This window comes from Schistocerca piceifrons, chromosome 1 (genome assembly GCF_021461385.2).
Source record: "Schistocerca piceifrons isolate TAMUIC-IGC-003096 chromosome 1, iqSchPice1.1, whole genome shotgun sequence".
NCBI lineage: Eukaryota > Metazoa > Arthropoda > Insecta > Orthoptera > Acrididae > Schistocerca > Schistocerca piceifrons.
The window spans coordinates 888,699,090-888,977,077 of NC_060138.1; the positions used below are offsets into that span (position 1 = coordinate 888,699,090).

Here is a 277,988-nt window from a genome sequence, read left to right on the forward strand (position 1 = left end):
TGTACGACGGTCTTCTGTGAGGGAAATGAGGTTAGGGCCAATGGTAGTGGTGTTAGCGAAGTTGAGCGATGAGCTATTAAAGGAAGCACATGGTCACTTGTTATCTTGCCATGGAGGGTGTAGAGCAATGAATAGGAGAGTGGTGGAGAGGTATTGGTGGAGAGGTAGGAAAGTAGATGTGGATCAGTATATCAAGAATTGTATACCACGAGTTCAGGGAGCAGATTTGAGTTGGAAACAGATGCAGCTACAACGATTGCCAGAAGCGACATGTCCATTCTCTATGCTGGGGATCGATGTCTTAGGACCTTTCAGGTGAACACAATTGGGGAACGGATTCGTTCTGACAATAATAGACCGTTTTTCGAGGTATGTGGTGGTGGTGGCTATGCCAAATCAACAGGCAATGGTCGCGCAAGCATTAGTGAACAACTGGATTTTGAATTTTGGTGTACCAGAGACAATAATTACTGACCAAGGGACCAACTTCATGTCGGCTTTAATGAAGGAACTGTGTAAATTGTTGTGCGTGCATGGGTCGCTGAGACAGCCATTCCGTGGGGCAAGCCATTTCGCAGGCAGCGAAGTCGTGTCCTCAGCACTGTGGGACCCAGTAACGCAGATCGAAAGGATTGGTAGCACTGTAGTTGGAAACAATCAATCACTTGGAAAGCTCGGACAAGTCTTGATACGGTGCCTACTACCTCTTCCCACTGCAAATTCTACAGCTATTCTTGTGATTTATAAACTTATAGTGTATGCCATACGATAAATAAATAATAAATAATCAACGTAGAGACCACAGAAAAGCGTTAAAACGGTTAGGGAAAAAGCAGAAATGTTCAAATTTTCTTCTGAACGCCTTTGTTGGCTAAACCTCAGCCTTTTAGAAACCCTGGAAATAAACAAACATCTGACCCACACTCTTGATTGAATGTTAAATGACCAGCCACAGCTCAAAGATTCCCTTCTTCTAAACTTCACTTAAAACACTCACAGTTTTCCAGTGCTTCCCACACAGTCTATTCTTTCTATTTCCTAATTTTCTGTTTTTAATTATTTTTATTGTATTGTGATTGCCTATGTACTCCATGTATTCTATCTACGTGATTACTCTGCTATTCACAATAAAGAGCCCGGAAGAGGGTTCAATAAACCACCTTCAAGCTGTCTCTCTATATTTCCACTCTCGAACGGCACGCGTGAAAAACGAGCACTTAAATTTTTCAGTGCGAGCTCTGATTTATCTTATCGTGATGATCATTTCTCCCTATGTAGGTGGGTGGCAACAGAATGTTTTCGCAATCAGAGGAGAAAACTCGTCATCGAAATTTCATGAGAAGATCCCGTCGCAACGAAAAACGCCTTTGTTGTAATGATTGCTACTCCAATTTACGTATCATGTCTGTTATACTATCTCCCCTATTCCGCGATAATACAAAACGATCTGCCCTGTTTGTACCTTTTAGATGTCATCCGTCGGTTCCATCTGAGGCTGATCCCACATCGCACAGCAATACTACAGAATAGGGCGGACAAGCGTAGTGTAAGCAGTCTCTTTAGTAGACCTGTTGCACCTTCTACGTGTTCTGCCAATGAATCGCAGTCTTGATTTGCTCTACCCACAATATTATCTACGTGATCGTTCCAATTTCGGCTATTTGTAATTGCAATCCATAAGTATTTAGTTGAATTTACAGCCTTCAGATTTGTGTGACTTATCGCGTAACCGAAATTTATCTGATTTCTTTTAGTAACTTCATACTTTTCCTTATTCAGGGTCAATTGCCACGTTTCGCACCATACAGATATCTTATCTAAATCACTTTGGAAGTCGTTTTGATCATCTGATGACTTTGCATGACGGGAAATGACAGCATCATCTGCAAACAATCTAAGACGGCTACTCAGATTGTCTCGTACGTCGTTAATATACATCAGGAACAATAGCTGGCCTATAATACTTCCTTAGGGAAAGCCGGATATTACTTCTGTTTTAATCAATGACTTTCCGTCTATTACTACGAACTGTGACCTTTCTGACAGGAAATCACGAATCCAATCGCACAACTGAGGCGATACTCCGTAGGAACGCAATTTGGTTAGAAAATGCTTGTGAGGAACGGTGTCGAAAACCTTCTGGAAATCTAAAAATATGGAATCAATTTGACATCCTCTGTCGATAGCACTTATTACTTCATGAGTATAAAGAGCTAGTTGAATTTCACAAGAACGATATTTTCTGAAACCGTGCTGACTATGTGTCAATAAATCGTTTTCTTCGAAGTACTTCATAATGTTCGAATACAGTATATGTTCCAAAACCCTACTGTAAATCGACGTTAGTGACATAGGCTTGTAATTCAGCGGATTTCTCCTACTTCCCTTTCTGGGTATTGGTGTGACTTGAGCAGTTTTCCAGTACGGATCTTTTTGTGAGCGAGTGGTTGTATATAATTGCTAAATATGGAGCTATTTTATCAACATACTCTGAGAAGAACTTGATTGGTGTACAATCTGGACCGGAGGCCTTGCCTGTATTAAGTGATTTAAGCTGCTTTGTTACACCGAGGATATCTACTTCTATGTTTCTCATCTTGGCAGTTGTTCTTGATTGGAATTCAGGAATATTAACTTCTTCTTTGGTGAAGGAGTTCTGGAAAACCGTGTTTAATAACTCAGCTTTAGTGGCACTGTCATCAGTGACTTCACCGATGTTATCGCGCAGTGAATGTATTGATTGCGTCTTGCAACTGGTGTGCTTTATGTATAACCAGAATCTCTTTGGGTTTTCTGCCAGATTTCGAGACAGAATTTCGTTGTGGAAATTAATAAAAGCATCTAGCATTGAAGTACACGCCATATTTCGAACTTCTGTAAAACTTTGCAAACTTTGAGATTTTGCGTTCTCTTAAATTTGGCATGCTTTTTTCGTTGCTTCTGCAACAATGATCTGACCCGTTTTGTGTACCATTGAGGATCAATACTACCACTTATTAATTTATGTGGTATATACCTCTCAATTGCTGTCGAAACTGTCTCTCTGAAAACATTCCACAACTTTTCTGCACTTACATAATCATATCGGAAGGAGTGAAGACTGTCTCTTAAAAAGGCGTCAAGAGCAATTTTATCAGCTTTTTTAATTAGATATATTTAGCGTTTCTTTTTGATGGTTGCAGGTGTTAAGGTATTCAGCCTAGCAGCAACCGCCTGGTGGTCGCTAATCCCTGTATTCGTCGCAATACTCACTATTTGTACAGGATTATTTGTTGCTAAAAGGTCAAGTATGCTTTCGCAACCATTTACGCTTTGAGTGGGCTCATGAACTAATTGTTCAAAATAATTTTCTGAGAAAGCATTCAATACAATTTCGGAAGACGTTTTATGCCTGCCGCCGGCTTTAAACATATAATTTTTGCAGCATATCGAGGGTAGATTGAAATCACCACCGACTATAATAGCATGAGCGGGGTACTTATTTGAAATGAGACTCAAGTTTTCTTTGAACTGTTCAGCAACTATACCTTCTGAGTCGGGGGCCGGTAAAACGATCCAGTTAATAGTTTAGTCCGATTGTCAGGTATAACCTCTATCCATACTATTTCAGACGAACTATCTGCTTCAATTTTGCTACAAGGCAAACTACTTCTGACAACAATAAATACTCCATCACCAACTGTATTTAATCTATCCTTTCTGAACACTGTTAGATCGTTTGAAATATTTCGGCTGAACTTATTTCCGGCTTTAGCCTGCTCTCTGTGCCTACAACTGCTTGAGCTTCAGTGCTTTCTATTAGGGCTTGGAGCTCTGGTTCTTTCCCAACACAGCTACGACAATTTACAACTACAATACCAATCGTTTCTAGAGCTATATTACTGTTTTACCTGCCCACTTTTAGGAAGACGTCCCTTCTGTGGTTCCCTGAGACCCTCTAACCTAAAAAACCTCCCAGTCCCTTCCACACAGCCTCCGCTAACCGTGTAGCCGCCTCCTGTGTGGATTGGACTCCTGACCTATTAATCGGAACCCGGAAACCCACCAACCGATGGCGCGAGTCAAGGAATCTGCAGCCTATACGGTCACAGAACCGCCTGAGCCTATGATTCAGATCCCCCCCCCCCCCACCTCTCTGCTCTGTACCAAAGGACCACACTCGGTTCTATCGACGATGGTGCATAGGATGAGCGCCTTAATCTCGGAAGCAAGACTGACAGTCTTTACCATTTCCGCCAGCCTCCCGAAACCAGACAGAATCTGCTCCACTCCAAAGCGACACATGTCATTGCTACCGACATGAGCCACTGCCTGTAGTTGGCTGCACTCTGTACCCTTCATGGCATCCAGAAGCACCCTTTCCACATCCGGAATGACTGCCCCACGGAATGCAAACGGAGTGCACACTGGCTTCCTTCCCCTCCTTGGCAGTCATGTTCCTAAGGGGCCCCATTACGCGGCTAACGTTGGAACTCCCAACTACCAGCAAACCCACCCTCTGTGAATGCCCAGATCTTGCGGGCCGAGAAGCTTCCTCTGGAACTGGGTGGACGACTGCATCTGGCTCAGAGACATCGTCAGCCGCAGATAACGCCCGAAACCTGTTCATCAAACTAACCGGGGAGGCCCTACGATTGGCCCCTCGGAAAGTTTTTCGCTGCCTGCCAGACTTTGGAATGATCTCCCACTCGACCACGGGTGAGGGGTCAACCTGAATGCAGGCAGTTCCCGGGGCGGTCACAGCAGTGGACCGATCGGAGGACATGTGGGACGTGCTCGACGTCCCTTGCATCCGCGCATTCAATCCCCCACAGTGACGCCCCTTGGCAGCAGCCTCAAGCTTTGTGACGGAAGTCAAGGCTGCCCGGAGCTGTGAGCGAAGGGTCGCCAACTCAGTTCGCATCTGTACACAACAATCACAGTTCCTATCGATTACTGCAGTCGCTCCTGTTTGAAGCTTGTAAAAATCTGCAATAAACGAACGGTGTACTCGTCTTATTAGCAGCGGGAAATCGAAGTACTCTCCAACTGACGGTCTAACCAACACTGATCTGTACTAACTAACCAGACAAAAGCCTGTATGATACGAGGGTCGATAGCAATGGCGGTACTGTACACTACACTGTTATTCAAATAAAAAGTTGTGCCTAGTAAGCACTCAAACACGCAAGAAATTACAAAAATAAACTAATAACTACCCAGATAACTGAAAATAAGTCGCTCCTGTTTGAAGCTCGTAAAAATATGTCACAAGCGAACAGTGTACTCGCCTTATTATTAGCAGGAATTAGCGGTGCGCTCTCGCTGACGGCGTAACCGACAATCTATTATTACGATTATCAGCTCTACCTTTCACTCTGTTTCTGTGTCACTTCCCATATCTAACACTTTTTCAAGCTATTATTTAGTAGACTTACCAAGCGCTAATCTTATTTTATTGAGATTGTTAATTTAATTGAAATTTTTAACATAGGCACCGTTCTTCGTTTACAGTGTTAATGGGTTTCCTGGTTTACTCCTTTCTTACTTGTTGCTCGACTTTTTACCTTTTTCAGCTGCTTTACCACTGTGTGTTTGTGTCAGTCTCAATGAGTAACATGTTGTCCAATGTCAATTACAAATATTTTGACCGCCGGCCGGAGTGGCAGAGCGGTTCTAGGCGCTACAGTCTGGAACCGCGCGACCGCTACGGTCGAGGGTTCGAATCCTGCCTCGGGCATGGATGTGTGTGATGTTCTTAGGTTTAAATAGTTCTAAGTTCTAGGGGACTGATGGCCTCAGAAATTAAGTCCCATAGTGCTCAGAGCCATTTTGAACCAATATTTTGACCTCTTTGGCGACGATAGTCAATAAAGTCTGACGACTGCCTTGTAATCCAAAGACCGGTTAACTGAATAAATTAATCCTGTAGAACTACACAATCATTACAGCACTGAAGCGCTGTAACAAGTATGTCTCAAAAGGCCGCCTTCAGAATCCCGTGTTGGAGGGAAGGGGGAGGCCGGGAGGAAGCTTAGTCTTCGGTTCCCATTTGAACTAGGAACATGGGTAAATTTTTTTTGGTTTTTCCCGGATCAGCGGCCATTCGTATAGCCATTCGAACATCTGTCGTACTGTATCTATGTTACAGTATACTGAACAAGCTACGAACGACGAACCGCAGCTGGCGTTCAAGCAAATTGTTCGAATCAATTTAATTCCTTCTGCAAAAGATTTTTATTGGATTGCCATTATTGCTCAGCTGATGGTACCTATTTATATGTGCACTGTTCGGATTTTCCGTGCTAAAACATGAGAAAGACACCTTTACTGGGAGGTTTATGAAGTGCGCCGCTTCATAGTCCTGTACGAATCGAATCAACCTTAACACGAAGGTAGATAAATGGATAATGTCAAAACGAAATGTTTTCATTCGATAGTCTTTATTCGTTGTCGAGATACAATAGTTTAAAGTCAAGCTAAACGTAGCTCGTAAAATCTATTCTTATGTGAACTTAATGAGAGGAAATGGTTTAACGTTAATGGAATAGATAAAAAATGCATTCTTACGATAAAACTGAGAGCTAACAATAATCTAGCTTGATTCGAATTTTACGTCTTTGTGAGGTTTTTTACGTGCTCCACTCCTATGATTCGAGCTTGTGTCAGTCGGTTAAAATTTTGTAAGAAGATAGGCAAATACATGTAATTAATGGCCGTCCTGTTGTTTTGTGAAAAGTTTATCCGTATCACGACATAAGCAATATGGTTCGAAACATAATAACAAAAACTATGTAGGATCAGTCGTTACGCTAGTCCACAAAAATCTCTATCTGTTTCCAAGTTGTGGTGGTGTAACATCAAAACTACTGTAGAATAAAATTTGGAAAATGCTCCTATTGTAGCACAAAAAAGGTGAATGAGTCCATGGGCAGAGGTAGAGATGTAAAATTTTTTTTAATTATTCGGCAGCTTCAAAGACATCTAAATCAAAACATCTTGACATATTCAGGCCTTTCTACGAATTAACTCTACTTTCCTAGTGCAGTAAGCTCTCTTAGTTGTAAGGTGTTGGTACACCTGCATCTTACAATTTTTACGCTTAAATTCCTGATCCTATGGCCCAGACCGAGATGATTCGCCAACCATTGTAAACATATAATATCATGTGGCAGAATGACATGCACATTACAGCTAAAAAAGTTTCTTCGAATGGTTAATATTTCTGGGGGTGGACTTGTTCCTGAGGAGCACACAAAAACAATTGTTTGATTTCTAATTGGGGGGGGGGGGATGATTTTTTTCCCTTGAGGGGACCATTTCTCCCTCAAACCCACCCTCTGTTTCATGAATGGTGAGGGGTGTAAGAACAAACAGACACAAATTTACGTGCTTACAGAGAGTGGGATGAATCTACAATAGGAAGTATCAGAGAATGGGAGCCTATCTATAACAGTAAATACCCCAGAGCGGGGATACAAGTAACCTGAACTATAACGACGCATCGTGTCGTATTGTAAGTTGGCAGGCCCTTTGGCCTCTTCACATACTCATTAAGTGCCATCAAACAAGTCTATCATGCAATTCTAACATACAAATTTGCTTACATGCAAATTAATGTTATTTCACTACTGTATTACACTGTCACGCAAGGTAGGTAACTGGATGCTATGTACCGATATGTATTTGATCGGAAGTAGGATGCAAGCATATCGTAATCTGTTCATTTCACGTAGGAGACGAGTGAGAACTTTTGGGCTGCAATTACGGGAGATGGGGAGGGGGTTACGTCAGGTCAGTGAGAATTTTGGACGGAGTCACGATCCATGAATGGCGGTTTTCTCTTTTGATGTCGAGACTTAGGTGCTGCGCGACAGACGCTCGCTATTTTAGCAATGGCTTGGGGGCAGTTTTCCGACGAGGAAAGAGCGAGCTCGGTGCCAGGTCTGTGCTATTGTTTGAGAGGTTTCGGAAAAATGGTAACCTTCACAGGATAGGCAACAGAACTGCAACATTCGTCGCACCCCAATTACCGTATTTCGTCGGAGCCCGTCACCAGAAAGCTTCCCACTCGAATTCCTGGTGGCGGCTATGATAGGCTTCTTTACTGTTATGTCAGAACATGTTTGTAGTCATTATCGAGAATTGGCAGGAAGAAACGGTATTGGCGGCTGGGTTGACGGAGTACGCTAGAGGGAATTTGTTGTAAGGCGAAAGCTTTATCAGCCACTGGTCGAGTTATGGCACAAGCGGAGCGGTCGCTCTCTGGGCATGGGGCAGAAGAGAACAAGGCAGTTGGTTTCTGACCGCCGCAGGAGTCGCTTGCGTAATTTTCCGTCCCTGCTCCAGAGTAATTTCAATGCAGTTTCACTTGTCCGGCCACCCAGACATTTTGTTTTCCCTTTTTCTTTTTCGCGCTCGTGCTTCGATTGGTCTCCAACGCGAAGACCATCTCCAGGCAGACTAGCCGATCGTGAGCAGCAGCCGCCACAAGCACGCAGTCTTGCGCCGTGTTGTCCGTAATACACACAGCTCCGACATGTAGGGTTTCAGTTAACTTTTTCGGCCACCCAAAATTCGAAGAGAGGTTTCTCAGTAGTGGCATCTTGCCACTTTGTATTCTTATGTGATATTGTGGTACTGCATGCAATTACCCACTTTTTTACCGTTATTACAAATTTCTCCTGTTCTCTTTGCGCCCCTTTCTCGTTTTTACTACATTCTTACCAAAATCTCTATCAAGTGAGGACTATTTACATGCTTGGTTTACGTTAATATGCATGACTGCTTCTTGTACAAATTCATCATCAATTTTCTCCTCCATTTAAAGAGAATAAACGTAATTGTAAAATTCTAGAACGGCATTTATATTTTAAACAGTCACACTTACCAGAATCCTTTCCCATCATTATTTTTGGAGGGTAACTTTGGGCAACTGATTTAATGAATAAATTGTACGAAAGGCTTGCCACTCCACCTAGGATTTATATCAGGGCCATTATCAGATTGCGTTACACGTTGTGTAGATCCAATATAAATCTACATTGGTGTGGTATGCTTAACATCGTGGTTCTGCCACCTAAATTGCAACGTCTACATAGATACTCCGCAAACCACTATACGGTGAGAGGTTGGAGAGCACCCAGTTAAGGATCCCATGATAGCAAACATACTGCTAGTTTCAGACATTCCACGATATGACTAATCCCACATTGAGTGATATGATAACATGTGCCATGTTATACTACACGACATCATGTATCATGATGGAATTCGCAGGTGGGACTTCACAAGGCATGGCCTGCATCTCAGTAACATAGGGAAGGGTAAATTGGCCTGGATGACAGCAAACTCTTTAAGGGGGGCAATGATACTCATGACAGTACCTCTTTTCTAGGCTAAGATCAGTGTCCAGTGATTCAACATTGAATGAGATTAAGCTTAATGAGAAGCTCAGACATTTAGGTGCTAGAGATGTAAAGTATAACGACAGTCTCATAAAAGTACACTGAAAAATGTTAGTATGTCACAAGATTCCCATAAAAGCACAGTGAAAAATAGTGTTAGTATTTTGCATCAGAATATCAGGGGATTCAAAAACAAGCAGATCAGGTTCTTGGTTTTTTAGAAGATTTATCAACTGAGGGTGGAACAGATGTACTACACCTGTCTGATCATCATATAGTGACAGATATAGAATAGGTATATGTAGGTGGACGTAAGCTTTCAGCACATGTAAGTAGAGACACTATGGAGAGAGGAGGAGTTGCCATGTATGTTGAAATTTATCATAGTGTGAAAAATTTATAAACTAAAAAAGTTTGTGTGGAGTAACATATAGAAGCATGTGCCTGTGAGGTTAACTAAATATCTGTACTTTTATAATTGTAGCTGTGTACTGGCCCCCACTGGGAAATTTTCATCTGCTTTTGAAAAACTTGGCTTCTTTGTTGTGCTGTCTGTCAGACAGGGGAAAGCAAATTTATGGGATTTCAGTGTAGATTTCCTGCAAGAGTCTGATAGAAAACTTGACCTTGAAGTATTACTTGCTTCTTTCTGTTTGACGTTATTAAGTTATCTATTCGGGTAGTAAATGAAAACAGCATACTGATGGACAGTGTTTTTGTAGACAAAGATAAATTTAATCAAATAAAAACTTTTCCTGTTAATAATGGTGTGCCTGATCATGATGCACAGCTTGTTACAGTGTACGACAAAGCTCCATAAAGTAATGCAAAAACTCCTCCAAAGTAGTGCGTTCAATTAACGATTTAACAACCGCAAATTTTAGGGAAAGATTGCAACAGTTAGGTTGGGATGAGCTGCACAGGGAATCTGATCTTAATTTAAAATTTAACCTATTTCATGACACCATTGTGAGTATATTTTAAAACTGTTTCCCTAAAAAAACGGTGAAACCTAATTGAACGAAACCATCTAAAAAGCCATAGCTTACTAAAGGGATAAAATCATCTCGTAAACAGAAAAGGGAAGTGTATCTTATAGTAGAAGAAGTAATGTTTCAGAAACTGTTAAGCATTATAAAAAATACTGCGCTGTATTAAGAAAAGTTATTTAAAAGGCCAGAAGTAAGTGCATTATGTTTGAGATTAGCACCTCTGATAATAAAGTTAAAACAATTTGGAAAATTGTTATTAAATCTCTACATAAAAATGGGATAGGTCTGCTGCTCGCAACTACCACCCAATCTCACAATGCTTGAAAAAGTGATGTATCCAAGAGTAACATTACATATTTGTAACAAAAAAGCACTAACAAAAAGTCAGATGGCTTTTCAACAGAAAATGCTATATATGCCTTCACTGATCAAATACTAAATACTCTAAACAACTGAACATTACCAGTGGTATATTTTGTGTTCTCTCAAAGGCTTTTGGCTGTGTGGATCTTGAAATTCTTCTACATAGGCTTAAGTATTGTGGTATGAGTGGGACAGTGCACGCATATTTTAATTCATATTAAACTGGAACAATGCAGAAGGTTGAAATTAACAGTAAGATAGTCTGCAAAAATCAGCAGAGTCTTCTAACTGTGGAGGTATCAAGAATGATGTCCACAGGGCTCAGTCGTGGGCCCCTTATTGTTCTCAATATATGTTAATGGCTTGTCACTCTGTAGTCATGAAGATACACAGCTAGTTCATTTAGCTGATGACACAAATATAGTAACCACATCCAACAAACAAGAATTAACTGAGGTGATTATACATAATGTCTTTCTGAAAATTATTAAACGGTTGTCTGCAAATGGCCTTCCACCAAATTTTGAGAAAACACAATATATATAATTTTATACAGTAATTGGCTTAACAAAATTGATAAATATAGACATTGAGATGAAGTCTCTTGCTAAGGCAGAATGTTCAAAATTTCTGATTGTGTGCACTGATGAGAAACTGAATTGGAAGAAACATTGATGATCTGCTGATACAGTTGGATTCAGCTACTTATTCTATTAGGGTTATTGCAAATTTTGGTGCTAAACATGTAAGTCAAATAGCCTACTATACCTATTTTCATCCACTGCTTTCATATGGCATCATATTTTGCTGTAATTCATCATTAACGGAAAAAGTATTCATTTCACAAAAGCGTGTAATCAGAATAATTGCTAGAAATCCCCCCCCCCCCCCCCCAAGATCACCTTGCAGACATCTATTTAAGGAACTCGGGATATTTACAACTCCTTCGCAATACATATATTCACTTATGAAATTTGTTATTAATAACCCATCCCAAGTCAAAAATAATAGCGAAGTGCATAGCTACAACACTAGAAGAAGGAATGAGCTTCACAGTTCTGGATTAAATCTTTGGCACAGAAAGGGGTGAGTTATGCTGCCACAAAAATCTTTGGTCGTTTGCAAATAGAATTAAAAATCTGACAGAGAGCCAACCAGTATTTAAAAACAAATTAAAAGAATTTCTGAAGGACAACGTCTACTCAACAAACGAATTTTTAAGTATGAAGTAGTAATTGAAAAAAAATGGAATTTATATAGTGCAAAGAAAACTTATGCTCAAATGACACGTTCCACATCATTACGAAATAGCGTATTTATGATCTGTGGACAAGTTTAATGTAACGTTACTGTACGTAACATGATACATCATACATGACATTGGTAGCAATACAAACAAGTAAAAAAAATGCGAATGTCTCAAGATGTTTTGATTTAAATGTCTTTGAAGCTGCCACGTAAGTCGAAAAGCTAGTGTCCTTCTTTTAAATTGCACTCTGCCTCGGATATTTCAGCCATTTTTTGTGGTAAGATAGGAGCATTTTTTGTTCTGGTATTGTTTTTTCATTTATTCTCTTCGTCCTTTTCCTTTTCTCTGCGCGAATGGTATGTGGAAAGAAGGACCGTTGGCAATCCTCCATATGAGTTCTAATTTCTCTGATTTTCCTGTTATGTTCATTTCGGGATTTGTAGACGCGAGGGGGGTGGTATGTTACTTAACTCTTCTTGAAACGTAAGCTCTCGGAAATTTTAACAGAAAGCTGCTCCGCGATGCTGAGCGACTCTCTTGTGATATACGCTACTTGAGTTGGATGAACATCTCTAGAGTGGACTTGCGCCTACTATCGAACTCCTGATGAAATTCGCAGCTCTTCTTCCAGTCTTCTTTGTCTGCTCAATCAATAATACTTGGTAAAAGTTCCACACTGACGAACAATATTCAGGAACCTATCACACTATTATTTTGTAGCTCACTTCCTTTGCGAATAAATTTTATTTCCTTAGAATCCACTAACGAATCTCGAAATGTGTCTGCTTTTGTTATATGTAGTTTTAGGCAGCCGTTGCACCTTATGTCGCTCCGATCAGATGGGCCTGGGTATTTTACAGCTGCTACAGTTTCCAGTAATTTATTGTCAAAGCGTAGGTGAACTTTAACAGATATTGCCACCGCTTTATGAGCAATATGTTGCATTTTGTCGTTATTTAGCATACAACACACTAATGTGAAGATTTTAATCTGCAGCTGTTCGTTTCTGGAGCCAAGCTCCCATCACCTAGATGTCTAGATGTCTGTGTTCAACCTTTCATACACATGCACTTAAAAACCACGATATAATCATGAAACAAAACAAAATAAAATAAAATATTGAGACATTTTGCTCGATTTTTATTTAATGAATATTTCGAACTTTATAAGCCCTTGTGTGTGAATGGGTGAACGCCGACAGCCAGATGACAGGAGGTTGAGTTCTATAGGGCGTAGCTGTGGATTACATTTCTCACATTTGTGTGTTGTATGCTAAGTAATGATAACGATTATTTTTACAATCGCTACCTCCTATCCATAAAATGGGTAATATTAGAAAGTTACATTTGGTTTCGTCGAGGGTCGGCAGCCAGTGCCTGAATCAAACAGTGATGCACTACAGGCCTTCCTGCATTTCTCTGCAGGTTTCTCCCGTATGGTGCAGCAGCGTCAGCCAGCAACAATCTCTCACAGCTTCATAAATTATCCACCAGATTAACGGTAACCCAGAAGAAAAGGTCGTGTCATTGTAACTTTGAACATCTGCACACCATCGGCAGGTGTGTAAATGATAGAGCTACAGTTCTCTGTGACAGGTAGAACGACCATCAGAGTGCATTAGTGTTTTCATATTTAGTTTTGTCACCAGACCTGATAGTATATGTAACGGGAGTGAACAGCGTCAGATGATGAGCGATCATTCTGAGATACACGGAAATGTTCGGTACTCATGTGAGACAGTGTTATCAGCACCTGAAAGCGTATATAAAGGCCTGATTTGTGAGTTTTCATTTGGCTGGATTGTCTAATCATGCAGTATCCAGATTTGTGGGGCATTTGGATGCGACAGTGTCCAGATGGAGAGCATGGAAACGTGACGGCAGGCAGACTCGTCGTCAAGTTTCCTGTCGTCCAGGTGACCAGGAAAAGGTAGGATCTCCGTATTGTGCACTAAACGACATCAGGACATTTCACTTCTGTTCGTGTCGTCCGAGAACAAATAATGGACTCGCTGCAATATTCTGTGTCATTACGAAATAAGTTCACATATTTTGAGTAAGCATTGAATTTATCTTTTTGTGATACATGAAAATTTGTGGCTGCGTTAGCCACTTCGGCTATCCGAGCACACGTCCAGGACAGATCTCAGCTTCCATATGTCACGTAGTCGCAACACTTACACTCGCACAATTCGTGTTTCCCGTATGGACAGGCATACATGTATTGCCCACCGATACCTGGATACATCATTGGTGGTTACAATCTCTGTGTTTATACAGTGTCTGTATCTTCATAATACAATGTCCTTCAGCCATGCTCGCATTACGACATAATATTTGTCTCACTGTGAGGCAATCACGAATTATGCTTGCACAACGGTTGTGACTACGTGACATATGGAAGTCTGGATTGGTCCCGGACGTGTGCTCCAATAACCGAAGTTGCTGTCGTGACCGCTCCAATACCTGAACTGGCTAAGGCGACCACTCGCGACAAGCGGGAAATTTGGATTCGTATCCCGGTCCGGCACAAATTTTCATTTGTCCCAAACAGCTGATATCAATGCATATTCACAATCTGCGAACTTATTTTGTAATGTGTACTACAGCTCTACTTGTCAATGCCAGCGTCTGTTCCTTCAGATAAACATGCATCTCTGAAGGACACTGTATTGTGAAGGCACACGCACTGTATACACACAGACATTGTAACCAAAATGATGTATTCTGCGTCATCCAGCATCATTTGTGAGAGACTAGCCAGACTAGGAAATTTCTGACCCATTCGTAAGCTGCCATTTGCAACACAACTTAAACGACTGCTTTTGGAGTGGTTCCGTAACCGTATAATCTCCCCCCCTCCTTCCTCCTTCCATCTATTGTCCATATTAAACAACGCCCAGCGCAAGCAATTAATAAGCAAAGTCTTTTATGAAGATTTGAGAGGAGCGAAGATTACGATAAACTTCCAAGTTTACTTAGCTTGTCGTGTTGAGATGGCTCCAGTTCTTCTTGTTTAGGAATATAATTCTTGAAGCTGAAAATCTAAAACAGGTCATCGTGATTGGTTTGAATCACATAAAACGGAAAACTGTTGTTGCAGATTTTTTTTACGTAGATATATTTTCCAACTTTTTAGATTATCATACAGTATTTTGATTTTTCACATTAACAAAGCAGAAATTACATTGTTCGCTTTTATTATATACTAATACGTCTGATCACATCAGGGGGAAGTTTAAGACTGCCACACTCTGTGGAAATAACAATATTCCAAATGGTTAACAATTTTCCTTAACAAATTAATTCCTTCTAGTTTCCGTTACATTATTAATTCAGATTATTATTTCATAAATGAATTCAGAAATAAACAAATTAAACAGTACAGGATTTCGTAATTAATAATAGAAATTTTAAGTTTGCAAATAATTCGTCATTTCAATTGTTTCTAAAAAATAATTTTAACTGTAGATTCAGAGCTAGTACTTATCGATTATAGCACCGAAACTAAAATATTTTATAAAGTAACTCCTTTTCATAAATTTTAGCTTGAAATATAAGATACTGTGTACAAAATTATGTGGAAGTTTTCAGGAAAGCAACTGAAATAACACTAACCAGTCCAAAATTCGAAAAATAGTACTGGTATCGACAACTATTGTGTGGATAATTAATGCTAGAGGGGGATGTCCCGTTACAACTGGGAAGCACGGACGACTGATAAATGGCGTCGCATTATATTCAGTGATGAACTGCAAATCTGCACTACACTGGATGACCATCGTCAGCGAGTTCTGCGGTGTCCTGGTGAGATGTCGCATTCTTTCAGTGTATTGGAGAGGTAGAGCGATGTTGAACCTGGTGTCATAGTGTGGGGAGTCACTGAATATGACTTCTGTTCATGGGTGATAGTGACTGACAGAACGATAATGGCACAACAATATGCCATAAACATGCTGTGTCCTTATGTATTAGCTCTTATTCGACAGTATCGTGGTGCCATTTTTCAGCAGGGCACTATTTGTTCACACATTACGGTTGACTTATGAACTGTGTGGGTGGTGTGGAGGGCCTCTTGTGTCCACCATGATCCCCAAACCTGTGCCCAGTGGGACACGTGTGGGATCAGCTCAGATGTAAACTAATCGTAGCTCCAGTATTCAGGACATCAAGGACCCATCACAATAGAAGCCTGTGCCCAATGGGACGCGTGTGGGATCAGCTCAGATGTGAACTAATCGTAGCTCCAGTATTCAAAACATCAAGGACCCACCACAATAGTTGCGGTCCAGCTTGCCTCAGGAGAGGATACAACGACACACTGATTAATGGTCTCATACTGCAAAGTCATTATCAGTTTGACTCACTTTTTTAAGAACTGAAAGAAAACGTCACATACCCTCTCAATGCGTGAAGTTTCATTTTGTTTCCTTGCTCATTCCTGGGTGCTTCACTTTTTATGTCAAGTGGAAATATATTACACCAGCTGAATATTGGTGAGATCCCTTGGTATAATCAAACAAAAACTGGTTGGTTAGTGCATTTCTTCAAATCAGTCAGACTACGGTTGCGGACTTCAGTCACCATTAATATGGATAAATTACAGCACACAGAAAGCACTCCGTCTTCAGGCCACAAATGGCCCATCGAGACCACCCGACCGACGTGTCATCCTCATCGATAAATTAACGTCCAACATAATAATGAAATTCTTCTAGGGCTGTTTTTTCTAGGGTTTTCGTTATTGTCGCTCTGAGACAAAGGAAACATTGGCAGGAAGATTATGATGGGAGTACTTCAGTATGAGTCGTTCCCAGATGATGATCGATCTTCCGGCAGAGTGACGACAGAGGGCAGACGTGTAGACGGTGGTTGTGACTACCTACCTACCTACCTGCCTGGGGGCAGCAGTCTTCCGGCTACGACTCACTGACTATAAGTGCGCTCAATACCAAAGTGCTGCGTGATTTAACGTCAGGCCTAGCAGAGAAGTGTTTCTCCTGGAGGCAGCATCAAAGTTTCTCTGACAACAAGGGTTTCTCCCCCAGCGTTATGCAAAGATTGATGACATCAGACTTGTCATTCATTCAATCGAATTTTTAACCAGTTTCTTATTTGTTCGTTAACACGTGACCTCCTTTTATTGTCACGCCAAAAAACGACCTTTGTCTTTCTTAAAACATTCCTCTGCTATTGTCAGTCACATTTTCTTTGAGAAGTGTAACAATAATTTTCAGCCTTCTTTTGCATTTTCTGTCTTCGAGAAACGCTGTTTATTCTACAAAGGTCTAGTTCCGCTGCAATTCAGTGTGATGGTTTGGTGGGATACCAGCTCGACTGTCACCCACCATACGTCTTGACAACCAGGAGTGAGTGTCATTTCATTTTATAGCACGACCATTTTGGTTGTCAGCTGCGGCACTCTTACAGAACAGTGGTGCCCTGATGATATTCTATGCACCGTTTTGTTGTCCTTCTTGGAAAGTTAATCGGTGGCCATTGATGTGGACAGACAGCTTGTTGGTTGGCATGCCTACATAGAATGCAGCACAGTACTTCCAGCCTAGCTTGTAGACCACGTGACTGGTTTCACAGGTAACCCTGCCTTTGATGGGATAGGTGCTGTTAGTGACCGGGCTGGAGTAGGTGGTGGTGGGAGGAGATACGGGACAGGTCTTGCATCTAGGTCTATTACAGGGCCATGAGCCATAAGTTAAGGGAGTGGGAGCAGGGATTGTGTAAGGATGGACGAGTATATAGTGTAGGTTTGGTGGACATTGGAATACCACTGTGGGAGGGGGGGGGGGGGGGGGAGGATAGTGGGCACAACGAGAGGTAATTGAAATCCTGGCGGAGAATGTAATTCAGTTGCTCCAGGCCCGGGTGGTTCAGAGTTGCGATGGGAATGCTCCTCTGTGGCTTTGGGAGGTGGTGGGAGATTGGAAAGATAAAGCATGGGAGATCTGTTTTTGTACGAGGCTGGAGGATAATTACGGTCAGTGAAGGCTTCAGTGAGACTCTTAGCATATTTCAAATCACTGCAGATGCGACGACCACGGGTGGCTAGGCTGCACAGACGGGACTTCTTGGTATGGAATGGGTGACAGCTGTCGAAGTGGAGATATTGCTGGTGGTTAGTAGGTTTGATATTGACGGAGGTACTGATGTAGCCATCTTCGAGGTGGAGGTCAACATCTTTTTGTTGTGCCTATCTGCGACTCAGCAACTTTCCTTCTCATAATATTGTTATAGACACGCAAGAGAAGCTACTTACACTAGAACACACAATAAAAATCTCCCAAAACTGTGTTACTACGTGGATCTTGATACGAGACCCCACTAGGGTAGTTTTGGAAAAGCTGGCACTTTCGCAACGAACACAAAACAACTAAAATCTTTCCCTGTAGCAACCAAATGATCATCACCGACGATAAATTCACAACACTGAGACAGCGTACAGTAAAACAGTAAAGACAACACAACCAATCTTCTTACTTGCATTGTAGCAATGGCGTCGCGACTGGCAAGAACAACATGCGTTGTCTGATATCGACCAAGTGTCAGAGTGTGTCAGTAAGCCAGAAACATTCATAATCACAGAACAGACACACTTCCTACGCGACTTTAGATAACATTATTTAGCTAATATGCTCAAAGACAAAGTTTATTTTGCCATAATTGCTGAACCATCTCGCGACACGTCCGCCATGCCACAGCACTGGCAGAACCTGCTTGCCTCGGACACTCGTGAATTAAGATCGCCCAACTGAATTAAAACATAAATTCCTCGTGAACCGTTACACTGATCACATTGTGGTTTTCACCATCGTCATTCTCATAAAATTCTGTATTAGTTAGATATGCTTATATTTGCTCAGTTCTTCGCTAACTGTTTTAATTGATCCAGTCATGGACGAGGAGTACGATGAGCATGGACAGTGGTCACCCATATAGTACCATATCTCAAGTATGATAACGCAAAAAGCTGTAAGAAATTAAGATGAAATACTAAAAGTAAAGCCTAAGAATTCGTTTTCACTCTTAATATGTGGACGGTATTACTATAAATTACACCAAAAGCTATTTTGACTTGTCTATAATATAAGCTGAATGTATCACTCTGACATTCGTTTCATTTTCGAATTCTTCAAATTTTTCTTGCAGCCATTTCGCTTTAGCTTCCTTCCACTTCTATTTTCATTTGTAAATTACTTCTATTACTGTATTCTTTTCACTTCAGAAACTGTCTTCAACTCCCTTCATTCGTCGATCAGATGAAGTTGTGCTTCTGATACCCAAAGTTCCTTCACAGATTTGTTATGGCTATGTTTGTCCATCTAGCTTCTGTGATTCCCCTTTTCAAGGATGTCCATTCCTCCTCAACTGGAAAGTATAGCGTCCCCAGTGCTATATTACGAAAAGACTTAAAAAACAGTATTTATAAAGAAGAGACATTAAAAAATTGAATAATATATTTTTATCATGTAGCCGTAAAATAATAATTTCTCTGGGTAGGTTTCGATTGCAAAGAAATAATTTATGACAAAATGATCTAAAGAGACGACAAGATACGCTCTTTTGTTAATTTTTTTAGTCGACTTCGCTTCCTCTCTTGTCTTATTATGTGTATAGACGGACATCTTTCGAGTGCTGACAAATGTAAGCATATTTGTATGAGTTAAGCAGATAATATGTTAACTGAATATTATTGTGCACTTTTAATTTGTAAGAGGTGATCCCGATTTCATGTCCGCATTCCTTGAATTAACCTGCATTCAAGTAATTTACAGCTCAACAATCGCAGCGGCCGATGCAGCCAACGACGCCATTACGTGGCGATATTAACTTATGAAAAATTAGCGGAAGCGGAAAACTCGCCCGCTAGTAACATAATATTAATTTTTCTCCACAGCCACCCGACGTTGCAGAAAATACTTAGCTTTAAGATTCTTATTTTCAGTACCATAGCCGAGACCCAGAGCCAGGACTCAGACTACAATGCATTGGTTAACGGAGGTGAGAGAAAATAATCTCGCGCGTGTGTGGGCCGAAATTGTAATTAATAACTAAAGATCTTTTGCTTTAAAGTGAATTGACTAGCCGCGGAAATTAATATGAAAAGTTTATTACATTGTTCAGCTTGTATGCTCATGTTGTAAGATGCAGCGAGTCTAACATTAATTAACATAAGAAATAATTTGAGATTAATATTGTTAAAAAGGAGACCTTCAGGAAAGCATTTAATCGTAAAATCAAAATTAAATGGAATATAATTTTTATTAAGGCCCACCACGTAAGTCGGCAACAATCAAGTAATAATAATAACAATAATAATATATTAAATTACGACGGCCGACGGACGCGAGAAAAGCTCACTGTAGTAATCATTATCGAATTATCTACAAACTCAGGGAACTACGAATATGTCTCGTAATTCTTCAGTACTTCTGTATCCAGTTTTTAACATGTTATTTCTTCCTCTCCATTACCTGAAACTTCAAACTGCTTTGATCTTTACTGAATTATGGTCTGAATCTATATCTGCCGTTGGGTACGTCATAAATTCAGCCTGCAGATTTTATCCAAATGTAAATCCTTCTTGTGATTCTTGCAGAGAATTTAGTGTTAGTAGCTGAAATTCGTTGTAGAGCTAAAGACGACTTCCTCATTAATGCTACCAAGACCGTATTCTACAGTTACGCTGGCTTCCGTTCGTTCACCTGCTACAACGTCCCAGTTCCCCCCGATTATAAAATTTTGTCTTCCTTTACATACTGAGTTACCAGTTCATTGGCTTCATATAGGCGGCTGTTGTTGTCATTGGTCTGCTGTCGATTCAGATGAGAATAATCTTATCACTGTACTATTTTCAGTAATTCATTATTATCTTTACCATTCACTTCTAAAAGAATTTTTCTTCTGTTATACCATTTTCTGCTGTTTTTGAAATTTCTCTGTATTCGAATGGACAGTAAACATTATCTTCTTCCCATAGTACTTCCCTGTAACTCCTACTATATCTATATTTACCTTTTCAATTTTTTTTTTCTGGCCTCTGGCACAAATGTGTTATGACATTTCACTCTCCAGCTCTTGGAATGTTTCTCTTTAATTAGTTTTTCAATACTTTTTCTCGTGGTCGCTTCTCCTCGCTTCAGGAATTTGAACAGAAGACTAATCAGGAATCTTCTGCGAAAGGAGAGAGCATAATGAGACTTTTTCAGATAAAAGCCACTTTCCTATGGATGGGTTTTTAAGCAATGGTTCCCATTACATCAAGAATTGTTATACATAATAATTGCTGATACTTTCACCTTTAGAGCCAGTTTTCCGCCCTGAGGATAAGAAAATGCACTGAAACACTGCTGCTTCTCCAAATTCTTTGACAAAGTTGAAAACGAATGGCTCTGAGCACTATGGGACTCAACATCTGAGGTCATCAGTCCCCTAGAACTTAGAACTACTTAAACCTAACTAACCTAAGGACATCACACACATCCATGCCCGAGGCAGGATTCGAACCTGCGACCGTAGCAGTCACGCGGTTCCGGACTGAAGTGCCTAGAACCGCACGGCCACCGCGGCCGGCAAAGTTGAAAACGGTCATTACGCTTAAACAGTAACAAGTGGGCATAGAGCAATTTACTACGCTGTTGTTAATGTTCTAAAAACAGTCACCTTTTTATGAAGTTTGGCCCATAAATGAACAATAAAGTGATCTGACTGTTAAGAATATACATCTTACAGTGGAACAACTTTTTCATAGCGCAACTTAATAATAAAGGGGTATTTAACATAACTTAAATCAAGACACATTGCTACCAAAATCTTCAACTGATCTACCACAACGTATCATCTTTGGTATAACACTCGCTAAAGGAAAAACACCTAAGCAATTGAGAATGAATTATTTAAGGCCAAAGTAGAACACGTATCTCGAAGATTAATAGCAACTCGCATTTATCTTATTTGGTTGAAAAGTTTATTTAAAATTGTGAAATACTGTATGTTCTGAAGAGAGCTGATGTGCTCTCACGATTAAATATATTCCACTCGAATGAGGTTCTTTCACGGACAGGGTTTTGTGAGCACATATGTGAATTAGCAGAAAGATCCACAGATTAAAAAATAACAGCATGAGAAAACCAATTCAGACGGAGATTGGAACTAAATCGTTGTAGTGTTCGGAGAATGGATAGAAAAACACATGCACAAAACATACAAACGTCCTTCAATGGACCATGTGTCTTTACAGACCCATACGTTTATAAAAGACAGAAAAATATCCCTATATTCACGCAAATGCCACTAAAATTATTTAATGACGTATGCCACTTGTATGCTCGAATGACAGAAGGGAAATTAGATATTTCTAACCTAGACGCCAATTCGTACAGCGAACCATGAAAACCAGCTGTAAAATACCTCACTTAAGTAAACGTGAAATATTACCTAACATACACGAGGATCATTTCACACGCCCAGCACACTCCGCATACGCTACCGTCACGATGGCGTGATCAAGTTGAAGTTCATATCGATTGTGAGTAGGATTGCAACATCGCTCTTAAAAACACCCATGCTGAGACATCAGTATTCACATGTGTAAAATCATCGCTCTTGAGAACGATACATCGATGTTTTTACGATGTTTCTGTGTATTTTAGAAATACTAGAAAAAAGCATGCCAGAACGATTTTATTTGTAAGTAGCATAATAAAGGAACGTAAGTTGTGTGGTCAGAGACATTTTAAAACAACGGAAACGGAAAGAGTCACCCATTTGTTCACCAATCTACCTACCTACATTTCCTACCGTTAAGGTAAGTTTGGCGCAATTATACTGACCAATGCGATGATTAACTATCTTCACACAAATGAGATTGTTGTTGTCTTCAGTCCTGAGACTGGTTTGATGCAGCTCTCCATGCTACTCTATCCTGTGCAAGCTTCTTCATCTCCCAGTACTTACTGAACCTACATCCTTCTGAATCTGCTTAGTGTATTCATCTCTTGGTCTCCCTCTACGATTTTTACCCCCCACGCTGCCCTCCAATGCTTAATTTGTGATCCCTTGATGCCTCAGAACATGTCCTACCAACCGGTCCCTTCTTCTTGTCAAGTTGTGCCACAAACTCCTCTTCTCCCCAATTCTATTCAATACCTCCTCATTAGTTATGTGATCTACCCATCTAATCTTCAGCATTCTTCTGTAGCACCACATTTCGAAAGCTTCTATTCTCTTCTTGTCCAAACTATTTATCGTCCATGTTTCACTTCCATACATGGCTACACTCCATACAAATACTTTCAGAAACGACTTCCTGACACTTAAATCTATGCTCGATGTTAACAAATTTCTCTTCTTCAGAAACGCTTTCCTTGCCATTGCCAGTCTACATTTTATATCCTCTCTACTTCGACCATCATTAATTATTTTGCTCCCCAAATAACAAAACTCCTTTACTTCTTTAAGCGTCTCATTTCCTAATCTAATTCCTTCAGCATCACCCGACTTAATTCGACTACATTCCATTATCCTCGTTTTGCTTTTGTTGATGTTTATCTTATATCCTCCTTTCAAGACACTGTCCATTCCGTTCAACTGCTCTTCCAAGTCCTTTGCTGTCTCTGACAGAATTACAATGTCATCGGCGAACCTCAACGTTTTTATTTCTTCTCCATGGACTTTAGTACCTACTCCGAATTTTTCTTTTGTTTCCTTTACTGCTTGCTCAATATAGAGATTGAATAACATCGTGGACAGGCTACAACCCTGTCTCACTCCCTTCCCAACCGCTGCTTCCCTTTCATGCCCCTCGACTCTTATAACTGCCATCTGGTTTCTGTACAAATTGTTAATAGCCTTTCGCTCCCTGTATTTTACCCCTGCCACCTTCAGAATTTGAAAGAGAGTATTCCAGTCAACATTGTCAAAAGCTTTCTCTAAGTCTACAAGTGCTAGAAATGTAGGTTTGCCTTTCCTTAATCTATTTTCTAAGATAAGTCGTAGGGTCAGCATTGCCTCACGTGTTCCAACATTTCTCAACATTTCTGCGGAATCCAAACTGATCTTCGCCGAGGTCAGCTTCTACCAGTTTTTCCATTCGTCTGTAAAGAATTCGCGTTAGTATATTGCATCCGTGACTTATTAAACTGATTGTTCGGTAATTTTCACATCTGTCAACACCTGCTTTCTTTGCGATTGGAATTATTATATTCTTCTTGAAGTCTCAGGGTATTTCTCCGGTCTCATACATCTTGCTCACCAGATGGTAGAGTATTGTCAGGACTGGCTCTCCCAAGGCCGTCAGTAGTTCCAACGGAATGTTGTCTACTCCCGGGGCCTTGTTTCGACTCAGGTCTCTCAGTGCTCTGTCAAACTCTTCACGCAGTATCGTATCTCCCATTTCATCTTCATCTACATCCTCTTCCATTTCCATAATATTGTCCTCACGTTCATCGCCCTTCTATAGACTCTCTATATACTCCTTCCACCTTTCTGCTTTCCCCTCTTTGCTTAGAACTGGGTTTCCATCTGAGCCCTTGATATTCATACAAGTGGTTCTCTTTTCTCCAAAGGTCTCTTTAATTTTCCTGTAGGCAGTATCTATCTTACCCCTAGTGAGATAAGCCTCTACATTCTTACATTTGTCCTCTAGCCATCCCTGCTTAGCCATTTTGCACTTCCTGTCGATCTCATTTTTGAGACGTTTGTATTCCCTTTTGCCTGCTTCATTTACTGCGTTTTTATATTTTCTCCTTTCATCAATTAAATTCAATATTTCTTCTGTTACCCAAGGATTTCTACTAGCCCTCGTCTTTTTAACTACTTGATCCTCTGCTGCCTTCACTGCTTCATGCCTCAAAGCTACCCATTCTTCTTGTAATGTATTTCTTTCCCCCATTCCTGTCAATTGCTCTCTTATGCCCTCCCTGAAATTCTGTACAACATCTGGTTCTTTCAGTTTATCCAGGTCCCATCTCCTTAAATTCCCACCTTTTTGCAGTTTCTTCTGTTTTAATCTACAGTTCATAACCAATAGATTGTGGTCAGAGTCCACATCTGCCCCTGGAAAGGTCTTACAATTTAAAACCTGGTTCCTAAATCTCTCTCTTACCATTATATAATCTATCTGAAACCTGTCAGTATCTCCAGGATTCTTCCATGTATACAACTTCTTTTATGATACTTGAACCAAGTGTTAGCTATGATTAAGTTATGCTCTGTGCAAAATTCTACCAGACGGCTTCCTCTTTCATTTCTCTCCCCCAATCCATACTCACCCACTATGTTTCCTTCTCTCCCTTTTCCTACTCTCACCCATGACTATTAAGTTTTCGTCTCCCTTCACTACCTGAATAATTTCTTTCATCTCATCATACATTTCATCAATTTCTTCATCATCTGCAGAGCTAGTTGGCATATAAACTTGTACGACTGTAGTAGGCATGGGCTTCGTGTCTATGTTGGCCATAATAATGCGTTCACTATGCTGTTGGTAGTAGCTTAACCGCACTCCTATTTTTTATTCATTATTAAGCCTACTCTGCATTACCCCTATTTGATTTTGTATTTATAACCCTGTATTCACCTGACCAAAAGTCTTGTTCCTCCTGCCACCGAACTTCACTAATTCCCACTATATCTAACTTTAACCTATCCATTTCCCTTTTTAAATTTTCTAACCTACCTGCCCGATTAAGGGATCTGACATTCCACACTCCGACCTGTAGAACGCCAGTTTTCTTTCTCCTGATAACAACGTCCTCCCGAGTAGTCCCCGGCCGGAGATCCGAATGGGGGATTTCTTACCTCCTGAATATTCTACCCAAGAGGATGCCATCATCATTTAACAATAAAGTAAAGCCGCATGCCCCCGGGAAAAATTACGCCCCTAGTTTCCCCTCGCTTTCAGTCGTTTGCAGAACCAGCACAGCAAGGCATTCCACACTCCGACCTGCAGAACGCCAGTTTCCTTTCTCCTGATAACAACGTCCTCCCGAGTAGTCCCCGGCCGGAGATCCGAATGGGGGATTTCTTACCTCCTGAATATTCTACCCAAGAGGACGCCATCATCATTTAACAATAAAGTAAAGCCGCATGCCCCCGGGAAAAATTACGCCCGTAGTTTCCCCTCGCTTTCAGCCGTTTGCAGAACCAGCACAGCAAGGCCGTTTTTCTTAACGTTACAAGGCCAGATCAGTCAGTCATCCAGACTGTTGCCCCTGCAACTACTGAAAATGCTGCTGCCCTTCTTCAGGAACCACACGTTTGTCTGGCCTCTCAACGGATACCCCTACGTTGTGATTGCACCTACGGAACGGCCATCTGTATCGCTGAGGCACGCAAGCCTCCCCACCAACGGCAAGGTCCATGGTTCATGGGGGGACAAATCAGATTACGAAACTAAATAAAATGGATCATGTAAAGAAAATTCATTCTTTATCATTAACACAATTTAGTTCTTTGAATTTAACAATTTTAATATAGAATTTAGGGAAAGAAGCGTAGATAACCTAGTCCCCAGAAGTCTGTTTCTTTCCTGGGTACTGGTTGCTCCAGCCTCCGAGAACAAGCCGTCGCTTGGTACCGATATGGCGAAGACCGGAAGATACAACTTCGCAATTTTTGCAAATTTTGGGAAAAATTACTGCATACCTTCCCATATTTCGATATGGTCTTTTTTAATTGGTGTAACAGGAGATGACAGGTGCTTCTGAAGTTTATATCCACTAATGTTTCCAGCAGATGTTGGTCACTTGTTTGTCATGTTTTTGTTTGCCAAATGCTCGGGGTATTTCCAGATGGCAGACTTTGAATCTTCTTAATCCAGCTCATCGCATATTTCGTTCTTGATAGTTATATTCCTGTACATATTTAGTTAAGCAACTAAGTACCTCTGATTTAGCAACGGCTTCTTTGAAGTGCATGAACTTGAATACTGGTTCAACAGTTGTTGAAACTGCCAGAATTGTGAAATGTTCTAAGTTATCGAACCTTCTTTCCAGTTGTTTATTTATATCGTTTTTAATTTCATTAATAGGACCAATTTTAACTCTGTGCCGAACACAACTGGCTAACGGAATCACTCTGCGTACTGTATCTTAAGTGCCCCCTTGAAAATTCCACAACCAGCGATCAAAGATGAAACTGACGATGATTTTCGAGTATGACATGGCTAGATTCATAGCTACAAATAGAGTGCTCCAGGGGTCCTCATTTTGCACGATGATGCAAGACCACGTAGTAGCCTACCCGTGAGAGAAACGCTCGACAAATATGGATGGGATTTATGCTTCCCACTCACCACACAGCTCTAATCTGAGCCTTCCAGACTTTGATTTGTTTCTCAAACTGAAGGAATAACGCCGTCGAGAACGTATTGATGCAACTTATGAGGTTTCCAGGGAGGCGATCCGAGATCCGAGTAATCGGACAGGTCAACAGTAAAGGTGCCCTGTTATGAATACAGAAGTTGCCAAAAAGTTGGGAAGCTGTCATTAGCAAGACTGGATAGTATATTGAAGGCATGTAAAGATATTTCGTAAAATAAATTATTTTCTTCAATTTTGTCTTACAGGTTGCTGACCTTTTGAAATGTCTCTCTTAATTATATGCCAATCTAGCGCAAGCCAGCACCATCTCACGTATCTACTAGACGACGAAGGTTCATTGTGTTCATCTCGTTATCACAAGAGAAAGCCTCTATAGTTCACAAGTCAGCAGATTCACCGCAGCAAGCGAAAGTAGCTGTTGATGGAGGCCGGCGGAAGACGAACGAGTGTCTTTGTCCAGTCAGCCACGTTGTCCTAGCTGACTCTGTCCCCGTCAAGAAATATAATTGGCTAGCTAGACTTAACGTTCAGAATACTGGCTACAGACATCCCATACAGTTTCCAACCATAAGTGAGACTACTCCAGCAGACATAAACATTGATTATGGGTTCATCGAGTCGTGCAAGTGCTTAGGAGCTCGCATACGAATACGTGACATGAAGGTCAGTAACACATGGCTTTCAAGGTCAGTGACAGAATGTGGATGAGTCGTACTGAATGTCTCAGAATGTCACTGCTGACGGTTTTAATCAAAATCTAGGATGGAACCGACAACCGAGAATCTTTTGCTTATTAGTGAAAGGCACCACAGGTAGACTATGGCGAGTATGTAAATGTTCATTGTGTGAATGAATTTATTTTTTGCTGTTGTGCCCTGCAGCTCGCAAATATTTAATGAAAGTCATTTTTATATTAGACCATGAGCAGCTGGAATAGTGAGCAATGGAATTTATTTATTGCTGTTTTTGTAACCAATTACTAGGATATCTAGGTGTCTGGTTATGAATGAAGTCACTTTGTTTAGTTAAACATAATTAAAGAGGACTACTATTTTCATAACAGTAACAACTATTGCTCTTACACAAGACGGACCGATGACCTCAGCAGTTTGGTCCCTTAAGAACTCACACGTACATTTTCTTACACAAGACACCAGCTGACTCAAGGTTTTACTATTAGTCCCTCTGCAGGTACTCCCAATCCGTATGACAATTATTAACTACATTGTTCAAACAGAATCCGCTTCGGAGTTGTCTGCAACTGTTATCCTAGTTGCTCCAGCAATGTACAATTTTCTCATGATCCCTAGCTGAAATACTTCTCATTTACCAATCGAAAAACTAAGCCTTAAGATTGCTCTTCTGCATAATGTGTCAGCAAATGGTTCACAATCAGCTTTGCTGCTTTCTTGACTGGGAGTTCTTTTCCTTCATCTTGCTCTTCATCAACTAGTGTTTAATTTGGTCCAAACAGGCTATCACAATCCGGTCATCATGACTGCAAATAAGATGGCAGAGAACCATGTTTGGGCACATCCTTCCAAGCAGTGGACCTTTGAATGTAAATGACTGTAGCTGCGTTCCACCAGAATCATTTCTTGTCTAACAAGTACTACAGTAACTATCGATGAACGGCATCCTAAAAAGCTACCAGTCAGTGCCCTACTACAATAACACCAAGTTGGCGTTGACGTAATCGATCAAATAGCCCGACTTTACACTGTGAAGTACGGATGCTGCAGATGGCCCATACACGTTCTTTTCAATATCTTGAACTTAGCAGCTATAAATGCTAGGGCACTCTACAAGGAGAAAAATTAAGCAGAGATCAGTTTATATGCAAACTGGCAGAAGAGTTGGCTTCAGCATATAAGGCCACAAGAGTACAAAATACTCTTCCTAATACTGTACCACAATATTGCAACATTCGGAAGAGTGTAGAGAAAAGAAAAGAAGGAAGCATTTATGTATAAAGTGTGGCCAGTATATCTGCGGACTATATTTAGGCAATGGGGAACACACCTTTGTGAGGTGTCACGACGCAGCAGGTGATTTTGAATGAGTAAAAGCAGGGTTATAAATGTTTTCTCCAGAATATATTGTGCTTTTCAGATATTTGTGTTGCAACACATGATTTCCTTTCCTATGGAAAGTTATCCATTCCACTTTTTGTAATGTAATGTTTTGATTAATTTTTAGGCATAAAATGTTCTTTATACCATGTAATTCTACAGAAAAAGTAAAACTGCATCCCGGTAAACTGTGTAACTTGTCTGAAATAATATTATGTATGTAAAAATCTATTTACTTTTTTAAAGCCGGCCGGTGTGGCCGTGCGCTTAAAGGCGCTTCAGTCTGGCACCGCGTGACCGCTGCGGTCGCAAGTTTGAATCCTGCCTCGGGCATGGATGTGTGTGATGTCCTTAGGTTAGTTAGGTTTAATTAGTTCTAAGTTCTAGGCAACTGATAACCTCAGAAGTTAAGTCGCATAGTGCTCAGAGCCATTTGAACCATTTTGAACTTTTTTAAAACTAGCGAATGAAACTGTACCAGTCAAAATGACACGTTGGTCCTTCTAGGTACATCGAAATCCCCGGTCCTTCTAGAGTTGATCTAAGACGGAACAAAGGAAGGCGGAAGAAAGACAGCTCTTCTGTGCTGTACTGACATCCTTTGTCGTCTTCTTCGAATACTATTATCGAATTGTCTGCTAAGCGTATCCCCACTATTAAGATAGTAAAATTCTCATCGCACTCTTCCTAGGTAATGAACAAAGTCCTCATACATATGTATCTGTCTTACATAGATTTATAGCAGAGTATAGTAGAATTTTATGTAATACGTTATTATAGACAATGTAAACACTAAATCACACACTGAGGTGGCCCCACGTAATGGTGTAGCGATATACAGATGGCAGTAGAATCACGTATACAAGTTATAAAAAGACACTGCAGTGGCAGAGTTGTCATTTGTACCAGGTTATTCATGTGACGCGGTTTCCGATGTGATTATAGCCGCACAACGGTTATTAACAGACTCTGAACGGGGAATGGAAGTTGGAGCTAGACGCTTGGTACATTCCATCTCGAAAATCGTTATATTCAATATTCCGAGATACACGGTGTCAAGAGCGTGCCGAGAATATCAGATTTCAGGCATTACCTCTTACCAAAGACAACACAGCGGTCGACCGCCTTCACTTAACGACCGAGGGCGGCGTAAAGTTGTCAGTGCTAACAGGTAAGTAACACTGCGTGAAATAACCGCAGAAATCAATGTGGGACGTACGACGAGCGTATCAGCTAGGACAGTGCGGCGAAATTTGGCGTTAATGGGCTACTGCATCAGACGACCGACGCGAGTGCCTTAGCTAACAGCACGACTTCGCCTGCAGTGCCTAACATGAGGTCGAGACCACGTCGGATGGGCCCTAGACGACTGGAAAACCGTGGCCTGGTGTGATGAATCCCGATTTCAATTGGTGAGAATTTAAGGTAGGGTTTGACTGTGGTGCAGACCCAAGTTGTCAACAAGGCACTGTGCAAGCTGGTGGTGGCATGGTGTGGGCTGAGTTTTCATAGAAAGGACTGCGTGCTCTGGTCCAACTGCTGCTTGGAGACCATTTGCAGTCATTCATGGAATTCATGTCCCCCAAATAACGAAGGAATTTTTATGGGTGACAAAGCGCCATGTCATCGGGCAGCAGTTGTTGTGACTGCTTTGAAGAACATTCTAAACAATTCGAAAGAATGATTTGGCCGCCCAGATCGACCGACATGAATCCCATCGAATATTTATTGGACATAATCGTGAGGTCAGTTCCTGCACCAGCAATAATTTCGCTATTATGGACTGCTATAGAGGCAATATGGCTCAGTATTTATGCAGGGGAATATATATATATATATATATATATATATATATATATATATATATATATATATATATATACTTTCCTTTGCCGTGCAGTGACGAATGTCATTTTTCATCTGTCAGTAACAGTAGTCTTAATACGAGAGCATACACTCTGATGGAATTCCTTTCAGCGTAATCCTCGGTATTCCGATTCCATCAACAAACAACCCATCTCTTAAGCAGTATTTATGCAGGGGAATATATATATATATATATATATATATATATATATATATATATATATATATATATATACTGCTTAAGAGATGGGTTGTTTGTTGATGAAATCGGAATACCGAGGATTACGCTGAAAGGAATTCCATCAGAGTGTATGCTCTCGTATTAAGACTACTGTTACTGACAGATGAAAAATGACATTCGTCACTGCACAGCAAAGGAAAGCAGAACTAACAATTAGAATACACGGCTTCATCCATAATCAACTGCAGGTTTCCGATTTCAAGAAATACTTCATTATGCACAGTTTGCCGTGGAATTCACGCCAGATCACATAGTTAATGAGGCTGGTTTCGTAATTTTATTTACACTAAAAATGTGACTGTTATATGGGGTTTATCTCGTTGTCATGGTATTCCGAACGTTTATTCCATGAACATTTTTGTAATAGGTGTATCTACGGAAAAATATGTTTCCCTTGAAGCTTAAAAGTAAAAATCACTGCCAAAAATGAAATACTTGAATTCATATGGTTAATTTTATATTACTGTTAATTATATAAGATCTGTGTTGATGAAAATCTGTTTTAATAAGATTTTAAATGTTCATTTCTTTTGTCAATATTTCGGTTGTATTTCGCGATATCACCAAAAATATTGATGTCACATACTACTACGACAGCAAAAGAGGGAAAAAAACGAAGATTTGAAGACTGACCTAAATATTTAAAACTGTGCCCATAGCTACTATAGCCAAAATCGGTGTCTGTTTTCACAGCGCCAAGATTCAACTGTAACACATAACGGCCTATGGCGAGTTCACCTTGTTAGACAAAGCTCTAATTCGTACAGAGGTACAAAATCTGTGTATTTTTGTGAAACCAGGGCGCTGTGCTCATAGAACTCATGAACTAGGTGGCATTCAATCAACAACATTCACATAGTCATATTTTCAAATCTATTATTTTACTTCCCCATATTATGCGAAAGTACCGTTTGATGAAATTTTACTTCGTTAATTTACTCACCAATAATTAGTATTTACTTCAATATTTGAATCATTATGTGAAAAATGTAATAAACATTATTGAAGCTACTAAAACTACCCGTTTCAGTTAACTTCTACCAGCTCCTTTCACATAAAATGGAAAATCTGTTTTTGTGAAGTAAACAGGGAAATTATATCCTGTGTTTTGTGTTGCCTCCCTATCAGAGAAATGTTATCTCACGGACGTGGCTATGCTGTAAAGTGTCACAACTGTCATATCATGTAGGCGAATAATGATCAGATTCGACCCAGATCTTCCTCAGCGACTACTTACCTGGGAATTGTTGGATGGAGAAGCGTTTCCGCCTCAGTTGCACTTTACACAAACAGAAGCAACAATTAAAAACACGTATATATATTAGAAAAACAATATGAAGATAAATTCAACACTCATAAATAAGACTAAATATTTATTCATTCTCTTTGGACAAAACATGTACAGAACTATGTTTATGCAGTACATGTGAAAGTAATTTGCTTTTACTTTTACTGATTGGAAACTATATGTGCGCCAAAACCTCTCGCTAGCAATGTGAAAGCAAGTGTTTTTAAATTGCGATAACAGTATCTGATCGTCTTTGCCACACTACTTTTCAACACGAACATAACTTTGAAAATTTACTTTTGATGTACGAGATGCCAATTAATCTAAACCGCATCTATTTACGGATGAATGTAAGGAATAATTATCAGTAATACTCAGAATGACTTCCGTAACGAAAGCTGTACCTTGTTGTGTGAAATTTTGTGACTGAAAATTGTTTCTAATATTCTCTCAAATGGTAGTTTCGGCTCCAAAGTTGTTTCTTTCCTTGGCAACGGATAACTCTGCTCTGCTCGGCCTGCATTTCGAAAATGATGAGCCGAAATAAATCACTGCTCTGGAGTGTACCTTTTTGATTCGTTAACCTGGCTGCGTTAGCTAATTGAACTTTTTTGTGCCTTTCTTTCAGATATGATAATCACTGTTCACGCAATGGTGCAAGGCGTCACAGGGAAATTTTTTTTCCAAATAGATTTTTCATTTAAACAGTTTGGATAAGCTTCACTGAAATGTTTCGTAAATAAGAAAGAGACTGCTTTGCAATTAGATTGAACCCTTTCAATAACGCCGAAAAAACTAGAAGTGATATGAACTATTACTCTTTTTGAACATTATCTTCCTCAGCATTGTTATATGCCATACTAAATATTTTTAAGAGATACTTTTTAAATCACGTAAAATTTACTTTTTTAGAATCCTAATAAAATTACCCGTAAGTTAATCTTGGTGGTGGAAACTGATTATAATACTGAAAATATGACGCACTTCTTCCCGGATACCAACACGTAGATATTATTAGACACAATGAAATCTTTACACTACAATAATTACTTGCCTAACGCGTGAAACAAAATAATTACCTTATTCGAAATGAGCCGTCCCTCTATAAATTCTTATCAAATCATTCTCTGTCGTCCGTTGTGCATCACGGAATATTTCAAATAAAAGCGTCTGTGCGACACATCCGCCAGCAAAGCTCCTCACCTTGCTAAGACGCAGAACACACTCCATTCCAGGCAGCCAACTACTTTGCGACTCCGAAGTTCTACTGAATGATACTACATTTTCTGGGTGCCAAAGAATACGTATCACTCATGTGTTCGGAACGCAAACATGCACAAAGTGGTAAGGGTCTCAAATAAACTGTCAGATATAAGAAACAAATTGATATTTCTCATAATATATACATACTACACATCCATTTCTCGTAACATGTATCACAAATATTCAGCACTGAATTTATGACGTACTACATGTTGTGATCAATGCTGAAAGGAACTATAATTTTTGCTCACTGCTTGTAGCTTGAGTAGCACTGTTTTTCTCAGCTTACCTTTAAGGAATACGAATTCTTTCCATCATAAAACTCATATGAGGCTTTTGGACCATTAGCTACATAGGCCATGCGTGCACTGACAAAGTGGCCACTGTCTTCTTATCCTTGTTTTCACTAAGGTAGAAGTGCAAATTAATGACAGTTTCACGTTTTCAGCACTAGTGTAATTACTGGAAAGCAGAATTAACAGATGGCGGCAACTGCAGCAGCTAACTTGTATAGATTATCTCGAACTGTTTATAAATTATTACAGATAATGCTAAAAAGTAAGGTGCGTCGTATTATAAACTTATAAAATTTAGACATTTGCGTAGGACAAAATTTTGAGACACACTATAGGAGTATGCTACATAATAAAACTTCGCGGCATGCTGTTGGGAAAGCCTGATCTACGTTGTTCAGAGCTGTGGAAGCTGGAAAACTGATACTACTACGTTCTGCAGGAGTGAGCGTACAGTGACGTATGTGAATCCCTGTCGACAATATTGTGGCTGAAGTTCGTAATAATGCACTGCCAACCAGATTGGAACAGAAAACATTAGTAAAACTTTCGCGCTAATTTTTATACGTATACAGTAATGTGGTGTAACGGAATATAATTATTCTGCTCTTCAAACTTCAACAATACATACAGTTTAAGTGAATGATTTATTATTTCTGATGCCTTAAAAATACTGTACAGTCATGTGCACATAACGCGAAACATTGTACGGAATTTGATACTCAGTTTAAAGCAGCTCGTGGTCAATTTTTCATCGAAAAAATTGCAGCATATCTGCTGACAACACAGCGCCCGTTGGAGGTCCACAAGTAGACAGAGATACAGGGTTCTCAGAAGAAATGGTCACTATTCACGTTTATGACAGGAACGCTCCTCTGAAGTAAAAAACTTCATATGGATATATATCCCACCCCGGATGATTTCCGAGATACAACACGTTTAGTGTATATTGTTATATATTTTCTGTATTACTCAGTAGATAAATTGTCATATTTACACATGTACTTGTGTACAACAGTTAGGAAACGTTAGAACATGCGTTTTAGAAAGCATCAATTCAAAAGATACGTATTTTTTGCAACTGGTTTGCTGTTATATCGGCTTTTTATCACGCCATTTTAACTTGACTTAAAACCTCTCAGTATAACCAGTTTCTGAAATAACCGATTTCAGTTTTTTTCCATTATTTCCTGTACTAAATGCAGAAATCGGACAAAGATTAAAAATCTTTGATTATCTCACTTTCAGTATACATAGAATCAAATATTAAATTAAAGGGACAGATAAAAAGGAAATTTAATCCATCGAACTTTCGCTGCTGTCTCGAAAAGTGACAAGTGATTGAATACTACAAAAAAATGTCACCAGTGTTCTCATACCGATTCTAACTTTTTGAAACTCTAATCAAAAATCATGTTTTAATCGGGGATCGTATCACTATTTAGGCATTACAGATAGTACTAAAGGGTGAAAACTAAAGTTGAAGAACTCCGTTTTTCGTGATAAATTGGCCGTTTCCAAGGGCTGCAAGGAGATAAAGGCATGTTACGTAGGCACAGGTAGCACATGAGCTACTTTCTATTTTTATTGTGTAGCATGAATGGATTGTTGTTAAGTTTTTAATTTGTTATTGTTGTCATACCTTCCTGCCATTTTGTTATTGCATGGAGTGACAAATCTTTACTCTTTTAAAGTAACTGAAGCATTGTACTTCATTGCTACGCCGCTTCGTAAAACATTTACAGACAAGGGTCTGTGTCGTTCTGCAATACGATGGATGTCCGGCGACGACAGCTATAAATTAGGTAGGGCCAAGTCCTACATACTGCACTGACACGTTTACCTTACGCCACGACGTACGGCGACAGAGACATTTGCGTGTCAGCAGTGCTTTACTAATCCTTATGTCATGTATTTGTTGCCCATTTCTCTTGGTATTTTTATTAAAATAGCTATGATCGCGTTTCTCATTTTCTTTAATAATGCAATACTCCAAATCAACGCATGTTTTACGAACAAAAATTACTCCTTTTTTTTTAAAAAAAAGGTTTGTGTGAAGATTGGAAATTTTAGCTCGACTGTTATGGCCAATTGATATTGCGGTTTCTTTTGACTCGGTTATTAGTGAAAAATAAAAACACACCTGTTATAACAGAGACCAAGGAAATATCGAAAAATACCGGTTATTCTGATCTGAAATACCGCTACGGGTTTAACCGGTCGATTTTTCACATCCCTAAGATGCTGTAAGCAAACACCATGTCTGCATATTCTCCATTAGTGCAGATGAATGTCATTTCCACTAGCACATGTGCATAAGCAGTTTACTGATGCTTCTCTCTGATTAGCTCTCCATCCCTGACACTACTTCACTAGCAACACACCATGTATAACCGTGTGTTCAAAAGGCTAGTTTAGTGGCAGAAAGACATCGCGAGGGAGGAAGTTGAAAGCAACAATATTGGCTTGGCTAGAACAAAACATCAAAGTGGTTGGGTGGATAATAGGGTAAGGCATATACGTGTGCGCCACTAGCCGAAAAAGAAAGTACAGTGAATGTGTTGTGTCTCGGAAACAATCGAAACAGGGCTTATGTGCCGATGAAGATTTTTGTTTCAAATGAGCGTTCTTGTCATATCCCTGAATACTGACCTCTCCTCCTGGGACATGATGTATAACCGTGGCAGTCTTTTCTATACAACAGCGCTGCGATACAGAACCGCAGTGTTGAATAGTATCCGGCGATTCATGGCAGAAAGGCCGTGCACAGCAGCTGGGCGCCTAGACGGGCAGCACGTGGTGGTGGTGTAGGCGGCGGGGGTGGGGGCGGGGCTGCGGCGGCTGGCCTCGCCGCCGCCTGGGAGCGCAGAGGGCGCGCAGCGTCACGAAGTAGAGCAGCTCTAGCACGCTGAGCAGGCTGCAGCCCAGGAAGAGGCCCGCGCTGCCGCCCAGAGAGCCTGCGCCACAAACACAGACATGACACACCAGCGACAGCGGCTGCGAAGGATCTCTATGGGGTTTCAATCATCTTTGCTTCACAAAGAGTGACTACTGTCTCCTTTCTTCACGTTTTACACTGCTAAGAATTAAATTTTCTCCATCAGCAAACACAGCAAATAACAAAATTGCACTAACTGTGCATATACGGGGTGTTACAAAAAGGCACGGCCATACTTTCAGGAAACATTCCTCACACACAAAGAAGAAAATATGTTATGTGGACATGTGTCCGGAAACGCTTACTTTCCATGTTAGAGCTCATTTTATTACTTCTCTTCAAATCACATTAATCATGGAATGGAAACACACAGCAACAGAACGTACCAGCGTGACTTCAAACACTTTGTTACAGGAAATGTTCAAAATGTCCTCCGTTAGAGAGGATACATGCATCCAACCTCCGTCGCATGGAATCCCTGATGCGCTGATGCAGCCCTGGAGACTGGCGTATTGTATCACAGCCGTCCACAATACGAGCACGAAGAGTCTCTACATTTGGTGCCGGGGTTGCGTAGACAAGAGCTTCCAAATGCCCCCATAAATGAAAGTCAAGAGGGTTGAGGTAAGGAGAGCGTGGAGGCCATGGAATTGGTCCGCCTCTACCAATCCATCGGTCACCGAATCTGTTGTTGAGAAGCGTACGAACACTTCGACTGAAATGTGCAGGAGCTCCATCGTGCATGAACCATATGTTGTGTCGTACTTGTAAAGGCACATGTTCTAGCAGCACAAGTAGAGTATCCCGTATGAAATCATGATAACGTGCTCCATTGAGCGTAGGTGGAAGAACTAAAATGAGCTCTAACATGGAAATTAAGCGTTTCCGGACACATGTCCACGTAACATATTTTCTTTATTTGTGTGTGAGGAATGTTTCCTGAAAGTTTGGCCGTACCTTTTTGTAAAACCCTGCATACTGTAAATAGAACGATACTTGATCAAACTTACAGGTGAGTTGAGTTGTGCTGGATGCGAAACTTCATATACAGAAATAAATTAGAATTATATTAATGCCTTCAGCTGCTAACGGGCGTTCATATATTTCAGCGGGGACAGATGAAAATGCGTGCTCCGACCAGGACTCGAACCCGGGATTCCTGCTTACACGGCAGACGCTCTGTCCATCTGAGCCACCAAGGGCCCAGAGCATAACGCGACTTCAGGGACTATCTCAGGCACGCCTCCCGCGAGACCCACATTCTCCCCTTGTATGTCCACACATTGCATTCGTAGTGTCCCTACCCAACACACTCATTACTCGTAGAAGACATTCTTACCAAGTCAGGTAAGAGATCGGGGAATATGTGTGCTCCCGCACTGAACAAGAAGGTCATGGCTGGTATTGGTAGAACTATATACTTACATCTACGTCTACATGGATACTCTGTAAATCACATTTAAGTGCCTGGCAGAGGGTTCATCGAACCATCTTCACAATTCCCTATTATTCCAATCTCGTATAGCGTGCGGAAAGAACGAACACCAATATCTTTCCGTACGAGCTCTGATTTTCCTTATTTTATCGTGGTGATCGTTCCGCCCTATGTAGATCGGCGTCAACAAAATATTTTCGCATTCGGAGGAGAAAGTTGGTGTTTGGAATTTTGTGAGAAGATTCCGTCGCAACGAAAAACGCCTTTCTTTTAATGGTTCCCAGCCCAAATCCTGTATCATTTCTGTGACACTCTCTCCCATATTTCGCGATAATACATAACGTGCTGCTTTTCTTAGAACTTTTTCGATGTACTCCGTCAGTCCTACCTGGTAAAGATCCCACACCGCGCTGCAGTATTCTAAAAGAGGACGGACAAGCGTAGTGTAGGCAGTCTCCTTAGTAGGTCTGTTACATTTTTTAAGTGTCCTGCCAATAAAACGCAGCCTTTGGTTAACCTTCTCCACATTTTCTAAGTGTTCTTTCCAATTTAACTTGTTCCTAATTGTAATACCTAGGTATTTAGTTGAATTTACGGCTTTTACATTAGACTGATTTATCGTGTAGCCGAAGTTTAACGAGTTCCTTTTCGCACTCATGTGGATGACCTCACGTTTTTCGTTATTTAGGGTCAACTGCCACTTTTCGCACCATTCAGATATTTTTTCTATATCGATTTACAATTTGTTTTGATATTCTGATGACTTTATTAGTCGATAAACGACAGCGTCATCTGCAAACAACCTAATACGGCTGCTCAGATTGTCTCCCAAATCGGTTATATAGATAAGGAACAGCAAAGGGCCTATACACTACCTTGGGGAACGCCTATTTTATTCGATGACTTTCCGTCAATTACTACGAACTGTGACCTTATTGGATATGGTGTCTTTTCTTTCGGACATGTCGGAAAGAACAGACACCATATCCATATAAGTATATAATATACAGAACTTTTACCTCTGGAAGTAACAGATGCTCCCATCTCGCTCAACATCAAGTCGAAATGAGTTTGGTGGACTCGTACAGGCACATAATTCTATGCTGCTTTAGTCCGAGTTCATCAACAGTAGTGGCTGCGAGTGTGGTGTCCCCGTCTCTCGGCAACCCACAATCCTCCTATGACAAGGATTTTTTTGTTTCACTGAGTACCACTGGGATCATATAGTGGGATCATATAGGCCCCAAACTGTTTACACTGGCTGTATTGGCAATACTGCAATGAAGTAAGATAAAAACGTACATCACAGTTGTTCAATGAAACCATAATGATACTACGCTGACAGAAAAAATATTCACAACACCAGGAGCTTTGCGTCATAAAACAAAGTTGATAGGGGTGTTACTACATGTGAAAGATGATGTATATTTAAATTTCGCACCAGTCGCATAAGAGTGGCACTAGTAGCGCTACTGTCAGGACGCAAACCAGGTTTGTTTCAAATAAAAGTTCAAACACTCGAGAGTGTTAGTTACCTTTGGACGTGTTGAGTTGATGTCAGTCAAGGAAGCCTTTAAGGCGACAAAGATGTCATTATCAGCATCTCACTGAGTTTGAAACAGGTCGTATAATAGCTCAACGAGAAGCTGGATGTTCCTTCCGTGATATCGAAGAAAGACCTGGCAGGAATGCTAACACTTGGTCTAAGAGTAGTGAAAGAAGTTTGTACACGTGGGAGAGGCCTGGAGACACTGGAAGGTTTCAGATAGAGTATGCAATGGTAAGACAGAGATTTAGGAACCAGGTTTTAAATTGTAAGATACTTCCAGTGACAGATGTGGACTCTAACCACGATTTAATGGTTATGAACTGTAGACTGAAAATGAAGAAACTGCAAAAAGGTAGGAATTTAAGAAAATGGGACCTGGATAGACTGAAAGAACCAGAGGCTGCAGAGAGTTTCAGAGAGAGCATTTGGGAACAATTAACAAGAATGGGGGAAAGGAATACAGTAGAAGAAGAATGGGTAGCTTTCAGAGATGGAACTGTGAAGGCAGCAGTGGATCAAGTAGGTAAAAAGACGAGTGCTAGTAGCAATCCTTGGGAAACAGAAGAGATACTGAACTTAACTGATGAAAGGAGAAAATATAAAAATGCAGTAAATGAAGCAGGTAAAAAGGAATACAAACGTCTCAAAAAAGAGATCGACAGGAAGTGCAAAATGGCTACTCAGGGGTGGCTAGAGAACAAATGTAAGGATGTAGAGGCATATATCACTAGGAAAATTAGAGAGACATTTGGAGAAAAGAGAACCACTTGTATGAACATCAAGAGCCCAGATGGAAAACAAGTTCTATGCAAAAAAGGGAAAACAGAAAGGTGGAAGGAGTATATAGAGGGTCTACACAACGGCAACGTACTTGAGAGCAATGTTATGGGAATGGAAGAGAACGAAAGTGAAGATGAAATGGGAGACGTGATGCTAGGTGATGAGTTTGACAGAGCACTGAATGATCTGACTCGAAACAAGGCCCCGGGAATAGACAACATTCCATTAGGACTACTGATAGTCTCGGGAGAGCCAGCTCTGACAAAACTCTACCATCTGGCGAGCAAGATGTATGACACAGGCGAAATACCCTCAGGCTTCAAGAAGAATGTAATAATTCCAATCTTAAAGTAATCAGGTGTTGACATGTGTGAAAATTACCAAACTATCAGTTTAATAAGTCACGGCTGCAAAATACTAACGCGAAGTCTTTACAGACCAGTGGAAAAACTGGTAGAAGCGGACCTCGGGAAAGATCGGTTTGGATTCCGTAGAAAAGCTGGAACGCTTGAGCCAATACTGACCCTACGACGATTCTTAGAAGATAGATTAAGGAAAGGCAAACCAACGTTTCTAGCATTTGTCGACTTAGAGAAAGCTTTTTACAATGTTGACTGGAATACTCTCTTTCAAATTCTAAAGGTGGCAGGGGTGAAATACAGGGAAGGAAAGGCTGTTTACTATTTGTACAAAAACCAGATGACAGTTATAAGAGTCGAGGGGTATGTAAAGGAAGCAGTGGTTGGGAAGAGAGTGAGACAGAGTTGTAGCCTATCCCCGATGTTATTCAATCTGTATATTGAACAAACAGTAAAGGAAACAAAAGAAAAATTTGGAGTAGGAATTAAAATCCATGGAGAAGAAATAAAAATTTTGAGGTTTGCCGATGACATTGTAATTCTGTCAGAGACGGCAAAGGACCTGGTAGAACAGTTGAACGAAATGGACAGTGTCTTGAAGGGAGAATATAAGATGAACATGAACAACAGCAAAACGAGGATAATGGAATGTAGTCGAATTATATCAGCTGATGCTGAGGGAGTTAGATTAGGAAATGAGACACTTAAAGTAGTACACGAGTTTTGCTTTTCGGGGATCAAAATAACTGATGATGGTCGAAGTAGAGAGGATATAAAATGTAGACTGGCTATGGCAAAGAATGTGTTTCTGAAGAAGAGATATTTGCTAACATCGAGTATAGATTTAAGTGTCAGGATGTCTTTTCTGGAAGTATTTGTATGGAGTGTAGCCATTTATGGAAGTGAAACATGAACGATAAATAGTTTAGACAAGAAGAGAATATAGGCTTTAGAAATGTGGTGCTACAGAAGAATGCCAAGGATTAGATGGATAGATCAGGTAGCTAATGAGGAGGTACTAATAGAATTGGGGAGAAGAGGAATTCGTGGCACAACTTCACTAGGAGAAGGAATCGCTTGGTAGGACATGTTCTGAGGCATCAAGGGATCACCAATTTATTACTGGATGTTAGCATGGAGGGTAAAAATCGTAGAGGGAGACCAAGAGATGAATACACTAAGCAGATTCAGAAGGATGTAGGCTACAGTAGGTACTGGGAGATGAAGAAGCTTGCACAGGATAGAGTGTCATAAAGAGCTGCATCAAACCAGGCGCTGGACTGAAGACCACAACAACAACAATAACGTTCCTTTTCCCAGTCTGTACGTCAGCCAGTTAACCCAGAAATAGAAATGGACTGAAGAAAAGAAATATTTGGCAATTGATAGGTTAATGTTTTGTATATATGAAAAGGGGCCAAACATCATCGGTTTCATATGACTCAGAGGTAAAAGTAGTATAATTTGAAAATAATAGTTTTGAAAACAAGGATGATATGTATTTCCAACGTGCTTATAGGGTTATATTGACCCCAGTGGTATTAGGACGGTTAAATGGGAGAGACATCTGGGGAATGTTTCGGCCGGAGCAAAAGTCGAACATCCACTGTATGAAGGTAGGTCAGGACAGTACAGGCAGCTTGCAGTCTTCCGTTTTGTTGTTGAATGATAACGTCATAGAGACCTTGAAGTTGTGCCATAGCCACAGGTCTTAACACATCAGAAATGTACTACCTGGAGTACAAATTACCGGGTATGTGAACCAATGGCAACGCTGTTGTGTATCGGGTTGGTAGACCAGTGGAAAGTGCCTGAATACAAATTCTAATGCCTCATGTTCGATCCTCAGTCAACCATAGGATAATTATCTGTCGCTTATAACTTCTTTCCCCTCCTGAAATATTTATTGGTGTGAGAAATGCCGAGTTGCTCCGTCGTTCGGACTCCACCTGTAAGACTCACTATAACTGGCTGGGTAACTCGTATCAGAGGTCGGAGGAAGGCAAAGACATACCATCTCCTATAGGTCTATGCATTCTAAAGTAGTGAGGTATTTAAAACAATCTTCGTATCCATCACTGCTTTACTTTAGCAGATAGCAATTCACATCATCACGGCAGGTGATGGAGCAGAATGACAAAGATGAATGAGATTTAGCAGCTTTCGTTATTCTCTAAGCCCCCACAAACAGTACATCCAGTGTGAACCTATACGCAGAACTGAGACTCATTTCTAAGGACGACATGGAGGCGCTTCTGCATCCAGTGTTCTCGCTGGTCGCACCACTGTCGCTTGGCCCTATCCTCCCCCACCCCTCCCCACGCGTCAAGTAAGTCACAACAATGGCTAACGTGCTGGCAGTTGCACTAACCGTGTGAATACTTGTCTTACTGAAGCCATTTCCTGACTCAAGGTACCGGATGTGACTATACAAACCTGCATGGCCAAGTGAACAGTCTATTCACTTGGAAGCATTGAGTATGGTCACCAGAAACTATTGATACCATATTCGTATTGTAGTTGTGAGAACCCATCCAACACTTGCAGCAGTATCATGGAATAATAAGCTATAGACTTAATATCTTAATCTTCGTTGATCCATTATGGATCGTGGGACGACGGTTGGAATGAGCTTCTTGATGTAATGCTGGAACTGGTAGAACATAGAAGTTCATAAAATAAAATAAATTTCTACAATACATACGGCTGTTGGTACATTATTGTTTCAAGAAGTAGACTTAATAGGTCAGTATCCTGGGTATTGTCTAATTCCGTTTTCCTTCTTACATGATGATGAACTAGATTTAATGAGAAACTCTCAAAAACTGATTTCTGAATAATAAACCCACTGCAGATTGTTTCCTTATATACAGAAAGTGCATGTCATTTCTCCTGTCTGCAGGGTAGGGAATAAGTCAGTTTTCATTAGCAGTTTGAGATTATGTTGTTTGTTGTTCTCTGGGAAACAATGAATAGAATGTTAAATATGAAACAGCACATATATTTTTGTGAACATGGTAGAAACATAACCATAATTACAACGAGGTTGGTGACTTGTTTGTGGAAAGTTTTGCAAACACCCAACCTCCATCTCGACAATATCTTCGCAAATTACATGGCAGATCTGAAGATACTAGGTCAGTATCAGAGCTTCCTCGTTCAGACAGGCCGAAGTCTGTTACTACCAGAAAAGAATCTTAATGTTCTCACACAATGTTTCGTGCAATTAACGACTAAACCTCAAAGAAAAGCGTCCAAGGAGTATGGAATAGCAAGGACAATCATATGAGGGATGACGCTGATGTTGTGTAAGTCTCTTAAGGAGACAAAACAACTAACATCAGTCTCGCATTTACCTTCACCCCCCCTCCCCCTTCCGGACATAAACAGTGTACTCAGTCTGTCTGCGTGAAGAGTAAATTCCGTGTACGTATGTGAGAAAGTGTACTAAATGCTAGAGTATCGTGTACCTCAGGTAGAACTTGGGAATCAGCCCGGTTTTCATCTAGTGGTACGCGAGAAACCAACTAAAAACGCATGAAGGCTGACTGGCAAACTAATCCTCATCATTAATCTGCTAGGCGGTTTCGATCCATGGATGGAATATCTCCCACCCCGAAAGCAGGTGCGTAAATAAACGCACCTACCTGTGTGAGTCTGTACAAAACATTCTGATAATGCTGATTTTGAAGCTATGTAGTCATATTTTACTTCCAACCCTACATGAAGATCCAGGTAGGCGTACAGAATTCTCTAGCAGGAAGGTGACCCCAAATTTTACAAAGGCATTCTTTTGAGAGACGAAGCGACTTTTAAAATGAGTGACAAAGTGAATAGACACATTTATGTCTTTTATTTTTCAAATTTATTTGACTTCAGTGCAGTAGTAAAGCCATCATCGCAGTAAGTTATAGAAAGTTTAAATGACTAATTTCGGTGAAGCTCAGTCACCATGTAAAAAGTATGAAATAAATCTGCTGTTAATTATGAGAACCTGAAATATAATTAACATCTAAGAACAATCGTTTGCCATAACAAACAATACTGTGAATTTATCATGTTAAATTAAACCTTGTTATGCAGCAATAGCATAGAAGGAACATCGCTGCTATTGATCGCTGTGAAGCCTTTATACAGAACATTAAAATCTTAGCATCATATATGTTGCATTAGGCTTGGTGTTGTCCAACTACTTGCATAACGAACCTGACACGTGAAAATCTTGTCTTATTAATCCTAGCAATTCTGCTGTCATACTGAAATATATATCGCTCAAGTATGAAGTATCAGAACGCACCTTGATGAAATTGACGAAATAACATCCATGCATGAATACCGTATGTTATTACCTGTGAATATTAAAATACATAGCTCCTAATCATGAACACAGCGCTGAGTAGCACTGTGTCCAAGAAATAACTGTTTGCTTGAATGACACACATACAACCCGGTTACCATGGACTCATGGTAACATCGGCTGTATGTGTCGTCCAAGTAAACAGTTGTTTCTTGGACACAGTGCTGTTGAGTGTTAAGTCCATCGTGTTGAAGAGATACGTGTCAACCTCAACTTCATATGTGTCATCCAAGCAAACAGTTGTTTCTTGAATACAGTGCTACTGAGTGCTATGTTCAAGATTGGGAGCTACACTACTGGCATTAGCGCTTCGTCAGGGATTTCAACAGTAGGCTAAATGAGCCATTTTAATGATACTGTGAATTATGATAAATTACGTAAATATTCTTTAAGATCCTAGAACTGAAAAGTAGTTTACTTTTGGAAAATTTGCAGTTGGTTTAGAAAAATCATTCAGTTTCCTCTATGATCTCCATATGTCAATCATGGATTTTTCAGTCTGGGCTATAACAGAAAAAAAGTCATTCTGTGAAGATTGACGATGATGAGCATTTGAAGGAGTGAATCCAATGAGAATTTGAAAACCTGCACTACTAAAAGATTTACAACTTTCGGTATAACCCCTCGCGTTTTTTCAGAATTTCGAACATCTTACACCATTTTCCATTCTCGAACATTTATTTCTAGGTCGATGAATGCGATTAATGTATCTTTATTTTTCTTCCGTCTTGCTTCCACTGTGAAGGGCAACGTGAGAATTGCCTCTTTTATGCCTTTACCTTTCCTCAATTTTCAATGTCCTTTATAAATTATTGGAACAGTAACCCGTACCGCCCAGAAACTACTTTGGTGCACTGACTGTGCTGTGACGTAACTGTGCAAGCAGTCAGGTTGCGATAGATTTCATCAGTTATAATACAGGTGAATTGTTGGGTGGTGGGTGTATAAGGAAATAAGTATTAGAATGTTCTGATGAGTATTGCGAGGAGTGTTCATAAAATGACAAATGTAATGAGACCCATGTCCAAAGGTTTTTACTGTCATGGTCTCTGAAGCAATGCGTAAGAGAAGTTTGTCTTCGATATGAAGTGAGATATCTTTATCTGTAGTGCAATACTGAGTGAAACAGTTTTTTATGAGTGCAGAAGGAAATGTCCTTCATCAAGTCTGATCGAAAGATGTTTATTAAATGAAATAATGTCTGCAAGAGTAGTGATAATAAGGGAATACCAGCGGTGCTAATCTTATTTTTACTGACTTGTGAGAGTAACAAATAATTATCTGAAAACTACGCAACACGCGTTGACCAAAGAGAATGTGCTTGGTTTGAATTTACTGCTACAGAAGTTGATAATAGTTTTTAACTTAACAGAACACACGACTTCGAATAACGATTCTGTAGCTGTTTAAATAAACCCACAGCGCCACCTACAATCGGATAGCAGCTGCAAACATTCCAAAATGGTGTCTACATGAGTAATCATTTATATTCAGATCCCATCCCATATCAGCGGTATGTAACTGCTGAGGTCAGTGGGATTGACAGAACTAAACTGGAAGAATTAATTGGATAAACAAACTCTACCATGTTATGGCATCAGCATTGCACTAGATAGCAGTGGTCCTACCGGAGACCCAACTCAAAGACTATGATAGAGGACATCTTAGTAATGGGATTTTGGATCGGTTCTGCTCCATACGTCTAATTTCTGCTTGGTGCAGGATGGCAGAACAAGAGAATATTGGTGTGTCGTATGAGCAGCGGAATGAAATTTGTCTCAGTATGGGCTGCATTGTTGCCAAATTTATTCAAAATAGCTGCCTCCCACCTCTTCTCTGTGGGAGGTAGATATGACAATGTCGCCCTGATGTCACCACTACTATTTCTTCTACCTGCCCCACTCCCCCTTCACTCCTCCATTTCCCTCATCCCCTCTCAACTTTACCTCCCATTCATCACTTCTGATTTAGCGGGAAAAAGACTCAGTTTGTGCTTTATTTATTTTTGATGGTATTATCCTGCTTCTGTATTGTCCTACAGCTGCCTCCACACTCCGCCACCCCCTCCATCACATTTTCTGCTGTCTCCCAGCACCACTTAGTCTGATCATGAGTGTGTATGTCCACCTTGAAGTCTGAAGACCGGCTGCTGTAACCCATATTACCATCACCAGAGGATGCTCAAAACTGTTCTATAACAGCCCCACTGCCTCCACCTCCCATCACCCCCCTCCAGCCCCACTTTTGTGAACACATGTATGTATACGTTCACCTTGCTGAATGCCCTAGTCCACAGTACCATTCAAAATTTGTGGGAAACATGTGCATAGCCATTGCCAGAAGAATTGCGTGCTGTAGATCTATAAGTGTATAGCCGCTGAGGAAGTTGTACACAGATACATGGTATGAAGGGATAGGGTAGCAAACTACCACTGAAATGTAGGGAGAGCTGCCTCCTACTGATCTGTAACTGGAATTGCTGCTGAGGAGCTAGTACACAAATACATTGCAAGAAGGGATAATACAGCAAACTATCACTGAAGTGTAGGAAGAGTCACCCCATACCGATCTACAGGAGAAATATCTGTTGAAGAACGAGTACATAGATACGTGTTAAGAAGGGATAGGGCAGCCAACTGTCACTGAAGGGCAGAAAAGCCAATACATGATGGCACAACTGACAGAAAATGCTACACTGCTCTAATTACACAACGAACTTGTCATTAAAAAACCATCACTTATGGACAATAGATCATAATGTACCACACAAACTTGGAATTGAAAAAATCATTGTAATAACAGAACCATCACAAAAGCATACTACAAAAAGTCTTGCCACGACACATTGGAGGCCACTGCACATGTGTGCACTTCAATGTGTGAATACAAACTAAGCAGCTTAGAAGCAGTCTTACCTCTATACTTACTTCCCTTCTTCCTTCCCTATCCCCTCCACCCCCAACCCCCTCCACATTTAGTGATACGTTTTCCAGGTCTGTTCTAATCTTTTGCTGATAGTATAGAAACAGATCCATATGATAGCATTGATATAGTGTTTCCAGTCTAAAGAAATCAGCCACAGATGGACAAAAGACTCAACAGTAGGACGCTTCCTGCAAGCGATGAAAAATATTTCTCGGAAAGACTGGCTCCCCTGGAGCAACAGTCAAATACCTATCTGTCATGGATCAAGAACCGAACAGTCAACTGTGGCACGCTTTCAAACATTCTGTATGTGCCACCGCTGTCTGAAAGTGGTCTTCAGCTAAGTAAAACCAGTCTCATCGTGGAAAAACGCTGAAAAAATACACTCCTGGAAATGTAAAAAAGAACACATTGACACCGGTGTGTCAGACCCACCATACTTGCTCCGGACACTGCGAGAGGGCTGTACAAGCAATGATCACACGCACGGCACAGCGGACACACCAGGAACCGCGGTGTTGGTCGTCGAATGGCGCTAGCTGCGCAGCATTTGTGCACCGCCGCCGTCAGTGTCAGCCAGTTTGCCGTGGCATACGGAGCTCCATCGCAGTCTTTAACACTGGTAGCATGCCGCGACAGCGTGGACGTGAACCGTATGTGCAGTTGACGGACTTTGAGCGAGGGCGTACAGTGGGCATGCGGGAGGCCGGGTGGACGTACCGCCGAATTGCTCAACACGTGGGGCGTGAGGTCTCCACAGTACATCGATGTTGTCGCCGGTGGTCGGCGGAAGGTGCACGTGCCCGTCGACCTGGGACCAGACCGCAGCGACGCACGGATGCACGCCAAGACCGTAGGATCCTACGCAGTGCCGTAGGGGACCGCACCGCCACTTCCCAGCAAATTAGGGACACTGTTGCTCCTGGGGCATCGGCGAGGACCATTCGCAACCGTCTCCATGAAGCTGGGCTACGGTCCCGCACACCGTTAGGCCGTCTTCCGCTCACGCCCCAACATCGTGCAGCCCGCCTCCAGTGGTGTCGCGACAGGCGTGAATGGAGGGACGAATGGAGACGTGTCGTCTTCAGCGATGAGAGTCGCTTCTGCCTTGGTGCCAATGATGGTCGTATGCGTGTTTGGCGCCGTGCAGGTGAGCGCCACAATCAGGACTGCATACGACCGAGGCACACAGGGCCAACACCTGGCATCATGGTGTGGGGAGCGATCTCCTACACTGGCCGTACACCACTGGTGATCGTCGAGGGGACACTGAATAGTGCACGGTACATCCAAACCGTCATCGAACCCATAGTTCTACCATTCCTAGACCGGCAAGGGAACTTGCTGTTCCAACAGGACAATGCACGTCCGCATGTATCCCGTGCCACCCAACGTGCTCTAGAAGGTGTAAGTCAACTACCCTGGCCAGCAAGATCTCCGGATCTGTCCCCCATCGAGCATGTTTGGGACTGGATGAAGCGTCGTCTCACGCGGTCTGCACGTCCAGCACGAACGCTGGTCCAACTGAGGCGCCAGGTGGAAATGGCATGGCAAGCCGTTCCACAGGACTACATCCAGCGTCTCTACGATCGTCTCCATGGGAGAATAGCAGCCTGCATTGCTGCGAAAGGTGGATATTCACTGTACTAGTGCCGACATTGTGCATGCTCTGTTGCTTGTGTCTATGTGCCTGTGGTTCTGTCAGTGTGATCATGTGATGTATCTGACCCCAGGAATGTGTCAATAAAGTTTCCCCTTCCTGGGACAATGAATTCACGGTGTTCTTATTTCAATTTCCAGGAGTGTATGTCCCACGTAAACAAGATACACTGTTCTCATTGTGCGTTGATCCAACTGCTCTCCCTCCCACAGGCAGATAGCAGTGCCCACGCTCACTAGCCTCTGCCGTTGTATGCGGTTACATTCCACCACCACTCACGTTTATTCCACTTCTTCAGGTAGACTGTCTGAAGACTGTCTGGTAGACGTGTCTCGTGCGCGCGCGTGTGTGTGTGTGTGTGTGTGTGTGTGTGTGTGTGTGTGTGTGTGTGTGTGTGTACTCATACTGTGAAGGGATGAGATTCCTGCTGTACAGATGGTGGAGGAATAGACAACTTTACACAGGCCACTTGCTCCTTTGGAGTGGCACACTGCAAGTCTACCTAAGGTGTTGACATTCTTAACAGGTCAGCTGCTATAATGTCAGCTCATTTATTTAAAAAATGTGACTGAACAAACATGAACACTCAATTGCTGTGTGATATGTTACTATTGTGTATTTCCCAGGCGTGATTCTTATGCCTCCTACAATAAATATTATACTAACAGGCCTCACTTCACATTGTGCTTAAAACAAATGCTGTGACAGCAACAATGCAGATAGTGGACATAGTGCTAAAATCAATGAAATATCTAGCAAAATTAACTATCCAGAAAAATAAGTGTAAACTCACTCTCGTGGAATGAACTTATGCTTGCTACAATGAATTTTGAACTGAGAACATTGAATCTTGACTTGAATATACTACAAAATAACCACTTAACACAATCCAACAGTCCTCAGACATGCATGCACGACTATGGTGGTTTGGAGATTTCATCTATAAGATAATGCTGGTAGGACCAAACAACACGATAACTAATACTGAGCGAATATTCCTTGAAGGATAAACGTCTTTTTTCTGGTCAGTGGTACCACTGTATCTTGGAAGGAGAGAGACATAATCCTCTTATAAGCGAGCAACTAATAAAAAAACTAAAAACTAAAAAGCTGAAAAACTAAAAAACACTATAGCAACGACTGTGTTATGGTATGAGTGCTTCCCAGCCTTGCTTTTACCGGAAGACAAAACTCTGTAAGCAATACAAGTATCGAAAAAAAATCCCTTCCATCCGAACAGCGCATGTGGCTTCACCTCGATGAGTGTATAGAAACTAAGCAGCTTAAGGCCAGTCATACCTCTCCCTTTCCCCCCTCCCCTTCCCCTCCCCTTCCCACCCCTTCCCCTCCTCCATAAAAAAAATGGCTCTGAGCACTATGGGACTTAACATCTATGGTCATCAGTCCCCTAGAACTTAGAACTACTTAAACCTAACTAACCTAAGGACAGCACACAACACCCAGTCATCACGAGGCAGAGAAAATCCCTGACCCGCCGGGAATTGAACCCGGGAACCCGGGCGTGGGAAGCGAGAACGCTACCGCACGACCACGAGCTGCGGACCCTCCTCCATCACTCCTCTCATTTCCCCCACCCCTTCCCCCACCCCTTCCCCCTCCACTCATCTCCCTTTCCCTCCTCCCTACTCCCCTCCGCCCCAACAATCATCTCAGAAAGGTCCCAGCTGGTCGACCGTTCATGTTTTGATATCGTGAATATCTATAGAAAGTGTTTGAAGGACGGAGAAACCACCCGAAGGCAACAAGGTTTTGGACGTCCGCGTCTCTTCACAGAACGTGGACATCGGAGGCTTTCCTGGTCTGAAAAGTGGAATGGGCGGCAATCTGTAACAGATCTGACGAAAGAGTATAACGCAGGTGCAGACGCAAGTGTTTCTGAGCACTCTGTTCATCGCACGCTGTTCAACATGGGGCTCTAAAGGAGACGACTAATACGTGTTCCCATGTTGACCTAACAACCTAGTTACGACTGTAGTGGGCATGGGATCATCGAGATTCGACCGTGCGTCAATGGAAACCTCTCCTCTGGGCAGACGAATCACGTCTCCTGTTACACCAGGTCGACGGACGTGTCCAGATATTCAGTCATGCAGGCGAACAGCTGTTTGAAAGATGCAGTTCGCTAAGAACGCATGCTGTTGGCGACAATGTTATGCTATGGAGGTCATTCACCTGGTCTTCGGTGGGTCCTGCGGTAGTAATCGAAGGCACCAGATAGTTGCGGAGCATGTGAATATTACATTGGACCACCCGTATCCCTTCTTGCCTGAAGTCCTTCCCAACGGCGATGGTACCCTCCAGAAAGATAAATGTCAGTATTAAAAGCCAAGAATAGCACTACAATGCTTTGACAAGTATTATGGTGAACTCATGTTAATGTCTTCGCTACTAACTTCGCCAAATTTGAGCCCGTTTTGGAAGCTATCGGGTGCCAGCTCCGCGCCCACAAAACAACCTGTCCGTAATTTAAAGGCATTGCCTAACCTGTGCGTACACATCTGGTACAACATGCCTTCAGAAACCTAGCAAGGATTTATCGAATTCTAGTCACGCAGAATCACTGCTGTATTGCGTTCCTAGGGTAGACCATCACGCTGTTACGCAGGTGGTCATAATGATTTGGCTCATCAGTGTGTTAATGAAGCTGATAACTCGAATATACAAAATGTGTTTATAGCTAGGCGTTCTTTCATAAGATATTGCAACTGTTAATCCATGAGCAACTTCGTATAAGTTGGAGTTGTGATCCAAGGAAATAATCATCCAACTTCATTAAAATCAGTTTTTTATGAAGTAAAACAAATGCTGAGAAATCTCATAACAAAGCAGTCCTACTACTATTCACTAAACCATTTTCAAAATACCATTCACTGTAACAGACTGTTGGAAAAGATAGAGGTTTAAATTATTTACGTTCTTACAAAAAAAAATATGCACTTGCTCTAAAAGTAGAGTCTACGATTGGGAAGACTATATAAGTGACCTACTTTTCCTTTTTACATCATATACACTGTACTGGTCATTTCCTGAGAAGCTGTACTACTATGAAACTAAAACTAGTCATTTGTAGAATATAAAATCTAGATAAATCTATTTATGTTGCTTCATTGAAGCGTGTTTATATTTATTGAGGCTGTTAATGGAGAGGTATTGCTAATGTGGACGTACTCCATAGTAATTACCGGCTTTGCTTATCTTCTACGTGGAGCGATGCTTTTATCGAGCTAGAGGACTAACCACTCATGAAATCAAACAAAACGAACAAACAGTCTCTGTTCCAGGTTAGGCAAGCAATTCCGATATTGCTGACGTCAGAGTGACCGTGGCGGTAAGAATAGACAGGGCTCTTACTATAAATGAAGTGAGTAAACAGATAGTTTGTCGTGTCTGCACTTAGGATAGTAAACCAGGTATTTTACTGGGAGAGGTCTGCATAAAATGCTAGTTTCATACAAGACCCATCTCACAAGAGAAAGAAAATGTTTTGAGGAACTAATCGTTATGAGTTCTTTTAATATACGAAAAAACTTCCAAAATATTACTGTAACTGCAGTCGTGCATCTGGAACGCTCTAGTTTACAAAGCCCGTCAACTTCTCAAGACGATTCCGGATGTATTCACACAGAACACTTATTACAGAAAGTTGAACCTAAATACCCTATATACATTATTCTATTACCATGCTAAAAGCCTGTTATCTTGCATTGTGTTTCAGTATGTAAAATACTAGCCACGACACGCAATGGTCTTTGTAACGGTGGGGTGGTTCGCGTGTGATGAGATAACACTACAGTACTCACCTTTGGCATGACTGTGTACAAGATATCTGAAATTTGTCTAATAAAGAAATCTCTCCATTTCGTGTGTTTATTTACAAACGTAAACAGGCTAGCCGATTTCCCTTTGTATGAGACGGCGTGTGCCAAATAGGTCCTATTAAATTCTATATTCTAATACTCTTCTGTTCGTGGCTTTTTCGCATAATATTGCACTGCTTGTGTCAAGGCTTGTGTGTATCGTGATGCATTGTGTATTTTAGAGCAGTTGCGAGCGCCGCGTAAAATTTAAACCACACTGAATCGCCAACGAAAGTGGTATAGGCATGCGTATTCAAATACAGAAATGTATAAACAGGCAATACGGTGCTGCGGTCGACAACGATTATATATAAGGCAACAAGTGTCTGGCGCAGTTGTTAGATCGGTTGCTGCTGCTACAATGACAAGTTGCCAAGATTTAAGTGAGTTTGAACGTCGTGTTATAGTCTCCGCACGAGCGATGGGACACAGCATCTCCGAGGCAGCGATGAAGTGAGGATTTTCCCGTACGACCATTTCACGAGTGTACAGTGAATATCAGGAACCCGTTAAAACATCAAATCTTCGACATCGCTGCGGCCGGAAAAAGATCATGCAAGAACGGGACCAACTACGGCTGAAGAGAGTCGTTCAACTTAATAGAAATGCAACCCTTCCACAAACCGCTGCAGCTTTCAATTCTGGCCATCAACAAGTGTCAGCGTGCGAACCATTCAACGAAACATCGTCGATATGGGCTTTCGTAGCCAAAGACCCACTCATGCACCCTTGATGACTGCACGATACAGAGCTTGACGCCTACCCAGGGCTCGTCAACACCGACATTGGAGTGTTGATCAGTGGAAACATGTTGCCTCGTAGGACGAGTCTCGTTTCAAATTTTATCGAGCGGATGGACGTGTACGGGTATGGAGACAACCTTATGAATCCATGGGCCCTGCATGTCAGCAGCGGACTGTTCAAGCTGGAGGGGGCTCTGTAATGGTGTGGGACGTGTGCAGTTGGAATGATATGGGACCCCTGTTATGTCTAGTTACGACTCTGGTAGGTGACATGCGCGTGAGCGTCCTGTCTGATCACCTGCATCCATTCATGTCCATTGGGCATTCGGACGGACTTAGGCGATTCCAGCGGAAAAATGCGACACCCGACACGTCCAGAATTGCTACAAAATGGCTCCAGGAACACTCATCTGAGTTTAAACACTTCCACTGGCCACCAAACTCCCCAGACACAAACATTATTGAGCATATCTGGGATGCCTTGCAACGTGCTGTTCAGATCTCCACCCCCTCGTACTCTTACGAATTTATGGACACTCCTACTGGATTCATGGTGTCAGCTTCCTCCAGCACTACTTCAGACGTCAGTCGAGTCCGTGCCACGTTGTGTTGCGGCACTTCTGCGTGCTCGTGGGTGCCCTACTTGATATTAGGTAGGTGTACCAGTTTCTTTGGCTCTTCAGAGTATACCATTAATTGTAAACAAAAATCGTGCATTTTGTAAACTTTTGGCGGCATATCCTTTTTCAGAAACTATCGTTCCACATTTCATTGTGTATATAAGTGAAAATGTATATTTATGAAACTTTTCGGACACAAGTGTTGTGCATTCACCGAAAACTGTGAACAATTTTTGTATATTCTGTACATTTTGGCAGCAATACCATTTTTGAAAATAGTTTTCCCCCATTTTTTCTAGTATAGCCAGTTACGTGTTCGGAGCAATATTTCCAAATTTTTCTGCTCGTCGACCTGTTTCAGTGTCTGAAATATTAAAGTTGGGACGGAAACGTAGCTCTCACGAATTCAACTATAACTTTTGCTCATAACTGTCAAGTCGTGTTGCCTTTGGTTTCCCACTTCAAAGAAGATAATGTCGTCGACATTGTTACATTGTCATGAGAATTTGTTACTGAGCATACCTCATCAAGCGTTCGAGAGACACAGTTATTTTCGAGAAGTCTGTAAACATTATCGCAGTTTTTTTAAACATATTTTCTTGGATCTTAAAAGGAATAGGCAATCCATGTTACGTAACGGATGCTGAATTTAAAATAATATCATAAAATTTAATTTAAAGTTAATTATTTGGTTTTGTGGTAAAAATTGTAGCAGTCTGTATGCAGCACCACTGTGAAAGACAATCGAAGGCGCTTTATGAGTTGTTTGATATTTGTAAGCAACTGGAAATCATTGTGACTGTTGTTAAATGATCGGAAGCTGCTTCGAATAGGTGCATGGGACAAAATGCTAGGATTCACGCAGTTGAAGTAACAACTATATCTCAAATACTATCATCTGCAACAGAAGCATAGATTCTGTCACTGCTCGCCGATTTGACCGCGAGTGGTGTGTCACTAGTAAGTTCAAGCGCCCTATACAAAGGAATATCTTAGGTTATACACCCAACTCTCTAGTCCACAAGTTTGTTGTAATGACTTCCACTGAAATAAACTGAACCAGTTTCCTGTTAAGAAACCTGATGTTTTCATGTCAGGGGGAGGCAAACACAGAAGGGTAGGCATTTGCAGTAAAACGATGTATAATGTTCTGTTAGGGACATGGCACAGGACTAGGTGCAACACACCGCAAATTGTGGCACACATTAGAACGAAAGGTGCCCGTTGTCTCGGATCTGAGGTCATGTTTGGGTCATTCCAGTTATTGGCAGAGAGAGTTGAGAAGATAAGCCTTGCTCACAAAACGAATCCTAGGATCTGCACCATTGTCCCCAGAAATGATTAAGTGCATCTGGTTCTGGGCCAAGTAGAAGCCTTGATCTAGAGATTTCAGAGGTTCTGTAACAAGCTAAGTTATGAGTACCTGCGCTATATGGTTGGTTATTAGTAGGGTCGAAGTAAATGAGATAGGGGTGCCCAACAAATTACAGGTTGCTACCTTGGTGGCTGATTGTATTTTGAGTGTTTTTTAGTCTAGGTGACTCTTCATCCAGTACAGATAGTGACAGCAGTAGGACGCCCCGATTTACTGGGGTACGATTCAATGAAATGGTCCCCGCAAACGAAACGACTGAAATTCCAGTTCTCAACTGCCGAAACATTCACAACATAAGTTCAGAATTTTAAACATGCAGTGGAGCTCATCATAATACTTGGCAGGACTTTTTAGACATTCGCCGTGTAACAGAAGTTTAATATATTTTTTGATTCGGTTTTGAAATGAAGGCATTCATTTTATGTGCGCTGCAATCTTTTTCTGAAATCACAACAATTACTGCGGAAGCCTCAAGTTTTCGCAAATGTGAAAAGTTGTTTCGAAGTGCAAATGGTCATGTACCTAGAATAAATACTCCACTCAGATTTAAAAGAGTTAGAACAGAGAAAAATCTTGTCAACGCTGCCCTAAACAGTATCAGAAGCTATTAGGACTGATGAGTGATGCTCTCCAGAAGTCGAAAAAGCTGCCTAATCCAGACTGTTTGTGCAGCAGACACCAGGCTTTCATCATATTGTTAGTGACTGCATGATTCGAAGACTTCGCGCTGGAAATTTCAATGCTGTGCGCTGGATTAAAGGACTGGATATCCAGTTGTGAAGCACAAACATTACTAAGTTTCTCGTCTGTAAATATGTATGTACTTATATGTAACGCTGACATTTCTGTACTAGCCAAACGCTAAATAAATAATTATTACTCTATGACACACCAATAGCCAGGAAAAGAAAAAAAAATTAAGTATTATCAGAAACCAATTACAGGTTAAAAATATTTTGAAACAAAAACTATTGCTAATTAAGTCAAATTTCCTTTTGTCAAGACAAGAAAAATTGTCAATACATTAAAGAGAATCAGTTCATTTGCAAATATCATGTCTTCCGTAATAGAAGACTATCTTCCTTTTCAAGGTTTAAGACGGACGAAGTGTGGCTTAAAACTAAGCAACTAGTTTTAAAAATGTACAGAACTTTCTCACTATAAAATTCTTTAACCGAAGAATTAACAACATCCCCAAATAGCTTTAATGTATTATTCAGCACTTACATATGTAGAACTCATAATATTTACAAACACTGCTTAAATCCAAACCTCATGTCTCACAATATAAAAGCAAAAAATAAGGAACTGCTCAGAGCCGTTCCTGATACCCGTTCCTCCACGTGATTCTAAACTCGTTCACTACATTAAAACACCGACCGGGAAACACGTGTTCCTAGGCACACTATCCTCTAATTAAAATACTCTCCCCTACGCCCGAATCTGACAGAAGTCAGATTTTTTTTTTTTTGTGAATCTAAGTAGGCAGGACGGTCAGAACCAATTTGGAAAGCGTGTAAGGATTTTGTATGATAGGTTGTGCTGAGAAATAACTGTTAAGGAAAAAATTCGTTACTTTGCGCCGTTTCCGAATTAATTAGCACTGAAGTTAGCCAATAAGCCGTGCAAATTCAAGCAACTCGCCAGATACAATTAGTTGTCCTCAAAGCGTAGATAATAGCCCCCAGACTGCTAAGCCTTTTGTTCGGGTTCGATCATTACTACCAGCCCACGTCCATTTGCTGTAACGTTTTCAGGAAACCAAGCAAAGAACACGTTTGATGACCATCTCTGGGGCGCCGCTTAAATCTGCGCCCGATTCGGCCTGATTGACTAAATACAATGCTAAATAACTCGGAAACGCACAACGAATCGATTTTTTTCCTGAACAATTGTTTCTCATCACAACCTACCCTGAAATACTCTCACAAGCTTTTCACACTGTTTATGACCACCCTGTATACTGAATGGATAGGCTAATGCGAAATAAAGATGGTGTATTCGTCGCAGTAGACAAGAAAATCGCATAAACCATGATCGAAATTGAAGTTCAAGCGAGATTGATTGGGGAAGACTATGTACCAAGGGTGGGCATCAATTTGTAATTATTTCTTTATATATATCACTAAAATCTCATCCAGATGTAAGCGAGATCTTTAGAGATAACCTCAGTTAATTAGCACATATGTTGCCCAATCCGAGTCATAGAATTATCATCGGAGGAGACCAATCATCTAACAGGCAACTGATAATTTACTGTTTTTACATAATGAGCGTCTCAGGACATCCTGTGCAACATTACTAAATACCTTCTCTGAAAATTACCTTGGTCAAGTAGTTCGAGGGTCCAGTCGTGATGAAACTGTGTTGCACCTAATGGCAACAAAGTGACCTGACCTCTCTGAGGATGGCTGTAATGAAACTAGTATCAGTCGTCATGTGGTAGTTTTAACTTCAGTGATTACGAAAGTGCAAAGGGCAACTAAAACAATTAGGAAGGTTTAACTGAGTAATAATTTAGGTAGAGACAGGAAATTCTATAGAGGCTTCCCGCGCGAATTTAGACAGCCAGGTCTACCTGTTGTAACAGCATTAGGGAAACAACAGCAAGCCAGACACTGTCTCTCCAAGTAGCTTTGATTTCTTGAGTTGTAATGCAGTGGATTGCATTGTTATTGCTTCTTTTCTAGTTAAAATTGAATTTCACGTGAATACAGAAGTATTATGCCGTTGCTCAGTGGAACAACGTTGCCCACAAAACCCAGGTCTACCTGTTGTAACAGCATTAGGGAAACAACAGCAAACCAGACACTGTCTCTCCAAGTAGCTTTGATTTATTGAGTTGCTAATGCAGTGGATTGGATTGTTATTGCTTCTTTTCTAGTTAAAACTGAATTTCGCGTGAATACAGAAGTATTGCGCCTTTGCTCAGCGTAGCAACGTTACCCACAAAACCCAGGCTGCTATGTATTCCCGTTTCCCGTAAAATGTCGCTTGCTAGCGCACATCGGTATCTCGGTGCAAATAAGCGGATAAAATAATTTTTCGTAAGGCAAGAGTACGCACAGAATATTTCCTTTTTGAGGTAGATTGCGATTTGAAAAATGAACATGTTAAAGAAGCATTAACAAATTTTTCGCAAGTTAAATCTATCCTTTTTTGTCGTTACTTATGTGTTCTTCGTTAACATTAAGTACGACGCTTCTGTACTTCTCATTAATTGGTGAAAATAAATGAACGTGGTAACAGACTACGTACTTTTGCTGTTGAACCTGATGGTCTTGTAATTGACCCAACTAAAAAAAAAAAAAAAAAATAGGGAACTGAATACCAGGGAGTCACCAACTGATAGCCTGGAGCTAACCTACAGTCAGCCTACAATACTTTGCAATACTTTGGTTGGATTCTTCAGCTTCAAACTAAAAAGAAAGTGACAGTAAAGTATGACATAAGGAAACTAAAAAAAAAAAAAACAGTAAAATATGAAATGAAAGGCAAACTGAACGAAAATCCCAAAGCACTGTCTGATGAAATGATGCCCATCAAAAAATAAATGTTGCAGCCTGAAACAAAGGAAAGGAAGTGATGGACGAGTGACGAAATATTACAACTACTGAATGAAAGAAGAACATGCAAAGCAGATCCTGTGGGTAGAGAACAATGAACAAAGTTATCTACGGGAAAATCAGAGAAGTAAAAGAAAAAGATCTGAAAGCATACAGCTCAGATACTGAAACTTTACAAGCTGAATATCACAAGTCCATTATTTATAAGAAAGTAAAAGAAATGACTGGGTACTTTCATACAAGACCGTCATCTACGTTAGTAGACAATGATGGTAAGCTGATCATCGTCAAAAACGAGAGAACGCAAGACTGGAAGAACAATTTGGAAGCATTTTTTCATGACGACAGACCAGATTCATCTGAAGCCACTCGAGAAATAGGACCAGATATTACGGCGGATGATGCGAGATCAGTAGTAAGAGCAATGAAAGATGGAAAAACAGCAGTACCAGATGTGATGCATTTGGAAATCCTTCAATTGTCTGATGAAGAACAAACAGAAAGTTCGACATCACTGTTCAATAAAATTTATAATTCGGATATCCTTCCTCAAATATGCTATCAATCAATTTTGATTCCCCCCCCCCCCCCCCCAACCCTAAAAAAAAGGACCAGGAGCCAAAAAAATGTAGTGATATCAGTACAATAAGTTTGACGAACCATCCCCTGAAAATGTTTCTAAGAGTTATTCACGAAAGAATCTACAAATTTTGCGAAGAGTAGATGGCACCTACAGCGTTTGATGTCATAAATGCTGTCGGTACTCGAGAGGCTCAGATCTCGATTCAAATATTAATATAGAGGTACAGAAACGTGACTGTGACAACTTCGTCTGTTTCATTGATTACCAAAAGGCTACTGATAAAAGTTTACAAAACGGGCGAGGTACTAAAAATCGTAGGATAGATGACAAAGACCTCTCGATCGAATTTGACCTATAATCGTAAACATCTGCTGCTGTTTGTAAAAAATGAGACACTTGAAACAGTATAAATATTCCGAGCAATGAGACAGACCTGTATTTTGTCATTATTGATCACGATCCTGCCCTGAAAATATCGAAGAAGGATAATTTTGGAATGGAGATGGGCTGAACAATATCCTCTACGCTAATGACCATTTAATTTCTGGTGACAACTTAAAGTAGTTCAATATTTTCTATCGCCAATCAGGGAAAGCAGTAAGCATAATGGCATAGCAATCAAAATTTACGATCATCTGCACGAAGACATATTGAATTGCCATCTAAACATTAATCGTAAACTTATTGAACAAGTAAACGAATACACACGTCTGGGAACTAATAGTAACAACCAACTGGATAACGTGCAAGAAATCGAAGTCCATATTGAGAACAACAGAACTACTTTTTAATGAGTAATATGTCCCAGAACCATCACCTCGCAATCGAAACAAAATTAAGATTTCTACGTTGCTACGTATTTTTCGCCCTTCTCAATGTAACTGAGACTTGGTTTTTTAGCAAGAAGACGGTCAGACGACTTATGGAATCTCGGGTATGGTTGTACAGGAGTATGCATAGAGTGCCATGGACTGGTAAAATCACTAACTCAGGAAAAACGCAGAAAACTGCATCTCGGTCATGTAATGAAGAACGGAGACAGGTATAACCTGGTGCACAACATTCTTTAAGGAAAGATACATCATGATGAAAGAGGACGAGGAAGTAGAACAGCCGGCTGCAGTGGCCGAGCGATTCTAGCCGCTACAGTCTGGAACCGCGCTGCTGCAACGGTCGCAGGTTCGAATCCTGCCTCGGGCATGGGTGTGTGTGATGTCCTTAGTTTAGTTAGGTTTAAGTAGTTCTAAGTTCTAGGGGACTGATGACCTCAGAAGTTAAGTCCCATAGTGCTCAGAGCCATTTTTGAAGTAGAACATCTCGGCACGGAAACATAATAACATTAAGGACATAAGCTTCACACACGAGTGAGGAACTTCTTTCAATAAGGAAACTGATTTAGCTTTGATGATCACCAACATCCAACACGGATAGGCTCTAGAAGAAGAAAGAGACAAATTGTACATCACCGAACTTTACATATAACTGCTGGTTTCAAGGGAAGAGAGAATCTCTTGTACTGTATACGAGACCTGTGTACGTAAAAAAAAAATAAAATAAATAAAAAATAAATAAAAAATAGCCTTGACGACCTTATTTCTAATATTTATGAGAGGAAGAGAGAACTTGATCAAGTAGTTAATACTGAATCTGTTTCACATTTAGTCCTATTGGTAAGAGATATGTATGCTCTGACCCTCAGGAAATAACCAGTGACGGTAAGGTTTTAATGGCGAAGTCATTTCTTACAGAACTTTGCAAAATAAAAACCTTAATAGGAGTGACGTGCAGGCCACTTTGTCACAGTGTTTCGCGTCACGACAGATTCGTTGCTAGTAGTAATGATGTGACGAGTCTGGGCGCCTTTGCACTCAAGTACACAATTCAAGTATGTGATTCCACTATTGTCACAGGCAAGGATAGCGGAGACTTGACCTTGAAGAGTGTCAGCGCGGGTTGCGTAAACGCCAGGGTTAGTGACAACAGCCAACGACCTTGACACGGATGCATGATTTCGTCAGTGACCTTGAATGTATATCATCAAGATGGTAGCTGGCAGAACAATTATAAAAACATGGCAGTAAGTTTAAAAATTAAAGTTGGTGGTGGTCAGTAATTTTAGAAACATTAATAATTGCGGATGACAGTGAGTTTAAAAATTAAAGATGCATCCTATGACAGTACATGATGGCGGTATCTGATTATTTCTCAAAAAAAATTTCTTAATCATAAGCGCACACAAATAAAATTGATGCATTATTTTTTCATACAATTAATGAGTTATATATAACATGTATTGCCTTCACACATTCAAACAAGCACAATAAAACTGGTCACCTCTGTAGCAGAATGACTGGTGTCACTATCTTTGGTACAGAAGGATACAGGTTCGATTACCGGTACCTGTTGATGTTAATCTGAGGTGGGACGTCTGAAATGGGGATTCACTCAGCCTCATTATAAAATCAGTCACCATCATTTTTCAGGTGATAATGGCCCTAAGTTACTGTGTTTACCTTAGCCAGAAGCATAAAAAAGTTTATCAACCTGTGTCAGTGTGTGCTGTTGAACAGTAGAAACTATATGGGCACTTGGACTGAATAAGATGTATGTACACACTGCTTGATAGAAAGTGGTTTAATGGAATGAGAAACACGTCGAACAGAAAAAAAGTGGTAGAACGCAAATGTGTAAACTTGTTTTTACCTTACAGTAGGCTAATGCTGAATCAAACAGCAACGACCCCAGCCAGTCGGTGGTGGCACAGAGGGCGGACAGCAAACAAGTGTCTGACAATGCGTAATCTCAGACGTGCCTGTCTTATCGGCGTTTGTCACAACAAGAATCTTGTGAAATCTTAATGTTGGTATCAGCTTTTAACCACGAATTAAGTCATCTCGCAGACTGCTTGTTTAGATGCGTGCTTATCGGAAAGGTTTCTCCTTTATACTTTCATTCGTGTTAGTTTCTTTGGTGTTGAATCAGAATTTTACAGCAAATTCTGCTAGTTAACACTTATGGGAGCTAAAAATGACAGCTTTGAAAAAATAAGTATTCAGTGCATTGAAACTGCTTCGCTAGAACTGACAGCAATACAAAGGGGTTCTAAGCCCGCTCAAATACTTAAAAACACAGGTTCTCGCACTTTCTGTGTATAAAAGTGAAGTTCCTAGGGCAAAATCGCACTATATGTAGATTATTGAATGTTTACCTGAAGTGTATGATAGTTATGATGAAACTTATTCCACGTAGGTAATTCAATGATTAGATATTTCCCCATCCATAACATCAAGAGCTTATAAAGAGTATCATGCGAAGAAGGTATTCAAGAAGCAACCACTTCAGCTTCCCATCGAAGTTTACGAGGCCTGTTGAAAATCAAGTGAATGCTGTTATTAAAAACCTAATGACATATGTAACTGCCCCACAACAGAGATCACACACATGTAATGGAGACCTGGAGACCGAAGCATTTGCTCCTCAGCTTGGTATAATACGGCACACATGACGTTTAAGCTTTGGCAAGACTGAACTCGCTGAGTGAGCGTTTTGCTTGTTGCAGCAAGTCTTTTCTTGCTGACATTCAGTGCATTTGACACTCAGCTAGGTGTAATATGACATGCACGTCAGACGTTGGCAAGAATGAAGTTGCTGTCTGAGCTATTTACTTATTTGTAACTGTCTCATATATAATCTGAGTACTATGACGTGCATCTCAATTAAGCACTGGCAAGACTGAACTCACTGACAATGGACTTTGTAAGCACCAACTTGTCTGTACTTGTTGTATTTCAGTGATATATTTTCTTCTTGGAATATGCAAGCAACTCTTCAAAAAAGTAACATATGTTGTGTTTTAACAGTGTTTTAATTCTTACCTATTCATTAATTGCTGTAACTTAGATATGCTTTTTAAATTAAACATTGCAGAATCTATTGTGTCTATCATCAAAACATCCGATCATGAAGAAAATTCGATACATTTAGCAGCGCTCCCAAAAATGTAAATCTGACATGCAGTAAGTCTTCCACTTCCTGATTCCTCCTAAAACACATTCAAATCGTTCACGAAGCCTCTTCAAATTTCCTTTTCCAGATATTTGCTATACATATTTCAGACCTTGCCATATCTGTGAACGCAGCTTTGTTGTCTTTCATAAAGCATGCTTTTTCTCATTCAGTGTTGTAAACTCTGTATGCAGCTACAGATAGACCAGTGACTGTCTAAAATAGAGACGATCAATCGCCGAGAAACTCAGCATCTCAGCCCCTAAAGTGATAGAAGAAGAAGGCCTAAGTCTCTCGCTGTTTAACCATTTACCTGTTGCACTGTGAATATGTGCTTACAATCAGTTCAGTTGTTGAATGAGCATTACAGTTTTAATACATGTCTTTCAGTTCTGTTCGCCGAAAGATTAGTTGTAAAAATCAAGTGGTTTAATCTCGATGAAATATCTGTGGGAAACTGGGGTTGTGGCAAAAAAGGCAAACTGAAGCAAACTCTGTACTCGAAGTTGTATTTAAATCCACTTCTCATTTGCTACAGAGATTAGAATAGCTTTTCTGAAAGAAGAATAAAGACAAAGACAAACAAAACAATGTATTTAGAAAGCAGAGGGCAGAGAAGAAGATTATGATGAATATGATGTTGATCAGTATGATGATGATGATGAATACAACGAGGATGAATACAATAATGACGAATACAACGATGATGACTAAAACGATGATGAGTGCAATGATGAATACAACGATGATGAATACAGTGATGATGACTATGACAACGATGAATACGACAATGATGAGTATGACTATGACGATTATGAATATGATGATGGTTATGATGATGTTGATGATGATGATGATTATGATGATGATGACTATGATGACGATTATGATTATGATGATGCTGAATACTATGATGTATACAATGATGATGGTGACGATGATGAACATGATGCTGAATATTACAAAGGGTGTTCAAAAAGTTTTGCGCAGTCGTCTCTAATTTTTTTATTTTCTGCAGGAGGAGAATGAAATTTTTTGTCAACATACCTGGAAGCATTTAGCTATAAGCTGGTATATAAAAGTATTTTCTTTTATTTACAGTTGAGCCGTAGGGGACCGTGAAGTAGATGTCAGGCTGTGACAACGGTCGGTGACGGAGTTCCTCTTCAAGACTGGCGATGACTCTGCCACAGGAATTTGCTCCCTGTTTATGGGGAGGACACAGTGGATCGCAGCAGTATCCAGCGGTGGTTGCAGAGGTTTAAAGAAGGTGATTTCTCTCTACTGGACAATCCACGATGCGGTAGACTATCGATGGCAGTGAGTGATGTTAATAAGGAGAACGTTGATCAAATCATCCAAAATGACAGATATGTGACAACACGATAGCTTGCTGAAATGACTCGTTTGCCATTGGGCAGAGTGGTATCCCTGCTACAGTCACTAGGGTACAGAAAAATCTGTGCACGTCGGGTGCCTAGATTATTGACAAGAGAAATGGAAACGATAAGGAAGAATATGTGCGAGGGTCTCATGAAGACCTTCACTGAAGAGTGGAAACAGTGTTTGACGGTGTCATTACCCAGGATGAAACATGGCTTTTTTTTTCGAATCTGAGAGGAAAACCCAATCCACGGAGTGGCATCATCCGGGTTCCCCTCGGAAGAAGAGACCAAGACTTTCATGAACAGCAGGCAAACAGGTGATGGCTTCCTTCTTCTGGGATCAGTGCGGTGTCATTTTCATTGTATTTTTGGAACCTGGCTCCACAATTAACCTGGACCGTTACTGGTTGTCATTGGACAAGCTGCAACTTGCCATCGAAGACCCACAGACCACAGCTTCAGGATCAGGTCATCAGACTACACCATGACAATGCCAAACCCTATACAGCCCTTACGAAGCTGCAGAAAATCAGGAAAAGGGGTTAGAAAATTGTTCCTCATGCTCCCTACAGTCCAGACTTGGCTCCGTCTGATTTTTACCTCTTTGGTCGTCTGAAGGCTCACCCGTGCGGTAAAGTATTTGATAGTGAGAAAGACCTTGTTTCCTGTGTCAAGTGATGGTGTAAAAGACAATCCCCATAATTTCACCAAAGTGCATTTATATCATGGAAAGAACGTTGCGCCAGATGCGTCACAACTGATGGGGGCTACATTGAGTAGGCTCTATGTATAGCTAAATGTTCGAAGTGTGTTCACAAAAAATTTCATTTTCCACCTGCAAAAAATAAAAAAGTTAGAGACGACTGTGCAAAACTTTTTGAACGCCCTTTGTATGATGGTGATGAATAGGATGATGATGAATATGATGACGATGATTATGATGTACATAGTTGGAAGATGATGATAACGGTATGATAAGGAAGAGTCATGAAATAAAATTATATGAGACATGGGGAAAATTTGCAGCATAATTTTTTTGTTGAGCCAAAAGACAAAATGTGTGATTCACTATACAGTACCAGATTTGGATGATGGTGCTTCACCAGGAGTTTTCAATGGAGATGATTTAATAATTGACAGTCTGAGACAATGGTTACCAAACCACAGCTCATGAGCTCTATGCAGCTCTTTGGTCCCTTCTTGAGAGTGGTTCTTCCGGAAAATACACATGCGGCCGTTTGCGGAGAGTGCGAATGAAACTTCATGGCCCGTGCGAGTCTATTTTGAAGCGGCGTTTGACAGGGGTGGAGGTGACAAATCACGTACATTTCCTGCCACCCACACCACTTTTGCCGCTTGTGACAGCAATGTCGAAAGTGGAGGGGGGAGGTAGTACTTCGAAGTAAAGCGTGTGAAATAATTTTTAGCGTGCTGAAGCTGATGAAAAATAAAGTAGTTGAAGGGATATCCATTTATCTGAAAGGTGTGGGTTTCTTGTGAAGTGTGACAAAAGCTTGTTATCTACCGAAACAAGGAAATCGGGTTTTAATGATCTAACTCATTTGGAAAGCAATTTAATACTAACTCTTAGTCATAAATAGGTGAAAGAGACAATAATAGTAACGAAGAAATATGAGCTTGTGAAATAACAAATAAAAGTACTTCTCGATATCAGTGGTTTTCTTATTTCTGCTTTCACATGCTTCCTTGTTGTGTCGTTATTAGGCGACTTCTCTGAAGCAAAGATACGGTTTGCTATTCTTTCCTTATACGGATCTACATATTCAAGTGAATTCTCATTTTCGTGCGTGGAATCGTCTTATAGTTGCAAACCAGGATATCTTCCAGTTAAATAGTATCAATAAAGAATATCGGTATTACGTTTTATTCAACGAACGTCAAGCTTAACTAAAACTTAAAAGCTGAAATAAAGTTCATTAAGTGAATTTTAGGGACCATTCTCGAATGAAAAATGTCTAAGCACGAGAGAGGTATACTGAGATAGTATGGACATGCGGACAGGATAAAGGGTAGGAGATAGAGGATAAAAGTATACAAGGACTGATATTGGTGGGAAAGTTGAAAGGCGTCGACCTCAGTAAAAGAACCTCACACAGACTGAGGACGTTTTTAGCAAAGCCAGCTTAGGAGTACCCTAATTAAGTAAATAATGATGCAACAACCTATATAGTTTGAGTTTTAAGAATTTGGCTCTCAGAAGAAATTTCAGTCTTTGCACTATTCATATTTGGCTCTTTTGACTAATGTGTTTTCCGACCAATCTCCAGTAAGATATCTGGAAGAACTGGATTATGTAATGTATTGTTTAAAATTAAACCTCTTAAAAAGAGTTACACAATGTAAGATATTCAAAATTATGGAAAAATTCTTAAGGCAGCCAATGCTAATAAATAAAGATATGACCCACACACACAAGTAAATTCCGACAGAGGCTATAAATATACGTATATCATTAAGCCTGAATAAGATGAAATTTACAGATCACTAGCGGTTCCTGGTCATGCGTTATTGTGGCTCAGTCTGGTTACATGGAATAGAAACAAAACAGAAAGCACACAGTTCTGACATGTATGGGACTTAGATATACGTATTAATCCGTTTCTCTACCCCTGTCTCTGTGCAGCTCCACCTCTCCATTTCATTGTCCACCTTCTCTTCCTTCCCCTTCTCTCTGTCCACCACCTCCTTCCACCATTGGCTGTCCATATTCACCTTCCCCTCTCTCTCCATATCCTCCTGTCCCCTGTCTCCGTCCATCGCCCCCTTTCCACGTTCTATCCCCATTTCCTCCCATTCCTCTATCCACTTCCTCTTGCCCCTCTCTCTAACGTTGAGCCTTGCTCACTGTTATTGCATATTCTGATTCTGTAGTAGTGTTCTAATCATGAGCGAATAATCCATAAATGCGACTTTCCTTTTTGCTAACAACGTTTAACTTTTATGTACTTTGTATATGCATATATTTATATATTAAAAATATATAGCCTCTGTATATTTCAAAGTTCATCAGAGTATCGTGTAAAAAATTCAAGGAAATCGGTCACGAACTTTTCGAGATTTTGATAATAACGTTTCGTCTTTACACATTGCGTATTTATTTGAGTATAATACGTATAATAAACACTAAAATAGGAATATAAAAACGCACGTACTCGAATTCAATGCGTCACTTTCGAAGCAATCGGTGAAGAACTTTCACAGCTTGAATAATGTGAGCAAACGAACATTACCTTTTTATACATATTCCCCATATATTTATTACACATAGTTTATATATTATATGTGGCACTCTAGTAGCTATATAAACACATGCAGTATTCGAATGCAATTTCAAAGCAAACGGTGAAGAATTTTCGGACATTTACGAATTTGTTTAAACGAACATTTACGTTTATATTTCTATAGGAGATTATTCACAGATGATGTAAATACGGTCCTGGAAGAGAACAATTTCAGATCCTAATTCAGTTGTGCCTAATGTTGGATGAAGAAACTTCACCAGGTTTGGTCAGAGGATAAGATGCGATTGAAGGAGCGTATGCGGCATGCAATTCAACTTCCCGTCAGACACGTTTTTAAGTCATTGACTGAAGAAAAACAATTATTCCGACAGAAGACTGAGATAGACCAAAATGAAGACGTTAAAATCAAAGAAAACTATGTATTTATGAAAGCAGAAGGTGGAGATGATACAGGAAAAGAAGAGGGTGATTACAATGAGGAAGATGATGATGAGGGGAAATTATAATGATGATGGCGATGTAGAAGAGCAAAATGATTGTGAAGGGGAAGAAGTTTACGATTGGCAGAGGGTCTCCAAGAAACTGTCAGCAGATATCGTGTGGAAAAACCTGAATGAATTCGCATAGGTGAAACGCAGCCTGCTGCTTGATTGCCTTGCGGATGGAAGGAAGGGGCACAAAGGGCTTTAAAACCATTTGTGACATATTAATTTTAAATCCACTTTCTTACAATCACCAGGTTCCTTGACAAATATATAGAAATTATCTTAACTAAGAAAAATGTCAACTGAAATCAAACGGAATAAGTATCAGTTGCGAGACTACCGGCTAATCGAGATGCGAGACTGGTCAAGGTATTGAGACACCATCTCATTCTAACCAACAGAAGTAAAATTACGTTAGAGTGCGTGTGATAACAATTGATCAAATTTACATCTTGGATGCAGCCCACTATCCTCAAGAATCTCTTTTCTCTAAACGTAATTAATTTTAAATGGAATGCAATCAACTCTCGTTGATTTCTAATGGCGCATGTGTCCAATCCGGCGAGCAAAGTGGGCACCTCAAGGTAAATACCAACAAAATCAAATCGATATGAAGCAAAATTTCACAGGAAGGTGTCCGAGATTCAACGAATGTACATGCACTTAGACAAGAACTGACCGTTCAACTTGCCCCACATGTTGACAGCTCAGGACTTCTTGGACAGCAGGAGTTTTACTACCGGTTCCCACTGTCTCCTCCTCACCGAAGCCGGCCGCGGTGGTCTAGCGGTTCTGGCGCTGCAGTACGGAACCGCGAGACTGCTACGGTCGCAGGTTCGAATCCTGCCTCGGGCATGGGTGTGTGTGATGTCCTTAGGTTAGTTAGGTTTAAGTAGTTCTAAGTTCTAGGGGACTTATGACCTAAGATGTTGAGTCCCCTAGTGCTCAGAGCCATCCTCACCGAACTCGTCGTAAATTCGTGTCACAGTTCAACTGCGTTGACTTCTTGAGCATCATTCAGCTGGAATTATCTTCACGTCGTTTTAGAACGAGATTCATTTTGGCTGCTCTGTGCAACGAAGTAACCTACTAAAATTCACAGTTCTATTCTGGGGAATTCTTAAACGAAAGAAATTTAAAATTATTCTAATAAAAATGGAAACCACAAACAGCAATTAGATAACATTCCTCACAGAAACTGAGAATCTGTAATCTACTTGTAGAAGTAATTGCTTTTTAAATTACCTATGAGTGAGTTCCAATTATAAAGCACGTCTCGACGGTACCGCAGTGTCAGCAGCTCCTGCAGGTAAACGTGGAGGATGGTCTGATTGACAATCTGTACGTCTCCGCTGCAAAAATAAATTATAAAACAAACTTAAAAGATTAAATACGTATATGAAATATAAGGGGTGCTCAGAAAGAAACGAGCCGGAGTCTGGAATGCGCAAACCAGTGACAGTGACAGGAGGGTAATATCGAGGCTTGTGTAACGAGGTGTGGTTCCGACCAGAGTGTGACAGTTCGCAGCTCGTCGCTAGAGGGCACGTGTGCACGTCACGTGACTATACAGATCTAGCAGCAGTCTGCATCAATCATCCAATGCTGCCAGTCGCATTGCAAACAGTTATATGGAGCCGTCAAAAGAAGAGCAAAGAGATGTTGTTCGTTCTCTGACAGCAGAAGAATTAGGAGGAACGGACAGTTATCGGCGAATGTCACAAGCGTACGGCGAACACTGCATGTCCCTTGTAACGGCCAAGGCGTGGCACAAGCGCTTCGTTAGCCGATGATGCACGGTCTGGAGCACCACACTCCATTACCGATGACATCGTCCAGCTGGTGGATGCACTCATTACCCAGGACCGCCGGGTGACAGTGAAAGCCATAGCCGTCGTGTTCGGACTGAGCGTCGGAAGTAAGGCACACGGGATTAGCAGAGCGGTCTAAGGCGCTGCAGTCATAGACTGTGCGGCTGGTCCCCGCGGAGGTTCGAGTCCTCCCTCGGGCATGGATGTGTGTGTTTGTCCTTAGGATCATTTAGGTTAAGTAGTGTATAAGCTTGGGAACTGATGACCTTAGCAGTTAAGTCCCATAAGATTTCACGCACATTTGAACATCATGAAGTAACGACTGCCCATGCGCGAAGTGTGTGCCCAACGGGTGCCCCACAGTCTTCAACCACACCAGGAAGCTTGTCGAATGGCCCACTGTCTTGCGCATCTGCAGAGCTATGCTCGGGAAGGGAATGCGTTCGCGGCACGAGTGGTGGCTGGAGATCAGTCATCACTTCAAATTAGAATTAAAACGGCAAAGTCTCCAGTGGAAACATCCAGGGTCACCACCACCAAAAGAATCCAAGGCCATCGACATGAGTGCAGGAAAGGTCATGCTGATGTTCTTCTTTGACCACGATGGCCCCCTTCTGATTCACTTCCTGCATCATGGGACAACAGTGAAAGCTTGGCGTTACTGATAAACCTTGACTACCCTTCGTCAAGCAATCAAACAAAAACGATTAGGCAATCTCACCTATGGGGTAATTCTGCTCCACAGCAATGCAAAGCCTCAAACGGACAACACAGTCACGGCACTTCTGCAGAAATTCAAATGAGAGGTTCTCGGCCACCCTACATACAGTCCGGACCTCTCTCCCTGTGGTTATGCTATTTTTGGTGCCCTTAAAAAGGCTCTGAGGGGCAAACGATTCACCTCGGACGACGACGTCCAGCTGTACGTGCGGAACTGGTTAACATCGCAGCCGTGGGAATTTTATGAGACAGACATTCACCACCTTGTGTCACAGTGGGACAGGTGTCTCAACAGCCAGGGTCAATACTTCAACATACTGTAATTATGCCTCTGGCTCGTTTCTTTTTGAACGACCATTACATATTGTGAAAGGCACAAATGTCAGTTACGGAATTATAACTCATCACAAAAGCACAGCTGGAAACGTATGCGTTACTTTTATGGAGTAATGTGTTACTTTTATTGCAATAATTACAATAGAATAACAGAACGATGTGCTTAAACACTCACAAATTTTATGTTTCTCTTTAAAAAAAAAAAAAACAGTTTTATATCGAATGTCGAAATGTATGTCAAAGTATCTAGTTCCTACGGAAATGCTTTACTTCTAAACTGGAAACAGAAATTTTATGTGTGTCTAAGGGACTGATACCCTTCTTCATAAGTTTCATTTTCGACGCTGCGTGGGTAGTTAGCGTCATCTTGATTGTTTCTGCAGGTGTTTTCTTGGGGCGTGGAGATTTACTCCTTCCCAGCGCCTTCTACCACTCCGTTACACAAAGATCAGATCATTCTTAATGCCAATGGATGTAGTTTGTATTACCTTTGAAGGCAACATGCCAACGGCCTACGCGCAATGGTAAGAAGTGTTGGGATTGTTTAGAACGTGGATGGGTGATGGTCCAGTCTGCCGAGCGCTGTTGGCAAGTAGGGTGCACTCAGTCCTTGTGAGGCAAATTGAGGAACAATTTGACTGAGAAGTGACGGCTCCGATCACGAAAACTGACAACGGCTGGGAGAGTGGTGTGCTGACCACGTGCGCCTTCACAGCCACATCCAGTGGTGCCGATGTCTGAGGATGACACGGCGGTCGGTCAGTACCAGTGATCCTTCCGAGGCTGTTCGGACGGAGTTTAGTGTTAGTTACATGAAGCCAACAGAGTTCATTACTGCGTAAAATACCTTTCCCACACATTGAGTTTGGTTTATTCTGGTGCATCCAGTAATGTATCATCGGTAGATGAACAACTGCCATAAGAGGGACACACTTCTTCAACAAAATTGGAATGTCCGTCAAGGGAAAAAAATGTAATACACACACCGAGGGGACAAAAGTCATGGATACCTCCTAATAGAATGTCAGACTTCCTTTTTCTCTGTGTAGTGCAGCAACTCAACGTGAAATGGACTCAACAAGTCATTGGAAGTCCCTCCAGAAATATTGAGCCAAGCTGCCTCTGTAGTCGTTCGTAACGGCAAAAGTATTGCCAGTGCAAGATTTTGTGCGAGAACTGACCTCCCGATTATGTTCCATAAACGTACGATGGGATTCATGTCGGGCTATCTGGATAGTCAAATCATTCATTCAGATTGTTCAAAATGTTCTTCAAACCAGTTACGAACAACAGTAGCCCGGTGACAGGTCGCATTTTCATCCATAAAAATTCCATCGTTGTTTGGGAACGTGAAGTCCAGGAATGGCTGCAAATGGTCTCCAAGTAGCCGAACATAACCATTTTCAGGAAATGAAAGATCGGTTCAGATCGACCAGAGGACCCAGTCCATTCCATGTAAACACAGCCCACACCATTATGGAGGCACCACAAGCTTTCACAGTGCCTTGTTGGAAACTGGGGTTTATGGCTTCGTAGGATCGGTCCCACATACGATCGCTCCTATCAGCTCTTCCCAACTGACATCGGGCTCAAGGCCAAGGTTTACAAGTCGTGAAGAAACCAATCGATATGATCAATAGACAAGGAGAAGCGATAGCAAAGACCTCGCGTCGGTCATCTGCTGCTATAGGCAATTAATGCTAGATATTGCCGCACTGTTCGTCGTACAGTCACCATTGGTTTCAGCGATGGTTTCACGCTGTGTTGCATGCCTGGTAGCAGTGAAAACTCTGTGCAAAAAACCGCTGCTCTCGGTCATTAAGAGAAGGCCGTCGGCCACTCAGTTGTCCGTGGTGAGAGGTAATGCCGGAAATGTGGTATTCTCGGCACACTCTTGACACTGTGGTTCTCGGAATATTGCATTCCCGAAAGATTTCCGAAATGGCCCTTCATTCGACCATGACCACGTCAGAAACCTTTTCACATGAATCACCTGAGTACAAATGACAGCTCCGCCAACGCACTGTCCTTTTCTACCTTGTGTTCGAGATACTCCCGCCATCTGTATAAGTGCATCTCGCTATCCCATGACTTGTGTCACCTCAGTGTATATCAGATTTGTTTATTAAATTTTGCAAGCAAAACTAATCGAAAGCGGAGTAGCGTAGCGATGTTGGGGAATGTTACCCGAATCTGTCCAAACGTTTCAGAGTCTTGCTGTTCTTGTCCACGTTGGTTATGCCGACTTAAATCACCACAGTAAACAGTCACATCAGCGGAAGCTCAGACTGTGCTTGTTTTACAGTTACATAAGTGAGTTCAATGAATATCTGCAGTTTAAAATCATCAACCTTCATAATTGTTCATGAATATCAACACACGTATCTCGCAATGTTTTGGTTGTACCCCTTTTCATTGATTACACAAAGCTCCGATGCTGGACAGGACGTAGGAGGGCACATTTACTGAGGATATTTCGACACTCCGATCTGCTAATCGAACGGGTGTGAATTCTCAGGGGGCTCTAAGTTTCATGACACATTCTCTGCATAGAGAGGAATACACTCACCATACGATCACCAGTATTTGCCAACGATACTCCAAATAACTTACCGAAGGAATTACGTTATCTGAGCAAACATATCCGGACACCAGTTAGTGGACATTAATTTGGAGAGTGTCCACCTTTCATCTTTAAAACGGCTTTAATTCTGCTGAGGACACTTTCAGTGAGGTGTTAAATGTCTGTGGAAGATTGACAGCCCATTCCTCCTCAAGAGCCGAAACCAGAGAAGGTAGCGGTGTTGGACGCTGCGGTTTTCAGTCTGGGTTCTTAGTTCAAGGTCATGCCAAAGGTGTTCCTCTTCGTTTAGGAGGGGATTCTGGACAGGCCAGTGTATTTAGGGAATGTTGTTGGCACAAACCATAGCGTTAACAGAAGCTACTCTATGAAAGGTGCGTTGCCATGCTGATGCAATCAATTATCGTCACCGAACTGTTCCTCCACTCTACACAATACGCAATGCTATAAATTGTGTCCATGTCCTCCCCCGTTTAGCGGTTTCTCAAAGGCAATAAGGGGACCACACCCTAATCACGAAAAACAACCCCATACCGTAACACCGCCTCCCCTGTACTTCACTCTCGGCACTACACGTAACGGCAGGTGCCGTCCTCCAGCCATTCGCCGAAACAAACCCGTCTATCGGGTTACCACAGGGTATCACTCTAAATCACTCGTTTTCAGTCATCCAGTGATCATTGGTGTCGCTCCTTAAACGGCTTCAAGCCTTGCCTAGCACTGACTGTAGGGATGTGAGGCTTATGCGGAGCTGCCCGACTATTGCATCCACTTCTATTCAACTCCCTCGCACAGTCATTGTGCTAGCTGGACTGGAACTCGCGATTCCTTCCGCTGATTTCACGCAGCTTTTTATAACCACCATCCACTACGCTCGACTGTCTCCCTCTGTCAGTACATGAGATCTACCTGATCTTGGTTCAGCTGTCCCTTTGCGTTTGCACTTCCCAGTAACATCACCCAGATTCCACTTGGGCATCTTTAGAAGGGCTGAAACGTTCCTGATGGTTCCAATTTCGAAGTCACTCCGCTCTCCTGATCGACCAGTTCTGCTGCTGGTTCTTTACTGTTATACTGAGGCGTCTGTCTTCCGTGACATCTAGTGGTAAAATTCGCACTACATAAGTGTGTCCGGACATTTTTCATCACCTGGGGTGTATCTGATCTGCCGTCCCACTGGGTTGGTTAAGTCTATCTAATCCACAACATCACCTACATGTACGTCTACAATATACTGTGCAAGCCACTAAAGAGTGTACGGCAGAGGGTACACCGTAACATTATTTACGGTTTTCTTTCCTATTCCCTTCGTGTATTGAGTAATATAAAAATGACTGATGTGTGCCTCTGTACGCGCTTTAATCTCTCTCGTCTTACGAACATCCGTACGCCAGTTACAGCTGGCAACATAATGATCGCACGGACATCTTCGAATACAGGATCTCTGAATTTACCCAACATGTTAATGATTCCCACGTAAGTTCCTCGACCATTTGTGTCATACTTTCGTATGGGATGTATCGACCTGTTACCATCCTCGCTTTTAATTCGTTCAGTATTTGAAGTCATACCTACCTGATAAGGACTTCGAACACTGGAGGAATATTCCAAGACACGCACCACTAGCATCATATTCACTATGCGATGAAAAGTAAAAAGTACCTGGACATCTGGCTGAAAATGACTTACAAGTTCGTGGCGCCCTCCATCGGTAATGCTGGAATTCAGTAAGGTGTTAGTCCACCCTTACCCATGATGACAGCTTCCACTTTTGCAGGCATACGTTTAATCAGGTGCTGGAAGGTTTTTTGGGGAATGGCAACCCATTCTTCACGGAGAGCTGCACTGAGGAGAGGTGTCGATGTCGGTCGGTGAGTCCTGGCACGACGTCGGCGTGCCAAAACATCCCATTCTATAGGATTCAGGTCAGGATTATGTGCAGACCAGTGCATTACAGGGATGTTACTATCGTGTAACCACACCGCCACAGGCCGTGCATTATGAAAAGGTGCTCGATCGTGTTGAAAGATGCAATCGCCATCTCCGAATTGCTGTTCAACATTGGGAAGCAAGAAGGTGCTTAAAACACCATTCTAGGCCTGTGCTGTGATAGTGCCACGCAAAACAACAAAGGATGCAAGCCCCTCCATGAAAAGCATGACCACACCATAACACCACCGCCTCCGAATTTTACTGGTGGTTCTACACACACTGGCAGACGACGTTCACCGGGAATTCGCCATACCCACACCCGGCCTTCGGATCGCCACATCGTGTACCGTGATTCGTCACTCCACACAACGTCTTTCCACTGTTCAGTCGTCCAGTGTTTACGCTCCTGACACCAAGCAAAGCATCTTTTGGCATTTACCAGCGTGACGTGTGGCTTATGAGCAGCCTCTCGATCATGAAATCGATGTTTTCTCCCACCTGACTGTAATAGTACTTGCAGTGGATCACGATGCAGTTTGGAATTCCTGTGTGATGGTCTGGATAGATGTCTGCCTATTACACATTAGGACACTCTTCAGCTGTCGGCGGTCTCTGTCAGTCAACAGACGAGGTCGGCCTGTACGCTTTTGTGCTTTATGTGCCCCTTCACGTTTCCGCTTCACTATCACATCGGAGACAGTGGACTAGGGATGTTTAGGAGTGCGAAAATCTTGCGTATAGACGTATGACACAAGTGACACCCAACCACCTGACCACGTTGGAAGTCCGTGAGTTCCGCTGAGCGCCCCTTTCTGCTCTCTCACGGTGTTTAATGACTACTGAGGTCGCTGATATGGAGTACCTGGAAGTAGGTGGCGGCACAATGCACCTAATATGAAAAACGTATGTTTTTGGGGGTGTCCGGATACTTTTGATTACATAGTGTATGTGTCTTACTCTAGAGATGCACTGTATTTTCCTAGAACCCTCCCAAAAAATCTAGTCTTCCATTCGCCTTGCCTAATACTGATTTTCTGTGATTGTCCTGTTCCATATCGTTCCTTAGAATTAACCAAAAATACACGATAGGACGTATTTAAGATATTCACCACTGATCTTGTAATCAGATGCCTCCGTAAGGATTCGAGAGGTAAAGGTCCTGGCTTCGAGTCCCAGGCAGGTACACAGTTTCAATTTCCCAGGAAATTTCATATCAGCTCATACGCCGTTGCAGAGTGAAAATTTATTCTGGAAACATCTCCTAGTCCGTGACTAAGCCGCGTCTCCACAGTACCCACTCTTTCAGGAATGCTAATTCCTCAAGTTTCGGAGGAGAACTTCTCTGAAGTCTGGAAGATAGGAAATGAGGTACTGGTGGAAGTAATGATGTGAAGATAAGTCGTGAGATGTTTTCGGCTAGCTCAATTGGACGCACGATAGCAGGTGCCGGACCGATTCGGAACGAAGCATGACGCGCCCACTTCATTGACTCGGTCTTGCGGGGTTGTCAGGGTTCTGAATGGGTGGGTTATTTTAATTTTTTTTTAAATGTAAATGTGCAAAAAAGACCTTTTAAGGTTGAAGCCCAGTGAGCCCTCGTGGTTCGACCCATGCCCTCCTTGTCTCCTTCCAGGCTGTAGCTGACTGTGACACTAAAAACAAAAACAAAAAAGTATATGCTGTACTAGTTCCAAATCACTGAGAAATTAAAATTGGTCTGTCTCTTGAAGAAATCTATAAGATATTTTAAAAAAAGTAAAATCAAAAAGTTGGTCGAGTACTTGCCCTTGAGAGACAAAAGTGCTTGTCGCGAGTCCTGGTCCGACAGTTTCATATCAGCGCATACTCCGTTGCAGAGTGAAAATACATTCTACTTACTATGTACTTCTTTCCCTTTGTTATAGGCATATCTTACGCTGATCTGCATTTCGAGACAGCTGTCACTAATTGGAAGTTATGTCTTAGTCTTCCTGATCGATCAACAACTATGCACGACAGCATCGTCAGCAATATTTTACTTCTACTGAACCTATCTGATAGATCGTATATGTACACTGAAAACATTTGGTGTCCTGCTACTCTTCCATGGGAGATAATTTTACTTTCGTTTGCCGTTCGGTTGAACCTAGTATGTTGCTTTACTCAAGCATTTCTGGAGCCAACCACGTACTAGAGAAGATATTATTGTGATCTGATTAGTATTCGACGATGTGACAGAGTACTGAACGACTTATGGAAATCGAGGAAGACAGAATATACCTCTTCTCGTGCATGTGTTGATTCCAACATTCGTATGTGATTAAAGCAAGATGTGCTTCATATGAATGATTTTTTTCTGATCCGTACTGATTCTTTTTAAAGAAGTCTTCCTCCAGGATCTGCGTGATGCTTGAGGTTACAGTATGTCGATAGTTTGATTGTTATTACAACGAAAAGCTCGAATGATGGAAACTATAGTCACGGCAGATCTCGAATGATATAGAAGTAAACCCATTTCACTGGAACTATAAATTTTAAGTATGTAACACATTGTACTAAACTAAATTCCGTAGTAAAATAGTCTTATAGAAAGGTCTGTTGAGCCACCGCTAGTTTATCCTCTTCCTAAAACGTCATTGTACCACAGGATTTTGTAGTCAGCACACACTTGTGGCCACGTCGGAAGATGGAGCAGCTGCTGCTCCTAAAAGTAGCTCGTCAGCAGTCTTCGTGAAATCGAATAATTCCATATCAGAACTGCAACTAATGGGAAGCACTGTACAGTGCAGAGGGCAGGCAATCGAACACAGGGTGTGTGAGGTAGTGGCACACGCTGACCATTCTGTCACCATATTGACGTTGTATTATGATAATCAATTTTATAAATTGTATCTGGATTTCAAACTCTTATCAAGAATGATAATGGCGCAGAAATTTTGCTAAAGCAGAGGCAAAGAACACGTCTGCGTTGTGTGGAAGTATACAAGATGAACTCGAAGTCACCAAAAAAATTTCATAAGTTATTGAAGGATATTTTCTCAGTATTTTCTCGTATAAGGGACCCGACGTCTCCAAAACTGGTCGAAGAGTAATAATGTGATTATTATTTACTCGGTTTGTCACCAAAATTGCCTTTGTTTCTATGTAAATACTTTCAGATGTGTTGAAAATCTTGTAATGCAACAATTCTAACACGGAAGGGTCCGGTTTCTCGTGGGGGCCAGTAATGGCAAACGGCTCAACATAACATCACTGTGTCGCTCTTCCATTGCACTCAGTAAACCCATACATGAGGTGTATATCGGTCAACTCTGCTTCAGTTAACCTATCCATAGTTCTGCTCAGTATCACTGTTAATGTAGAACTACGACAGCAGGAAAACAAAGACGAAACAGAGGCCGCGAATTACTGAACACAAGATTGAGGCTGAAGATTAGACATTGCTGGTACCAGCAGTAAGTACCTTAGTGAACGGAACATGGTTGTTTTTAGCACTGTTGTGCAGATATTTCGACCGCAATAGATATACAAATATAACTGGAGGTAAGAAATCAAACTAAGTGCAGTCACTCTGCAACGAGTTACCAGGAGTCGCTTGTACCAAAATGCTCACGAAATGTTACTAAACAGCCAACGAAACATTGTCGGTGGGGACCGGGTTCACCCTCACGACTTCATACTCGTTTAGTATGGCAAAAGAAACTCAGAGGAAACATGCGAAAGGATAATAGGATAGAGATTTGAATGCTACTCGCCTAACTGTAACCATTTAACGTCATCTTTCTTCACTTGTTACTATTATCTGAGAACGAAGTACATTTTTTCTTTAAATCAGTCGCTGTGAGTTACATCACTTCAGTGGTTTGTAAAATCTATACGGATGCATAAATACAGAGCTACAAATTGATTTATGTGATATAGGGGAAGGTCGGGTGGCATCGCACAGCGGATTGTATCGGACAAGAGCGGTTCCTAAGCTCTAGAGAGTGACAACACCTGTTGCCCCACTGGAGTGTGAAATGCGGAGGAATAAGAGCACTCGCTCGATTTTGAATGAAGACAACAGTGTGTTTCGGAGTGGCAACAAGCTGCCTGTTCCTAGTTAGTTTTGCAAAAGCTTCACATTAAAATGTTTTGTTTTGTTTGCAAGCAAAGACCGTTACGTTTTTATTATAATCTTTAGATACATCTGGTATTATCGTGTGTACTGTAGGATGAGACGATGTCTAGGCCCCAAGTAATAACAATGAGACTGGTAAAGTAAATCTGCGATACGTTCGGGTAGAATCAAACAAAGAAATTTCGGGTTGTGTCGAGCAAAACAGAGAGCCAAAAACTTATTTTTTACTTTTCCTTTTTCTTTAACACGCAAAGATGGAGAAGTCTTGACATAAATGGGATGAAAACACCAATAGGAAGCCGTTCAAAAGTCATAAGTCTTCTTGAAATGACAATCAGAGAAGTGAATGAGAAGTATTCGGTTTCAAGAAGTTCGTTAGCTGACAGACTTAAAGCTTTATGGCAAAACAAAGATGTAGTCATGAAATCTGTTTTAAGAAACAATAAGTTTTTTTCCAAAGACTATTCAGTGATGAACAGTAAATAGTGCTATAAGATCATGTTAAACATTTAGACAGCCGGCAAATGCCTTTTAGTGAAGGTGAATTCTTAAATCTAATGTATAATATGCAGATAAGCCATCGGCTCAGTAAGACAAAAATGAAAACGGGTATGTTAATTTATCATGATTTTAAACAAAAATATGAGTCCTTAAGCCTAAGGACATCTGAATCCACAGGGCTGCATAAAGCATCACGTTTTACGAACAAGTTGACAGATTCTTAAAGTGCGTGAGCTGATGAACGAGTTTTATAACCATTTACGATCCAGTTTTGTATTTTTTTAAACGTATTTCCATGCCCGATACAACACTCCAAAAATTTAACTGACCAAAGCTAGCGAACGTAAATTTTCTTGACATGGAGTTTTATATTCCTGTCCAGTAAGGTATGGTATTTTTAGCGTGAAAAATGTTCCAATACAACTGTCAGAAAGCACAATAATTTCGATAAAGGTTGCGTGTCCTTTACTAGTAGACCTTCTGCTAAATCTGAAAAAGGAAGTTTAGGGACTAGCATTCCTAGATTTTTTTCATGCTTATATGATCTGAAGGTTAGTGTCAGCACATCAGTATCTCATAGCAGTTCGGTGCAATACATAAAGGAACTAACGTGAGGATTTGAACACTTAAAAATTTCCTACCACTCCAATTGTGTGATTTATTTATTTACTTATTTATATATTTTTTTAAGAAGTGCGTCGTACTGTATTAGTAAACTGATACCCGCGCACTGATCTCCAACTTATATATGTATCAAACAAATCGAAGAATGCTGGTCCGTAAGCTTCCCTGGTGGATTAAACACACAACTGGCCATTAAAATTGCAACACCACGAAAATGACGTGCTACAGACGCGAAATTTAACCTACAGGAAGAATATGCTGTGATATGCAATTGATTAGCTTTTCAGAGCATTCACACAAGGTTGGCGCCGTTGGCGACACCTACAACATGCTGACATGAGGAAAGTTTCCAACCGATTTCTCATACACAAACAGCAGTTGATCGGCGTTGCCTGGTGAAACGTTGTTGTGATGCCTCGTGTAAGGAGGAGAAATGCGTACCATCACGTTTCCGACTTTGATAAAGGTCGAATTGTAGGCTATCGCGATTGCGGTTTATCGTATCGCGACATTGCTGCTCCCGTTGGTCGAGATCCAATGGCTGTGAGCAGAATATGGAATCGGTGGGTTCAGGAGGGTAATACGGAACGCCGTGCTGGGTCCCAACGGCCTCGTATCACGAGCAGTCGAAATGACAGGCATCTTATCCGCATGGCTGTAACGGATCGTGCAGCCACGTCTCGATCCCTGAGTCAACAGATGGGGACATTTGCAAGACAACAACCATCTGCACGAACAGTTCGACGACGTTTGTAGCAGCATGGACTATCAGCTCGGAGACCATGACTGCAGTTACCCTTGACGCTGCATCACAGACAGGAGCGCCTGCGATGGTGTACTCAACGACGAACCTGGGTGCATGAATGGCAAAAGTCATTTTTTTGGATGAATCCAGGTTCTGTTTACAGCATCATGATGGTCGCATCCGTGTTTGACGACATCGAGGTGAACGCACGTTGGAAGCATGTATTCGTCATCGCCATACTGGCGTATCACCCGACGTGATGGTACGGGGTGCCATTGGTTACACGTCTCGGTCACCTCTTGTTCGCATTGACGGCACTTTGAACAGTGGACGTTACATTTCAGATGTGTTACGAACTGTGGCTCTACCCTTCATTCGAACCCTGCGAAACTCTACATTTCAGCAGGATAATGCACGACCACATGTTGCAGGTCCTGTTGTAAGTAGGCTGTTTAGGTTTTTTTATTGGTAACGCCACCTCCGTAAAAAAAATCACTGGCTGTGCTGTGTGCAGTCTGTGTCTAGTTTGCATTGTTGTCTGCCATTGTAGTGTTGGGCAGCGGCAGTTGGATGTGAACAGCGCGTAGCGTTGCGCAGTTGGAGGTGAGCCGCCAGCAGTGGTGGATGTAGGGAGAGAGATGGCGGAGTTTTGAAATTTGTCATGAACTGCTATATATATATATATATATATATATATATATATATATATATATATATATATATATATATGATGATATTAAGGTAAATACATTGTTTGTTCTCTATTAATATCTTTCATTTGCTAACTATCCTTATCAGTAGTTAGTGCCTTCCATAGTTTGAATCTTTTATTTAGCTGGCAGTAGTGGCGCTTGATGTATTGCAGTAGTTCGAGTAACCAAGATTTTTGTGAGGTAAGCGATTTGTGAAACGCATAGGTTAATGTTAGTCAGGGCCATTTTTTTGTAGGGATTTTTGAAAGTCAGATTGCGTTGCGCTAAAAATATTGTGTGTCAGTTTAAGCACAGTCATGTATAAATTGTTCAAAGGGGACGTTTCATATGTCGACCCTTAGCCGAGGATACCTCACGGGAATCTTCTGATTTTTTCTTGTAGTTTGTGTAATTAGTGTAGAGTTTGTTTATTGCTGGCGCGTAATTGTAGAGAGAATCTCCTTTGTAGTTGCAGTCTTTCATTGTTGTACAGTAAAACAGGTGTGGCATGCATGTAGATTTGCACCAAGTATTTCGCAGCTGCGCTTGCAATTGAGTAGACATTATATCCATTGCTATGTTATTTTATTTTGCTCTTCAAATTGTGCTTTTCTGTGTTATCGTGTGAAATATTGTGACAATTATGGCGTGTGAAAAACGTAATACTAGGCTCCAAAGTAAACTGAGAAATCACAGTGAAGACGAAAGCAGTGTGTTAGCGCCACCGAGTAATGAATTAACTGATGTTCAAAGTAGTAATTTGGTAATTGTGCATAGGGAAATGGAGCGGGCTGCAAACAATTCTGTAGACAGTGAAACAGGTAGTGAACAGAGAAGCATTATCGATCGATCGGTCGGCAACAGCTCGCCTCAGGAATCCGAAATGACAGAACACAATTTCGCAAATACTGTAGATTCAGGTTTTGGGTCATCACCGTTTTCTCAAATAAGTCAAGACACATTTTCTGCTTGTCAAAATGTGAATGTTGTCGGTGCAAATGCACTGCCGAAAAGCGTAGAGAAACAGATTCCAGACACTAATACATTATTATTGCAATTAATGCAACAAATGGAACAAAATCAGAGACAAATGCGACAAAATCTTAAAAAGTTAGACACAGTGGAACAAAATCTTAAAAAGTTAGACACAATGGAACAAAATCTTCAAATGTTAGACACAATGGAACAACACCAGAGACAAACACAGCAACAGTTAGACACAATGGAACAAAATCTTCAAAAAGTTAGACACCACACTTGAACAAACACGTGAAGATTTAACTACTGAGTTACATAACATTGAATCGAAATGTCAAAAAGTCTGTAATGACGTAAAAACACAAATTTGTGAGCATTTTCAACCTATTTTTTCGCAGCATGAAAATGCATTATAGAATCACGAAGCAGGCATAAAAGAACTGCAAACCATTGTTCATGAAAATCATGAGACCTTGTGGGCTAAAATTGACTCAGTTGCATCTACCGATTCGGTTACGCAACTTGCAAAATCTCAGGAAAACTTAAAGGACACAGTAGATTCGATTTCAACACAAATGGACACTCTGAAACTTGGTTCAGAAAAACACACTGAGGAAATGTGTTCACTATCGGAGAAAGTAGCCGAACTTTCGGATCAGGTCACTAACTTATCTACAAAGGTAGATGATGATCTGAATGACACAAGACCTGTAGCCTTCACTGACACAGAAGAGTATGAACAAATTAGAAAATTCAAACAGAATCAGAATCAAATCAATACACAGTACAAAAGAGAAATCCGGGAAGTACAAGATCAGCTGACACAGGTAATACAAGAATTACGTATTTCAGAGGACACTCGCGCCCCAATACGGGAAGAGGGACATAGAAATACGGAACAGCCACAAAATAATAACACAGGGCATTTCGGAAGTTATGAAAGAAATTGGCAATGTGCACCGAATTTTGAGATGGAACGGCCGACACGACCTAACAATGACCGATATGCGACTCGCCGACATGATGATTTTGACTATAAGCTGTTCATTACTACACATAAATTCAAAACATTTAAGAATTCTGGCAACGACATTCATCCACAAGCATGGCTCCATCAATTCTCTCATTGTTTTCCTCCCAACTGGTCGTTAGAACACAGATCAGAATTTATGTGTGGCTACTTGGAGAATGAACCAGCTGTAAGAATGCGATTGGTCATTCACAATTGCCACAGTGAAGGAGATTTTTGTCATGCCTTCCTCTCAGCATATTGGTCTCAAGCTACACAAGACCGAGTAAAACATAGCATCATAATGATGAAACATTTCGAACAATCTGAATTTTCCAGTCTTGTGAAATATTTTGAAGACATGTTGCATAAGAATCAGTACCTGACAAACCCATACAGCCCCTCAGAACTCATCCGCATTTGCTTAATCAAATTACCTGAACATTTACGACATATTATTTCGGCAGGGCGTTGCAAAGACGACATTGAAGCTTTTCAGGGACTCTTACAAGAATTAGAAATTGATACAGACAGTCGCGGGATGCGAAAACAGGAAAACAATCACTACAGGTCACATCCGTCACAATTCCGTGACGACAGAAACAGTAACTGGACATGACAAGTCTATTCTTACAAAGCACATCGTGACCAAAACAGACGCCACCCGTATGACAACCACTGGCAGAGTAATAACAGTTACAGAGAAAGATCGTATTTCTGTAGTAATGAATATGACAGAGATTACCATAGAAACAGACAATATGGGAACCAAAATAATTATTATCAAGGGAGACAGAGTAACTTTAGATGCAGTGGTCCAGCGCGCAGTTACGATTCAGGGAGAAATTCTCCACCACATGACCGACAAACAAGAAACTATGTAAACTACCGACAAAACGACAGACGTGAATTTCATCAGAACTGGCGGGATTCTAACAGAGCTGGGCCCTCTCGCCAAGGCGAATTTGTAGAAGTTCGGTCTCCTAATCCCAATAACAACGCGTGCCAACAAAGAGACAGACAATGACTCGCGCCGCAGGCACCCACGTGCGCCGGCTGGCTCAGAGAAAAATAACATAGAAGCTAACCTTGAGAAAAATTCCAGTATTCTTTACCGACGTAATTGCGTTCAAGCTGAAACTCTGAGTACTTTGAAGAGTAAAAGATTGTACCACATTTCAAATGTAAAACCGTTTATTGAAAGATAATCTGCTTTTTAACTTTGTCTTTGCCATATAACTTTTCACTTTACATTACTAGTATGCTTTGTCAGACTTCGAATCTGTTAATATGCAACAATGTTTGAAGTTAAATATCCAGTCAAGAACCAAGAGGACTTATTTAAACAGAAATTACGAATGCATTGTTATTGTGAACAGACGACACAGTGTTATTGTGTGTGTACATTCTTGCTTGTTAGTTGCACGTTTACGTAACGACTATAAGGCTCACATACTTAGAACATTTACCAGTATTGCTAATGAGATTTTAATGCAACATTTTGGTTTACTTGAAATTTGGTGTATCATGAGGTAAGTACATTGACTTCTGCAGAACTTAGCTTTCGGAGGACGATAACTACGACACTTCCACAGAGATTATCTTACAGCAAGACGCACATTTAGCGCTACATGACACGTATTTGAGTGATTAATCTCGCACTTAAAACACGCATTTTTTAAGATATTTGAAATACAATGATACAAGGGTTTTCCGTGATATATTTCATTCCATTGCTGTAATCTGTAACACCTGAGGGTATAATTACATTAATCCTCTGGGGGGTACACGCCTACTTTGTGTACCATGTGTTTGGCAGGCACAAGGAGCCCTAGCTAATATGGTATTTGCTTATACAACTTTACACATCGGTACCATATTTTTCTAACACTCAAATTACACAGTTATCTGATCATTTAACTGAGAGAGAAAACATTTTTTTTACTACATCAGTGACACATGTTTACGCAATTACACAGTTGGATAACTTCACACTTATGAAATTATATTTTGTCTGTACTTTGTGAACTGTTCATATTTTTTCGGACCCATTGTAATATTATGAGAGCTTTGAATGATATATTTGGTATGGGATAATGATTTTTAAAGTACGTTTGAAGTAGATGACACTTTTGACATGAGCAGAGAATTTTTTTTAGGTTTTGAAATTACTGAAGGAAGCTACGACAATTTTGAGATTTGGCTGAGGTTTCATGATGATATGATGACGATGTGTATTACGCTGTTGCGGTTTGTTTATGATCAATAAGCTGATGCTATATGAGGAATTTGATTATGTTACGTATTTATTATGACGAAATATTGAAGAAGTGTTACGAATATGTATATGTGTAATAAGGTAAGGAATAATGAGTAGTGGTTAGGGACTCTGGTTTGTGAAAAAGGTTGTTGGAAACCAAGAATCGTACTTTAAGAGTTATGAAATGTATGTAAATGCGTGAATGTATTACAATGCCGACGAAAATTTTTTGGACACTGTTATATCAATAGGATTTTGTTTCTACAGATTTGTAACGCAAATTCTTGACCTGTGAAATATTTTTATATGAGACTGTCACTGTGGCAGAAACTGCCGTCGTAAATATTTCAGCAAGAAAGGTAAGTGACCATGGCGTAATGCGTTTTGGGCGTCCAGCTGAGAGGTAGATGTCTGACAAAAGAAAGCCATTAGGTGCACAAAAAAAAGAGGCCATTATCCTCGCTATTGACATTCCTTTGTAGAAAGCATCGCAAATACGACACGCTCGAACTTGAAAACATATGATTACACTGTGGAGCTCTTAATTTATGATATTTACTGAAATGAAATGATGAGAAACATTTTATGTCTATTGTCTTGTTAGTTGAAAGATTGTTTACTGCATTATGAAATGCCATATGGCTAGTGAATGACGTTTGATGCCTTGCTTTGCCTATTTTTTTTAATATCTAGTTTCTAGCTGCACTGCAGCATTGGTTAAAATAAAATAATATATGTACTAATATAGTTATGTTATGCCTACAGATCCAGTCAATAAGAAATTAATGATCTACGTCCAAGAAAACGAGGGCACATAAACAGACATTTTCCTTCACAGGAATTGCATAAATAATTTCTTTACGATTTGGTAACTTATCTTTTGAAAGAGGATATGAACCAAAAAAGTAGGGTTTAGGGACAACAGGTTTAGGTAGGATTTTCTTGGAAATAAATGATGAGGTAAGATAATGGAAAATAAAAATGAGGTAAGAAATGTGTGAACATATAAATACAGAAAGAATGCTTGGATAGAATTTTTTTGGTGGAAACAAATATTGAAATAAGAGGAAAGATATATGGAATGAAGTTCTGGGTTGGACTGCAGTACCAAATGTTACACTGAAAACAAACCCTGTCCTTTCCTTTTGTGTTATCCCACTATGTGTTTGTGTACCCTTGTGTATTTCTTTTCTTCCTGTCTCTGTGTACTGTTTCATAGAAATTTTTTTTCTGTTCTAGTACTAAGCTACATTCACTATAATGAGGAATACTGTTATCCTCAAATTTAATTTGCATTTATAATATGTTATTTTCTTTGTAAAGATGTTTAGACATTATTTATTCTGTTCTGTTTTAATGCTCATATGTGAAGTTGATGTTTCAATAATTATTCTGATCTTTTATGTATTTACTTACGTCATAATTCCTGTAAAACTGACGTATATGTTATTTCGATTCTGTTGTAAAGCCTGTACTACAAATGTTGTCTGTATTGTTATGTTTTTAATTATGTATTTTGTACCGTTGTTATTGTATTTTTATGTTATACAATTGTAATTGACACCAGGTCATCAAATTAAGTAACATTTCACTGCACACATTTCTGTTGGTCATAGTATATGGGCAATATGTGCGAAGTAGGGACTGTTAGTGTTTGCATGTGTGTTAATAATTCAGCAAGGGACTGGATAACAGCATTGCTGGTTCTAAGGACAATTCCAGAAACTTTGTGAGTGCACAAATGGTGGTTATGGACATGCTATATTATCCGCAAGACTCTTCAATGGTGATTGTGCACCTGCACAGTCACAACAGATGGCTGCTGGCCATCTCTACAAAGACTACATCTACATCTACATTGATACTCCGCAAGCCACCCAACGGTGTGTGGCGGAGGGCACTTTACGTGCCACTGTCATTACCTCCCTTTCCTGTTCCAGTCGCGTATGGTTCGCGGGAAGAACGACTGTCTGAAAGCCTCCGTGCGCGCTCTAATCTCTCTAATTTTACATTCGTGATCTCCTCGGGAAGTATAAGTAGGGGGAAGCAATATATTCGATACCTCATCCAGAAACGCACCCTCTCGAAACCTGGCGAGCAAGCTACACCGCGATGCAGAGCGCCTCTCTTGCAGAGTCTGCCACTTGAGTTTATTAAACATCTCCGTAACGCTATCACGGTTACCAAATAACCCAGTGACGAAACGCGCCGCTCTTCTTTGGATCTTCTCTATCTCCTCCGTCAACCCGCCCTGGTACGGATCCCACACTGATGAGCAATACTCAAGTATAGGTCGAACGAGTGTTTTGTAAGCCACCTCCTTTGTTGATGGACTACATTTTCTAAGCACTCTCCCAATGAATCTCAACCTGGTACCCGCCTTACCAACAATTAGTTTTATATGATCATTCCACTTCAAATCGTTCCGTACGCATACTCCCAGATATTTTACAGAAGTAACTGCTACCAGTGTTTGTTCCGCTATCATATAATCATACAATAAAGGATCCTTCTTTCTATGTATTCGCAATACATTACATTTGTCTATGTTAAGGGTCAGTTGCCACTCCCTGCACCAAGTGCCTATCCGCTGCAGATCTTCCTGTATTTCGCTACAATTTTCTAATGCAGCAACTTCTCTGTATACTACAGCATCATCCGCGAAAAGCCGCATGGAACTTCCGACACTATCTACTAAGTCATTTATATATATTGTGAAAAGCAATGGTCCCATAACACTCCCCTGTGGCACGCCAGAGGTTACTTTAACGTCTGTAGACGTCTTTCCATTGATAACAACATGCTGTGTTCTGTTTGCCAAAAACTCCTCAATCCAGCCACACAGCTGGTCTGATATTCCGTAGGCTCTTACTTTGCTTATCAGGCGACAGTGCGGAACTGTATCGAACGCCTTCCGGAAGTCAAGAAAAATAGCATCTACCTGGGAGCCTGTATCTAATATTTTCTGGGTCTCATGAACAAATAAGGCGAGTTGGGTCTCACACGATCGCTGTTTCCGGAATCCATGTTGATTCCTACATAGTAGATTCTGGGTTTCCAGAAATGACATGATACGCGAGCAAAAAACATGTTCTAAAATTCTACAAGAGATCGACGTAAGAGATATAGGTCTATAGTTTTGCGCATCTGCTCGACGACCCTTCTTGAAGACTGGGACTATCTGTGCTCTTTTCCAATCATTTGGAACCCTCCGTTCCTCTAGAGACTTGCGGTACACGGCTGTTAGAAGGGGGGCAAGTTCTTTCGCGTACTCTGTGTAGAATCGAATTGGTATCCCGTCAGGTCCAGTGGACTTTCCTCTATTGAGTGATTCCAGTTGCTTTTCTATTCCTTGGACACTTATTTCGATGTCAGCCATTTTTTCGTTTGTGCGAGGATTTAGAGAAGGAACTGCAGTGCGGTCTTCCTCTGTGAAACAGCTTTGGAAAAAGGTGTTTAGTATTTCAGCTTTACGCGTGTCATCCTCTGTTTCGATGCCATCATCATCCCGTAGTGTCTGGATATGCTGTTTCGAGCCACTTACTGATTTAACGTAAGACCAGAACTTCCTAGGATTTTCTGTCAAGTCGGTACATAGAATTTTACTTTCGAATTCAATGAACGCTTCACGCATAGCCCTCCTTACGCTAACTTTGACATCGTTTAGCTTCTGTTTGTCTGAGAGGTTTTGGCTGCGTTTAAACTTGGAGTGGAGCTCTCTTTGCTTTCGCAGTAGTTTCCTAACTTTGTTGTTGTACCACGGTGGGTTTTTCCCGTCCCTCACCGTTTTACTCGGCACGTACCTGTCTAAAACGCATTTTACGATTGCCTTGAACTTTTTCCATAAACACTCAACATTGTCAGTGTCGGAACAGAAATTTTCGTTTTGATCTGTTAGGTAGTCTGAAATCTGCCTTCTATTACTCTTGCTAAACAGATAAACCTTCCTCCCTTTTTTTATATTCCTATTAACTTCCATATTCAGGGATGCTGCAACGGCCTTATGATCACTGATTCCCTGTTCTGTACATACAGATTCGAAAAGTTCGGGTCTGTTTGTTACCAGTAGGTCCAATATGTTATCTCCACGAGTCGGTTCTCTGTTTAATTGCTCGAGGTAATTTTCGGATAGTACACTCAGTATAATGTCACTCGATGCTCTGTCCCTACCACCCGTCCTAAACATCTGAGTGTCCCAGTCTATATCTGGTAAATTGAAATCTCCACCTAGGACTATAACATGCTGAGAAAATTTATGTGAAATGTATTCCAAATTTTCTCTCAGTTGTTCTGCCACTACTGCTGCTGAGTCGGGAGGTCGGTAAAAGGAGCCAATTATTAACCTAGTTCGGTTGTTTAGTGTAACCTCCACCCATAATAATTCACAGGAACTATCCACTTCTACTTCACTACAGGATAAACTACTACTAACAGCGATGAACACTCCACCACCGGTTGCATGCAATCTATCCTTTCTAAACACCGTCTGTACCTTTGTAAAAATTTCGGCAGAATTTATCTCTGGCTTAAGCCAGCTTTCTGTACCTATAACGATTTCAGCTTCGGTGCTTTCTATCAGCGCTTGAAGTTCCGGTACTTTACCAACGCAGCTTCGACAGTTGACAATTACAATACCGATTGCTGCTTGGTCCCCGCATGTCCTGACTTTGCCCCGCACCCGTTGAGGCTGTTGCCCTTTCTGTACTTGCCCAAGGCCATCTAACCTAAAAAACCGCCCAGCCCACGCCACACAACCCCTGCTACCCGTGTAGCCGCTTGTTGCGTGTAGTGGACTCCTGACCTATCCAGCGGAACCCGAAACCCCACCACCCTATGGCGCAAGTCGAGGAATCTGCAGCCCACACGGTCGCAGAACCGTCTCAGCCTCTGATTCAGACCCTCCACTCGGCTCTGTACCAAAGGTCCGCAGTCAGTCCTGTCGACGATGCTGCAGATGGTGAGCTCTGCTTTCATCCCGCTAGCGAGACTGGCAGTCTTCACCAAATCAGATAGCCGCCGGAAGCCAGAGAGGATTTCCTCCGATCCATAGCGACACACATCATTGGTGCCGACATGAGCGACCACCTGCAGATGGGTGCACCCTGTACCCTTCATGGCATCCGGAAGGACCCTTTCCACATCTGGAATGACTCCCCCCGGTATGCACACGGAGTGCACATTGGTTTTCTTCCCCTCTCTTGCTGCCATTTCCCTAAGGGGCCCCATTACGCGCCTGACGTTGGAGCTCCCAACTACCAGTAAGCCCACCCTCTGCGACTACAGTGGGTCTGCATCTTTGATGACCCACCAATACCATACTCTCTACCAGGACTACAGTGGGTCTACTCTGTGATGACCTACCTACCAATATTCTTCAAAACGTCGAATGACTCTGCTGTGGGTTTGCTCTGTTGTGGCCCATTACCTGTCTGCATGTCGAGAGTCAGCACTGTCTTTCCGTTGGAATGACAACACTACTTCTTCAAGACTGCATGGAAATCCACTACTTCCGTGTGCATTTTCTTTTACTGCTCAGACTTTGAGAAAAACACTGCTATTTTACTGTGATGAACGATTAGGACTGTCTTTATGGACTGTGAGAAAGTTTAGCTTTTGACCAACATTGTATCAATAAGTGTGTGCATTTGATATCTTTGTTATTGTAATTATGAAAAATTTTATCAAATCATTATTGGCCACTGCCCAAAACAATTTGTAAATTTTTTTGTGGGGAGCATGGGGGCTATGTAAGTAGGCTGTTTAGGTTTTTTTATTGGTAACGCCACCTCTGTAAAAAAAACACTGGCTGTGCTGTGTGCAGTCTGTGTCTAGTTTGCATTGTTGTCTGCCATTGTAGTGTTGGGCAGCGGCAGCTGGATGTGAACAGCGCGTAGCGTTGCGCAGTTGGAGGTGAGCCGCCAGCAGTGGTGGATGTGGGGAGAGAGATGGCGGAGTTTTGAAATTTGTCATGAACTGCTATATATATATATATATATGATGATATTAAGGTAAATACATTGTTTGTTCTCTATTAATATCTTTCATTTGCTAACTATCCCTATCAGTAGTTAGTGCCTACCATAGTTTGAATCTTTTATTTAGCTGGCAGTAGTGGCGCTTGATGTATTGCAGTAGTTCGAGTAACCAAGATTTTTGTGAGGTAAGCGATTTGTGAAACGCATAGGTTAATGTTAGTCAGGGCCATTTCTTTTGTAGGGATTTTTGAAAGTCAGATTGCGTTGCGCTAAAAATATTGCGTGTCAGTTTAAGCACAGTCATGTATAAATTGTTCAAAGGGGACGTTTCACAGTATGAGCCTTTCTGGATACAGAAAATGTTCGACTGCTGCCCTGGCAAGCACATTCTCCTGATCTCTCACCAATTGAAAACGTCTGGTCAATGGTGGCCGAGCAACTGGCTCGTCACAAGACGCCAGTCACTACTGTTGATGAACTGTGGTATCGTGTTGAAGCCGCATGGGCAGCTGTACCTGTACAGGCCATCCAAGCTCTGTTTGACTCAATGCCCAGGTGTATCAAGGCCGTTATTACGGCCAGAGGTGGTTGTTCTGGGTACTGATTTCTCAGGATCTATGCACCCACATTGCGTGAAAATGTAATCACATGTCAGTTCTAGTATAATATATTTGTCCAATGTATACCCATTTATCATCTACATTTCTTCTTGATGTAGCAATTTCAATGGCCAGTAGTGTATATATTATGAAGTTACTTGTGGTTGCAAAACATGACGCTTCGCAGGTATAGGAGTGAGGACGTGTAACGTACAAGAAGCTGTTGTAGTCGTAGTTGGAGTTGAAGAGGTCTCCGGAGGTGACGGTGGTGTGGAAGCTGACTGTGTCACACAGCGGCCGGCAGAGGCAGTCGTCGTGGCCGTCCACCTGCGCCGTCCGCACAGTCAGCCAGTTGAAGTCCCCTGGAAACCACCGAGCGGCGCTCATACAGCAACGCTTCCAGTAAATTAACACAACAGGTTTCAATATTATACGTACAAACGAAAGGGGCAATTAATACTAATAAACACGGTTTCGGAAATCAATTATTTCCCCTATACGACAAATACACAAGTGAAATGAGGCCAGCATTTTTGCCTTTGTAGTTTTTCAGTGCGAAGATGCAGCTCTCCATGTTAGAACATCCCATGCGAACCTCTTCATTTCTACATAACTACCGCAGTCTACACTCATTTGAACCTGCTTACTGGAGTCAACTCTTGACTTCCCTCCATCTAATCTTCAACATTCTTCTGTAGCACCATATTTCGAAAGCTTCTGTTCTCATCAATTACATATATTATGAAATATAATGCTCCTATAACACTCTCTTGGGGTAAACCCGAAGTTACTTTTATGTCTGAACACTTCTCTCCGCTGAGAAAGACGTATGTGTTCTATTAAATAGAAACTCTTTATTCCATTCACACAGTAAGTCTGATAATCTTTACGCTCGTATTTTTTTATTAAGTAGCAGTTCAGAACAATATCTAACGCCTTCCGAAGGTCAAGGAGCACGGTATCTACCTGTGCGCCTGTATCCACTGCTTTATGGTCTCGTGGACGAACAGAGAGAGCTGAATTTCACGCGATCCTTGTTTTCGGAACCAACATCTCCGGCCTCAAGAAATATCATAATACGTGAGCATAAAAGAAGTTCCAAAATACTACAATTGACCGATGTCAGAGATGTAGTCCTGTAGTTTTGTATATCTGTTCGACGACCCTTTTTGAAGAAGGGAACGACCTGTCCCAACCTGTGCTTTTTTCCAGTCATTAGGAACACTTCGCTCCACCGAAGACCTTCGGTACACTGCTGCTAGAAGAGGGGCAAGCTCTTTCACATATTTTCCACTGAGGTCATGGAATAGCGATATGCACTTGTACGGGTGGGGGTAGCGTCGCGTACACAAGGCATAAAAGTTTGGAAACACAACTGCGAGCTTTTGAAAAGCTACAAGTTCTATTAGATACATCACTATAGTTGTGCATACATCGGGGTAACTCAACATCAGCTCTGCTAAGTCTTAGGTTGATGTTGGAGAATTTGCTCTCGATTCTTCGTATTCACATATGTTGGGAGATCCACCAAGAAATTTTTCGAATGATCGTTTCTGAAAGCATGTTTCCTAGCATGTATCATTCTGCTTCAATGTCCATACTCGCAGATGTCAAGATGTTAGGTACTGCACTGATTCCTTCTAGTGCGTTACCCTCAATAACAGAACTGTTGGATCGAATTACGTTTTTAAGAGCTATTGCGACGCTTCGTTTTTACTTGTGATAACTATGTCATAGAATAAGAGGATCAACGGTCTCGTATATGCTAGCCCAACTCGTTGAGTTTAGTGCCGTTAGCGTTACGCTGAAAGTACTCGCAGAACGAGTTTTTGAATCCTACCACTGTGAGGCATTAAAAATTGTGGATTTTAACACTGCTGAAATAAAAAGCTGTTTTTTAATTAGCTTCTACAGCGTCTTCAAAAACTAAGTTAAAATTGTCATTTGATTCTTTTTTCAACACAACTGCATAATTTACGACGGTGCCCAGCCTTGGCAGAAACATTGCCTCACATCTAGACCTATTCATTCTACAGACTCAGTTAATTGATATTCGAGTCCTATTACTGTATAGATTAATATTTTCCACGGTTGACCTATCATAGCTACGCCTGTGCCTTGTAATCCGCATTTTAGCACGATGAGAACTCTGTCGCCAAGTGCAATGGTATACTTGAAAAGATAACCTTGTTGTCCTCGACATTCTCAATTCGCCATTTTCTAAATTCTCTTTTCACTTACTGACAATAAAGTCGTGATATAATGAACTGCTCTACCATAGTATGACAGTTAATATCAAAGACAAAAAGGAAAGTTGTGGACTAACGTATCTTCTGAGATTTGGTAATCTGAGGTAGAGAATAAGTCCGGATTGGGAAAGGACGAGGAAGGATGAGGAACGAAGTCGGCCGCGTCCTTTCCAAAAGAACCATCCTGTCATTTCCCTTCAGTGATTTAGGGAAATAATGGAAAACTTAAATCTAGGTGACCTATGGGATTATGAGCTGCTGTCCTCCTCACCTTCCCCCTCCCCAATGTGAGTGCAAAGTCCTACCACTGCTCCCTGTTGCTAAGTAACTCGTAAAGTTGACAAGTTTTTCCATTTTTTCCTCCTTTTTACAACTGTAAATATGTATGATACTCCATGACATTCCGTATCGGCCTCTTGCAATTATCAAATTATCAAATTGTACTGGAGCAAAGATAAAACATGCGCTACAACGCAATATTAGAACACAACTGTTTACTGTAGCTTAACCTCACTTGTGCACATAATTGCTGGAGGTCCATGACAGGCAATTCGTTGATCACCCACATCTCATATACGTAAAATGGAAACTTGTATTTTTATTTATTTATTTATTGTTCCGTGGGACCATGGTCATGGAACGAGTCAATACATGAAATTATAACACGATATTAGAAACAGATAAAATTAAAAATAAAAAAAAAAACATATTCAGGTGACAAGTCGTAAGTTTAAATAAAGAAAATCAAGAATATAACACTGGAATTTGCTTAATTTTTTAGTTCTTCCAGGAGCTCCTCGACAGAATAGAAGGAGTGAGCCATGAGGAAACTCTTCGGTTTAGACTTAAAAGAGTTTGGGCTACTGCTAAGATTTTTGAGTTCTTGTGGCAGCTTATTGAAAATGGATGCAGCAGAATACTGCACTCCTTTCTGCACAAGAGTCAAGGAAGTGCATTCCACATGCAGATTGGATTTCTGCCTAGTATTAACTGAGTGAAAGCTGCTAACTCTTGGGAATAGGCTAATACTGCTAACAACAAACGACATTAAAGAAAATATATACTGTGAGGGCCATGTCAGAATTCCCAGACTATTGAATAGGGGTCGACAAGAGGTTCTCGAACTTACACCACATATAGTTCGAACAGCCCGTTTTTGAGCCAAAAATACCCTTTTTGAATCAATAGAATTACCCCAAAAAAATAATACCACATGACATAAGCGTATGAAAATATGCAAAGTAGACTACTTTTCGTGTTGAAGTGTCACTTATTTCAGATAACGTTCTTATGGTAAATAAAGCAGCATTTAGTTTCTGAACAAGATCCTGGACATGGGCTTTCCACAACAGCTTACTATCTATCCGAACGCCTAGGAACTTGAACTGTTCCATCTCGCTTATAATATGCCCATTCCGTCTGATCAAAATATCGGTTCTTGTTGAATTGTGAGTTACAAACTGTAAAAACTGAGTCTTACTGTGATTTAGCATCAAATTATTTTCCACCAGCCGCAAACTTATTTCATGAACTACATTAATTGATACTGTTTCAATATTACACACAAGATCCTTCACTACCAAGCTGGTGTCATCAGCAAACAGAAATATTTTTGAATCACCTGTAATACTAGAAGGCATATAATTTATATAAATAAGAAACAGTAGTGGCCCCAGCACCGACCCTTGGGGAACGCCACACTTGACAGTGCCCTATTGGGACTGAACATCACTACCACTCTCAATATTGCGGAGAATTACCTTCTGCTTTCTGTTCATAAAGTAAGAGGCGAACGAATTGTAAGCTACTCCCTTTACTCCATAATGGTCCAACTTCTGCAGTAATACACTCCTGGAAATTGAAATAAGAACACCATGAATTCATTGTCCCAGGAAGGGGAAACTTTATTGACACGTTCCTGGGGTCAGATACATCACATGATCACACTGACAGAACCACAGGCACATAGACACAGGCAACAGAGCATGCACAATGTCGGCACTAGTACAGTGTATATCCACCTTTCGCAGCAATGCAGGCTGCTATTCTCCCATGGAGACGATCGTAGAGATGCTGGATGTAGTCCTGTGGAACGGCTTGCCATGCCATTTCCACCTGGCGCCTCAGTTGGACCAGCGTTCGTGCTGGACGTGCAGACCGCGTGAGACGACGCTTCATCCAGTCCCAAACATGCTCAATGGGGGACAGATCCGGAGATCTTGCTGGCCAGGGTAGTTGACTTACACCTTCTAGAGCACGTTGGGTGGCACGGGATACATGCGGACGTGCATTGTCCTGTTGGAACAGCAAGTTCCCTTGCCGGTCTAGGAATGGTAGAACGATGGGTTCGATGACGGTTTGGATGTACCGAGCACTATTCAGTGTCCCCTCGACGATCACCAGTGGTGTACGGCCAGTGTAGGAGATCGCTCCCCACACCATGATGCCGGGTGTTGGCCCTGTGTGCCTTGGTCGTATGCAGTCCTGATTGTGGCGCTCACCTGCACGGCGCCAAACACGCATACGACCATCATTGGCACCAAGGCAGAAGCGACTCTCATCGCTGAAGACGACACGTCTCCATTCGTCCCTCCATTCACGCCTGTCGCGACACCACTGGAGGCGGGCTGCACGATGTTGGGGCGTGAGCGGAAGACGGCCTAACGGTGTGCGGGACCGTAGCCCAGCTTCATGGAGACGGTTGCGAATGGTCCTCGCCGATACCCCAGGAGCAACAGTGTCCCTAATTTGCTGGGAAGTGGCGGTGCGGTCCCCTACGGCACTGCGTAGGATCCTACGGTCTTGACGTGCATCCGTGCGTCGCTGCGGTCCGGTCCCAGGTCGACGGGCACGTGCACCTTCCGCCGACCACTGGCGACAACATCGATGTACTGTGGAGACCTCACGCCCCACGTGTTGAGCAATTCGGCGGTACGTCCACCCGGCCTCCCGCATGCCCACTATACGCCCTCGCTCAAAGTCCGTCAACTGCACATACGGTTCACGTCCACGCTGTCGCGGCATGCTACCAGTGTTAAAGACTGCGATGGAGCTCCGTATGCCACGGCAAACTGGCTGACACTGACGGCGGCGGTGCACAAATGCTGCGCAGCTAGCGCCATTCGACGGCCAACACCGCGGTTCCTGGTGTGTCCGCTGTGCCGTGCGTGTGATCATTGCTTGTACAGCCCTCTCGCAGTGTCCGGAGCAAGTATGGTGGGTCTGACACACCGGTGTCAATGTGTTCTTTTTTCCATTTCCAGGAGTGTATTTTGTGGTCAACACAGTCAAAAGCCTTTGTTAAATCAAAGAAAACACCTAGCGTTCGCAACCTTTTATTTAATCCGTCCAAAACCTCACAGAGAAAAGAGAATATAGCATTTTCAGTTGTTAAACCATTTCTAAAACCAAACTGAACATTTGACAGCAAATTATGTGAATTTAAATGCTCCAGTAACCTTGTGTATACAACCTTCTCGATAACTTTAGCAAACACCGATGGCATAGAAATAGGTCTATAATTGTCAATATTATCCCTGTCTCCCTTTTTATAAAGTGGCTTCACTACCAAGTACTTTAATCGGTCTGGAAACCAACCACTCCTAAAGGAAAAGTTACAGATATGGCTAAGTACTGGGCTAACATACATAGAACAATACTTCAGTATTCTGCTAGATACCCCGTCATATCCATGAGAGTTCTTGGTCTTTAGTGATTTAATTATTAACTCAATCTCCCTCTTGTCAGTATCACGGAGGAGCATTTCAGGTAACAGTTTCGGAACACTTTTTTCTAAGAGCGCTATATGATTCCCTGCTACATTCAGAAAGTGATTATTAAATACTGTACATATATGCGACTTATCAGTAACACGGACATTCCCACTACGCACTGATTCTATATCCTCGACCTGTCTCTGCAGACCAGCCACTTCCTTTACGACTGACCATATAGTTTTAATTTTATCCTGAGACTTAGGTATTCTAACTGCATACCACATACTTTTTGCCTCCCTAATAACATTTTAAGCACCTTACAATACTGTTTGTAATGGGCTACTGCATTTAGATTCTGACTGTTTCTAACGTTTTGATATAATTGCCACTTTGTTCTACAAGATATTCTTATCCCTCTAGTCAGCCACCCACGCTGCCTGTTTGTGCTAGTACCCTGTTTTGATCGTTCTAGCGGAAAGCAACTTTCAAAGAGCACGAGAAAAGTCTTGAGAAAAGCATTATATTTATCGTCTACTGTATCAGCGCTATAAACATCTTGCCACTCTTGTTCCTTGATAAGGTTTACAAAGGTCTCTACAGCAACTGGATCAGCTTTCCTAAACAGCTGATGACTATATTTAACACGTGTTGCAGCACAAAAATCTTTTAGAGTTAAAATTTGTGCATCATGATCTGAGAGACCATTCACCTTTTTGCTAACAGAATGCCCTTCTAGTAATGAGGAATGAACAAAAATGTTGTCTATGGTTGTTCTACTGTTCCCTTGCACTCTCGTTGGAAAGAATACGGTTTGAATAAGATTATATGAATTAAGGAGGTCTACCAGCATCCTCTTCCTTGCACAATCACTTATACAATTAATATTGAAGTCACCACATATAACAAACTTTTTGTATTTCCTATAAAGTGAACCAAGAACCTCCTCTAGCTTTAGCAAAACATTCAAACACGTTTTCAGTGCAGTACTTTGAAACATCAATTGACTCAAATGGGATGCCGTTTTTCACATACATGGCTACCCCCCCACACCGCAAAGAGCTCCTCGAAAAGCTGCCAGCCAACCTGGATCCTGGTAAAGGAAGCCTCTGAATTATCTCCTTATTTAAGAAGTGTTCAGATATACCAATAAATTCAGAGTCAACATCTATATGCAATTCACTAACTTTATCTCTAATACATTGTATATTTTGATGAAATATACTAATTCCCTCATTACTCGGATACCTAAGCTTTGTCAAAAGTGGTTCCTTTGTTAGAGAGACTTCCCTTAAGCAGGAATACCTATCAGCTGACTTCAATCTAAAAAAGGTGCAGCTCTAACACCCACTACTGCAGGAATTTTCCCATGAGTGATCCCACCAACCCCACCTATGCTGTCACCTATAAGCTTTGCTAACCTCCCCTTCCCATACCTGTTGAGGTGCAGGCCATGTCTAGTGAAACCTGTCCTGCTGATAGACTCCACCGACACCACTGAAATGTGATCCATGCTTTCTGTCATCAGCGCACCCCCAAGTCTCATGTTATTACGCCTGACGGCTGTATTAAGATGAGGCCGATCGTGACGCTGAAACAGTTCCACGAAATGCACATTCGTGTTGCCAGTCTGAGTGGCAATACTATTACCAGCCCCACCCACTATCACTAACTGATTCTCTTTAGTAAAATCCCTACATAACCCCCCTATGTTAACAGTCACCTGAGCCAATCCTGCATTAGGCTTCACAATGCTGGTGACCTGGTACTCACTCCTCAGCACTTCCTGCAATTGCTGGCCTACACCTCTGCCATGAGAACTACCTAACAGCAGAACCTTCTTCTTCCTCTTCAACTTTGCAACTGTTCTAGCCACCGTAACTACTGAGGTCTGCTGCATACTTCCTACATCTACAGCTACTAGAGATTCCTCTCCACTAGACTCTGACAGTTGGTCATATCTATTGTAAACACCAATAGTAAAACTATCTGAAAATCTTCTTCTCCTAGCAGATCTCTTGCCAACAGCCAGCTCCCATTCCCCAACCCCCTTCTCCCTCCTCATCCTATCTAGCTCCTCCTGTGCGTTTTTCAACTGCACCTGAAGGGCACAGATCTTACGCTCCTGCTCCTCTATTAACTTACTCTTGCTACATAACCTGCAGTTCCAGGAGAGGATCTCACCAGAATGCCCACTGGCTTCCCCACTGCATTCCCCCCAGTGAAAATACTTCGAACAAGTCTCACACAGCAATCCACTACTCACGAACCTACGGCAAAGCCCACACTTCTCACTCATGGTAAAATTTTACTTTTTCTAAGTTCCGCTACTACAATAAGTAGATGTTAAAAACCTGACTACAATAATCACAAACTTACTCTACAAGGGAAGTAACTATTATTATTAACGGTATTAATAAACAACAAATGTGAATATAACAAAAGACTAATACAGAAAGGTAATCAAACGTCCAATGACACAGGAAGGAAGCTGAAAACAGTTCCCAAAAGGTTCTTCTGATATTATTTCACCAGAAAACACAAAAAACACCGGTTGAAGACTACTTAAGTTCCTAAATAAACCACTATACACAAACAATTAATTAGTACTTAGCTTTCGATGCGCCGCTACAGCTGCAACTGGTCAGCGCGGAATGTAAACACAGGTAAGAGGTTACGTTGCTCGATACGAAACACTCACAAATATCAGGTCACAACACAAGAAAGGCAGAGGTGAATGAAGAAACCACCAAAAGTCATTTATATAGTAAATATTCTCACAAAAACCGTTAAAATATGTATCTGAAACCTAAAAATATATAAAAGACTTAGAGAGCGATCTCACACGCAGTCACTCGCTTATGACGTCACACCAAAGACTCTTGTAGACCAGAGCAGAAGAATTATCCACTGTTCTTTGAATAAGGTTTGCGTATCTCAACCACATACATCAGAAATCCCCCTGCTGAATTGAAGCATGCGGATTTCCTTGAGCAATGGGCAGTGCTGTGCGCGTAAAATCCTTATGATATAGTGTTTACTGGTAAGATTGCCATGATATGAAGGAACTGAGACCGCATGTTTCATTTAGTAGTATCACCATTGGCGTTTATTCGAAACGTCGCTCCACACTGCAGACTGCCACATCACAGTCAACGCTATAGCGTCTGACACAGGGCCGGCCACGCCATGCCAAGTCGCATGCGAGCCGGTTGTGTGGGCCGTGGCTCAGCCTGTCTCTGGTTTGCTCGGCTCTTGAAAGAATTACAGGGATAGTTTTCTAAACGTTTTGAGAACACTGCCATTCTTACATCTGTTTTCGAGTTGGTTTTGAGACCGTTTGTAATTTCAGTTGAAAGTGTCCCTATATATGTGCACATGTAACTGATTGATCTGCAGTGAATATTCTCCGCTTTAAAGACAAATCCTTTTAGGTTAAAACTGTCCAGGACGTCTACATTGTTTCTCTCAGGTAGAGTTTCCACCTCTCCACAATGTGGTTGCAAATGTGCTACAATATTTTGATCAGCATACATGTGTGAAAGACTTTTTTTACATTATGAAAGTAAATAAGTCCCGATTACATGACAAACTGAGTATAAAAATCTGAAAACCTGTCTGCGTCTGTCAGTATGCCGACATTTTGTACTAGATGAAAATTATAGTATGTTTCCAACATGCCAAAAATAACGAAATAATACTGAAACTTGGTTTCACTTGTGATCTCTGTTGTTGAGAAATATGAAACAAAATCGCTTGCAGTGCGCCTGTATTGCTTTCTAAATACACCGCGTTCGCTGTTCACCTCTCTTCCCCTCCTCCCACGTAACGCGTCGTAACGGCAGAGGGAGTGTGCAGCCGATTTCTTGGCCATCCCTAGTCCACGTGCGCCCATCATTAAAGTACAATACTTTTGCCGGCCTCGGCGCCAGAGCTGTTCTAGGCGCTTCAGTGCGGAACCGCGCGACTGCTACGGTCGCAGGTTCGAATCCTGCCTCCGGCATTGATGTGTGTGGTATCCTTAGGATAGTTAGGTTTCAGTAGTTCTAAGTTCTAGGGGACTGTGACCTCAGATGTTAAGTCCCATAGTGCTCAGAGCCATTTGTCCCGTTTCAACAATACATTTAGCCAATGACGACACCAACAACATCAGACGTACACACATCAAGGGATTTGTGATTTTCGAATAGTGGAGGGCGAAAGAGCCGCGCGGGATTAGCCGAGCGGTCTAGGGCGCCGCAGTCGTGGACTGTGCGGCTGGTCCCGGCGGATGTTCGAGGCCTCCTTCGGGCATGGGTGTGTGTGCTTGTCCTTAGGATAATTTAGGTTAAGTAGTGTGTAAGCTTAGGGACTGATGACCTTAGCAGTTAAGTCCCATAAGATTTCACACACTTTTTTTTTTTAGGACGAGAGAATGACATATGTGGTACCAGCGCTGCCCACAGAAGAAGGCATCGAACTATTGCTGGATAATGCTGTTATATGCAGAGGCGGCACAACATTGGAAAAAGGTAGCTAATTCCGAGGAAATTTGCAAATGATCGACGGTTGGTGCAGGAAATGGCAGTTAATAAACGCGGAAAGACCCTTTACAACTTCATTGCGCGACTGACAACCAATCGCTGCAGTCCCATCTGTCAAATACCTGGGAGTTTGCGCAGGAAGCGACTTACAGTGGAAAGACCGCATAAAAGAAATCGTTGGAAAGCCAGTTGTCAGACTGAGGTTCATTACAACAATCCTCTGAAAGAACAATCCATTCGTGAAGGAGCTTACAACTACGACGTTCGGTTGACATTTTCATATAATTCCTTTGTCTGGAATCCTTACCACGCAGGACTGAGAGAGGAAATAAAGAAGATCCGAAAAAGAAGAGCGCGTTACATTGTGATTTCGTTTAGTAAGTGTAAAAACTTTAGCTGTAAGTTCTTTATTTGTAGGCACGACCTGATTTGCAGCATTTAGCTGCATCATCAGGTGCAATAAAATCAAGTTCATATGGAGATATGAGACTGATTTTATTGCGCCTGACGATGATATATACAGGCTGTGGCTGCCCTAAATACAGAGTGCAAAAGCTTCTCGGAGACGCTTAACCAACTCGACTGGCAGACGATAAGAGAGAAGTGTGGTACTTCATACTACAATTTGCTATTAAAATTCCAAAAAGGTACATTCCTAGAACCGCCGACCAGCATATTGTTTCCGCTTATAACGAAATAATACTGAAACTTTGTTTCGCTTGTGATATCTGTTGTTGAGAAATATGAAACCAATTAGCACGCTTTGCTTTCTAAATACACCGCGTTCGCTGTTTACCCCTCTTCCCCTCCAGCCACTTAGCGTGTCGAAACGGCGGAGGAAGTGTGAAGCCACCCCTGCTCCACATGCGCCCATCGTTAAAGGAGGTTAAAGGAGGTTTACCCCTCTTCCCCTCCAGGCACTTAGCGTGTCGAAACGGCGAAGGAAGTGTGTAGCCACCCCTGGTCCACATGCGCCCATCATTAAAGGAGGTTAAAGGAGGTTTTCTTGCGAGAAAACTGTGACAGTAAAATGAGAGTGATTCGAACTGGTACGGAGACATACCAATAGTCGCGACTCGAACGAGAAAGAGAGAAGTGAAAGTGGTACACCAAATACCCTTCACCACGCACCGTAGGATGGCTTAGCGTTAACAGGTGTAGATTTAGATGCAGGCGGGACTGAACCCCCCGCAGCAGACACAATATACAGGGTTATTTTAGATGATGGACTAATTTTCAAAATTTCGTATTAATTCAAGTACAAATACAAAATGAAGAAGCTTCATACCAACGAAAAGAGGAAGTTTCAAAGTTTTTTCATAATGTTTGATATCAATGTAATAAATTTAATAATTAGTAACAATTTGTAATTAATTAGTTTTTAATAATTATTTAATCATCAGAAATGTGTTAAATTTTGTAGATGTTCAGTGTGACCACCGTTGGCTGTTTGGCAAACACCGATACGTCCCACAGACGCGAAAGCATGTCTGCTGTTACTGAGTGCACGGCAGCAGCGATCCGGTTCCGCTCATTGTTCAGAGTAGAAGCAGGATGTAAACAGCTTCCTTCACATAACTCCATAAGAAATAGTCGCAGGATGTGATATCAGGAGATCTCGGTGGCCAGAAGTGCAGAGCCAGGTTCTCAAGTCCCCTGTGACTGATCTAGCGCTGAGGAAGGCAGTCATTCAAAAACCTTCGCACATCACGGTGCCAATGGGGCGGAACTCCATCCTGTTGGGAAATGAAGTCCTGACAATCTTCCATAACTTGAGGGAACAACAATTGTTCTAACATGTCCAGGTATGTGATTCCCGTTACAGTTCTTTCCGCAAAGAAAAATGGTCCATAAATCTTTGTACGGGATACGGGACAGAACACGTTGATCTTCGGTTAGTCTCTTTCGTGTTGCAACGGTGAATGTGGATTTTCCAAATCCCATACGCCAACATTCTGTCTGTTGACTGTTCCACTAAGGTGGAATGTCGCTTCATCGCTAAAAATTACACGCCGTAGAAATGCGTCATCCTCCATCTTTCCTACCACATAACCGCTAAATGCGAAACGCTTCTCTTTATCATTGGGGTCGAGAGCCTGCACAAGTTTTAATCGGTAGGGTTTGTACAGCAAACGCCGTCTCAGAACTTCCCTTACAGTTAGTTGCGGTATTCCAAGTTCTCAACTGACTCTATAGGTAGATTTACTGGGACTGCGCACAAAACTTTCTTGAATCCATCGGACATCATCCTCCGACACATGCGGTCGGCCTGTGCTTCTTCCTTTGCACATACTCCCAGGCTGATTAAATTTCTTTAACCAACGGCTAATGCTTTTGCGAGTTGGTGGCTGAATACCGAATTTGGTATAAAATGCCCGCTGCACCGCAATTTTTGACTCACATTTCGCGAACTCAAGTACGCAGAAAACCTTCTGCTCCCAAGTCGCCATCTCACTCACAACTGACAATGAAACGGTATGACGGTCCTATTGCCGAGCGAACTCTACCGACCGCTTCTCAAACCATCACCGCCCGCCCGCCATCACCAGCAAAAAATTTTGAAAATGCCTCTTTTCATTGGTATAACGCTATTTCATTTTTAATTTGTAGTTGAATGCATATGAATTTTTGAAAATGGGTCCATCATTTAGAATAACCCTGTATAAAGCTGCACGGCCCGTTACGACAGTAGCGCGAGGCACTGGTCTTCATCTACTGCGGCCATACACAGTACTGTGTAGTCCTGTACCCTTTCGTCACTGCACGCCCGACTTCTCTAACATGTGGTTCCACACAGCCAGTATTGTAGAGCGAGAGCGGCGTGAGTGTGACTCAGACGGAATCCATTTCGTGTTTCGATTTGCATTCAAGCTAGGTGGCACAATGGTTAGCGCGCTGGAGGGTAGTAGTTCAATTTCCCCTACCGCCGATCCTGCCTTAGGTATTTAGATGGTTCCTTGAATAGGACATAGCTGATGTCCTTGCTATATCCGAGATTGTGTTCCCTCTCTAGTCTCGTTGACGACACGTTAAAACCTATTATCTTCCTTCCTTCTCTCTTTGTTTCTGTGTTTGTACAAAATAAAATAATGTCCGACATGATACTCAGCGCATATCTTAAGGAATTAGCACATTACGACGTCATACGGAATTATCGAGTGTCTGAACTTTTCCTAGATGAAGTGCGAGCTAGTTTTTGGTCGTTCTACAACAACATGACAAGTGCTGATTGTTCTGCTTATCATTGAGCCCTGCTATTTTTTGCCTCCGCCTGCAGCAGTGTACCGCAGTATCACTACGAAGTTATATGAGAATGGTGTAATTTAATCCTTCGATTACCCGCTACAAGCGTCATTACATGATAATTGATAACACTGAATTTACTATACGACACAAATACCCTTTATGACTCTAGTGTACAGAAACACGATCGTGATAAACTTACTGTTGTAAATTGACAGGCATTTCAGATCCTCTAGGCCGCATTCTCTTGCATTTTCTGAAACAAACATTGGATAATTATGTAGAGGTGGCAACATGGATCATATAAAATTTCCTTCAATTTTTTTCTAAAAGCAAGTGTGCCACGGTATTTAATTACGAAGGTGTGCTGAAAAGTAATGCGTCCGAATTGTTTACGTTAATTGTAAATTTTTGATTTTTAAATAAGACAAAATTTATTAACATTCTACATTTCTATGCTTCATGTCTACATATTTATTTCTCAACATCCCTAACACTGGCGACGGTCACATTTCTCCCAATGAGAGACTTGTTTGTTGACACAGTCACTGAAGAAAGTTCGAATTAGTTGATGACGTCACAACCTCACTTTTGCTTGCACCGCTTAATGTGACATGCTCGAGGCTCTTCTTTAACTCTGTCACACACTCTGTCACACACATCCAGATTTGCATCACCGTTTCCTTGATCACCACCACGAGCAACCCAACGCCACACATTGCTGCAATCGATGCAAACATCACCATACACAAACTGCCTATTGGCTTCTGTCTCGGATTCTTCGGCCGGCGTTCATCTAATGATTTTACTGACGTTTCGCCAGCACGAGTGGCTGGCATTGTCAAAGCTTCACCCTCCATTGTCGGTGGTGAGCTGGCGCGCCAACGTCCGAGGGCTTCTCCGCGGTCATTTCCGGAGTGGGTTCTCCTCTTGCTATCTGCGACGGTCGTTCGCTGCAGTACGGGAAGCCGGGATCCGTTTACCTTAAGGCTTTCCTCTTTCTTGTTGAAGCAGTTCGCATGTTTTTGTATCTCCACAGCTTATCTGAACAATCGCGTTTGATAGTGCTTCTCTACAGCCAGAACTTCCGTGTCGGTGAATTTTATTACGTGGTCGGTCTCATTCAGTGCGTGCTCTACCACGGCCGATTTCTCCACATGCCCCAACCTGCAATGTCACTTATGTTCTTTGATCCTGGTGTTGATTGATCGTCCAGTCATTCCGACATAAACTTTTCCGCATGTGCATAGTACACTCCTGGAAATGGAAAAAAGAACACATTGACACCGGTGTGTCAGACCCACCATACTTGCTCCGGACACTGCGAGAGGGCTGTACAAGCAATGATCACACGCACGGCACAGCGGACACACCAGGAACCGCGGTGTTGGCCGTCGAATGGCGCTAGCTGCGCAGCATTTGTGCACCGCCGCCGTCAGTGTCAGCCAGTTTGCCGTGGCATACGGAGCTCCATCGCAGTCTTTAACACTGGTAGCATGCCGCGACAGCGTGGACGTGAACCGTATGTGCAGTTGACGGACTTTGAGCGAGGGCGTATAGTGGGCATGCGGGAGGCCGGGTGGACGTACCGCCGAATTGCTCAACACGTGGGGCGTGAGGTCTCCACAGTACATCGATGTTGTCGCCAGTGGTCGGCGGAAGGTGCACGTGCCCGTCGACCTGGGACCGGACCGCAGCGACGCACGGATGCACGCCAAGACCGTAGGATCCTACGCAGTGCCGTAGGGGACCGCACCGCCACTTCCCAGCAAATTAGGGACACTGTTGCTCCTGGGGTATCGGCGAGGACCATTCGCAACCGTCTCCATGAAGCTGGGCTACGGTCCCGCACACCGTTAGGCCGTCTTCCGCTCACGCCCCAACATCGTGCAGCCCGCCTCCAGTGGTGTCGCGACAGGCGTGAATGGAGGGACGAATGGAGACGTGTCGTCTTCAGCGATGAGAGTCGCTTCTGCCTTGGTGCCAATGATGGTCGTATGCGAGTTTGGCGCCGTGCAGGTGAGCGCCACAATCAGGACTGCATACGACCGAGGCACACAGGGCCAACACCCGGCATCATGGTGTGGGGAGCGATCTCCTACACTGGCCGTACACCACTGGTGATCGTCGAGGGGACACTGAATAGTGCACGGTACATCCAAACCGTCATCGAACCCATCGTTCTACCATTCCTAGACCGGCAAGGGAACCTGCTGTTCCAACAGGACAATGCACGTCCGCATGTATCCCGTGCCACCCAACGTGCTCTAGAAGGTGTAAGTCAACTACCCTGGCCAGCAAGATCTCCGGATCTGTCCCCCATTGAGCATGTTTGGGACTGGATGAAGCGTCGTCTCACGCGGTCTGCACGTCCAGCACGAACGCTGGTCCAACTGAGGCGCCAGGTGGAAATGGCATGGCAAGCCGTTCCACAGGACTACATCCAGCATCTCTACGATCGTCTCCATGGGAGAATAGCAGCCTGCATTGCTGCGAAAGGTGGATATACACTGTACTAGTGCCGACATTGTGCATGCTCTGTTGCCTGTGTCTATGTGCCTGTGGTTCTGTCAGTGTGATCATGTGATGTATCTGACCCCAGGAATGTGTCAATAAAGTTTCCCCTTCCTGGGACAATGAACTCACGGTGTTCTTATTTCAATTTCCAGGAGTGTATATGGTATATTCCCGACATTGCAAGTGGGTCCCTTTTCTCCTTTCCCGATCTAAGACACTCTTTGATCTTACTTGTCGGTTCGCAAATCATCTTACGCCATGTTTGCGCAATATACGGCCGATTCTGTCCGTCATTCTGGGAATGTATGGCAGAAAGGCTCGACATTTCTTTTTTTGATTCTTTACTTCGCCGAGTGTTCGGCTCTGTTACACTTCTAATATAATTTGTAGACTACCATTGTTCCTCAGAACACTTTCCAGCTGTTCCATTTCGCGAAACGTCGGTAAAATCATTAGATGAACGTCGATCGAAGAACCCGAGACAGAAGCCAATAGGCAGTTTGTCAAGAAGTGTCCACGAAAGCCTTTACAATTTTGTATCGCCATATACAGCTTTCATTTCTCTATGGATTTCAGTTGTAGACACGTCTTCTGCGGTTTGAACCTCGATTACAGTACGCTGTTTCTCACGCACGGACAGGATTAAGTTACACCCCGCCATGTTACACGCTACAATTCGGAGTCCTCTAGCGGAAGAGAGTTTCAACTCGCATCAGCGAGGCGGGAAAATCGACCAGTAATATGCGTGACATGTAACAACTCAAACGATATTGAGAACAAAATAAAAAATTCAGAGGCATTACATTTTCAGTAAGCACTCGTATTTTTCTGTCGCTGCACCGCATTATTTCAGTTTATTACGTGAATACAGTGTTTACTGTTGTTGTCGCTGTTCATTTGAAACTGCTAGCTGCGGTCAGACACTGCTCTGCCTCTACAATGCCCCAAACCTCCATCCCTGCACACGCACACATTCCACCATTACCAAATTCATGAATTTTAGATATGTCTCCCACCAACCGAACCCTTCTTCTAATCAAGTCTTAACATCAGTATCTTTTCTTTCCAATTAGAACCTCGCCATTTGTTACCCGATTTATGCATCTAATATAATTCTTTAGCGCCATATTTTAAAAGCTTCTATTCTCTGCTCTTCTGGTCCAAGCTTCGAATTCCCTCGCAAATAAACAAAAAACAAAGCTGAAGTACAGAGGATTGCAGCTAGTGCTGTATTTGTTTAATATAACCGTAATTATCTTCTTATTCAGGAAAAAAGTGCGAGTAGGACTCGCTCTCTGAGGGTTCCATACAAATTTCATCTGCGGGTTTTGATGTGCCAGTTTGCAAGCATCAATATATGTGACATATATGGCTGTACCTTTTGACTGTATTGGCTCAGAAACCTAAATTTCTTACACAACCAAAGAATCATGCACCTTAGTACTTCAAACAAATTTCTACTTGGTATCTCCACCTCATCTAGAGAAAAAGAGATCTCAATAAACGGCCGTGTCTTTTGACTGCTCTGACTTAGAAGTTTAAATACGTGTTTTTCTATGTTGCAAGGTTTGTTTTCAGCATTGATGGTAATCGAATATTTTGTCATGGTAACGGATGGGTGGCTATTGCTGTGGTGAGAGCTATATCTAATGCTGCTGGAGGAGAATTTAGACCTTAGTATTTGATCTAAACTGAGGAGTTTTTCAAAATGCATTTTATAACTGTTTGTAGTACCTTGACATAAATCTCACACATGGCTAATAGGAAATTCGACAAAACTGAATGTTTGCGGTTGTAGAAATTGCCTGAATATAGCTAATTTTCACAAAACTAGACATTTCCATTTATCAAGGTTCTAAAAAACACATCTAATCCTTGTTTTATACTGCATGGTTGAAACTTTGAACTTAAAATTTAGAAGTTGAATTTAACAGCGTTTACACTCGCTTGGTTTTACTTTCAGGCAATCAGACAACAATCAACAAGATAAATCAACTGTTTGCCAAAAGCGATTCTTAGACAACAATCCACATGGAAGATTCAAAATATTCTGAAACAGTCCAGTAGGTGAAAAGTGGAAAGCAAGGCTGGTGTCATAAATACCAAAAAGGGTAAGAAATGCATGGTTGCACCCTCAAATGAAGATCTGAATATTGGCTGTAACCATTTTGAAACAACAAAGGAAACAACGTGCAAAGCAGAATGTCTGTGTTTCAGTGACCTTATAAATTTTAGATATACACTGACTTTGAATGAAAAGAAGTTGAACAATTTCTTACTACGATACATAAGAGTGAAATTGCTAAAAGACTCAGTGAGAAGAAAGATGATGAAAGTAATCAAAAATCTGTGTCAGTCTCATACTATAAAAGACAAGAGGAAGGCCGGGACTTCTGTATATGTCTAAACATATAGAAACGTGACAGGTAATTCTGATGTTATTTATAGCCTAAGCAAAATTTTTGTAGAATGACAGTAATTGTCTACACGGGTTATATTTATTTCATATGTATTTTGCCAGGAGTAACCCGAGACACTCAGGCATATTGCCAAAATATATAAGCTGCAGGGTGTTTTGCCTAATGAGAATCGAGGTGGACGAGCTGGCAAACTGCAGGAAAGGAACGAAGAGCAGAGACATTTCATTATGATACGTCATTATATTAAATGCAGATTTTATCATTACTACAGAAATAAAGTTAAGCAGTCATGTGTTCCACTAGAGTTAGATCTTAAAGAAATTCTTTGCAGACACAACGGTTCTCGAGTTAAAAAAGGGCTGTTGGACTGTTCTCTTACAATGTATGAAAGGGTATTCTAAACATGTCTCAAACTAGGTTTTGGAAATCGTGATAACTACAGCTGCTCAGCTTGTGCACATTTTGTTGTAAAGCCAGCTCAAGATCTAGAATTAAAAATAATATAAGAGCAGATTATAGGTCGAAAAAAATAAGTGAAAAAAGTTTTTTCAATATTTTAAATGAAAATAAAAACAACACTGTGACAGTTTGTTTTGACTGTCAGAAGACTCATCCTTTATCCAAAGTGTCTAGAGCAGAAGTGTTTTACCCCAGGCACGTCTAATTGTATAACTGTACGATCTTAAAATATTCACAAAAGACAGGACAAATGGAATTACTTCTTTCAGAGACTATTTAAATTCTTTAGAGCAAGATCTAATTAATAAAGGGGCAGAAAGTCTTAGTATGAGATTATTTTCTGATTCCTGTGGTTCCCAAAACAAAAATTCCTCAATGATGGCAATGCTTATGAGTTGCATTGAAAACTCAACGGTATTTAAAAAGATTCAGCTTTATGTCCCAATACATGGTCCTATTTGCCTCCTGACGGGGGTTTTGGCCTCATAAAAAAAGAAGTAATAAAACACGAAACAATCTCTTTGCCCTCATAACATTATAACATCTTGCGAAAGTTTGTGGGATTAACATTTAGGGGTAGAGACTGGAATAGTTACGATATGAAATCAATCTCCAAGTGTTTAATTAAAGCCTTTAAGATATCTGAGGCAAAAGTACTGCGTTACGTATGAAGACCTATAACCAGGGCACAATGATTTTTTTTTCAAGCAAAGGGACAGATATATAGAAGACAGACAGCCAAAAGAGTGACGCTAGAAGGGTTCCCTTTTCACGGACTGAAGTACTGTACCCTAAAATGAAAGAAACCTGTAACTGTGTTAGAATACATGTTGCGCAGTCATGAATATGTTCCTTTCCCAGAGATTAGTACGAGGGGCGTCAATAAATAGTGCAACACGGTTTTTTTCTGAAAGCAGAATGAATTTATTCGGGATTCCAGTACATCGTATTATTCGCCATTCTTTTCGTTACAAAACCCTAATCTCCGTTTAGTGGGACTGCATTACTACACCTTACTGGCAGGGCCTGTATGCCGGCAGGGCACCACTCTACTGGAACAAGTCGGAGCCAAAGTGCTGCTGCATCAATAAACGGCCCAACATACGCTTACAGCTTTCTGTGGGCCAAAGTGATGTAAGACGAAATGTGCGAAATCCGAGCGGTAGGCTGGATGAGGATGAAGAGTCCAATGAAGTTTTATGAGCTCCTCTCGGGTGCACAAATTTGGGTGAGACCTTGCGTTGGTATGGAGGAGAAGTTAGTTTGCATTTTCGTTGCGACGAACACGCTGAAATCGTTTCTTCAATTTTCTGAGGGTAGCACAGTACACTTCGAAGTTGATCGTTGTGCCACGAGAGAGGACAGAATAACGCCTCCAGGTCCGAGATGACCCTTGCTATGACTTTACTGTCTGAGTAGCGGCATTGAACGTTCTCTTCGGAGGACAGGTGGTGTGGCGCCACTTCGAGGATTGTCGTTTTCTTTTCGGTTTGAAGTGATGAAACCATGTTTCATAGCATGTGCCGGTGTTCCACAGAAAACTGTCATCATCTGCCTCGTAACTCGCTGGTAATTCCCCACAGGTGGTCCTTCGTTGCTCTTTATGGCCTTCTGATAGGCAGCGAGGAACCCAGCGGGCACAGAGCTTTGAGATTTCCAACTGCTGGACGCCTGTGTCAGCACTACCAACAGTTGAGCAGCGAGGTGTTCGATCATGATTCGTAGATCACCTCGAATGAAAGTCTCTGTACGCTCCAACTTTGCAAGACACACAGCCTACCGGCAAGCGGGAATTGGGCCAGGTTTGCGTGACCTCGTTGCGATGATGACAGAGGCCTCGCACTGCGACTCAGTGTGCTTTTGTTCACTGCCAGACATTCTGCAAGCGCCCATGAGTCTCTGCAACGCTCTGGTTTTCATCAAAGGAAACTAAATGACAGGTCTGTGGTTGGGCTGCGCCTCCGCTACGATCGCCATTTTGAAGGATATGTGTACCGACGTCAGCCACCAGAACTTCATGAAACTGCAGGGGATGAAGCGGGAATATTACGCGATATGAAAATGGTTCAAATGGCTCTGAGCATTATGGGACTTAAAATCTGAGGTCCTCAGTCCCCTCAAGCGATGTCCCACAAAACAATTTCAACATATTTTCAGCCAAAATTGGCCGAAAAAAGTGTGTTGCATTACTTACTGAACGCCCCTCGTAGCAAAATAAGCAGTGTCGCTGTTCTGATGAGCAGTTTCACACATGCAGTACGGTCAGCAGCCACTTGCACCGCCGCCGCGAGAAGTTGCAGCGGGTAGTCCCTGAAGACGGGCAGTGTGGCCAGGCGCTAGCTACTCACCCGTGTACAAGTAGTGGTAGGGCGCGCAGCCGCAGGCGTCGTGGATGAGGCGGGAGCGGCAGCGTAGCAGGCAGTTGCCGGCCGAGTAGCGCGGGCCGTGCCGGCGAGCCGCGGGGTCCTCGCCGAAGAGGCAGGGCCGCCGCGACGGCTGCAGGCCGCGCATCGCCGGCGCGCTCTCCGTCACCGTCACGTCCACCTGCCGGCACGCGCACGCCGCGCTTCCACGCTGCAGACACAGAGCTGAGGTATGTACAGCTAGCCTTCCGGGGCTGCTGCCAGCGTAATTAAAATACTTCTGCTTGTACGGCGCCGCCGTAATTTTAACCACAAGGAATTTCACTAAGATTCGACCCATTTCACAAGGCTATTGAGCCGTTCTTCAGGCAAGATGATCTTTGCGAAAATTTCGAGAGGTCGAGTAGAGAAACCAGGGGTCGCGGTTGCGGAGGCGGCATGTAGACGGCGGTCGCGAGAGAGAGTGGGGCCACACGGGGAGTGAAAGCCGGCTAGCGTCGCATTGGTCGGCTACAATAGTCCTTCACTGAGATGGTCCGTGGAGTTGTGAACTAGTAGCCTCGTCTCTATTGATACCGCTGTGTACACTGCATGATGGGACCAATTCCGGCAATTGGAAAGGGCCACTCTTGCTGCTCATCGATAAACCTGAATGTTTCGACTGTTTATAATGTAGGGAGTTGCATCAAAAGCTGGTTGTGAATGTTTCTTATGAATCGAGCTTAATGCTTTTAACTGTGTTTGCTGGTTAAATGTCTCGCAAGTTTAGTAGGCTGGAGCATACATTTGCATGTAACTTGTTGGAATAGATTGGTCAGCTTGTAACCTCCCCCTTACTAATCGGCCTATTCTGTTTGCGATATAAAATGTGACCGTGGATCGCGTGTTACCTGATGAAATTTTTCTAATAGGATAAGGCTATCTTTCCCGAAGAAGTAATACCGATAAGTAGGGGGACCGAGTACAGCCGATATTTCTGATAGAAAGGTCAACTAAAAATAAAAAAGTAATTAAACCGAACAGGGCTACAATTTGGAAAAATGAAAGTTATTTTGTGCATTCACTCATGAACAACACTGGTCAGAAAAGGGGTACCACTGATCATGAATCCAAAAGTTACACTAATGAACGAAAAGGAAATAATTACGGTCGCCAGCGCACCAGGGCGGTTTTACATCCAAAATCTTGTACAAGATGATGGGAAAGAAAAACATTTATTATTAAACACCGACGTGGCAACTGAAGGTTGTCACGTTTTTTTGACACTTTTTTTAAGTGAGTATGTAATGATAAAGAAAACTGAGAAGACACTTTTACATTAAGTTTGTCATTAAATTATGAAAAGGGCAATCGAGTAATGATTTGAAAATATGCACTTAACTGTATGTTAATATTGAACTTCGTTACGTGAACAATGACTTTCAGAGAGCTCAACATAACGTCATCAAAGAAATTTAGAGAAAGGCAAGCACTTTTTACTTTGCAGTTACTTAATTTTCAAATTGGATTTCATATTATTGTTTGAACAACTGAGCCTTTTTTTTACTGACTTGAACAGAATTAAATACTAGAATACGTACCAAACCAAACGGCCATATGCTCCAAGCTATATGTAAAATAAATAAACTTCCGCACTCTTAAGTTGTGCATTTTCTTTAGATTTGGATTTTTTCTAGTGATAGGTTCTCAAACTTCAGTTAGCATATAAGGAAAAAAGGGAACAAGGACCCTGCAATGAGGACACAATCGTCCTGAATTTAACTGATTATTATTTAAATAAAGTTCATTAATCAAATCACCTTCAGTTGTGTTGCTGGGTTAGCCGTTAATACTTTCTACCAGTGAACAGTCTGACTTCAGTGCTGTGCGTGCGACGAAACTCGGAGCCGAAGACGAATCTGTGTTGCTGGAACTGCTGCTGTTGTTGAAGACGGTAGCATCTTGTGGGGCCACGGCTAATTACAGGAACGGGCAATCGTAATTAATCCAGCCTCTTCCGCCCGTCCACTGTCCTTCCTCCTGCTACTAGTCATCTGGCAGGCGCGCGTACATGATGCCGCCGAAATGGTACTCTCTACTGCGAGAGCGTTAACCCCACACTTCCGCACAGTACAAGCGCTGGAACCCGTCTCTGTTCTCTCCGCGCGCTCTGCGCAACAACTCCCTACCCAACGATTTTACAACGCACAAGCACTGCTATTATCGTTGCTAGTCGACGCAAATAACAATTCCTTTGCTTTTCCCCAGAGCTTATAAGTTTCACAGTAAAACACAGATAAATACAATACAACGTCAACAGACTTCTACCTAAATGTACACATAAAAAAAAATGGTTCAAATGGCTCTGAGCACTATGGGACTTAGCACCTGAGGTCATCAGTCCCCTAGAACGTAGAACTATTTAAACCTAACTAACCTAAGGCCATCACACACATCCATGCCCGAGGCAGGATTCGAACCTGCGACCGTAGCAGTAACGCGGTTCCAGACTGAAGCGCCTAGAACCGCTTGGTCACCGCGGCTGGCAAATTTACACATACAGTGAAGCAATGTCCTTACTTATTAAAAGGAAAACATTTAAATTAAAAATATTTACATACAATTAAAAAAAATTATACATCGGTAGCAGGTGCCATGCATCCAGCATTTTTGGTGTTACAAGCTGAATTTCATGATCTAAACTGTTACCATTCAAAACTGTGAACACTCCCTTGCTGTGTCATGCTTGCTGTAATTATATAGGTTTAACGTTATTGGTGCAGACTGGCAGTATAGTGCGCGCAAAATGCCGTGGCTGTTCGCTGCGCAGTTGGCTGGGGAAGTGTGGGGAGAGCAACAGTGGTGGGGGGTCACTCAGAGTGCTGTAGGTGAAATGCCGAGCGCTGGAGGGGAAAGTGCCGTTCTAAACTGAAGCCTACACTCATGTATTTTGTAAATCTTAAGTGGGGCCTCTCCACACCCACACTTGCATGGCCCCTATTTCAAAAGATCTACTGTCACCTCTGCTTTCGTTAGTATATAGAAAGAATTGCACTGCAAATGCAGTGATTTATTTTCACCTGGCTTGTTAACCATTTGTAACATTCAGTGAACTGTCATGAATGGTAAATACACATGCAGCGGAGTTTACACTGTCTCACCTCAGTAACATGATAGGTAGACAAAGCTGTGAGAAAATTTACATTCTTACACTGAAAAGACCTGTAGTTATTGGAATAACACTGTAGATTCGAAGTTTTACGTGATGATGATATGGTTAAATTCTCTCCTCTTTGCATGCTATCATTTTCCAAAATCTCATTTCGATATCTGAAACCGTTTATGGAATATGAGCAATGTTATGGATACTTCACCCTGGCTTTATCGCTGGCGCGGCGCGATCGCAAATGAATGTGCTACATCAGATTAATTTTCTCGAGATTGGTGACAGATAGATACGTCTACCCAAGTCTAAAGAAAAATTCAGTATGTTTGCTAAATCTCATAGGCAATAAAATATTACGTAATATGCACCAAACGCAGAATCATAGATACCTCTATTTTTCATTGCACACTTTTCCAAATTACTCGCAGTGTCTTACTTTGACGTAAGTATCAAAATAACTATGATCATTAACGAAATGATGGGCACAACGAACCTGAACCTGAAATATGTAGCTATAAGCAAAGCAAAAACGAAACTTTTGTACCGAATACTTTCTGTAAAATCGTTTGAGAAAGACTGCATGGTGCGTGCCTGGATTTGTCATCGCTGACCGCTGAAAGGTGCGAAACACTTATTGGCCTCCCCTTCCGAACAAATGAACGAACTCGCCCAGCGCTTTGGACGAAAACTGGTCACTGCACATCGGCTACCGTATCCTGCGGGAGCCATAATTTGGTACAGTGTGTGCATTAACCTTGTGTCAGTGCTCACAGGCCAAGCCACTTTAAGCAGTACGAGTTTTCGATGTATCCACATATTCTTCCTTAGTAATGATATAAGCTTAGTCTGTTTTAGTGCACTACTGCTTAGTTCCTATAATTGGTCGCCTCCCTCTCCCTCCCCTCCCCCAACCCACCCATGTTGTTGGGGAGCAATTCACATTGTTTATGGCGGTCCAAATGGTCTGGGTCGATCAGTTTATGGAGGAAGAATACTGTGCAGTATTTGTAATATTAGGAGAACGTGTCGGTGCCTTGGGTTATTATGGACTAAGTTATGTATATAGCAGTTATTTTAATGTTATATGTTTAAAGTTTTGTTAAGTTGCCTCGCTTAATTGGCTTGCCATTTGGCAGTTGCACTGTGTGATGTGCGTGGTTAGCAGTTTTGTTTACATTCCATGCGAGTGACGAAATTCGTTTACTCTCTATAAATTATTAGTAATTAATTTCCGAATATGAGTTTTGCGAGTTTAGCCGGTTGTGTGTCTTGAGAAATAATTGTTTCTGATATGAACTAAGTAATGGGGTTATTTATGTTAGTATTCCTGATGTTATATATTTAATCAGTCATTTTCGTAATGTCACTATTTGTTTGCCTCAAGTTTTGGCACAAATTCAGGGAACTGCTAGTGGTTAAAAACATTAATTGACTTAATAATTGCTAAATATGTAAAGCAAACATTTTATTTAAAATACCATTTTCATGGATTTGTTAAAGCTCATTTTTATCTTTTTAAGAGATCTTTATTTTTGAGATTGCTCAAGTTAGGCGAGATAAAAAGATCTTTAGATTTCATTATCGTAAACAAGCTATATGAAACTAAGCATGCCAATTGTTAAATAAATTTCTGTTAAAATATTTTTTACTGTGAATGGTGTTGGTGCTATTACCCTTTGGTGTCCCTTTCATACCACAACCCTTGTGCTGGCCTTTATCTTCCCCCATGCAAAATCCTTTTCAGTGGTAGCAGAGAGCGTGATTGTTCTCTGAGAGTGGGGGGGGGGGGGGGGGGGGGGGGGGGTCAGCGAGGTGTTAACAACCTTCACAGTTGTCTTGTAGTGCTAGTGTTAAATGTTTTGGTCTGTATCTTAATTACTTGCGATTCTGTGTAATCATTATGTTGCGGGAAGATGTAGACGCTGTAACTGGTCTCACGCAAGCAGGTGGGTGCGTCGAATTGAATTATTAAAAAAAAGAGAGCTGTTAATTTGAGCTACAAATACGAGCGCAGCTGACTGAGGGTACGGTGTCGGAGCTTACCGCACTGTTACGGAACATCTCGGACAGACCGCTGCAGTTAACTTCGGAACAAATTGGCGGGGTAAGTTCTGCCCTGTCTTATTGTTCTGGGCTCTTTCGTGTGAGTGATACTATGACAATTTTGCAAGATATCCATCCGTCGTTAACTCGGGTGTATAGGATAGACGCACAGATTAATCGTTTGCTAAATAAGTTCCGCGATTTGAAACAGTTACAGATTACTAAAGAGGATGGCGTTCTTATATGAAAACTCTTGAATCAGGCCAGGCAGTTAGATCTTAACACCGTGCAGTTGCAGGAGGAAGCCACTGAGCTTGAAAAACGTGAGCCCGCTTCCCTGTTAAGTTCTGCCAGTCCTTCCTTTAGACACGATGGAGGCGAACTTGTATCCGAATTTTTTGCTAAATTTCCTAATCCCATTATGTGCTTGCTACAAATTCTTAAGGCGCTAGATGTTGATTTAACGCTAAAAGTGGAAGTACTGTGGCTGCTAGTTCGGTTAGGAAACAGGCCGAAGCATTGGGAACAGCCCACCTTGTGATTTTGAGGTTACTATATCTTCTGGCCAGGGGGGCGGTTAGCATCTGATATTGCGGAAGTCATGCATAGACAAGGAATCCTGAAAAGCCGTCTGCCGTGCTTTCAGCACGACCTCGAAGAGGCACTGTGCATGGTGCTACGAGTTTTCCCTATAGATATCACAATTCGTGAAACAGCAGCTGCGCACTGGCTGAAGAGGGGAAGACGCGACAAAATAAGAGAAATAACTCAACAGGACATGACCGACAAACGGAAGTTAAACAAGTGGAGAACTGATACACGGCAGACAGATTGGGACACAACTGATAAGGGAAGACGAATCTACTCTTTCTTCGCCAGTATACGAGAACTGATGAATTTGAAGTACATAAATCTTACAGGTGGCACGATGTACTTTCTCTCGGCCCATGGCCCGTATCTTGTGATCTTCACGGGTTTGGCCTAAAATAGACTCGTGCCTTTGGTGAGAATGGCACATCTGAACACATATTGCTCATCTGCGATGCCCTAGGACACACAAGATGGAGTTTAGGAAACCAGGACACAGGACAGTTAATACGCAGACAGGATGACTGGAAGTCCATAAACAACATCGCAAACGAAGTATAGCGAGCACTATATGCGGCATACAAACAGGAGAGACCATACGCTAGAATAAGACAGGCTTCACATTGGACAGATCAGTAGTACATAGTGAAAGACACAGACACAAGCACAGCCACGGAATCGGATGCTATCTCACACACAGGAAGCGAAGACGAGATAAACGTACAAACATAGCAAATGTAAGAGAAGGTTGTACAGCACCAAATCAAATCAATCTGAAAATGTAACTCTCTATATAGCTGTTCGTTATCCATTTCATAGCGTGTAACACTATCTGAGAATGTGACATTTCTTTTTCTTTCATTGCATCATGCATGACTGGCTAGAAGCTTTACCGAGCCGTCACGCCTGATGCAGCCGACTATGACATTTTAAATCAACTCCCAATCTCCACTGTTACCTTAAGTTCGGAAACACATAGTAACCTAACTAATCAATACATTAAATTAAGTATTACCACTGCCAAGACAACAAATAGAGCAGATGTTATCATACACGCAGAAGGTATACAGGGAAGAACTGTCACATTGTATCTAAGCTTGCCATCTCTTGTTTCTTCCATTAAAATCACTTTTAAATTTATTTTCATCCAAAGTTAGCTACAAGTCTAAACAAAATATATAGTTGTTTTACAAATTTTATTCTTCTGAAAAATTTTCAACAAAAAAAGTACTAGTTATACAACTGAATTTGTATGATATAACATATAAAATCACATAATGTTCGACCTGCTATATAATAACAGGCAACAAGTCTTTACTTGAGAAATAAACAAAATAAATAAAAAATAAAATTCCGTGTGTGGTTTAAGGTGGGTGAATGAGGTCATATTGGTAGCAAATCTCACCAAAATTCTGCGGAACGCCATGGCGGATGTTTTACATGATGGGAAGGTCATCACATCCTCTCTTACCCACATTACAATCCTTATTTTGACACCTGTGCGATGGAGATCAGAATCGCTACGCCCAGCGTTCAGACCACGCGTTTTTCTTATGGAGTGCCCAGTAAAACATTTCAGTCACACCGCCGCACAGAATCGACATGGCCATGGGATGTGGCAGAAAGGGCTTCATGAAACCACAGCTTATTTTGGGGCGTTCTCACACATTTCGTGGTCGAAAACGAGAGTTCGCAGTGCGATGAACAGCGTAACGACATTCTCGTCAGCCGTTGGCACTGGTGACGCCGGCGGACGATTCAACGCTTCTCTAAGCACATCATCGGCCGGCAACCCTATTGATCGTGATCGCACCGCTTTGGAGTGCAGTTTGGCAGCAGTTTTTGCTCTGGTACATAGGATGGAAGCACTATGGACAGTTCAAAACCCGTAGACGAAATTTGCACGCGATCTGAAATAGCAAAGTGTGCTTATGGTTTTTGCAGCGCTCCTCTTTCGCGCTCTCCTGTGCCGTGATCACAGAGAGGTGCGACATTCACACATTCACTTCGGCAACATCCTCAGTGCCACAGACCTGCGCTGGTGAGCCCTTCAAACATGTACCAGAACGGAGATAATCTGTGACGAAGTCCAAGGCGCTGGCAGTTAGGAAACCTCTTCAACACGGTTCGATTCCAGATGGCGTACTAGCATGAACAAGAGCAGGTGCATAGTTTGCCTGTAGCCACCTATAATTCTTGTCACGGGTTTCCTGTGTGCAGGTACATTTTTAAGATGCTCTACGACGTTCGGCGGGTGGTGCCGAACTGGGCGGCCTTAGATGGGTGCTTATTTCGTTTTCTTCATGCATGTGTCTATGTAGCACCACTCTGTGATCACGTCACAGGAGGACTCGCAACCGTAGGGCTGAAAAAGTCGGAGCACTCTTTCCTGTTTCAGATCACGTGCAAGTCTCATCGAATGATTTTGAACTGTCCCTAAGTGGTTCAAACCTGTGCAGTAGAGCAAATATACCTGTTACACGGCACTCGAAAAGAGTGCGATCACGGTGAGTGGGGTTGCTGAATCACGACGTGTTTAGAGAAGGATTGAAGCGTCCGAAGTGTCAGCAGTGTCAAAAGGTGTCAACAGTGTCAAAAGGTGTCAAGAACGTCATCCTGCTGCTCATCGCAGTACGAACTGTCGTTTTAGAAAGAAAATCGCGTGACCGTGGGTTGTAGTTCTGTATTTACCTACTGGTATGTGGGAAACCACCTAAAAACTAGATCCTATCCAGCCAACTCACCTGCCCTCGTCGTCTATCCGCGAGACACCGTACAAAGTACGTAGAATTTAGGCCATGGGCTTTTTTTTTGCAGCAGAAGTAGTATCCACATGGTCAGTGAAATGAAGTAAGAGCACCACGGACTGCCCAAATGGCGACAATTGTTGCAGCTTCTCTTGACACGACAACAGACAGACGTTTGGTAGTGGTTGAGTAAACGATAGCACTAGACACGGAAGTGGCACCAAGCCGTCTTTTTGGACGAGTCATGATTCTGAGTACAATATCACGATGAAAGTGTCAGTATGCGTAAGCTCCGTGCAGAACAAACGTCACCAGATTACATTCGACATTGTCGTATGGAGCTAATAATTGTCAGAATGGGTGGCGTTCTCACTGAGTACTCTACACGATCACCTCTGGTTCACATATTTTGTAATTAGTAAAGCAGAAGTTATATCACAAAAAATCTTACGGTTAGCGGCTGTGCACTTTCAGGTGTCGTTGACATACGCGTATTTCAACTAGAAATCACAAGAAAACTTATTTCCCGTGGATTACGTGATCTACTATGGTAGATAGGGCGTTTGATTGTTGCTCTGGTCAGCACGTTCTCTAGATCTCTCAGCAACTGAAATGTATTGGCAACGAGTTGCCTAGAGGATGGCACGCCATCACAAGCCAGCCACTACCATTGATGAACTCTGGCATACAATTGAAGCAGCACGGAATAATGTACCTTTCAGTCATCTAAGCTCAGTTGGATTCTATGCTCAACTGTGCTAGAGGTACGGTCGTTGCCAGAGATGGTAATTTGCCCACGCTGTTTACTCCCAACTATCTAAAAATTTAATCATGTGTTCTTACGGCCTACTCTATCAGCATAATAACTAAAATCTTATTTTGCTTACGTATCTGAATGAAAAGACATTAATGACGATTGCTGGCCGTCCGGAATTAATTCGAAATAAATTCGCTGAATACGAATATCTTGACACCTGAAGTGTTAGGTATAGATATACAGCTAGTAGCTATTAGTGACATAAGGTGTGAGGATGTAGACAGTGTGATGTATGAAAGTTTGGGTCGAGCTGGGAGGTGTGAACGGGCAGCCGAAGTTCTTAAGGCGACAGGTCGCTATAAGTGAGACATCTGGGTTTGAGTCCTGGTCCAGCATAACTTTTCGTATCACTAATAGGTAGTATGTCTATACCTAATACAGCTCATGCCAAAATATTTGCATTCAGCGAATTTATTTCAAATTAATTTCGGACGGCCGTCTATCATGACATACAGTGATCAGCCAGAACACTATGACCACTGACCTACTATCGATATAAACCAATCCACGAGACAGCAGCGTCACCTGGCGAGGAAGACTGCTACTCAGACGCATGGCGCATCTAGTATCCGTGAGTGCTGTCCGTGTATGGAATGGGGAAGGCGCTCGCTCTGAATTTGACCGAGAGCAGATTGTGAAGGCCCGGAGGCTAGGAACGAGCATTTCGGAAACTGCACGGCTTGTCGAGTGTTCAAGGAGTGCTGTAGTGTATGTCTTCGAAACGAGGTGAAACTGAGGTGAAACCACGTCCAGACGTCGTGGGGTTGGTTGGCCACCCCTCTTTACAGATATCAGTGGTCGTAGGCTGGGAAGACGGGTAAACCAGGACCGGCGGCGAACTGCGGCGGAACGAACATCAGACCGTAATTCTGGGCAAAGCAGAAGTGTTTCTAAACACACAGTGCATCGAACACTCCTAACGATGGGTCTCGGCAGCCGACAAGCCATGCATGTGCCAATGTTAACACCACGACATCAGCACTTGCAACTGAAGTGGGGACAGGACTATCGGCACTGAACGTTGGCGCAGTGGCTGTGAGTTTCACGATCTCATGAATCCCGATACCTTCATCATCTTCCAGGGGAACAGCTCCGTGACACCTGTTCCGGGAAAGGAGACAAGTTGGCGGCCTCTCCATTATGCTCTGGGAACCTTCACGTGGGCACCCATGGACTTCACGACGATCGTGTTTTCCTATGGCAATGACAAGGGATCACAAATTTAGCATTGGAGGGCAGCGTGGAGGATAAAAATCGTAGAGGGAGACCAAGAGATGAATACACTAAGCAGATTCAGAAGGATGTAGGTTGCAGTAGGTACTGGGAGATGAAAGAGCTTGCACAGGATAGATTAGCATGGAGAGCTGCACCAAACCAGTCTCAGGACTGAAGACCGCAATAACAACAACATGACATTTTTAAACAAGATAATGCGCTACGTCACATGACTAGGAGTGTGACAGAGTGGTTCGAGGAACACAGTGGTGAGTTTCAGTTTACTGTCCCCCCCCAGTTCACCAGATCTGAACCCAATCGAACACATCTGGGATGTGACTGGCGTGGCGTCAGAGCTCATCGCCCCTCTGCCCGGAATTTACGGGAATTAAGTGACTTGTGTGCAAATGGGGTGGCAACTCCCTCCAGCGACCTACCAGAGCCTCACTGCTTCCATGCCACGACGCGTCACCGCTGTTATCCGTGCCAAAAGTTGACATACTGGCTTTTAGGTAGGTGGTCACAATTTTCTTCGCTTATCAGTGTATGTCTGTACATCGAGACATGCAAATAAATATCACATACTGAGGCGGATACAAGACGATAATGTTATGGGTCTCGATTTTTCATCGTCTCACTGTATCTGGTGCTGCAATACAGCTGCGAGCATTAAGTAATGGACGTAGGTTGTTATGGTAAAAGGATGTAGACAGTATGACATATTAAAGTTTGGGTCAGTCCAGGAGGCATGCACGAATAGCCGAAATGGTTAATACGAGCACTCGCGATGAGGGGGTAATCCGGGTTCAAGTCCGGATCTGGTACAGATTTTCATGTCACTGATTGATAGTACACCTATACCTAACACAAGTGATGCCAAAATATTCGCATTCAACAACTTTATTTCGGGTGAAAATCTTGTCTGCTTTTCTTCCTTGTATTGCAATTTTAGTGGAAAATAGTGTAAGTAAAGATATGGGCTGTGAGATGAAGAGATTGGGTTAATGTGGGAAATCGTGGCACATCGCATTAAACGAGTCAGGAGGAAAGGTTCACCCATAGCTATATTTAGGCGTTTAGGAAACGTACTTGAATGAAGGTCTCCGTCCTGGGTCGCACGATGATGCTCCTGGTGGCGACGAACGGGTAGTCGACGGGCGAGTGGACGAGCACCTGCAGGCCGTGGAAGGAGTAGGCGGCCACGTAGTAGTCGTTCAACAGGGGGTCCACCAGCACCGTCAGGCCCTGCGTGTAGCCCTCGCCCTCCACCTTGCGCAGCGGGCCACTGGCGCAACACACGGCGGCAGCTTAGCCCCCTCTGTCGATGGAGCAGCGTCAGTCAGAACATACTCAAAGGAAAAAATAAATGGCCTCGTTTGGTGAAGCTTCTGCTTGTGTTGACTATACGATCAGGCTCCGCGATGCCATCTCCAAATCGTCATCATAGAAACATCTGTTCTTCTCGTTTCCTTCCATCACATCCAAATCTTTCGGCATGAATCTACATCTACATCTACGTGATTACTCTGCTATTTACAACAAAGTGCCTGGCAGAGGGTTCAATGAACCAAGCTGTATCTCTACCGTTCCACTCTCGAACGGCACGCGGGAAATACGAGCATTTAAATTTTTTTGCGTGAGCCCTGATTTCTCTTATTTTATCGTGATGATCATTTCTCCCTATGTAGGTGGGTGCCAACAAAATGTTTTCGCAATCGAAGGAGAAAACTCGTGATTGAAATTTCATGAGAAGATCCCGTCGCAACGAAAAACGCCTTTGTTTTAATGATTGCCACTCCAGTTCACGTATCATGTCTGTGACACTGTCTCCCCTATTTCGCGATAATACAAAACGAGCTGCCCTTCTTTGTACTTTTTCGGTATCATCCGTCAGTCCCACCTGATGCGGATCCCACACCGCACAGCAATACTCCAGAATAGGGCGGACAAGCGTGGTGTAAGCAGTCTCTTTAGTAGACCTGTTGCACCTTCTAAGCGTTCTGCCAATGAATCGCAGTCTTTGGTTTGCTCTACCCACAATATTATCTATGTGATCGTTCTAATTTAGGTTATCTGTAATTGTAATCCCTAAGCATTTAGTTGAATGTACAACCTTCAGATTTGTGTGACTTATTTAGTAATCGAAATTTAGCTGATTTCTTTTAGTACTCATGTGAATAACTTCACACTTTTCCTTTTCAGGGTCAATTGCCACTTTTCGCACCATACAGATATCTTATCTAAATCATTTTTCAAGTCGTTTTGATCATCTGCTGACTTTACAAGACGGTAAATGACAGTATCATCTGCAAATAATCTAAGACGGCTACTCAGATTGTCTCCTATGTCGTTAATATAGATCAGGAACAATAGAGAACCTATAGCACTTCCTTGGGGAACGCCGGCTATTACTTCTGTTTTGCTGGATGACTTTACGTCTATTACTACAGACTGTGACCTTTCTGACAGGAAATCACGAATCCAGTCGCACAAGTGAGGCGATACTCCGCAGGACGTGAATGACGTGCTAATCGTATCCCTCAGCTTATCTAATATTGTTTCGATACTTTGACAAGCAGGAAAACCGTGCGCTGCCGAAAAAAATTAATCACCCTTAGAGAAATCATTACAAACATCATTTAACACCGTGAATTGGAGAAACGCATTGTTTCGGTTAGGTAGTGATTCGAAAAGGTTGTGCAGGTACGTCACATACAGGTTAAGCCACTCGCTCAGCATTTGATCGCGCAGTTCCGCCAAACTGCGGGGATGTTGATGTCGGGGTTTTACCCGCTCTTCGAACATGTTCCATAGATTATAAATGGGGCTAAAGTCGGGTGATTTTGCAGACCAATCAAAATGTAATAGGGTAGGGGGGGGGGTATTTAGGAAACCATTCACATATTCCTCCGGCCCGATGAACTTTGCTGTTATCTTCTTTATGTGCCTGTGCCAGCAGCGGCCTCATGAGGGATAACCGACTCCAAATGTTCATTACACGCACTTCCCGCCGCAATATTTTCTCGCTGACTGCTGGGAATGAACCTTCATTCACTTCCCGCAGCTATTCCTGTCTGTTTTGGGAGCGATTTTGATTCACAAGACGTGAAACGCGTCTCTAGTCCCTCTCAGTCAAGATCTTTTTCCAACCACAAGTCTGACGTCGTGTTTCGCGTCTAAGTGAGTTAAACCACGGCTTGTAGGCACGCTGAACAGCCTGCCACGGCACAGCAACTACTCCATCAACTTCACACCCTATGTGCCCATGAGCACGGCCAAGCACGATTGTACCTTTTTACCACTCTGTCACGTCGTTAGTCTTATTCAGGTTTATGTAAAATGTCCTTTCGAAAATAGTATCTCACTGATCACTTCTGCCTTATGTTCACGTAGAGGAAGCACCCTATCGATTGAGCACGTAACTAGAACACTGATACATCTGTGGAGGCTTAAAGGTTCATACGTGCGTGTGCACTAGGGTGACTAATTTTTTATCCAGTGAGCTTATTAAATTAATAAATAATTAAGCCAATAATAAAATTTTATTCATGACTTGTACAGGTCATTGCGCATCAACTTTGGTTAGATTGTCTCAGATACGAATATCTTGTAGAGCCTACTATAGTTACATTATTTCTATCTTTATTTATCCTAACAAAACTACAAATGATTCAAATGGCTTTAAGCACTGTGGGACTTAATATATCAGGTCAACAGTCCCCTAGGCTTAGAACTACTTAAACCTAACTAACCTAAGGACATCACACACATCCATGCCTGAGGCAGGATGCGAACCTGCGACCGTAGCAGCAGCGCGTTTCCGGACTGAAGCTTTTAGAACAGCTCGTCCACACCGGCCGGCAACAAAACTACATCTAATGATTCATTTTACATTATGTTCATTACGACACACTTGTTATAAGAAATTTTACCGTTCTTTGCAATAACTATATAAGTAGCGGCAATACCGTTTCAGCTACATTATTACCTATAGCAGGAAACACACTGATTATATTAGTTTATGAACAGTAAAACTAGAAGATTGTATATTTGGACTGTGGGTGCTAGGAGCAAGGAACGTGAGAGAAAAAAGAGGGGGAGTTAAAGAGGAATAATTAAGTAATTAAGAGAATGGAAAAGAATGTCGAGTCACTGAATGAGAAACGAAAAAAGGAAAAAGTGTAAGTACGAGATTATGGAAGCATTTGCTTTAACGTTTGACAGAGGAAATCTGACCATACATGTTGATGTCTTAGAGGAAAATTAAGATGTTGACAAAAGGAAGTACTTCTGTTCTTTTCCCCTTAAATACAATAGAGATTTGAATTAGGCAGACCTAGAGAGGAGCAGTGGAAATGGATTTTGGTAATGTTTTCGTTTCATGGGTGGCCACGATAAAACCCTTCAGTCGTGCATAGAGACAATAATGGGGGGGATCGGATGTGTTACTTCTTTACTTCAACATGTGGCCGCAAGTGGTCAACGTTGCCAGTAATGCAAACCAGACCGGACTCTTTCACACCACGTCCACACATGACCAACTGGGGATAGGTCTGGCACTCGTATTCGATCAGTGTTACACGAACGAATGCAGCCAAGAAAAGAATTCTGCTATATGAATGCGTAGTGTCTGTTCGCAGCTCTGATACATAATATGTAAGCTGAAGGTGGATGAGGGGAGGGGGGGAGGAAGGGGGAGCGAGAAAGGAAAGGAAAGGGTAGGGAAAGAATTCATGATGTCAGCTATGTCGGGACTTAATGCAGAGCCGGCCAAGGTGGCTGAGCGGTTCTAGGCGCTACAGTCTGGAACCGCGCGACCGCTAGGTCGCAGGTTCGAATCCTGCCTCAGGCATGGATGAGTGTGATGTCCTTAGGTTAGTTAGGTTTAAGTAGTTCTAAGTTCTAGGGACTGATGTCCTCAGATGTTAAGTCCCGTAGTGCTCAGAGCCATTTGAACTTAATGCAGAGTCAGCGCAAATTTGTGCCAGACCGGTATCCGAACAGGGGATCTCATACTTACTAGGCATGTAATTGAGTCCCCTCGATGACGAACCCACCACTTTCACTGGGAATGGCCAGTCACGTTCAAGCTTCTGCGGGAATCTCAAAGGAGCGAGCAATGGAGATATTGACGGGGACTGCAAATAGGTAGCGCTAGGTGGGAGCGTGGGTCGGCCGATAAGCGTGCCGACATAGTCCGAGTAACACTATATTCGGGTGACGAAGTGCTTAACGCAACTGCCTAATAAGCGGGAGATCCTGGGTTCGAATGCCGGTCCAGCACACATTTCCACACGTCGCTTCTGTCTCCACATAAAGTCTCGATGCAGCTGACGTCATGAATTCCTTTTCTTTCCCTTCTCCACCTCCCCCCCCCCCAGCCCCTCCCCCTTCAACCTATACAAGGAGAATGCTACGTTGTGGCTGCGGCGCTAGGCTCTGATGGTATCGGAGAGCTAGGAGGACCTCCGTTAGAGCCACGCCACATATGAAGGCGGCTGGACCCCAGCGAGGGGTACTGTAGTGACGGTCAGAGCCTGCACACGCAGGCAGCAGTTGCGATTGGAGGCCCGGTGGTGGTGGTGGCAACTGCGTCAAAGGGATAGCATTGTCTTCGTGGCAGTGTCTCGCACACAATGAGATCGTAGCATTGTCCAGCTGTCCGACGATTTCTAGCTGGCACAAGGAAAGGCGGGTGGGGGGAGGGGAGGCGGCGGAAGGGGGAGGAGTATAAATACTGTTATCAGGAGAGTGATCATGCAAATGACTGTCACATTACTCTGTCTCGTGGAACTTCTTTGCTAGTACAGAATTTCTCAAGGGTGGTCGGTATCAGGTGACGCCGTCATTGCCTCGCCGAAGTAGGTCACCGCGGAAGCGACAAGTGGCTGAGGGTACATGTGGCAGCACAGGTCGTTGACTGTGGTGGGTAGCGCTCGGAACTCAGCATATTCCTACCGACACTTCTTGGTTGATAAAATGAGAGTACTACTCGCATATCATGAGAAGGCTATATTGTTGGAGTAATTTGCTTGCGATCAGGTTGTAGCACATCCGTCTCTCGGTGTGGCCATTTATAGCTTTTAAAGTAAGTAAGCAGTTTAGCTGAAGAGAAATGGACGTCTCTGTAAAGGGTAATCACAGAAGTTGGGGAGAAAAACGTCGGTATAAATAACGTAACGGCGAAGAAATCAGGAGTAACACAAGAATAGTTGAGATGGTTGGCGAAAGAAGGAAGTACAGATATGTTCAATGAAATTCAGGAGTACAGAAATACAAGGCGCTTAGGAATAAAATAAATAGGGCGTGCAGGGAAGCTAAGGCGAAAAGGCTGCATGAAAAATGTGAAGAAATCGAAAATGAAATAATTGTCGAATAGACTGACTCAGCATACAGAAAAGTCAAAACAACCTTTGATGAAATTAAAAGCAAGGGCGGTAACGCTAAGAGTTGAATGGGAATTCCACTGTTAAATGCAGAGGACAGAGTGGATAGGTGGAAAGGGTACAGTGAGGGCATCTATGAGGGGGAGGACTTACCTGATGAAGTGATCCACTGTTAGTGTTAGAATTTAGATCAGATTTGGAAGACTTAAAATCAAATAAGGAAGAATGGATGGCTAACAATACATCAGAATTTCTAAAATAATAGGGTAAATGGGAAATAAACGATTATTCACCTCGATGCGTAGAATGCATGAGACTGGCCAATACCATAAGCCTTTCGCAAAAACATCATACTCACAATTCCCAAGATTGTAGGAGCTGACAAATACGACAAATGTCACACAATCAGCTTAACAGCTCGTGCATTCAAGTTGCTGACAAGGATAATATACAGAACAATGGAAAAGAAAACTGAAGATCTCTTGGCTGACTATCAGTTTGGCTTTAGGAAAGGTAAAGGCACGTGAAAGGTAATTCTGATGTTGCGGTTGATAATGGAAGCAAGACACGTTCATAGGATTTGTGGACCTGGAAAAAGCGTTCGACGATGTCAAGTAGTGCAAGAGCTTCGAAATTCAGAGAAAAATAGGGGTGGGGAAAGACGGATAGTATGCACAACGTACAAAAGCCAAGAGGGAATAATAAGAGTGGAAGACGAAAACGAAGTGCTCGGATTAAAAAGAATGTAAGACAGGGATGTAGTCTTTCGACCCTCCTGTTCAATCTCTTCATCGAGGAAGTAATGACGGAAATAAAAAAAAGTTCAAGAGCGGGACTAAAATTCAGGGTGAAAGGGTATCAATGTTAAGTTCGCTGCTGGTATTGCTATACTCAGTGAAAGTGAAAAAGAATTACAGGATCTGTTGCAAGGAATGAACAGTCTGATGAGTACAGAGTATGGACTGAGAGTAAATCGAAGAAAGAAAAAAAAGTGAGAGAAAAAGCAGAAATCAGAATAGCGAGAAACGTAACATCATAGCTGTTGATCACGAAGTAGATGAAGTTAAGCAATTCTGCTATCTAAGTAGCAAAATAACTCATGATGGACAGAGCAATGACATAAAAAGCAGACTAGCAATGGCAAAAGGGCATTCCTGGCCAAGACAAGTCTGTTAGTATCAAACAAAGATCTTACTTTAAGGAAGAAATTTCTGAGACTACACGTTTGGAGCACAGCATTGTGTGGCAGTGAGACATGGATTCTGGGAAAGCGGAACAGAAGATAATCGAAGAATTTGAGATGTGATACTACACAAGAATGTTGGAAATTATGTAGACTCTTAAGGTAAGGAATGATGAGGTTCTCCGCGGAATCGGCGAGGAAAGCAATATATGGAAAACGCTGCCTAGAAGAAGGAACAGGACGACACGACACCTGTTAATAAATCAGGGTATAATTTCCGTGGTATTAGAGGGAGCTGTAGAGGATAAAACCTGTAGAGGAAGATACAGATTGGAATACATCCAGCAAATAATTGAGGACATAGGTTGCGAGTGTTACTCTGAGATGAACAGGTTGGCTCAGGAGAGGAATTCGTGACGGGCCGCAACAAACCAGCCACAAAACTAACGATTCAAAATAAAAATTAACAAAAATGTAATGAGTCAATGTTTCGCAGAAGTGACATGAAACTGACAGTGATCCACTAAAGGACCACGTACAGCCTCTCTTTCCATATTTCTGAATTATAATTGTAACCACTATGCAAGAAACAGAACACGAATCAACATTATTTTCGTTACAGCGTACAACCTTGTTACATAGCTAAGGTCGACAATGAGTTTAATCATTATATAATACATTACACGTACCGTCTACCTGCAGTTGCGTTCAGAACTATAACACATTTATATTCGATTCATGTTTTCCGTCTTGCCGAATAGAAAAACACGTTTACTGCTTCCTCAAATTAAGTTATCTAATCTGCTGAGAGTCTTCTGATATAATAGGAATACACTCCTTTCCCCTGTTTTAATTTTGTTGACGTCCTCGAACACACCGAAACAGTTCTACACAAATTGCCAATTTAAAATCTTGGCCCTTCTTTAATACACTCTGTTTGGATGGTTCAACTTTATGACATGGGAGGTAATTTAATGCTTCGTTTTAGACGAAGTTGTCGAAAGCGGAGGGACAGGCAGAAGACAGGAGCACAGCGTATAAGCGACCATATAGATGCCGCCATCCGTGTCTGCAACGTATCTGTACGTCAGTCAGAATTTGTTTCCCGTGTATCCTCTTGTACTGCGATTCCTAGATTCACTTCGTTGTGCACAGAAGTGGCATTTGCCGAGCGGCGGGTGTGAGGCGGTTGTTGGGGACAAGGAGGTTGGCGTGGATTTAAAATGCTGAAAGTGGCACAGCAATGTCCGTTGAGATGGGAATCTATGGATTTTATAAGGGCAGAGTCTTCACTGGGGGGAGGGGGGTATGATTTGGTAACCTTTCACAGTTAACAGAACAGATCAAGGTGAAGGCGACGGATGAACAAGACACGGCAAGAAACCCAGGCGACGAGGCAAAGACTGGTGATGGTGATTAAATGTGAACGAATGACCAGCGACGACAGCGAATTACAAATATTTCTGTAGAAATAAATATTAAACGTGATAAATATATCTGAAGATGTCTCAGGTTAATTACTGGACGTTTTGACGAGGGATCTGAGATGGTCGGTGTCGACAGCACAGAGTTTACTGCCTGAGCGCGTGGTCTGCCGGGGTAGCACGCACACACTTAAAGAGAGCAGACACTGACCGTCTCGCGGCAGTCGGTGACATTGACGGACCTCTGCTGGTGGATTCCTCAGTTTGCTCAGTGATGGCCAAGAGGTACCGCGAACAACTCCATGTGTGATGTAATATGTTATCTGCTCAACTGGTGGACTTTTGATTTGACGTTTTGCAGTTTAGTCATCATAGTGAGAAGCGTGTCCCTCTACCATTTGTATCAGAACTCGTGGCGCTGTGCGGAAGTAAGCATTCTACGCCGCCGAGTTAAGTCTGCTTTGTCATCGTGCTGCTCTGTACCAGTGTCAGCCTGAAGACAGATGCGGCGCAGGAGAGGCTAGTCTTCTGTTTAAATTTCATCATGGCGTCATGATGAGCGAAGAACCAGTTTACTGGTATCATGTGAGCTATGCATTGTGGTTCTGTTATTCGTGGTGAGAATCTGCCATTTCAGGGGCGCCTCGTGTGATGATTTTTTAAAAATATTATAAGCAAACTGTTAAGTTTAGAGCGATCAATTTTGTTTAAAGGTTTTCATAACATTTTTTAAATGTTTGTTTTCCTTTTGAATAGCAAGTTGGTGAAGAGATTCTCACTATTTAGATCAGTTTAAAAAATTTTGTGGTCACTCGTAATTTGGTTTCTATTGTACCGTCGGCCCTGTAAATGTTTAAAAATATTGCTGCTATGTATCTTGTATCATTTTAGTCAAATTTTTTTAAATTAGCTTAAGGTTTCTTGTAAGGGTTTTATCTTTTACGTATTAGGAAGAGAATTTTGTTTTAGTTTGGTGTGAGTTTTATTTAAGGACTTTGAAAGAAAGTTATTGCAATGTGATGTTAGAAGTTGTCTCCTCTGTTTCAGAAAATCAGCTGTTCTGAAATTGTATTTTATGTTTCGTGCCTGAGGGTGGCTACTGTTGGTATTATTTTCGTATGGAGCTGTTTGGCCCTTTTTCCGATAGTCAAAACTGATCGCAGTTTAATTTTGTTATATGTTTGAACATTCCTTGATCATTATTTGCAATCTAACACTTGTAATAAAGTGAGGATTTGTTAAACTTATGGCCCGTAGTCCTAGTGCTCTTCATGTTGAATGTAAATAGTCCTCCTCCTGTTTTTATAATGATGTGATAAACTGTGACTCATTGTTGCTTTACTTTGCTGCACAGCATAAATCAGCTTTAAGGTTTAAAATTTTTTATAGTCCTTTGGTTATTAAAGAGAGGGATGCATTACTGGGCTGCTCCGTTACTAGATGTATTAATTTTCTGCTGAACAAGTCGGTATCGATTATTGTTGCACCAACACCTTTCCTATCAGCTTTCTCAACCTGTCACAATGCAGGCCAGCAAGCTGCTTACAAAATGATGCTGCCCAGAAAGGAATAAAGTCAACTCAGCATGATACAGGGCCAAGGCGCCGCTATGGTGAATGGATTACCACATGCCAGGCCGTGGACGCCGCACTGCCTGGGCCTCCTCACGTGGCATGAGGCGCGTCCCTCTCAATAAAAAAAAAAATGGACAAGACTGGCAGAAATACTCGTCGCTCAGACCTAGCAGTATCTATCATCGACTGCGAACTATGTAGAGAGCTATTACACACTAGCCATAGACCCGATGTGGGTCATTCAACCCCGTCTGCAACTAGCCGCTGCGCCACTCGTCCATCGGCCGCACGTAGGCCTGACGCTGCCCGCTCCTGAGCGGCCACCATCCGACTAGGCACTAGGGCCTCCTTCAGGTTGCCACCGGTTCACTTTTTAACGTCTCCAAAGGATCCTCGAATGCAGTCAACACTTGGGTGCATCCCGCAACTGACCTATCGCGAGCTGCAGGGTGACTCACATTCCAGACTGTAGCGCCTAGAACCGCTCGACCACCTCGGCCGGCAAACATTAGTTCCCCAGACCTACTGTCCAGCGCACGATACCAAGCCATCATCCTGGAACAGTAGTAACTGGTGCCTGAAGAGCCAGTGACGTCAAACAATGTCTTGGGTCAGCATACGCCACCATCAGCGCAGCTTGGTGTGTCCAAACAAACATGTTTACTCTGGCTGTTTGCCCTTCGAGTGTTATGCACAAGTGGAGTACATTGTTGAAGTTTGGTTTGTGAAAGTAGACGCAGGCGGTGATATGAAGGTTAATTCAGACCTTTAGAGAAACATATTGTCATGTGGCAGTTTATACCAAAACCGTTGCACAACCTATTTTATAGCGTGATCTGCACAGCCCAATATTCAATGAAGTCAATTATTTAACGCTGCATGAAAACTGTAGACAATGTTTACTACTGCCAGTGTCTGCAGTACTAAGCTAATTACTTCTTTTCCCTTCGGTGATGGAGACCTGTTATTTTCTGAAAACTTGAGGTCCTTCTTTAGCCGTCTAGTGACAGGGAAGTTAATTTAGAAAGACTGGAGTATCATTAACTTGTTTGGCCCTGAAAGCTGCCCACAGCAGGTGTAGAACACCGTGAGACTGGCCGTTGAGTCGAGGCATTCCCATGCATGAATGTTCGTTTAAATCCGAATGAGAGGGTCTGTGACTGGTTCACAGTAATTGTTTTGGTACAAGGGACATTTTCCATCGTGTGTTTACCTTCGAGGCTTTTTGTTGGCCGGGCTTGGATATACGTTATGTAGTAGCAGACATTCTCCATCTTCTTTCCCCCGCCATGCTTGTTAACCATGACAAAATCCGAGAGAGTAGAAATTTGTTAAATTTGTTTATAAAATTATTATTGGCCGCTACTCGCAAGATCTTCTGAATCTGGCCAGCGGGATTCCTAAGCTGACAGAACCAGCCGTGTTTTAAAGAGTGAAGTCAGAACACACTTGCCGTAGAGTTCGAAGAGAACACTTGTACAAAGGGCTCCAGCGAGAAAAGTACTGAGGTCGTGTTTCCAGCCATTATTACAGCCATCTTTACACTCGCTGTCTACGATTCGCAAGCTTTCAAGAAGAAAATTCCAATCCCAAAGAAAGCAGGTTTTGACAGATATGAAAATTACCGAACTATCAGTTTAATAAGTCACGGCTGCAAAATACTAACTCGAATTCTTTACAGACGAATGGAAAAACTATTAGAAGCCGACCTCGGGGAAGATCAGTTTGGATATTGGAACACGTGAGGCAACACTGACCCTACGACTTATCTTAGAAGCTAGATTAAGGAAAGGCAAACATACGTTTCTAGCATTTGTAGACTTAGAGAAAACTTTTGACAATGTTGACTGGAATACCCTCTTTCAGATTCTGAAGGTCGCAGGGGTAAAGTACAGGGAGCGAGAAGCTATTTACAATATGTATAGAAATGGCAGTTATAAGAGTTGAGGGGCATGAAAGGGAAGCAGTGGTTGGGAAGGGAGTGAGACAGGGTTGTAGCCCCTCCCCGATGTTATTCAATCTGTATATTGAGCAAGCAGTGAAGAAAACAAAAGAAAAATTCGGAGTAGGTATTAAAATCCATGGAGAAGAAATAAAAACTTTGAGGTTCGCCGATGACATTGTAATTCTGTCAGAGACAGCAAAGGGCTTGGAATAGCAGATGAACGGAATGGACAGTGTCTTGCAAGGAGGATATAAGATGAACATCAACAAAAGCAAAACGAGGATAATGGAATGTAGTCGAATTAAGTCCGGAGATGCTGAGGGAATTAGATTAGGAAATGAGACACTTAAAGTAGTAAAGGAGTTTTGCTATTTGGGGAGCAAAATAACTGATGATGGCCGAAGTCGAGAGGATATAAAATGTAGACTGGCAAAGGCAAGGAAAGTGTTTCTGAGGAAGAGAAATTTGTTAACATCGAGTATAGATTTAAATGTCTGGGAGTCGTTTCTGAAAGTATTTGTATGGAGTGTAGCCATGTATGGAAGTGAAACATGGACGATGAATAGTTTAGACAAGAAGAGAATAGAAGCTTTCGAAACGTGGTGTTACAGAAGAATGCTGAAGATTAGATGGGTAGATCACATAACTAATGCGGAGGTAATGAATAGGATTGGGGAGAAGAGAAGTTTGTGGCACAACGTGACTCGAAGAAGAGACCGGTTGATAGGACATGCTCTTAGGCATCAAGGGATCACCAATTTAGTATTGGAGGGCAGCGCTGAGGGTAAAAATCGTAGAGCGAGACCAAGAGATGAATACACCAAGCATATTCAGAAGGATGTAGGTTGCAGTAGATACTGGGAGATGAAGAAGCTTGCACAGGATAGAGTAGCATGGAGAGTTGCATCAAACCAGTCTCAGGACTGAAGACCACAGCAACAACAACATGCTTTATTCAGTGGGCAAATAATTTTAGGTGATGTCTTATGGCAATAAACCAAATTCTTATGCTGACCACTAGTTTCCTTTTGCAATTACATGAGTTCCTTCAGTAATATAACTGCGTGAGTAGTAGTACTCGTAGTTTCACGTTTCGTTGGGCCATCCCTAGTAATTTTCATTCAATAATATGTATTCCAGTTCACGTCATTATTTCTCTTAAATCGGCATGATAGTATAGTGAGGTTCCCTTTTAAGTAGGTCACTACGGAACGAAACTTTATCATCTTAGGGGCTTACTAAACAGCTTAACCGACACCCCAGAAAATGCTGCTTTGCACCCAGTTATGTGTGGGCAATGTAGTCTGCTGAGTACGGGGAGCGTAGATCCGAGTCACTTTGTTTTAAGTGTAGAAGGTGTGGTCATTATGCCAAGGAATGCCACTAGTGAGCATCGTTAGTGCTTAGTCGTAAAGAGTAAATAATGTTGAGGGTTTTACAGTATTACATACAATGAACAGTCTCTCTACGTTTGTCGTGTTATATGTTGTCATAATGTGGTAAATACAGACTTTACATGAGTAAGTCAGAGGAACTGATGGTTACTACTCGGTAAGTGGTGCAGACTTTGCTAGAACATGTTGTTCAAATGAGACTTGCATAGCCAGTTAGGTGCTTTGAAGGAGAACAGATCCTCGTCCAGGTGTAGCACCTTCCCTGGATGCCGGCACAGCTTGTCTAACCGATCCATTTTCTGGCGAGACAGGGGAGGGCGTGTTGACACTTGCGGACAATTTGTTGGCAGCTGCAAAACTAGGTTGTTGGGCAGCTGAACAGTTGTTGCATATCGCCAAGTTACGAATAATACGTCACGTTAAAACGTATGTAATATACTATACCAAGAGGACCTGAGAAATGCTCTGGCATTTAAAGTGCTGAGGAAGGGCTTAATACAACGGTATAGAAGGCAGAGTAGTTATAGGTATTATTTGGAGCTGTGACATGGTGTATCATTGAAACAAATGGAGTCCATCAAAAGCTTCATGGATGAAGTAAGAAAACTCAATGTTAATACCCATGAGTTAACGGAAAGTGACGACACAAATAGGGACCTTCCACGAGAAGCAGAGCAGAGGCAATTAGATACCTTTTTATGGAGATTATCACCCGATGTATGAAGGAAAGTACGTGCAGAATTTTCTGTCTTAGCTGTGGCTATAGGCAAAGCGGGGGGTTCAGAAGAAATAGATTCAGTAACCAAAGTTCGTGATAGAAGTATTTTTCCCATTGATGTCAAATATTATCGTCCCGAACGTTCGGGATACATGCGGCAAGACTGCTATCACCTCTGTGCAAGATATGTGGAAAGGCTGGACTTCGAGGCCAAGTAAAGAGCGTAAATTGAAGGGCCGTACGGAAATAATCAATGGTCAAACGGTTTCCCGTGAATTTCAGTCTGGCACCGTAATAAACGAAGGACGAAGTTAAACAGAGACGTCAGGCATACTCAGTGTGAGTCTCAGATGTGGTCGACCAAAAAACGTACTCACTCGGTGTTGTAGTTGAAAGAGCAGCAGAAGCCCGCGTCTGACTTCTGACGAGTGAAGAGCTGCGAGCAGTTGACGATTTGCTTCCGCCAGAGGCAGCGGACCATCAGCGACTCGCAGGACGGTGCCAGCTGCAAAGAACCGCTCTGATATTGGAAGAAATTTTGAATCTATCATAAAAACTAAAAGGAACTGTACATAATCCACTATTTTTAACTTCAAGCTGCTTCAGGCAACTGGAATGCTGACGTGCTAAGGATCCAGTCGCGTTCTCTGATATTATGGGATTAAAAAAATAGGAGGAAAAATAAAGTGCATGCCAGTAATGGATAGAACAGAAACAGAGATATTTTTTCTGTTACTGATTACTAACGAAAAAGGTTATAGACGTTGAGTATTTGTGTATGTACAGGGCTGTTCAAAAAGAAGGAACAGATTTCAAACATTTATTGCTTCCAAACTACAAAGGATATTAACATAATTCCAACGTTCCTGGAAAAGGAGAAGTTCAATTTTTTATGCATTCAATGTGAGCACCATGTGTTACACGACAAATATCAGAACGGCGGCTCATTTCCTGCCCCACACGAAGCAGCTGGTATCTCGTTATCAAATTCATATCTTCAACAATGCGATATTATAGACTTTCAAAATTGTTAGGCATAGGGACAATAAAAATTCTCTTAGTACGTCCGACGTTACCTGAATGACACCATTCCAGAACGTTGGACTGGAAGAGGAGAACCAGAAGATGAACTTCATCGTCCATCGGCTCCCAGGTCTCCAGACCTCACACATTGTAACTCGTATCTGTGGGTTTATGTAAAAGACCGCGTTTTTATCCCCCTGTGCCCAACACTCCTTGATGTCTGCGACATCACATTGTTGAAGCTGTGAATTCGATAACGAGATACCACCTGTTTAGTGTGAGGCAGGAAACCAGCCACTGTTTTGATATTTGTCGTGTAACACATGGTGCTCACACTGTAAGCATAGAAATTTGAACTTTTCTCTTTCCAGGAAAGTTGGAATTAGACTATGTTTACATCTTTTGTAGTATGGAAGCAATAAATGTCTAAAATCTGTTCCGTCTCTTTGAGCAGCCCTGTATTCTTCTAACGGCAAAATGTTAAATAATCTTTTTTCTGCCTAGGTTAGTCTGATTTTAATAATAGAACATTCATAATCACCAGCCGAATACTTGCGCTTGATTCCGATAGAAGGAGCAGTAGCGTCCCTTCCTACACACACGAAATCCTTATATATAAATAAGAATCCCACACAAGTCAGGACCAAAAGAATTTGGGGAAAAAGCCTTGAGTTAAGGTTGGTGAAATTATATAGAGTCTTTCTCATTTTAGTAATCCACAAGAAACTTCGGCGACGTAGGAATCCATTATGCTGTGCCAAAAACTGAATACTTTTATGAGTAATTAAAAGCGCAAACTTAGGCGGTATGATGCAACTCGTTGATTTGGGCGGGCACCGCAAAGGACCGCTAACAGTGTTCCTCAGTACACATGCAGGTTCCGCCTGAGAGTCTACGGTAATGAAAAAGGAACAACGATTAACAAATGTAAGTTATACTCTTTGGTACGCTTGGGTGCCTGATTTTGGTGAACAGCAGTTAGAACCAGATACTGCAGTTCGAAACGAGTCTAATACCAGATACCGAAAGTTTAGTAAGTTTTTGGTAAGGCAGTACAGCACAGAACTGCAAATCTGCGGTACTGCAATTCGCTTATGCCATCTGAACGTATTGTAATGTTGGTGGGTGCGTATGAAACAGATTTCGACCTGTTTCTATCTGTCCGTTTCAATTCTGCCATGACTCTAGAAATGTGAGAGAAGCATCGGTGGTGTTTCGAAACGATCAGAAATTCAAGGTAGACTCATTCTGAGTGGGTCTTTGCTGGTGACGTCAATGTCAAATTACAGATAGTACTAAGGGTGGAGAGCTAATCTTCTGTGCTTTTGATATAAACTTCCGATGAGTGCTAGGTACAGATGCTGAATGGAAGCAATTTACTGTAAAAACTGGTTGAAAACGAGCTTTTCGCCAGGCTGTGAAGGCCCAAGGAGAGCCTACCACCCGCCGTGTCACACTCAGCCTTGTGGCCTCATGCAGATGCGGTATGGAGGGGCCTGTGGTCAGCCCCAGTAATTTCTTTGTCCGAGGGCTGTCATGACGTCCCACCCCAACCCCTCCAAAACCAATAGGGTAGGTGAGGGAGGGGAAGGGGGAGGTGTGGGGAGGGAGACCTACGTACAGGCTGGGAAAAACGCATGATGATACCTGGAGGTGTGTGGGTGATCGTCGTAATTAATTTGCATATCAATATGATTCCCCCATGAATCATGGACCTTGCCGTTGGTAGGGAGGCTTGCGTGCCTCAGCGATACACATAGCCGTGCCATACGTGCAGTCACAGTGGAAGGGTATCTGTTGAGAGATCAGACTAATGTGTGGTTCCTGAAGAGGGGCTGCAGCCTTTTCAGTAGTTGCAGGGACAACAGTCTGAATGATTGACTGATCTGGCCTTGTAACAGTAACCAAAACGGCCTTGCTCTGCTGATACTGCGAACAGCTGAAAGAAAGGGGAAACTAGAGCCGTAATTTTTCCCGAGGGCATGCAGCTTTACTTTATGGTTAAATGTCGATGGTATTCTCTTGGATAAAATATTTCGGAGGTAAAATAGTCCCCCATTCGGATCTCTGGGAGGGGACTACTCAGGAGAACGTCGTTATCAGGAGTAAGAAAACTGGCGTTCTACGAATCGGAGTGTGGAATGTCAGGGCAGGTAGGTTAGAAAATTTGAAAACGGAAATGGATAGGTTAAAGTTAGATAGAGGGGAATTAGTGAAGTTCGGTGACAGGAGGAACATGACTTCTGGTCAGGTGAATACAGGGTTATAAACACAAAATAATGAATAAAAAAGTAGGAGCACCGGCAAGCTATTACGAACAGCATAGTGAACGCATTATTGTAGTCAAGATAAATACGAAGCCTATGCCTACCACAGTATTACAAGCTTATATGCCAACTACCTCCGCAGATGATGAAGAGACTGAAGAAATCTACGACGAATTAAAGAAATTATTCAGATAGTCAAGGGAGATGAAAATTTTTTAATGGTGGTAAGGAATGAAAGAGGAAGCTGCTTGGTAGAATTTTGCACAGAGCATAACTTAACACTTGGTTTAAGAACCATGAAAGAAGGTTGTATACGTGGAAGAGGGCTGGAGACACTGGAAGATTTCAAATTTTGTAAAATTTGTGGTAAGGTCCTATGGGATCAAACTGCGGAGGTCATCGGCCCCTACGCTTACACACAGCTTAACCTAACTTAAAGTTACTTGCGCTAAAGACAACAAACACACAAACATATCCATGCCCGAGGGAGGACTCGAACCTCCGACGGGGAGGAGCCGAGCGAACCGTGACAGGACGCCCAAGACCGCGAGGCTACCCCGCCCGGCTGGAAGATTTCATATAGATTATATAATGGTTAGACAGAGATTTAGGAACCAGGTTTTGAACTGTAAGCCATATCTAGGGGTAGATGTGCACTCACACCCCAATTTAATGATTATGAACTGTAGATTAAAAATGAAGAAACCGCAAAAAGGTGGCATTATAAGGAGATAGGACGTAGATAAACTGAAAGAACCAGAGATTGTAGAGAATTTCAGAGAGAGCATCAGGGAACGATTGACAGGAACAGGGGAAAGAAATACAGTAGAAGAAGAATGGGTAGCTTTGAGAGATGAAATAGTGAAGGTGGCGGCGGATCAGGTAGGCAAAAAGACGGGGGCTAGTAGAAATCCTTGAGTAACAGAAGAGATATTCAATTTGACTGATGAAAGAAGAAATAATGAAAATGCAGTAAATGAAGCAGGCAAAAAGGAATACAAACGTCTCAAAAATGAGATCGACAGGAAGTGCAAAATGGCTACGTAGGGACGGCTAGAAGACAACGGTAAGGATGTAAAGGCATATATCACTAGTGGTTAGATAGATACTGCCTATAGGAAAATTAAAGAGACCTTTCGAGACAAGAGAACCACCTGTATGAATATCAAGAGTTCAGATAGAAACGCAGTTCTAAGCAAAGAAGAGAAAGCAGAAAGGTGGAAGGAGTATACAGAGGGTCTATACAAGGGCGATGCACTTGAGGGCAATGTTATGGAACGTAAGTGAAGACGGAATGGGAGATGTGATACTGCGTGAAGAATTTGGCAGAGCACTGAAAGATCTGAGTCGAAACAAGGTTCAAATGCTTCCAGAATGAGATTTTCACTCTGCAGCGGAGTGTGCGCTGATATGAAACTTCCTGGCAGATTAAAACTGTGTGCCCGACCGAGACTCGAACTCGGGACCTTTGCCTTTCGCGGGCAAGTGCTCTACCATCTGAGCTACCGAAGCACGACTCACGCCCGGTACTCACAGCTTTACTTCTGCCAGTATCCCGTCTCCTACCTTCCAAACTTTACAGAAGCTCTCCTGCGAACCTTGCAGAACTAGCACTCCTGAAAGAAAGGATATAGCGGAGACATGGCTTAGCCACAGCCTGGGGGATGTTTCCAGAATGAGATTTTCACTCTGCAGCGGAGTGTGCGCTGATATGAAACTTCCTGGCAGATTAAAACTGTGTGCCCGACCGAGACTCGAACTCGGGACCTTTGCTTTCGCGGGCAAGTGCTCTACCATCTGAGCTACCGAAGCACGACTCACGCCCGGTACTCACAGCTTTACTTCTGCCAGTATCTCGTCTCCTACCTTCCAAACTTTACAGAAGCTCTCCTGCGAACCTTGCAGAACTAGCACTCCTGAAAGAAAGGATATAGCGGAGACATGGCTTAGCCACAGCCTGGGGGATGTTTCCACTTGCCCGCGAAAGGCAAAGGTCCCGAGTTCGAGTCTCGGTCGGGCACACAGTTTTAATCTGCCAGGAAGTTTCATATCAGCGCACACTCCGCTGCAGAGTGAAAATCTCATTCTGGAAACATCCCCCAGGCTGTGGCTAAGCCATGTCTCCGCTATATCCTTTCTTTCAGGAGTGCTAGTTCTGCAAGGTTCGCAGGAGAGCTTCTGTAAAGTTTGGAAGGTAGGAGACGAGATACTGGCAGAAGTAAAGCTGTGAGTACCGGGCGTGAGTCGTGCTTCGGTAGCTCAGATGGTAGAGCACTTGCCCGCGAAAGGCAAAGGTCCCGAGTTCGAGTCTCGGTCGGGCACACAGTTTTAATCTGCCAGGAAGTTTCAAGGTTCAAATGGTTCAAATGACTCTGAGCACTATGGGACTCAACTGCTGAGGTCTTAATCCCCTAGAACTTACAACTAGTTAAACCAAACTAACCTAAGGACATCACAAACATCCATGCCCGAGGCAGGATTCGAACCTGCGACCGTAGCGGTCTTGCGGTTCCAGACTGCAGCGCCTTTAACCGCACGGCCACTTCGGCCGGCTCGAAACAAGGCCCCGGGAGTAGACAACGTTCCATTAGAACTACTGATAGCCTTGGGAGAGCCACCCATGACAAAATTCTACCATCTGATGAGCAAGATGTGTGAGTCAGGCGTAATACCATCAGACTTCAAGAAGAGTATAATAATTCCAATCCCAAAGAAAGCAGGCGTTGACAGGTGTGAAAATTACCAAACTATCAGTTTAATACTGCAAAATACTAACACGAATTCTGTACAGACGAATGGAAAAACTGGTAGAAGCCGACCTCGGGGAAGATCAGTTTGGATTCCGTAGAAATGGTGAAACACGCAAGACAAATACTGATCCTACGACTTATCTCAGAAGATAGATTAAGGAAAGGCAAACTTGCTTTTCTATCATTTGTAGACTCATAGAAAGCTTTAGACAATGGTAACTGGAATACTCTCTTTCAAATTCTGAAGTTGGGAGGGGTCAAATACAGGGAGAGAAAGGCTATTTCCGATCTGTACAGAAACTAAATGGCAGTCATAAGAGTCAAGGAGCATGCAAGTGTTGCAGTGGTTGGGAAGGGAGTGAGACAGCGTTGTAGCCCATCCCCGATGCTATTCAACCCGTATACAGAGCAAGCCGTATAGGAAACAAAAGAAAACATTGGAACAGGAATCAAAATTTATGGTAAAGAAACAAAATATTTGAGGTTTCCCGACGACATTGTAATTCTGTCAGAGACAGCAAAGGATCTGGAAGTACAGTTGAACGGAATGGACAGTGTTTTGAAAGGCGGATATAAGATGAACATCAACAAAAGCAAGACGAGGATGATGGAATATAGTCTAATCAAATCAGGAGATGCTAAGGGAATTAGATGAGACACTTAAAGCAGTATATGAGTTCTGCTATTTAGGGATCAAAATAACTGATGATGGTCGAAGTAGAGAAGATATAAAATGTAGAATGGCAATGGAAAGGAAAGCGTTTCTGAAGAAGTGAAATTTGTTAACATCGAGTATAGATTTAAGTGTCAGGAAGTCGTTTCTGAAAGTATTTGTGTGGAGTGTAGCCATGTATGGAAGTGAAACATGGACGATAAATAGTTTGGACAGCAAGAGAATAGAATCTTTCGAAATGTGGTGCTACAGAAGAATGCTGAAAATTAGATGGGTAGATCACATAACTAATGAGGAGGTATTGAGTAGGATTGGGGAGAAGAGGAGTTTGTGGCACAACTTGACTAGAAGAAGGGATCGGTTGCTAAGACACGTTCTGAGGCATCAAGGGAGCACCAGTATAATATTGGAGGGCACCGTGGAGAGTAAAAATCGTAGAGGGAGAGCAAGGGATGAAAACACTAAGCAGATTCAGAAGGATGTAGGTTGTAGTAGTTACTCGGAGATGAAAAAGCTTGCACAAGGTAGAGTAGCAAGGAGAGCTGCATCAAACCAGTCTCTGAAAACAACAACAATCATTTTGATATCAATTTGTTATCAAAACTGCAAAGCACCGCCAGTATCGTGCTGCTAATAGTACCTGCCAAATGTTGTGTGTAAAATCGATAGATTCAACCAATGTTCTTTGATGGTATGGGGAGGCATCAGTGTTGACAGTCGTATGGATTTTGTAGTTGTCCATGGCCGCTTTACCGCCAGGAAGTACACAGAGCAGATCCTGTTGGACAATGTGGTGTCTGTTGCATATAGTGGTGGCCCCGAAATGTTCCTCATGCACGATAATGCCATGTGCCATGTGGCTGGAGTCACCTTGGACCCGAAGCCGAATCACTGAAGGAATGTAATGGCCAACGGTAAGTCCCGATGTAAATCCTATTGAGCATGTGTGGGACAGACCTGACAGATGTGTCCTGCCAAAGACTCTCCAAGAACTCTCAAGGGTTCTCAGCGAAGAATGGGAACGGACACCGCCTAGCGACCTTCGTAGACTTACATAGAACATGCCGTGATAAAATCTCACGGTGGGAATACACATTACTTCAGCTCACAACGTCTCGTGAAAACATGGCAGACGCCCAAAGTTATGTTCCCCTTATTCTTTTGAGTAGTGTATAATCTTGAAGATTATATAGGTTGATTGGATAACTAATGAAGAGGTACTAGCCGGATCGGGAAGAAAGGAAATTTATGGCACCATTTAATTTGAAGAAGGAATTAATTGAGATATCAGGGTATAGTAAACTGGCAAGGGAGAGAAGTGAGGGGAACCAAGGCTCGAAGACAGTAAATACGTTCAAATTAATGTACGGAGCAGTACCTATGCAGCTACGAAATCGCTTGCACAAGACGACTAACCTGATGAGCTGCATTAAACCAATCTTCGGACTAAAAATGCCATCAATACTGACAATACATTGCCTAAAATAAGGATTATAATTTCATGTAACAGAAAGTGGAAACGGTATTTTATTACCATCCGAGTAGCAAGCTAGAGACATCGAGGTACTTAAATAAACTTCAAATGTTCTGGGAGGAGTGCATTTGTAAGTCTTTTTTTCATTCAGTACGTTTGTCCATAGTGATGTTTTCTCTGAGAATTTAGTAAGAGAGCCCATCAATAGCAAATTAACTAGCAAGCAAACAGCTAATCAAGACCTCTGGCTGCATGTGCCACAAGCCTTCGAGCACCACCCAACAAAGCGGCCATCGACCACTTGTCGGTCGGTTTGACGGCTGCTGGTTATTGCAGAAACGCAATACCATCCTGTGATTGAATATTTCGATTCGTAATACAATTTGTAGGCTTTCATTTCCAAGATTACTATAGATGAAAAAAATACGGCATAGAGTACATGAAGATCACAAATGAAATTTGCCGTAATTGCACAGAGTCATCCACTCAGCTTATAATAACTGCTGCCTTTACGACAGCACACTGTAGGTCCCATACATTTGCGCTAAATACGGAGAAGTTTACCCTGTTTCTCTTCTTAATTAAATATTGATCCTGTTTTATGTCCATCACAACACTCGCAGTGAAATGAGCGGTTCAGAGAATGTCAGTTGCGGCAGGATGAAAGAAGTGTAGGCCAACTGGGCAGGCCCCGAGTTGATTGATATTTGTGCTACACTGACAGCCGATAAACGCCGTTTATGCTGTGTTGTCTGAGGAAATTTATTTTTCTAACGGACAAAAATTTAACCTCTCAATGTATCATGCATATCGTGTGGAGCTCTGTTTTCTTTTTCTCCTTTTCTTGCAACCTTCAGAAACCATCTCATATAAGAAATCTTTACGGAAGTGCATAAGATTTTACATGCTTCTTCATAGACGTGAACTGAGTTATGTATTTTCATGTATTTGACAATACTCAGTGGGTAATGGATTATTTTATGTGACATCATCTTTATCGAAATATCATCTGCTAAATTCATTGGCTCTTTCAGAGTTGTGTAAAGGCACGATTAGGAAATTAAATTTTTAGTCATAATTGCCGGTCTGCGGGATTTTACTTTGGTGCATGAATAAGCAGTAACAGAGTCCAGATTCAAGCGAATCACTGTCAACCTGGAAGTCTGACGGATTAGCTGTTCAGAATCAGATATATCACACTACTTACAAGAATAATCAGGGTCAAGAAAGAAACTGCAGACAGGAAAATAGGTGGTAAAAATTACAGGTAGCAGCAGGCTTGAAGCAAAGTGATGGGAACACGAAAAATTAAATGAAAATGGTAGTGGGGTAAGCGGAAAATACTGAAGTGATAATCACAAACCACAACTGTAACGTCGCTTCAACATAAATCCATTATAACATAAAGAGCTAATTAATACGATGCACGCATACTATGAGCGACGAAGAAGGAATTAAGCTGTGTGGTAGAAAAGACGAAATCCATTTACATCTGCTTAATTACTCTGCAGTTCGGAATTTAATGCCTAGCAGAAAGTTCATCGAATCACCTTGAAGCTACTTCTCTACCGTTTCACTCTCGAACTGCGGCGGGAAAAACGAATTCTTAAATCTTTCCCCGAGACTTCTGATTCTGTCATTTTATTAAGATCATTCCTTTCTATGTAGGCGGGCCCCATAAAATGTTTTCGCTTTCTGATGAGAAAGTTGGAGATTTAAATTTCATGAGTACCATACTGCAATGAATAATGCCTTTGTTTCATGATTACCACCCCAATTCGAGTGTCATACCCGTGACACTCTCTCCCTTATTTCACGATAATACAAAACGAGCTGCCCCTCTTTGAACTTTTTCGATGACTTCCGTTGATACTATGTGATGCGTATCCTACACCGTAAAGCAATGCTCCAGATGAGAACGGAAAATCATAGTGTAAGGAGCCTCTTTAGCACTCCTGTTGCGTATTCTACGTACTCTGCCAAGAAATCGTAGGCTTTGTTTTGCTTTCCCCACAATATTAACTATGTGATCTTCGAACTTAAATTATTCGTGATTGTATTTCCTAGGTATTTAGTTGAATTTGCAGCCTTCAAATCTGTGTGCTTTATCCCGTTAGTTAAACGCATTCGAGAAATTCCATATTTGGGAGAATTCATCAATTCTGTGAAAGGGCGTACTATCAACAGAAAATGAATGAAGTGAACCTGAAAGTAAACGAGATGTTTCAGAGAAGTGAGTCAATTAGTGCACGTGGAACAGGCGTTACTGCACTTCAGACGAAGATGTTAGGCTTCCTTGTCCCGTCGACAATGACACTACAACCTCGGGCTAAGAAAGGATGATGAAGTAAATCAACTGTGTGTATTTAAAGGAACCATCCTCTTCCACATTGGAAAACGACCTTCAGATTGTTTATCCATTTATTTTAATATTGTAATAGACAACATTACGAGGGCCGATGGAAAAATAATAATAACAATATTGTTGAAACTTCCTGGCAGATTAAAACTGTGTGCCGGACCGAGACTCGAACTCGGGACCTTTGCCTTTCGCGGGCAAGTGCTCTACCAAAAAAATGGTTCAAATGGCTCTGAGCACTATGGGACTCAACTGCTGAGGTCATAAGTCCCCTAGAACTTAGAACTACTTAAACCTAACTAACCTAAGGACAACACACACATCCATGCCCGGGGCAGGATTCGAACCTGCGACCGTAGCGGTCGCGCGGTTCCAGACTGTAGCGCCAGAACCGCTCGGACACCAGCGGCCGGCAGTGCTCTACCAACTGAGCTACCCAAGCACGACTCACGCCCCGTCCTCACAGCTTTACTTCTGCCAGTATCTCGTTTCCTACCTTCCAAACTTTACAGAAGCTCTCCTGCGAACCTTGCAGAACTAGCACTCCTGAAAGAAAGGCAAAGGTCCCGAGTTCGAGTCTCGGTCCGGCACACAGTTTTAATCTGCCAGGAAGTTTCATATCGGCACACATTCCGCTGCAGGGTGAAAATCTCATTCTGGAAACATTCCACAGGCTGTGGCTAAGGCATGTCTCCGCCATATCTTTCTTTCAGGAATGCTAGTTCTGCAAGGTTCGCAGGAGAGCTTCTGTAAAATTTGGAAGGTAGGAGACGAGATACTGACAGAAGTAAAGCTGTGAGGAGGGGGCGTGAGTTGTGCTTGGGTAGAGCACTTGCCCGCGAAAGGCAAAGGTCCCGAGTTCGAGTCTCGGTCCGGCACACAGTTTTAATCTGCCAGGAAGTTTCATATCAGCGCAAACTCCGCTGCAGAGTGAAAATCTCATTCTGGGAACAATATTGTTCTTCGTAAGTCACGAAGCTAGAGTATGCGACAAGTAACTCAATTGTCGTATGTCAGATGTTATGAAGAGGAGCAACGCGAGGTAACGAGCAAAGTAGAAGAACATAGCTCAGTCGCCAGTGTGTGAGAAGTAACAAGATGAGGTACATTAATTTATCAGTGGCATAGCTGACAAGTCAGTCCTCCTGACGAGCCACGTTACTGGATGCTGGTAAGTGAGACTTACCGTCAGATGTCAAAGGGATTTACGAGCGATTAGAATTCTTTTGCATACTTTGAAAGATAGAACACATATTCGTGGTAGAGTGTACGATACTAAAAACAAATAAATTTATTTTCAAAAGTTAGTGTTCACTGCGAGTGTTAAGAATCTGAGAAACAACCACAAGGACAAAGAAAGATACAAAGGAAGACAATTTTTATACTTAAAGAGTTACATGGCAGCCGTCCTCAACTACTTGGAAGCACCCCTCTTCTCAGCGCGCTCACAACTTACATGAACCTGCGAAATCAAGATTCAGAGATGTGATGAAGATTTAAGAGTTATCACAATATAACAAACTTTAATCACTGTTCCACAGGTTTAATTTCTATTGATGTGGCTATCCATCACCAGAGAAATCCAAAGAACCACAACCTTCCAAAATGGTCCTCAACATTGCATTCAGTAACATACATGTTTCTCTCTTAGTGCATTTACGATAGCTCCAATACGACAGTCGTAGAGGTATTATGTGTAAAGTTTAAAATGGCCGTAAATCATGTCCTTGAAAGGTGTGGGATTAAGGATGGAAAGGAGTCTCCGTGCTATCTATAATAATCAAATTCGGAAAGTACTGAGGAAACTGAGATCGTTGCACTCTTGGTTAAAAAAGAATTTCAAATTTCAAATGTTGACAGGCAAAATTCAGTAGAAATTCGTTTGTCCGTAAGAAGACCAATGTAGACAACAACTTCCAGCGTCATACATTAGCGAAACACTTTGCCGGCAGCCGAGAAATTTCTGGCCATACAAGAAAACCACTATGTGCGTCGAAGGCTTGTGCCTAGTCACTCGTCGACAGGTCTAAGGTGGCAAAAGAACACAGCAAAACGAAAGCTGGAGTTTTAAATTTCACACCTAAAGTGATTCATGCAGGAGGATCGTACAAACATACCGTCGTTTGAGAGTCCCGCAAACTCCCAAATGGAAGAGATGGAAATAGGCACCGTGGAGTAGAGAAGCAACTGAAAGAGTTGAAAACGAGTAAGTTGCTATATCCGGATGGAATCCCAATGCGGTTTGACATAAGAATACTCGGCGGCATTCGCCTTTCACTTAGCTTCCTTTTTACGTTCACATCTACAACTACGTGAATACTATGCAATTCACATTTAAGGGCGTGGTTGAGGGTGCGTCGAATTCGTTCTCGAACAGCGTACTTAAAATATGTGAGAACTCTGGCTTCTCTTATTTTCTTTTATTTAGATAATCAGTTCTCCATATGTAGCTGTACGCCAACAAAATATTTTCGCAATCGGAGGAGAAAGTTGGTGAGTGAAATTTCACGAGAAGATCCTGCAGAAAAAAAAACGCTGTTGTTAATTGCCACCCAACACACATATCATGTTCGTGGCGCTCTCTCCGCTATTTCGCGATAATACAAAACGAACTGACCTTCTTTGAACTTTTTTCTAACTAGTACTTTCATATTTTGAGTCAATTGCCACTTTCGCATCATACTGATATCTTCTCTAAATCATTTTACAATTGGATTGCATTATTTGATGGCTTCACAAGAGGGTAAATGACAGCGTCATCTGCAAACATTCTGAGAGGACTGCTCAGATTATGTCCTATGTCGCTTCTGTAGATCAGAAACAGCAGAGGGGCTGTAACACTTCCTTGTGGAACGGCTGCTATTACTTCAGTTTTACTCGATAACTTTTCATTAGTTACTACAAACTGTGACCTATCTTACAGCAAATCATCAATCCAGTTGCACAACTGTGGCGGTGCACGTAATTTGATTAGAAGTTAATTGTGAGGAATGGTGTGAAAAGCCTTCTGGAAATCTAAAAGTATGCAATCAATCTGACTTACCCTCTCGATAGAACTCATTACTTCGTGAGAATAAAGAGTTGTTTTTTACAGGAACGATATTTTCTGAATACGTGCTATTTGATATGTGTTCCAAAACCATACTGCAACTCGACGTTAGTGATACGGGTCTGTATTTCAGCGGATTACTCCTGTTTCTTTAGTGTCTGTTCGACCTGTGCGACTTTCAGTCTTTAGGTACGGATCTTTCGGCGAGCGAACGGTTGTATATGGTTGCTAAGTATGTAGCTAGTGTATCAGCGTACTCTGAAAGGAACATGACTGGTACACAGTCTTGACCGGAGGTCTTGCCTTTTTTAGGTGTTTTACGCTGCTGCGCTACAACGAGGATGTTTGCTTGTAAGTTTCTTATGTTGGCAGTTGCTCTTGATTCGAAGTCAGGAATATTGGCCGGGGTCCCTCCCCCAGCGAAAAGCCCCAAGTGACCGGGAAAAAGGGCAGGTGCCTCCTGCATGTAAGAAAGGTAAAAGAACTGCCCGCATAGTTACAGACCAATATCCTTAACATCGGTTTCCTGCAGGATTCTGGAACATATTCTCTATTAGAATATAGTAAATTTCCTTGAGACAGAAAGATTTATGTCCAGAAATTATTACGGATTTACAAAATATCGTTCTTGTGAAATTCATCTTGCCTTTTCCCAAATCTTATCCTACAAACCATGGATGGAAAGCAACATAGAGATTTCATATTGCTACATTTCCTCCAAAAGTTTCACTGGGTGCGTCACTGCACATTGTTGAAGAACTAAGCATACAGTTCAGGTGCTCAGATATGTGAATGGGTTCGAAGACTTTAAACAATAGAACCCAACATGTCCTCGACGGCGAGTGTTGGACAGAGAGGAGTGTGTCGTCACGAGTGCTCCAGGGAAACGTGATAGGACCGCTCTTATTCTCTACATACATCAATGATCTGACGGACAGGGTGAGCGAAAATTTACGGCTGTTTACTGATGACGCTGTGGTGTATGGGAAACCGTAGTCGTTGAGTGACTGTAGGAGTGTACGAGACAGACAAAATTCTATTAGGTGTAGTCAATTACACTTCGTTCTAATTGTAGAAAAATGTAAGTTACTGCAGATGAGAAGGGAAAACAATCCTGCAACCTACGAATACAGCATTAGTAGGGTACTGGTTTACCTTGTCACATTGATTAAGTATCTATGCGTAACGGTGCAAATAGATATGAAATGGAATGAGCACGTCAGGTTGGTAGTATTGAAGGCGGCTCCTAGAAATCGTTTTATTGGGAGAATTTTAGGAAAATGACGTCATCCTTAAAGAATCGTATTGGGGATGCATACTGCTGCTCTCGTTCGATGCTATACTACATGTTTTGAAGGTTGGAGGAGTTGTGAACGCCCTAAGTAATGCGTACGAAACTTCACACTCAAAGGCAACAGTGTACAAGATACGAAATATACTATGTATGCAGAATATTTTCCAGAACTGCCATTGGATTTTATTTTCGGACATAAAGAAATGGTATAGATTATTCAAGGTAGTCATTGCACACTTGCAACGTCATAAATGCTTGATTCGGCTGCCTAATAAGGAAATATGGCAACAAAGCAAAAAATAAGGATCATCATTTATTAAGAACATGTTACAAAACAATACTCAGTTTTGGTACATTTTGATGTGTGGCACTTGATGTCCTAAACCTAATAAAATTATATGTATGTAACTTTGCCGTCTCTTGGCAATCTATGATATTGTCCTTGTAAATTAATGTAATTAAGTAGATACTCTGTTACTGGTCTCAGTTCTCTGTAGATAGCAACTCCTAGGCTGGAAAGTAATTTTCAGAGCACGATACTGACAAGGGAACCTCCCCATCGCACCCCCCTCAGATTTAGCTATAAGTTGGCACAGTGGATAGGCCTTGAAAAACTGAACACAGATCAATCGAGAAAACAGGAAGAAGTTGTGTGGAACTACGAAAAAAATAAGCAAAATATACAAACTGAGTAGTCCATGTGCAAGACAGGCAACATCAAGGTTAGTGCGAGCGCAGGAGCGCCGTGGTTCCGTGGTTAGCGTGAGTAACTGCGGAACGAGAGGTCCTTGGTTCAAGTCTTCCCTCGAGTGAAAAGTATACTTTCTTTGTTTTCGCAGAGTTATGATCTGTCTGTTCGTTCATTGACGTCTCTGTTCACTGTAATAAGTTTAGTGTCTGTGTTTTGCAACCGCATCGCAAAACCGTGCGATTAGTAGACGAAAGGACGTGCCTCTCCAATGGGAACCGAAAACATTTGATCACAAGGTCATAGGTCAACCTATTCCTCCACAGGAAAACACGTCTGAGACATTCTATACAACACTGGTGACGGGATGTGCGTCACATGACAGGAATATGCTGTCGACCCACCTAACTTGTACACTTGCAGAATGGGTAAAAAGATTTTTCTACCTTACCCGATTTAGGTTTTCTTCACTCCCAAAAAAGTGATGAAAGCATAAGAGTTTGTCACATAAACTGCAACAAATGAATGCAACAGTTTCACAGTCGGCGCAGTTACCTCGCATTTGACGGGCGGACGGACACATTATAATTGTTTGAAAACAAAAAATTAAACTTTTCACTCGAGGGAAGACTTGAACCAAGGACCTCGTGTTCCGCAGCTGCTCACGCTAACCACGGGACCACGGCGCCCCTACGCCCACACCCTCCTTGAGTTGTCTATCTTGCGCATGGACTACTCAGTTTTTATATTTTGCTTATTTTTTTTCATAGTTCCACACAACTTCTTTCTGTTTTCTCGACTGATCTGCGTTCAGTTTTTCAAGGCCTATCCACTGTGCCAACTTGTAACTAAATCTGAGGGGTGGGGGGTGGGGGGGGGGTGCGATGCGGAGGTTCCCTTGTGAGTGGGGTGCAGGCATTGTACTGAACTGTCTAATTGCTGCTGCAGAACAGTCTGGGAGTCTGTGCCGTGTTGTGTTTTGGTGCCTGAAGGTGGAAGGATTCCCTCGTCCACCAGAAAAAGGCGGAAGCAAAGTAGTTCCTCGTTGACGGCATTCTCTACCGACTCTTCACACTATCAAAAAAATGGTTCAAATGGCTCTGAGCACTATGGGACTCAACTGCTGAGGTCATTAGTCCCCTAGAACTTAGAACTAGTTAAACCTAACTAACCTAAGGACATCACAAACATCCATGCCCGAGGCAGGATTCGAACCTGCGACCGTAGCGGTCTTGCGGTTCCAGACTGCAGCGCCTTTAACCGCACGGCCACTTCGGCCGGCTCTTCACACTATCGCCGGACGTACACAACGTGCTGGTAGAAGTGGCGCAGAACTGTACTGAACTGAGAAAAGCCGCGCAGTTGGTTGTGCATGTGTGGTGGCGACCTCTAGCTGTATTTTTTGCGTACCTTTTAATTCATACACAACAAAAATACATCGAATAATACTGAAATAACAGCTGCTGCGAAAGGGAGACATCTAAAAAAACATAAGTGATACTTCTTTTAATCCGACAATTTTGTTTCTTGTATAATTACAATCAGCTGAATAATTCACAGCGCCGTGAGTGATGGCAAATACTTAAAAAAAAAAAACAAGCCGATTACGTGTAATATAAATATTATGCTTTCACTCTGCCGGCCGCTGTGGCCGGGCGGTTCTAGGCTCTTCAGTCCGGAACCGCACTGCTGCTGCGGTCGCAGGTTCGAATCCTGCCTCGGGCATGGATGTGTGTGGTGTCCTTAGGTTATTTAGGTTTATGTAGTTCTATGTCTAGGGGACTGATGACCTCACATCCCATAGTTCTTAGAGCCATTTGAACCATTTGCGCTTTCAGTCTTCAAGAAGCAATAAGTACTTGAAACAAGCATGGTGAGATATTAATCTCCTGCTGCTGGACATGACACTAAACCATCGTTGCCCCAGGCTGCAATGGCATATGAATGAAATAATTATTGTGAACTGATGACAAACTGCATGTAGTAGAACTTCCCCTGCCTTCGTGTGTAAAGACTCTGCCAGGTATGTAGTGTGCATTGCTTCGCTAATCTGAGCTACTACAAACACAAAACTCATCAAGGGTAGCTGCTACGTTTGGCAAGTTACAGGTAGGGCCTGTATTTCACAGCACACGTCACTGCCTCACTGTGTAACTGTACATCACATTTCTCGTGGTATCGACGCATTATTAGTGAAGCGAGCGCCGCGTTTGCTGAGGAGAGCTGCACTTAAGAGTTTGCGTGAGGAAGGCGGTTTATTTCCCCTTCCGGTTGAGCAAAACACAGCAGCCGCGTCGGTGGAATGCTGCGGCGAAAGTAAAGTATCTGCCATTGCCGACGAGACATATTTCCTAAATGCTGAATTGGAACCTAATTCGTCACATTCAGACTACTGCACCATGAAGTAAAAGCAAATTAAGTGTGACTGGGACACGACCACTCTCATTGGTAGCATTGCTCATTTTTCTTTTAGTCATCAGTCTTCCGACTGGTTTGATGTGGCCCGCCACGAATTCCTCTCCTGTGCCAACCTCTTCATCTCAGAGTAGCACTTGCAACCTACTTCCCCAATTATTTGCTGGCTGTATTCCAATCTGTCTTTCTCTACAGGTTTTGCCCTCTACGGCTCCCTCTAGTAGCATCGAAGTCATTCCCTCATGTCTTAACAGATCTCCTATTATCTAGTCCCTTTACCTTGTCAGTGTTTGCTCCCATTTTTCTTTCCTCTCCGATTCTGAGCAGAACCTACTCGTTCTTTACCTTATCAGTTCACTTGATTTTCAACATTCGCTGTAGCACCACATCTCAAATGCTTCGATTCTCTTCTGTTCCGGTTTTCCCACAGTCAATGTTTTACAACTATACGATGCTGTGCTCCAAACGTACGTTCTCAGAAATTTCTTCTTCAAAAGGCCTGTGTTTGATACTGGTAGAATTGCTATTGGCCAGTAATGACCTTTTTGCCAGTGCTGGTCTGCTTTTGATGTTATCCTTCCTCGGTCTATCACTGGTTATTTTGCTGACTTCATCTACTTCGTGACCACCAGTTCCTAATGTTAAGTTTCTTGCTGTTTTAATATCTGCTACTTCTCATTAAGTTCGTCTTTCTTCGATTTACTCCACACCATGTACTCATTAAACCGTTCCTTCCTTCAGCAGATCATGTAATTCTTCTTTATTATCACTCAAGATAGCAATGTAATCAGCAAATCGTATCATCGATATCTTTTCACTTGAATTTTAATTCCATTCCTGAACCTTTCTTTTATATCCACCATTGTTTCTTCTATGTACTGATTGAACAACTGGGGCGAAAGACTACATCCTTGTCTTACAACCTTTTTAATCCGAGCACTTCGTTCTTGGTCATCCATTCCTATTATTCGCTCTTGGTTCTTGTACATACTGTAGATTAGCCGTCTCTCCCTACATCTTACCCCTATTTTCCTCACAATTTCGAACATCTCGCATCATTTTACATTGTCGAACGCTTTTTCCAGGTCGACAAATTGTAAAAACGTGTCTTATTTTTCTTTAGTCTTGCTTCCGTTACCAATTGTAATGTCGTAATTGCCTCTGTGGTGCCTTTACATTTACTAAAGCCAAACAGATCGTCATCTAACAGATCCTCGATTTTATTTTCCATTCTTCTGTATATTATTCTTGTCAGCAACTTGGATGCACGAGCTGTTAAGTTGATTGTGCGATAATTCTCGCACTTGTCAGCTGTCTCAGTCTTCGTAATTGTGTGGATGATATTTTTCCAAAAGTCAGATGGTATGCCACCAGGCGCATACATTCTACACACTAACGTGAATAGTCGTTTTGTTGTCACTTGCCCCACTGCTTTTAGAGATATTATCCATCCCTTCTGACTTATTTGATCTTAAGTCCTCCAAAGCTCTTTTAAATTCTCATTCTAATACTGGATCCCCTATCTCTTCTAAATCAACTCCTGTTTCTTCTTCTATCACATCAGACAAATCTTCCCCCTCATAGAGGCTTTCAAAGTGCTCTTTCCACTGATCCGCTTTCTTCTCTACATTTAACAATGGAATTCCGGTTGCACTATTAATGTTACCACCCTTGTTTTTAATTTCACCGAAGGTTGTTTTGACTTTCCTAAATGCTGAGTCGGTCCTTCCGACTAATATTTCCTTTTCGATTTTTCACATTTTTCATGCAGCTAAATTTTAGTCTTAGCTTCCCTGCACTTCCTGTTTATTTCATTCCTCAACGACTTGTATTTCTGTATTCCTGAATTTCTCTGAACATTTTTGTACTTCCATCTTTCCTCGATTAGCTGAAGTATTTCTTGTGTTACCCATGCTTTCTTTGCAGTCACCTTCTGTGTAACTACGTTTTGCTTTGCGGCTCTGTGTTTGATCTTTTTGGAGATATCCATTCCTCTTCAACTGTACTCATTATTGGACTATTCTTTATTGCTGTATCTATAGCCTTAGAGAATTTCAAGCGCACGTCGTCAGTCCTTAGAACTTCTGCGTCCCACTTCTTTGCGTACTGATTCTTCCTGACTTATCTCTTAAACTTCAGGGTACTCTTCATCACTGCTACATTGTGATGTGAGTCCATATCTGTCTCTCGGTACGCCTTACAATCCAGCATCTGATTTCGGAATCTCCGTCTGACCATGATGTAATCTAACTGAAATCTTCCTGTATCACCTGGCCTTCTCCAAGTATACCTCCTCCTCTTATTATTCTTGAACAGAGTATTCGCTATTCTTCAGTCCGGAACCGCGCTGCTGCTACGGTCGCAGGTTCGAATCCTGCCTCGGGCATGGATGTGTGTGATGTCCTTAGGTTAGTTAGGTTTACGTAGTTCTAAGTCTAGGGGACTGATGACCTCAGATGTTAGTTCCATAGTGTTTAGAGCCATTTGAACCATTTATTCACGATTACCGGCTGAAATTTACTACAGAACTCCTTCTCCTCTCTCATTCCATGTCACAAGCCCATAATTCCCCGTAACCATTTCTTCTATTCCTTCCCATAGAACTGCGTTCCAGTCCCCAATGCCTATTAGATTTTCATCCCAGTTCACGCACTGTATCACCCTTTCAACAGCGTCATATACTTTCTCTATCTATTCATCTTCAGCTTGCGACGTCGGAATGTATACCTGAAATGTTGTTGTCGTGTTGGTTTGCTGTCATTCTGGTAAGAACAGCCCTATCACTGGATGTTCATAATAACACATTCTCTGCCGTACCTTCCTATTCGTAACGAGTCATACTCCCGCTATACCATTTTCTGCTGTTGTTCATATTACCCTACGCTCATCTGACCATAAATCCTTGTCTTCTTTCCATTTCACCATCCCTACTATATCTAGATTGAGCCTTTGCATTTCCCCTTTTCAGATTTTCTAGCTTCCCTACCACGATTAAGCTTCTAACATCACGGCCCCCGAATGAGAGACTATTCCGGAACCTTTTCCCAATCATCATGACACTTTTTCAATTCAGGCCACATGTCCTGTGGATACACGCTATGTGTATTTAATGCAGAGGTTGCCACTGTCTTCTTCATCTTCATGCCGTTGATCATTGCGGATTCTTCCGTCTTTAGGGGCAGTATCCCGACCCCACCCCAACCCAACCCAACCCCACCTCCGCCCTCTTTGGCAAGGCCGTTGGCAAAATGAAGGTCACTTTCTATGCCAGAAGTCTTCGGCCATCAGGCAGTATCCCAACCCCAACCCAACCCAAGCTCTGAGCACTATGGGACTTAACATCTGAGCTCATCAGTCGCCTAGAACTTAGAACTAATTAAACCTAACTAACCTAAGGACATCACACACATCAATGCCCGAGGCAGGATTCGAACCTGCGACCGTAGCGGTCGCTCGGTTCCAGACTGTAGCGCCTAGAACCGCACGGCCACTCCGGCCGGCTGAATTATATTCTGGACAGTTTGAGCGATTGCTTTGGCCACACAGACCGCACAACAAAAAGTCCAATGGAACATTTAATGGACAAAATCGAGAGGCCAGTTCGTGCGTAAAATCCTGCACCTTCGCAGTTATGGACGACTATAGAGTCAGCAAGGCTCAGAATTTCTGCAGGGGCTTCCAACGACTTTTTGAGTCCATTGCTGCACTACGCCGAAGGAGGTCCGACGCGATTTCAGAAGGTATCCCATGACTTTCGCCATCTCAGTGTATGTGCCACATGGAGCACAATGTGGAAAAGAACCCCGTACTTAGTTAAGGGGTTAAGAGCCCAGTAAGTCATGCCTTGCTTTATGCCTCGAATGCCTGGCGGTATGTCGACTGAAAATTTTTCGTTACAGTCACCGCATAACACGACAGTCTGTGTTCTTCAGAAATCACTGCCAATGAAATGTAGACAAAACGAAATGCATTCACAGGGAATAATCGAAGAGAATTTAGTATTCTGTGTCCCGATGTTCAGAAATCATGAGAGCACCAGCTTGGAATTCACAAAGATGCGTAAAAAATACCGAGCAATGAGGCGCTGTGGTTAGCACACTGGACTCGCATTCGGAAGGCGACAGTTCAAACCTGCGTCCGGCCATCCTGATTTAGGTTTACCGTGATTTCCCCAAATCGGTTCAGGCAAATGCTGGGTTGGTTCCTTTCAAAAGGGCACGGTCGATTTTCTTCATCATCCTTCCCTAATCCTATGGAACCGATGACCTCGTTGTTTGGTCCCCTCCCCCAAACCAACCATCCAACCATCCTTAGGAAAGAAAATTATGTCAGTTTTGGAATGATCAAACCAGAATTCACCTTAAATAATTTACGAAAACCATCTCATTTGATGGATATTTCCACGAGGCATATTAAGCGGCACTGCGATTTTATGACGTAAACAGACTCGAAATGGTCTTCGTGTTACTCGTGATTCTGTTCATCCACCGTCTACATGCATATCTACGTCTACATGACTACTCTGGAATGCCTGGCAGAGAGTTCTTCGAACCACCTTCAGACTAGTTTTCATCCGTTCCACTAATAGCGTGTGGGAAAAATGAACCCTTTAATCTACCTGTACGAGCTGTTATTTTATTGTGGCGATCTTTTCTCCTTTTGCAGGATGGTGGCAAAAAAACATTTTCACATTCAGAGCAGAGTGATGGTGTTCGAAATTTCGTGAAAATATCTCGCCGCAACGAAAATGCCTATGACAGCCAACCCCACTCGCTTATCGTATCCGTGATTAACGTTCCCCTATTTCGCAATAATACAAAACGAGCTGCCCTCCTTCGAACTTATTCAATGTTCTCCGTCAATCCTACCTCGTAAGCACCCCATGCAGCACAGAAATAACTCCAGCAGTGGACGAACAAGCCTAGTGTAGGCACGCTCTTTAGTAAACCTGTTGCATCTTCTAAGTGCTCTGCCAATAAAACGTAGTCTTTGTTTCGCCTTCCCCACAACATTATCTATGTGATCGTTCCAAGTTAAGTTGTTCATACAACTTAAGTTGTTTGTTACTAAAACACTTTTCTTCAATAATGTAGTTCTACTGTGTAAGAAGCCTCAAGTCCTTCTAACATCTGAAGAAGACACAGGATAAATGCACAAAATTGCAGACGGCTGTTGCTGCCGTTCGTCTTGCAATTATGAGGCGCAAACTGTGATTATGCAGATTTCATCCCATCTTATTCACAATATCGGAGAGTATGTAGGCAACCACGGTCAGACTGATGGTATTTTTTCAGTAATTAATACTTGTGATAAAGTTCCACATTTTCATTCAGTAAACGCAATACATAGTAATAGGAATAATCGATCGAAATTCAGTTGGAGCAAATATGGCCTCTCCCATGAATGCTCTCACGTAAAAAACGAAACACAATGGTATCTTTGTTTTGCTCATTGTTCACAATGGAATTTGCTGAACAGAAGATGAAGTTTGCTACGAAAACAAGTATTCTGTGGATCGCGGGGTAAGATCTACCGAGCGGAATCGAGAAAACTATTCCTACCGTCCTCTTATGGACCACGTAGCGTCTGATACCACACAATTAGAGACATGGGACTCCCACAAAAGCGGAGAGGATGTACCAGAGGGCGCATCTCGTTTTGAGTCGGCAAGACGACGCTTAATGTTTTTGCGTTGCCTTGTCACTTAGACACGACGTGTGGAAGAGTAAATACACCCCAATGAAGCGATAGTCGAAGTGCGGAGATTTGGATTTAGAAATGGATGATAACTAGAAATATTTTAATTCTGGTTAGCGATAAGCTCAAGAGACTAATCCTTCAGAATTTACAAATGTTAATGAATTTTGCATCAGACTTATTACTATATCGGCGCATACTGAAGTTTAACAAAATTCCCCTGTTCAGTCAAGAAGACAATAACAAGCAAGGGACATGGAGGACTCCCATAGTGGAAACTGCGACCTCTAGGCATATTTGTTCTTGTGAAGACGAGTGTCTGGATGTTAACAGCGTTAAGGTAACTAGCGGACCTCGTCGCAGGCAGTTTGTTGGCACCAATGAAGTATCACGCTATTGATGCCACGTGCAAACAGCGCAGTGTAGTCCTCATTTACCCTTAAAATCTGTCTTTTGGACAGTGAACAATATAAAGCCTGAAACTGATGTGCCTAGAAGCGCAGTTTCGTCAGTTGCTACCCGACATGCTACATCTAACTGTAGTTGGAAGGTAGCTGCGTGGAGTAACAGTGCGGGAAAACGTCGACATAGCAGTTACGTGCTGTGTCGGAGCTGCTGGTATAACTGCATGTTATGCCTTACTACATTCAGAGCATCAGTCTCTAATTTTTGGGGGAGGAAAGAATGATTTTAGTACACTGTGCACTTTCCTAAAATACAATTCAGCGATTTCTGTGTACAAATGTACACTATCTGATCAAACGTATACGAACACACGAACACCGTTATGTAACGAGGAATTGACGACTAGATGTCACGAGTGGCGGACCTCCAATATAAAAGGAAATGGTGAGTATTGTCTAGGCAGTAGAGAAGCAATAACAGTTGAATGGATTCGTCGGTGTAGCTCATTCATCCGAACGTGGATCAGTCTTCGGATGTGACTGGAGTAACAAATCGTTCAGGGACCTTTCAAATACCTTCTAAAGATAACCAAATCGACTTTTGATCGCGTAATTATGAAGTGGAAACGGACAGGAACCGTTTAACATCGCAGATGATGACTGGAAAAATTTGCATGAAATCAGTGGGAAGAATCACTTGTGAGTTTTAGTGTCAGGTTACCTTCCGTTAGGAACGTGGGTGCACTCAGCGACTGTGATATGATTTATAAATTGTAGAGCGCAGCAGTCAGTCGTCCTTTTTTTGCAGGTTTGTTTGGCAAATCCAGATTTCGGCAAGTGCCTAGCCATTATCAATGCACTATTTTCTAGTCTCAATGCATGTCAGTTCCCTGTTGTTCGGGCGTCAGTCACTGTTTCAGTGTGTTACCGATCGTCCTGCTAGCACCATGACTGTGCGTAGGGAGTTAATAGAATAGGGTAAAGTTTTCGAGTAGGTCATTATAAGCCATTCATTTTTGTAGTCAACGCCAAGCGACGCTTGAGGTGATGTAAAGAACGACGCAGCTGAACAGTGGGTGACTGGAAACGCATTTCATCTGAAGCGACGAATCAGTATGAATATAGATATATTCACAAGACGAATATAGTATGGCAATACGATGGACGGGTTGAGTTTGGCGAATGTCTGGAGAACGTTATCTGCCCTCTTGTGTAGCGCCAACAGTGAATGTTACGGTATGTAGATATTTTCTGTGATCAGGGTGTTGACCCTTTATTGCGATTAAGGAATCCATACTTCCGGAAGGATAATAAGACGTGCTATAACATTGTTTACTGCATACAGCTGAGGAAGGTGGTTGTTTGTATGAGGATTACAATACACTCTGTCGTAAAGCAGTATCAGTGAGTCAATGGTTTGTCAGTAATATTGCTGGCATACTTAGAGTCCCGACTTGAATCTACCTTTGGGATGAGTTACAACGTCGCCTTCGCCACAGACCCCAGCATACAACATCGTTACCTTCTGTGGTTTCGGCTCTTGAGGAAGCATGGTCTGCCGTTCTTCGACAGGCATTCAGACACCCCAGTGAAAGTGTCCTCAATGGAAGTCAAGACTTCATAAAGGCGTAGGGTGGACACACCCCATATTTATGTCCACCAATAGGTGTCCGATTACTTGTTATCAAATAGTGTGGATACTGATTTATCTTCAATTGTAATCATCTGTTGTAACACGTTTAATGTCAAGCGATGGAAGTTTTGATTTGTTTTGTGGCGATTCAGTTGGCTTTGATCATCTGTGTATTACAATGTTTTTTTTTAAATTTTGATTACACCCTAAGAATAAGAAAACGACGCAACACGAAGGAATTATCCGAATGGGACGGAAATCGGTAGATGTGATGTACGTGTACAGAGAAGCAAATGATTTCTGTTTCAGAAGAATTGGATGATTTATTCAAAAAAAAGCGCTTCACGGGTTAACTATGTGAACAACGCTTTGGTCCACTTCTGGCGCTTATGAAAGCTGCTATTGATTGATAGAGCTGCTGAATATCCTCCTGAGGAATATCACGCCAGGTTCTGTCCAACTGGCCTCTTATAACGGCAAAATCCCGAGACGATTGAAGGATCCTGCTCGTAATATTTCGAATATTCTCGTTGGGGACAGATCCGGCGACCTTGCTGGACAAGATAGGACTTCACAGTCACGAAGACAAGCAGTGCAAAACTCTCGCAGTGTGTGGGTGGGCATTATCTTGCTGAGATGTAAGCCCAGGGTGGCTCGCGAGGAGTGTCAACAAAGCGAGGCGTAGAATATCGTCGACGAACCACCGTCCGGTAACGGTGCCGCGGATGACTGCTAAGAAAAGAAATGGCACCCCGTACCATCACTCCGGCTGTCGGTCGATACGGCGGAAAACAGTCAAGTTGGTATTCCGCCTCAGCCTCTACACACGTCTTCGCAGGTCATTGGAGCTCAGTTTGAAGCGGAACTCTATACTGATGACAGTTTATTCCAGTCAGTTGGGTTCCAAGCCGAAGATGTGTCTGAAGACGTCGCGGAGAGCGGTTAGATTGTCGCCCATCGTACGTCGACGACGTTCTACTTCTCTTGCTCTTCACGGAAGGCTATCTTGGACTTAGGTTTCGGCAATGTAATGCCCGATCGCATACGGCAAGAGTTTCTACTGCTCGTCTTCGTGCTTGTCAAGCCCTACCTTGGCCAGCAAGGTCGCCGGATCTGTACCCAACTGACAACGTTTGGAGCGTTATGGGCAGGACCCTCCAACAAATGCGGGATTTTGACGATCTAACGCGCCAATTCGACAGGGTTTGACACGAGATACTCCAGGAGAACATACAACAACTCTGCCAATCAGTGCCAAGCAGAATAACTGCTTGCATCAGGGTCTGAGGCGGACCAACACGTTATTGACTCGCTCAGAGACTGGTGATAGAGCTACGCAACGTTTGCTGCACGCACCTGCAACATGACGTCTCGCAGCGAGAGGTTTCGCGCGGCGAGGAAGGCGGTCATGTCGGCGAGGCGGTGCGGCAGGGCGCCTCGGAAGCGCTCCGGCTGCGTCAGGCCGGCCAGCTGGCGGACGAACGCCTCGAAGTCGCCGGCGCTGAGCACCGCCTGCAGGCCCCTGCCACACAGGCCGCACACCACCACCCTCTGAGCTGCTGCCCGTCTCACTGCAGCTGCATATCAGCTAATTAAGCTGCTGGCACTAATACTGCAATATGGCGGCAGGCCAAAAAGTCCAAACTGGCATGAAGCAGCGGCAGACGCCGAGCCGAGAGGAGGCGCAGCAGCAGCAGCACCAGCAGCACTTGTCTGATAAACAATAAATTAATTTAGTCTTTTTTTTCACGTACTTTTGCAAAGAAATTAACTATATGTGTGTATTTGACTGTGTAAACTGTGGTTAGAAAGTTTGAAACGTCCCCTTTGAACAATTATACATGACTGTCCTTAAACTGACACAGAATATTTTTTAGCGCAATGCAATCTGACTTTCAATAATCCCTACAAAAGAATGGTCCTGACTAACATTAACCTATACCTTTCACAAATCACTTACCTCACAAAAATCTTCGTTACTCGAACTACTGCAATACAGCGAGCGCCACTACTGCCAGCTAAATAAAAGATTCAAACTACGGAAGGCACTAACTACTGATAGGCATAGTTTGCGAATGAAAGATTTTTATAGAGAACAAACAATGTATTTACATTAATAGTCATAATATATATAGCAGTTCATGACATCCAGTCTTACAAATTTCAAAACTCCGCCATCTCTCTCCCCACATCCACCACTGCTGGCGGCTCACCTCCAACTGCGCAGCGCTACGCGCTGTTCACATCCAGCTGCCCAACACTACAATGGCAGACAATAATGCAAACTAGCCACAGACTGCACACAGCACAGCCAGTCATTTTTCATACAGAGCGCTACGTGGCGTTACCAATATAAAAACCTAAACAACCTACTTACAAGTTAATCGTAGTTTTTGTTTTTGCGTAAGCCTTGTGAATATTCTTATGTAGGGCGGCTTCCTTGTGTAACTTTTCCCGTCGCCAAAAACTCCGTCAAGGTCAAGCCATTAAGTTTTAATGTTGTGCTAGTAGACAGCTTACAGGGTAGGGCATTCTAGTTTGAATATTTATCTCGTGCAGTAATTCTAATAACAGGTACCTGTAAATACATCAACTTCGGTAGAGAAATTAATTTATGTTTAATAGCGTGCGGTCTTAGAGAACAGTGAAAAATCTGCACAGCAGCTTTTAGTGTTACTTTATTCTCCTTTGGTATATATTGCGTACATTTCAAACTCAGTAGCGCCTGTTGAGACCTTATATCTATTTTATACACAGTGCGATATGGCTAGGGACTGTGCTTGTTGTGAGCGGACACAAGGAGGGTTGGCTGCTGTCCGTGAACAGCTGGAAGCTGCGTTGGCTGTAGTCGACAAGATTCTAGCTAACGCTCAAAGTTGCAGTGACGTCGGCGCTATAGTGACGAGACCTGCGACATCTTTGGTCCCACTGGAACCGGTGATCACCAGGACGTCGCTACGGCTTCAGATACACAACATCTGAACGGTCCATCCTCACACCAGCGTGGGTGGCAGACAGTGGTGGGTTGCCGTGTCACTGGGCGGAAGGCGAAAGAGGGAGCTGGCCCTGTGGCTGGCTCCCTAAGTCTTAGCCACAGGTACGAGGTGCTATCCAGTGTTGATGATAACTCTGAGCCAGTACGAGGTGCCTCTCCTGTTGGGACAGTGGTCGATTTTCCTGCCTAGTCCGGACAAGTACACAAGATGGGTATGCTTGTCATTGGGAGCTCCAATGCTAAGCGGGCGATGGAGCCCCTCAGGGAGATAGCAAGAAATTCGGGAAAGAATTATACAGTGTGCATTCGGTATGTTTGCCGGGAGGTCTCATCCATGACGTGGAGGCCCTGCAGGCGGCTATCGAGCGCACTGGATGCAACCGGCTGCATGCATGGCACATGTCGGCACGAACGACGCCTGCCGCTTGGGTTGTGAGGCCATCCTCAGCTCATTTCGGCTGCTGGCTGATTTCGTGAAGGCAACTAGCAACCCACGCGGGGTGCAGGCTGTCTATTTGTAGCATCGTATCCAGGGTTGATCGCTGTTCTCTGGTTTGGCGCAGAGTGGAAGGTCTAAACAAAGGGCTCAGACGTCTCTGCGACGGAATCGTATGCAAATTTATCGATCTACGCTATCTGGTATTGTAGGATTCCCCTCAATAGGTCAGGCGCGCTCTACACGCTGGAAACGCCAACTAGGATAGCGGAGTACGTGTGGTGTGTACATGGGGCTTTTATTGGTTAGAGAACCCCTCCCTTGGAATCAAAGACGATTCGTCTACAGGGATTTGTGTTGTGACTTGGAAAGACAGCCAAGCCACTAGGAGGTAGCCGAAAGGCACGCGTTTAAGCGCACGCAGGCTGGCGTGAGGTCTGGAACAGTTAGAGGAATAGAGACTAGCAAAAAAGGTACGTACCTTCTGGAATACTTAACTTTAATCCATAATTGGTGAACATCGGTCTGACGGTACATGCATCACAAGATAAATAGCAAATGATAAAGGCGCCTTGCTAGGTCGTAGCAAATGACGTAGCTGAAGGCTATGCTAACTATCGTCTCGACAAATGAGAGCGTAAGTTGTCAGTGAACCATCGCTAGCAAAGTCGGCTGTACCACTGGGGCGAGTGCTAGGAAGTCTCTCTAGACCTGCCGTGTGGCGGCGCTCGGTCTGCAATCACTGATAGTGGCGACACGCGGGTCCGACGTATACTACCGGACCGCGGCCGATTTAAAGACTACCACCTAGCAAGTGTGGTGTCTGGCGGTGACACCACAATTTGTCTGGCATTGTTCTGGACGTCTTGTCCGAAAATTACCTTGAGCACATAGTTAGAGAACCAACTTTTGAGGGTAACGTCTTATACCTCCTGGCAACAAACAGACCTGAACATACCAAATCACCTACTGTAGAGGAAGGTATATTGGATTGTACAAGTGCATTCTTGTATTTAAAATGTTTATTAAAAGCAGTTTTTCACTAGTTTACTGTTTTATTTAATACGAAGTGCTGTATGTTGTCTCGAGTCCTTGTTTCCTGAGAATAGTATGACCTGCTCCCCCGTCCGCCCCCCCCCCCCCCCCCCTAGTTCAGATTCACCCCTGGGTTTGATCATCATGCAAGTGTTACGGAAATGCTTCAGGAACTAAGGTGGGAGTCTCTGGAAGAAAGGAGGCGTTCTTTTCGTGAATCGCTACTGAGGAAATTTAGAGAACCAACATTTGAGGCTGACTGCAGTACAATTTTACTGCCGCCAACTTAACATTTCGCGGAAAGACCACAAAGGTAAGAGAGATTAGGGCTCGTACAGCGGCATATAGGCAGTCATTTTTCCCTCGTTCTGTTTGGGAGTGAAACATGGAGAGAAGATGCTAGTTGTGGTACGAGGTACCCTCCGCCACGCATCGTATGGTGGATTGCGGAGTTTGTATGTAGATGTAGAAGGTATCAGTGATCATAAGGCTGTGACAGCATCTATGACGACGGGTCCTATGAGGAAGGCAGGAAGATATACAGTACTTGCTCAGCAAGGGTGGCGGGATACAAATTTCAGAATATCTCAGCAATCAGCATCAAATATTCGTTGATAGGGACGAAGATGTGGAGAACAAATGGAAAAAAATTCAAAGGCATCGTTCAATATGCCCTAGACAAGAGTGTTCCGAGTAAGGTTTTATGGGACGGGGAAGATCCACCATGATTTAATAGCCACGTTAGAAAAACGCTACGTAAACAAAGAGCACTTCATCTCAGATTCATGAGAAGTAAAAACCTGTCTGACAAACAAAAGCTGAACGAAGCGAAAATGAGTATAAGGAGTGCATTGAGAAAAGCGTTCAATGATTTTGAAAGTAAGACGTTGTCAACAGACCTGAGAAAAACCCTAAGACATTTTGGTCGTATGTAAAATCAGTGAGTCAAAATCATCTATTCATTCTCGCAGCGACCACACCGGCTCCGAAACGGAAGAGAACAGAGAGAAGTCCGAAATACTGAAGCCGGTCTTCCGAAGTTGCTTCACCGCGAAGATCGTAACACTGTCCCTAACCGTCGTACGAACGTCGAATTGGCAGATATTGAGGTAAACTATCGCGGAACTGAAAAGCAGCTACAATCGCTTAGTAATGGGAAGACGTCAGGATCAGATGAGATACCTATAAGATTCTATAAAGATTGTGCGAAAGAACTTGCTCCCCTTCTAGCAGTAATTTATCGTAGATCGCATGAGCAACGAAAGGTACCTAACGACTGGAAAAAAAGCGCAGGTCATTCCCGTTTTTAAGAAAGCCCGTAAGACAGATCCACAGAATTATAGATCTATATCACTGACGTCAATCTATTGTAGATTTATGGAGCATGTTTTATGCTGAAGAATTATGACGTTTTTGGAAAATGAACATCTCCTCTATAAAAATCAACATGGATTCCGCAAAAAGAGATCCTGCGAAACTCAGCTCACTCTGTTCTTCCATGAGATCCACAGCGCACTGCACAACGGCGCTCAGGCTGATGTCGTGTTCCTTGATTTCAGTAAGGCATTTGACACCGTCCCACATTGCCGTTTAATGAAAAAAATACGAGCTTACGGAGTATCGGAGCAGACTTGCGATTGGATTCAAGACTTTCTTGCAGACGGAACTCAACACGTCGCTCTTAACGGAACAAAATCGACAGATGTAAAGGTAATATCCGGAGTACCACAGGGAAGTGTGATAAGACCGTTGCTCTTTACAATATATACATGCTTTTTAAGGCTATTCGCAGATGATGCAGTTGTCTATACCAAAGTAGCAACGCCAGAAGATAGCAATAATTTGCAGAACGCCTTACAGACAATTGATGAATGGGGCAGGGTCTGGTAGTTGACCCTGTACGTAAATCAATGTAGCATATTGCGCATACATAGGGAAAACCGAACGAGGTGGCGCAGTGGTTAGACACTGGACTCGCATTCGGGAGGACGACGGTTCAATCCCGCGTCCGGCCATCCTGATTTAGGTTTTCCGTGATTTCCCTAAATCACTCCAGGCAAATGCCGGGATGGTTCCTCTGAAAGGGCACGGCCGACTTCCTTCCCCATCCTTCCCTAATCCGATGAGACCGATGACCACGCTGTCTGGTCTCCTTCCCCAAACCAACCAACCAACCAACCAACATAGGGAAAGAAATCCACTACTGTACAGATACACTGTTGATGACAAACAGCTGCAGGCAGTGTGTGCCTTAAAATATTTAGGCGTTACTATCCAGAGCGACCTTAAGTGGAACGACCACATAAAACAGATAGTGGGAAAAGCAGACGCCAGACTCAGATGCATCGAACGAATCTTAAGGAAATGTAACCCATCCACGAAAGTAGTGGCTTATAAGGCGCTTGATCGCCCGATTCTTGAGTATTGTTCATCTGTCTGGGATCCCTATCAGGTAGGGCTGATAGAGGAAATAGAGAAGATCCAACGAAGAGCGGCGCGTTTCACCACGGGATCGTTTAGCTGGCGAGAGAGCGTTAAGGAGATGCTAGACAAACTCTGCTGGCGGACGTTACAGGAGAGGTATTGTGCATCGCGGAGAGATTTAGTATTGAAATTTCGGGACAGCACTTTTCAGGAGTCGGACAACGTATTATTCCTCTCAACATATATCTCGCGTATTGACCATGAGGAGAAAATTCGAGAAATTAGAGCAAATACAGATGCTTACCGACCATCATTCTTCACACGCACTATTCGCGAGTGGAACAGGGTTGGAGGGATCAGATAGTGGTACCGAAAGTACACTCCGCCACACATCATTAGGTGGCTTGCGGAGTATAATGTAGATGTAGATGAAGTGTATTACCACAAGAGGATGGACAAAAATATCGAAACACCACAAACTAAACACATTACCATGCCCAATACGTAATAGGAAAACCGTTGTCATTGAAAACAGCTTCCAGTCGTCTCGCAGTGGTACATACATGTCCTGTATGGTTTTCAAGTGAATCTTATACCATTCTTCCTGCGAAACAGTGGCACGTTCATGTAACGATCATAAAAGTGGATGAGGATCAACAATCTTCTATAGTAAATAGATCGTAAAGGCTCAATAATACTCGGATACGGTGACAATGATGGTCAGGAGACGTGAGAAAATTCATCGTGGTGTTAAAAAAACCAGTCCTAAACGAAGCGAGGTATGTGAACAGAGGCTCTTTCGTCTTCGAATACAGCATCACCAGTGGGGAACAAACATTGTACCCTGCGTTTGATTTGATCAGCCAAAATGGTCAGTTAATCAATTATTTCTTAGACAACTATGATGTATAAAAGGCAATAGATTTGTGAAATCCTGGTCTGGTGTAAGAGAGGGTCTGATGGCCCTAAATAGATCTGGTTGAACAAATAAATAAAAGAATGAGATTTTCACTCTTCAGCGGAGTGTGCGCTGATATGAAAATTCCTGACAGATTAAACCTGTGTGTCGGGAAGTTACAAATAAATATAAATAAATATTTTGGTACACGTAATCTAGGTGTATTAATTCAAAGTATATAGCCAATGATAAAAATAATAGGAAACAGGAATCGAATATTTAGAGTGTGAGCAGTAACAAAAAGGCACCCCTAGATAGCATAATAATATTTTCGTCTAGAATATCTACACAACAGCTTCACGTGTGTCGGTGAAGTTGCCAGCACTCACCACTTGTGGTAGAAGCGGGTGGCAGCGGAGCGCTGCACCTTGTTGACACTGCAAATGGTGACTGCGGGGAAGTCGGTGCCCAGCAGGTAGTGCTCGGTGGAGGCGACAGACACCACGGTGGGCGACTCCGCCACCTGCTGCCACACCTCGCGCATGAACAGCACCATTCCTACCAGGCCTGCCAGTACTCCCACTGCCCACAGCAGCCTGTCGGGGATATCACAAATAACGTTTCTATAATCACTCAGTTTCCAGATCTTGCAGTGGAATCCGGCCAGCAGAACGTAAGTAGCCCCAGGAAATAGCAACGAAAAAAGCTAAATGTTATACCTACCCTTACTGGCACAGTACAATTTAGTGGAAGTTAAACTGCTCCGAGCCGATTGTTTTCCCTTCTTTGCTAGTACATTGACTATTGTTATGGAACGATCAATGTCACTCATTTAAAGGCTTTATGTGAACAAGGCCTATTTTTAGGAACTACATAAGGACCTTACATGGTAGGGTGACTTGCGTGCCTCAACAATATAGATAGTCGTACCGTAGATGCAACCACAACAGAGGGGTATCTTGAGAGATCAGACCAACGTGTGGCTCCTGAAGAGGGGCGGTAGTCTTTCCATCACTTACCGGGGCAGTAGTCTCGATGGCTGATTGATCTGCCCTAGCAACATCAACCACCATGGCCTTGCTGTGCCAGAACTGTGAACAGTTGAAAACAAGGGGAAACTACAGCCATTATTTTCCCAGAGGGCTTGCAACTCCACTTTATGGTTAAATGATTATAGCACCCTCTTGGGTAAAATATTCCAGAGGTAAAATAGTCCCTCATTCGGATCTGCAAATGGGGACTACACAGTAGGATGTAATCAGGAAAAACAAAACCAGCAACCTACGAGCCGGAACGTGGAACGTTAAATCCCTTAATCAGGCAGGTAGGTTAGAAAATTAAAAAGTGGAAATGGATGGTTGAAGTTAGATATAGTGGGAATTAGTGGCATGAGGAACAAGATTTTGGCCGGCCGCGGTGGCCGAGCGGTTCTAGGAGCTTCAGTCCGGAACCGCGCGACTGCTACAGTCGCAGGTTTGAATCCTGCCTCGGGCATGGATGTGTGTGATGTCCTTAGGTTAGTTAAGTTTAAGTAGTTCTAAGTTCTAGGGTACTGATGACCTCAGATGTTAAGTCCCATAGTGCTCAGAGCCATTTGAACCATTTGAACAAGATTTTGGGCCAGGTGAGCACAGGTTTATAAATACAAAATCAAATAGGGGTAATGCAGAAGTAGGCCTAATAATGAATAAGAAAATAGTAATGCGGATAAGCTACTATGAACACCACAATGAATGCATTGTCGTAGACAAGATAGACACGAACGAAACACCTACCACAGAAGTAAAAGTTTATATGCCAATAGCACCCCAGGTAATGAAGAGATTGAAAAAATGTATGATGAGGTAAACAAATTATTCATTTTGTTTAGAGGCAGGAAAATTTAATAGTGATGTGGGACTGGAATTCGATAGTGCAAAAAGAAGACAACGAAAAATACTTGATGAATATTGCCTAGGAGGAAAGAATGAAAGAGGAAACCGTCTGTTAGAATTTTGCACAGAGCGCGTTCTGATCGCGGCTAATACTTGCTTTAAGAATCATGAAAGAAGGTTGTATAAGTGGAAGAGACATAGACACTGGAAGGTTTCAGATTTATTATTTAATGGTAAGACCGGGATTCCGGTACCTTGTTTAAAACGGTAAGACCTTTCAAGGGACAGATGTCGACACTGACCACAGTTTATTGGTTATGAATTGTAGATTAAAACTGAAAAAACTGCAGGAATGTAAGAAATCAAGGAGATGGGACCTGGATAAGTTGAAAGAGCCAGAGGCTTAAGAGTTTCAGAAGGAGCATTAGGCAACAATTGACTGAAACAGGGGGAAGGAATGCAGCGGCAGACGAATGGTTTTCTTTGAGAGATGAAATAGTCAAGGCAGAAGAGCACTGTGTGGGTAAAAAGACAAGGCCTAGTAGAAACCTTTAGATATAACAGGAGATATATAATTTAACTTATGAACGGAGAAAATATAAAACTAAAGCAAAAGAAGCAGGCGAAAGCAAATAGAAACATTTAACAAGGAGATTGATTGGATGTAGAAATTAGTTAAGGACAAATGTAAGGATGTAGAAGCATATATAACAAGAGGGAAGATAGATGCCGCCTATGGGAAAATGAAAGAAGCCTTTAGAAAACAGAGAAGCAGCTGTGAAAGAGATAAGGGGGCTACACAAGGGAAATGACTGTGAAGGCAATCATATAGAAAGCGAAGAGGACGCAGATGAAGCTTAGACGGAGAACACGATACTCCGATAAGGGTTTGATAGAGTGCTTGAAGACTTAAGCTGAAAGAAGATCCCTGGAGTAAACGACATTCTGTCCGAACTACTGGTATCCTTGTTATAGCCAGCCGTGACAGAACTATTCCATTTGGTCTTCAAGATGTATTAGACGGTCTAAATACTCTCTGACTTCAAGAAGAATGTAGTAATGCCAATTCCAAAGAAAACAGATGGTGAAAGGTGTGATTATTGCTGAACTGTCTGTTAATAAGTCATGATTGCAAAATACGAATTCTTTACAAAAGAATAGAAAAATTAGTACAAACCGACCTAGGGGAAGATCAGAGAAATCTAGGAACATTCGAGGCTATACTGACCCTACAATTTATCTTAGAGGGTAGGTTAAAGAGAGGCAAACCAACGTTTATGGCATTTGTGGACTTAGAGAAAACTTTTGACTGTGTGGATTGCAATACTCTCATTGAAATTCTGAACGTAGCAGAAGTATATTACAGGGAGCGAAAAGCTATTTACAACTTGCACAGAAACCAGACGTAGTTACGAGAGTCGAGGCCCATGAAACGGAAGCACTGGTTGCGAAGGGAGTGGGACAGGGTTGTAGCGTTGTAGCCCGTCTCCAGCGTTATTCAGTCTGTACATCGAGCAAGCAGTATAGGAAACCAAACAACAGAGCTGGAATTAAAGTTCAGGGAGAAGAGATAAAAACCTTGAGTTTGTAATTCTGTCAGAGACAGAAAAGGACCTGGAAGAGCAGTTTAACTGTACGTATACAGTCCAAATCCTGGTATTTTCTTTGTCTTCGATTAAAATCAAGTGTGTCACTTAAATTCACTTTGAAAATTCGGGTACAGAATCTTGACGTAAATTTTAAACGTGCTTTACGTGTTGATTTTATCTAAACACATTAGAGTGTCGTGACATATTGTGTAGAATTTAATCGTCAATTGTAAAAATAATTTGTGCTTTCCAGGAACGTGATATATTGCGTGGTAATGTATTGTCAACTGTAAACTTAATCTGTGCTTTTCAGAAACTTGTGGCACAGTACCCTCGTTAATAACTAATAGCTTCCAAATTTCATTATATATTTACGTGGGAAGAGTATATTTTTGAAACGTTTCAGACGCTTACAAAGATTTTCGCAAATCACGAATGTTTTGTAATAATTTATTCCTAACAAATCAATATTTACGATTTACAGGTACTGTAAAGAGGTAGCATATCGCGTCACATTAGCTCTCTCTTTTAATAGGAGTGTATATTATCTGCATTTAACGCTGGTGCCAAATGTTCTTAAAGACCTGAAGCAGATAAACGTTCCAGAAAGACAGTCAAACTTTTGACAAGTTTTCTGTCGTCGTAATAGATATCTCTTTTTTGACTGTAAATCACTTTAGTATCAAACGCTACTGGTAACACTTGTAGCGTATCAAACCCATAAATTAAAAGAGAATCAGTGGGTTTAGTATAAAGTTATTTGTTTACTATTTTGTAAAACATTGCACCATGGAAAATGGAGCTTCACTGTGATTCCTGTTATCGTGGAAAGAATGAGCTGGTTAGTATTCGTAAGCAGCTGGAATTCGCCATGGCTATTGTCAAGTGATAAGCTGCTGCGAATGAGTCATGGGAGGGATACCGTGAGTGTGTACCAGAAATCCTCTCCTGTGGATGCTGTCTCTCTTGCAGGAAACCCAACGTCCACCATTACCCGTCAACTTGACTGTGAGAGTCGTGTCAGTGGTAGGTCTAGGTGTCCTGTACAGGGTAGACAGAGAACTGAGAATTCAGGATGCGGCAGCCATCCAACTAACCACCAAGTTCGAGGTGCTGTCTACCACTGAAACGAAACTGAGCCAGTGAGACTCGCTTCACCTGTTCGAGAATCTGCTGCTTCCTGTGTCCAGGGGCAGGGAAATGACAGCAAGATGTGTAAAGTAACACCAGGTGCACTCTATGACTGAGGGCCTCATTCAATGTGTTGAAGAGGCTATTCCGGCAGCCATTGAGGGAGCAGGATGCAGCCAACTGCAGAGTGTGGCCCACGTCGGAACAATTGATGACTGTTGTCTGACCTCCGATGTCATACTTGGATCATTCTAGCGACCAGCGGAGAAGGTTGAGAATAACAGCCTTGCTAACTGAGTTCCAACGAAGCTCACAATGTGCATTGCCACCAGAATATATGGTGGTTATCTCGTTCTGGGTCGATTGAGAGACTTGAGCCAGAATCTGCAAAGATTCTGTGTCAAGCCAGGTTGTGACTTCCTAGACTTGTGCCATAGGGTTGTGAGTTATAGGGTCCCTCTAAATGGGTAAGAAATGCGCTAGGCATCAGAGGCGAATAAACCGGTAGCGGACTATGTGTGTGGTGCAGACACTTTTTTTTTCCAGATTAGTCGACTCACCGTCAAATCCATATAACGATAGCTGTAACAAATCCAGCAGTACCAGTGCAAGATCCAAAGAAATGCCCCTGCACGTGAGAATATTAAAATCCTAGTGGTTAACTGCTGAAGCATGAGTTTGAAGCACATCTAAAAATCAATGAAGCTCACATAATACTAAGCACAGAGAGCTGGTTAAAGCCTGAAGTTGACAGTAGCGAGGTATTTGCGAAACACTTAAATGTATACCGAAATACAGGGAAATAGGAAATGGAGGTGGCCTGCTTAGTAGACAAGAAGCTCATATACACTGGAATACGAATTGAACCTTCATGTGAGATTATTTGGCCAAGACTCAACTCCAAGCGTGGGTAAAAACTTACAATAGCGTCCGTTTAGCAACCACCAGATGTAACTTTAGAGAATACATCAGTTTGATTATACATTAGTCCCCTAATCATAATGTAATCCGTTTAGCAACCACCAGATGTAACTTTAGAGAATACATCAGTTTGATTATACATTAGTCCCCTAATCATAATGTAATCGTTGGAGGAGACTTTAATCATCCAAATCCAGCGAGGTGGCGCAGCGGTCTACACACTGGGCTACCATTCGGGAGGACGACGGTTCAAACCCGCGTCCGCCATCCTGATTAAGGTTTTCCATGATTTCCCTAAATCGCTTCAGGAAAATGCCGGAATGGTTCCTTTGAAAGGGTACGGCCGATTTCCTTCCCCATCCTTGCCTAATCTAAGCTTGTGCTCCGCCTCTAATAACTTCGCTCTTGACGGAGCCATAAACACTATCGCCTCCAAACCAACAATCAATTAGAATGAAATTTTCACTCTACAGCGGAGTGTGCGCTGATATGAAACTTCCTGGCAGATTAAAACTGTGTGCCGGACCGAATACCAATGTTCAAAGGCAACTGAAACACGTAGAAAATTTATATGGTCAGCAAACTAGACACAGAAGCAGTAGTATCATTTCTCAATAAGGAACTTTAAATTTTTAGCACAGGAGCAACTACGGCTCAAGTTTAGAAGATCGATAGATATGTACCAAGTAGAATAGTTCATGACGGGAGAGAACTTTCATGGTGTACACACACTGTTAAGGAACTTATAAAGAGACAGCGAATATTGTAAAACAAATATAAAACATAGCATATGGCTGCAGAGATGCTGAATGAAACTAATTTGAATGTTAAGAGAGCAATGCGTCAAGCCTCTAGTGACTACCAAGACGCAGTATTGTTGAAACATATTTCACTACACCCAACGAAATTCTGGTCGTACGTAAGGCTCTTGTTGGCGCCAAAGTTAGTGTAAGTCACTCACGGGTGAGAAGGGAAATGAAATTGAGAGTAGCAAATCTAAAGCAGAAATGCTTAACTATGTCTTCTATTGTTCCTTTACAAAGGAAGATCCAGGAGTAATGCCCCAATTTAATATTAGTGCTACCGAAAAGATTAATGAACTAGGTATTAGTACCAATGGCATTGACCAACAGCTAAAATCGTTAAAAAAAAACAAATCCTTTGGAATTCCATACCCAATTTGCGGCAGAGTTAGGATCTCCGTTAACTGCAATCTGTCTGAGATCCATCAGAGTAAAATCCACACCCAGTAGTTGTTAGAAACTACAGGTCACCCCTCTCTACAAGAAGGGTAGCAGAAACGATCCACAAAACTACTGTCCATATCTTTGACATCCATTTCTTGTAGAATTCTAGGACGTATTCTAAGCTAAAATATAATGAAGTATCTCGAACCGAATAACCTCCTCCATGCAAACCAGCATCGATTTCAGGAACATAGATCATGTGAAAACCAACTCGCACTTTCCTCATACGACGTCCTGAAAGCCATGACTCAGTGCAATCAGGTAGATGCAATATTTCTTTATTTCCAGAAATCATTTCACTCAGTAGCACGTCTACGCTGATTATCAAAAGTAGATCGTATGGATTACCAGGCGAAATTTGTGACTCGACTGAGGATTTATTGCAAGGGAGGACGCAAAATGTTGTCTATGGTGGAGTGTCATCGAGTAGTGTAGAGGTAACATCAGGTGTACTTCAGGAAAGTGTGTTGGTTCCCTTGCTGTTTAAGTTGTATATTAATGGCCTTGTGGACTATAGTAGTACTAATCTCACACTTTTCGCAGATGATGCAATAACGTACAGTCTGAATGAAGTTGCACAAATATTCAGTCATATTTTGACAAGATTTCAAAATGGTGCAAAGATTGGCAACTTGCATTCTATGAATGTGAGTCAGAACTGGAATCGATATACTCATAGAAATACCTTAGGGTAACACTTAATAGGGACATGAAACGGAACGATTGCATAGCCTCAGTCGTGGGTAAAGGACTAGCAGGCTTTGGTTTATTTGTGGAATACTAGGAAAATGCAGTCAGACTACAAAGGAGATAGTTTACAGATTACTCGTGCAACCCATGCTAGTATTTTGCTCAAGTGTGTGGGATCTGTACCAGGTAGGACTGACAGGGGACACTGAACGGTGGCAGGTTTGTCTGATCCGAGGGAGAATGTCACAGAGAAATGTTGAAGGAACTGAACTGACAAACTCTTGAAGATAGACGGAAACTATCTCGAGAAAGCCTACTAACGAAGTTTCAAGACCAGACTTAAAATGATGACTCTTACAATACGTTACAACCCCCTCCCTGCATATTGTTATTCAACCTGTATATTGAGCAAGCAGTAAAGGAAACAAAAGAAAAATTCAGAGCAGGTATTAAAATCCATGGAGAAGAAATAAAAACTTTGAGGTTCGCCGATGACATTGTAATTCTGTCAGAGACAGCAAAGGACTTGGAAGAGCAGTTGTATGGAATGGACATTGTCTTGAAAGGAGGATATAAGATGAACATCAACAAAAGCAAAACGAGGATAATGGAATGTAGTCGAATTAAGTCGGGTGATGCTGAGGGAATTAGATTAGGAAATGAGACACTTAAAGTAGTAAAGGAGTTTTGCAATTTGGGAAGCAAAATAACTGATGATGGTCGAAGTAGAGAGGATATAAAATGTAGACTGGCAATGGCAAGGAAAGTGTTTCTGAAGAACAGAAATTTGTTAACATCGAGTATAGATTTAAGTGTCAGGAATTCGTTTCTGAAAGTATTTGTGTGGAGTGTAGCCATGTATGGATGTATGTGGACGATAAATAGTTTGGACAAGAAGAGAATAGAAGCTCTCGAAATGTGGTGCTACAGACGAATGCTGAATGTTCGATGGGTACATCACATAACTAACGAGCAGGTATTGAATAGAATTGGGGAGAAGAGGAGTTTGTGGCACAACTTGACAAGAAGAAGGGACCGGTTGGTAGGTCATGTTCTGAGACATCAAGGGATCACAAATTTAGCATTGGAGGGTAGCGTGGAGGGTAAAAATCGTAGAGGGAGACCAAGAGACGAATACACTAAGCAGATTCAGAAGGATGTAGGTTGCAGTAAGTACTGGGAGATGAAGAAGCTTGCACAGGATAGAGTAGCATGGAGAGCTGCGTCAGACCAGTCTCAGGACTGAAGACCACAACAAAAACGCTTCCATAGTGAACGTCACGACAAGATTACATTAATTACAGCACGAGCGTAGTCATTTGAACTATAGTTCTTCCAGTGTTCCATATGTGAATGGATCGGGAGAAAACTCCAGTAACTGATAAAACGGGACGTACCTTCTGCGATGCACTTCAAAATGCTTAGCAGAGTATAGCAGTACATGTAGGTGAAGAGAATAGAAGCTTTATAAATGCGATGCTACAAAAAATGCTGGAGATGAATTGAGAACTGATGTAACTAATGGGGATGTACTGAATGGAAATGGGGATACAAGAAATTTGTGGCACAATTTCACGGAAAGTACGGATCGGTTGATAGGAGACATTCTGAAACGTCAAGGGAGCATCAATTTAGTACGGGAAGGAAGTGTGAGAGGTAAAAATTTTACTTCCGTTCAAGGCTGCACTTCGCACAAATAGTCCAGAAAATATTTCTCAAGAGTTTATCTTGTATTAGACGTTAATAAATTTGGCTTTTTCAGTAAGATTTTTCTTTCCATTACCATTTTCTGTCCTCTCCACTCTGGCCATTATCACTTACTTTTCTCGCTAAATAGCAAGACCCATCTACTACATCAACTGCTTTTATTGCCTCTTTTTTGAACTACTTCCTTCAGCATAGCCTGATTTAATTTTGTTACAGTCCTTTGATACTGGTCGTATAGCCTTATTTACGAACACTATCCGTTCCGTTCAATTGAACTTCATTGTCTTTAGCCATCTCTGAATTACGAACCTTTAAGTTTACATTTTTCATCCCTGATCTTGAATTCCGTTTTCAAAATTGCTCTTTAGTTTTCTTTGCTTCTTGTTCAGTGTAGAGATGGAATAACATGGAGTACAGCTAAACCCCTGTCTCACATCTTTGCCAGCTACTATTTCCCTCTCGTGTTCTTTGACTCTTAATTGCAGTCTGATTTCTTTAAAAGCTGTATTTTATACTCGTCACCTTCTGAATTTCAAAGACTGTATTTCACTCAACTTTGTCAAAGCCTTTCTCTAAATATGCTAATCCTATAAAAGAAGGTTTGCCTTTTTTATAACCTATCATGTAAGAAAAATCGCAAGGTCAGTGTTGTCTCCCATGTTACTACATTAATGTGGAACCCGAACTTGCGTCCCCACAGGTTTGCTGTCACCAGCCATTAAATTCTTCTGTTAATATTTCTTTTTAATATTTTGCAGCTCTTGTTTCTTGAAATAAGGGTTCGGTAATATTCTCACCTGTCAGAACCTTCGTTCTTGGAACAGGGATTATTACATTCTTTCGAAATGTTCTGGGATATTCAACTGGGTCGTCGCCTCCAAATGGTATGACATTTAAGACAGATGATCTTCAGACTCTCTTCGAAGGCAATGTCACAATGTGTTGGCCTATTTTAACAACTTTGTCGATCATAATTCATTCTACGTCCTTTAGTGAAGCGGTGTTCTGTGACAGATGAGATGGTTTTCTGGAATAATGGTTACTTATGAGCACCGACAGAACCAGCTAGCCGTAAAACCGGAGAAACCTAGGCCACATCTTGCAGAAGAAGAAGAGAAACGTTTTGCGACAGTGTTTATCGTTTATGTCTGTAACACATCAGCAAAAATTGGAAGAATGCTCTGGAAATTTAACATCAAGTGTTTATTTTGCCTGGCTCCCAAGACGAAAGCCTTGTTGGAGTCTATTACTGACGCCCTAGGACTCCAGAAATCTGGAGTCTAATTAACACAAGCCGAGATAGGACGGGAAAATGTACGTTGGTCGAACTATTCAGACTATACAGGAAAGAAGCACGGAACACAATAATCACAAAGAGGAAGAACAACCAACAGAACCACTTGTGCCAGCCGGTGTGGCCGAGCGGTTCTAGGCACTTCAGTCTGGAACCGCGCGACCGCTACGGTCGCAAGTTCGAATCATGCCTCGGGCATTGGTGTGTGTGATGTCCTTAGGTTAGTTAGGTTTAAGTAGTTCTAAGTTCTAGGGGACTGATGACCTCAGATGTTAAGGCCCATAGTGCTCAGAGCAATTTGAATTTTTGAACCACTTGTCACAGAAAACTACATGAGACGAAACATGAATTATGACAGCGCTAAGCGGTTAATACAGATCAATGCATTCTGGGATTGAGGTTTGAAATAATCTATGGAGAGCCTGATGCATGATAAATTGATGAATAAACAATAAAATTAGGTACCAACTAGGTAAGGCTTGAGATCCACCTTTGAGCACGCTCAAAAAGTCGATAACTAGCATACAGACGCACCTCCTCAGCATCAGCAAAATACCAACCTCCGAGATGGTGGCAGAGAGATTGAGGGATGCGATTCGTGTCCTGGCCAAGTACTCCTACTTCCACCTCTCCAGCAGAGTCGAGCCCGGGTGCCAACACAGGGAGGGTGATGCAAGAGCGCCCTTACCCGAAGGCAAGCTCCTTCCCCCCTTCCCCCTACCCTTCCTTGCAACTCTGAGGGAAAGCGAAAAGTGTAATATAGTCATGTGTTTTTCTTTCACGAAAATGATTTAAAAGCCGGCATTACGCACATTTTTAACAGGATCGGAACTAGAACCTTTTTATGGCTACTTATAAGTAGCCATTCGTTTTCCAAAATAATAGAAATAAACCATACCCTAGATCTAACTTCCCTACCACCCTACGAACTATCCAATGAGCGCTCTAGGACAGACGGTATATAAAACGGCGCCCAGCGGAGTGATGGCTGGGGCGCCATTTCACTTCATAGCAGGGCGCCTATGGTCGTCATCCGCGGCACCCTTACAGCAAAACGGTACGTTGACGATATTTTGCGTCCCGCTTTGTTGCCCTTCATGGCAAGCCGTCCTAGGCTTGCCTTTCATCAGAATGACGCCCATCCGCACACGGCGAAACTTTCTGCTGCTTGTCTTGGTGCTTGTAAACCCTACCTTGGTCAGCAAGGTCGCCGAATCTCAACCCAATCGATAACGTTGGGAGCATTATGGGCAGTTGACGCTCTAAAGCGTAAATTAGAATTTGGCACAATATCCCTCAGGAAAACATCCAAGAACTCTGTCAATCAGTCCCAAACCGAATAATTGCTTGCATAAGGGACAGAAGTGGACCAACGTGTTACTAACTTGCTAAATTTGTGAAGCTCTTTCTCTTGAATAAATCTTACAATTTTCTGAAATTGTAATTATTTTTTCGTTCTGTACATGTGCATCACATCTACCGATTTCCTTTCCATTCGGACAATTCTTTCGTGGTGCGGCGGTTATTTTTTATTTTTGGTATATCTTTCCCCTAATCACGCAAACTTCTATAGCATTGAGCGTCTTCATGTTTTTGCGGCTCAGTGACTGATCAATCAAATTTTGGACTTGGTGCAGCATAAGTTCCGCTTCTTCTTCTAGTATTTAGGCCATATTCAGAGTGAGCCGAAAAACTGACGTTCCAGCTGTCACTCTGTCCTTTTAAGAAGCGAGTGCTGGAGCGTCAGTCTCGTCTTACTCTGAAAATGGCTGATCCATACAGGGCCGAAATATTAAAAGAAAAAGCGGAATTTATGCTACAGCCGGCCAGAAATTTAATGAAGCGTTTATAATTTTTCATCTAACCTCTATCCATTCCTGTTTCACTATTTATATACATCCCATTTTTAATAATTCACTTTCAGCATTTTTATACTTTCTTACTTAATTGATGAAACTCAGAACATCGTGTATTATCCACCAATTTCTCCTGGATCTGTTTTCTTGTCTATTTGTTCCACTTATGTCTTCACCTTTTCACCTTCCAAAGCAGGGCCTGCCACGGCGTGCCCAACTTCACTTGTGCTGCACGTGTGGGTCGCGTGCAGGCCAAGGACCGCCCTATAAGTCAACTTTGCTCGGTTCTTCTCTGAAGTACCCTCAGCAGCGCGATATTTCATTTAACACTGCGGTGCGGCATTTTTCGGTAGGCACGACTCTGAGTTCGGCAGAATCGTGGTGTCAGCGCTGTTTCCCTTCGCTGTTTGTTCCTGGTGTGAAGGGCGTTCACAGATTGAGTGGCTGTTTGCACAGAAGGAGGCAGTCTAGCGATCTATCGACACAAACCTTTGAAATGAAAGGGAATGACAGACGAGAAGAATGAGAGTTCTCAATTCGTATAAGCATCGGGTACTGCATTTGTGATGTGAAACGACATTGCACTATCACGTGGAAAGAATTTAAAGGTTAATTGATGATCAAAGAGCAAAAAATTACTACGATCGGAAGACGGGATTCTTTGTTCTGTACATCAAGAAGCACTTTACAATAAATTTGCAGGCACCGAGCATGTGAAGAAATTGGTGGTATAAATAGTAAAATTTCTGATGTCGCGTACATTATTCCGTTATCAGTTGTAACAGTTTTCAGATATCATTGCAGAGTACTTTGGTTAAATCAAGGTAAAACTCGCTGTTGCTGTATTTGTGAAGGAAAAAGAAATTCAGAATCGAAAATTAGAACGTCCGGAATGTATTGCTAACTTCACATTTTAAGTGGACTTGACTGCACACTTTCCATAGTAAGACATTACAAGGTACCTTCTTTCTTATTTGATGTGAATGCATTTAAAAAGAAAACCACGTATGAGAAGGGACAGATTCTGACAAAGACTGTCCAATTCCCTAAGCTTTCTGGGGTTAAAGGAAACAGGAGGTTTGAAGAATTCATTGTGGCCTTGAAAGAATACCAGAGATGTTTTGTAAAGGTTTTGCGCTCACCGTCAATCTTACATCTGTTTTAGAGACTGTTTGCATTTTCAATTGAAAGCGCCCCTGGGTAAATACAGTCGTAACTGACTGAGCTGCAGTTTTAATGACAAATCTTTTTACGTTAAAACAGTTCAGAACATCTACATTGCTTTCATCAGGTAGAGTTCCCACGTATTCCTAATGAGGTTTCAAAAATACCATAACATTTTGATCGACATATTTGTGTGAAAGATCTTTTTCCAGTTATGAAACTAAGTAAGTCACGACCACGTGGCAACTTGAGTGCAAAACTCTAAAATTGCCTGTGGCTGTCCGTATGCCGACAGTTTGTACTACATAAAAATTATATCATTTCTTCAGTGCGCCAGAAATAATTAAATAATTGTTTGTGATCTATGTTGTTGAGAAATGTGAAATATGAAACCAAGTCATATGGAGTACGACTGCACTGACATTTAATTGCGGTGCATTCACCGTTTTCCCCTATCCCCCTCCCCCCTTTCCATCCCTCACTCTCAGACAGCGTGGCACGACGGTGGGGGAAATGTGCAACGAGACAGAGCTTTGGTACTCATGGCAGGGCATGGGCTGCGAGATGAAATCTCGGCCGCCCCTATCTTAAGGCCACCCATTCATCGTCTTTTGCATTCATCTGCCTTGTTTCAGTCAATAGTTACCTTATGCTTCTCTTTAAAATTTCAGTAACCTCTCGTTCTTTCAAGTTATCCAGATGCCATGTCTTAATTTCTCAGCTGTATGCCATTTCTTCACTTTATTCCTATCTTACTGTTATGTAGTTTACCTGAAACCTTCTCGTGGCCCCAGGTGTTTTCACCCATACAACCTTTCATGATTTCAAATCATGTGTTTGCAATAGTTAAAGATGCGCTTTTATTTCCCTCCCCACTCCATGTTCTATTGTTTTCCCTTTTATTTCTTTTATTGTTGTAGAATTCCAGTCGGCCACCAAGGTAAGATCTTCGTCTCCGCTTTCGAATTAAATAATTTTCTCTTATCTCGTCACACGTCTTTCCATATCTTCTTCATCGGAGGTGGTAGGCATTTACCCTTGACTACAGCAGTATTTATTGATTCTGTCTTTATTTTGGCTACAATAATGCGTTCACTACGTGCCGTACACCCATAATATCTGACATAACGATGATAGTCCTAATTGGGTGAACAATCCTGTCAGAACTGTGAACCTTGCTATTGTAAAAGATGAGTTTTTAGCTGAACGTAATGTTGTGTTACTCTTAAGTGTGAAGCTCACCGAGAATCGAGTAGTAAATTACAGATACCGGTGAACATTATAAACGCAGACGGAGAGGACCAGATCTATGATGAAACTTCCTGGCAGATTAAAACTGTGTGCCGGAGCGAGACTGGAACTTGGGACCTTTGCATTTCGCTGGCAAATGCTCTTGTGGTAGAGCACTTGGCCGCGAAAGGCAAAGGTCCCAAGTTCCAGTCCCGGTCCGGCACACAGTTTCAATTTTGCCAGGAAGTTTCATATCAGCGCACACCCCGCTGCAGAGTGAAAATCTCATTTCGGAACTATCCCCCAGGCTGTGGCTAAGCCTTGTCAATATCCTTTGTTGAAGAGTGATAGTTCTGCAAGGTTCGCAGAAGAGCTTCTGTGAAGTTTGGAAGGTAGGAGAAGAGGTACTGGCAGAATTGGATCTGTGAGGACGGATCGTGAGTCACGCTTGGCTAGCTCAGATGGTAGAGCACATGCCCGCGAAAGGCAGAGGTTCCGAGTTCGAGTGTCGGTCCGGCACACAGTATTTAATCTGCCAGGAAGTTTCATATCAGCGCACACTCCGATGCAGAGTGTAAATCTCATTCTAGAGCTATGATATTACGTGGCTAGCAATTATTTAAAATACAAGCTTCGATCTACAGACAGTTACGTGTCACGAATTCGTGTAGGGGATGACACGTTACCACTAATGTCAGGGCCTTATATTTGTGACGTGTGTGGCCAAGAACATTGCTAAACAACAGCTCCTCATGGTGTTTCTCAACGTCTGTTCCACTTATTTGATGTCGCGTGTCGTGGTTGTTGACGATCGAAACGAACACAGCGTATCAACACGTTGTTTCCATCACGAAAACATTCGAACCAGTCCCAAAGGTTCTTTCGGATCACGTTGTGTGTGCTACATAAATCTTCAGATTCGTTACGTTGGAGTAACAGTGGCAGATATCTGTGACACTACTGGCGCTTCTCGACAAGTCTTTCCGTATTGCTACGTTTGGACGCATTGTTAATAAACACTGGTCTTACATTCGTCAGTTTGTAGACAATTCTTATTTAGATGCCATAAATTTCAATGTGTTTAAGGAGCCTGCCTATAGGTTTGACATAGGTCCCCCGTCCGGGGACGGAATGGAAACTCATACTGAAGGTGAAACTGATCAACCCACAACAACTGTATCGAATTACTAAAGGAGTACATCTACATCTACATCCATACTCCGCAAGCCCCTGACGGTGAGTGGCGGAGGGTACCCTGAGTACCTCTATCGGTTCTCCCTTCTATTCCATTCTCGTACTGTTCGTGGAAAGAAGGATTGTCGGTATGCTTCTGTGTGGGCTCTAACCTCTCTGATTTTATCCTCATGGTCTCTTCGCGAGATATACATAGGAGGGAGCAATATACTGCTTGACTCTTCGGTGAAGGTATGTTCTCGAAACTTTAACAAAAGCCCGTACCGAGCTACTGACCGTCTCTCCTGCAGAGTCTTCCACTGGAGTTTATCTATCATCTCCGTAACGCTTTCGCGATTACTAAATGATCCTGTAACGAAGCGCGCTGCTCTCCGTTGGATCTTCTCTATCTCTTCTATCAACCCTATCGGTACGGATCCCACACTGCTGAGCAGTATTCAAGCAGTGGGCGAACAAGCGTACTGTAACCTACTTCATTTGTTTTCGGATTGCATTTCCTTAGGATTCTTCCAATGAATCTCAGTCTGGCATCTGCTTTACCGACGATCAACTTTATGTGATCATTCCATTTTAAATCACTCCTAATGCGTACTCCCAAATAATTTATGGAATTAACTGCTTCCAGTTGCTGACCTGCTATTTTGTAGCTAAATGATAAGGGATCTATCTTTCTATGTATTCGCAGCACATTACACTTGTCTACATCGAGATTCAATTGCCATTCCCTGCACCATGCGTCAATTCGCTGCAGATCCTCCTGCATTTCAGTACAATTTTCCATTGTTACAACCTCTCGATACACCACAGCATCATCTGCAAAAAGCCTCAGTGAACTTCCGATGTCATCCATCAGGTCATTTATGTATATTGTGAATAGCAACGGTCCTATGACACTCCCCTGCGGCACACCTGAAATCACTCTTACTTCGGAAGACTTCCCTCGATTGAGAATGACATGCTGCGTTCTGTTATCTAGGAACTCCTCAATCCAATCATACAATTGGTCTGATAGTCCATATGCTCTTACTTTGTTCATTAAACGACTGTGGGGAAATGTATCGAACGCCTTGCGGAAATCAAGAAACACGGCGTCTACCTGTAGTGTATCATTTCGATCATCTTACTGGTTTAACCAGCTCTCATATGTCAGGACCATGTCGATGAGCAAGTTAATACAATTAACTAAATTTCAGCGAGGATGTATTGTGGGCTTGAGGGAAGCTGGATAGTCAATGGGAATAATTGCTCAATTACTTGCGAGAAGTCAACTGAATCTCCATGTTGACACCGATGGACCAGTGGAGGTGCATAAACTTACTGTTTCCGAACGGCAGCAGCATACAGATCACGGCCTTACTGCAGCATCATATGAGAAACGTTTAATGCATCCAGCTGACCGCTGAAGTCCCTTACAAACGGTAATACATTTATCATCGTTTGTATATACGACTGCAAGAATGCACTCCAACTGACTCAAGAATGTGGTCCAAGATTATATCTTCTTGATGTATGACCCCTGCATTGTGACCATACACCGCAATGAAGCCTATATTATAGTAAGCGAATGGAAACTTCATTCAAGTAAACAATTCATTCGCTGTTTTTATTTTTCATTATCCAGTACCGCACTTCCGAAATGGGTACTGAATGTGTGTTTCACAGGACACGAAGCCAATTAGGGCTGTCTTGTGAGAAGGTTTTCTGACAGTCTATAGCAGACTGAATTGTCTTTTAGTCCACTAATACGATGATTTAGTAGCCTGAATAATTGTACACCACTAGATTTGGTTTAAGCATGGCTTTCGTGATACAATGTGACGAAATAGTGCGAAAAAGATTTATGTTCTACTAAAACAAGCATAAAAGCCTACTTTCTACCATCAGAGTTACCAGCAAATAAAATAATTATATGAAGTTATTCGAGCCATCTTGAAGACTGATGAAAATAAATTTTCACGTGCAATTAATTGGAAAACATTTTACGGATTCTAGAAATTTAATTTTCAATTTACGGTATCATGTGGCATGTCTCATTGCTACTAAAACAGTTCTTGCTTTCCAAGACAATATGAACTGTATTTATGTCCATTTCATAAACGTGGTGCTACTTCCATTTCTTTACTCATTTGTCATACATAGCAAGTGAGAGCGCTTTTATTTTTATACAGATAAATTCGGGTCCCGACTGTTCTGTCTTACTAAGATTGTAGTTTTTCTAAGATTTACCTTTTAAAGTTCAAATAAAAACAAACGTCGAAAAAGAGCATCATTATGACCATCATATTTCCCGAATGTTTTCACGTCATTCAAAATCAATGTTCAGTGTCGTTAACCATACCGGCCACCTCAGTTTTTGGATATACTCAGGTGACCAGAATTTTGACTCTCATTATCTGCAAGATAGTCGGGACCTTAGATCACTATCAGTCAATGAATATACATATTTCCTCTTCTTGTCCTCGTGCAGAAACTGCATTTCTGAATTTTGCTTCGTGGACACTGTCGATGGCACATGAAAACACTGTTTCATTTCCTTTGTCTCGAACTGTAACTATCAATTCGCTAGAAGGCGTATGAAAGCTATAAGCAGAGAGATTTCCCTCTTAGTGTCAGAGTATTAAGTAATATTTAAATGAAGCACTAAATAGGGGAAATGCCTTCGAGCGTACGCACTTTAGATCCAGTCGTCGGGGTTAAGCAACAAAGTACAATCTGTCACAGAAAGGAGATGACAGAAATTCTGTTACAGCCAGAGCGTCTGTAAAGAACACCTTCTCACCTCTCAGACCAATGGCGGCCTTCTTCGACGATGTAGCGGACACCGTGCATGCTGCAGTGGCGCAGGTAGTCTGTCAGTGCCGTGGGGCACGGGCTGCGGTCACGGCTCTGTAACAGCACAGCAAGTGCCTCTCTTCAAAGCAGTGCGGGTTGAACAGTTTGCATCGACAGGCGGGAACTTAAGTATGAGCAAGTGTGTGGAAATCTAATTGAATGATTATGAGGAAGAGGATCTGCCACACACCATGTCACGATGTACGCAGATCTATTGGCAACTAGTAACAGAATGGTTCCCGTTCAGTACAATTGATACTCATATAGTTTGAACCTAAAGAAATAAAACAAAAAGAGTAGCTATTTGAGCACTAGGAAAAATTTAAGAATAAGAATTTGCATAAACAAAATCGAATACTCAGCATTCGATAACCTAGAAAAGATTTTTGGTAGAGTGATAGGAAGACTAGAGAAATGATCAAAAAATAGTATGAAACAAAAACTGATTCTCAATTTACACAAAAACCACAATCTAAATATTAATAGTGTTAAGAAAGACGCTAAAATAAGATGCCGCTGATGAGGTGGCACCTCTCATACTTGTTTTTTGTAATTTGTTTATAGAAAGAACATTAGAAATAAAATGGGAAAATAGAAATAAATCTTAAATGCATCGAACTGGATCTGATTAACCCCTAATATTATAGATTGACAAAATGTTTCATGTAATGGACAACTGATGTGTTCCTCATAAGCTACGGATAAACTTAAGCAATATCAAAAGGAAGGTGCATAAATCCATAGATCTTGTAGCAAAGTGAGAGTAAACGACAAATAGTTGCTATCTCAATATAACTCTAAAATCAGTGAATATATTCTGCTACTAAAGCAGTACCGTAATTGATGACAAAGGAATAGCAATGACCACACACTGTGACAGAAATAAGTTGACGAGTAAATGACTTTAGAAGATTTTATCAAGACATTTACTAAGTTCTGTTGGAGCGCATGAAATCTGGAGAAACAGGAAAGGAAAACCTTTGAAGGGTTAGGTATAGAGAAAAGTTACGGAAATAAGTAGAAGAATTAACGAAATGACCCACTCGATCGTTTAAGACTATACAACAAAGCAATCACAGTTGATTACATGCTTAATAAGTCATGGGGACTAGCAGAATTTTTTTTAATTATGGGACTTAACTGCTAAGGTCATTAGTCCCTAAGCTTACACACTACTTAACCTAAATTATCTTAAGGACAAACACACACACCCATGCCCGAGGGAGGACTCGAACCTCCGCCGGGACCAGCCGCACAGTCAGAAAAATTTTCAAAGGCAAAATCGGAAGTAAAAGATTTAGACTGTATCCAAGACCACACATGTTGATAGTTATAGTAGATTGCATCAGTTCCAATCGAATGGTACAGACGGTGATGGATGGAGATCACCTGCATCCACAACGAGTTGAGTTTACTGGGTGTTAAACGCTACTGGTCAGGAGCGACATTTGATGAGCAAACCATTCATTACATGCGTTCTGTTTGACCAAGCATGAAATGAACGTTTCATTCTGAACATAAGTTTACACAGCTAACTGGTTGCAAATAATTGTTTGGTAAATTTACCTAGGTTTCGACACCTACTACGGGTGTCTTCATCAGAATGAACCTTTGAAAAACCCTATAAAATGATACATAGTAAATTAAGCACGACAAAAAACGCGTTAACCAAGATGACAATTGTCATGCCGTATAACGGTTACTTAAATAAAATTACATTGCGAGGAACCAATAGTCAGAATTTGGAGCAGCCACCCTCAAGTCAAAAATAAAATAAAACACTTTCCAGGCTTTGCCTCGTGTGCCTAGCAAGGAACAACGACAGACTGGTTGGCCGAGTGGCTTACATCGCTGCCACGAGAACAATACAAGCTGCGCCGCCTATAGGCCGTGAATGGCAAGTGCCCATTTGAAACATTGTAACAGAAGTAACTGAAAACGACAGTTGTTTTTAAAAATAAAATACAAAGGAAGAGATCTTAACACATTTTTGAAAATACATAGTAGCCAAGAAGAACTCGGAGCCATCTATTAGGCTTTACAGAAATTAATATTACGTAAAGGACAGAATAAATAGAAAAATTATACAAACAGCTGTACAAGCCAAAAAATATCTGCATGAAGGTAACTTTAGTGGCACACTGGCACACGTCTATGAGATTGGAAGAAAATATTTCGGAACCAGACACATGAAAATATAGTTAAAAATAGAGAATTCAAGATTCCGCGAGCAGTGGATTAAGACCATCGAAAAAACTTTTGTTATGCAGTTGCATCTGTTCATTGAAGATGAGGCCACTGCTCTTTAAAATATGCTTGAAAATGTCCAGCTCTTCGAGCACGTCGAGATTATGCTCTTTCTTTTCTTTAAGTAAAATTGAAATTTCTTCAACCCATTTCGGTTTGCGTCTGGAAATTAGCATATGATCAGCAGAAGTGGAATTGTGTGTGTTAGTGCCTCTTTTTCCCAATAAATGTTCATTGTACCTGACGCTAAAAATCTTTCCAGTTTGTCCTACGTACTAAACGGGACACGTGTCACAAGTGATTTTATACACTCATGAATTGTTTATAGGAGCGAATGGAGATTTGAGATTGTGAATGAGATTTTTTTGCAAGTTATTCTTAGTGGAAAAGGTAACTTTGACTCCACATTTTTTTAATCAAAAGACGAAGAATTTTACACGAAACAGAGCCTAAAAATGGAATCGAGAAAACATGTTTGTACTCGTTACTGTCAGAAATAACACTGCTGCCTAAATTGCTCACTTTTATGTCAGTTTTAACTTTGAAGATCTCGTCAAGTAACATGGAATCACAGCCGTTATTAACTGCAATAGTTTTCATAATATTTATCTCTTCATTAAGCTTGACGGGTGACAAAGATACAGAAACTGCTAGATGAACGACTGAATGGAAAAATACTTTCTTACAGGAATGAGGATGCACTGAATTAGCGGGCACAATTTGATCTATATTAGTGGATTTTCGAAAAATACCGAAAGACAGTCTGTCGTCATCAATAGCAATACTGAAGTCCTAGTCGTTATTTTCTAATTTATAAGTGAAGTTGATGCTTTCATGAAGCCTGTTAAAAATTTCAAACAAATGTTGAATTCCTTCCCGCGAACCACCGAATGTGATAGAAATGTTATTTACGCACCGATCATAAGACCAAATATCCAGATCAGCAGCTGAAAAATTATTGAAGAATTTTTCTTCCAGCGAATTAATGAAAGTATCGGCCAAGATGCCTGCCGGTGGGTTACCCATTGTCAGACCGTCAGGCTGATGGTATAGTTTGCCACTGAAAACAAAATAGTTGTATTTTATTACTATTGTTAGCAAACGAATTAGGTCATTGGTTTGCTCACCAGAAATATCTTTTCTTGAAAAAAATAGGTAGGTTGTTTTCAATGATGTCGAAGGTTTTTGAACAGGTTCGTAATATCTAATGAAAACAATTTAGTATCTTGGTCACGCTGCAGATCTTCGAGTTTAGTGATTAGATTTTGATTATTGACAACAGAATAACTATTTCGAAAAACAAAGTATTTCTTAATTTTTTCATGTTCATACTATTCACAATCGAACGTATCGGATGGTGACTTTTTTGTACTTTAAGCTGGGAACGCAATTTTGTGGTCTGTGGATTCATTTCAGTAAGCTGTTTTCTATGAAATGGTTTAACCAATAGCGTAGCGCTGTTAACGGCAAGCCTAATTTCTTTTTGTATCAGGAGGTCGAATCCTCATTTAGCTCCGAAACATTATTCTCGTCTTTTAGACTTAGTCTTTAGTTCTGAGTAGCAAGGATTACAGTATTCCCTTTGTCAGACTTCATTATAAGGGCATTGTTTTCTTCTAGCTTGACATTAATAATTTTAATCAATTTCTTATCGCAATCATATTGACAGGAGTTTTTAACTGCATGTTTCTCAAAAATACGATGTACATCGTGAGCTACCCTCGTTTGTCGAGAAGCATCTACTTTGACGCTGTTAAAGCCTATTTTAAGATCTACAGTCATACTTTCTACAACATTTTTATCTTACAGGTTAGGCATTACATTGTATTAAGTCCTTTTTCCAACAAGGCCGTTTCATCTGGTGTAAAATCAATTTCAGACTTATTCAGAATTCTGAGCATAAATTTTTCAACAAGATTCTGAGTAAGACTGAAATAGATTTTACACCAGAAGAAACTTGTCGTTAACAGAGTTCCAACAACTGATAGTGAGGCGTGGCGCCTTGTATCCCTCCGGTTTAGAGCCTGTGTATCGGGAGAATGACTCATGCGTGCACAGTGATAGATGGTCTGAAGCAGGTTCAATCGAGAACGCAGTTCTAATTTTCATCTGCTAGAGGACAGTAGCAGACAGGACTGAACAAAAAAACTATAATGTAGTTAAGAATTTTGACCACCAGAGTCCAGCAGCGCACAGAGACATTCAAGAAACAGGTCAAGAGAATGTATTCGTGAATTGCTATATTTATTTCTTGAAGACGTTTTTGTTTATTTTTGTTTGTACTGTTTTGTAGCTGTTTTTAGTAGTGTGAATGATGCGTGAATGTGGTCTAAAATAGATCATTGTTCTACTGATGAACGCTGTTCAAACTAGTGTGAGACAGTTTTAAGATGGTGTCAATGCAGACGACAAGGAATTTTGTATCTTATGTTAAGTAAGTTTATGGTAAAAGGAAAGCTAATTCGAGTACAAATGAAGATAGTTAATAACGTAAAGAATAAACAAAATATCAGAATGTTAAATAATTATTTCGGCGAAAAGTACAGTTCGAAAGTGTGTTATTTGTTGATTGGTTAGTCATGAAAAGCGCGGGCTAACGCGGGAGAATAATGGTTTTCTATTAGCCTTAAAGAAAACTGACCAATCAGAGCGGAGTATCTTCTCTTGGTGTATCTTTTCTCTTGGAGATATAGAATGCTTACAGTAGTCTAAAGTAGTCGGAGCCCAGACTTTCAATGGTACGGTTTTGTGTAGTATAAGCTCCGAAGGAAGTTAAAATTTGCCGATTTTAGTTGCTCGTGGTCTCGCGGTAGCGTTCTCGCTTACCGAGCACCGGGTCCCGGGTTCGATTCCCGGCGGGGTCATGGATTTTTCCTGTCTCGAGATGACTGGGTGTTGTTGTGTCGTCTTCATCATCATCATTCACCCCCATTACGGTCGGAGGAAGGCAATGGCAAACCACCTCCACTAGGACCTTGCCTAATAAGGCGGCGCGGGTCTCCCGCGTCGTTCCCCTACGCTCTGTAAAGAAGTATGGGACATCATCATCATCACATTTTCTAAAAGTGTTTTAAAGTGAAGGCATATCTATTCCAGTGTGTTTTTTATAGAAATTACTGATTTTTAAGTACTTTTGTGTATGAGAAAGACAGTAATTCTACGTGGCACATTGAGCAGATCGGTGACTAAAAACTTAAGCGCATTAGACATCGATAAACTTACTAGTATGGCGAGCATTTTCATTTAAGAACACTCCATGCTTAGTAGCTGTTCAGATTCAGGGAGAAACGTTACCATAAATTGCTAACGAGAAAGATAGGTTCTGTGCACGATTGTGTTAAGACTAGCAGTGAACGTGTACATCATCAAAGTTCAGAATATATCAAAGTTTTGCCTGTATTTTCAACTCCCATTAAAAATTAAGTCCTTTTCCCGAAGAGTCTGGAACCGCGCAACCACTACGGTTGCAGGTTCGAATCCTGCCTCGGGCATGGATGTGTGTGATGTCCTTAGGTTACTTAGGTTTAAGTAGTTCTAAGTTCTAGGGGACTGACGACCTTGGATATTAAAGTCCCATAGTGCTCAGAGTTCCCCCCCCCCCCCCCCTTCCCCAAAACCGAGTCCTGTGTGTCCCACATCATTATGAACTCTGTCTTATATCGTATGTGTGAACTGTTTACATCTATAGATAAACATGAAAGGCTTGAAAGAAGTGATGTTGTGTTATGATACATAATTATCAGCATTAAGTTATAATATACAAGAATGTTCTACTCAACTTGAGTGGATTTTCAGTTATTCTCGTTTTCATTCCTTTTCTTGTTTCATAATTTCCAAATTTAACATTCATCCTTTTACTAACAAGAATACACTATTCTGAAAGGTTACCTCACTTAAGAGCAAGAGAATAAATGAAATTACAGTAGAACTCCAATTACGTGAATGACTCGAGACGAGACTCTATCCGTATAATCAAATATCCGAATAATTGCAGAAATGATGTAAACAAGTCATTTCTAAGAAAAAAAGAAAAAAGCCAAATTTGTATACATCTACTACTGTAATATTAATTTAATAACTAAGAAATATTGTTGTTTAGGTTGTGTACCGTACTGTACCTACATATAGTCTCAGTTCGTCACCTTTCGCTTCTCTTTCTTCCTCTTCCTTTTCACGCTTCTTCTTTTCATCTTCTTCTGTACCTCATCCTTGGTTGAAAGCCCTTTCAATTTAGTCCAAGTACTTTCAAAGTGGTTGTCTTCACCAACTTCTATGCTCCTGGCGCCATGTAAGAGCAGTCTTTTAAATCTAATTTTTGGTGATGATTCGCAATGCCTTCTTAATTTCCATCTCCTCTTCATTTTCAAAGCTTTCTCAACGGTTGTCTTCTTTATTGTCGCTTCATAGTTTCGACAACCGACTGGTCCATTGATAGCAGCAAACTATTTACGTTTGGCGGCAGGAAAAGAATACTGATTTTTTTTATTTTTTATTTTACTTCAGGTTTGAATATTGCAAAACAAAGTAGCTATCACGCAGGCCTTTGGTTGGTTCTCGAAAAAGTGGGAAGTTTTTAACATTTTTGAAAGCTTATAAGTTTTAGCTTAGAGGTATTTTGTGGTTTGCTATAGAGTTAGCACATTTCAGCATGTTAATACGGTCTTTACAGTTTCTCTTTCAAAAGCTAAAGTCTTTTCAGGCAAAGAGTTTCAAATTAGGCTTGTCTTATCTCTGTTGTATAGAAACTCAGAATCATAAGATTCTGCTTAAATTTCGAATTTTTCAATAAATATTCCACTGCTCTTGGGTCTGCTGATAGGTTTTCACCACTAAATTCTGTTGTCAGTGAGCCATTGCATACGTCTTCATTCTCGAGGACAGACTCGAAGTTTAAAACTAAAGACTTTTTTTATTCTGAAATTTTTGATGTTCCCCACGCACAAAACAAGAGACACGGAAGACGGAACGTAGGCGGCACAAACAAAACAATGTATGTATTGTGCGTACAACAGTGCGCGTATTGTACTGATTAACCACTGGAAGATTTTGTCTGCTAATAGATTCGTTGTGAACTGATTTTAGAACTATAACGAAACATACGGTGTACTGTATACTGTAATAACTATCGAACAAAACCATTACTTTCAGTTATGCAGTAAAATATTAATTTTCGTCAAAGCGATTAAGATAACTGGTAGTTCAAACAGTTAGAGCTCGGATTACTGGTGTCCTACTGTACCTAGATATACCTGAAGGTGGGCCTGCAATGTATGGAATGTATAGTGCAGTGTAATAAAAAAAATATTAGTGACTCAAGGCGTTGTTTAATACACTTCATTTTATTATGTGTTTCCTACTAAAAATAATTACGTTTTTAATCAGACAAAGACACTGCACTGCAAAAGTTAAGAAACAATGAGGAAATACATCGATAACCAAAATATAGAGAAATTAACAGAAACAACAAGAATACTGATATTTTTTGGACATTTATGACTATAAATGACAATAGGCTGTCGAAAAAGATTTTGGGAGATCTCTCAGAAAGAAATTAACGACAACATGGATCCAATAATTTAACAGAGATATAGAAATACAGAACACAAAACCAGAAGAAGCAAACAGAATGAGACATTTTCAGAAGGCAAGCGATAAATTTTCGAGGTTCCCAAGGCAGAAACAGTAAGCAAAAAGATGGGAAGTGTTCTGAAGAAGAAGAAAGAGACATGCTGTATAGATTAAAGCATTTTCCAGAAAAAGAGAAGGGCAAATGAGAAGGAACTGTAACTGTCACATGGTCACTAGGTAGCTAAAACAATGATAATAACAGTAATAACATTAACTTCATAACGTTCTTTTCAGTTATATCATTAGATGGATTTCTACACTTTCTAGAATTTCGTCAAAATGACACGTACATAGTGTCCATTTGAAAAAAAAATTAATCAATTCTAGTAAAAAACATGGTTGTGGTATCCTATATTACATACACTGTACTACTACACAGGGTGAAAAGTATTTAAACCGACAAACTCTGGGAGGTTGTAGAGGACATCAAAACAAATATTTTTCCCTAATGTCATTTTCTCCTATGAGGAGTATTTCACCCGGTAGAGGAAGATTTCTCTGGCGGCAAATTAATTAAACCAACAAACACTTTTCCATTTTTTATGACCAAGAGACAACAATTAGGTAGAAGATACGGCCCAGTTAAACAGTCTACAACAACACCGACCCACACATTAACGAAGAACCGCACTCGATAAGAGCTAGAAACTGTGGCATGTGGATTATCCTCACTCCAAACATGCGAATTGTGCATGTTGAAGACTCCGCCGGCCGTAGTGGCCGAGCGGTTCTAGATGCTTCAGTCTGGAACCGCGCGACCGCTACGATCGCAGGTTCGAATCCTGCCTCGGGCATGGGTGTGTGATGTCCTTAGGTTAGTTAGGTTTAAGTACTTCTAAGTTCTAGGGGACTGATGACCTCAGATGTTAAGTCCCATAGTGTTCAGAGCCATCCCATCTTGTAGACTCCATCACATCCGAACGTTGCTTCATCGGTAAACAACACAGAGGATTGAAATGTAGGATGCATTTCATACTGTTCCAGGTACCACTGCGAAAACTGTGCTCTGGGTGGATAATCAACTGGTTCCAGGTTGTAGACACGCTGTAAGTGAAATGGACGTAACAATTGCTCTCGAAGGACTGTTCTTACATTCGTCTGATTCGTCCCCATGTGACGTGCAATTGCACGAGTGCTGATTGAAGGATCCCGCTCCACATGCTGCAAAACGGCTTCCTCAAATTGCAGCGTTCTTACCGTGCGACGGCATCCCTGTCCAGGTAATCTGCTAAATGACCTGGTCTCACGCAGACGTTGGTACACAGCATCAAAGGTCGTATGATGTGGGATACGGCGATTAGGATATTGTTGTTGATAAACCCGCTGTGCAGCTCGTCCGTTGTGGTGAGCTATGTAGTACTCACCAACCATATCAGTGTACTCACTCCAGGTGCATCGCTCCATTAGTAAACAGAGACAATGCACTACTACACTGGTGGACAGCAGTTGCCTACAATTGAAAAGCGTAATACGCCCTCTAACTACTGAAGATCGTAATACGGCCTCTATCAACTGAAGAGCGTAATACGGCCTCCAACGGTTTAACCTTACGTCTGGCGCGGCTGTTCAAATTGATACACCTCGAAGTTTACTGTAAATTATTTGTCAACGAGTGGCAGCACTGACGCCTACTCGGTAGTAGCTAGCCTTTTCCGAACGCTTGTCATTGTTGTGTGCTTCAGTGTCGATACGACTGCTCTGTTGTCGATTATGTGCTGATTGAGCAGTTTCATACACTGCGCCCGTTCGTGTTGCATTTCAACAATTCATTTCTTTGGTTATCAACATAACTTAGTAAGTAGTACAATGTTAATATACAATGTGTAATGCAGTTATTTTCTTTTTGGAACGTTTAATCGTCAGTTAAGAATGTTTGAGTATCAGGTATCAAATTGATATACTGCGCCTGACTGCGTTATTTTATAGGAATTTTATCATTTTAGGTGTGAGACACCTGATCATGGCAGGCTACAGTAAGACGTACAACCTCCTTGACCCAAATCATGTTGCAGAAATACAAAAAATGTTGTTCTAAGAGGATAATTATGAAGTTCAAGAGGATTTTAAAGATGAAGTAGACAGAGTGAGATGACGCAGTTGAAGTTCGGCAGGAAGATTCAGAAACAGAGGAAAACGACAGTGAAAACGACGAGGAAGTACTTTAAGAAACCCAGCATTATTATACTGGAAGGGACAAAGAGACAAAATGGAATAAAGTTCTACCATCGCAGAGAGTACGTTTCAGGGCCCACAATATTATTCGAAAGTTACCTGGTCCTGTAGGTGTGGCGAAAGCATTGAGAACGCCTTTGGAATGTTGGAATTGCCTCATAGGTGACGACATTTTGTCCATTATAGTTCTGTATACCAATCAGTATATTGAGAGCATCAAAGCTTCTTTTCAGCGAGAGAGAGACGTAAAACCTATAGATATTATTGAATTAAAAACTTTCATTGGTCTTCTGTTTTTGGCTGGTGTTAACAAAAGTAACAGACAAAGCTTAGAAGATCTGTGTGGAAGTGATGGGGATGGAATTGAAAAATTTCATCTCGTTATGAACATAAAACGTTTCAAGTTCATCATGCAGTGCCTTAGATTTGACAATCGTGTGACTCGCGATGAAAGGAGAAAATTAGAGAAGATAACAGCGAATCGGGAAATATTTTCTCTGTTTGTACAGAATTGCCAGAAATCCTACACCCTCGGAGAAAACGTTACAGTAGATGAGAAACTTGAAGGATTCCGTGGAAGATGCAGTTTTCGCCAATACATACCTACCAAACCAAACAAATATGGAATTAAGATATATGCTCTTGTGGATTCCCAAGTATTTTATCTCTACAATCTGGAAATATACGCTGGGCTGCAGCCAGAAGGATTGTACCACGTTAGCAATAAACCTTCAGATGTTGATCTGCGACTATGTGAACCAATTTATCAGTCAGGTCGAAATGTGACAGCGGACAATTGGTTTACTAGTATTGGTTCGATAGAAGAGCTAAGATGAAAAAATCTTTCTTTTGTTGGGACGATGAAGAAAAACAAGCGTGAGATTCCTCTGGAATTTGCTACCAATAAAGGCAGGGCTGTCCATAGTTCACTTTTTGGCTTCAAGAAAGGCTGGACTCTAGTTTCCTACGTTCTAAAAAGGGGAAGTGTGTTATCTTGGCATCAAGTTTGCATGAAGATAATTCGGTAGATGCTGACACTGGAGATAAACAGAAGCCATCTATTGTAACATTTTACAATACCGTCAAAGGTGGAGTCGACACTACAGATAATTTGACCGGTTCATACAATGTAGCAAGAAATGTGTGCCGTTGGCCCATGGTCACATTTTTTGCAATGATCAATATGAGTGGAATCAATTCACAAGTAATTTACTATGGCAACAACGAGAATTTTATCCGAAGAAAAGGATTCCTGAAGCAACTCTCACATGCGTTAGTTCTACCTCTCTTGGTTCGTAGATGCTTGGACACCTCAGGAATTCACAGAGATCTTCAACTGCAGCTACAACAATATAGGCCAACGTGTAAGGAAGAAGCAGAAGACACAAGCAGAAACGAAGAACAAGGGACTGGGATCAAGAGGAAAAGGTGTAATACCTGCACAGAAAAAAAAGACTGACAAAATATTGTTGCAAAATGTGTCAGAAGCCTATCTGTTTGATACACATTGAACCTTTTTGCTATGAATGCGGAAAAATTCCGCATTTTTTACCACAGTCAAAAAGTGACGATGATACAAATGAATGAGTTGTAACATCATTGTTGTTCTGCTCCAGTGTCATAATAGCCTTTCTGTAAAGATAATTGTCGTTTGTAATGTGTTTTATTAGTGAAATATAATAAAGAAGCAAATGAAAAAGCGACGTTTTTATCATTTGTTACTAAAGCCCAACATTGACGATAAGAAATCAGAATGATGAATATTTCTACCGCAGTTGTGCTCGTATGTCATCTTTGCCTTTCTTTAAATATATTTGGCACTTATAATATGTTTTGTGAACAGAATTTAATAAATGATCACGTGAATAAACGGTATGATCAATTTGATACACCGCGCAAACACCGCGCCCGACAGAAGGTTAAATAATCCTCGTAAGAAAAAATGACATTAGGGAAAAATATTTGTTTTGATGTCTTCTACAACCTCCCAGAGTTTGTCGATTTAAATACTTTTCACCCTGTAAAAGCCTAAAAATCATATTTCCCATTCTAATTGTACCCCACACACACAAAAATAGTCCACACAAATGAGTCGAAACAGAGCACTGACAACAAACACCTGACACCTGAACTCTCATTCAACGTCGCTTCGACGTGATCGGGAATGGGTAGCGACCAGTGGCAGCGGGCCATGAGCAGGTTTGCATGTAGAGACAAAAAGAGAGGTGGGTGTGAGGCGGGCTGGCGCTGCCGGCTTACGGTGATCTGGTGAGCTGCAGAGCCAGGGACAATGGCTGCCCCCAGCCCAGGCGGGCCGCTAAAGCGCCTTACCGCGCCGCTGCCCTCGGGCGACGCAGTGCCGGCGCTGCTGGCGGCTGCTGCTGGCACAGGCCGATAGGTTGCAGTGTGCGCATTCCACCTACAGCCCTTCCATTCCTCCCAGGGCTTTATCCGCTGTCCCTGCCAGCACGGCCTTTCTACGCTTTATATCGTCCGTGCATATTCTTCGATATATTACACATGATGTTGTTCACAGGTACTGGTACAGGAGTAATGAAACGTCGCTAGATCGTAGCGTCACGTGACCTTTCTCGTTGTCAGACCACTTTACTACAAAGAAATGCATCATCGTCGTTTGGGTGCATCCATTTATGCCCTGTACATCTAAATTTCTGCAGAATTCGTTTGTCAGTGTTTCTCATTTTACACTACCTAAAAAATAGTGCAGCATCCAGAAGACAGTCGGATTTCAATGCATCTTCGCACACGTGCACACAATCACACAATTCTAGTTGCAGTTGTCTCTGGCAGGTAGAACGGTCACCAGAATGCATTACTGTTGTTATCATATATCGTAGGTTTTAAAAGGGTCGTGAACATCTGCAGACATTGAATAATCACTGTGAAGGGCACTGAGATGCTGCATTCCCGTGGGAGACAGCGTTGTCGGCACCTGGTACAGTTCCAAAGAGACTTCAATGTGGGTCTCATTTAGGGGGGCGGTCGAACAGTGCATAAGAAAATTTGTGGTTCGATGTTGGGCTACATGGGAATGAGAGAGCAGTCTACTCATCAAGGTTCCAGACGACTACGTCAGTTCTCCACAAGGGAGGATCGCCGTACTGTGCACCAAGGACATTGTAACTTCTTTACATCTGCGTCTACCATCTTAGAACAAGTAACGGATCCGCCGCAACATGCCGGCCGCTGTAGCCGAGTGGTTCTAGGCGCTTCAGTCCGGAACCGCGCCGCTGTTACGTTCGCAGTTTCGAATCTTGCCTCGGGCATGGATGTGTGTGATGTCCTTAGGTTAGTTAGGTTTAAGTAGTTCTAAGTTCTAGGGGACCCTGCAACATTCTATATCATCCCGAACCATTAGTCAGAGTCTAATAATAGCCTGACAACCAAACTACTGTCCCATGCATAGGTTTTCGTTAAACTTGCAATACAAACGGCTGTGTCTCGAGTGATGCCACGACCGGGCAGCATGGGCTCTTGATGGATATCGTTTCACTGCGTTTAGAGAAGAATCGTGGTTCTGCACGCTCCGGGCGCCCATCTTCGGTGAGTACGATGGCAACCTGGATTGAGGTCCCATCCTTCCGATGTGTCACTCTTATTATAATGCCGTGGGACCCATTGGACCTGACTTCAGGTCAAGGCTAGTAGTGAGGTCGGGGATACTTCTATTTCGTTTTGAGTTGTCAGTCTTCTGGTTTGATGCGGCCCGCCACGAATTTCTCTCCTGTGCCAACCTCTTCATCTCAGAGTAGCACTTGCAATCTACATCCTCAATTATCTGCTGGATGTATTCCAATCTCTGTTTTCCTCTACGGTTTTTGCCCTCTACAGCTCCCTCTAGTACCATTGAAGTAAGTCCCTGATGTCTTAACAGATGGCCTATCATCCTGTCCCTTCTCCGTGTCAGTGTTTTCCACATATTCCTTTCTTCTCCGAGTCAGCACAGAATCTTCTCATTCCTTACCTTTTACTATGATGGCGTAACTATATCCCATGGACATCATGTGTCCTCATTTGTTAACTCTCATACGACAATGTTGTGGTGCCATTTTTCAACAGGACAATGCACGACCACACATGGCGCGTCAATGAAGTGCCTGAATCATGTTGAGGTAGTCCTGTAGCCAGATCTGTCCCCGTGTGTGGAACCATCTCTGACCTCAACCCTGTCCCATTTGTAGTTTTTGATAAAGTATTTCACCAGATACCATAAACATTTTAAATTTTTCAGTTAAACTTAACCCACAAATTGAAGTCTCAGTAGTAGCCTATGAACGACTATTCACAGTGAATTTAATATCAATATTTTCAGGTTCAGGATCCTACTCACACATGATGCCTCTTTAAAAAGTATGTTATGGATGAAAGTCAACAATAATTAAGGAAATTTGTATTTTTAAATTATTTTTTTTGTTGGTCACACAGTATACCCACCCTCCTCTTTTCCTCCCACCCCCAAAGCTTCATAGTGCATGTTAATGAAAAGTGTGTTGGCATCACTGAGAGTGCACTAAGCGATATTTTCAAATTCTGGATCCTACTTACATATCACTGCCTCTTTAAAAAGTCTGCTGTTAATATTAGTCAACAACAATTAACTTTTTTATAGGTGCAATGTTCACCTCCATCTGCAATATAAGTTACGACAGACACGTTGATATTGCGAGGGATAATACTATATGTCTAAAAGCCTTGTAGTATTGATTCACTGATGAATAAAACTACTGCTGTTATGTCATGTCTCTCTCTCTCTCTCTCTGTGTGTGTGTGTGTGTGTGTGTGTGTGTGTGTGTGTGTGTGTGTGTGTGTGTGTGTGTGTGTCTGTGTGTGTGAGTGTGAGTTCGGGAGCAAGTATTGTATATTAATTCCATGAATTTTTAAACTTGTAGTCATTTTAATCAGACTCTATCATATTAAAGTTTGGGGTCTGAGGCTCTCGACACTGTGCATCCAAAAAATCCTGTCGTCATTACCGTAATTCAGCTCATCAAACTACTGTTATTATCCGCTGTACTGTGGATGGCAAAAAGTATGCTGCAGTACTAAGTTAACGGTATTTACTTCTTAGGTGAATTATTCTCTCAATGCACTAGAAGATCGTACGGAATCCTATCTCGATCTGAAAAATACATTTGTGAACTGTTGCGAAATTTTGTAAATGTCTGCATAAATACATTTATTTTTAAATAAAACAACAATAGAATTAATAAGAAATAAAAAATTATGTCTCATATTTAAGAAAGTGTTGCCAGACCTCTTCCTCTGCATTGACGTTGGATGACGCCGCCCACGCTTCCTTTGCCACCCTCCGACGTCGTCGAGAGTTCTCCATCGACGTCATCCACCTGTAAAGCACATGCTGTTGACTTTTCCGAACATTCTGCCAGTATCGCTTAAAGGTAGTGCACTTCCTTGTTTTGCCGACATGTGAAAGGACAATAAGGGGACAAGAAATTACAGCAATACAGTGCTAGTAATAAGGAGGAGAAACAGAGAAACACAACTTGCCAATGTTCATAACACAGCAGCACCACAGGCGGAAAAATCTGTATTGAATGCCATATCCCTCTAAATTTTTCGTTTCTGTAGAAAGTTTCGTATTTTGTATCCATCGGGACGATAACAACGTCACTGAATACGGGTACCGGACTGTCTGGACCGGCTGTTGTGGCCGAGCGCTCCTAGGCGCTTCACTCCGGGACCGCGCTGCTGCTACGGCCGCAGGTTCGAATCCTGCCTCGGGCATGGATGTGTGGGATGTCCTTAGGTTAGTTAGGTTTAAGTAGTTCTAAGTTCTAGGGGACTGATGAACTCAGATGTTAAGTCCCATAGTGCTCAGAGCCATTTGAACCATTTTTTGACTGTCTGCATTAAAAAGCATAAATACGCTCCCTGACAAACAAATGAAGCACCCAAAAGACATAGCTACACGTCAATGTCGGTTCGTATACACACACACCATTGGTGTGGACGTAAATGACTACATTTTCAATTCTCTGCGACACGTAGAAGGGCTACCTGAGTGCATTAGTGTTATTCATGTTTAGTGTTGTTACCAGGCCTAGTAGAGTATATAAAGGTCGTTACCAGCGTCAGCGGTTGAGTGATCTCTGTGGACGACACTGAGATGGCATGTACTGACGTGAGAAAGCATAATCAGCACATGACAGATTCTGAAACCTGCCTCATTGTGGGTCTCCATTTGGTCGACTGGTCGAATCGAGCTGTATCTAAATTTGTGGGGCATTCGGACGTGACAATGGCCCGATGTTGGGCTGCAGGGGGACGTGAGGGCATGCAAGCGTACTGGTCGTCAAGGTTCCGGCTGATCGCGTCTGACCACCACAAGGGAGGATTACTGTACTGTGCACCGAGCACATCTTAACCCTTTTACATCTGCCCTTGCCATCTGAGAACAGTTAATGGACTGCCTGGAACAACCTGTGCCATGCTACACTACTGGTTGGAGACTGGCAGCACAGGAACTACCGTGCTATGCATAAGCACCATAAGCACAACAACAGAGACGTTTGGAGCTGTGCCGTGATCGGGAAACATCGACTGCTGATGAATGGCTGTGCACTAGCTCGGATGACAATCGTCAGCGAGTAGGGCAACGACAACTGTGTGGGGAGCCATCAGGTATGAATCCAGGTCACCTCTGGTTGAGAGGACACTGACACCATAACGACACGTCACGGACATCCGTCGTTCTCATGTGTTACCTGTCATGCAACATATCGTGAAGTCATTTTTTTGGCAAGACAGTACTCACCCACACATGGCATGCATCTGTATGAACCGCCTGCGCCTTATGTAAGGGAAAGTGGCACCACAGCCCCCATCCTCAGGCTCCACCACTGCCCAAAGTGTATTTGATTTCCTTGACGAATTTGCTGTGTGATTCTTGTTTCTAGCACTCATGGGTTAGCTTTCATTAGGAGTCTATACTCCACACCGAGTTGTCTCCAGGCAACGTTGATACGAACAGCGGAAACAATTTTAACTGAAGATCAGATGTATTTAGATTTGGTCGAACGATAATCGATGATATATTCACTTCCAGGAAGAGAATTAAATAATGAGACGTACATAGTTTTTTCCAACTAGGTGGAGGCACTTGACAGGTTAGATAGTACAAAACTCTGGTCAATATTACAAAAAATATTACACCTGATAAGGGCCATAAAAAGCTTATACAATGAAACTAAATTTGTTGCAAAAACCGAGAACAAAATGAGACTGGCACTGTTACTAACAAAGGAGTTAAACAATTTTGCAATTTTTCCCCTATTTTATTCAGTTTATATGTAAATGGCAAGTCTAAGAAGTGGAATTGGGAACATAAAACAAAACAGGAAAAAAACACAAATAGGCTCCTAGCACAGAAGCCCGGCATTGCCCAGGTATTTATCTATAGCTGCGCATACACAACAGTACAGCGTAGCGTCTGGCATTTATGCTTGATGTTTATGACGTCATATCTCTTTAACGATGTGTCGCACAATGATGTAATTTTCAAGGTATATTCAGCGTCCTCTGTAGGTACCGCCCAAGAAATTTGTGGCGAATATGGTTAGTATCAAAGGAAGTAATAAATTTAACCGTCATGCATGATGCGGAAGTTTCTCACGCATCTCATTGTTTGCGACATCATAGCTCCTGAACTATGTATCGTACAAAGATATAATTTTGCATTTACATTCGGTGGTATATGTAGATACTTTCTGTAAACTGCGTCTTGAATACACTTACTAGTGAAGAAGTAATAAATTATAATATCTTGCCTTACGCGATGTTTTTACGGCATGAACAGCTGGAAAAGTAGTAAGCGATAAACCTTTCTCCTTTCATCATTTTGCATGACTTATGAAAGAGAAAAAATTTCTTCGATGTTTGAACTTATGTGCAAAGTTTGTTGCAGGACGCTAAGTGCTCTCATTCACAAATACTGGATGAATGAAGTTTGGGACTTCAAGCGACACGAGTTGCGGATCTTTTTCACCGCGACCCCTTTGTTAGATGGGTGGTTCTCACCCTCATAGTGATTGTCGCCTAGGTTACACGATCACACTAGGATGCAGGCAACTGCGCTAGCGGCCACTGCACATGGTGAAACTAGACACTTTCGGCGTGTTCCAACTTTGGCGACAACCAGTTTCATGAGTTTTGAGGTTACGTGTGTTCGTAGAGTGTAGACAAACTGAAATATGAAGTGGAGAACGGAGAATAATGTTCGCTGTTTGGATATCTACGCTTTGCATAGGTGTTTGTGGGATTCCAGTGATGCTGATTACAAAAATAAGTAACATATTGCTGCTTTTGAGATCTTCATGTGCGATCATAACATACATGGTTTGACAGTATCTGAGCTGCAGGGCATAATTTATTGAGTTAGGAGCACATATACAACAGAATAAAGAAAAATTAAGCAAGCGTAATTCTAGCTGTGGCAATGTTCTCGTCTACAAGACTTAATCCCATCGTTCGAGTTGGCCAACTCCTTGTTAAGAATATTGTTGACAGGAGGGAAGGCTATACAAATTCAGGAAGTAGCATTCTTTATTCAATATTCATCTATTTAAAACGTCGCAGCAGTGCTCCCCATTCACGTATGTTAGAATTTTGAAATATTGCCACTGTACAGACCTATCTTCAAGAGAGTAGTTTGCAAACCATACTCCTCTTAACGCTGCCTGCTTCGAATAATTATTGCTGTTAATGTCAACAATTATTACTGTTAATGTTGATAATTAATGGTGTTAATGGAAAAGCGTCATCACCAACTAAAACCGCATCTTATAGCATGCCGAGTGTTCTCGATTGTAATGCACACAATATGATATGTAACTTCAGTTCTGGTGACAGTGCTTCATGCATTACAATACCTTTATTCCTTATCAGAAAATTAACTCTATTTAGAAGAATTGTGAACAGTTCTAGTGCCATTCTAAGATAATTAAAAAAACTTCTTGGATCTTCCGTTATAAATTATTTTACCAAGGATGCTGAGCAACCGTGCTGTCGTCTTTTCTTCGGCCAGAAACGAATCGAACCACGTTTCTTATTTTTTTCTTATGCAGCGATTCCACGCAACAAGCTTTAACTCCATCACAACTCGTGTGAAGTGCAGCTGCCAAAACGTTCATTTCAGACACGACTCAGGGACCCACAACACTACGAAACTAAAGTGTATACTGGTGTCACTGTGTCTACAGTAAAATATGAAACCACTTGCGTGCAAGTCATTACATGCAACAAGTGGCGCAACCCAATGTCGTCGTGCAAACTAGGCTTAAGGTATATGTGTACCAAGTTTGAATCGGTCTAGTAGTTTATGAGGAGATGTGGAACACATCCACATAAGCACGCATGCACACACACACACACACACACACACACACACACACAAACACACACACACACTCACACACGCACACACACACACACACATGTAATATAATAGCGACTCCAGAAAAATAATTACAATGAAAAATTAAAGAACATTTGTAATAATTATAACTTCGGAAATATCTATAGAAAAGGGAAACAGCAGATCCTATCAAAAATAGTAAACAAAACAAATAAGAGAGCAAATTAAAAATTTTAATTATTTGGGTTGCGACATTTCCTTTCATCGTGCATGACCTCAGGATGTCTGTGAATGAATATAAACCATTAAACAAATAGATGGAAAACCCAACTGAAACTCTGTAAAACACTGGCTATTTCAGTGCACCTTTACGGAGCTCCCGACTGGACAGCAATCAAGGAATACATAAATCGAGTAGTGACATCATAAATGAAATTTCTCAGATCGGACAAAGGATGCAAACTAGAAGTTAGTCTAAGAAATGAAGATATTAAAAATGAGCGTAAAGTATTTGCAATAAGTGAAAGAATGGCTACACATAAGCAGAAACAGAATGAAAGTGTAAACAGTGTGCAGGAAGGAAGATATCTCAAAAACAGGAAACAATGGATCTGAGGAGATGAAGACAAATCAGATTCCTTGAACCTAATCTACGAATGTAGATGATGATAATGGTACCCTCTCAACCTGTGAAGTTTCTTCTTGTTCCCTCCTCCCACTCCAGATGCTTCGTTATTTATTAGACTGTGTATTAAAATGAAACTGATAACAGGTGTTGATATGGTCATGAAAATAGTTTATGGAGCTAGTCTTTGGGGATCACTTTGTAAGAACTTTGTGGGTACAGATATTAAAAGGAATATTCAGCTAAGTAGGATGCCAAGTGTGCATGCCAAGTTTGACAAGAACCACATTAGAGGTTATCTGAGCAGTCAACTTACAATATTCATACCTGGGTATGAAGATGCGGAGCATAGACAGTAAAAATTCAAAGGTGTAGTAAACACCCTTTATACAGGTTGAGTCACTAACTATTGCCACCTATGTATGATAGGAGCTGAAAAATTTGTGAGACAAAAGAAGTAACAGGGGCCATAATATGAGGGTAGTTTGTTGCTAGTCAGAGAAATGAAGTTCAACTTTGTTTTTTAAATGAAATGCTATAGTTTGGTACTTATTTTCTGATCGCAGCTGTCAAGACAAAATCCAGTGAAGTGTAACAGTAATTTCTCTGAAGGTCAGTGAAGGTCAGAAAGGTGTCATGATTGTCCATTTGTAGAAGGTGTGAGAAGTGATGACCATTGGTATCAACTCAGGGTTGCAATCTTCTCGATTTACCAAAAAATGGATAAAAAGTTTTTTCTTTATTCAACAAAATCAGGTTTATGTCTAGCAAATGTTCCTGCATAAAGAGTTAGTAATTACCAAAATATTAGATTACAATTAGCTGAAATTTTTGAAAAAGAGAAAATTAGTTTTCCAGTTCTGTTAATACATATTCTAAAATTTCAAAAGAAATCAAATATTTCTTATAATGTTTATGCACATGAAAGGAATGAAGAAGAAGAAACAATTCTTCTACATCCTCTTTACCATACACAAAATAAACAAGAAAAACTTCATCTGATTAAATATGAAAGTAATTCATATTAATGTGGGATAAAAATGTATCTAGATGAATTAGTTCACAAGCAACTCAAAAGACATTAAATTTATCTTTCTGACCTATATATAAAATATTTTATTCACAAGAAAAATTATATAATTATGAGAACTATTGCAAAGAACATAAAGAAGTAAAAATAGATACATCTGTAAAAGGGGAAAATTGAAAATAAAAATTATTATAATTCATTAAGGATACTTTTTGTAATTTATGCAGATTTTGAATGTTTATTAAAAGATATTAACACATGTCAACGAATTCCTGAAAAACCTCATACCAATCCCAATAAAAACAACATTTACCAATTTCATTCAGTTATTATCTTAAATATTCGAATCATGGTTGTAGAGATCCTATTCCATATGCAGATAAAGATGCAGCAAAGAAATGTAAGAAGAAGAATCTAGACAAACAGCTTAAACATATCGAGGAAATATTCTAATGACAAATAAAGAAAAAATAAATTTTATAATTTCAAAAACTTGTTATATCCAAGAAAAGAAAGGTATTAAAAGTGGAAAAGGTAAGACATCATTGCTATTTAAAAGGGAAGATATCGAGCAGTTAGATATGAAGATTGTAATCTGAACTATCAAAATCCTAAATATATTCCAATTTACATTCAAAATTTAACAAATTACGATCTTTATTTGTTTTGCAGAGAATTGGCAATAGATAATAAAAATATTGATCCTATTCCAAATAATGAACAAAAATGTATATCTTTAGTAAATATGTTGAAGATGGATTATCATTAAGATTTCTGGATATATTTAAATTTATTGCTACAAGTATTGATAAATTATCTTCCACTCTTAGACAAGAACAACGTAGAGAAGCAGCAGAAAATTTTGAAGGTCAGCATAAACTCTATAATACTTGGTATATTACTGTACCAGGATTATCTTGGAATTCTATGCTAAAAATGTCAGAAATTGGATTACATTTTTAAACAATTATGATACGGTTTTATTTCTTGAGGAAGGTATTCAGGATGCAATTTCTCTAAGTATTAAAAGATACACTAAACCAGAAAATAATTATATGAAAGATTTTAAGCTAACAAAACAATCAAATAATTTTCCATACTTAGATGCTTAGATTTCAGTTGATCAGAAACAAAATATTTTAAAGCTGAAAAAATACTTAAAATGTCAGATGATATTAAATATGGTTGTATTTTAAAAGTTAATTTTGAATATTCAATGAAATTGCATGATTTGCATGAAGATTTACCATTTCGACCAGCAGGTGGAAATTAATTATTAACAACTTAAAATAATAAAGAAATCTATATTTTACACAGTTAACTTAAACAATGTTTAAATCTTGGCTTAATATTAAAGAAAATTCATAGAATCTTTTCATCTGAGCAATCAGATTGTTTAAAGAAATTTTAATACAGAAATAAGAATACAGCAACTAAAGATATTGAAAAATATTTCTAGAAGTTAATGATTAATTGAGCATTTGGAAATCAATGGAAAATATTAGTAATTGACAAAATACAAAATAATTATGGAGCCAAGAAAATATATGACTTATATTTCAATTATGAATCTACTAATGCATTTTCAGAAAATTTTATAGCAGTGCACATGAAAAAAATTAAAATAATGATTGACAAAACAATTCATATTGGAATATGCACTCTAGATATTTCGAAAATAAGAATACAAGATTTTAATTATACTCTTATGAAACCAAATTATAGTAAAATGTCTGTATATGCTATATGGATATTGATTCTTTCGTGATATAAGAAGTCAAAAATTTTATAAATATATGATATCTATGACTGATTACTTTGACACAAGTGACACAACTGGAACTCCACAAGTAAGTAATTAAGTTTTACGATATATGAAAGATAAAAAGTTGTGAAAAAAATACGTTAGAACACTATAGTTTAAGATCGAAAATGTATGCTTATAAAGTTTGTGATGAAGGAGAGAAAAAATCTTAAGTAGTGAGAAATCTGCTGTCACAAATAAAATTAGTTCTGCTGAATATAAAAACTGTTTAGATAACAAAATAAAAACATATAGAAAAATTAATTTGATTAGATCATTTAAACATGAATAATATTCAGTGGAAAGTAAGAAAATTGTTCTAAGTGCTGCTGATAATATACATGTTATATTACAAGATGGATTTAATACATTACCATATGGTCATTATAGATTAACACAAATAAAATAAGATTTCTTATGGCTACTAAACAGTTGCATAGAAGATTTAAACAAAACAAAATTAATCAGTTTTTGATATTATAATAAGATATGATAATTTTTTATGAATTTCCAAATAAATTTTACAAACGAATTTTCTTCAAAAACATTCAACTTTTTGATTATTTCTTTCTTTTTTCTTTTTGAGAAATGTTTTATTATGCCATTTATGAACAATTTGTTTTATTCATTCTTATTTATTTTCCCTGTATTCTTTTTTTCTTTTTATGTGGTCAATGAAGCTCAATTTTGACTGCATATTGTCTTTACATTTTAATTTCTTTATGAATCTCTTTTCCTTGATTGCAAAATGAACAAAACTTTTTATTTTTGCTTTCCATTTGCAAGGAAAAATAATTGGAATTAAGAAATAAAAATATATCACATTTTACTATATATATGATGTCGCTTATTGATCTAAAAAGTCATACAGCTATATACAATGATAAAAAGTTATGATAATTATTGATAACACAGATAATCCATAGTTCAAAGCAAAAGATGTTACCATATACTGGAATGTTTTAATTGGGGAAATACCTTGAAATAGAATGTTAAAGACAAATCTAAAAAATTATTAAGTAATTATGCATAGCTTGCAGCTATCCTTACAGTCAGATACAAATTTTATAAATAAACAAGGATAATACTATTTAATTATGTAGCCAGAAATGAGATTAGTAGAAAATCTCCAAGAATTGTTTTATGAAGTAGTTTTACCATCCGTTCAGAGACATGGTGAATACCAAACAAATATTAATGTAAAATGAATCTGTAAATGACATATAAAATAATTAAAGAAACTGAACAAAATTAAGCATAATTATATACAAAAATTAGATCAAAAATTTCATAAAGCGATATAAATTTTATGTGAAAGAAATGAAAGAATAAATAGCTTGTTAGCACACATTGTTGCACAACCAAGCGATCAATATCTAAGACCAATCTTTGTTATTTTAAGATTACATGATTTTAATTATAAGTATATTGTCATTTGAGAGACATCTAAATTGCAAATAATTTTTTAGAATTAATTATATACCCAATTCAGTAAATTTATGTCAATGAATGGAAGATTCTTTAAGGATTGAACTCATCAGAATTATTTCAACAATTCTGATAATTATATATGAGTACAATTGATTACTGATATAATGAATTCACCAGTTTTAAGCCCCAACTACTCATCTACCTTACAAAAATTCATCTTCTTTGAAAAATACAAGGTTAAGTGTTCACTACATTACCAAGGTTCAACATTTCCAATAATAATGAAAGTCAGTGATTTAAAAAATCAATGATTTCTTAAAATATAAAACTAAAATTCCATATACCTTTTTCGTAACTGAATTTAAAATAATATTCATGAAGAAATATACAACTCACATTCAAAATTAATAAAAACCATATGTTTTGCATCAACTCATATTTATAATCTTCAATTGATCCTGTCATTAAGTTATTTTTCTAACTTTGATTTGAATACCAAAATATAAGTATATCTTCATTATGAAACACCAAGCATAATGAATATTATATTCTAAGTCAAACATTTTTAAATTATCAGTATCACTATCCATTCATGCATAACTTTCTATTACATTTTAAAAATTACACAAGTTTTATTTATGCAATTATTTTATGAATTACCACATTTTAGCCATTGAACAAATTCTTTATTTCCATCCTTATTTAAAACTTTTGGAAAGTCCTTTTCAGTAGCACTGAATTCATGGCTGCTGCATTGGGGTTGTTTAATGGGGCTGAGGCAGTTCCAGTTAAGTTTTATAGTCTGACAATAATTTATGGATTTGTGGTTTTAGCTTGACTACGTGCACTATGGACAAGCTTGTTGACACCAGTGCTTACCAATTTAAATTTATATTACAGCACTGAGGGCGCGGTTAATAAAACAAAAAAATACGACCAATGCTGTCTCTCCTTCTAAGTATATCCATTATCTGGTCGTGGTGCACTGGACACCCCATGGAGTCGCCAATCAATAAATGGTAGTTAGTTAGTCTGAATGAAGGTTGGGTTATCCTGACTGAAACCTAGGTGAATTCTAGGCAAATGGTGCAACTAAGGCTGTTAATTATTAAAATTAAAATTAATATTTACACAGTTGCTGACAGGGCTGCAAAATGTTGAATATCTTTTTTATTCTTCGTATTGTTTACTACTTTTATTCTTATCTATAGCCACATTTGTAATTGCTGCAGATCTGCCAGGTAGTGACCCAAGAGCAGAAGAATATGATAATGCAGCCAAAAGTAACAGAAGAAATCCACCTCTGTTTTGAGATAGTTGTCTATCTTCTTTCTTTTTCATAAGATGCTCAATGATTTTTCTCACAACATGAACAGCCAATGTAACAAGTGAATTTTTACCGTCTTTTTCTCTACGTTTCTGTTATGTGCATCAATTATAAAGTTTTATGCTATTTAATTGTTAATATTGAGTTTAGGTTTCATCGATTTTTGTTTAGTTTTGTCAATATTGGGCACAATAAAATCAGTATTGCATTGTTTTTCATTACTATTAGTTATGTATATTAAAAATTAATAATTAATTTTTATGATACCCCATTTTCAATACCCGGTCCTAATTATTGTTTACCATACGTTACTAAATTCCTCCACTAACTGGAATTGAAGCTATTTTTTCTCCTAATGAAGCATCAGAAGCATGCATTCTTTCTTTTGCAAATAATTGAAGTTTACTATCAGCTTCACATGTCTTATAAATCTTTATTATCTCTATAGAATACATCATGTTCATTACATGCCTCATCTAATGGATTAATTCCTTTATCTCCTCTAATTAATGTTTCTTCTAATTTTGTTCCCAGGCCACAGAATCGATAGCCTGGAAGTTACATTTCAAATGGTAATATATTAATAAAGTATCAATAATCCTTTTTCATATTTTTCACTTTTCCAAAATATTTATGGTAAATTAGTCAAAAATTTAACTTTCTTTTTGGATTATTAAAAATAGAATCACTAAATTTATCAGTTAACATTTGAGTGATTCCTACTTTTTCATTATGATAATTTTTATTTTCAGCTAATTCTACAATGCTAGTCTATCAATTATCTGATGAACATTGTCGATCTCAACACATTGATTTTACTAAATACTTTTTTACCATGACCTTCAGAAACATTTCCTAAGGAATGATCAAGATTTCTTTCTGGAAATCTAGGTAAATATTTTTCAACAGATGTTTTAATCAAATTATTTTATCAATTTCATTTATGTAACTTAATTTTATTTGGATTATTTTCGTTATATACAGCATTTGAGTTGAGTAAAATTCTAGCATAATTTTGTAAATCAAGAGAATCAAATTCTGTGACTAGTTATTTGTTCTTTAGTTAAAAGATTCATAGCTCTTTCTGTTCCTTCATATTATTTTCACCAACTTTTAGTTTATCACCATTGAATACTACTGGCAATTTACCAATATATTTATAAGGACCAACAGGTCATAATCTAACAGCTGGGTCATCACTATACTTGATAAATTCTAGTGTTCTGTCACTTTGATTTATTATTTAACATCTTTGTCTTTTAATTTTGTCCTTTCTTTTCAATAATTCTCTAACAAACTATTTATTATTATTCACTTAATGAATTATCTCTTCCTTCACTATCATGTTGATTAATTCATAAGATGGCATTAAATTTTTCTAAATAATGTCAATTATTGGGAACCATTTGTTTCTCAACTTCTCTATTTTCTTCAATGGCCTTTACAGTTTTTCCTCCTAATCCTTCAGATCCTTGGTTATCCTTTTCAATTTTATCGGTAACTGGTTCATCTTTTTAATTTCTTCATTTTCTGTTCTTGGTTGCTTTTCCCATTTGTTAAATTCTTCTTTTAATTGTTCCTTTGCTCTTCTATTTCATTTGGCTTTTTTAACAACTTTTGGATCGTATTTCGCAAATATTTATTAAGGATAAAAACATAATAATCGTCTTTTATTTTATGATCATGGTGCACGTTTCACATTTGTGTTCAGTGGACACATTCAACTTTTATGTTTAAGATTTAAATTCAACATTCATGTTCATTGTTTAAATAATTTTTATACTTTTCTATGTATTTACCATTATTACTGTTTCTTGTCATATCTATCATAACTCAAGCAAATTTAATTTTATTCCAACATTTACTACATATGTCTTTAAAATTATCAAACTTTAAATTGCCACCAACAAATTCGTGGTAAATATGATTCAAATTTGTACCATCTTGTCAAAAAATATTTTAAGAATTAGAATTATGTCTAACTAAGTGTTTTGGTATTTTTGAATATGTTTGACTTAAATAAAAACATTCTGTCTATTTATCTCTTCCCTTAGTAAAATATTCTCTAACTATAAATTGATTTCCAGGTACAAAGCCATCAAAAACTACAGCTGAATTATCTTCACATTTATCTAACAGAATAATTTTATCTTAGTTTTCAATAAAAGCAGCAATTTTACAGTAATTAAGTCTTCAATTTTTTCATATCTTTTTATAAGATCTTGATATTTTGACTGATTTAAACTTTTAGGATAGACATACAAATGATTAATTTTCCTCCAAGGTAACCATCCCAGTGCTAGAAAGTAATTATCAGTCACTAATGTTGTTTCTCCACAACCACTTGCTCCTATAATTAAACATCAAATAGAATTTGGCAAAAGTTCAATATGTTTATTTTCTAATTTCTTTTCAGGAATTCTTATTTTTGCTTCCCCATTTGTCATTTACTCACTTAATGTTTACTGATATAAATGAGGCGATTGTTTCAATTTTGTGATAATTCATCTGCTCTGAAAAACAGATTATCTGTACCAATATGAGAAATTTATAAAAGTGTTTCACTAGTTGGTTTTTATTCAACTTTTTTTAACTCCAAATACTACATCAAAAAATAATGAAATGTATTGGGATGGAGAAACGATAGAAATTCCTGTTGATCAATATAGTTTGAAAAATTTAGAAAAATTTATTCAATCGAAAAAGCCAAAAATTTATATTAAAGCAGATGAAAATTTATTTAGAACTGTTATCAAAAATGATGGAAAATTATGTGTGGACATAATATAAGATAATATTGTGAATGTGGTAGGATTTAATAAGCAAATTATTAATGCAAATAAAAGACTGTTGTTGAAGTTGTTCATGAATTATTCGATTTGAATTAATAAATATAAACTTTAATCTAGCTGACGGAATGTTTGTTATTGTAATAACCATTTTCATGGAGAAACTAATATTATTGCTTCATTTAAATCTAATGCTGGATTTGGTACTCTAATAATTTATGAAACAAATCATCATATAAATTTTCCAGTTTTTTATACTATTCCGAATTTAGAAATAACTATAACTGATGAAAATGATAATTTGATTGACTTTAATGGTGGTTATGTAACACTCATTTTAGAAATGAATTAATAATTTTTCCCTTAATAAATCATGAACCAAATCAAGAGGTGTCAATTTTACTCCTTTCCCATTAATGAGAAAGCAACAAATACTTTAGATCTTCCTTACAAGGAAGCAGAGATCGATGTTAATATTGATGATGTTTGGATTCATCCTAATTACTCACAACTTTATATGACATTTGATACTATTCACATAGATGGAAGAGATTTTTCAGCTTAAGCTGTTAAATCGAATATTAAACTGATTGATAATTATGTTTTGAAGTTGTTTCGTGTTATTACAATTAAAAAAGGAAACTATATTTTATCTAGAATAGAACATCAGTTTATGTCTTCCTTAGCTCTTATTCAATTAGCTTCATCTGTATCAAATGAATTAAATATGGAGGGACATATTCTTAACAATGGCAAAATTAAAATCAAACAACATGAAGTTCTTTATCTATTAGAATTGCTTGGTGAATTTTTTAAAGATTGTAAAGAAATTACATGAGGGGTGATTTTACAGTAATTTTTACTTGGAGTTCAAGAAAAGGACAAGAATATTCTATTCTTTGTTGGACTACTGATAATATAATAGTACACTTTCAAAATAAGATAAAATTGTTGTTAACAGTATGGAAATTTGTGTTCCAATTGTTAAACATGAAGCAGAATATTCACTTGAACTAGAACAGGAAAGACTAAAACACCCCAAAAAAATTCCAATTTTTTCTTTGAACTACAAACAAATGAATTTGCTGGATTACAAGGAAAAAGAAATTTTGAACTAATTATTATAATTCTACCGAATTTGATATGTCCTACTTTATTTTCATTGTTTTTTAAACCCTAACAAAAAAATAATCTTTTCATTATTTAATGAAAAATACCTAATGATACAGTCTTATATATTATCATCCATTGTAAAGGAATTTAACTTATGATTACAACATATAATGCTTATTGAAAATATTTAATTACATAAATGAATAAAAAATTAGAAAAATCAAAGAAGTTCTAACCTCCTGTTTTGATTTCCTTTTGAAATATTTTCAGAAAACTAGAGAAGATAGAAACTGAAAACTATTAATTTTTTTCTGTGTAAACAAAAATGAACATGAAAGGTACCACTGCAGATCTGTTAACTGAACTTAACAATTATGGTTGTGCAGAAGTGTTCACTAAATTGACAGAGCTTAAAAACACAAATCTCATCTCATTTCAAAAGCTGAAATTTTACCAACTAAATTTGGAGAAAAAGCTTTATTACTTTCGGATGATACATCTAAAATTATTCTTCCAGACTGTTATACTAGAATCTTTATAAATGATGATGATAACAAATAAAATTATTGGATTAAATTTTATTTATCAGGATAAAAAAACGAACAAAACGTGAGTGTTCCATGTTAACGAGTTTGAATAAATTTTAGAGGTCTTTAATTTAATTTTTAAATTTTTCAAATGATAATTTCGTTTTGGGAGTATAAATACATTTTTGGTGGGGGGGGGGGGGGATACTGCAAATGTAGAATCTTCGTTCATAACCCATTATTTTTAATGCAATATGCTCTTTGGTCCACCAGAATCGGCATACATATACTATAAATGTGTTTCTAAAATGAAAGCAAAGATAAGAGGGCTGGTAGAGTGTGGCAAAGGAAGGAAGTTTCGCATCACAACCCATGAGCACATCCCTTAGCGTTATTTAACAGTATCGCGCACTACAGCGAAGACAGACATACAACCCACCATCTAGGTCGACATGATGACAAGTTTGCAGGGCAATATTTCCTATTTCTTTGTGACATCGAGGTAAAAGACAGGTGGGGATGAAGTCTCATGGCCTTTATTTACAAGTAGTTACAATAACTGCTCGGGATTACTCCCTCCTGCTTGAATCCATTCTGTGCAACGACGCCTGACGGACTGTCACGCCCTTTCAAACAGCCCTGGCAAAGAGGGGTTGCATCACAGGCTGCCATATTTCGTGCAATCAGCTATCTCGATAGGTGCTTCGTAAACCACAGATTTCAGGTGTCCTCAGACGAAAAAATCAAGTTACGTCAAATTTTTGGAACGTTCAGGCCATGCCATCGACCCACCGCCCCCTATCCATTTCCAACAGTAGTCTGTCGGATGTTGAGTAGGATATGTTCCAATAACTCTGGCAGTATTTCCCTTAAGAAGATTAGGAATCTATTTGCCTTCTGTCGTCGGGAGAGCATATATGTATCAGTCACATTATCGCCTACCAAAGCGAACCAAACTTTAACAGCAAAGTGCTCTTGGTAACCATGAACAAAGACGATGTTCTTATTTTCTCATGCCCACTCAAGTTGATTGTGGCTGTTGAACACACCTTCCCCAGTAAAGGATACCTCATCCCCAAAAAGTACAAAGCTCGAAAGTTCAGTCTGAATGTCACACTTCTGCAAGAACCACTGGCAGAAGTCAATGCGATGCGTAAAATCTTCTGAGTTAAGGGCGTGAACGTTCTGAGGACGGTAAGCGTGCAAATCATCTTCGTTCCCCACAATCCAGACTGTGGAATGGCTTACACCCATTACTCAAGCAACAATCCGCAAGCTTGTTGAGGGCATGTTTTTCAGCTGTGCTAGCGCTCAAAATCTGATATGCGCACTGTCCGTTGATGACCGCGTCCGTACAATCCTGACACCTGTATCACATACAAAATGATAGCATCCGGCTTTGATGTGAGCCTTAAATCCACATGCGTCATTACATACGTTGTTAGTGAATGTGGATGGCGGTGAACGTGCGTGATTCTGGCACTTGGCGATTGGGAAACTACTGAACGTACGACCGTAGAGCAGCGAGACCATTTCCATTCGTCATCCTGTAAGCACGGTGCATGTCTGCCCTTTCCTCCCAAGAAAAGATCTTTATTTTCCATCCAGTCTCCACTATAGCAGACACAAGAATGTCCCCTTTTGTTAACACACTGATGGAGGGCGAAGCAGATTCTGCTGTGTGACATGGTATAGAACAGGTATTTGCATTGCATTGCCAAAGCCTCAACAAATGCCGGAAGAAGCTCCCTGGTGCTATCCCACCTGGAATACTTGCCACCATTTCGACGTGGATGGCGGGCTAAATGCCTACCTTCCCGGCGGTGCGTGAAGCCGTTAAATTACGCCTACCGCCAAACACTAGGGGATATGAACATAGATTGCTATGTCAAAGTTACTTTTTATGACCCACTCTACCAGCCCTCTAATTTTTTATATTCATTTTAGAAACATCCTGTTTGTCTTCTACATGAATCGGTATAGAAACTTGGGGTAATATTTTTTTTTTACTTTCGCACTGAAACTAAGAGTTTACACCAGTTAGAAGTTGCCGATTCGTACAGTTTACGGTGATGGTCTCCCTCCTGAAGCTAGTTCGCTCGTTCATTACCCATTGTGCGTCGAATATAGATCGAGATAACATAAAACACCTTTCGTGTTCTCCGTTGCAATAAGTGCAGTTCAGCTAGATCAGCATGGCGGGATTTTCATCAAGAATACAGCACTTGATCTCCTACAGATCAAAGCATTCTATTATGCCATCAGCAATTCCCAGCATTGTGTAAGGGTTTATTCACAGGTCGCACAGTTCGAGCAGTAGATCATATACGACGAAGTTTTGCACTTAGTCCTCTGCGGTCATTCCAGCCTAGTTTGTCGTTCATTATGTCCATGTGTGATATGTATTGCGGCGACGGCTGCAAGATAAGAATTTCCTTTCAACATTGGTATTTTATAATGTGGTCACGTTCTGTTTCAGGGGAAAAGTGAAGGACGTCAGCAACGTATACTTTGAGTAACCTAGACGAAGAAAGTAATCACATTGGCTCGTTAAAATGTACGGTAACGTTCTTCAAATATGTTAATAGTCCTGACAGGTGTAATTCTTATTAAAAGTTGACATTAAAATATCTGCTTGGGCTTGTGTATGTATGTGTTTCTTTATTTTGCTTGTTTAGAAACTAGTTTTCGTTTTTAAGATGCATAACATTTTGGCCTTTCTACCTGTTTATTTCATCTTTATTTGACGCAGTGAATTGTGTATTGTTTTAGTTACTTGTAATTCACTTGTCCGAACTCGAGGCCTAGTGGTTAACGTTGCTGCTTCTAGATCGCGAAGGCCCCTGGTTCAATTCTTAACAGCGTCAGCAATTTTGGAGACTGGATGTTTGAGTTTTCTTCTCAGCTTCGTCGATGCACAAGTCGCCAAAGTGACGACAAATAAAAATACGTCAGGCAGCTGTAACGTCTCTTAGCAAAAGACATATTATGTAATAAAGAGAAACCATTATGTGTCATGTTTTGTTCTTGTATAGAATTATGTACTGTTTTTTTTTATTTAGATAATATCTGTGTCGGCGAGTACTGAAACCGCCACAGACGATACTTATTAAATATCAAACAAAGATGAGAATATGTGACTAGTATAAATAGAACAGAACGAACATTAATTTCTCTGTCGTCTTCTTGTAGTTACGTGAGTAGAAAGAGCCTGTGACGTTATATTGTACGATTGCGTAGCATTCTTTTGTCAAGATTGTGAGAGGGACGCCGTTAGACATAGCTTTGGAAAGGTGTGTAATAACTTGATTTGTTTAAATGTTTTGAATAGAGTTACTTAGTGAAACCTTGCATTATGATTTGTAATAAGCTTGCCTGGTATTTTATCCCATCCCTTTAAGACATTTTCAGTTGTTTAAATATTATTAGTGGTGCAGAGCTGCGCTACGAACGAACGAGCCGCTGCCGCGGCGCATTCAAACTGCATTAAATGAAATCAATCATACCGCAAAGAAGCGGGCAGGTATTAGTGAACTAAAATTATTTCTTTCAGCTTTCGGAATTGCAGAGCAGAGCAGCAGATTTTATTATGTGTTTTACAGGTTGACGCGGGCTGCTGATAATATATTATTAAGAGTGCAAAAAGGTAATTTACCTTCATAACATAAAGGAAATCTTGCTGTGCGTAGTTCTGGTCTGGCAAACCTTATAGTAAAAACATCTTTTTCTCTGATAATAGTCTCATGTTCTCGTGTTAGTCGTGGTACTTATTGGTATTTTACTGTTAACAAAAATCCACTGCAAAATTTTGATGCTGAACAAACAATGCGTACTGTAACTTCAGTACTGATAACGAAATAATTTTCAGTAACCTTCTCAATAACTGAAAAGTCAGGAAGATATGTTGGACGTTATGGCGAGTTACGAAAAAATGTTCCTTTAATAGAAAGCCAGATCCAGAACAATAAGAACATAATCTATTCTGTTTTGTTGAAAATTAATGATCCAAAGAAAGTCACAGCACAGCATCACTAAAAGGTATTTCGGGGCTCTTTTCGTAGCAACATATTTTATCTCATGTATTAGTTGTTACGCGAGTAATAATAAAACAAAGCAAATAATAGAGAGCCACGCGAAACAGCCGAACAATCACACACCGAGTCCCCTAACCAATAACGTAATTGGAGCACTCCATTTTTCTCATTTTTCCGCTTTAACTAACATTTAGCATCCGAGGTACCAGGCTTATGCACGTACTACGACAACGATTCATCCCCAGACAGGTTTAGGTATCCGTATCTTCTTGCAAAGATTGTACAGTCATGATAGTCTGTTTATTCACATGTGACCGCACTTGGAGATTTGATTACAGTTGCTTCTTTAGAAGCCTGCGTGACCTCTTACCTGACTTCCTCAGTTATCATTGTGAACGATGCGGTTCTTGAACACCTTGTGTAACAACACAGTCCTCCTTGCTGGAGCAAAATGTTGTTTCATTCCTTGTAATGCTGGTCGCTCTCAGTATCAACTATTAATACAAGGATGGGAATGCCCACACAATCAACGTAAAAGGTTAGCTTTCACAGCTACCCTCACCATTTCATTCCCTTCCATTAGTCAATTGAATCACTCTTTCATATTGATCCAAAGGGATGGCAACTGTTCACAACTTTATTGGTAACGCAGTTTCTAATAAAGATAACAGAAAACAATTTAACGACTTCTCTAATTTCATTGTACACACAGCAACACCAAACATTTGTACATTGTAGGAAATGGCCTCAGAAAGGCAAAAGAGGTATTGTATTTCGAAACACGGAGTGACAGCTGAAGTCATTGTTTTCTTAAAATGGTTTTACAATGGTTTCTGCATTGTTGATGGGCAGTCGACAGTCTGAAGCTGTTTGACTTGTAGCGAAGCTGTGCAGTTTAATCTAATTTTTCAATAGTGATACACTAAACGCAATTGCTGCAGTCTCATGCTGTAAACTAATGTAGGCCTCGGATTATGCATGAAGGATTCTCTGAAGTAGGTACTTTCATTTCAGTATCAGTCAACGAACATGATGAGTAGATTGCAGGTGAGATTAATGTATAAAGTTGTCAGTGTTAAATTGAACAAATCCGACAAAATCAAATTTGGAATAAAGTATCAAAAATTTAAAAAAACTTGAATTAATTAACCCTAAAAATTACAGTATTTTCCCATACGTACAATAAGTGATTAAACAAACTATAAATATTATTCTGTATTACATAACCTAACTCGTAACTATTAGAAAGGATAAATTTTATCCGTTTTCTTGGTTCACTTCACCTGTGAAATCTTTACGAAAGTGTGTGGCGTAAAGCTTAGAATCTATAACTACTTTCTATCAGAATATTATGAAAACCTCTCCATTTCTATATAGACATAACACTACACATCTATAGTCAAACAGGCAGTGCATATAAAGTCTGTAACATTACTGAACCTGTCACACATGTAGTTAGAAGTCTTCTAACATTATAATCATAACTAGTTACATCACATACTTCATCACTATTCTCACATCTCTAGACCATATGTGCAATGGCACTGGAAGATTTTTGAAGTAGTGTGATGTATGTGAAGTATGCATGGTACAAGTCTCTTCATAACATTTTTCTTCTGTGCTTGTACTGGTCGTCTGAACTGTTAATGTATATCTTCATGCATGTATGTTAGAAATGACCTAAGCAGCTTATTGAAAGTGTAATTGAATTTAACGTTTAACTGTGTGTGTCGGATCAGTATTTGCATCCCAACTCTTGTCTTTTGTGGAAAATGGTTAACAACTCTTTGATGTACTTCATTGTAGTTTAAGAGGAGGAGGAGGAGATTACTGTTTAACGTCCCGTCGACAACGAGGTCATTAGAGACGGAGCACAAACTCGGATTAGGGAAGGATGGGGAAGGAAATCGGCCGTGCCCTTTCTAAGGAACCATCCACGCATTTGCCTGAAGCGAGTTAGGGAAATCACGGAAAACCTAAATCAGGATGGCCGGACGCGGGATTGAACCGTCGTCCTCCCGAATGCGAGTCCAGTGTGCTAACCACTGTGTAGTTTAAGATCTTTTGTAAAAAATTCCAAATATAAAGTAAGTATTGAAGCTCACAAATGGAGAAAAATGTTTTTTCAGATACATATTAATAAATAATAATTTGTTTCAACACATTTATTAGCATGACACCCTAATTCAAACGATATCTGTAAAACAGTAAAAACAGAACATAATGAATTGAAGTCGTACCGATCGATGTAATTTACATCATATGTAAGACATGTGGAATGTCAGAAAAGCAAATAAATCAAGTGTACATGCTGACAATACCTATTGTTTCTGAAAGAAATTGTGGGTCCAGGTTTTTTTTACAGCAACTTTTCATTCACTTTCCTTTTGAACCTTCAACATAGGATTTATACTCCTCAGTGTTCTCCAGAACATTTTTACAGATGCCAACAGTTTCACAATTACAATCTCGACACATGACTGTAGTACTCTATTACTTTTCCAGTTGAAATACATCTGGAGCAGTCAAATTGGCTGTGTTGATACAATTTCCGTTGTTTTTTCTGTGAAAGACAACCTGATCATTTATTCGAGACCATATACTTTTATATACTTTGCATGTTAAGGCGATGGATTACTTCATCAATTACTTCAGATTTGAGACACATATTTGTATCATTCATTCCTGCTGAACTCAGAATTTTGTTTGCTGCTGCAAAATCATTAACCGCGCTATATCAGCCGGACGTTGCATTAGTTGGAAGCAAATTCTCACTACTAACGTTACTGTGTTTCCATAGATTTTCTCCAGATTACCTAAATTCTTTCTGTTCATCTTCTCAGCCCTTTCTCCTACATAATTCAAAATTATTTCCATTTATTCTGTTTATATGATAGAAATTGTTGCTTATAACAACTTGAAATCTCTTTAAGATAGATGTGTTGCTTTAAATAGGAGAGGTGCAAAATCAAAATTTTATCTTCTTGAACGTAATTTGCTCCCTTATGGTAAAGCTGTAATCTTACGCTATCAGATTAGCTTACGTGCACTGTTCATTCCATAGACCTATATCCAAGAAATTTATATGTAAATAATAAATATTTACAAAAGAGTTGTACAAATGTTCGTTCCATGTACCTGAAATGGTGTTCAGTATATGAAACATACACAAATTACATATTCTTGTAAAAATTAATATCACAAAAAAATTATCCACACTTAAGTACATATAACTTCTAGTCTATTGTAGTCAAACATTATCAAAATAAAACTAATAATGCTTACCTACACGGATTGTAATGAAGGTACTTCTACATTATGTGAGTTCGTGTAAGGCTCCAAAAGAAGCTGTCAACACATCAGGTGGATTAAGCTACCAGTAATTCCTCTAGGCTCGTGAAAATTCTTTTCTTTTTCTGTATCTAATCTTTTTACACATCCCAGCAAATTACTGAATATGTGGTTTCCGTAGTAACTGACACTTTTTTGCCCCAAATATTTAAAGCCATTTTGTACACTGATAAAACATTGTGATGATTGCCCATTGAATACAGCTGGTTGTCGTTATGATCACGTGATGAGATATTGAAAGCATAAAAGTAGAGTATGTGGTGAAACTGTCGCTGTATCTTTTGAGAGGTACAGAAGTGAGAGAGTATGCCGGCACTTACCCCATGTCACTGCTGCTAGCGACACGTCACCATAACGTAAGTGTGCGTAGCATACAACAAAGGATTTTGCTATAATCTAAGAGTGAAATGAAAAACGGAAACAGTTTTTCCAAACTTTGTCAGTATATACTTTCGTATATTAATATCAAAATTGTTAAATCTCAGAATGACAGACGAATACGTTTTGCCAAATACGTTATTTCAAGGTCGGCCGGTGTGGCCGTGCGGTTCTAAGCGCTTCAGTCTGGAACCGCGTGACCGCTACGGTCGTAGGTTCGAATCCTGCCTCGGGCATGGATGTGTGTGATGTCCTTAGGTTAGTTAGGTTTAAGTAGTTCTAAGTTCTAGGGGACTGATGACCACAGATGTTAAGTCCCGTAGTGCTCAGAGCCATTTGAACCATTTGTTATTTCAAGAAAAAAATAAGTGACACTAAATAATGCAGCTAGAAAACTAAAAACTGTTCAGAATATGCAAATTTATGTCACAATCAAAAGCTACAAGGCTCAACTTGATCGGTGCAATAATTTGCTCACAATAAGCGTTTTTACGAAAAATTGAAGGCCCTAAATAGTAGAATGATAAAGATGAAAATTCGTGTGTAGCTTCAGTTTGATATAAAAACATTAACTATATGACTCAATTATGCTACTTCTAATAGCTTTCAAATTATTTACTAAAAACTAAATTTGGAATAGAAACGTCTCTATTCATATTACAGGTGTCATTTGCAGTTGTTATAGAAAGTTTTAATTACAGTAATCGATTATATTAAGGAAATAATACATCTGCACCAAGTTTCAAGACTGTAGGGTAAATAACAATCAATACAAGGACTCTTAAAGAGGTAATTCAGAGGTCATGTTTTACTGTCGGTTCTGTTCTAAAAATTCTAGGCGGCAAATTTTGAATGCAGTCATCCAGAAACTTCGTCAGTAGCTAAAGCCAACTCAACTTTAATTCTATAAAATTATGAAGATTGCAAATCATTACAAAACAGAGTTATTAAATAATGCGTTTCCGAGAAAACAGCGATTTAGATGCTTCTTACTAAGCCTAGAGCGGTTGACAGCACGTATTCCGTTCGGTAGTCCGATGCGCCCATGTGATAAATATGGCCTGAGGAGCAATAGAGGAGAAACTTGGTGCCGAGCTATCAATCTGTCTGCGTCAGTCAAACGCCGGCATACGCTCTGCCTCGGATGACATCAGAGCTAGGCACCTACCAAACGCATGTTTTCGGTGAAAGTGGGAAGTGAACTTGTGAGGGCGGTACACCGCCCTGGAACGCTTCGATTTCACGGAAGTAACTGTTTGTATGCCTCCCGTAATGTTGACAAAACAGCGTTGCAAATGGTGTGATTATTTTCCGTTTTTGCGCGACCTATTACCTTTGATGATTAGATGTCAGGGCTAAAGACCATTGTACTTGGAACTTACAGTAGGGGTCGCCTCTGAACAGCTAACAGCACTGCTTCCGATAGGGCACTGTTATAATTATTATTATCAGGTTTACTATTATGTTTGTGCATGTGATATTTTGCTGACTATATTAATCAGTTACAGCTCAAAACTTTAATTTTTGTAGTTATAGTTCCTGATCCCGCTGAGTAAATAGCAAATAGGTATATTTTCTTTCAGTGAGCACAAGAATAATGTGGGCAGACTGGAAAGTATGGTCAGTATGTTCTCCATCATTTTCTGGCTGACTGCAGAAATATTTTTCAGGCTCTTGTAAACGATGGAGACGAAGATTATTTAACCCACCGCCCCGCTAGCAGAGATGAAAAGGGAAACATTCTGTCGACATTATGAGCCCCTAACACCGAAACACACTAACATGAATGATTTTGAGAAAAGGCGTATTGTTATGGCTCGGTGATTAGGAACGAGAATCTCGGAAAACGCGAAGCTGGTCCGTCGGTCGCACGCTACTGTTTCGAGCATCTTTGGCAAATGGCGGAAGCACGATGAATTGACGAGTAGGCGACAAGGTGTTGGACATTCACTCCGCGTCACAGGAAAGCTGTACCGCTGGATAAGTGTCTATCCGTCGCAGATCTGCCTACGGAGTACAATACTGGTGCAGACACAAGTGTTTCGAGCAGCAGATAACCTTTACATGTTACAGTGCTGACATTATTGTGGATCACCTGTATCCCTTCATGCTTGAGGTTTTCGCAATAGCGAAGCCATCTGGCAACTGGATAACTGTCCATGTCACATGGCCAGAATAGTGATACAGTGGTTTCAGAAGCAGGATTGCGAACTCACGTGCATGTCTGGGTCACCAAATTATACTGATCTTAACCTTATAGAACACATATGCGACGTTGTCGCGCTTCACCTACCTGTCCACAGACTACCGGCCCGTAATTTACAGAACTTGCGGGACCCTGAAAGCTGCCGGCTGTGAGCCTCGAGATGGCTTGTCTAATTAAAGTCCGATCCTAGCTAGACTTTCCCGCAGTCAGAAACTTTCTCATTTGCGATATTACTGTGTCTGTGTTATTCTGTATCACGATGCAAAGTTCCCACACACTTGCATGCATATCAGAAGGAATAGATATTGCGATTACAGTCTTCATGAAATAAATTAAATGCATTCGCAGTTGCGAATATGGACTACCATCAGCTGTGTAATGGAATGACGACAACGAACATTTGTGCCTCACCGGGATTTCGAACCAGGTATTCCCACCTATTGTGAGCGGTCGCCTTACCATTTGGCTATCCGTGCACGAATCACGGCCAGACTCAACCTTCCATACGTCGTCAACCATTTAAAAAAAAAAAAAAAAATCACAACCCACCTCCTTATTTGATTAGTGGGTCTTACTTGCTACTGTTAGTTACAATTAGCAGCTAATTACAATATATTGAGTTGTGAGCTACAGCTATAATCTAATTTCAATGGGCAGCTATATTCAGCTGATTTTTAACTAAACCTACGTACTACTTCTTGCAGCGTCACAGATGTGTCAGCAATGTACAAACCTACTTTATTGCCTTGCCCATCGAGCTAATCCCGATGGGCGTGCCCCTGACACTGGGCAGGCCAAGATGTTAATCGCTGCAGGTTCCTAAATATAGATTTCTAGTCTAATTCCTACTAACTAATTCTAACCTACGTCATCTCCAGTGTATTGTCAAATCCAGGTTATTTTTATTCCCCACTCCCTCTAATCCCGTACGTGGCGGATTCCAGACTAAAGGGTCGGCCTATCCACGCACAGGCGGTATGGGAGTATGGGAGTATTTGTCGTAATCTGTGCTATTTAGTTTTGTTCCCCCATCTATTCCCTCAACACTTTCTGTGATACCTCGTTGGAAAGTCTATTCAGTGTTTGGAAGGTATCTTCTTGTCTTATCAGGTGGTAAGTGTCATGGTCGGGTAGCTGGTCACGTAGTGTAGAAGCAACATCATTGAAGAGGGGGCACTCGTAAATCACATGATCGGGAGTGCCCTCCGGTTCACCACATTCACACGCGGGTGTGGCCCTTTTCCCGAACCGACATAAGTATGCCGGGTAAGGTCCATGTCCAGTGAGAAAATGTATTAGTCCTCTGGTGGGTTCAAAGTACTTCTTTTTAGCCGTTCCCTAATGCTTGGTATCAGCTCATGTGTCCTGCGCCCTGTTTCATCCGCGTCCCACAGTTCTTGCCATAGTTGTACTCCCCTTTGCCTAATCTCACCTTTGTCCCCTGCCCCAATGCCTAAGATCTCCGCTATTCTTGTTACATTTCCCTTCTTAATCCAGAACCATGCAGCCTGCTCCCTGATTTTGATGTCCAAGGGGCAAAGCCCCATTATAACTAGTAGTGCTCCCCCTGGTGTTGTTCTGTAAGCCCCTACCGATCTAAGAATCATATTCCTCTGAACCCTTCTCACTGTCATGGCGGGCACCACCCTCGTGAGCCTGTGTGCCCAGACTCCCGAGCCGTAACCCACTATCGATGTTAATATACTGTTATGATAGAGTTTTATGAGATGAGGTGGAAGATGAAATCTTTTGTGTTCTATGGATATGAGGTTGTTCAGTGTTTGGAGGGCTTTCTGGGTTACGGTTTCGATGTGTTTCCCAAAATTCCACTTCTCATCAATGATGATGCCCAAGTATCGTGCGTCACGTCTCCGAAGAACCGGCGAGCGCTCGATTCGTACAGTCGGGTTACGGATTAATTGTCCCTTCAATAGTAAGTAGGTGGACTTACTTGGTGACACCGTCATTTTGGTGTTTTGGCACCATAGTTGTAACTTGTTTAGGACACTCTCTTTTTAGGTTCAATGTCTTCGCGGCTACGGCCGCCGACCAACAGGAGGAGGTCATCTGCATAGGCTATCACCTCTAGCACTCCTTCACTTTGTTGTAGGGTGTCTAGTAAAGGCTCCATGTGGATGTCCCAAAACAGGGGCCCTAGCACGGAACCCTGAGGACAACCCTTTGTTATAGATTTTCCAATTCTCTTGCTAGAAGATGATAGCCAGACCTCCCGTTCCTCGCAATATCTCCTCAGACAACCATATAGCGGCCCTGGGCACTCCTTCTCCCGCAAGCAGGAGAAGAGCGAAGGCCACCACAGGTTGTCGAAGGCGCCACTGATGTCAACCATGATGCCCACCACGTACTTATGTGGGGTAGAGCCACAGACCTCAGCAGCCAGGGCGATTGCATCAGATGTCGATCGCCCAGGCCTGAAGCCGAACTGCCTGTCGCTCACCCCACGCAGCACTCTATGTGCAGCCAGTCTGTCAGCTAGTAGCTTTTCTAATATTTTCCCTAGTATGTTAATCAAGCAGATTGGTCTGTAGGATTTTACATTTGTTGGATCTTTATCTAACCCTTTCCGAATAATGACTACATTCGCGGACTTCCACACCCTTGGAATTTTTTGTTGTGTCAGACATTCGTTGTATAAGTGAGTGAGTGGTGCAGTTAGTTGGGGAGCTAGGAATTGCACCACCTCAGCTACAATGCCGTCTGGCCCGGGAGCTTTTCCCCTTTTAAGTGATTTTATGTGGGCAGCCACCTCTTCCTCCGAGAAAGGGTAGACTGCCGTATTGTTGATGTATTTACTGAGGTTGTCTTGTCTTAGTTGTTGTTGCTGATCAGATTCCCCATCCGCGCTATAATCAGGCAGCAGGGACCGGAGGAGGACCTCAGCAGTTTCCTGCCAGGATTCCGTCATCCTGTCCCCGTGCCTGACTGTTGATAATTCCAGTGGAGAGCGGATCTTCTCTCGTACTAATTTATACGGTGTACCCCAGGGGTCCAATGCCAATTGGCTCTGGACGAAATTTTCCCAACTTTTTATTCTAACAGCCTGGAGTTCTTTCTGAAATCGATGTTTAGCCTCCCGATATTGCATCAGCCATCTTTGCCGTTCCGACCAGACGCCACTGCGCTGGTAATATCTTCTCAACCTTCTAACAGACCGGCGCACATCCTCAAGTTCGGGCGACCATGGTGATGGAGAGGCTGCTATGGCCTTCCTCCTGGTCGGTACGGCAGCTTTCACCGCGCTAGTTATTGCATTGGTCAGTTCTTCTGCTCGGTCGTTTACGCCTATGTCAAAGTCTGCGCCACCCTCTGGCAAGGCAGGAATGACGCACTCCCTCGATAGTCGTTCCCAATCGGCCCTTCTATAATTAAACTGCATTTCCCACCCCATGGCCCAGCGGGACCCTCTTCCACCTACAATGAATGTGATTAGGTTGTGGTCACTTGTAGTGGCGTTTTCTTCCACTTTCCACTCTTGTATTGTGTTAATTGCATTGGGGGTGGCTAGAGTTATATCAATGTTCGTGCCTGGTCCTCCTCCCCCTGCATAGGTTGGAGGATTACCAGGCTTGTTGGCTACCACCAGTTGTAATGCCATGATAAAATCCTCTACCTTCTCTCCGTTGATGTCCCTTGTGCCGCTGTGCCACAGGGGGGATTTTGCATTGGTATCAGCAGTGATTATCACCCTTCGTCCTTGCAATGCCGTAGTTACTGTACCTAGATGGTCAAGGTGTGTTTCAATGTTATCTCCGTACTGAAAGTACATATTAATTAGTATTATTGTTTCACTGGGAGATAGCTGCTCCATGACATTGCAGTGACTATTAGTGAACTGTGATAGTGTAGTTACTTTCAGGGCTTTGTTCATGATTATTATTGCCGCTTTCGGATTATCTCCTTGGCTGATGACCTGCCACGTCGTGGCTGCAAATGCAATTTTTCCAGCTAGGGAGTAGACAGAGCACATCCAGCCTCCTCTCCTCCACTTTCTTTCGCAGCTCCTACATCACAAGTCGACTGTTATGTGTGTTGAGTTGGCCAATGGTAATTTTTGTCATCTACGGAAAGTATGTATGTATGTGGTCTTCTGGCCATGTCTTGTTCCAGTCATACGTAATACGTCCATTAGCCAGAACTGACTGTTCGTATATGTCGTTTAGGTCAAATTTTTCTCCTCTTCTCTCGAACACTTTCTTTAGTAAGTCTCGCAGGGCTCCGAAGTCGGTGGGGAGATTCACTGACTTAAGCTGTATTCTGTCTACAGCCTCCATTACCGAGAAGGTGACTTTTCTTCCATATTCGTGTCCTACGCGGACCACATGTCGTAAGGCAGTGGTCAAGGTAGCCGGCTGCCAGTTGCATCGTAAATTCTAAATTTGGATATATTCGTACCGGATCTATTGGCGGTAGTCTTACCACTGGGGTGTCTAGAGAGCTTGTTATTGTGCTCTCTTGCACAGACTTTTGTTCTTTCTGGTTACTTTCATTTGCTGGGACCTCAGGCACAGGATACCTTTGCTGTTGCTGGTGTTTTGTCGGCTTCACTTCCCTGCTGAGAGAGGAGGGAGTAGCCATAGGGATAGTTTCCGTCTGGATACATTTATCGATTTTCGGTGGATCTGTTTGGATACTTTTGTCAACTGTCTCAGGTATCGGATCCCTTGAAAGAGATTTTATGAATTCGTTAAGCCTATTTGCACTACTGGCATCCCTCCTCCTTTTGCTAGGGGATTTTCGCTTTGGCATCCTGTTCTGTTTGACGTACTCAGCCATAGTCCGTTCTGGATATTAGTCTCTGCTCCAGCATGCGGTACGTAGGGCAATTTCGTCCTGAGGCTCCGCAGCTTTTCTTCCCACGTCTTTTGCAGGGAATGCATACACTTGCGGCTTTACATTCTATTCGTGTGTGACCATCTTCGCCGCACCTGGAGCAAGCCGACCCCCTGGTGCAGTGCCTTGGAATATGGTCCAGGTCTCCACAATCATGGCAACGAGGTACCACAAGGTAATCCCTAATATTAATGGCATGAAAGCCAACATACAGTCTGCCCATTGTTATAATCTGCTTCCACATTGGTGCTGTGACCTCGGCGACGTGATGTACAACATCACGGTCCCGAGGTCCCGTTTTAAATCTCAGTTTAAAAGAATCCTTGAACTCATTTTCATTCATTTGGTCAAAGTTTTGGTCTTTTATGCTCAGGTACAGTTCCTCGTTTGTCATTGTTGCTGATACATCGTATAGGATGACCAACGGGTTCCATTTTCTCGGCGGTTCACACTTGACCACCGAGTTCAGCTTGGGATTCTTTAACAATTTTTCTTTGTCTTCTTCTGTGGCCACCTCCACAATCACTGAGTTTCTACTAGGTTTAACCTTATTAATTCTAATTTTATTTTTTGCCGAATCAATACTTTTGGTCAGCAATTCTTGTATTTTTTAACGCTCGTGTCTTGGCCTGGTAGGGTTCTGAGGAAGACCGCCGTGTCTGACCGCTTGGTCACCTTGGCGATCGTTTCTTTCGTGGTTTGTGGCTTTGGCGGTGCATTTGTCCACATCCTGTATTCGGACATACGTCACGTACATTCCCATTCAGGGGACATATTTTTCTTGATAGTTGCCTGCCCCTTATCGGCGGACAAATTGGAGAGTCTGTGTTATTCCGAACTGCGATGAATGTTCATTCAGACATGCGTGAACTTTGCATCGTAATTCGGAATATATTGTGTTTATCGGGCAATCGACTTTCAGTTAAAATATCTCCCCTGTATGGGAATATACATAATGTATGCACAAGTACAAAATGTAGACGTAAGGTTGACGACATCTGGAAGTTTGGGTCTGGCCGTGATTCGTGCACGTATAGGCACCGCTGCGGTTAGCGGGATATCCGAGTTCGAGATCCGGTTTGTCACAAACTTTTTTTGTCGTCATTCCATTATACAGCTGATGGAAGTGCATATTAGCAACTGCGAATACATTTCATGTTTCCTCATTTAATAAGATACGTAGTTTAAAGTACGCGCAACGGATGGATGAAATAGACCTCTGTAAATGAAAAAACGGGTATCGGTTTTCCCAGTTCACTGAATCATAAGAGGCATGTGTCATCTAACTACAAAAGTTATAAAATAAGGGTGCACATATAAACCTCTTATTGATTTAGACCAACAATCACGCCCAGGAGAAACTTCACGTAAGGTACATGCACATACGTAAGCCATCTATATGGATGAAAGCATTAGGTTACACCCATCACAAATTAGTCTCTTAGACGTGGGTCACAAGGCAAGCGAAACAACAAATATTGTCTGCAGGAATAGTGTTCGATTCTACTTTTACCAGCTGCTGTAAGGATTGTGTGGGACATGCTGTGAGAGGTGGCACTAATCAGACATGTAAGGGAGATAAAATTACCCACTTCTCACTGCAGTGAGCAATGTCACAAGGTGATTCACTAACCTAAGATACACTCGCGAACCACTTGACCAAAAAATTAAGGAAATCTTTAAAACAGCTCTAATTAAGTCAAATGACCTAAAAAATTAATCGATAACTGATCGAAGTACATCTTTCCCACTTCCGGTTCGAACCAAATACCCCAAGAAAAGTGGCGCCTACCGACCACCTGAGCCGCTTCGTCGAGGAAGACAGTCTGTTCAGCGCCAGAGACAGGTAGCCCAGTAAATTTGAGTTCAAAGCAGACGTTTCGTAACAAAATTGCTGAAGTTTCTTTTCAGGGTCCTATATGCTTTTTTGGTGCTGAATTCAAGTCTCATGTTTGCTGCATCGTTGGAGGTCGGTTTTACAACGAAACTTGCGAAACAGTTCTAAATTACCGCGCTTTTTTCTGTTTTTCGCTTGTGTCTCTAGACCCACAAATTTTAAGAAGATGGCCCCTCTATACATTATTAATGACGAGTGGTATTGGCACTAGAGCACGCTGAAAAGCAGTGACATTTTGACACTTGTGAGAAAACGTCAAAGGCGCCCTATCTCACACCCTATAGCTTGAAAAACACACATATTAATAACAAAAACCACTACATCACGTGAAATTATTTCCTACAAGAGACGTCTAACATTCAGTTTTCACGTAATGGGGGAAGGATCAAACCGAAAATTATGAAAAGTGCCTTCTGCGCCACTCCTATCTGTCTACCTCTTATCGGCGGTATACTTTTGGTGTACTACTCTTAAAATAGACTGTTTTGAACGAATTGACTGGAAAACATGTTTGATGAAAATTTAAACACATAACATTTGCAGCATATTACGTATATAGTACTGAATAGTTAGGTGAATAAGAAATCTGAATGGAGTAATGTACATGTGTCATGAGATGCGTGAATGTCGAAAGGATTCTTGGAGTACTTTCTCCATCCGGAAAAGAAAGAAGGGATTTAGTGATAGAACATGGATATAAAAGACATAGTAGTTGCATAGTGAACTATCATTGTATGTAGAAATGCCTATACCGATGACATGTGAGCAATACTTTTACCTGTCTCCGTTTCACTGTTTGTGGCCCAGACAATGTTTCTTGGCCACTGGAAGGTAAAGGTGAAGGAAGGGTTTTGGGCAATGGAAGAGCCAGGCTAAACATTGAATTGTTGATGTCCTTCAACTGAAAAAAATTCTGGTTGAATGATTAATGCTGTGATAGAGAAAAATTGCTTTGTAAAGATGCATATTGATACAAAATATTACATTAATTAACACCTTCTGTCGTGCCGTTGAGAAGAGCCGACACTGGTACCGAGTGATTCAGAGGGGTAGTAGAGGCAGCTTTCTACTCCGAATCCGAAAATATTTTTTTGACACCGACCTACATATGGAGAAACGACCACCAAGGTAAAACATGGGAAATCAGAGCTCGTAGGGAAAAGAATAATAAAAGAGAACTGTGAAGGTGGTTCGATGAACCCTGTCCCAGACACTTAAATGTGATTTGAGGAGTATCCATGTAGATGTAGATGTAGAACTTGATACATCTTTTTCCTTTGAATTGTCCACAAGACAAAAATATTCTTAAAAAGATTCAGAAAGAAGAAAAGAAGAAATATCTTAGTGTCTATACTAAAATTTACAAAAAGTTAAAACGACGAGGTGAACATATTCTCTCTGTCTTGTGACAGCATATCATACCAAATATGTAAGGACTGTTAACATATGCACAACAATTGACATTTACATTTCAAATTACATGGCCGAAGAAAATATTTCAGACACATCGCTATTCACACGGTGTCAATGAGTCCACCCCTTCCCTTGAGGCAGTTTGCAGTAGAAAAGAATGCGATGAGCGACAGCACGACGTTACTGACAATCTTTGACACTGCTGATACCCCACGGACGCCTCAACATTACTCTAAAACAAATAATGGGCCAGCTATCCCATTGACAGTGATCTTACTCCTTAGGAGCGTAGTGCGATCGCAATTTTTGCTCTGGTTCTCAGGATGGAACCACTAGGTACCGTTCAGGGCAATTCGACGCGTTTCGCCTGTCTCTCCTACACCCCAGCCGACGGCAATACAAATGAACGACGACCGTCAGCAGGCAAAAATTATCTGTCCCGACAGGAGGGTTGCCGATCATGGAGCTGTACCTACCTCCGCCTTTCTGCCATCTGGCCACATGTCGGATGATAGACGCCCTCCATCCGACACGGATATTAAGAAGAAATGATCGACGAGGAAACGGAAGAGACAACGCTGTAGCCCTTCTGATGACTGCGTCCATCGAAAGTCTGCAAAGGATGACCCTGATATTGATGGTGTGTTGTCTGACGCCCTGATTGGTTGAGTAGCTATCTGATGAGGAGTCATACGGGTAATAAGGTACAACATCTTTCCCACCAAGAACCAGACACCTGTCGGCGATCTGCACACCAGGCGGTGCTCGTGTGTGTACACAATAGCAAATGGTTCAAGTAGCTCAGAGCACTATGGGACTTAACATCTGAGGTCATCAGTCCCCTAGAACTTAGAACTACTTAAACCTAACTAACCTAAGGACATCACACACATCCATGCCCGCGGCAGGATTCGAACCTGCGACCGTAGTGGTCGCGCGTTTCCAGACTGAAGCGCCTAGAACCGCTCGGCCACATCGGACGGTGTACACAATATCACAGGTGACACACAACAGGGTGTCTGCGAGATGAATCTTGTGAAGGCGTGAGCGGCTTCTCATTTAGAGTAAGGTACCAAGCGGACTGGACAGCAGTGTCAAGATAAGGAGCGCACACCGATCGCCAAACGGGACGCCAGTCGACCTGGGGAAGCGTCCCCTCAACCACATTCGGTGACCTGTGCTGCTGAAGGAAACCATAGGCCGCCCTCGTATATGTCAATCGCACCAGTAGTATCACAGTACGCACGGGCAAGGAAAAAGTGCTTCTTACCATCCGTGTCGGGTGGTGGGCGGCAATCGTCCGACATGTGGCCAGATGGCAGATAGGCGGAGGTAGGTACAGCTCCATTATCAGGAACCATGGGGTCGGGACAGACAGCTTTTTGCCTGCTGACAGTTGTCGTTTATTTGTATTGCCTCCGACTGGGGTTTAGGAGAGACAAGCGAAACGTCAATCGCGTCGTGGAGAAGAGCTGATACCGGTACCAAGTGATTCAGAAGGGGTGCAGCAGGCAGCACCGTCGCAGACGCGTAAGACAGAAATAACACAGCGCGCTCTGCAGTAGGAGCGACGTCCCTGATAGGCGGCTGAACCATTCTATGTCGGAGACATTCAGAATGGTCATGGCCTTCCTGGCCACAACCTGGACAGGTGCGCGGCTGACCATCGTACATGACGATAGATGTGCAGCCGGCAATAACCATGTAGGAAGGCACGTGTTTCCGTAGTTCAGTTTTTATCTGACGGACACCATTGAGGACACAGCACGTTTCGAATGTCTTCCACGTTTCAGCCATGTGACTGACGATGGATGATACTGTAAAGTTTAAAAGAGCCCACCACAGCGTCCGACGGTACTTCAAACTGGAGTTCGAAACCCGCAACGTTCGCGTGATCAACCACTACTGTTCCTATATGTCCGTCAAAATATCGAAACTTGAGATCGTTAGCGTTCCGCAGATCACAGCTCGTCATTCAAAAATGGTTTAAATGGCTCTGAGTACGATGGGACTTAACTTCTGTGGTCATCAGTCCCCTAGAACTTAGAACTACTTAAACCTAACCAACCTAAGGACATCACACACGTCCATGCCCGAGGCAGGATTCGAACCTGCGACCGTAGCAGTCACGCGGTTCCGGACTGAGCGCCTAGAACCGCACGGCCACCGCGGCCGGCACAGCTCGTCATTCTCCAGCTTTATGTACACAGCAGTACTGACAAGGGAACCTCCCCATCGCACCCTCCTCAGATTTAGTTATACGTTGGAACAGTGGATAGATCTTGAAAAACTGAACACAGATCAATCGAGATAACAGGAAGAAGTTGTGTGGAACTATGAAAAAAATAAGAAAAATATACAAACTGAGTAGTCCATGTGCATGATAGGCAACATCAAGGCTCTACTGAACTCAGGAGCGCCGTGGTCCCGTGGTTAGCGTGAACAACTGCGGAATGAGAGGTCCTTGGTTCAAATTTTCCCTCGAGTGAAAATTTTACTTTTTTTATTTTCGCAAAGCTATAATCTGTCCGTTCGTTCATTGACGTCTCTGTTCACTGTAATAAGTTTAGTGTCTGTGTTTTCCGAGCGCACCGCAAAACCGTGCGATTAGTAGACGAAACGACGTGCTTCTCCAATGGTAACCGAATACATTTGATCGCAAGGTCATAGGTCAACCGATTCCTCCACAGGAAAACACGTCTGATGTATTCTATTCGACACTGGTGACGGCATGTGCGTCACATGACATGAATATGTTGTTGACCCACCTAACTTGTACACTTGGGTAAAAAGATTCTTCTACCTTGCCCGATTTAGGTTTTCTTGTGGATGTGATAACCACTCCCAAAAAAAAGTGATCGCATCGGACGGACAGATAATAATTGTCTGAAAATAAAAAATTAAATTTTTCACTTGAGGGAAGACTTGAACGAAGGAACTCTCGTACGGCAGTTGCTCTCGCTAACCACGGGACCACGGCGCTTCTGAGTTCACATTACCCTTGATGGTGCCTGTCCTGTGCATGGACTACTCAGTTTGTATATTTTGCTTTTTTTTCATAGTTCCACACAACTTCTTCCTGTTTTCTCGATTGATATGTGTTAAGTTTTTCAAGGCCTCTCCACTGTGCCAATTTATAACTAAATCTGAGGGGGGGTGCGATGGGGATGTTCCCTTGTGAGGATCGAAAATGTATTCCGAGAACGTTTTGTGGCGGGAGACGCATTTCATCCCGTATAAAACGTTCAACTTCATACGCCTTCGATTCTCCGTGACCTAATGGAAAAGTTAATTAAATAGTGGCTTGGCGGTAAGAAAACGCCATGATGATCAATGAAGTCGCTCTGAGACAAGCCGCTAGGCGAAAGTAAACAACAGCGCGCTCGCTCGCAAACACCACAACGGGCGAGACGCAAACAAGGCTTGTTCGCTTCACAGGCCGGCTGAGCCCTCCGCCACCATGAAATCAAACGTCTAACACCTACGAACAGTTGGACAAGCCACATAAGAGACGCATAAAACGTTTCTTGTGATTTTCTCAGAATTGCTAAAGTAGTGCACCTTACTAGTACTTGCACATTGTTTTAATGGCCTACTAAAGATCTACAAACTTTGAGGTAAATCTGTGATCCCAACTTCGTGGCCTCCTCTTGTGAATTTACGGAAGACATAAATGAAATATAATTTGAAATATAAATGTCAATTTTTGTGCATATATTAACAATCCATATATATTTGGTATGATACGCTGTCACAAGAGAGAGAAAATAATTTCACTTCGTCGTTTCAACTTTTGTAAATTTCAGTATAGACACTAAGGTATTTTTTTCTTGTGGACAATTCAAAGGAGAAAGGAGGTATCAAGCTCTACATCTACAAGGATACTCTGCAAATCACATTTGAGTGCCTGGCAATGGGTTCATCGAACGACCTTCACAATTCTCTGTTATTATTCTAATCTCATACAGCGCGCGGAAAGAACGAACACTTACATCTGATTTCCGTTATTTTGTCTTGGTGATCGTTTCTCCCTATGTAGGTCGGTGTCAACAAAATATTTTCGCATTCGGTGGAGAAAGTTGATGATTGGAATTTTGTGAGAAGATTCCGCCGCAACGAAAAACGCTTTTCTTTTAATGATGTCCAGCCCAAATCATGTATCGTTTCAGGGACACTCTCTCCAATATTTCGCGATAATACAAAACGTGCTGCCCTTCTTTGTAGTCTTTCGATGTACTCCGTCAGTCCTATCTGGTAAGGATCCCACACCGCGCAGCAGTATTCTAACAAATGACTGACAAGCGTAGTGCAGACAGTCTCCTTAGTAGATCTGTTACATTTTCTAAGTGTCCTGCCAATAAAACGCAGTCTTTGGTTAGCCTTCTCCACAACATTTTCTATGTGTTCCTTCCAATTCAATTTGTTCGTAATTGTAATTCCTAGGCATTTAGTTGAATTTACGGCCTTTAGATTTGACTGATATATCGTGTAACCGTAGCTTAACGAATTCCTTTTAGCATGCATGTGGATGACCTCACACATTTCGTTATCTAGGATCAACTGTCACTTTTCGCACCATTCAGTTATCTTTTCTAAATCGTTTTGCAATTTGTTTTGATCTTCTGGTGACTTTATTAGTTGATAAACGACAGCGTCATCTGCAAACAACCGAAGACGGCTGCTCAGATTGTCTCCCAAATCGTTTATACAGATAAGAAACAGCAAAGGGACTATAACACTACCTTGTGTAACGCCAGAAATTACTTCTGTTTTACATGATGAGTTTCCGTCAATTACTACGAACTGTGACCTCTCTGACAGGAAATCACAAATCTAGTCACATAACTGAGACGATATTCCATAAGCACGCAGTTTCACAACAAGCCGCTTGTGTGATACAGTGTCAAAAGCCTTCCGGAAATCCAGAAATACGGAATCGATCTGAAATTCTTTGTCAATAGCACTCAACACTTCATGCGAGTAAAGAGCTAGCAGTATTTCACAGGAACGATGTTTTCTAAATTCATTTTTCTTCGCGGTAATTCATACTGTTCGAACACAATATATGTTCCGGAATCCTGCTGCATATCGACGTTAACGATATGGCCTGTAATTTAGTGGATTACTCCACTACCTTTCTTGAAAATTAGTGTGACCTGTGCAACTTTCCAGTCTTTGGGTACGGATCTTTCGTCGAGCGAACGGTTGTATATGATTGTTAAGTATGGAGCTAATGCATCATCATACTCTGAAAGGAATCTAATTGGTATACAGTCTGGACCAGAATATTTGCTTTTATTAAGTGATTTAAGTTGCTTCACTACTCAGAGGATATTTACTTATACGTCACTCATGTTCTTGATTCGAATTCTGGAATATTTACTTCGTCTTCTTTTGTGAAGGCATTTCGGAAGGCTGTTTTAGTAACTCTGCTTTAGCAGCACTGTCTTCGATAGTATCTCCATTGCTATTGCGCAGAGAAGTCATTGATTGTTTCTTGCCGCTAGCATACTTCATATATGACCAGAATCTCTTCGGATTTTCTGCCAGGTTTCGAGACAAAGTTTCGTTGTGGAAACTGTTATAAGCATCTCGCATTATAGTCCACGTTAAATTTAGAGCTTCTGTAAAAGATCGCCAATCTTGGGAATTTTGCGTCTGTTTAAATTTTGCATGCTTGTTCCGTTGTTTCTGCAACAGTGTTCTGACCCGTTTTGTGTTCGAAGGAGGATCAGTTCCGTCGTTTGTTAATTTATTTGGTATAAATCTCTGAATTTCTGCCGATACTATTACTTTTAATTCAAGCCACATCTGGTCTACACCTATATTATTAATTTGGAAGGAGTGGAGATTGTCTCTCGGGAAGGCGTCAAGTTAATTTTTACCTGCTTTTTTGAATAGGTATATTTTTCGTTTATTTTTGGATGATTTGGGGGTTACAATATTCAATCTCGCTACGACAACCCTGTGTTCACTAATCCCTGTATCCGTTACGATGCTTGTTACTAACTCAGGTTTATTTGTTGCTAAGATTTTTTTTAATGTGTGTGAAATCTTATGGGACTTAACTGCTAAGGTCATCAGTCCCTAAGCCTACACACTACTTAATCTAAATTATCCTAAGGACAAACACACACACCCATGCCCGACAGAGGACTCGAACTTCCGCCGGGACGAGCCGCACAGTTCATGATTGCAGCGTCCTTAGACCGCTCGGCTAATCCCGCGCGGCTGTTGCTAAGAGGTCGAATGTGTTTTCACAACTGTTTACTATTCGCGTGGTCTCATGAAAAATCTGCTCGAAATAATTTTCAGAGAACGCGTTTAGCACAATTTCAGGCGATATTTTATGCTTACCTCCGGAATTAAACATGTATTCCGCCAACATATCGCCCAGTCCACGCCACACAGTCCCTGCTACCCGTGTAGCCGCCTCCTGCGTATAGTGGGCACCTGACCTATTCAGCGGAACCCGAAACCCAACCACCCTTTGGCGCAAGTCGAGGAATCTGCAGCCTACACTGTCGTAGAACCGTCTGATCCTCTGTTCAGACCATCCGCAATCGGTATTGTTGACTATGCTGCAAATAGTCAGCTTTGCTTTCATCTTGCAAGCAAGACTGGCAGCCTTCACAACTTCTGTTAGCCGCTCGAAACCAGAGAGAATCTCTTCTGATCCAAAGTGACACACATCATTGGTACCGACATGAGCAACCATCTGCAGTTGGCTGCACCCTGTACTCTTCATGGCATCCGGGAGAATCCGCTCCACATCTGGAATGACTCCACTCGGTATGCACACGGGGTGCACATTGGTTTTCTTTCCCTTCTTGGCAGCCATGTCCCTAAGGGGCCCCATTACGTGCCTAACGTTGGAGCTCCCATCTATATATAATCCCACCCTCTGTGATTGTCCGGATCTTGCAGGCTGAGAGGTTTCCTCTGACACAGGACAGGCGACAGCATCTGGCTCAGCGGCACTGTCAGCCACAGACACCACCTGGAACCTGTTTGTCAGACACACCGGAGAGGCCTTACGTGCCGCCGCCTGGGAAGTCTTTCGCTGCCCGCTAAGCCCCGGAGCGACCTCCCACTCGACCACAGGTGAGGAGTCAACCTCAGTGAGAGTAGTAACTGGGCTGGTCACCGGTGAGGACCGATTGGAGGATTCGGACGTGCTGGACGACCGTTGGATCCCCACGGCTGGCCCACAAGAGTGGTGCCCATCCACTGGAGCCCCAAGCTGAATAACCGAGGCCATCACAGCGTGGAGCTGAGAGCGAAGTGTCACCAACTCGGCTCGCATCAGCACACAACAATCGCAGTCCCTGTCCATACTAAAGACCGTGGAAAACTGAAGTCTGCAGATAAACGGTCTATCGGCACATGCTGCGCAACTCTATTGTAGACCCTGACAAAAACGCAGGAACTGTGTCTAATAAATTAGATTAATACGCAGAGATTCAAAAACTTAACTACCGAAGCATTCAGGTGAAATTAAAGAATTCGCCCCTGATTAGGAACTTTTGATATGTTAAAAAATCGGTTTACTTTCCGACGCAAATGAAAACGCGAGAACTGTGGTTATTAGATATTAAATAAATACGCAGAAACTCAAGAAAATAAACTATTAAAGCACACAGATGAAATTATAAAATTCGCTCCGGGTTAGGAACTCGTAAGAGTCTCAGTATGGAGTGCTTCCCTGTTGCTGCTTGTGTCTCGGCTGGCTACTGCTACCTGACTGTACATTAAAAATGTGTACATGCATAGTGAATGCCAACTCATAAGTGATGGACACTTCGAGGGTAGTATGACACTTCTGAGGTGTGACGTGAACTTTTGTGGTTCACAAAATTGAATTGTTTGTATTCTCTAATCAGTAAGTGAAACAGTTGAGGACAGAATCTTCGTTCATTCAAACAACGAATAATGCACAGAAACTAAAGGGCATAGCACGTTAGTTTTAAGATACACGAAAGACAGAGCAAATTTTAAACAAAAAATTACCTATGAAGAGCGCTATATATTTTAATTAGATTAAGATGAATAATTAATTTTTGTTTGCAGTAATTAAGTGATTCTTTAGATTCTTTACACGTAAATAATCTGATGCCATGGTACTGGTTGGAATGAGGGTCATGAATTGTTTACTGCGCATCTGATCGTAATTGACGCCAGGCATTTTTCTGAATCAATCTGGATTCATGTCCTCTCTCCCGTGTGTGGTGGATTTCTTTTAACCACTTTTCTTTCCGATTCGTTCCGAGGATGTTAGAATTCATCACATGTGGGTCTAGAACAATGGTGTCAAGAACACACAAACACGTAATTTTATTGTTTAAGGAAAATATTTGTTTGTAATTATTCTCTCATTGAGGTTACAAGGAGATGTCCCCAGTGGTGCAACCGACTTTTTGCAACCACCTATATGTTGGTGTAGGGTAAGACCTAGGTTTCAGACCCTGAAGCCATTCACCCTGGTAGAATCTCGTTTACAAATAAAAGCCGGAAAACAATTTAGCCTGTTCGTCTAGTACATTAAATTAAGAGCAGATTTATAATTGATGCAGTAGCCTAATGGATAGTGTAATGGCCCGGAAAACAGTTATAGACAGGTTCGAATCCTGTCAGGTTTCATTCTTTTTTCATTTGGAATCTTTGTCCATACGGTTTTCATTCTTTTTTAATTGTATATTGCAAAATTTAACCATTTAAAAATACCGATCAAGCGACTATACAAACGAAATAATTATTAGCACTCGTATTGATTCTGCAACAGTAACAAAAATTTATTTTTCGCTGCGAGACGTAGTTTTTAGGGTGATAATCATCATACAAACATTTGAAACACAAATTGTTCTCGCACAATGGACAAACTATAAAAGCTATCTCTCTACCTTCACATAGTTTCTTCATCAAACTCGACGGGAAGCATACTTAATTCTCCTTACGAAATACTGTCTTTTCATTACCTAGCTTCAGTCTGTACCATCCATACCTTTTGTTTCGAAAGGCTAGTGCACACAGAATCCTATGAACAATTAATGTGTTTCGATTTCGTCTTCACGTTTAGCAATTTCGCGTTCATATTGGAGTAATTCAGCTGTGCTCTGGTTTTTTAATAATATTTTTCATTTGACGTTAAAAACACACGTCACATGGCTGACACAGGGGAGTACACTTTGGAGGAACAATTTTCATAGTACATGTAGCTTTTCCAGCACTGTTCACAAATATTTCGACGTCTAATGTGTTACCCATGTGATCACTACATGAATCAACAAGTAACAAAAAATCATTTTGTTTAACGTATTGGATTCATTGCAGATTGCAAACATTGTGTGTACAGCTCTATTGTTATTTTTCCTGATTTTCGGCAGGTGACGACCATATTTCCGTAGTCCGCCTCCAAACTTCCAATTTCTTTAGCAACCCTAGGTCCGAATTTATTTTCGACCTCCTCCATACATAAGAATACGCTTGGTAGCAATTGACCAATGGACGTCAAAGCATGTTGTGCAATATACCAATGTGTAGCTTTCGCCAAATTTTTCTTTTGCACCAAAACTGTTTTTGATTTCCGAAACTACAGTGATTGGTGGTATATTGATTGCAACCCACGTGATCGGCATTGATAGCAAGGTTTTGATTGCAATCGCCCATTATCAGCACTATTTGTTTACTGTATCGTTCTGCTTCTGCTTCAGGTTCTTCAACTGCTGCGACGCCTTTTGCACTAAGGAATTCAGTCACTTTTTTCTGACGTACAGCATGTTTTATTTTAAAATTATTTGTCCACTTCCCACTTGCAAAGAATGAAAAGTTTTCCGATAGACATGGAACGGAGATAACATTGTCCATGTTGCAGTGTACGCATTGTCACTTGTTCGTGGCACATCCGAGCGTCCTTAAATTTTTCAAGTGTTTCGGTATCAATCAGACACAGCTTTACGAATTTAGTTCTCCTTGTTTGACATCATTTTTCCATTTTCTCAAGTATCCTTTTCTGCATAAGCGAGAGAAACCACTTTGCTGGATACTTTTCAATGAGTGATCGGAATGAGCTTCAACGAAGGCAACTGATTTTGCTTCGTTTTCTAGTGGAGTTTATGTCGATGGAGGTGCCTGACAGTTGGATTGGTTAAAACATTCATCAACGCCTTCATCGTCGAGAATACACTGCAAACAACAAATTTTACATGTTAATAGCGGACGAGGGAACCCGAAAATTAACAGATAGTAATAAGGAAAGGCTTTCCTCTTCATACAAACCGTCTTCATCAGTCTCGCTGTTTAAAATAAGGTCCTCTTCGTGAACAATAACACTCTCCATCACAAGTCGAATCGTTCGCCTGTCGCTATTCCGTTTGCATTTATAAAATCCGGGGGGGGGGGGGGGGGGTGTCGGAAAGGAGAGATCCTCCTCCTAAACAGACAATGCATAGCGTAAGTAATTCGTAAATGTTCTCCTCATTTCTTCATCATATTCCTCCGTTCTTTCGTCATGACATTTGCTGATTGATGAATTTGCGTTGTCTGACATTTTAAATGCCGCACACTCACAAAACAAATACAAGAGAAAAATACAAAAATAAACAAAAAATAACTGATTTGTGATTGGTAACTGCAAATCCATAAATGATTTTGAGCCAAATTTAGAAAAGATAGAATGGTTAAAATGATCTGGCAAAGGATTAGAAAAATTAAAAACATTACGTTTGAAGCAAATAAATGAAGAAAAATAAAAATTAAAAGAATGTATATGAACGTGACAGGATAAAAATTTGTCACCTACGCTACGGCTGCACTCAAAATTTTAACATTAATTACTGCTCTAGTCCAGCAGGCTAAATTGTTTTTCGGCTTTTACTTATAAGCGATGGCCCATCAGAGTGAATGGCTTCAGTGTGTGATACCTGGGTTCTTAACCTACAGCACCATATAGGTCGTTCCAAAAAGTCTGTTGCACCATTGGGGACCTCTCCTTGTTAGTATAAAAACATATAGCAGAATATCTCAGAAAACAAAGGTTTTATTTATAATCCAAAATTTGTAACAATTGCAAATGTTACTTGACCTTTTGTATCACGAAAAAAAATAATTTTCCATCTGGGGGCTAAAAGAAAGTCTAAGATGTTTCTACGTGTGAGTAAATGAGAAGAGACAGATATGTGAATTTGATACATCGAAGTGGAGGTCATGCTTATTATGACCGAAAATACATGGTACACACGGAAGTGTTGATGATGATGATGATGGTGTGTGTGTGTGAATTCCTAAGGGACCAAACCGCTGAGGTCACCGTCCCTAGACTTAACACACTACTCAAACTAACTTATGCTAAGAACAACACACACACCTATGCCCGAGGGAGGACTCGAACCTCCAGCGGAAGTGATGATGTGAGTCGATGTGGACAGCCAAACATTTGAAGACACAAAGTGAATGATGTAATAGCTTATGGTCAGCATACAGGGCAGCTTAGTGACAAACGGATGAAAATACAAATCCCCAATGACTGCATATCGTACTACTGTGTACATAATCTAGTTAAATTTTCAAATAAAATGAATATATTAATCAGATTTTATTCCGGGGAAGCATAGCAAAGATCAAAGTTTTTATGTAGCATTGATTCTGCCTTCAACTGTTTCATGCTCTTCTGCGGCGAGCCTTTCGAAGACGTAGAAAGAGGCTCTGCCAGTACAACTTGGCGTATAAACGTCGGCTGTTTCCTCCAACTTCAACACCGAAGTTCGGGCCGCCGCGTCAAATGTCATCAGGGTCAACGACCTCCTGCTGTCTGTCGACGTCACACATCTGAATCGCCTTCTCGCAGTCACATAATAGATCTACAGCCGCCGACCAATCGCTGTCAGTATAACTTTGGTATGTATAAAATCATAGAAAAAAATTAATTTTTAATTGGAATAGTTTTTGTTGTAAACAAGAGACAACTTTACCTTCAGTTTTGTTAAATGTGGTTAAATGACCCAAGTGTGGAATGCGAAACGAATTTCATTAAACTGTAAAACGTGTAAATAACACACAGTATAAACCTATTCATAGAATTTCACTATGTAACTTTCCTTCTATCACTCAATTGTCATAAAGAGAAATGAGAGTCTCTCTGGCTCTTTTTCGCTGCAATATTTACATAAGCCATAGACGACAAATCATTTTTAAATTCTCATCCAGGGCTAAATTGATACAAAGCCTGTACTAACACGAACATAGATGGCATAATAGCGCCTGTCAAAATCAACTTCGAACAACTATTTTCATTGTAAATTTCTGACTAACTCTGTCTAACCTATGATTTATGAAATTCTTCTAAAGCTGGCATGGTATACCGGATTCAAAATTATTACGCCAATGATGCGACTAAATGCTTAGGTTTAAGCTATAACTTCAAGCATTCAAGGAGGCGATAAAACATTAAATTGTTTAATGATTATAAAGAATCCACCTCGATTTGCAATTACTCACGATTACTGACGAGCTGCAATGTTAAAAGTTCTCACATTAAATTGTTTACTCCTTAACCACACTGTATGAGAAAATATACAGAAAACAAGAGATATCTTTTTATCAAAGATATCAAACTTCTTGGGGATTTTGTGAAACTGCTCCTCTATGTTGTTTTTAACAAGTAAATGAGTGACTCCACCTGTCTGGCAAACGTTCCTATACCCTTTTTGTGAGAGCTCGAGGAGCTCCTGTCTGCTGGCAATAATATTTTTAACCTATTCGATACACTTAGTTGCGTATAACTACTGCAAAATCACTTACTTCGCTCATACTCATATTCATGAATATAATTTTAATAGTATTTCTGCGCATTTCAGCGGGCCTCGGTGTAAAGTTGGAAGCGAGCTGTTCGATGATGAAACGACCGAACACTTCTCGTGTTTTATCGTTAGTTCTTATAAAATCGAAGAAGAGCCCCCGTGAGATTAGTATTTTCTTAATATCACGTAGTTTTCAGCGTAAGATTTGTTCTCAACTGATCGGTGACACTTCACCGAACAATGACATCACCCAACATACTCACTGGCCTGATGCGCCACCGCATTTTTCTTAGTGACCTCATCTCAGTATCCAAGAAAGGCTCACCGTAGGGCTAAAAGAATATAATTTTAGTATCTAAAATAACAAGTTGTGTTGTTTCTCTGTTGCATGTAACGAAGTGCCAAGGGAAATGTGCTATACAAAAATGGTTCAAATGGCTCTGAGCACTATGGGACTCAACTGCTGAGGTCATTAGTCCCCTAGAACTTAGTACTAGTTAAACCTAACTAACCTAAGGACATCACAAACATCCATGCCCGAGGCAGGATTCGAACCTGCGACCGTAGCGGTCTTGCGGTTCCAGACTGCAGCGCCTTTAACCGCACGGCCACTTCGGCCGGCTGCTATACAAAGATACTTGTTCTACATATGTATTAATTTTATTCTAATGCTACTAGTCCTTATTATTAATATAAGCAAGTAAGACATATATCAGGACATATTGTGTAAAAAATTTTCTACCGAAGAAAGTGTGTGTGTGTGTGTTTGTGTGAGTGTGTGTTTGTGTGTGTGCGTGTGTGTGTGTGTGTGTGTGTGTGTGTGTGTGTGTGTGTGCATGTGTGTGCCATATATATTGCATAGTTTTTTCCCTGTTCCTGCTTCCCAGGCTATTTTATTAGTGTTACATTTTATTCGTTTACAAAGGAAAAAAGTCACTATGAACATACTCGTACTGTACAAAAAGAGTCACCAAAGGAAAAAGTGTATTATATACACTATGTCATAGAAAGTATCCTCACACCTGGCTGAAAATGTTCGTGGTGCCCTTCATCGGTAATGCTGGAATTCAATATTGTGTTGGCCCACCCTTAACTCCGATTACAGCTTCCACTCTCGCAGGCATACGTTCAATCAGGTGCTGGAAGGTTTCTTGGGGAATGCCAGCCCATTCTTCACGGAGTGCTGCACTGTGGAGAGGAATCGATGTCAGTCGGTGAGGCCTGGCACGAAGTTGGCGTTCCAAAACATCCCAAAGGTGTTCTACGGGATTCAGGTCAGGACTCTGTGCAGGCCAGTCCGCTACAATGATGTTACTGTCGAGTAACCACACCGCCACAGGCCGTGCATTATGAACAGGTGCTAGATCGTATTGAAAGATGTAATTGCCATCCTCGAATTGCTCTTCAACAGTGGGAAGCAAGAAAGAAGTCAAAACATCAATGTAGGCCTGTGCTGTGATAGTGGGACGCAAAACAACAAGAGGTGCAAGCCCCCTCCATGAAAAACACGACGACACCATAACACCACCGCCTCCGAATTTTACTATTGACACTTCACACGCTGGCATATCACGTTCATCGGGCATTCGCCATACCGTCACCCTGCTATCGGATCGCCACATTCTGTATCGTGATTCATCACACAATGTTTTTCCACTGTAGAATCGTCCAATGTTTCCGCTCCTTACACCAAGTGAGGCATCGTTTGGAATTTACCGGCGTAATGTTTGGCTTATGAGCAGCCACTCGACCATGAAATCCAAGTTTTCTCACCTCCCACCTAACTGTCATAGTACTTACAGTGGATCCTGATGCAATCTGGAATTTCTGTGTGACGGTCTGGATAGATGTCAGCCTATTACACATTACGACACACGTCAACATTCGGCGGCCTCTGTCAGTCAACAGACGAGGCTAGCCTGTACGCTTTTGTGCTGTTTCATTTTCAGTTTCCACTTCACTATCACATCGGAAACAGTGGACCTATGTATGTTTAGGAGCGTGGAAAACTCCCGTACAGACGTATGACACAAGTGACACCCAATCATTTGACCACATTGGAAGTCCGTGATTACCGCGGATGTCTCATGACTACTGAGGTCGCTGATATGGAGTACCTGGCAGTATGTGGCAGCACAATGCACCTAAAATGAAAAACGTATGTTTTTGAGGCTGCCTGGATAATTTTGATCACATAGTGTATTTCAAACAACGAGAAAGTATTCTTGTCATATCTATTCCGCTTTATCTGATTTACAAAAGAACCTGTACTTTTATTCTTGAAACTTAATCACTCAATTTGGAGGTATCTAAATTTATTTATTTTTCTTATTTTGAGCTAATGTATTAGAGTACATAAATGAGTATAGATATGTACATAATTCTTAAGCAACATCAGTACTGATGATGGATCGCATTTACTACGAGGGGTGTTCAATAAGTAATGCAAAACATTTTTTTTTCTAACAGCAGATTTGTTTTATTCTGGATTCCAATACACCATATTATTCCCCACTCTTTTGGCTAAAAAATCCTAATTTGCAACGTAATCTCCTTACAGAGCCTTACTGTTAGGGCCTCTATACCCAGTGCCCGCATGGTGCTACTCTGCTGGTCGATGTCGGAGTCAACATCATGCTGCATCAATCGCCTCCCCAGCATACAAGTACTGCTTCCCACGGAGTGCGTCCTTCAACGGGCCAAACATATGTAAATCTGATTGTGTGGCATCCGGACTGTAGGATGGACGAGGAAGAATAATCCAATGAAACTTCCTGGTAGATGAAAACTGAGCGCCGGACCGAGACTCGAACTCTGGACCTTTGTCTTTCGCGGGCAAGTATTCTACCATCTGAGCTACCCAAGAGAGACTCACGCCCCGACCTCACAGCTTTACTTCCGACAGCACCCCGTCTCCTACCTTTCAAACGTCACAGAAGCTCTCCTGCGAAATTTGCAGAACTAGCACCGCTGGAAGAAAGGATATTGCGGAGATATGGCTTTGCCACAGCCTGGAGGATGTTTCCAGAATCGTGAGTCGGGCTTGGGTAGCTCAGATGGTAGAGCATTTGCTCGCGAAAGGCAAAGGTACCGAGTTAGAGTCTCGATCTAGCACACAGTTTTAATCTGCCTGGAAGTTTCATATCAGCGCACACTCCGCTACAGATTCAAAATCTCATTCTATTCCAACGAAGTTCTGTGCGCTCCTGTCGGGTGGGCGGACTTGTTTGAGCTTTTTGTCGTTATGGAGAATTTCGTTTGCATTTTGGTGGCGATGAACACGCTGACGTCGTTTCTTCAATCTCCTGAGGGTAGTACATTATGCATCACAGTTGCTCGTTGCACCATGAGGGAAGACATCAAACACAATAACCGCTTCAGAGTCCCAGAAGACCGTCACCATGACTTTACATGCTGAGGGTACTGCTTTGAACTTTTCTTTGGAGGAGAGGTGGTGTGTCTCGCGGGAGATCGGATGGGTGAGCGTGATCTTGCTGCGATAATGATAGACGCCTCACCCAACGACTCACCGTGATTTTGTACACTGACACGTCTCTGTATACATTCTACGAGCACCTATGAACAAATGCGCTGCTCTGGTTTTCCGGCAAAAAAAAAAAAAAAAAAATAAGATAAGGCGCAATGATAGTTTCACCAGCTGCGACATAGTAGCTCTTATGAACAGTGATCCAATACTGTCAAATGTTTTTTTTTTTATTCCTGCCTTTTGACGATGACCGGTTTCAGTGAGTAATGATCATCCTCAGATCTTTTCTACACCATGTCCTAAAGTGATGGCATCGTCAGAACATACAAACATACTCAGCACAACATCGTCACATAGATCTAAAATAAGGTGTAGAATAGGCCACATCGTCCACAGAGTCATTTTTGCAAAAATGAGGATGATCATTACTGAATGAAACCGGTCATCGTCAAAAGAGTTGATATTGTGATCAAAGACTGGAATAAAAAAAAAAAACATTTGCAATGATAGTTCTCTGCTGGGAACGCACGTCCGTTACAGATATCAGTTTGAAGGCTACATACAGCGCCGCTGCATGTAAGGACTTCATTAAGCTATAGGGGCTGAAACGGAAATAATGTACGATGTCCCACAACAAATTCCTCATTTTCTTCAACCGACATTGAGCGAGAAAAGAGTGAGTCGCATTACTTATTAACGCCCTTCGTACGTTGATATTTTGCTGGTTTGCTGCTGTGATGCAAACTAAGTGGTGGGTGAGGTGATAAATCGAGTAAAGTGTTTCTTTTTCTCTGTCGCCGGTTGGGGGGAGGAGGTTTGGGCTGATTTCTTGTAACTCTTCATGATGTTGAACGTCGACATACAGAGCACAAGTGCTATCTGATGATGATGCTTACCATTTACCATCCCTAGGCTGGCCGGCGTGGCAGAGGGAGGGGGAGGGACGGTAGTAGGGGTCAATTTCATTGGGGTAACTTCCTGCATTTACCGAATTAACTTAGAAGAGTGATGGGGTGAAAACCTTTGAGGGCACATGTGACAGTTGCTGCATTCATGCACCCAACCAACAGAACCATGCCCCACACCCTCTTCAGTTTCTTCCCATTATTTTTAAGCTACACAATTGATCTAGAGATGAGGAGGAGGGGGAGGAGGGAGAGTGAAGGGGGGAAGAGAAGGGGAGAGGTTACATTGAATTTACCATATCCAGTTGTCCTAAAGAGGTAGGCAAGATATCAGGTTACATCGTCAACTTGTCTTTGAATGCCCATTGGTGTACTACTGAAGTTCATTTTATTACCGCTTTTCAAAACATCATCAATTTCGTTCAACTCCTCTTGCAGGTCCTTTGTTGTCTCTGTGACGATAATAAACATCAACAATTTTATTTTTCCCTTGGTCAACGAATATTAATTCCGTTTCGAAATTCGTCCTTGATTTCCCTTAGTGCTTGGTCAACGTGTAGATTCAATAATATTGGAGATAGGCTGCACTCCTGTCTCACTACCTCTTTAACTATTTCTCCTCTTTAATGTTCTTCGACTAGGGTAACTATAGTGTGATTTCTGTACAATTTGTAGATAATGTTTCTCTTCCTGTATTTTATCCTTGACACTTTCAACATTTTATAGATGGTTGTCCGAGAAGAACTGTAACGAGCTTTCTCTTAATGTACGCATGATATAAAAGTAAGTTTGCCTTTCTTCAGCCTAGCTTCCAAGATAAGTCTTGGGGTCGGAATTGCCTCGAGTGTCCATACATTTCTGTGGAATATCTTACCCGAGGCCGGAATCTGTGGCACGTTTATGTGAATGGGATCGGCCAGTGTCTTTGTAATAGCTGTGCTGTCTGCGTATCTGGGACCGCCGGGTCAGCCGGCTGGAGGCGTGGCAGGGCGGCAATCGATCGCCGGGTCTGCGCACGCAGCGTCGGCGGCAGCGGCGGCTGCCGGACCAGGCCAGGGCGGAGCAGCGCCCTGTGGTAAGGTAGCGCGGCGCGCCGCTCCCAGCTGCCAGAGGCTCGCAGCCTAGAGCGACAAATCTCTCGTATTCTGTCCGGTGATTATTTCTGAGCCACAGTCATCAGAAACTCCTTTTTACTGATCTACCCGAAATTTCAGCAATGGCCTAGAAACTTAGAAAACTGTAACAGTTTAATAAAATGGTAAAGGATTTATGTAGAAGCATTCGAATTCGTATCTTATCCATTTTAAGGTCTAGTGAAAACAAGTAATAAGTACCTCGCCCCCGTATATACGCTGATGCATACAGAAAGAAAGTAGGTGGAGTACAAAGAGAAGTACAAATGGTTATCTACCAAAAATTAAGGTGTCTGACGTATCAGACACATTCCTCGTCAGAGTAGAGGGTGAATTATCATCCCTGAATCCTGAAAAAGTGCACTAATTTGCAGGGTAAATATTATGATTATTTCACATTTGAAAGTAAAACTTTCTGAAAACATCGCAATTTCTTCCGCGCCTGTTCTAACCAGGTGTATATGGTATGAGACTATTTTGTCCGAGCGTGACGACTTCCAGAAAACTAAGAAGTTACATTTCATGTATTCTGATGAAATATTTAAACAGCTTCGATGAACAGAGTGTCATCAAAATTGTAAGTTTTAGAATGTGTGTAAGAGAATACTGTGCAATTCAACCTTAACTGAAGAACATTACAAAAAGTTGCTCACGTTAGCACTTTGAGGTATGACCAAGACTTTTGCTAATCGAAGGTGAGAAGTTATCTCTCTCTCTCTCTCTCTCTCTCTCTCTATATATATATATATATATATATATATATATATATATATAAGTCAAACGGATATCAACTGCTTTTTTCTAAATAGGAGCCGCGCGGGATTAGCAGAACGGTCTGAGGCACTACAGTCAACCACTGTGCGGCTGGTCCCGGCGGAGGTTCGAGTCCTCCTTCGGGCATGGGTCTGTGTGTTTCTCCTTAGGATAATTTACGTTAAGTAGTGTGTAAGCTTAGGGAATGATGACCTTAATAGTTAAGTCCCATAAGATTTCATACACATTTGACATTTAAATATAAACCCTCATTTTTTATTACATACTCGTGTAGTACGTAAAGAAATCATGTTTTAGTTGGACCACTTTTTTCGCTTTGTGGCAGATGGCGCTGTATAGTCACAAACGTATAAGTACGTGGCATCACGTAACAATCCGCCGGTATGGATGGTATTTGCTTCATGATACAGCTCAAGGCGTCAGAAATATCGTCTGCCAATCAGTATTGCTCTTCTGGTACATTACCGGTGTTAAAATGGACCTTTTATCAATTGCGGGAAAGGTCGATATCATGTTGATGTATGACTATTGTGATCGAAATGCCAGACGAGCATTTGCTATGTATGCTGCTCGGTAGCCTGGACGACATTATCCAAGTGTCCGGACTGTTCGCCGGATAGTTATGTTATTTAAGGAAACAGTGTAAGACGTCGTGGTCTCCTGACCTTCATTGCTTACATATTCCGCCATCACAATCATATTCCACAAATCAAGACACTTCATTCGAACCCAAAATCGATAAGATAAAGTCAATGTTGTATGAATTCATGTAAACGATATGGAAATAACAAGTAAGAGCACCGTGGTTGAAATACTCGAGGCTGGCGTACACACATACATTCCAGACACGATGGTCACATGAGCTTTTAGTTCGAGAGAGGCAGATGCACGCCGTTAGGCCGGTCCATTCAGAGGACGAGTCAAACTAGGCCGCCCGTGGAGTGGATAGCGTTTGCCTGAGTGAAAGGAAGAACGAGCCCGTGTTCGGCTTAAAATCAAATTCCGCAACATTGTGTGCGAGCGCCCAGCCTATGCATTCTTTACAAACAGAGGACGCAGTTTCAGAGATTTTCACAGGGAGACAGAACAATACAGCAAAGAGAAACCAGATGTAGAATTTAGGCCACCGAATACTGCAAAACGTAAAGATTGACGTGAAAAATGCGGAAGAGGTTGGACAAACTAACGTCCACCCTATCTTATACTAACCACAAAATCAAAAAATAAATTAAGAATCAACAAAATAACACATTAATTAAAAGAAAAAGAGACACAATGCACACTAGCAATCTCTTGTAGTATCAAGTACACTACAACATGCACACAAACATTAAATGGTACACAGCAATTAAAAGAATGAAGAAGTGGTAGGACATAATTAAAATAAAGAAAAGAAATAATATATATACAATAATTTTTGACACTATCAGAAAATTTTTGCATTATATAAAATCAGAGTTTTTTTGTAAATAACAAATATATGTAAAACAAAAATTGTAAATATTTTTATGCATCAGAGGGACTTCGCCACCAACACCAATCACCAGTTCCCTTAACAGATGCTTCGAGATAGCGACGGAGAGGGCACAAACATGGTGAGAAAGCACTTAGGGCAATAAAAACAACATAAAGACCAACGCCACACTGGGAATGCAGGTTGCAACCAGGTTGGACTTCAGGAGGACAACGCACAGCACGGAAATTTCATATGTCACGACTCGGCTACACAATGGAAGAGCATGGGGAGAATCATAATACGATGAGACGACAATGAAGGTACCAAAAATTACTAAGATCTACAAACTCATCAAGTAACAGTTGGAAAGGTAGTCAGATCCTACAAATCCTACATCACTCCTACACTAAAATTCACATATTCCTAGCCCAAGAAGAACAGAAGAATGCAAGAAAGAAGAGATGAACAGAAGATGCAAGATGAAGAAGGGCAGAAGACAGTAAGATACCTCTCACTCCTATCCTACAAAGCAAATTGCTACAAACGTCTTTCCATGAGCTTTGAGGTATGGCAACTACTACAACCACCTCTCCAAAAAAATAAACCTTGAATCGTCAAACAAATACAAGCGAACAGCAAACCGAATATTAAGCAGTACCAACCAACATTATCTAGAAATAAATTCAGCCAAATGAACAGTATTCTCCCTAACACATCATCAAATTGCCATACCGAACCAGGTGTGAAGTATCAAGATGTCACAGCCCAATATTGGGTGACGAACGTCGGTAGTCAGCTACGATCATTGGACTGCCATACCGGCCCAGGTGTGCCAGCAAAGGAGTGCCAAGACATCACTGTTTATGCAGTAAACCACAGTCATCATCATCGGTTAAAAGTACCACTCCATGATGACAATGTCAACAAGTAAGACCCGTCATCACATGCTAGAGTGCTTCTCTCATGATTTGTGACACCCATACAAATGAGTTGTATTTCAGTGGGGATCGTCGAGCACAGAAACTGACGCAGCATAAAACGAAACGACTGATAAAAGACGAATGTAGAGTTAATAAAATGATATATTTGTAAAAATAATTTTTTTCTTTTTTTGTAAAAGTAATTATTTTTATTATGTATGCAAAGTCCATAATTTATAGATACCTTAAAACCTTTCGTAAAGAAACTTAGTTAGTATAGTTATATAATCTCACAAACTCATGGAAAGTCTATCTATTTCTTTTGTATGTAAAATTAGAAAAGGATTTATGCAGGATTTTTCTTCTTTAAGTAACAATCAAAAACACCTTTTTGCAGTAATAATATTAATATTGAGGATAGAATTAAGAGGAAACGCTTCTTCATTCTTATAAAAAAAGTGACACAAAGAAAAAGATAATGCCTAAATAAATAAAACAAAGTAACACAACAGAGCTTTTGCAAACATTTACACAAAGTATAACTGAAGAAAAGAGATAACCACACCAAGACATAATACACTGTACACTTACAAGTTTAGAAAAATTAATATTGTAAAAACAATTTTTGGAAATGAAAAAGAAAAACAGAGACACATACTGGCAACGACAAAGAATAACAACCTTTGTAAAGTCTATATTTGTCTAACGAAAAACATAATTGTAGAATTAAAAAATAGAAAGAATAGCTATAAAGAAATCATTAGAAAAATTGTTAAGAATGGCTGAGAAAAGTTTATTGGAAAATCTAAAAGAACAATTTTTGCCTGACTTTGTCAATGTTTTCCTCAGCATTGATAAACCTCAGACAAAAATTTTGTTAGAAGGAAGGAATTATGTAAGATGTCCTGGTCTCCTGACATTCATTGCTTACATATTCCGCCCTCACAATCATATTCCGCACATCAAAACGCTTCATTCGAACCCAAAATCGATAAAATAAAGTCACTGTTGTATGAATTCATGTAAACGATATGCAAATAACAAGTAAGCGCACCGTGGTTGAAATACTCAAGGCTGGCATACACACATACATTCCAGACACGACGATAACTGGAGCTTTTAGTCTGAGAGAGGCAGACCACACGCCGGGAGGCTGGTCCCTTCAGAGGACGAGTCAAACTCGGCCGCCCATGGAGAGGACAGCGTTTGCCCGAGTGAAAGGAAGAACGACCCCGTGTTCGGCTTGTAAGGGATCCGTGATCCCATGAACATAGATGCTAGTATCCGACGTCCGGGTCGATTGAGACAGGAGTTGATTGTCAAGCACTGCAGAAGGCAGTGACACGAGTGTCGAGTGAGACGAGTGTTGAGTGCGGAGTAGTAATGGAGTGTGTCGAGCGAGCGGTACTGCGGGAGAGACAGGCAAGAATGGTGGTCGAGTGAGTTGTAAACGCCAAAATTCACCGGAATATGACGAGTGAGCACGTCCCCCTGATCGTCATGGGGTTGACCCTCACTAATACCGATTCGTGAGTGATATGGAACAGAAAGTGACAAGTGCTGAATTACCTGTTTCGCGTCAACCACGTCGGCCAGCAACAACAATGGATTGCAGTGAGGAGTGTTGTGAATGTTAATCATCAGCATTGTGTGTGACGATGTACTGAAAATCAGCAATCAATTAAAAGAGATAACCGTAATTAGACGTGTAAGACGAAGGTAGCAACTGCATCAGCATTTGTGTTTTAGTAGGAAACATATATCAGTTTGTACATCGCAACCTTTGTGGTCCTTAATAATAGACAAACTTTCAATCATTCCACTATCGAGTTGCAAAACAGCCGCACTCGGTTAAAATACCCCCGAAACCATAGCAGAAAAACTGATAGCCTTTCATGCATAAAGCACATGGTCATATAATCATAATAATTAACTGTTTGGTGGCTTCGATAAATTACACAAAACCCAATGAAGGAATTAAACGAGGGTGTTTCATCTTGGCTCCCATGAAAAGGACAGTCGCAATATTCCGATCCGAACAATGATTTATTAAGCACCATTTTTGGTTCAGTGGAAAGACATTGGCAATTAGCGGACGATTTTAGAGCCAATATAATTTGGTATTGTCGTTACCGTGATTAAAATTATAGTATTCCAACCAGAAACAGTGTAATATCACATTTATGGTAAAATTAGAAAACGCGGGAACGAAGCACATTATTTAGACAATACAGTGCAAAAGTGACTGAGGAACAGTAAACAATTTCTTTTTACAAGTTCAAGTGACAAACGCAGTGGTAATAAACAATGTATTGAAGTATGGACAGGAAAACCTGTGTTAATTGCTGTAAAATTCATACTTTAAGAAAAGTCGCGTTTGTGCATAATCGCGAGTGAACCAGCCAAAATTCCGTTTCGGAAGTATCAGGAACTTGTTTTCAACTGACTTTGTATCTGAAATTATCTTTTGAACGGTGTAAATCACTCGATATGACGTAGACCCATAAACTGTTACTGCATTGGCGAGTGTTGAGTTGACTGGCGTAATTGTTGGATGACGTCACCCAGTCTCCGTGAGTGGCTAGCCAAAGCATCTCTAGCAGTGAAGAAGGTCCACACGTGGCGACAGCAAGGATTTGGATAGCGGAGATGTACCACACTGACCGGTGACTACAGCGGAGCCAAGTGGCTGAAGTAGAAACAACGACACCGCGAAGTTCGACATCTAGTGGCGAACCCTCGAAGTATACGACGTCTGCGTCACCTACCCGTCGATCAACGAAATACGTGACATTAGCTCCATCCTGTCGCCAACCACCGAACCACGAGACTGCGTCAGCGCGATTCGCCGCGAGCTTCGCTTTGCACACGGCACCACACGCCAGCTACAGCAACGCATCGCCTGACAGCCGCCGCGGCGGAGGAGCCAACGTCAACACGACTAGCAGCGCGACTTCAAAGCGCGGAAGGAACTTCAAATTAAATTTGTCGATTGCAGAAATTATAAAAACAATATTTTTTTAACATTTTTTTTGGTGAATTTACTCTGATGCATGGTATAGCTAATATGCGCGTGTTTTCACGCTGTACAGCACAGAATAGTGTCTCATTGGCATTATTTATTGTAAACTACATGTTTATAGGTCTTTTAAGTTGTGTGTATGTTGCTTTAAGATTTGTGTATAAATGCGGTCATTGATGTTTGATCTGGGTAGGCTTCTGTAATTTATGCTGTTGAATGGAGAGGTCTATTTTGCCAGTCTGGGTTATTAATTAACTAATGAGTGTTTGGATTACTAGGAGGTTATTTTTTTTTCTTGTCTGTGCATAGTGAATAGTTGAGAATGGATCCTGAATTGAAAGAAAAGGATGTGTAGGAAGTAATTAGAAAAATGGATATAGTTCAGGAGGACAAGGATGAGTCAGGAATTGGTAGTAGTGGAATGTCAATGGACATCCCAATGGCTCATTCAACCGGTTGTGTTTTAGTAGGAAATATATATATCAGTTTGTACATCGCAACCTTTTTGGTCCTTAATAATAGACAAACTTTCAATCATTCCATTATTCAGTTGCAAAACAGCCGCACTCAGTTGAAATACCCCTGAAACCATAGCAGAAAAACCGATAGCCTTTCATCCATTAAGCACACGGTCATATAATCATAATAATTAACTGCTTGGCAGCTTCGATAAATTACACAAAACCCAATGAAGGAATTAAACGGGGGTGTTTCAGGCTTAAAAGCAAATTACACTACATTGTGTGGGAACGCCCAGCCTATACATTCTTTACAAACTGAGCATGCAGTTTCAGAGATTTTCACAGGGAGACAGAAAACGCCAAATGCCGATGTTACAGATTTTCGGACTGGTCACATTAAACGAAACGTCTTTCTCCCGTTTTAGAAGAGGAATGCTGATTGGCAGACGATGTTTCTGATGCCTTGAGCTGAAGGAGTAATGGAAGAGACTGAAAGATATAACCCTTCACGTCTGGCATGGAGAGACGACATTCCGTTGTCGCTCTTGGAGTGAGAACACATAACGAGAGCATGTGCTCACGTACGTGTACTCAAAGAGTGAGGAACAAGTCTCACCTCAGTACTTCACTGGGAGAGCATCTCTGCCAAGAGCGAATCGGAGTGCGACTCTGTATTGAGTCCTTGCGATTAAGCATTGTTCACTGTGTTGGCCGCCACACTTATTATGCGGTGTGAACGGACAGAGTTATAGTTAAACGCCTGCGAGTGAATTTTTTAGTTGCATCACAGTGGACTGGTTATCTGACCGGTGTACCACGCCAATAGTTAGACTAAGGGCGAATAGGAGATCTTGACTTCATTAATGCGTAGGGAGAGTTTGATTGGCGAAGGTCAATCCAGATGGAACGAGAGTTATCTTATTTGTCAGCAGTGAGCGGCGCACACAACAATCATTGCAGCTTACGGTATTGTGCACCACAGCTCTTGCGAACCCCATATTTCCTCCACAACAGTACACTTCGCTGCATTTCACACGCGACAGCCTCGACCGTAGCTACCAACATTCTAACGGATAATTATTCAAGTTGAGTAGGCACGGCTCTCAGCCATTCTGCCAAGTCAATAACAATCTTAAACTTTGTATAGAAATTTCATTAGCGAATCCTATCCTTAAGAGGTAACTTCACATTCCGACAAGAAGCCAGAAATAACTTGTTCAGTTCATAACTAAATGTGCCATTGTGATTTCTCAGAATTTTTGTAAAATGAATAATAATTTTCGTTAGTTTCATGTTTTTCTTACACTAACTAGCACTACTCCAGTACCCAAGTATACCACTAGTTACGTAAGAAATTTCGTGAATTTTTCTGTCATTTCCTTACAGCGGACGACTCCAGAAGATATTTATTGCTGAAAGTTTTTCAGGCATTTCTCTTAAGAACGTTAGGAGCGTCTGTCTCACTTCTGTAGTAGTGTGGGGGTGGAAATTGCATCTTGTAGGAGTCACAGGGTAAAGGGTACATCTCAGATTAATCCGCTGCGCAGAATGACAGAATAGCACCCATGCGCTCTCAACAGGAAGTGTTCAGACACGTGTGAAACGTCAACCACGACCTGCATCAAATTATGATTCCTAAGTAGGTGTTTTAGCTGCTGTCGCCGCTAATCCGCAAATCAGTAGTAGACAAACTGCGCGAGAAACGGGAATCTCAAAAACGTCGGTGTTGAGAATGCTACAGCAACATCGATCGCACCCCTACCATATTTCTATCCACCAGGAATTGCATGGCGACGACTTTTAACGTCGTGTACAGTTCTGCCACTGGGCACAAGAGAAATTACGGGACGATGACAGATTTTTTGCACGCGTTGTATTTAGCGACGAAGCGTCCTTCACCAACAGCGGTAACGAAAACCGGCGTAATATGCACTACTGGGCAACGGAAAATCCATGATGGCTGCGACAAGAGGAACATCAGCGACCCTGACGGGTTAATGTATGGTGTGGCATTATGGGAGGAAGGATAATTGGCCCCCATTTTATCGATGTCAGTCTAAGTGGTGCAATGTATGCTTTTATCCTACGTAATGTTCTACCGATGATAATACAAGATGTTTCACTGCATGACATAATGGCGATGTACTTCCAACATGATGGATGTCCGGCACATAGCTCGCGTGCGGTTGAAGCGGTATTGAATAGCATATTTCATGACAGGTGGATTGGTCGTCAAAGCACCATACCATGACCCGCACGTTCACCGGAATAAAATGTTCAAACGTACCTATTTTCTGTATTTTTATTTAAAAAACTTACCTGTTACCAACTGTTCGTCTAAAATTGTGAGCCACATGTTTGTGACTATTACAGCGCCATCTATCACAAAGCGAAAAAAGTGGTCCAACTAAAACATTCATATTTCTTTACGTACTACACGAATATGTTATAAAAAATGGGGGTTCCTAGTTTAAAAAACGCATTTGATATCCGTTTGATCTATGGCAGCGCCGTCTGGTTTCCCCCTTCACGCTAGACAAGATTCGTTCTTTGTAGGTTTTTCGTTTGACGCTTATTTGGTGAGATATTTGGCCTGGTCACGATCTAAGGACCACCCTAGGAAGAATAGTACTAATGTGAAGCATACTGATTATTGATAACATGTACAGCATTACAGTATTCAGGTCACATCATATCTAAAAAGGTAAATAAGAAGTGCTGTAGTGCTGTAACAAAAAACGTAGTGCAAGGTGCCAGTGGTAACGCAACACGGTGCTTGAATTGTAAGTTTGTTATAATAACCATCTGCAACTAATACACACCAGAGTACACTGGAATAATAAACCTTTTAAAAAAACTAAAGCAAATATTCTTTAATTTTTAAAATTAAAGTTCTCAGAACATTATAGAAGAACATATTGTGTATCAGTTGTACTACCTGCTGCCTATATAAGTGGATTAGTTATAAGACAATTTCAGCGTGGAAAAAAAAATATCGCCATTAAGCAAGCATACTGAAGACCAATCAAGGTCTAGTTGATACGAATACGGAAACAATAACGAAGTACATGTCATAATGCATGCAAAGAGAAACAACTGAAATACTGCATTCCTAAAATACTATGGACAGATCACAGTATTATAGACCAGCGCCATTACAATATAAGGTCTCGGTGGTAACGTAATATGGTGTTCGGAGCAATAAGCATCTAACGTCAGACCACAAGTTAAGTAATGAATAAATGAATATAAATAATTAGAAACCTAGTGATAAAAGCACAATGTCAAACCAAATGCGATTAACTTATACACACGTTACGTTAGCACCGACACAGTGTATTGTATTGTGCTTTTTTTTGTTACAGTTTCACATTTCCCTTATGTCAGTTGAACACTATAATGCTGTTCATGCTATGGGTATACTTTATATTGCTGATTTGCTTCCTTGTACTAATGGCTCTGTATATATTTTACACCTACACTTCGATCTACCATAATCTTTTATGGTTATTTTGTAACATCTGTGTATAATTTGCTTTTAATTTTCGATCTATATGTTTTACAGATCCGACAACTTTGATATGCAAACCGCTCATCAGAAATTGAACTACACTCCTGGAAATTGAAATAAGAACACCGTGAATTCATTGTCCCAGAAAGGGGAAACTTTATTGACACATTCCTTGGGTCAGATACATCACATGATCACACTGACAGAACCACAGGCACATAGACACAGGCAACAGAGCATGCACAATGTCGGCACTAGTACAGTGTATATCCACCTTTCGCAGCAATGCAGGCTGCTATTCACCCATGGAGACGATCGTAGAGATGCTGGATGTAATCCTGTGGAACGGCTAGCCATGCCATTTCCACCTGGCGCCTCAGTTGGACCAGCGTTCGTGCTGGACGTGCAGACCGCGTGAGACGACGCTTCATCCAGTCCCAAACATGCTCAATGGGGGACAGATCCGGAGATCTTGCTGGCAAAGGGTAGTTGACTTACACCTTCTAGAGCACGTTGGGTGGCACGGGATACATCCGGACGTGCATTGTCCTGTTGGAACAGCAAGTTCCCTTGCCGGTCTAGGAATGGTAGAACGATGGGTTCGATGACGGTTTGGATGTACCGTGCACTATTCAGTGTCCCCTCGACGATCACCAGTGGTGTACGGCCAGTGTAGGAGATCGCTCCCCACACCATGATGCCGGGTGTTGGCCCTGTGTGCCTCGGTCGTATGCAGTCCTGATTGTGGCGCTCACCTGCACGGCGCCAAACACGCATACGACCATCATTGGCACCAAGGCAGAAGCGACTCTCATCGCTGAAGACGACACGTCTCCATTCGTCCCTCCATTCACGCCTGTCGCGACACCACTGGAGGCGGGCTGCACGATGTTGGGGCGTGAGCAGAAGACGGCCTAACGGTGTGCGGGACCGTAGCCCAGCTTCATGGAGACGGTTGCGAATGGTCCTCGCCGATACCCCAGGAGCAACAGTGTCCCTAATTTGCTGGGAAGTGGCGGTGCGGTCCCCTACGGCACTGCGTAGGATCCTACGGTCTTGGCGTGCATCCGTGCGTCGCTGCGGTCCGGTCCCAGGTCGACGGGCACGTGCACCTTCCGCCGACCACTGGCGACAACATCGATGTACTGTGGAGACCTCACGCCCCACGTGTTGAGCAATTCGGCGGTACGTCCACCCGGCCTCCCGCATGCCCACTATACGACCTCGCTCAAAGTCCGTCAACTGCACATACGGTTCACGTCCACGCTGTCGCGGCATGCTACCAGTGTTAAAGACTGCGATGGAGCTCCGTATGCCACGGAAAACTGGCTGACACTGACGGCGGCGGTGCACAAATGCTGCGCAGCTAGCGCCATTCGACGGCCAACACCGCGGTTCCTGGTGTGTCCGCTGTGCCGTGCGTGTGATCATTGCTTGTACAGCCCTCTCGCAGTGTCCGGAGCAAGTATGGTGGGTCTGACACACCGGTGTCAATGTGTTCTTTTTTCCATTTCCAGGAGTGTATATTATTGATCTTGGTTGTCCGATCACCCCCACAGTTGCTTGTTGTCATATATAATCTCATGAGACAGTATCATGGTGGCGTCCTTGGATCGCACAATGCTTGCCCACACATGGCACGTGTCCCTATGGACTGTCCGCATGATGTTGAGGCGCTGTCGTTGCTGGCAGGAGCCACAGATCTCTGTGGGATGCGGTCGGATGTAAACTCTGTCTGATTGCCATCGTACAGACCAAGCGAAGTGTGTGGTTAGCACAATGAACTTGCACTCAGGAGGACGACGGTTAAGCCCCCGTCCGGTAATCTTGATTTAGGTTTCCCGTGATTTCCCTTAATCGGTTATGGCAAATGCCGGAATGGACATCAACCACATTTGCTTTCCCATCCTTTTGTGAGTGAGCTTGTGCTTCTTCTCCAATGATATTCTATATTCATTCCTCCCTCTTCCAGTATCCAGACTATAAATAGGGCCAGTTACAACAGTCGAGAGCCAGCTGGTCACAGGAGAGGATACAACGGCTTTACGCCAACTTTCCCAACTGAATCAGTGGAAGCATCCAGGCTGGAGCGAGAGCAACGTCATACTGGTAAGTGGTCTCACACAGCTAAGTTCTTGGTACGATTTTGCAGTCACTGAAATATGCTGCTAGGCAATAGTAAGTAATAGAGACAATTACAGGAAATGAAGGATAACACTAAACGTAGTATGTATGTTGTACATTCATCACAAAAAATGGTACAGATTTCCCCACGAGGAAAGCAGTTTGTCAGACATAAATAACATTAATGTTTGACACAGGTGCCTTCCTCGGGCACTAATACACATTCTGCTCCTGTTATTCTTGCTGGCTAACAAAAATTTGTGAAGTTCTTGGGGGTGTTCCGTTCCACACCTCTCTCAAGGCGGCTTTCAGTTCCTGCACGGTCTGGAGAGGGTGTATTCGTTGAGAAACACGCCTGTCAAGAGTATCCCAGGCAATACCATAGGGTTTGAGTCCAGGGAGTATGCAGACCGTTTCATTTGTTCAATATAGTCACTTTCCAGGGTGTCCAACACTCAGCGGTCCTGTGTGGGCAGGCACTGTCGTCCATAATCAGAAATTCGGGACTTACCACATCCCTAAGCAGTCGGGTATGATCCAGAATAATCTCGCTGTGCTGCAACAATATCTTGTGCAAGGATATGCATCGGCCTTCGGCCATTATGCATTATGCCTGCCCACACCATAACGTCTTTAATGCTGTTATTACACCCTTGGCGTTATTTTTGTTAGATGATAGTATGTTGTCAACATGAACAGGCACTGATGGGAACATGTACATTGTTAATGCATGTGGGATCTTTGTGGTAGTTCTCCTTCAAATAGTATTTTCTGGGGTTGAGAAAAAACAGGCAGCTTGGTTATTTAACTGTTAATCTTGCAGAAGACATTTAGGGCTTGGAAGCAAAGTGTAGCTATTAGGAAGAGAACGTCTCAAAGCACTTACCGCAGACAGATTCCTGGTTCAAAGAATTTCTGACGCTAATGTGCAGACAATGATTTTGGCCGAAGAGGCGAAAAACTACCACCCTGGATCTACCTGTTAGTTCGTACTGGCCACAGCAAGGACAGGGGTGCAGGAGAGAAGTGCTCTCTCAGACAAGACGTTATGACAATGTTCATTATGTAAAAGATAGACTCCTTAAAAACTCTTGAGTCTGCATGATCACCTTGGACCACACACTACCTACAGAACCCTCAGGAGATTTCGTCCCTCTGCCAGCCAAGTTTTTGGGAAGTGTCAGGACTTCCGAAGAATTTTAGGATGTAGTGCAACATTTATGGCTCCTCTGAAACTTTCTATTTGGGACAGAAAAGCACTTATCTTCGTTCAGCCGAGGCTCCTGGTCAGACATGCTGTAACATTCAGTCCATCTAGATAATGATCTCTGTAATAAATGTGTTGTTCACTTTAGGCCTAAATGAAAACTCAAAACATGCTGCCTAAAGTGGCCACGGCATAAACAAATTGCGAGTGCAACGTCTTTTCCTCCCTGCGCCGGAATTTATGAGTCAGGGATTGGTTTCTTCGCCATCAGGGAAAAGAATATTATTAACTTTGGTTAGGATTAGCCAGATAGTAGTGCAGTCGAGCTAGAGGGTACATATGGCGCTCGTGGAGTCTTGTGATTGGCACGAAACCCTTGTAGGGCGTGATTGCGAGGGTGCTCTTTGCAAGTTTATCGAGATTTCATGGAAAGGGAGGAGTGGAGAAACATGGCTTCTGATTCCGACTATGGCCTGGAGAGGAGATTCTGCTCTTGACTCTTGTTACGAGTGCGTTGCAATTGGGAGACTCGTCCTGAGTGTGACGTAGCACAGATCTTGACTGGGGAGCCTGTGGTGAAGTCTCAGCTGCACCAACAGTTTAGACCACAGTCATCTCAGACAACTCTCTGTGCCAAGGACAAAATTATTCATATAAGGTCTGCTGCCTTGACATTTCTCACGTAATCTTCATGTTAATGTGGACATTTCAGTGCGTGTCCCTAATTTATTTATTTAATCGTGTCCAAGCCATAGACAACCCACATATTACATATACACATAAATACATATACAATACACATATGTATAAATAAAACAAACCCAAAATGGGGAGCCACATTACAATATAAAGACAAACATAGTATATATATCATATCACGTCCCGCCAAAATTCAGCGCATTTAACTGCCACTGCCGTAGCGTCTGCCAGATCTTCTTTCCTGCACACTTCCCCCATGTTGCTGCATTCCAGGAGGTGGTCCATTGTTTGGATCTGTCCGCACTGGCACGTGTCCGTCCCGTCTCGGTATCCCCATTTACACATGTTTACGTTGCATCTGCCCACCGCAGTTCGTAGCGGTTGAGGGTTCTCCATAATGGCCATTTTAGTTCATTTCCAGAGGCCAGTTGTTCGTTGGGTGAGATTGGAGGTGCCTGGTCTCCCATAGGCAGTGTTGCTTGCCATTTTGACAATCTGGCCTTTTGTTTTGAGGTTTCGAGCGGTTGAACTGAGGTGAGGAAACTCGGTCTTGATTTTAGACGTATGTGTGGAGGGTTTTGTCCGAAGAGAGGATGGCGCTGGTCGCGCAGCAGCTTGAGGCGCTCTGCTTCGCTTGTTATAGCGCGTCTGATGTTGGGTGGAGCTATGCCACTAAGCAAATAAAGTTGGCTAACAGGGGTGGGTCTTAGTCATCCCGTGATTACGCGACAGGGATCGATCAGCAGAGGATCCACTCGTTTCGCATGCGCTGATGTTTCCCAAACTGGGGCAGCGTATTCAGAAACCGAGTAGCAGAGTGCAAGTGCCGACGTACGTAAAGTATGTGGGTCGGCACCCCATTTTGTGGAGGTGAGCTTACTCGGCAGGTTGTTTCTTGTTGATAGTTTGCCCCTGACCTTGTCTACATGATGTCTGTAAGTAAGTGTGCGATCAAGGGTGACGCCTAAATAACAAGGAGTGCTGCTGAACGCGATCCGTTGGTTGTTCCACGTGATGTTTAGGGTATGTTTGGCGTCTCGGTTTCGAAGATTGAATAGGCAGGATAATGTTTTTGCTGCGTTCGTGCGTAGGCAGTTGGCTTCGTAGTATGACGTTAGACCGTTGAGGGCATTCGTAAGGCTAATTTCTATGTCGTTAAAGTTCCGACCCTGCACGGCTATTGCAAGATCGTCCGCGTAATCAAAGCTCCTGGTCCCTGGTGCAACTGGTTGATCATTCACATATATGTTGAAAAGAGTGGGTGCGAGGACACTGCCGTGGGGTAGTCCATTTTCCTGGATACGCCATCGGCTTCGCTTCCCTCCTAGGTTTACGATGAACCGTCTGTTGCTGAGAAGAGTTGATATAATTTGTATCAGCCCGAAATCATTAGTCATAGCGTATATTTTAGTGAGCAGCAGTTTGTGATTTACAGTGTCGAACGCGGATGAGAGGTCGACAAGTACGGCTCCAGTAATTAGACGGTTCTCGTACCCATGCTCTATGAACTGGGTAAGATTCAAGACCTGTCCGGTGCAAGTTTTCCCAGGACGTAACCCCGCCTGTTCCGGAATTATCTGATGATCAATATTAGGCACAAGTCGATTCAGCAGCATGCGCTCGAACACCTTGTACAAGCAGCAAAGTAATGTTACCGGTCTGAAATTTTTTGGCTCGTCCAATGGTTTGCCGGGTTTTGGAATGGCTATGACCTTGCCCTTTCTCCAGATTTTCGGGATGTTGTTTAGCCGAATACAGGTACTGAAAAGCAGGAGCAGCCAGTTTTTCGTGTACTCGCCAAATTTAAGGATCTGTTCATTCCTAAGGTCGTCTAGCCCTGCTGCTTTGCCGAGTTTCAGAGATTTAAGTGCGGACTCTAGCTCTTCGATGGTAAATGGACGGCTGTAGTAGTTCGTGTCACTTTCGCCACTTCTTATTGGGATGGTTTTTGCTGGAGTCTTCGTTTCCCCATTAAGAACGAGTTGGTGCGCTATTTGGTTCGCTGTTACTCTTGGTGCTTCCGTTTGCTGCTTAGGGTCATTATTTAGCTTCTTAATTGTCTTCCAGGCAATCCGGCTAGAACGTTTCATGTGTCCCTAATGATCTATTTGAATGTCCCAACTTTCTCAGCTCCTCCTGACAAAACTCTTTCATATTATATCTGTCCCCCTTGTGCACTGACCCATTGATCAATTCAGAAACTCGTTCTGTAATCTAGATTGCTTGGCTTGACTTTATTATGTATTTAAAATAACTGTTCAGGCGCTTATGAAGTGGAGTGGTCAGCACATTGATTTGCCCATGCTTGAGCAGAAGCTTATAACAATTTTGTAACAAATTTAATTCGACTTTCATGATTCACCCCTTCAATGAAATAGTCTTTGCATGCTGCAAGGAAATTCATAGCGTGGTATTTCCTTCCTCCTGAAAAAAATTTTCCACTAGGTATCTGCATCGTAATCTACCCCATATTTCCAGAAGCACAGCATAATACCAAATTAGTTATCGTATTGTTCACTTTGTTGATTTCGACATTACTCTTTACGGTAATATAATCTTTACAGTAACAGAAACCACATCTTTTTTTTCCTTCCTTGTATTGCTAACTGTGCCAGCCAATTCACCCATTAACAAAGTTTTCGTTTCATCATTGCAAGCCACAATATTCCTATACACCTCAGTCAGGGCTTGCTTTGTCTCTTACGACTTTGTGTTATACAACTGCTTGCCTGAGTCAATCTCAGCCCTCAATTCAATCTCGGCCATATCAGTTCTGGCTAACACCCTCACCCCCCCCCCCCACCCCCACCCCCACCCGCAAACTTCACAGTTAGATCCACCACTTTACTGCCCGAATCCCCAATTCTACAAACCACTTCATCTTTTAAACTCCCCATACAGCTTTCAAATTCAGTTTTTAATTCGTCTTTGAAACTCCCACGGAACTTCCTAAATCATATATAGACTTTTTATCTTCCTACATTGATGAGCGAAAACATTAAGACCACCTAGAATGAGATTTTCACTCTGCAGCGAAGTGTGCGCTGATATGAAACTTCCTGGCATATTAAAACTTTGTGCCGCACCGAGAGTCGAACTCGGGACCTTTGCCTTTTGCGGGCAAGTGCTCTACCAACTAAGCTACCCAAGCACGAATCACGACCCGTCCTCACAGCTTCAATTCTGCCAGTACCTCGTCTCCTACCTTCCAAACTACACAGAAGCTCTTCTGCGAACCTTGCAGAACTAAC

At 41.6% G+C, this 277,988-nt stretch overlaps 1 protein-coding gene across 1 annotated transcript; it reads right to left on the bottom strand.

The window, feature by feature from the left end:
* Positions 1 to 37,131: 37,131 nt before the first annotated feature.
* Positions 37,132 to 212,138, bottom strand: LOC124776407 (pickpocket protein 28-like). The gene is made up of 10 exons (XM_047251394.1): positions 212,133 to 212,138; positions 193,975 to 194,081; positions 175,688 to 175,894; positions 168,867 to 169,032; positions 142,162 to 142,304; positions 128,250 to 128,445; positions 116,591 to 116,816; positions 95,333 to 95,480; positions 71,502 to 71,608; positions 37,132 to 37,307 (listed from the first exon to the last, which is right to left on the bottom strand). Exons 1-10 carry the CDS (start codon positions 212,136 to 212,138, stop codon positions 37,132 to 37,134), a joined length of 1,482 nt encoding a protein of 493 aa, XP_047107350.1.
* Between the last annotated feature and the right edge of the window lie 65,850 nt (positions 212,139 to 277,988).

Coding starts and splice junctions, on each gene's coding strand:
- LOC124776407 (XM_047251394.1), bottom strand. Junction 169,033..175,687: donor ACCCGCTTCTACCACAAGTG/GTGAGTGCTGGC, acceptor CCTGTGTGGCAG/GGGCCTGCAGGCGGTGCTCA. Junction 142,305..168,866: donor TGCGAGACGTCATGTTGCAG/GTGCGTGCAGCA, acceptor TTCCAATATCAG/AGCGGTTCTTTGCAGCTGGC.